The sequence below is a fragment of the Lutra lutra genome, chromosome 14 (assembly GCF_902655055.1).
Source record: "Lutra lutra chromosome 14, mLutLut1.2, whole genome shotgun sequence".
Lineage (NCBI taxonomy): Eukaryota > Metazoa > Chordata > Mammalia > Carnivora > Mustelidae > Lutra > Lutra lutra.
Genome location: NC_062291.1, coordinates 81,673,162 through 81,912,554, shown reverse-complemented (window position 1 = coordinate 81,912,554; position 239,393 = coordinate 81,673,162). Strand labels below are relative to the sequence as shown.

At 49.1% G+C, this 239,393-nt stretch overlaps 3 protein-coding genes and 2 long non-coding RNA genes across 12 annotated transcripts; 4 read left to right on the top strand and 1 right to left on the bottom strand.

Annotated features, from left to right (window-relative positions):
* Nucleotides 1-33,366: 33,366 nt before the first annotated feature.
* On the top strand, nucleotides 33,367-52,131 carry LOC125085123 (uncharacterized). Of its 2 annotated transcripts, XR_007122779.1 has the most exons (4): nucleotides 33,367-33,548; nucleotides 34,146-34,218; nucleotides 42,890-43,040; nucleotides 48,660-48,910. It is a non-coding gene; the product is annotated as an uncharacterized LOC125085123 (long non-coding RNA). The 2 variants fall into 2 exon arrangements; XR_007122780.1 differs by lacking the exons at nucleotides 42,890-43,040; nucleotides 48,660-48,910 and adding an exon at nucleotides 51,773-52,131.
* Nucleotides 52,132-57,004: 4,873 nt separating this feature from the next.
* Nucleotides 57,005-85,897, bottom strand: ABRAXAS2 (abraxas 2, BRISC complex subunit). The gene is made up of 9 exons (XM_047702334.1): nucleotides 85,770-85,897; nucleotides 81,971-82,061; nucleotides 78,049-78,085; nucleotides 74,732-74,798; nucleotides 65,299-65,489; nucleotides 64,396-64,515; nucleotides 63,800-63,884; nucleotides 62,105-62,219; nucleotides 57,005-59,203 (listed from the first exon to the last, which is right to left on the bottom strand). The coding sequence occupies exons 1-9, from the start codon at nucleotides 85,866-85,868 to the stop codon at nucleotides 58,734-58,736; spliced, it is 1,275 nt and encodes a 424-aa protein (XP_047558290.1). The 5' UTR covers nucleotides 85,869-85,897; the 3' UTR covers nucleotides 57,005-58,733.
* Nucleotides 85,898-92,517: 6,620 nt separating this feature from the next.
* On the top strand, nucleotides 92,518-163,983 carry EEF1AKMT2 (EEF1A lysine methyltransferase 2). 7 transcript variants are annotated; one of them, XR_007122664.1, is made up of 7 exons: nucleotides 92,523-92,682; nucleotides 93,729-93,794; nucleotides 94,817-94,931; nucleotides 108,216-108,323; nucleotides 111,318-111,534; nucleotides 115,700-115,887; nucleotides 163,859-163,983. XR_007122664.1 is itself a non-coding variant. In XM_047702335.1 (6 exons), the coding sequence occupies exons 1-6, from the start codon at nucleotides 92,570-92,572 to the stop codon at nucleotides 115,792-115,794; spliced, it is 714 nt and encodes a 237-aa protein (XP_047558291.1). In that variant the 5' UTR covers nucleotides 92,523-92,569; the 3' UTR covers nucleotides 115,795-116,233. The 7 variants fall into 7 exon arrangements, 5 of the variants coding, with proteins under 5 accessions (XP_047558293.1, XP_047558291.1, XP_047558292.1 ...); XR_007122665.1 differs by lacking the exon at nucleotides 163,859-163,983 and adding an exon at nucleotides 116,951-117,276; XM_047702335.1 differs by lacking the exon at nucleotides 163,859-163,983 and having other exon boundaries at nucleotides 115,700-116,233.
* Nucleotides 163,984-163,991: 8 nt separating this feature from the next.
* On the top strand, nucleotides 163,992-236,906 carry FAM53B (family with sequence similarity 53 member B). Its single transcript, XM_047702332.1, has 4 exons — nucleotides 163,992-164,131; nucleotides 171,948-172,002; nucleotides 184,658-185,436; nucleotides 232,694-236,906. Exons 1-4 carry the CDS (start codon nucleotides 164,054-164,056, stop codon nucleotides 233,060-233,062), a joined length of 1,281 nt encoding a protein of 426 aa, XP_047558288.1. The 5' UTR covers nucleotides 163,992-164,053; the 3' UTR covers nucleotides 233,063-236,906.
* On the top strand, nucleotides 213,626-223,379 carry LOC125084680 (uncharacterized). The gene is made up of 2 exons (XR_007122666.1): nucleotides 213,626-219,161; nucleotides 220,013-223,379. It is a non-coding gene; the product is annotated as an uncharacterized LOC125084680 (long non-coding RNA).
* Nucleotides 236,907-239,393: the final 2,487 nt, after the last annotated feature.

The window sequence follows — 239,393 nt, the reverse complement described above, 5'->3', positions numbered from 1 at the left end:
TTATCCTGTGACTGTCCTGAACACCAACCACAAATCTGCCTGGGATAAAATCTCTCATGAAAGGGCCAGGTATGTGTGTGCAAGGCATCAAACAGAATACCGCTCACTTGATTTAACCAAGTACTGTCCGGGCTGGGACTTGACTCGTCTCCATGGGTGAGAATTTAGGCTCATGGAAACAAGATCACTTTACATCTAGATAAAGAAATTTTCATAAACTTCAACTAGGTATCCTTGTAAGTTAGACTCACTGAGTTATGAGAGAATTGAAGTTTTATGGAGTCTTTGTAAGAAGTCTAGAGACATCAGATATCTGAAAGGACTTCCCTTGTTTTTCTCCCTGGACCTAGAAAAGTTTTGTAAGAGACAACAATGTGAGGGTGGAAAGAATGTGAACTTTGGAGTCAAACAGACCAGAGTTTAAATTCTGCTCTGCTGCATAGCTGTCCTGAGTCCCCATTCCCTCCTCTGAGAAATCCAGAGTTACTCTGGCAGTTAATCGGAGGGTCGATGACATTAGAGGCAAAAAGTCCTAGCAATAATCATAAGCATTGGACAAATGTCTTTTTTCCCCTTTGTGTTTCACTTATTTCAGATAACAACTATGGAGGAATCATGCCATGTCAGGCACTGTGCTATGTGCTGGTCTCAGCACCAAGGGGCTAACGGGTGGGGGGAAGAGGGGGAGAATTTCTTCACCTGGGGTCCCCGTACCCTGTAGGGTCTGTAACCAAGGATGGGAAGAAGAGACATCTTCATTTTCACTAACATTTAACCAAATGAAGAAGTCACATTAATTATCAACATAAGTCAACAAACCACAGTAATATTAACAAACCTGTGGCTTTGGCACCAACAGAAATCACAGATTTCTTAGAACACATAACTGCAGATAGCTCAAAATACACTTTATTCCCACCACAACTGTAAAACCATGGTGGCCATTAGACCTGGGGCTAGCTTCTTATTTAATGTGTTATTTTAAAAGTGCTTAATGTTATAGTTTTTTTTAATATTTGATAACAAGGAAACCAATTAAGTTGTAATAGAGTTATCTCATTTATTTTATGCATTTAAGAAATTATTCTGAAATGGACATGACTTTTTTTTTTTTTTAAAAGGTTGAGACCCACATCTAGTTACGGAAGTTTGAATTTTCTTCATTTCTCAGGACAGAAAGGCAAACTCCATACAAAATAATCAAATTACTTATGTTCCAAAATAGGACACAGACTAGGCAAGCCAAGCCATTCCCTTAGAAAGTACAAATGCAAAAAGAGAAGACTGTGTTTTGCAGGTAAATATAATTAGCTCAGCAAGGAGAGAAGGGGAGGCAGAACATAGTGGGGAAGAGGAGGGATGGGATGGGTCCCACTGAGGAAACTCTGAAAAAGCGAAAAGCAGGACTGATATCTGGTCAACCTTAAATGTGCCTGAACTCTAACCCCTTTTGAAGCACTTTTTCTCAGTTTATAGTTTTTATAAACAAACCTTTTCCCATTCAGTGCTGATAAGTTAACACTACCACCAGCACCCTTAACACACACACATACACACAGCAGAAATAAACATGCTGATCTAGGATCTAATAGTTTCTTATGTCTTATTATATAATGCTCATGAAATTGAAACTATTTTGCCTCTTTGCCAAACACTAAACTGATAAATCATCTGAAGAGTGAGGAATGACACCGTATTTTTCATTCCTTTCCTTCCATTCATTTCAGAGACCACAGTCTAAGAATATTTCAAAATATTTGAAAGCATTCATGATGCCATTCAAGTATTTCTTAAATGAATAGAGATGATTCAAGCAAATGGTCTCATTGGCTTAAAAAACAACAGGTAAATTCAAATTGTGGACCAAAGAGAATAATCAGTATCATAGCTTCGTGACTAGGAGGAAACCATAAAGTTCACAGTATTTGGTTATCTTCAATGTATTCGTAGTAGCTATAAATTTACAATATATAAGCTACATATTTTAAAAGGGGCCGGTCAGACAGAAACGTAGTTTTAGGACCAATACAAAAAGTATTCAGTTGTTCCATGTAAGGAGTAAAACATGAATCTATAACTAAGGGAATCACTGGCTGGTATTCATACATTACCTGAAGTTTTAACAGCTTTCACAACGAATAGAAAGTATCATCTCTGTATGTGAGTTATTTTGACTGTGTGGAGCACCTGGCTGAGCTTGTGACTCTTGATCTCAGCATCATGAGTTTGAGCCCCACATTAGGCATAGAGCTCACTTAATAATTATTCATAGGTATTTTGACTGTTTGATTCACAGTTAAATCCAGAGTACTGAGAATGATTCCTGGCACATAAGGGTGCTCAAGAAATATTTATTGAATGAATTAAATTTGCTTTCTTTCTTTTATACTTCAGGATATTTCCAACCATCATTCTTCTAGTTCCAAAGCCTAATGCATTGAAATTTCATTCAAGAACTCAGAATAGTTTGGTATTTCCCTTTGATTCCTTTTTTTTTTTTTTTTTGGTTTGTATATATCTTATGCAGTATCTTTTGCAAAATTTTAACTGTCAAACCTTATAAGTGAATGCAGATGAAAATTATATCTAACACATCCACTTTTACATTTAGCCATCTTTAAAAAAACAAGATGTAGTTTATGAAATTTGTCCAGGATGTAGTGAGCTTCAAAAGATCCACAGATGCCTTGAAATTGCATTAAAAAATCCTCTGAATTTCTGAATGGCCTATGCAGTTCCAGAGGGAGGGTCTATACGTTTTCACCAATTCTCTAAAGACATTCATGACACAAAAAAAGGTTAAAAACCACAGGTTTAGGCTATGTTTTATAATTTTTTAGGCAACAATAATAATCTGTATCTTTAGGGTTTTTAAATATTCTTTTTTAAAAGGGATTTATTAATTTGCGAGAGAGAGGGAGTGCACACGCAAGCGAGAGGAGGGCTAGAGGGAGAGAGGGAATCTCCAGACGGCTCCCTGATGAGCATGGAGCCTGATATTGGACTTGATCTCAAGACCCTGAGATCATGACCTGAGCAGAAATCAAGAGTAGGACATTCAATCAACTGAGCCACCCAGGCGCCCCTAGGATATTTAAATTTTCATAGCACTTTACCATCCATCATCCTATTCTATCTTTATTAGTTTTGACAGATAAGTGTTATTTCCAGTGATTAAAGGGAAAGCCAAGGGCCAGAAAGGTTACAAGACTCTCTTTTTAGGAATTAGAACACAGGCTCCAGAAGTTATAACCCAGTAACCCTTCCCCAGAATTTTTCCTCGACATAGCTGGGCCCCAGAAAACACATTGCTTACCAAGGTTTTCATAAAATGTGTGGATTAAAACTAAATATCAGTGCCTTCTCTCATTTTGAGATTACTTTTTTCAAGAAGCAGTTCTGCAAATAGAATTTGCCAGAAGGACGAGAGATTAGTGACCTCACTGCATTTGTGAGATCACAGTCTTCCCAACTGTGGGGAAAATGAGAAATAGCACAAGCACCGAAGCTGAAACCAAACTCATTCAGTGACACACTGAGTGAATCTGAGTGCTCAAACTGAGTGAATTTCTCACGCAACCTTTCGGGATGGGTCCTTAGCATCAGGTCCACAGCACTTTGTTTCAGGAACCTTCCCCAAGTCCCCTTGAAGTGTTAGTTAGGGTCAGCAGGCAGGACAGTAATGGGGAACGAAGCAAGGCGATAAGGGAGTTAGCTGGAGTGCACATGCCTGCAGGATAGGCGGGTCTGGGAAAGAAGACGCTGATCTTAGGGCTCACTCAGTACTACACACATCGGCCCTGGACCACAGTGGTAAGACCACCACTCACAAGGGTCTGGGAGCTCTGGCAGGATGTCAGCAACCTGCCTTGAGACCTCACTGAATTGTACAACTACCTTGCAGAACTACATCCTTCCTCTTTACGTTCTTGTGAAAATGTAAACAATTTCAACTCTAGCGGTAAAAACAAAAAAACAGCTGAGAAACATAAATTGTCCAAGGCCTTGCATTCAATCTTATTCATGTTGAAAACATTTTCTCCAAACAAGTCATAGCCAAATGACTATTTTCCCAGGCTTAGGGTTGTTATTAGGAGACTCGCCTATCTGTGTCCCAGGCAGAAACAGCATGCTCCAATGAGAAAATCGTGTGGGTGAGGGTGAAGAAAACAAACAAGGATGGTGAAACGGCCCTGAGCCACTACTAAATCCTGGGGAGGGAGCCCTTGTAGGGAGGTCCACCTGGCAGGAACCTTCCTAGGGTAACATAGCCACTGTCAACCTGCAGTCCAGCAGGAACCAGCCATAGTAAACATCCTGGTGTCTCTCTCCCCCCTCCAGTCTCTGGATAGGGCCTCCCACTGGCCAAACCAAACCAGTGACCATAAATCCAGGGAGCCATTGACAGCCCTCACAGGCCCGTCTGCCCCAGGGGCACAGAGCAAGTGGATCTGGAGGAACAAATAAAAGTTCTCCAGCCAACAGACACTATAGCAGAACACATGCAAAAGAATGGACATTTCATGGGGTGCCTGGCTGGCTCAGTCATTCGGTTCTTCATTTCGACTCAGGTCATGATCTCAGTATCGATCATGGGAATGTGCCCCACGTCGGGCTCTGCACTCAGCACGGAGTCTGCTTCAGATTCTCCCTCTCCCTCCAGCTCACTACCCAACCCCCAAAATCAATAGATAAAATCTTAAAAACAAAAAAAAGAATGCATATTTCTAGAACTTCACTTGGAGGCAACAACTATCGCTATTTTCCGAAGCAAAGACTTTTCCACCCAAAGACAATGTATTTTGAAAACTTCTGAATTTTCCCTTTGTTACTTCAGCATGGTTTCATGCTATAAAAAAGAATTACATTAATCCATTCTAGAGCTGAAACTCAGGAAAGACGGATGTCAGAGGTGGTACAAACACATTGCAGTAAAATAATGAATAGTCATCAGGAACAGCCTTCCTAAAGCAGTAGGAAAAAGTTTAAGTCCACAAAGGTTATCTCTCCAGCACCGTCTCTTCAGACTAAAAAGATTTATCACCAAAGGTAAGATTTGGGGTGCCTGGGTGGCTCAGTCAGTTGGATATCTGCCTTTGGCTCAGGTGGTAATCCCAGGGTCCTGGGATCGAGCCCTACCTCGGGCTCCCTGCTCTGTGAAGAGCCTGCTTCTCCCTCTTCCTCTGCTGCTCCCCCAGCTCATGCTTTCTGTCAAATAAATAAAATCTAAAAAAAAAGGCTAAGATTTGTTGGGGCCTCCACTGAATTTGATGCCTGTCGTCCTCATATGTTAAGCAATTAAACTATATTTCCACAGTTGGCGGATATAAAGACTTTCTTTTTATGATTTTGTCTTATGGAATAGCTCTGAGTCTGTCTGCAGGATTTCCATCCCTGAAATCAGGATTAGAGATGAAGAATCTTTTATATTATTATGTAGGAAAGAATTATGTGAAGAAGCCAGCTCTAACTCAGAGATAACTATATTTTAATAAAGCAGAGAGATTCATAAATGACATGTAGATTTGTGCTAACATAATACTCCTGGAAGCTTCGCTAATCAGAAGGAAAAACCCCCCACGAAGAAAACATTAGCAATTTAATCACCAGGTTACCCTGCACAACAGATACCCGATAACATAGTGGCCCACGGTCATTGTAACTGAAGCATGAAGTTTTTCTTGTGTTGCTATGTTGAGAGACAATGTCTGTCACCATGGGAAAGAAAGAAAATCAGTCTTTTAGAGGAAGGTATACTCTTGCTTAAGAACTGAGAAACAGGGCACCTGAGTGGCTCAGTCAGTTAAACATCTGCCTTCTGCTCAGGTCACGATCTCGGGGTCCTGGGATCCAGCCCCGCATAGGGCTCCCTGCTCAGTGGAGAGCCTGCTTCTCCCTTTCCCACTCCCCCGCCTGTGTTCCCTCTCTTGCTGTGTTTCTCTCTGTCAAATAAATAAATAAAATCTTATAAATGAATGAATGAATGAATGATGACGGGATGGCTCCGTGGGTTAAGTGTCTGCCTTTGGCTCAGGTCATTATCCGAGAGTCCTCTGCAGGGAGCCTCCTTCTCCCTCTCCCTCTGCCACTCCCCCTCCTCCTTCTCTTTCCCTCTCTTATAAACGGATAAAGTCTTTTAAAAAAAAGAAAGAGTTGAGAAATAGACCACTTAAAAAAAAATACATTAGCTTTCCATCAGAAAGCCTCACGTACTTGTAGAAGATTGCCTGCGCAGATGCCGTACTGTGGTGTGGGTCAACAAGAGAAAGGAGCTTTTTTTGTTGGGGATTAGTTTCCACAGGGGAAGAAAGAAAAAAAGGTAAGATGTCCATTTGGAAACACTTTTGCTGGGACCTCGGACCTAGAACTTAAATTAATACTGTTGTAATCAGCCCATTATTATTTCCTTTCTCAAATGCATGTTTAAAAAATTATTTTGTCCTATAAAATACAAAGTTCTGTTTAACTACAGTGAAATCCTCTTTTATTTGACTGTACAATGCCAAAGCAGGCGAAATGGTAGACTACTTAAGTTGACATACACAAAAGCAGTAAAGATGACAGAATCTACATTCCCCACTGGAATTTCTCATCTGAATTTTAAAAAGCTAGAATGAGAACATTTTAAAGTATAGTTTCTCTTGGCCCTAGGAGTTAGGTATTGATTTATTTTCCTGAGATTTATAGCCCTCATGCTTGAAAAGAAAAAGGAGGGTGGAGATTGTGGCAGACGTTGTTAGGGACTCTTCCCAACATCTGTTCTCCTTCCTCTCTGGAGCAACAGAGCACAGGTTTCTAATGAAACTGTTACTCGGCTAATGCCTTTCCTGTATTTCCAAGTCTCTATTGTAGATAGGCGTGGCCATGTTATTAAGTTCTAGCCTATAGTGAGGTTGTGTGTGTATGTGTGTGTGTGCACACGTGTGTGTGTGTGTCGTGAGGGATTTGATGGCAATTTCCCTCAAAAGAAAGGAAACAGGCCATTCAGCTCACCCTATCTTCCTTCCTGGAGTGTGGATGTGATGGCAGGAGCTCCTATGGCCATCCTGAACTATGAGGCGATTTTGAGGATGGTAGAGCAGAAATATAGTTCATACATGGTCTGCCTTCTACCAGACATCTCTTACATGGGAAAGAAACATCCGTCTTTATTGAAGGCACTGTTATTTGGGGATTTTCTTTTTCAAACAACCTGACAGAATGTCTACTTCCTGATGTGGAAGAATTGCTCTTGTTCCTTTTCCTGCAACCTTACATTTTTATTATCTAACACTCTGTGTTTCTTTTTGGGGAAGAAACCCTAGTGAGCGACTGAAAGAAGGAGGGGGAAGAGATCATTGCAAAAAATGTTTAATTCTCAGAAGATGCCAGAGATAACTTCCCCAAGTCTCCAAAAATATGACAATAAATGAAGTGTCTGTTTCAAGGAGAACTAAATTCATAAACATTACAGTTTAAAAAAAAAAAGGAGGGGGATTCTAACCAGAATATTTTTTATATGACATTTTCAAAGCTTAAAATAACTTCTAACTAAAATTGAATCTTATCCGGGCAGATTTTAACCGAACAGTTTGTGCCATTGCACACTACTCACAACTCCTTGTAATCCGGATGGAGCCATGGGTGTGATGATAAGGAAGGTGACACAAAGGACAGATGTGGTGCCTCACGTCCCCTCCTTCTCCTCAGCTTCTTGCTCAGACGTCACTTTCCCAAACCCCAACACTGAACATTTTAACTCACCCTTTTTCTATCAGCATCACCCCCTGGCACTTTCTATCCCTCTTCCTTGCTTCCATTTTTCTTGTTAGTACCTACCACCTCCACACTTGGGGTCTAATACAAGTTTGGTTGCTGCCTTGAATTTCTGAATTAATTTTATCTCTACATTTGTGTTTTATGCGTGAGATCTGGTGGGTCAGTGGAGTATGGTCCTGGATTCACTCACCATCTAACCTCCCTCCACCTCTTCCCATCCCCAGGATAGGTGCTCAGTTGCCCAAACCCCTGACCCAAGTAGTGAGCACCTCTGCCTTTGATCTTGGCGGGATCCTGGGTGCAGGCACCCAAAGAATCAGGTAAGTCACGTACGCCCTGTGTGCCAAGTCACCGGGCAAGACACCAGGCAACTATGGGGTTTGGCATTCACCCCCACAAAAATCCCCATGTCCAAGAGAACGTGACATTAAATAGGAAATAAAGGAAGCTCTGAGGGGTGGAGAGAAAGAAATCATGGGTGAATAAGGAAAAGGCTTTTGAATGAGGAACCTGCGTTTTCACATCGCACTGGGCCTTGCAAATGACATAACTGGCTGTACCTAGCACTGAAGAGAAAGGGGCCAGGGAACAGACTCCACAGAGTGTCCTGCCAAGCCTACCTAGTCCTGCGGCAGCACACCCTTTCAGTGCCGTCCTCCGCACACTGTCCCTGTCTGCCAGCAGGTGCCGAGCGCAGGAGGCACAGAGCCCCCAGGCTTTTTCCAGTTCTGGTCAGTGAGTCAGGGCGCAGCCTCTCCTGCATTCATGTGTCAGGTTCACCCTGATGCTCTTTGGGACCAAGCTCTGTCCAGATGTGAATGTGTGGAGGCTGTGCTGTGCCAGGAAAGGTTTAAAACCCAGCTCTCCAGGAGTGGGAGCCCTGATTTGCAGGATTTGCTGGTGGTCGCACCGTAAACATCTGCACAGGGCTGATTCCGGGCTACCCATAGTTGATAACCAGTTCACAAAATTCTTGGAAACTTAACAATTGACTCTCATCAGCCAGCGCAGGCTGCTGCCCCTTCCTGCTTGGAGGGGAGAGGACAGAGAACTCGCTGTGATTGCGCCTATAATCTGGAACAACATGGCAGATAATTCACAAGAAACAAAAAAAACAAACAAACCCCAAAGAACCAGCACATGAGAAAGATCCTCAAAGCGATTATGAAAACACAAATAAAACAGAAGAGTATATTACTTTTTAAAAATCAGACTGATAAAAACGCTAAATCTCATGGTAGGGGTGAGATACATGACTGGAAAGTGTATAAATCCGTGCAGATTTGGAAAGCACTTTGACTGCATCCAGGAAATTCAAAATGTGTATCAAGCTAACAGCTCCTCTTCTAGGTTTGTTCAGGGAACCCCCCCTCCCACGCATGCGAGGATGTTCACCCCACAACATCACAGAGGGCGCCCTGCCCCATCACCCAACTTCAACAATTATCAACTCGTGGCCAGTCTTGTTCCAGTTTTATTCCTGTCTGCTTCCCCACTACCCATATGATTTTGAAGTAAATCCCAGACAGCGTATCATTTCATCCATAAATATTTCTGCATCCCTGAATTAAAGACAGACACCTGAACGGGCTTTTGCTGTTTATGCAGGAGAGAAATTCCAGCAGAGTGATCAGGGAAGGGTGGATAAAAAGGCAAAGATAATTTTCTGAGCACTCTGGAGTTTGGTTAATTCAAGAGTAATGTTTCAAGAACATTCCCTGAGGAAACTGTCCCTGTTCCCTACCAGACACAGCAGGCTGAAGGGACAGCCTTCTGGTGCTTGGCAGATTTGGAGGTCAAATAGAATCTGTGCTAGGTAATCAGCTTAGTGGATAATACACTAAGAACTGACATTTGCATGATACTTACAAACTTCCGGTGTCAGGGGTTATGTCCTGTTTTCATAATGTCTCCCTTGAATAATACACTTTATTGTCATTATTTGAAAATAGGTACCTGATTAGTTATACTCAGTCAATAAAAATACCAAATGTAGGGGTGTCTGGGTGGCTCAGTGGGTTAAAGCCTCTGCCTTTGGCTCAGGTCATGATTCCAGGGTCTTGGGATCGAGCCCCGCATTGGGCTCTCTGCTCAGCATGAAGCCTGCTTCCTCTTCTCTCTCTCTGCCTGCCTCTCTGCCTACTTGTGATCTCTGTCTGTCAAATAAATAAATAAATAAAATCTTTAATTAAAAAAAACTTTAATATTAAAAAATTTTTTTAAATACTAAATGTAAAAATGACCACGTGAGAGGTGTTTAAAATGGCAGTGACCTTTGATTGCTAAATTCAGTCCCACCTCTAAACTTTTGTCTTGATGTAACTTGATGTAAACTTTTTGTCTTCATACTTGAAAAAGTTACACTAATAACAGTGACCTTCCAGATTGTTTATCAACATAAATCAAAAGAATCCCTCTTTCCAAGTTGCTGTTTTGGTCTGTGATTTGTGGAAGAAGCTTCAGAATTTTGTTTTAATCCAAAAATGAATAGGCCATAGGATGAAAAGGAGAAAAGGAAAAATGAGACAGTTTCTCACGTTAAGGGATGCTGTATCAAAACCTTAGTAAACTGCTCTATATTTAGTTTCTTTTTTTTTTTAAAGATTTTATTTATTTATTTGACAGAGAGAGATCACAAGTAGGCAGAGAGGCAGGCAGAGAGAGAGAGGGAAGCAGACTCCCCGCTGAGCAGAGAGCCCGATGCGGGGCTCGATCCCAGGACCCTGAGATCATGACCTGAGCCGAAGGCAGCGGCTTAACCCACTGAGCCACCCAGGCGCCCCTCTATATTTAGTTTCTGAATAAGCGCTAGAAAACTCCCAGAATACATTAGAGAACACCATCTCCCCGTGGAACATGGTTTCGTAATTCCTACACACTACACATAATCCTCAAAACCATCTCCTTACTCACTGTCACTCGGTACAAATCACTACTGACTCATTAGATCTTAAGCAGCGAGCAGCCGGTGGGTAGGGAAGAAAGAAAGAAAGTGCAAAAGCACTGTGGTTATCCTGAAAACGCAAGGATCTGCTTAGCTTTTCAGTAGTAGTAAGTCCACAGCTTGGCCTACAGCCTGTGCTACTGTCAGATTGAACTTCCACCCAGAGTGATGGCAGACATGCAATGAAATGGCAGGATGGGACACCGTTAGAGGAGGAATGTCAGCTCTAGGAGCAAAAGAGACAGAGCTGCTGTGTCCCCATCTACGGAGCAAGAGCCATCCTCCTCAGTGGTGCTCTCCCCAATCGAATCCTTAAGCAACGCTGTACCTTCCCTCTCTATAATCTGCAACTCCTGCCCATCTTCTATAAGCCCCTAAACATTGTCTTTATTGATTTTGTTTACTTATAAAGACAGTGGTTTGACTTCAAAACTTCATTACGGCATTTAGAGCCAGGGTGAAATCACATTTTTTATGGAAACAAATGCTTATCATTCATTGGGGGGTGGGAGGTATGGAGAGGATGGGGAATGCTCCCAACACATTGACCCCGCCTTCATGGTTCTTGTCCAGCAGCAGGAAAAGTGGGATGGTCCAGACTGGGGCTCTGGGGTCACCCACCTATAATACCATATAATACCTATAATACCATCATGATATTGAGCCAGACATTGCATCAATCAGCCTCTGTTTACCCATCTGTAAAATGGGAACAATAATATACCCAAATGAGGAATGGGTGTCACCCCAACCTTAGAAGCATGACGGAGAGGGCAAACATAGGACTGAGCATCACAGAAGCTTCTACAGTTCCTCCTCAAGCCCAGATGCCACCTCCAACTCCTTCCCCACCCATGGCCAACCAGGGACTTCTCCCTTGGCCTCTTTTATAAAATAAATGGGTTAGAAGAGATCATGAATAAATTCACTTCTGGGTGTAAAATTCTAGTAACTTCTCCTGAAATGACTGACCCACTGTCCCGTTTTTACAAGACAATATTGCAGATCCCGGGGAATGTGAAAGTCTGATCAGGTAACAGAACCCCCACTTCTGTACGTTAAATTCACATGGGGATCCCCTTAAAGAGCTCTGCAATGAACGAACCCAGAAAGGGCTGCCGGATCCCCTGATTAAAAAAACACGTTTGTTTTTATAGAGCCAAGGGGAGGTGACCTTCTTTTCACTTGGCAAGAAAGGATATTTATAGAGCTTTGCCATGATCTCTCAAAGTCCGTATCCTTGCATTTGTGCATAGAATGGACAGCCCTCCCTAAGGGCTTAAACTGGGCAAACTCATGTATCTGTTAACCTTTATTAGTACCATATTTGACTACTTGCAAAGCATTTTCACAACCATTAGCTCCCACCAGAGCCAATTCATGCTGAATCTAAAATGTTTTCCAGGGGCGTCTGGGTGGCTCAGTCATTAAGTGTCTGCCTTCTGCTCAGGTCATGATCCATGGGTCCTGGGATCGAGCCCAGCATTGGGCTCCCTGCTCGGAGGGAAGCCTGCTTCTCCCTCTCCCACTCCCCCTGCTTGTGTTCCCTCTCTCACTGTGTCTGTCTCTGTCAAATAAATAAATAAATAAAATCTTAAAAACAAAAACAAAAACAAAACAAAACAAGAAACCTTTTCCAGAAATCCTAACTATTCCGGAGAACGTAGGTATCTCCAACCCATCAACACTGAGGCACCTCGGCTGGGGCTCCCACCCACCAAAAGATTATCATGGCAATTTTCGAGAATGTATTTTTTCCAAGTACATTGTTGAGTCTTTTGAATGTGCATAAAATGACATTTTGTGGCATTTAATTTGTGTGTTTTTTCCACATTTAACGTCTTTGAATTCATGATGCATCTCACAACACAGCCTTAGCTTTCTGTCCTAATCCTGTGTCCTGGGTTCAGTAGTGTCCCCCAGAAATTTACGTCCATCTGGAACCTTGGAATGTGACCTTATTTGGAAACAAGATCTTTGGAGATGCAATCAGTTATGATGAAGTCATGAAGTTTGTGGGGGGGGGCGTCTGATACCACGATGACTGGTGTCCTTAGAAGGACAGGGACACACAGAGACACAGGGAAGAAGTCCATATGATAATGGAGGCAGAGACAGAGGTGACGTGTCTGCAAGCCAATGAGCACCAAAACTTGCCAGCACCCAACAGAAGCTGGGAAGAGAGGAAGGATGCTCCCCTAGATTCTTCGGAGGAAGCATGGCCCTGCCAACACCTTGATTTTTGGCTCTTAGCCTCCAGAACTGTGAGAGAATGCCTTTCTGTTGTCTTAAGTCAGGCAGTGTTTGGTACTTAGTTAGGAAAGCCCTCAGAAGCTAATAGTCCCTACAAAGTGTGTTCATGTATGTGTGTATGCACACACATACACAAGATGCACGTGGGTTTGGTTTTCATTTCCCTTTCCTCACTCACACGGAAAGGAGGAAGAGAATTACTATCTCCCGAGCTGCCAAGCTCACACTGTGCTCGCTGGTCTCCCAGAGGCCAGCTCATGGATTCCGACAATCCCCCCCACCCCCGCCCCGGCCCCGCCATTGGTACCCATTTCCAGAGGAGGACCTGAGCACAGGGAGGCTAAGCTGGGCTCGACCACTAGATCCTGGCAAGGAGAAAGTCACGGATTTTGAAATGAAAAGCACAGACCAGGCAGCCACAGTGTCAGCCTTCTGCTCGGTACAGAAGAAACAGTGTCATGGGAACCTTCCTTAAACTCAGTGTGTTGAGTGTTCTGAACTTGTCTTTAAAGGATAAACCTTTGCCTTCTCTGTCTGCCCTATAGTCTACAGGAAGAGTCGAGCGTCTAGGGAACAGTAACGATGGCAATAACCCATCCTTGGAGCGGAGCTTCGGCAGGGATTCTGGGAGAATCTCAAGAGCCCAACACCCCTGGGCTTCCCTTCCTGACAAGTCCCTGGAGCCCCAGGTCCTCTGAAACTGAGTCTTCTCTGCTCAGCCAAGGCACCCCTCCCCCCCGTCCCCCGACCCCAGGGCTGCCCTGCTGGTCTTAGGGTTCAGCAGGCAGAATGTGTTGCTACTTGCATGTGGTTCCTTTTCAAGGAAGGAGGGACAGACAGAAGGAAGAAAGAGAGGAAGGGAGGGCCCAGCACAGGACCTGGAACCTAGGAGCTTCTATCATCCCACAGGTCATAACCAGAAACATCCGCATCCAGGACATACGTGTCAGGCCTTGGAAAAGTGCTTCTGCACAATTCCTGGCTGCTGTCCTTGAACAGAAGGCAGCTAAGCCTGATCACCTTGGAGATCTGTGGTTGCAACATTGGAGACAGACACGATTTCCAAAGAGCAGAAGGGATTTAGCCAAGGAAAAAGACTGAGAAAGGGAAGAGAAAGACAGATCGGTCAATTTGTCAGGTATTCAAGCAGCATAACTACAACAAAATCTTGCAAAGAGAAGCATCATTCCCCAGTAGTCCTAGATGCCTTTTTGTCCCTGTTCCTTCGTGTCCTAATTCAGGATAGGAAGGTGTTCACAGATGAACACAGTCTTCACCGGAGTCGCTCATGGTGGCCAAGGAACACCGTGCTGTCTCATACCATTCATGTCGTTCTGACATGTTCCTAAGTACCTCTCAATGTCATCTCGTGAAGCACAATGCCAGATATTAACCAGAGTCTACGGATCTAGATATTGAAGAGATGGGGAAAAATTGTAGTATAAATGCTGGCAGTTTTTAGGGTGTGATTCAACACGCTGCAATCTTTGCTGCGGTAGAGAGAACTTGTCACAAGGAATCCGATGCAAGCTTGATTCTGATACATGAACCGCACCACTCATTTCTGAATCTAACTCTTGCTCTAATAATTCTACTGACAATTTCAGTTGCTATGGCTTCACCAGGGTGAAGTTTCTCCAAATTGAAATTTAAAGATTTTTTTTTAATTTGAGAGAGAGAGAAAGCGAGAGTGCACACATGCCCGAGAACTCAATGGGAGAGGGGCAGAGGGTAAAGCAGACTCCCCACCAAGCCTGGTTTGGCACTTGATCCCAGAACCCCAAGATCATGACCTCAGCCAAAGGCAGATACTCAGCTGACTACCACCACCCAGGTGCCCCTCCAAATTGAAATTTAAATTAAAAAAAAAAAAAAACTACCCAAGAACTACAACAACTCAAAGTTGTCTAAATTAGTACTACTACTAATAGAACACAAAGTATCTGAAAATTTTGCCTAGAACAATATAAATAATGACTTTGCTGCAATATAGAAAAGAAAAATAAACATAGCAACACAAAGATAGAATAATTTATGAATTTTGTCTCTATCACCCATACACACATCACCAGCCCATTAACAAAGTGCCTAGACATTTACAATAATAAAGCAAGTCGGCTTCTTTGATATTTTTGCCGACTTTCTCCAAGTAAAAGCCAAGGCTTTATAAATAGAAATGTTTTGTCATTTTGTCATTATGAAGACACACTTGTTGAGACAGGAGGGTAGAGCATATTTTTATGTATCAGTTGGGGGACTTGTTAATGACTTTTAAACATTTGGACACATGGCATGTGGGCCTCCACTCCCACTCCTGCCCTGGGCCTTGCCGGTGGCGGGAAGGCCCGGCTGGGGGCCTCCAGTTTCAGCACATTCACGCAGGAATGGTGGACGGTTCCATTATCGATCACGGGAGCTCTGATGCATCTCCAAGTAGGGGGGTGGCGGGGGAGCCCTTTAGCCAAAGAGCTCTGAGGAAAGCCCATCTAGGGGGCATGGTAAGTAGAAGCTACTCCCCAGACGTGCGTTTCTTGTGCACGTCCTTCTCCTCCCTCTGGGTCATTGTATAAGTCACTCCAAGGCCCCAGCTACTGGCTCTAGGTCTTAAGAGAGGGTAGGACCAGGAGTTGGCCGATACGGCTGCCCCGAGCTAGGATGAGCCTCCTGGAGTGGCTGTAAGTGGTACAATACTGGAGGAGCTAAAGTGGTACAATACTGGTGAGACCACAGGAACATCCTCGAGACGCTGCCCAAACCTGATGCTCGGAGGACCTGACCTTCCCTCTAAGCCCAAGAAGCATGAATAAGGGTGTATCGTGGGGGTTGGGGGGCGTAAGAGTAGACCTAAGGGCAGAGGCTCCAGAAGAGCCCCTAATACCTGATGCAGAACTGGGGCCACCTACTCCGGGACAGCAGCATCGGATGGGATCCTGGAAGGTCTCATCCACTCCACACAGGTGAGGCATCTCATTCAACCACGTTGGCTAGGCGTGAGCAGACATGGCCACTGAGCTCCCCTCCTTTGACAGGCCACGTCCTGAGAGGGCACGAGGGTTCCTCCCCTGCATCTCTAACAAATGCATCTACACCCTATGCCACGTGGTTGTCCCGTGGCTGAGGGGTGAAGGATTGGGGTGGAAAATCTGGAGCCCCGGCACTCCCTTCCTGAGGCGGCATCGGTCTCCCCCGACCAGGGGTGGGTTCTGTGCCCCGCAGAGAGAGGAGCGTGCTGGGCACGGCTGACCCTGCGGTCAAGAAGCTGCTGCTCAGGGGACCCGCCGAGGGGAAGACAAACATGCTAAGCCGGTGGGGGTGAGTCTTTGGAGATTTCTAGTCCCCAGCCCCAAATCCCAAGGGATTTTCCAGCCTCGGCAGGGTTTACAAGGCCGGCGTCTGGCAGCTGTGATCTCAACATCCTTTGCTCACAGGGGTGCTCTGGCCGTTTTCACAACTGATCGAAGCTCGGTCAGTTGTCAGAGTCAAGAGGCTGACCAGACTTGGGTCTGAAGTGCCCAAGAGCCACGAAATCACCCCTCGGATGTCCCCGAGCAGCTTCATCGGCCCAGAACCCAAACCCACACGGAACACACCATCCTCTCTCCCAGAAACCGCAGCGTGTCAGCATTTCCAGGCCATTTGCAGCACCATGGCAACCCACACACGACACACCGCAGAGTCTGGAGAAGCCAGACCGTGAGCCCGGGGCCCAACGCGAGAGACTGAGCTGCGTCATGTAGATAAGAAGCTCATGCACCGAGGGGCTCGAATTAAGAATTTAAGACACAATAGGGACGCCTGGGTGGCTCAGTTGGTTAAGCAGCTGCCTTCGGCTCAGGTCATGATCCCAGCGTCCTGGGATCGAGTCCCGCATCGGGCTCCATGCTCGTCAGGGAGCCTGCTTCTCCCTCTGCCTCTGCCTGCCATTCTGTCTGCCTGTGCTCGCTCTCTCTCCCTCTCTCTCTGACAAATAAATAAATAAAAAATCTTTAAAAAAAAAAAAAAGAATTTAAGACACAAGGACTTGATAAATTCTTGACTTGATGACAATTTTTCCTCACGTAATCTAGAAGAGGAAACAAAACCGTGTGTCTGACCAACCAGAGGGACAGAGGAAGGGCAGGGAAGAAGCGGGGTCACCGCAGAGCGCCCGAAGATGTGAGGCCCGCACCAGGCGTTTTTCCTGGGCTCTTAAGAAAGCAGCTCACGGGCGCCTGGGTGGCTCAGTGCGTTAAGCCTCTGCCTTCGGCTCAGGTCATGATCTCAAGGTCCTGGGATTGAGTCCCATATCCGGCTCTCTGCTCAGCAGGGAGCCTGCTTCCCCCCTTCTCTCTGCCTGCCTCTCTGCCTACTTGTGATCTCTCTCTGTCAAATAAATAAACAAAATCTTTAAAAATAAAAAATTTAAAAAAAAAAAAAAGAAAGAAAGCAGCTCACGGGCTCCTGGGTGGCTCAGTCGGTGATCCCAGGGTCCTGGGATCAAGCCCCTTGTCCAGCTCCTGGCTCAGCAGGGAGTCAGCTTCTCCCTCTTCCTGTGCCGCTCCCCCTGCTCATGCTCTTGTGCGCGTGCTCTCTCTCTATCTCTCTCAAATGAATAAATAAAAATCTTTAAAAAATAAAGAAAGAAAGCAGCTCTCAAAAGATGTAGAGGAGAGCTGCATGTCTCAAGGGCCTGGAAAATCCTGGCTCGGCTCCTACATCACTCCCATGACGAATGGTGGAGTCCAACAGCAACAAGGCCACACAAGGACTTGGCCAGGGGACAGCGGCCGCCTGCAGGAAGGGGACCTGGGAACTCAGAGGGCCTGTGCCAAGGCCCTGTGGGCCAGACCTCCACAGTCTGGGGGCCACACTGGGCAGAGGAACACAGCAGCCCGACGCCAAGCTCCCAGCTGGGAGAATACTGCACACCCCAGACCATCTCTCCTCCTTGGTCCTGGGCGGCTCGTGCCTTTCCCCAGAGGCTGCGGCTTTGCCCAGAGGCTGCAGCTTTCCCCAGAGCTGCCACCTTCGTGGTCACTACACCACTTAGTCACCTTGAGCTTGTGTGTCCCTCCAGGCTGTGGCTCTTGAGGCTCTAACCCTTGCTGTTATCACAGTTGAGGAGCCCAAAGGTTACAAAGGGTTTTGCTGAGACCTTTGTTTCTAGCTTCTCCTAAGGCCACAAGCAGAGGAGTCTGTCATGCCAAGAAAGAGAAGAGTGACAGAGGCGTGCATGGAGGAGACCCCAGGCGGATTATAACCACCACGATGGGGGCTCCTGGGTGGCTCAGTCAGTTAAGCATCTGCCTTTGGCTCAGGGGATGCTCTCAGGGTCCTGGGATCAAGCTCTCCTCAGTGAGGACCCTGCATCTCCCTCTCCCCTGCTTGTGCTCTCTCTCTCTCAAAATAAATAAATAAAATTGTTTTTTAAAAAATAACCGCCATGATTATGCTTTTCAAGATTTCTCTGATCATGAAGCTTGTCTTCATGGAGTGAGCATGCTCGTGACTCACTCCCTATCAGTGCAGGAGGCTCAGGAGCTCTTGAAAACCATCCGGCCCCTTCCTTCTTGTCTGCCCACGGCAGTGGTTAGACCCTCCACCTCTGATTCAACTTCACCAGGTTCCTTTGTTTGTGCCTAGATGGTCTCTCTAGTCAGCCTCTACCAGCTGATGATACTCTGGACCATTTACCTGTTTTTCCGCTGTAACATTCTCCCACAGCCCACCCAACCCTGGCCTTTCAAGGAGAAAATCAAATAAAAGGAATCCTCATTTCTAAGATGCCTGGGTGGCTCAGTCTGGCTCTTGGTTTCAGCTCAGGTCATGATCCAGGTTGGGTCAGGGAATCAACCCCCATGTCGGGCAGGGAGTTTGCTTCTCTCTCTCTTTATCTCTCTCCCGTTCCCTCTGTCCTTCCCCATGCTCATACTCTTTTTCTTGAATAAATAAATGAATAAAATCTTTAAAAAAAGACTTCTTACAGAAGACCTAGAAACTACAGAAAAAAATAAAGAATAAAAATTACCTACATACCCCAAACCAAGAGAGAATCACCAATGACATTGTAAGGAATTTCCAGAAATGTATTATTTGAGGGTACCATTACTGGACTTGGTGCGTGTATGTTTATGTATACATTCTGGTGTTTGTTTACTCACATTTATCATCTCTACATATGTGTGTATATGTGGCTACAAATTCTTTTTTTTTTTTTTTTTTAAGTAAGCTCTACACCACAGTGGGGCTCAAACGCACACCCCTAAGAGCGAAAGTCGCATGCTGTACTGACTAAGCCAGCCAGACGTCACAATTCTTTGTAAACATTTTACTAAATAACTACATGAGATTCTGTTTTAGGAGTATACCAGCAGTCAGCCACTCCCCTACTGCTGGAAATTTAGGTTGCTTCTGAATTTGACTTTCCATAGGAAGAAACAGCTTCGAAGGTCTTCTCCAATGCTCATGCTTCAACATACCCAAGAGCATGATTCCATAACACACACTGTTCCCAGTTCCTCCATGAAAGAGGGGGAGTAGCTCATTCCATTGCCCAGAGTTAGACTCTAATTTAGATCAATATTTTACCAAAGATCAAGGTCACCAGGCCTCGAAAGTGGGCACTGTGCAATTCCGCCTTCACAACCGGACTCAAATGTAGGCAGCCCTCTTGGCTGCGCTGCTCTACTCTGTCCCCTGGTATAAAAAAACCTGGGACTGTCATTCTTGCGGTTGTTGGGTGGAATGGACATGAAGTCGGTTCTACCTTGTCTTGCCGCAACGTGCAACTGAGTATGCGGAGGCTATATCTAGATTAGGCATGAGAGTGAAGAGACCTTCAACCCCAGGACTGCCCCTGTCCCCCAAGATTGGGGCAGGGAAAAGGGAAGGACAGTAAAGGAGCAAAAATATATTTTTACTTTTGTGTTGTTCTCTTTCAGCAGTTTAATGCCCTCTCTCCAGCAGATATCTAAATGTGGATTCCTTATCTCTTGGGGTGCATTGGGGGGGTATGTGGCGGGGGCAGGGGTTTGAGACCCACCCGTACCTCCAACCCTACCCTTGACATCACACAGGTCCTGGATGCAGGTGAGGCAAGGTCATGCTGGGCTCTCCTAATGCCCCGGCCCCTGCCCCTCTCTTTCAGGGATACAGTTGGCACAATCGGACCCTCCCAAGAGCTTTTCTGAGTTTATCGCTAGTACCACTCTGGGAGATCTGTGCAATATTGCAGACACCGGAGGACTGAGCTGGCAGCCCCTCTTATGGCGAGCACCCCACTGCCTAGGGTGGTCCTGTCAGTTGGTTCGAGAAGGGGAGGGAGTGGGGAGACCACAGCACCCGCTGCCCCCAGGCCGACAGCCCTTCCCAGCCCATCCTCATGGCTGCAGCTTGCAGAACCAGCGGGCACCGCCCCTCTCCCTCTCTGCTGCTGCTTCTGCTGCGATGAGCCCCATTCCTTTCTCTGGAATGGGGACACTTGTCACTCCCTGACCTCTCTTCCTAGACAGAAGTAGTTACGTAAGCAAATGAGACCACATTTCAATCAGCTGCTAAAAATCATTTGACTGCACTCATTGCAGAAAGAAGCTATGTTTTGTTGTCATTGTCAAGGTTGTTTTCATAGCTGGATAAATAAAACAGAGGAAAGCACCCCCCGAAGTGGAGATTCCACATAAGTTTCTGCGACTCCATGGTCACCAGCCCCAGAATTCTGTTCTCAGCAGCAGGTCCGTGGAAGGAGCCAAGTGGGCAGAGAGGACCAGGAGACCCAAGCCACGGGTCTAGCAGGACTGGGAGGGCTGGCTGGAAGTGACCAAGGAGCTTTGTGCCAGGACTTTCTGGAAGCGGGTTGTGGGGGCAGGTGGAGGAGCTTTGCCCGCAAGGAAGCCTCACCAAGTAGACAGGGCTCAGGCCCGTGCACAGCGTGTGCTCAAGAAGTTTCAAGTCCCACATTAAATTCAGACAAGAGAAATTTCAATACCGTAGGCTGCTTCCAAGAAATTTCATGCAGTCACTATGAAGACAAAACAAGGCTTTTTCCCAATAGTCTTAAAATGAATTCTGAAGCAAGAACATGAGAAATTCAGTAATGTTGGGGATAATATTTCATAGCTCAGAGGGCCAACTTTATATTTAAAAATGCTGCTAGGTCTCTGGAAAACACGAGTGCAGCAATGAAAACATTGTAAGAATAGGAGAGGATTCAGGATATAATTTCATTTAGTTCTTTATGAAGTAAAAAATAGCAAGAGGATTTCTGGGTTGAATTGATGGATTGAACACACGCATCTACGTTCACATCCCCCTGAAATCTCCAGTAAACGGATTGAACAAAGGATCAAGCGAACAAAAATAGAAACTAATAAGGAGAGAGAGAACAGGGAAGGGAAACAGTGACCACATTTTCAAAGCTGGACATCAAGCTGCCCCTGACAGGAGACCCAAGAAAGCCAGTTCCTACCCAACAGTGAGAACAGCTGAGGGCCCTCGGTTTATACGCGGAACCTTGAATAGGCATTGGAATGGGCGATACCAGGGACTTCTGGACGTAGAGGAAAGGGGATGTGCTGAAGTGAGGGCTGGCTGGAAACTATTTGGTAATCACATGGACTCCTAGATGCCCTCCCTGATCTATGCGGCTGCATGACAGCCCCACCCTCGGCACCATCTTAGTAAAACAGGACCCAAACCACGGGGTGGCAGGAACGCTCGAAGATGTGAGTGACATACCAAATACACATGAAGGTTGAGTACAGAGAGCCTTTGCTGCCTCTTGGACTCCTAGACGGCTGGCATCCAGGCTGTCCCTCTCCACAGAACGATTGTGTCCTGAGGAATCTGGCTAGCTATAAGAAAACATCTCAGGTTATGGGCAACAGGAGTGCTCCCAGGAAGTGGTGCCCCGGTCATCCTAGGGAGGAGTGTGAAGACAAGTTCCACTCATATACACTGAGTGTCCAATAGGTTTTTGAGTTCCCATTTTATGATCAAGGATATAAACCATCTGAGAAAACCTATTATCTAAGGAACCCAAAAGAAACAGAAAAAAAGAACTTGGTGGAAACAAAAACCATGTAGAGAAAAGAAAATTAAAAGAAAAAGCTATCAATGAGAGATAACAGAAGCTATTACATCATGAAAGACTAAGGCACTATGAAAAAGTTATAGCCAGAGAACCACATCTCTGAGAAACATGAGTGCATCAATAAAAACTCGACAGAGTTCTAGCAGCACGTTAAGCCAAGAAAAACAGAAAGGCATAAAGACCAAAAAGGAAGAAGTAAAACAATATTTGTAGACAAAATGATTATACAGAATCATAAGGAATCTATAAAAATATAATCGATGAATTTAAAAAAGAATACAAGGTCAGTATACAAAAACAATTGTATTTCTATACGGCAACAACAAATAAATTGTTTAAAATTTTAATATAGAAAAAAAGGGCAAAAGTTCGCCATAGATAACCTCAACAAGGATAATACACAGATGGCAAATAACCAAGTGAAAAGACACTCAAAGTTATGCCTCACTAGGGATTTGCAAATTCACATGACTACATATCCAACAGAATGGCCAACATTCAGAATGCGGGCCTCTCCAAATGCTGGTAAGGATGTGGAGCAACAGGAACTCTCATTCACCGTTCATGGGAAAGCAAAAGGGATAGCCACTTAGGAAGACATTTCTTACAAAACTGAACATGCTTTTGCTGTGTGGTCCCACACTCACACTCCTTGATATTTACCCAGAGGAGGTGAAAATTTCAAAAGATGTTGCACACAGATAGTTATAGTGGCATCATTCATAATTGTCCAAACCCACAAGCAACCAAGATGTTCTTCAGTAAGTAAATGAATAAACTATGGTCCATCCAGACAATGGGCTAACCAGCCATGTAAAGACACAGAGGAACCTTAAATGCATATGACAAAGGGAAAGAAACCAATCTGACAAGGCCACATGCTATATGATTCCAACTATAGGACATCCTGGGAAAGGTAAAACTATGGAGACAGTAAAGAAATCAGTTGTTACCAGGGATTGAGGTGGGAGGGTAAAAATGAACAGAGGACACATGGGAATTTGTGGGCAGTAAAATGACTCTGATGATACTATAATGATACCAACCCAAAGAATACACAACACCAAGAGTGAAGCCTAACATAAAATATGAACTTGGTTGGTTCATCGATTGCAACAAATGTACCACACCGATCCAGGGATGTTGATGCGGAGGAAGGCTGGGTGGGGAGGAAGGGTTGGGATGGAGATACATAGGAATCTCTCTGTACTTTCTGCTCAATTTTTCTGTGAAACTAAGACTGCTCTAAAAGATAAAGTCTATTTGGGGCACTTGGCTGGCTCAGTTGGAAGAGCATGTGATTCTTGATCTTGAGGTCATGAGTTCAAGCCCCATGTAGGGTGTAGAGATTATTTAAATAAAACATTTTTTTAAAGATTTTATTTATTTATTTGACAGAGAGAAATCACAAGTAAAGCAGTGAGGCAGGCAGAGAGAGAGGAGGAAGCAGGCTCCCTGCTGAGCAGAAAGCCCGACACGGGGCTCGAACCCAGGACCTGGGATCATGACCTGAGCCGAAGGCAGCGGCTTAACCCACTGAGCCACCCAGGCGCCCCTTAAATAAAACATTTAAAAATAAATAAATAAGGTCTATTAATTAAAAAAAAATACCATACTGTGTTCTGTTTAGGGAGTCCTTTCCCCACTTAGAATGTTCTCATCAGGGGCATCCGGCTGGCCCAGTTGGAAGAGCATGGGACTCTTGATATCAAGGTTGTGAGTTCAAGCCCTACGTTGGATGTAGAGATTATGTAAATATTTTTTTTAAAAAGAATATCCTCTTCTAATATTTTTATGGTTTTGATTTTTACATCTTCATCTTTCAGGAATTTATTTCAGTTAATAGAAATTAAAACGGTCATTCTGTCAAGGGAGGGGAACAGGACAGGAGATTGGCTGATAAATGGCAGAAGGGAATTGACTGGAATGGTGGAATGTATACATCTTATTCGGTGGTGGTAACATGAATATATATCTTTGTTGAAGTTTATCAGCTGTGTAGTTTTTTTTTAAAGATATATGCACTCCATGCTTATTTTTTTTTAAGTTTTTTATTTTAATTCCATTAGTTAATATAGTGTTATATTAGTTTCAAGTGTATGATATAGTGGTTCCACACATCACCCCTGTGCTCATTACGACAGGTGCCCTCCTTAATCCCCATCACCTCTTTAAACGCCCATCCCACTCTGGTAAACATCAGATTGTTCTCTGTCATTAAAAGTGTGTTTCTTGCTTTGACACACTCTCATTTTTTGCTTTTTCTTATTTTGTTTCTTAAATTCTGCATATGAGTGAAATCATATGGTATTTGTCTTTCTCTGACTTATTTTGCTTAGCATTATACTCTCTAGCTCCATCCATGTCACTGCAAATGGTAAGATTTCATTCTTTTTTATGGCTGAACAATATTCCATTGTATATATACACATCTTCTTTATCCATTCATCAGTCAATGGACACTGGGCTGCTTCCATATCTTGGCTATCATAGATAATGTTGCTAAAAAAATAGGGATGCATATATCCCTTTGAATTAGTACTTTCATATTCTTTGGGTAAATACCCAGTAGTGCAATGTGATCACAAGCATCTTTTCATGTGTTTATTGACCATCTGTATGTTATCTTTGGAAAAATGTCTGTTCATGTCTTCTGCTCATTTTTAACCAGGATATTTGTTTTTTGAGTGTTGAATCTTGTAAGTTCTTTACATATTTTGGATACTAGCCCTTTATTGGATATGTCATCTGCAAATATCTTCTCCCACTCTGTAGGCTGCCTTTTAGTTTTATTGATTGTTTCCTTTGCTGTGCAGAAGAGTTTATTTTGTTGTAATCCCAACAGTTTGTTTTTGTTTCCCTGGCTCAAGCTGTACATTTTTAAATTTATGTATTTTATTTTATGTAAATTACACTTCAGCATACATTAAAGTAGCTTACTAGAGATTTAGAAAGTAAAATTAAAGAAATTTCTCCAGAAAATAAAAGGACAAAGAAATTTTGAAATAGTCAAAAAAGGATTAGAAAATCAGAGGACAGTCCAGGGGACACTACTTACAAATAACATGAATGACCCCAAAAAGAGAACCAAGATTATAAAGGGAATAGAAGCATCAAATAATCTTAGAAAATGTCCCAGAAAGCCTTCTATATACACTCTGTAAATCATGACTCTTTATTTAACCTCCCTATTTGGGGATCATTCCCAATGTCAGTATATAAAGGCCCATCTCACTATAACCACAAGGTATTCCTTACAGGGTACTTCATAATGACTTAACCAGTCCCCTAATGACTGACATTCATGCAGCTTCTAATCTTTCGACATTTTTTAAATTTTCAAATTTTTTAAAATTTGACACAGCGAGAGCACAAGCAGGGGGAGCAGCAGAGGGAGCGGCAGGCTCCCCGTTGAGCAGGGAGCCCAATGTGGGGCTTAATCCCAAGACCCTGGGATCCTGACCTGAGCTGATTGTGGATGCTTAATCGACTGAACCACCCAGGCGCCCCTAATCTTTTGACATTTTAAGTAATATTGCTAATATCATCTTCACACATTCATCATTTTCCATGTGAGAGTATATCTCTAGGAAAAATCCTGGAAGTTAAATTGCTCAGTCCAAGGAAATATGCATTTTAGTTTTAATCTAATTTGGCCAGACTCCCTCCCCCAGCCCATGCAGGCAGCACCATTACGATCCCACCCTGGGATGAGCCCCCTTTCCCTCATTCTCAGTAATGCACAGTATCAGTAACCTTTTTCATTCTTGTCAGCATCATTGGTGAAAAACACTATCTCTCGTTATATTTTAATTTTCTTTTCTCAAATTGAAGTTTTTAAAAGGTGTTTTGGGGGCGCCTGGTTGGCTCTGTCAGTTACGCTCCCGACTCTTGATTTCTGCTGAGGTCATGATCTCTCAGGGTTGTGAGATCAAGCCCTCCATTAGGCTCCACGCTGTGCATGGAGCCTGCTTAAGATTCTCTCTCGCCCTCTCCCTCTGGCCCTCCCCACTCTCTCTCTCTCAAATAAATAAATAAGGGGGGAAGGTGTTTTTGTGTTGAATATCTGGGAATGACATGAACAACAAAACAAGTAATATTGGATTATAAGGCAAGGGATAAAATATCCATGAGTCCATGTGGATACCAACTATTAGCTGTGTAAGTAAGTAAATGTGAGAGAAGTGACAACTCTTCCTTACAGAAGAATTCCAACTAATCAATTTAGAAAGAATGGGAAATGGCAATAGGAGATCACATTGAAACATCACAGTAAGGGGCCCCTGTGTGCCTTGGTCGGTTAAGGATCTGCCTTCAGTCCAGGTCATGATCTCAGGGTCCTGAGATTAAGCCCCACTTTGGGCTCTCTGTTCAGCAGGGATCCTGCTTCTCCCTCTCCCTCTGCCACTCCCACCTGCTTGTGTGCTCTCTCTCTTTCTCTGTCAAATAAATAAAATCTTTTAAGAAAAAAAAATTACAATAATGACTGTTGTAGGCAAATTCACTGATGGATGCTAAAATTAATGGGTAAAAGTTAAAAAACAAACAGGATATTTGCATAATCTCAAAAATATCTCACCCAAAAGATTTCAGCATTTCAAAGGGGAAAATTGTAGAGAAGCCCAGCAGACACCACTTCAACCAAGTGATCAGGGTTGACGTACCAATATCCTGTATTCTTGACGACGATGCACTGAGAAGGGTACCTTACCCCATGTGTCCTTCCCAACAAAACACAAGCTCAAACCAATCACAAAACGCCAGGCAAATGAACACTGAGGGGTATTCTCAAAAATATTTGATCAGTACTCTAATAGTGCCAAGGCATGAAAGTCAAGGAAAGACAGAAGACCTGTCACAGATGGGGAGAGACTAAGCAGACAGTGAAATGCAGTGAGGGTCCCTTACTGGGTCCTGGACCACAGAAAGGACATGCATGGGGAAACTGATAAACTATGAATGAATTCTATACTGTAATTAATAGTATTATATGGAGGTTAATCTCTTAGTTTTGATAGTTGTGCTCTGACTACATAAGATGTTGATATTAGAAGAAGCTGGAGGAAAGATACATGGAGTCTATATTATCTTTGCAACTCTTCTGTAGGTATACAGTGGTTTCAAAATAAGGGGTTTTTTTTTAAGCTGTTTTTCCCTTTCTGCTCATACACACTCCTTTTAAATTTTATTTTCTGCCTTTTACATAAGGATTTTTAGGAATTCTTTCTTACATTAGGGAAAACAGGCTTTGTCATATGTAGTACAAATACTTCTTCCCAGTCATTTGTCCTTGATTTTGTTTCTGTTAACTTTTAAGGCAAAAACTTATTTCATTTTTACTCAAATTGATTAGCCCTTCCTTTCTATGTCATGTCTAGAAAGTTATTTACCCACTTGGAAACTTTTCTTCTAATATTTTTATGCTTTCCTTTTCCCCATGTAAACCTTTCTTCCTCCTGGAATTTATTTTGGGATATTTTTTCAAAAATGGCTACCTAGTTTTTTTTTTCAATATTTCCACTAAATTATCTAACTTTTTCCCAATGGTCTTAAAGCCTGCTTATATACTATACTGATTTTTTATTTTTTTATTTTTTTATTTTTTTTTTTTTAAAGATTTTATTTGTTTATTTGACAGAGAGAGATCACAAGTAGACAGGGAGGCAGGCAGAGAGAGAGAGAGGGAAGCAGGCTCCCTGCTGAGCAGAGAGCCCGATGCGGGACTCGATCCCAGGACCCTGAGATCATGACCTGAGCCGAAGGCAGCAGCTTAACCCACTGAGCCACCCAGGCGCCCCGCTGATTTTTTATTTTTAATTTAATTTTTTAAACAAGGTAGTCTCTGTGCCCAACATGGGGCTTGAACTCATGACCCCAAGATCAAGAGTCTTATATTCTACCAACTGAGCCAGTCAGCTGTCCCTATATTTTTTTCTAATTAAAAAAACTTCTTCTGAGATTTCCAGAAGTAAATACTCAAAAAGAGCCAAGGAGACTCTGAGAAGGAAATATGATGAGGACAGAACTAACCCAACCAGATAGGAAAGTGCATTTTTTTTAAAGATTTTATTTATTTGTCAGAGAGAGGGCACAAAAGTGCATTTTAAAGCTACTAGTAATTCTAAAGATTTGTTTAGTACACCATGAGCTTGTGGACTGCGAGGACTGATTCATCTCTGCACATAGCGCAGTCCTGGCAAGAACAGGGAACCGACAAATGTTTTCTGAATGAGTAACTGACTGCGTAAACAGGTTGGGAGAGGTCAAAGAAACTACGTTGTTGAGAGCCTATTGTGTTTCCAGTGCTTTACATTTGCTTTCTTTTTTACCTCCATTTTTTACCCCCAGTTCACCCTGAACGACAGTTGAGCCAGGATACTCAGCTGGTGGTGAGGGATGGAGCTAAGATTTGGCTTTCACAGACCATCTACCAAGCTGCCCAGGACCTTGGGGCCCACTTGCCCACATCCCAGGCTGTGAGGGCTCCAGGACCCAGTCCCCATGCAGGAAGGGCCAGGGTGGGTGATGGTCTGCCATCAGGGCTTTCCTGAGCCACCACCCGGAGAAAGGTGGAGAAGGAGGGGATTTTGAAGAGAGGAAAGCCAGGGTCAGAGTGAAGAGAGCACAAGGATGTTGTGGCCAGAGAGGCAAGGTCTGAAGGCTTCAATGGGAGAGAACAGCAGGAAGAAGGGAAGCCATACTGCTCTCTGTGGGTTATAAAGCATTTTCCCACACATTAGCTTTTTGATCTCATAACCACCCCATGAAGAAAGCAGATAATTATCCCCATTTCATAGGTGCAAAGACTGCAGCTCTGGGAGAAAGAGTTTCAGCAACCCATCATGTCATAGCAAGTGTCTGAATGTTCTTTTTTTTAAAGATTTTATTTATTTATTTATTAGAGCGAGCGAGATCATGGCAGAGGGAGAGGGAGAAGCACTGACATGGGTCTCGATCTCAGGACCCTGAGATCATGACCTGAGCCAAAGGCAGACACTTAACCAGCTGAGCCGCCCGGGTGTCCCTGTCCTTCCTTTTTAAGGCTGAATAATATTCCAGGGCATGGCTGGACCACATTTTGTTTATCCCTTTCTTCGTCAATAGATACTTGATTTGCTTCTACCTTTCAGCTGCTGTGAATAATGCTGCTATGAACACAGATGTGCAAGTATCCCTTTGAGACTCTGCTTTCAAATTTTTTGGAAGAAGTGGAATTACTGGATCACGTGGTGATTCCATGTTCAAGTTTTGGAGAAAGTGCTAGGTTTGTTGGTCTGTGGTCACAGAGCAGAAAAGTTCCATTTGAAGGTGAAGTCCTTATTCAGCCAGGATCTTCACAACTGTTGGAGAGGGCGTACGTGTTCTGAACATCATGGCAGACATTAAACGTGGACTTCAACTGCATTAATTGGAAACCCACAGCTAAGGAAGAAGTTAAACTAGAGCTTCGGTAACTGACTAACCAGGTTAATAGTGGTCATGCCAGGACTCTCTGACCGCAAGGATCCCTGGAGCTTTAATCAAAGACTAAATGGAAATGTGTGAGCATATTAGCAGTGACTGTGTTTAGGAGGAACCTAAAAGTGATTTTTCCCCTGACTTTTAAAATTTTCCTCATACATCTGTATTGCTTTTATCATGGAAAAAAATTAGAACAATCCTATTATCTGTAGGACATTGGAAATACAATTTTTCAACTTTTCTCCTACTAGCTCTGTATTCCACCACAGTTCAGTTGATGTAGTTGTTAACTGATTAGTCACAGCACACTTGCTTCATTTACTAATGTTCTAAAGGAAATGTTCTCACAGTCCTTAGCATTTATTTAGTAGTTTTTAAAAGCTTCATTTATCAAAATGACATATTTATAATAAAATTATAAACACTCCAAGAATGTGGAAATTATCCAAAATTCCATACCCAGACAGAACCTCTGGTGAATTTTAGTGAATACTTCTGGTTTACACAAATCCATTTTTTTTTTAAAGATTTTATTTATTTATTTGTCAGAGAGAGAGGGAGAGAGAGCAAGCACAGGCAGACAGAATGGCGGGCAGAGGCAGAGGGAGAAGCAGGCTCCCTGATGAGCAAGGAGCCTGATGTGGGACTCGATCCCAGGACGCTGGGATTATGACCTGAGCCAAAGGCAGCTGCTTAACCAACTGAGCCACCCAGGCGTCCCCACAAATCCATTTTTTAATTGATTTTATCTCTTAGTTGTGTTTTAAATGGGTTATATATATTTATAAGGTTTAAAATCAAGCTTCAAAATGCGCAAAAGGAGACACAGAGGAAAGGGCATCTTCCTTAACGGATCTTGTTACAGGTCGGTGAATCTGTAGATGGGCCTTGTTCCTTGGGAAGGTGGGACCACAGTCTGTGCTTGGCAGGTCTCTAACTGATTTCACCTGAGCCGGCTGAAGGACGCTCTGCTGAATTAGACTCACTCTCTCCAAGCTACGAAACCACACACCACGTGCAGATGGGTAACCTCTCCGAGATATGCCATCACGGCTTCTGCTTTTGAGCTCACCTGGATGAGACCCATTTCCTGTCCATATCGGCACCCAGGCTCATGGATCTCCGTGAAATGCCATCTTCTGCAGGACCTTGATATCTGCTTTCCAGATTAGCTCTGCATTTGAGAACTAAGTTGGCAAGAAAGAAAAAGGTGACCTTTACACATTGAAGGCTTCTCTCTTTTGCAACGTCCTGCCTTCCCACGTGGCGGAGGCCCCTCTGGCACGGCCAGCGAACAGCACCCCGACAGTCGCGATGTACGCTTGTATTCTGAAAGTTCATGATAAATCGATGGGAAGAAAAATCCAGTTGGGGCTGCGTGTGCCTGAAACTATCCAAGCATCTAGCACATTAGGAACAATGTTTTTTGGAGTGTTCCCTCCCCTTGTTCAAAAGGGCAATCACTGGCATGTGTTGTTGTCGCTTGCCTTGTTTTCTGAGCTCATTCTCCACCACCCCCGGAAACAGCAATCTGGTCTGTTTCCTTAGCTAAATATTTCTCCTTTTCTTCCTCAAGGGCACAGGTATCCACACACATTTGAATTCGGGGCCACTCCTCTATCCTGCACGGACTATGGTTTGGAAAGACTAAATAAGAAAAAGGATTAACATGTACCTCAAAGATTGCTTGAACTTCCTGGAGCTGAGAGAAAAGCTGAAGAGGCCTTGGCCTATCAAAGAAGGTCCCCTGTGTGGCCAGCATGGGACAGGTGTCCCGCCAAGCCCGTGGGCGGGGCTGGGGATGGAGCTAAGTAGGGAGACGGCAGCCACCATCTCCACATGTCCACACGCATAACGCGCCTCGCATTTCCCATCCACACAGGGGGTGTTTTCTAGAGCCATCTCTCCCCGAATCACAGGGGGAAAGACCGCAGGTGGCAGCCTGGCCCATTTCAGAAGGAAGTGGATATTCAGGGAATTCATCATTGTTGGTCACAATGTCCAAGACTGCACAGGAAGGCAGTAAACCATTCCCATCCGGGGATGTCCAGGCTCAGGGAAGGGAGAGCAGCTGCTTTGGGGAAGACCATTTTCCAGCTGGAGTCACCTTGCGTCTCTCAAAATGGCTCCGTGACCTTGACTGAATGACGCAGTGGCTAGAGCCACAGCCCGGCTGCCGAGTTCTGGTCCTGGCTCCACCACTGAGAAGTCCTGTGCCCTCAGTTCAAGCCAGTGACATCTCTCAGTGTCCTTAACGGTAGCAGTGGCACCTAGTGATAGCGGTTGTACCTAGGTGGTAGTGGTGCTTAGTCCTCCTGAGGGCTAGCGGAGAAGCAGTTGCCTCACCTCCCAGAGGGTTTGACGGCTGTTCACTAGGGTTACTCCCCTGAGCACACCACGCAGGGACCAGCCAGACCTGCTGTAATTACAAGAAACCAGGGAGGGAAGCCACTAGAAGTCTTAGGTCGGATGTGCTGACAGACGGAGACTTTGCTCCTTCTGCTCCAGACGCAGGAGTCAGGGCTAGGCCGAGGCCCTGAGCCCGGCTGCCCTTAAAGAGACACTGAGTTTACAGGGCTGCGGACCGTGCTGCTCTGCAGATGGCCAGCCTCGTGGAGGACAGTGCGGGACACTCAGGGAACGGAGGCGGGGGGGTGGGTGGCTGTCCAAGGGCCTGCGTGCAGTCAGTGGACAAGCTGGGCCAGCCCTGTTTTCTGGTCCTCAGGGCCTCACCGTCCTTCCTCTCCCACCAGGGTCCCTGCAGCCAGGAGGCCCCATGGGAAAAATCAAGGAGGATGCCAAATGTCCTTCAAAGTTGTTTTTTTAAACCCCAGAAGATAGAAGGGTGCGTTTTCTGCCCACATACTTCCTCTCCTCTAAAAGCAAGCAAACTTCAGGGTTTCAGACACAGCTGGATCCAGCCAGGACCTTCACTGGCCCCACAGACAGACTATCCACCAGTTGGTGGGTTGAGCTGAGACCTTTTTAATTTAGAGGATTGTTTCCCTGCAACTCAGGAAGATGCGTGCTCAGCTCCATTTTAGAATTCACTCTTTTCAGGAGGATGAATATCCGTCTGTTGTTTTGAAAGGGAACATATGGGCGTCAAATGACCATCATTTTCCTTTAATGGCAGACATGTGTTGATGAATATGGAAACGTCCAGAGGTGAGGCTGGTGGAGCTTGGCTGTTGCTGGGCTGGATTTCTTTGAAAGAGCCTTTGCACCAGATGGCGTTTGGGCTGCCAGAGACTAAAGCTTGGAGGAAGAGGTCTTTGCTTCTCCCTCTGCATCCTCAGGGTGGGGGTTGGGGGTGAGCAGCCCCAGGGAGGAGCCCTGTTGGCTGACTTCTGTGCTCATGGGCCGCACCTCCCCCCCCACCCCCTTCCAGGAGAGAGAGGAAGGAGACACATGGGCTTCTGAGTCCAAATGATTCTGCCCACGTGCCCTCAGCCAAATGGGCCTCACTGTCATCAGCACACAGTGTAGGTGAGGCCACCTGGGTGACACATGTCACGTGCCCAGAGCCAGGCAGGCAGCGGGTGTGTTGTGAGTGACAGCAACTATGGTCACCCAGGCCTAGACTCCACCCACCGGCCTGACCTGGTTTGGGGCTGAGATGCTGGCTCTCGGCCATGCTGTGCTCTAAAAAAGGAATGTGTTGGGCCACAGCCGCAGAGTAGCAGGAAATAGAGCCCGCTCGCCACCCTGTCATTACTGGCCCAAGAGCTCCTCCCGGACCTCTGTCTCCGCTCATATGGAAAGGGCTGGATGGAGGTGCCCCCGGGCCCCTCCGGCCTCAACCGGCTATGCACTCAAATGACTGTGGATTTACATCATAATGAGCAGTCAGGGTTGAGATGGCCAGTCGCCCAGTGAGCTCTTCACCGTACCAGTGGCCCTGGCCATGCTCTAGACTGGTGTGGGGCCCGAGTGTTGGTATGTTACTAATGCCCCCCTGGGGGAAGGTAGAGAAGAGCCAGGGTGGAGAAGCACTGACAAGAGAGATGTCCTCTCATGGAATGGTTCGGTGAGCCTCACAAATCCAAGGCCGGCGGTATTCAGGTATGAACTTGGCACCGCTGAGCTAACTGCCCCATCCTGGCCAAGTTCTAGGCTGTTATACAAAGGCAAATTTCCAAAGTTCAGCCAGCAGGGCCTGTTCCACTCCCCTAGTCTGGAGGTAGTAGATTTGTCTAGGAGTCTTTGGGGTCAGAGGTCAAGTCTAATGTGGGCTGCAATCCTGGTGGAGTGGCTCAGCACCTGCCCACAGGCTATCCCTAAAAGGATGCTGGTTCAACCACCCACCCACCCATGGGCTAGGAAGGGCAGCCTGCTGTGGGATGGGTCCACACACTTTCTGACAGCTGGGTCAGCCCATTGACAACCTCTCGACGGATCTTTGATGGTCAGCAAAATGCTAAGGATAGGTCCAGTAATTTTAACAACAACTTCATAACCATCCGTTTACTGAGGGCTGGCTCAGTGTCTGGCCAATACTACTTATTTCACATGCATTAGCCAAATTCTAACTCCCACAGCGTTCAAGCGAGACAGAGGGATGGTTCCTACTTCATATATAAAGAAATAAGCTTGGTAACTAGCTCAAGGTCCTATCGAGAGGAAAGTTGCTAAGCCAGAATTCATTCCCTCGTATAACAGGCCTGATTGCCCCCGATCCCTCTGCCAAGGCACCCTGCACTGCCCGCCTGGCATGTGGGCCTGAGGCTGCAAGGTAAGGGAGCCCACAGAACACACTTGCATCTATCTGTTGGTGCATGTGAAGCTGGGGTGCAACTCCTCTACATCTAGTTCTTTCAGTTGTGATCCCCTGTAGCAGAGCTCAGCTCGACTCCCCAGGGACTTCTGCTTCCAGCTAGGACACTGTAGCTTCTAGAAGACCAATTTTCCCGGTGAAAACAACCAGGAAAACTGGGCAGCACACACTAGCGTGCGTGCGTACACACACACACACACACACACACACACACACACACACTCATACATACACTCCCTCGCTCTTTGAAGGCATTGGAGAACTCCTTAGACAGCCAGGACTTAGAATAATACTAAATAATTAATCAAAAGATAGAAAAAAAGAAAGAGGGAAACAAAATAGGTAGGATAAATAGAAAATAAATGTTAAAAATGGCAGATTTAAATCCCAATATATCATTGTATAAATGTAAAGACTAAATGCTGCATTAAAAGAACCCTTATTTTTAGAGATTTGAGGTAGAATGGCACATTCTTGGGACTGATGCCATAATGTTCTCCCATCTAAGATTGTACGGTTTATTTATTTTTAAATGGAGAGGAAGGGACTTGGACAGATAGTAACTATTCTGGACAATAATGAGACAGATCAATAAAAGGACACATGGAGAGGCCAGACATTTGAGGTCGAACGTGGTCTCAAGCTCAGCTGGCAGAGACACACCAGTGGCAAGGAGACGATGAGGAGAGCCACCAGACACAATGGATGGACTGTGCTCAGAAAACAGACTGACGGCAGCCTGATCAGGCGGAAGACAGCGAGCTAACACCTTCCTAAGGAGCGGGGGGAAGCAGAGAACTGTACACCCAGAACTGTAAACCCAGCAAGAGTATTTTTCAAAGATGCAAATGGAAATGAAGGCATCAGATAAACAAACCACCAGAGCCTCCCCGACGAAACCTCTGAAGGACGTGCCTTCGGGAGCGGACTGTGATCCCAGCAGAAAGAGCCAAGGTGCCGTCAGGAGTAGTGAGACCAGGACTCCTGGACAGGACCCTCTGCCGCTCCAGGAAACTTCTCCCAGTTCCCAGCTCTACTGCCAGCTGCTCCCCGTTCACCTTCTCTGAGACAGCGGCTTTCCACCGTGAGCTGGGGGCTCAGATAAGGACACTGTTTTCTACAGCTGTGATTCTCAAGAGCAATTTGGAGACTCTTCTGGGAGGCCCACAATGTCCAAACTATTTTTCTTGTCCAAGCTATTTTTATAATACTACTAAATTATTAGACTCTTGCACTCCTGTTCCTACATGAGCACACCATGGGGTTTTCTAGAGACTACGTGATGTGTGATACTGCAACAGACTAAATGTAGAAGCCAGTAGGAGCTTTCTTCTGTCTTCTGTTAAGCTCTGTATTAGGGGTGCCCATGTGGCTCAGTCAGTTAAGTGTCTGACTCTTTTTTTGGTAAGATTTTATTTATCCATTTGACAGAGAGAGAGCACAGCAGGGGAGTGGCAGGCAGAGGGAGAAGCAGGCTATCCTACTGAGCAGGGAGCCGGATGCAGGGCTCCATCCCAGGACCCTGGGATCGTGACCCAAATGAAGGCAGACACTTAACTGATTGAGCCACCCAGGCGCCCAGCATTTGATTCTTGATCTCAGCTCAGATCTTGATCTCAGGGTCATGAGTTCAAGCCTGTGTTGGGCTTCACACTGGGCATGGAGCCTACTTTAAAAAAAAAAAAAAAAAAAGTAAAACATTACTACTATTCTAATTTTTTTGATGTGGAAAATAAAGCTATTCTTCATAAAAGATATGCTGTGTTCATGTTAACAGGCTTATTGTAATTTTAAGATGAATTGATGTATTTATTTTGTATTTTTTGTATTTTAAGTAAGTATTTTAAGTGGGGCTTGAACTCACAACCTTGAAATCAAGAGTCCCACACTCCATTGACTGAGCCTCATAAATTGGTGAATATTTTTAAATTTCCTCAGAGTATAATGTTCTTTTTAAGAAAATACCACAAAATCTAGCACTCAAAAACCACAAAATTTACAATGTCTGGTATCTAATAGAAAATTACTAGACATGTAAGGAAGTACAAATAGGTGACCCACAAACAGGAGAAAAATCATTAGAAGCAACCCAGAAGTGACTGTCATAGTCAGCATGGACTATTTTAACAGAATCCCACATACCTCATATACTGCACAAATGGAGGGCTCGTGGTTCTGGAGGCTGGAAGTCTGAGATCAGGGTGCCAGTATGGCTGGATTCTGGTGAGCACCGTCTTTCTAGTTTGCTGATTGCCATCTTCTTGCTGTGTCTTCACGTGGCAGAGCACTAATCTCATTCACCTGGGCTCCACATTTATTACCCCATCTCCTCTTAATTACCTCCCCAAGGGCCCACCTGCTAATACCATCCTGTTAATGGACTGAGTTTCAACATATGAATTTTGGAAGGACACAAATATTCAGTCCCTGAGAGTGAAAGGGATGATTAAATTAGGCAAGTTTATATTTAAACAGCTATTATAAATATGCTCAAAGATTTAAAGGAAAGAGGAACCTAACAGAAGAGAAATGAAGATATTTTAAAAAGACTCCAAATGGAACTTCTGGAGATGAAAATTATTATAATACCTGAAATAAAACTTTCACTGGATAGAATGAACAGTAAATAGAATTCTGCACCAAAAAAGATCAGTAACTGGACAGAACTACAGAAGCTATCCAAAATGAAAGACAAAAAGGACAACAACAAAAAAAGACTGAAAAAGGAAAACAGAATCTTGTGAACCATCAGATGGGAGTCAGCAGTTTGAGGTTTATTTCACTGGAGTTCCAGAAAGGGAGTGGAGACGGAGGAACAATTATCAGAAGAAATAACTGAACATTTTTCAAATTTGATTAAAAACTATAAACCCACAAACCCAGAAATTTCAAAGACTAAGCAAGATAAATACAGACAGTGATACCAAAAGCACATTATAATCAACTTGATGAAAACCAGTGATTTAAAAAAAAAGGAGATCTTAAAAACAGCTAGCATTTTTAAAAGGGGAAAAAAGGTACATTAGGAAAAGAAGAAGAAAGGTAACAATTATAGATTGCCCACCAACTACTTAGGCCAGAAGATAAGAGAAAAACTCTCTAAAATACATAAAGAAAAAAGTCATCAAAGTAGATGTGTATACATAGTGGAAATACCTTTTTTTTTTTTTTTTGAAATACCTTTTAGAGATGAAAGCAACATAAAGACCTTTTTCAGACAAACGGGGAAAAAAGTCAAGAGAATTTATTGCCAGGAGAACTAATCTATGAGAAATGTTAAAGGCAGTTTTTCAGACAGGAAAAAAATGGTATCAGATGGAAATTCAGATCAACACAAAATGAATGAAGAGTGTCAGATATAGTTAATATGTGGGTAAATATAAAATTTGTGGACTTCAGATACAGCTGTATTTAAAGGGAAATTTTTGTAGTCTTAAATATGTGTCTTAGAAAATGGGTACCACTATATCCATCATGGGAAGCAAAGGAAGCAAAAAAAGGTCAAGAACATGTGAAATTCAAGTAAGCAAATAACAGAGATAAAAGCACAAATGAAATAAACAAATTTATCATTTTTTAAAAGTCAAAACTTGTTTTTGAAAATAAAATAGATTTACAGAAAGAATGATCAAGAAAAAATAAGAACAGCACATGCTACCAATATTGACAGGGGAGATTTAACTACTTATGAAACAGTTACTAAAAACACAGTGAGGGGCTGCCTGGGTGGCTCAGTGGGTTAAGCCGCTGCCTTCGGCTCAGGTCATGATCTCAGAGTCCTGGGATCAAGCCCCGCATCGGGCTCTCTGCTCAGCAGGGAGCCTGCTTCCCTCTCTCTCTCTCTGCCTGCCTCTCTGCCTGCTTGTGATCTGCCAAATAAATAAATAAAATCTTTAAAAAAATAAAAATAAAAAAAAATAAAAACACAGTGAGAGCCTTGTCCTAAGGAAGTCAATGTTCACTGAAATATTTAAGGATAAATGTAGCAGGATATCCCCAACTTGCTCTCAAAGATTCAGAAAAAAAAAAAAAGGGCAGCAAATGGGACAAAATGTAAACAATTTTTGAACCCTGGGTAAAGAACACACAGAGGTTATCTGTACTATACTTGCAACTCTATTAGTATAAAATTACATATAAAGTCATAAAAATCGTGTAATGAGGGACGCCTGGGTGGCTCAGTTGGTTAAGCAGCTGCCTTCGGCTCAGGTCATGATCCCGGCGTCCTGGGATCGAGTCCCACATCGGGCTCCTTGCTTGGCGGGGAGCCTGCTTCTCCCTCTGCCTCTGCCTGCCATTCTGTCTGCCTGTGCTCGCTCGCTCTCCTCTCTCTCTCTGACAAATAAATAAAATCTTTAAAAAAAAAAATCGTGTAATGATATCATAAACAACTTTATGTCAGTAATTTGAAAGTGAAATGGACAGATTGCTTGAAAAAGTAATTTACCAGGGCGCCTGGGTGGCTCAGTGGGTTAAAGGCTCTGCCTTCGGCTTAGGTCATGATCCCAGGGTCCTGGGATTGAGCCTAGCATCAGGCTCTCTGCTCAGCAGGAAGCCTGCTTCCCCCCTCCCCACTGCCTGCCTCTTGCCTACTTGTGATCTCTGTCAAGTAAATAAATAAGATCTTTAAAAAAAAAAAAAAAAGTAATTTACCAAAATTGACACAAGAAATATAAAATGTGAATAGTCCCAGATCTACTGAATAAATTGAATTTTGAAAAAAAACTTTGAACACAAGACACACAAATATTCCGGGTACATATAGCTTCACCAGAGAATTCTTTCAAAACAATTCAGGAAGAAATAACTCCAATATTACATAAGTTCTTTCAGAAAATCAAAACAGTTGGAACAGTGCCCAGCTGATTTTGTAAAGCCAACGTAACCCTGATTTCAAAACTTGATAAAGACACTACAAGAAAATGACAAGTGGAGGTCTTTCATGAACAATAATGCAAAATCCCTTAGCGAAATATTTTTTTTTAAAGATTTTATTTATTTATTTGTCAGAGAGAGAGAGAGAGCGAGCACAGGCAGACAGAGTGGCAGACAGAGGCAGAGGGAGAAGCAGGCTCCCCACAGAACAAGGAGCCCGATGTGGGACTCGATCCCAGGACGCCGGGATCATGACCTGAGCCGAAGGCAGCTGCTTAACCAACTGAGCCACCCAGGCGTCCCAGCCCTTAGCGAAATATTAACTAAAGCCTGGGATAAATGGAAAGGATAATACCCCATCAAAATTTACAAATCAAACAGTATAGTCTATTTAGCCAAATATAGGGAAGAGTCACACGCATTTGGTAAAGTCAATCATCATTCATAGTAACAAAAAGTCAGAAGACTCAGAAGATCATAGAGAGCTAAGAAAGCTTCCTCTGTCCAACAGAATATCTGCAAAAAGCCCATCATAAACATCATACTGAGTGTAAGTTATTGAAGGCTTTCCCCTGGGACGGGAATGAGACACAGATATACCCTACCACTTTTATTCAGCACTAAACAGACGTCCAACAAGAGCAAAAAAGGTGAAAAGAAGTAAAGTGTATAAAGAATGGAACTGAAGGGGACGCCTGGGTGGCTCAGTTGGTTGGACGACTGCCTTCGGCTCAGGTCATGATCCTGGAGTCCTAGGATTGAGTCCCTCATCGGGCTCCCGGCTCCGCGGGGAGTCTGCTTCTCTCTCTGACCTTCTCCTTGCTCATGCTCTCTCTCACTGTCTCTCTCTCAAATAAATAAATAAAATCTTTAAAAAAAAAAAAAGAATGGAACTGAAGGAGTGAGACTGTCATTATTCTTGGAAACACGGTGGTATCATAGAAAATCAAGAAATCTGTAGATAAACTCTGGGAATAATTTAGCAAGGTTGCTGAATACAAGGTCAATATCAATAAAAATCAACTGTATTTCACCATACTGTTAACAAACAAGTAGAAATGAAAATTTTAAAATATTACTGTTTCTATTATGTATGCATGTTTGAACCCACATGTACTCAGACATGCTCACACACCACAAATGTCTTAGAATAAAACTAATTTTAGTTTTGCAAATAAAGATTTGTAAGACGCCTACAATCAGTATTGCAAGAAATTAATAAAGACATAAATAAATGTGTAGATATATCTGGTTTATGGGCTTACTGTTATAAAGACACCAATATTCCCAATTGATCTATACATCCAATGCAATCAAAATCCCAGTAAGACTACTGGGAGCATGTGGAAGCTGACAAGTCCATCCTCAAGTTTACATGCAAATGCGAAGAGCCAGGAATAATGAAGATGAAGAGAACTCCAGGATTTTCCACTTCCAGACATCAACAGCTGTCATAAACTGACACTGTGATAAACAGCCCACAAGGACAACAGAGAAATTAGAAACAAACCTGCATTGGGGGTGCCTGGGGGCCTCAGTTGTTTGAGCATCCAACTCTTGATTTTGGTTCAGGAGTTGTGGGATCAAGCCCCAAGTTGGGCTCTGTGCTTGGGGGGGGGGGGTGTCTGCTGGAGACTCTCTCTCTTCTCCCTCTGCCCCACCCCTCACTCTCACCCTCTCTCTTTAAAAATAAATTAATTTTTAAAAAGAAGAAGAAGAAAAGGAAAGGAAACCCGCACTTGATTCAACAGATGTGACAGCGGGGTGCTCTGGGAAAAGGGTTATCTTTAATTATTGGGTCTGAGCCCGCTGGATATTCAAAGTGGAAAAATAAATTTTTTTAAAGATTTATTTATTTGACAGAGAGAGAGAGAGAGAACACAAGTAGGCAGAAAGGCAGCCAGAGAGAGAGAGGGAAGCAGGCTCCCTGCTGAGCAGAGTGCCCGATGTGGGGCTCCATTCCAGGACCCTGAGATCATGACCTGAGCTGAAGGCAGAGGCTTAACCCAATGAGCTACCCAGGCACCCCAATAAATAAAATCTTTAAAAAAAAAAGATTTTATTTTTACATAATCTCTACAACCTACATGAGGCTCAAACTCACAATCCCAAGATCACGAGTCGCATGTTCTACCAACTGACCCAGCCAGGTGCCCCGAGATTTCATAAATAATCTGTAAAAACACTTAACCACTAAAGGAAAACAGCTGGTAAATTGGGTTAGATTAAAATTTAAAGTTTCTGTGCAGCCAAGTAAAAAGGTAAGTCACTGAAAAGAAGATATGTGGTTATCTATGTGCATATATGTGCACACATACACACAACACACCCGCACATACAATATGTACACATATACATATTTGAAAACCATGTCTGGAATATGTAAGAACTCTTACAAGTCAACAATAAAAAGACCACACAACAGGAAAATGAGCTCAAAGAGCAATTTTACAGAAGTTATTGAATAGGGACACCTGGGTGGTTCAGTCAGTTAAGCATCTGCCTTCAGTCATAATCTTGGTGTGCTGGGATTGAGTCCCATGTTGGACTCCCTGCTCGGCGGGGCATCCTCTTCTCCCTCTGCCCTGCCCCTTACCCACTCATGTGCTCACACGCTCTTTATCCCTTTAATAAATAAAAATAAAATTTTTTAAAAAAAGAAGTCATTGGATGATCAGAAAACACACAGAAACCTGCTCCCCCTTCGAAGTTTCCAGGCAAGCATGACTTCAAACCACAATGGCGGGCGATCCCACTAACAGTCATGGCTAAAATGTTTAAAGCTGACAATACCAAGGGCAGACAAGCATGGAGCTCCAGGAGCCCTCCTACCTGGCTGTTGGGACAATGCTGAGGTGACAGCCCTGTGAAACTGCTGGTCATGTCTCCTAAAACCAACCAGTTACCTGCGCCATGACCAGCAATGCACCCTGAAATACGTACCCCAAAGAAATGCAGACACAGGTCTACCAAAACACAGGATAAGAAGGTTCCAACGGGATTATTGGCGCCCCCACCACCGAAAAGCCTCCAATGTCCACCTGTGGTTGGACAGTTGCTGTACTCAGCCACACTGATGAACCCCACAACCTAATGGCAAGTGGAGGAAGCAGACGAGTTTACAAACAGACTAAGCTAACGGATGGCAAAGTCTTCACTTGGGCTGCTGCAACAGACCGAGTGCCTGCAAATGCCAGAAATGTACAGAAATGTATCGCTCCCGGTTTGGAAGGTCTGAAGCCGGAGATCATGCGCTGGAGCCGGTGGGCCCCAGGGAGGCTCCTGTTCCTGGTTTGTAAGCTCTCTCCCAGCTCCTCTCAAAAAGTCCCTGGTCCGTGGGGCGGGGAGGTGGGAAACCGCGTGTTGGGTATTAAGGAGGGCACCTGTTGTGATGAGCACTGGGTGTTATACACAACTAAGGAACCATTCAACACTACATCAAAAACTAATGACTTCTTCGGCTCGGGTCATGATCTCAGGGTCCTGAGATCAAGCCCCACGTCAGGCTCTCTGCTCAGCAGGGAGCCTGCTTCCCTCTCCCTCTCTGCCTGCCTCTCTGCCTACTTATGATCTGTCTGTCAAATAAATAAATAAAATCTTAAAAAAAAACAAAACTAAACTAATGACTTACTGCATGCGGGCTAACTGAACATTAAAAAAAAGTATCCACAAACTCAGAAAAAAAAAAAAGGCCCTGACCCCAACATGAGAGCCCCACCCTCACGATCTCATCTAACCCTACTCATCTCCTAAGGGCACCGCCTCCACGTACTGTCCCGTTGAGGATTAGAGTGTCAACATAGGCATCTGGGGAGGACCCAAGCAGTCAGTGCACAACAGTGAGAGAAGTCAGGAAGTAGGAGGAATGACTGAGAGGGGACATCAGGGGGCATCCTAAGGCACAGGTATGTTCTATTTCTTTTTCAATTGAGGTGTAATTGACATATAACATTAGAATCAGGTATACAACATAATGGTTCACTACATGTATTGTAAAATGATTGCTGCAGTAAGTGTATTTCCCGCTTTGTGCTGGTTTCACAGGTATGTTTGGTTTGTAAAACTTCAACAAGCCGTATGCTTATAATTTGTGTCCTTTTCTGTATGTATGTTACACTTCCTTAAAAATGTACTCCAACAAAAGGGAAGGGACGGGGAAAGAGGGTGGGGGTGGGGGATAGAAAAAGGGAGAGGAAGGAAGGGAGAGAAGATGCCACATCTTCCAGCTAAGGAAACGGGGCGGACAATTGGTCCCACCAGGTCTCCAGGTGCCTGGAGCATGAGTTCCCAGCATTGGTTGCAGTGATGTGCATTCACACAGGATTTGGTGGGGACAGATGGCTAGAGGAAGGTGCCAGTGATCTCTCCCGCCATCCCCCTTCTCCTGAGGGCTTGGATGTCACTCAGCCTCACTCCCAACTCTGTGCCCGCTCTCCCCGGGTGGGTGGACATGTGCGTGCCAGCCTCCGGATAAAGAATAGGGATTAATTTGATCCTGCACCTGCGTACCTCTGAGTGGGCAGGCCTGGGGAATGAGCAGGTGGCGTGTGTGCATGAGCTGCAGAGATGTGGCTGACCTCCACCTTGATCCAGCTCTTCCCGTGCAAGCTGGGTCAGGGGAAAGGGGGCGTGCTGGTTAGGAATGGGTCGCTGAGACTGCAGCTGCTCAGGCAAGGTTCCCTGACCCCTGCTGGCTCTGGCCTGCCTGCCTCTGTGGGGCAGGACACCACAAAGGGCATCACAGGCTGAGCTGAGGACAGCCAAGCTTCCTGAGTGGGGTGCCAAACCCCGTGGGGGCTCCAGAGCCAATGCTCCAGCCTGTTCCTTGTTTACTTCAATCTGGGACAAATGTGGCCGAGATGATCTCTATTGGGCTAGTGTGGGATGGTGTGGAGAGGACGCTGCTGAAAGGAGACAGGTGGCCTGAGCTCTGGATCTTTCACTGGCTTGCTGACCTGCCACCCATCACAAGCTACCCTTGCCTCAGTTCCCTCTTTGTGCCATCAGCAGTTAGCATCCTGTGCTGCCCAGCGTGGTAGCCACTGACCATGTGGCGTGTGGCCCTTTAAATCTAGATTCCAGTTAGTTACAAATGAATTAAAGTAGGGGTGCCTGGGTGGCTCAGTTGGTTAAGCATCCAACTCTTGATATTGGCTCAGATCTCAATCTCGGGGTTATGAGTTCAAGCCCCACCTTGGATGTAGAGATTACTTAAATAAGTAAATCTGTTTTTTTTTTTTTTTAGTGAATAAAAGTAAAAACTCGGTTCTTCAGTTGTGCTAGTCCATACTTTAAGAGTTCAGTAGCCACATGGGGCTGGTGGCAACTGTAGTGGTCGGTGCAGATGAACTTTTCATCAGGGCTGAACTAAACCAATCCATGGTTTCAAGACCATTTCTATTACCCAAAGCCCAATGTAGTCAAGGCATAAAATAAGGGGGAGGCGTGGTGACTGGGACCCTAGTGGTTCTCCCCAGGTGAGTGGAGAACATTCCATCTCTCCCACCTGCTCGGGGTTTTGACCAGAAGGAACTTAAGCTAGCACAGCATTCATCTAAATAAACAGGAGAGAAGAGTAGGAGGAGGAGGATGGAGAGGACTTTACCGGGATAAGAATCCCCACTGGGCACCTTCCATGACAGCTCACACACCTCCTTCTTGGATGCTCTGTGGTTAGTCTCACCGCAACCCTGTGATGTAGGCCGGGCTGGATATTAGCATCAGCCCAGTTAAAGGATAAGTAAACTGAGTCTCAGAACGCCGCATAGCTGAGATGGAACCCACACCCCATAGCTTGGCCCGTGTGTGGTCTTAGACCTGGTCCCCACGTTACTCCCTCAGGCTAAACATCCCTTTGTCGGCTCCTTCTAACTACTCCATGAGGACTGGCTCCCATGTACTATGGGGAAGGCCTCCATGTTCTAGCAACAGTGGGCCTTGCCCACCACAATTTTCTCCCCCGCACACCCAGTCACAAACTACCCATCACCATGGGTAGATGAACGGTGGTCCATTTAGACAGTGGAACATCACTCAGGGCTAAAAAGAAACGAGCTACCCGGCCATGAAGAGACAGAGAGGAATCTTAGATGCTTATGACTGAGTGAAAGAGGCCAATCCGAAAAAGCTACATACGTATGATTCCAACCCTGTGATTTTCTGGAAAAGGGAAGAACGATGGAGACAGTAGAAAGATCAGTAGTTCCCAGGGGCTTGAGGGGTGGGATGAACAGGCAGAACATGGAGGGTTTTTAGGACAGTGAAATCATTCTGTCTGATACTGTAGTGGTAGATAAGTGTCGTCATACATTTGTCAAAACCCAGAGACTATGCAACACCGAGAGGGAGCCCTGGTATAAGCTATGGCCCTTGGCTGAAGACGCCGTGTCTGTGTAGTGACCTCCCAGGTGAGGGATGTTGGCAGTCCGGGAGCCTCTGCATGTGTAGGAGTAGGGAGTGTATGGGAACTCTACTTTTAGCTCAGTTTTGCTGTTAGCCTAAAACTGCTCTAAAAAAATAAAATTTGTTAATTAAAAAAAAAAAAATAGTACTGGTTACCCACTGAGCACATCAAGCTGCCTCCTGTGTCTCAGGCTTTGCACCTGCCATCCACCTCCTCTCGTGGGCCTGGCCAGTCTTCTCTCCCACCTTTCTGACTAGATGTCCCTCCCTCCCAAAAGCCTTCTCTGGCCCTCCTTTGTGCTAGTCCCACACTTTGAAGACGCATTGCTCGTTCCACGTATCACGTTGTATTCTCACTTATTTCAGAGTTATTGTCCCATCTGTGCGTCCCCTGGGGGCCTAGAATGATGCCCGATACAGTAGAGTCTCTCCGTGTTTTGCTGTGGACTGTCCTGAACCATGCTGCCTCTCTGTAGACTCTCCCGAAGCTTCTCTCTGCACACCTGCCCCAGACCCAGTTCTTCACGGACAGATCCCTTACATCCCTACCGATGATTAACCAAGCGACTGTGTTGGCTGCTCTCTGGAGCTCTAGACCAGCCACTCCTTAGGAGTTGTGTGTCAGCAAAGGCTTTATAGTTGCAAGGAACAAAAACTATTTCTAAAGTTGGCAAGAAAACGGGATTCACCAGGAGGATTCTGAGGAACACACGCTATCAGAGACAAGCCGAAGGGCCTAGACCAGGCTAGGCGGGAACTGGGACGTCTCCAAGGATGTCAGGAGCAGGAACACCGTAGACCCTCCCTCCAGGCTATGGCCACCAGGTGACTTGGCTCCAGCCCCTTCTGACTCTACACACCTCCCTCAAGATGCAAATTTCACCCTTTGTCAGCCTCACTCTCTCAGAGCAGGGAACTGAGATCCAGGAAGGTGAGGTGTTTTGCTCAAGGTCCCGGCATCGTCAGGTTTCTTCAATCACGTAAAGGTCAGGGTTCATTCTACTGTGCAGCAGTCACCCTTTGTGCTGACAGAGGGATCCTGGGGAGCCCAGCCTTGGGCCTTTCCTTGGTGATCAGATGTTGGCTGGCTTGTTCCATTTGGAGCCACTTTTGCCTCTTTGGTCCACAGATCCAGAGTGACAGCAGCTTGTCAGCATGGACAGGCTGAAGGGCACTGTGATTGCCTCATCCTTGGTAAATGTGCAGCACACACACCTAGGCTTTCTCCTACGTGTATCAGCTAGCTATTGCTGCCTAACAAATCAGTTCCAAAAGGCATAACCTTTTCTCTTACTCACAGTTCCACAGGTTGGGAATTTAGGCTTGGGTTGGCTGGGCAGGTCTTCTGGTTTGGCTCATCTCCCTCACTTACCTGCAGACAGATCTGTTATCTTGGCTGGGTGCTCTCCTGTGTTTGGGGATCAGGTGGCTGTAGACACAGTCTAGGATGGTTTCGGTTTGGACAACTGGGCTCTTCTCCATAATGTCTTTCATGGTCCAGGAGACCCTCCTAGGTTTGTTCTCATGGTGGTGGAAGGGGTGAAGAGGAACAGCAGAAACATGGAGGCCTCTGTTACATTCTATTACCTGATTTATTACCAAATCACAAGGTCAGCTCAGATTCAAGGAGCAGAGAAATAGACTCCCCCTCTTAAGCATGAGAGCTTACCTATTACGGCAAAACTCATGGAAAGCATTATTCATAATCACCAAAAAGTGGAAGCAATGCTAATGTTCACCAGCTGATAAACAGATAAACAAAAGGTGGTACATCTGTACAAAGTAATACTTTGGCCATAAAAGGAATGAAGTATGGATATGTGCTACAACCTACAGAGAACTTAAAAGCATTATACTAAGAGAAAGAAGCCAGATACAAAAGGCCACATATTGTATAATTCCATTTACATGAAATGTTCAGAACAGGCAAATCCCTAGTGTCAGAAAGTAGATCAGTGGTGTCCAAGGACTGGAGTGCGCAGGGGAAGGGAGATGGGGTTTCTTTTTGGGGATGATAGAAATGTTCCAAAATTAGATAGTGGTGGTGGGGACATAATTCTTTGAATATACCAGTAACTACTGAATTGTATCATTTAAAAGGGTGAATTTTATGGTTTATGAATATCTAAATAAAGCAGTTTAAGTAGTAAACAAGTGAAACTTAGGGACCCTGAGTGGTTCAGTCTGCTACTCCCCCTGCTTGTGTGCACTTTCTCTCTGACAAATAAAATCTTTTTTTTTTTTTAAGATTTTATTTATTTATTTGACAGAGAGAGATCACAAGTAGATGGAGAGGCAGGCAGAGAGAGAGAGAGAGGGAAGCAGGCTCCCTGCTGAGCAGAGAGCCCGATGCGGGCCTCGTTCCCAGGACCCTGAGATCATGACCTGAGCCAAAGGCAGCGGCTTAACCCACTGAGCCACCCAGGCGCCCTGACAAATAAAATCTTAATAAAAAAGAAAAATGAAACTTATTCAAAACCAATCAACCAAATAAGAAGACCTCTTTTTAGAAATGTATAAATCAAGGTCATGAAATTTTAAATATTTTTTTAAAGATTTATTTTGTTTATTTGAGAGAGAGAACACGCATGCTCACACACATGAGCAGGGGAGGGGCAGAAGGAGAGGGAGAAGCAGACTCCCCGCTGAGCAGGGAGTCAGACCCTACCTGGGGCTCCATCCCAGGACCCCAGGATCATGACCTGAGCCAAAGGCAGATGCTTAACCGACTAAGCCGCCCAGGCACCCCAGATTTTAATCACTTTTGATGAACTTTCATCTATTATACATAGAAATTTATTGATAATCTACTCAAAAGAGAGATTTTTAAGATTTTCACAACCATTTAATGATTCTCGTCCTCAATGAACAATATTTGAAGTAGTACAGTGAGCTTTATTGTTGCTACTCAATAAAAATGATTCCACTGGAAGAATTTACAAGTAAACATTATTGATTTTGTGTAGATAGTGCTCATGTAAAGCTATTAAAGAAATCTAAAATTTGGGCCAAAGTTTAGAGTATTTTCTGGATGTTTGATATCTTGTGGATATGTTCAATTATCTATGAATTATACAATAAAATATGTAAATCACCTAAATCACTGTCTTTTCCTTAAAAAGCACTGTATTTATCACACCAAATAACTATCCAAGAAAATTAAACAGTGTATCTTATGAGTTGAGAACCTATAAATTGAAAATCAGAAGACTATTTGGATCCATGGGCAGTCCAAGGTACTCAAGCTACAGGAAGAGTTTGGAAATTGATTTGAGTCTTCAATTTTATCTTTAATGGAAATTACAGTGTAGGAACAGTTGGCATTTGGAAAAATGAAAACAAAGAGTTGTAGTTTTAGGAAATAATTTTCAGAGATGTCAGGACTTTGAGTACTTTGTTGAGTTCTACAAGAAAGAAATGTTTTGATTATTGAAGCTGCTAAGTAGAGGGTGAGCATAGAAAACTGGTAAAGGAAAACATGAAAGAGGAATAGAAGGTATTAGAAAAACAAAGAAATATGCTGTCTTTGAAAACAACAAAGTGGCAGTTCCTAGGGAAAAAAACTATTAAATTATCTGACAAATTACACAAGAACCTATTTGCCATTTTATCATAAAAATAAATGAGCATAGGGGCGCCTGGGTGGCTCAGTCATTAAGTATCTGCCTTCAGCTCAGGTCATGATCTCAGGGTCCTGGGATCGAGTCCTGCATCAGGCTTTCTGCTTGGCGGGAAGCCTGCTTCTCCCTCTCCCACTCTCCCTGCTTGTGTTCCCTCTCTTGCTGTGTGTCTCTCTGTCAAATAAATAAATAAATAAAATCTTAAAAAAAAAAAAAAAAAGAGCATAAAGGTGCCTGGGTGGTGCAGTCAGTTAAGCATCTCACTCCTGGCTTGGGCTCAGGTCATGATCTCAGGGTCACGAGATCGAGCCCTGAGTCAGGCTCTGCCCTCAGCACAGAATCAACTCGAGATGCTCTCTCCCTCCCACTCTGCTCCTCCCGCTCATTCCCTCCCTCACTTTCTCTCTCTCTCTCAAATAAATAAAAATCTTTAAAACAAATAAATGAGCGTAGTAAGCTTTGCTGTATTTTAATGGATTTAATTCTGAAATTGACCAACTGACGTTTGCAAAGCTTTGTGGATTTTCAGCGAACAAAAATTAATAAAATTGAACCAACTTATCTGGCAGTCTAACAAAATATTTGTAAAATAGGTGATAATAGAAATTGGCTGTACAAAAATGTCACTGCAATAAAGGCTAGAAAAATTCCAAATGCAGATGCTGTGGGTTTAGTAGAAACCCCAAGTCCAGGGTTCAAAGCACAACTGTGGATGATAAAAGCAATTCTCTACTTCCTGAGACTCTGTGTCTCTCCATGCTACTGATTGCCTGAGAAAGCCACTGGAAAAGTTTGATGCGATCCCTAAGTCAGATTTTGGCCCAGACAGGGGCGCCATTTAGCCAGCAACAGCTGTACTGGGTTAGAAAAAAAGATCACACCCACAATTTCTGAACTTCAGTAAGTGACTTGGAAATGATTAGAATAATGTAATGAACAGTTTATGTTACAGTATATACCCCTTCATTTTTCTATCTCTTTCTATATGAAATGTCTTTATATATCTTAGATTTATTTCAAAAAATAAGAGAAAATATATTAGCTTTATTATTTCCTGTTGATTTATATTCCCCATTACCGCATATTTTTACTATCATCCTGCCTCTGGAATAGTACAGTAGGAATTGTCATCATCTGTGTTTGTTTTTTTTTTTTTTTTTTTTTTTTTAAAGATTTTATTTATTTGTCAGAGAGAGAGGGAGAGAGAGCGAGCACAGGCAGACAGAATGGCAGGCAGAGGCAGAGGGAGAAGCAGGCTCCCTGCCGAGCAAGGAGCCCAATGCGGGACTCGATCCCAGGACGCTGGGATCATGACCCGAGCCGAAGGCAGCCTCTTAACCAACTGAGCCACCCAGGCGTCCCTGTGTTTTTATTTTTTCCCATTCTTTATTCTGTAAGTTTTCAAACATACAGAAGAGTAGGTGTTCAGCGAGCACTTGCGTACATACGGTCACCTTGCTTCCACAGGTGCTGACCTCTGCTGTATTGTCTTTCTCTGTATCCATGGTTTTTGAGCTGTCTGAGTGTACACTGCAGACACCATGACTTTTCACCCCAGAACAGACTGCCTGTATTTCCTAAAAGTCAGGAGATCCTCTCACATAGCCATAGTATCATTATTGTACTTGAGAAAACTCACAATTTTCTAATATCTAACCCAGTCCCTACTCAAATTTCCCCAAACGTATAGTTTCGTTTGTATGTTGGTTTGTTGGTTTGTTTGTTTGTTTGTTTGTTTTCAAAGTCACAGCCAATCCTGGTTGTTGTGTTTCTAGACTCATTTAGTCAGATTGGTCCCTCCACTTTTTTCTCTCCTCCCACTGACACTTTTTGAAGAACGTAGACCAATTATGCCATAGTGTCGCATGTTCTAGATTTGTCTGTCTCCTCATGATACTCTTTACTCCACCCCTATATGTTTTTGTGTACAGGAGTTGGGCCCAAAGACTTGGCTGGATTCAGCTTAGAAAGTCCAAACATGGGGCACCTGGGTGGCTCAGTGGGTTAAGCCTCTGCCTTCGGCTTGGGTCATGATCTCAGGGTCCTGGGATTGAGCCCCTCATGGGGCTCTGCTCAGCAGGGAGCCTGCTTCCCCCTCTCTCTCTGCCTGCCTCTCTGCCTACTTGTGATCTCTGTCTGTCAAATAAATAAATAAAATCTTAAAAAAAAAAAAAAGTCCGAACACTCCACAGGTAAAGTCCATTTAGAGTCCCATCACATCAGGAGGCCCATGATGTCATGAGTCCCCGTTAATGAGACTGATGGGTTGATGAGGGGAGACAGTGAGATCTCTGTCGTGTAAGCAGAATTTTGAGACAACCAAGGGCACTGGGACATGCACAAAGCACTAGATAGTAGCAAGGAATTACTCACTTCATTGGAGTGGTAACGCTGGGATTATGTAAGGAAATGACCTCACACACAGAAGTATTTAGGAGTAGGCAGAAGGATGAGATGCTGGGAGCAAGTTTTGAAAGAGCAGAGCCATAATTTGTTGAAGGGAAAGAAGGAGCCAAAGCAAAGCCGTCAAATAGTTGACAATCCTTGAAACTGGGGCAGGAAAAGTCGTGGTTCCTCGTACTAGTCTCTCTGCTTATCTTTGAAAACTTTCATAGCGGAGAAAAAAGAAGGAATGAATGATTTTGAGATGGTGAGGGGGAACACAGCCAAACCAAAGAGCCCCAGCTGACCAACTGCGATGGTGGCCACCGGGCTTTGTCCTTGCTCCGCCAGCATACGAGCGAGCTCCTGCGCAGCGAGCCCCGTGAACAGAGTGAACATTTCTACCACCGTTTCAAAGGGCACAATACCTTTAGTCAGCCTTACCTTTGTAAGATCCACTTAACGCTTGTTTGCTCAATAAAAGGCCACAAATTGTTTTCCCAAATGGCCAAAGGATGATGCTGAAAACGAGTGCTGTTTCTAAAAGGCGGATTTTGTTCACAGAGGAACCCCTCGGACCCTTCGAGCACGTCTCCAGTGCGGCTGCACCAGGCCTTGCCTTTGAGCGCAGTTGGCAGAAACCTATTCTGGCCTTGGAGGAAAACCCGACCCATGAAAGAAAAGATACTCATGAGACTGTTTTCCAGGCCCTTCTGTCTCTCCAGGGACTGCCTGCCACTGTCTTCAGAGATGATCCTGGCTTCTTAAAACACCTTTCCTAGGAAGATGTTAAAATGAGGTCCGGCCCACTGTAAGATAACAACTTCCGTGGCACTTTTCAGTCTACAACGGCATTTTATCCCTTTTTTTCTTTGACAGAGAGAGAGAACAAGGGGGAGGGGCTGAGGGAGAGAGAGAAGCAGGCTCCCCACTGAGCAGAAAACCCAAAGTGGGGCTCCATCCCAGGACCCTGAGATCATGACCTGAGTCCACGGCAGCTGCCCAACAGACTGAGCCACCCAGGTGCCCCAGGAAGTTGGTCTTGAATGGAAATCTCTCAGTCCCCTCCCTAGCCCTGACGCTCTAATGGATTTGTGCCTACCTTGTGCGCGGTATGATGGCCCTAACAGGCTGAAGGAGGAAAACTCTTAAGGGTGTTTTCAGGACACGTGCTTAAAGAAGTAAGATTTAACAAGTGAAGATTTATCCAAGCAACTTCCTCAGATGACCATCTTCCTCTTACCGCCTTTTCTTCAGGAATAAGTACATCTACGGGGCAGTTTGATTTGGGTCCCCCTATTTTCTTTCTTTTTTTTTTTAAGATTTTATTTATTTATTTGACAGAGAGAGATCGCAAGTAGGCAGAGAGGCAGGCAGAGAGAGAGGGGGAAGCAGGCTCCCTGCTGAGCAGGGAGCCCGATGTGGGGCTCAATCCCAGGACCCTGGGATCACGACCTGAGCCGAAAGCAGAGGCTTTAACCCACTGAGCCACCCAGGCGCCCCTGGGCCCCCATATTTTCATTCAACAGTCAAGCAACAGGTATTTCCTGGTACCCGCTCTGTGCCAAGCTTGTGCTGGTGCCAAGAGTTCCGAGATGACTCAGAATTTCCTGCCCTTGAGGGCTTCGCGTCCTACAGGGGAGTTACATATGAACCGGAACTCTGTGTGCCATGCTGAGTGCTCTGTCCAGGTATGGGCCAGGCACCCGACAGGTGTCAGAACAAGTACTAGGGTCGCACAAGCCTTCCAGGTGAGACAGAGAGGTTTCCTAAGGGAGGCGACATTTGATCTGGGCCTTAAATAATGAGTAGGATGCGACAGATTGAGAAGATGGAGAAAGTTTTCAGGATTTAAGTTGCGTAAATCTCGCGTGTGCCAGCTGCCTACCTCGGACTTAGTGTTTCTTGAGAATGGTTAGGTAAGGTCTCCAAATTCCTCCCACACACCACACCCTGAAACTGTCTAAAAGGTCTTTTGGATGGCCCACCTTTTAGTACAGCTAAACCACGTATATTTCTTTTTCAAGATTTTATATATTTACTTGAGAGAGAGAGAGAGAGAGAGCATTCACGCATGGGCAGGAGGCAGAGGGAGAGGGAGCAGCAGACTCCACGCTGAGCAGGGAGCCCAGTGCAGGGCTCCGTCCCAGGACCCCGAGACTGCAACCCAAGCTGAAGTCAGACACCTAACTGACTGAGACACCCAGGTGCCCCTAAACTACATCTGTTTTCTAACCAGTTAAGACTAACGACCAGTGGCCTCGAGCTCTACCGAGCAGTGCGCACAACTGGCAGGCCACAGCAAAGGCCTCAGGCAAGCGTATATTTACTTCGGAACCAAACACCTCCCAGACCTGTTTGTATGTGGGATGGACCATCAAGGGTCTACACCTCCTAATACTGAACACACAGTAAGCTTCCCGGAGCAGGAAGGATACGAAACTGAAGAGTAGTAGCCAGCAGGACACGTGAACCTACTTCTCTGCAAGATGAAGGAAATCGGGGCGCTTGGGTGGCTCAGTGGGTTAAGCCTCTGCCTTCGGCTCAGGTCATGATCCCAGGGTCCTGGGATCGAGCCCCACATCGGGTTCTCTGTTCAGCGGGGAGCCTGCTTCTCCCCTCTCCCGCCTGCCTCTCTGCCTACTTGTGATCTGTCAAATAAATAAATAAATAATCTTAAAAAAAAAAAAAAGATGAAGGAAATCACTCTTACAGTTTAACACCCCAAAATCAATTTTGTGGGAAGTACAGTTGCCTTAGAGAAATATAAATAATTGCTTCAGTTTTGAATCACTCCCAAACTCAGAAGGCCTTTCTTAAATGCTTCTTAGAAATTTAGGAAATGGATTCCAAAGAAAGGAAAGTAGAATTGACTCTAGTAGTATTAGGGGGAAAAGTCCGCGCCAGTGCAAAACAAAATGTAAGTATGTGATTTCATCTGGAAACGAGATAAAAGTTGAATGCAGGGAAGTTAGCAGCACCCATGAGGCCGGCTACATTGCCTGCGAGTCTAAAACACTGCAGGGCGGTGGCCAAGAGACCCGGGGACCAAGAGCGTTTACGGGATCACCTCTTGGGTGCTGTGCATGAAATAAATCGTGTAACCAGCAACCCACCATTTCTAAGTCTCTCGTCATACAAACACTTATCGCAGAAATACTAGAAAATACAAACAAGGGTGGGGGAAAAAATCGCCTGCATTGCCCTGACCTCGAGACAACACTGTTGATACTTGGGTGAAGATGCTTCCAGGTTGTTCTCTTTTTTTCTTTTTTTTCTTTTTTTTTAAGATTTATTTATTTATTTGACACACACACACAGAGAGAGAGAGAGAGCACAATAGGCAGAGAGGCAGGCAGAGAGAGGGGGAAGCAGGTTCCCCGCTGAGCAGAGAACCCGATGTGGGGCTCGATCCCAGGACCCTGAGATCATGACCTGAGCCGAAGGCAGAGGCTTTAACCCACTGAGCCACCCAGGCGCCCCTCCAGGTTGTTTTCTATCAAGAGCAGTTTACCTCTCTCTCCCCCATAAGAATCAGACCATGACTTACATACTACTTGGAAACCTGGCTTTCTTCATGTACCTAAAACCCATTTTTCCACAGCAAGACATCTTTTTGATTCCCATCTCAGTATTTTTATTGGCTGCAGACTACTTTTTTAAAAGATTTTATTTATTTATTTGACAGAGAGAGAAAGATCACAATAGGCAGGCAGAGAGAGAAGGGGAAGCAGGCTCCCTGCTGAGCAGAGAACCCGATGTGGGGCTCGATTGCAGGACCCTGGGATCATGACCTGAGCCGAAGGCAGAGGTTTAACCCACTGAGCCACCCAGGCGCCCCACGGCTGCAGACTGTTTCTGTCGGTGTACCGCATTTAACCATCCCACTATCAGGAGGATTAACTCCCAGTTTTTTGCTGTTAAGGCAAAGGCTACGGTGAACGTCCTTTGGCTAAATCTGAGCACACACAGAAAGCGACTTCTCGGTGTACATTCTGGAACGTGCGTGGCACCTGGCATTCGAGGACACACCTCCCTGTTGATGTTCTGAGGCCTCACTGCAAGAGAGGGGGTGCCCCATCCTCCCTCCCCAGGGGTCAGAGTAACCCCAGAGTAACCCAATTTGGATGAGCCCCAGGTCCGGACTCTCCTGCTTTGTTCAGGGAATCACAAAAGTCACTGTAAAAAGGAAGGCAATTTAAGCGAAATCCCAGAACTTTCCCAAACCTGTTTGCCATCAAGTTGGAAAGTAAACATTTTCCGTTACTTATTAGCACCACACTTGTAGAAGCAATTTCCCTTTCAGTCTCCCCGTCTGGCAGAATTACGGTTTGCTGTGGAAAGGATGCAGAAGCTCGTAGAAGGACGATCTTTTAGTAACTGAAATGTAACGGACGCTCAAGGCAGAGCCGACCCAGAACAGAGCTAATAACCATTCTTTCTTTCTATTGTATTTTTATTTTACATTCCCCAGGTTCCACCTCCTTAAGAGATGACTCACAAGACAGTACATTGAAATCTTTTTACTAAAGCAGTTATTGTCACTGCTCCCCTTGGTCTGGAATTTTAAAACCTATATCCTCAGGGTCTGAATGTTTGGGGAGGAGATTTCCGTTTTTATGTTTTCTTCAGAAACATATTTATGTTTTCTTCTCCAGGAAAGCCAATTATAACATGTAATTAAGTATCTCCAGACTTCTAAGTAAGTTAAAAGAATCCAGTCTTCTTTTCTCTCAATAGCTGGAGGAGACAGAGTAGAATCCCACTTTTTTTTTTTTTAAGATTTTATTTGACAGACCGAGATCACAAGTAGGCAGAGAGGCAGGCGGGGGTGGGCGGCGGGAAGCAGGCTCCCCGCTGAGCAGAGAGCCCGATGTGGGGCTCGATCCCAGGACCCTGGGATCATGACCTGAGCCAAAGGCAGAGGCTTTAACCCATTGAGCCACCCAGGCGCCCCTAGAATCCCACATTTTAAAATCCCCCTGAAAACAGACTATCCCCTAGATCTTGGAAGAGATGCCTCACCCACCAGGAACAGCTCCCACGGAATCCAGAAGGCACTTGTTAGCCAACATGATGTCCTCCCAAGGCGGTTCTGTCACGCCTCAGACACTCTAACAGCACCAAGTTCTAGAAGCTCCAGATGGTTACACTGACTCAGTCTGAGGGGTCTCTTTAAACAAGATCAGCTCTTCCTCCAAAGGTGCCTTTGGGGGACTTCCTAAACTCAGTGTTGTGCTCAGCTGGTGCTCCTCTCTCTTGACACTCAACACATGCTCCTTGAAATCAACAGAAACATTTTAGTAAATTGTGTTCTTGGATCTCCCCCGAAAGCAGCCTTACCAAAACTCTGTGTGCAGATGAGTTTTCTGACCTTTACAACTGTATTAATTCCCTGAGAGCAGCCTGAACGAGAACACCGAGGCGAGACCTTTCTGGGGCGCAGACACACGGGAAGACAACGGTACCATGATTAAATAAGTTTTTATTGTCACATTGAACTGCTTTGTCAGCTATACATTGTAGGTTTCAGTATGGCATAAAAATAAAGATATTTTCCTGAATGTCAAAATCTGAACAGAGAAGATGGCAATGGCACTTAAAACAAAAAAATAAAATAAAATAAAATAAATTCACACTGGCGCTGAAGCCGCTAGAAGGGAGGTGATAAAAACCGGAACACGTTTGCAGATAAAGTGGTCTGCAACGTCTCAAATCCAATGGCAGTGGTGTAAGGCCAACAAAACCATGAGAGCAGGAAAACACAGACCCCACAGCGTGGCTCTCTGAAGAACGGCAGTTTTAGAATTTCATGTTTCAGTCTACACTGGGTAATTTCATATTGGAACTGAAGCTCAGGGAATAAACTTCTGTCTAACAAAATGAAACTTTTTCAGAACCTGGATTTGAAGTCTCTTGGACACCTTCCTTATTCTCCTAGGTTTTAGCTAGTTCAAAGGAAAGGCAGTTATGTCCCAAAGCATCAACTTCACGGGCTGACCTCATCAGTCTCGTGTTCTCCAAACCAGGAGCCTAACGTGCTCACGAATGTCTTTAGTGGTTTCACACATTCTGGGCAAAACTAGAAAACAAGCAGTAATTAAATAAAAATATAAGTGCATCCCAACAGAAAGTCTCTACACATTCCGCAACTATCCTCCAAATAGCAATTAAAAAAAATAAGTATGGTTATTTGGATTTAAAATGAATCTTTATTCACCAAGATTCCCAAACAGTTTATTAAATGTCTTTTCCTCCACAAATAAAACTAACACTAGGATTTGTCAAAAGAGCTAAATGAATTATATCCCTTATGTACGAACTTGGCTAAATCCACTGTGTCTGGAATCTGTTCATCATAAAACTCAGGTCTGGAGCGTAACTCCTTTCTGATTTATCCACTGCTGTGTGTCCTTCATCTTTAAGATTCCAGAACAGAGACCATAAACGTGGCTAGTGCAACATAGCAGTCACTATAATTCCCCGAAAGAAAAATAAGTAATTTATTTTATGACATACTTATTTGGATGATTACTTACTGGTAATTAGTATTTCTACATTTTTTTTTTTAAAGGCAACCATTTTAAGTGACAATATATATCAGGCTAGTAGAAAAAAGTTGAAACAAAGCCCTCTCTTTTGATCTCACAAAGTCATGCAGACAAGAGAAGGTACATCCGATTTGTTCCAATCAGGCTTCTTGGAATTATCAAAATTTCTTTCTGGCAAAGATGAATTTGGCTCATCATAGAAAGAAGGTTCTTTGAAGGCTGCTGCTAAACTCGCTTCCCTTTGAAAAAGTAAATTTCAAGGCATGATAGTGCAAGAGGTAAGTTTTTGATTTATAGAATATTTATAGACTAATTGTGCTTAGTCTCTAATTTCCAATTTATCTTAAAGAACAGAAACTATGTTGATAAGTTTCACTTTGCCTAAATTTACCAGTACATCCATGAATCGCACCAGAATTAGGACAATTTGATTATCTCAATGATTCTGTCATGAAATCTGCACACTGGGTCTGCAGGTGAGAACCGGCGATGTGAGGCCCCTACCAGCTCTGTGCTTGAGGACCCTCCTGTGGGGTGGCCAGGGGTCTGAGAACGCAGTTCTCCCCCCAGATTAAGTTCTCAAAAAACTCTCTCAATAAGCCATTAAGAAAAACAGTACTAAGTGGAGAGTTTCTTTGTTTAGCTAAATCTGGGAGGTCTGAGTGTTCCTGGAGCCCCCGTCGGGATGTGTCAGGGGTCGAGAATCCCGCGAATGGGAGCATTCACTATTAGAGGGTTCTGTGGGGTCAATCAGATTTTCATAATCACTGTCATCTGATTCCTCAGCACTGTCTGCAGCTGCTCTTTGGGAAGGAGGGAGGTCTGTGCCACTTCCGGGACACTTCAGTCCGGCACTGGTGGAAGCATAACTGGAAGAACCCACGGCTTGCGGTCGAGGCATAAAGACACTGGTTTCCATGCGCGAATGGCTCAAAGTACTTTCTTGATTGTTTGGGTGAAAATCGGAATAAGGGGGAGGAGGATCAGAGGCCTCTGCATCTCCAAGTGGACTTCTACCTTCGGCTGCAAGCCCAGAATAGGGCATCCGAGGGCTGAATGCCGGCCCCAGACTTTCGGATGGCACCTGTCTGTGGATCATCGCCTGTTGCAATCCTGGACGAAAACAGAAAGAAAATTGTAATACTTCCTCTAGTTTCGCAGCTTTGCACTCAGTGCATTAAACGGTCAACCTGAATGTTCTGGAAAATGGCAACAAAGAAGTGAAACTGACAATTATCTTAAACTTGCACAGTGCTTCCTAATTTATAAATCCTGTTGCTGGGGGTGGGAGGTTGGGGGCACCAGGTGGTGGGTATTGTAGAGGGCACGGATTGCATGGAGCACTGGGTGTGGTGCAAAAATAATGAATACTGTTATGCTGAAAAAAATAAAAAAATTAAAAAAAAAAAAAATCCTGTTGCTATACATCAATCGATTTAAGCCTCAGAAAACCCGAAGTGTTACTGTCATCATCACAAATATCATTGTTTCCAAATTATGAGGCAAAGAAGCCAGAGTTCAGACAGGGGAAGTGACTTCACTAAAGGAGCGGCTAGCAGTGGGGCCCCTGATACGCAGAGCAGGTGTTTTAACTGCAGGTCCTGCGCTACTTCCCTCCCCTGCTGCTCACCCTGCTCTCAGACTGTGGGGACGGAAAGATGAAATACACAGTCCTTACCGCCCTTGGCACTCATCTCAGTGTGAGTTTCTTCTTTTGACAGGCCTTGCATCACAAAACTGTATTTCTTTTCTTTTCTTTTTTTTTTTTTAAGATTTTTTTATCTACTTATTTGACAGAGAAAGACACAGTGAGAGAGGGAACACAAGCAGGGGGAGTGGGGTGGGAGAAGTAGGCGTCCTGCTGAGCAGGGAGCCCAATGCAGGGCTCAATCCTGGGACCCCAAGATCATGACCTGAGCCGAAGGCAGAGGCTTAACCTGCTGAGCCACCCAGGCGCCCCTCTTTTTTTTTTTTTTTTAACACCATTTTCTCCTTTAAAGTTTAAAAGCCCTGTGTTAGGTGGCCAGTTTTCCAGGTTCTGGACCATAAATACAGCACCTTTTTTGTTTGTTTCTTTTTTTTAGACATAAGCTCTACACTCAATGTGGGCCTCAAACTCACAACCCCGAGATCGAGAGCGGCACTCTCCACCAACTGAGCCAGCCAGGCTCCTGAAACAACGTATTTTCAGGCATGTTCGGGAATAGTCCAGAGCATATCTGGACTCATATTGGTGAGTCCCTTGCCTTGAAAAATACTGGTATAAAATTTAGAAAAGAACAAGGAAAATAAAATCACTCATAATTCTATCACCCAGATAACACCATCAGACTTTTGGAAAACAGCACAAGGTTTGGGGTTAAAAGATAGAAACTTTAGATGTCGGCCCCTCCCCCCCTGTTCTAAATTCCAGTTTTATTATCCAGCTGTGCGCACGCGCGCACACACGCGCGCTCCTACTTATCTCGCTCAAATACATAAAATGTTTTTAAAAAAAAAATAATAAAAAATAAAAATAAAATAAATATAAAATATATAATTATAATTATAAATAAAATTGTAAGTATAAATATAAAAATTTATAAATTTTTATTAAAATAAAATAAAAATAAAAAATAAGTAAAAATTAAATAAAAAAAAAACACAGCTGAGATCATATGTTTATGCCATTTTATACCCTCCTGTTTTCACTTAAGATTATATACTAGGCATTATCCCACATCACTAAAAATTCGCTTCAATGGGACGATATTCCACCATATAGATACATCATAATTTATTCAACTATTCTACTGCTATTTATTCAACTCCTCCAGTAAGTTGTTTCTCAGATTTTAGAATCATAAAGTTGTGATTAATATTCTTATACATCAATCCCTGTGTGCATGATTGTTTCTCAAAAAATATAACACTTAAAATGAATCAGGGCCGCCTGGGTGGCTCAGTGGGTTAAGCCTCTGCCTTCAGCTCAGGGTCATGATCTCAGGGTCCTGGGATCAAGCCCCGCCTTGGGCTCTCTGCTCAGCGGAGAACCTGCTTCCCCCTCTCTCTCTGCCTGCCTCTCTGCCTGTGCTCTCTCTCTCTCTGTCAAATAAATAAAATATTTAAAAAAAAAATAATGAATCAGATATCATCTACCCAGAAATTTTTAATTGGTTTCCAAGTATTCTTTTTAAATTAGGAAAGGTTATAAATTTAATGTACAAACAAATCTGGTAGTATTACAGTAAACATGTCTATTCTCATGCTAGAATCAATAGATTCCCGGGCCTCCTTCTCATTCAACCAGCTGGTTCCTTAGCTCATTTGTATCCATTCATCTACAGCTACCAAAAACCAGATATTTAAAGCCTTTGTTGTGACCATGACTATGAATCAAATATGAAGTGATAAGAATATTAGGTAGCTTCTTTATGTGGCTATGTGATGAACACAGGATGCGGTCCCCATGCGCTAGGTTCACCGGGGGTTAACTCAGTGAGACACATCCCAGCCGAGGTAAAGAGATCATAGTAGTCCACTCAGACACATGTCTGCACCAACCACTTCTCGGGATTTACTCTAACTTGCTTCCGCGGAGGTGCTTCTACAGTTAATCTTCTTTTCTTCTCTAATTTAAAATACTTGAAGGGGGCGGGGCACCTGCATGGCTCAGTTGTTAAGCGTTGGCCTTCAGCTCAAGTCATGATCCCAGGGTCCGGGGATCGAGTCCCGTATCCAGCTCCCTGCTCAGCGAGGAGCCTGCTTCGCCCTCTCCCTCTCCCCCTGCTTGTGTTCCCTCTCTCCCTTTGTCTCTGTCAAATAAATAAAAATCTTTAAAAAAAAAAAAAAGATACTGGAAAGGGTAGCATGAAGAACAGTCGTCTGTTCTGGAAGTACAAGAATGCTCTTTCACTAACAGCCTCACGGGGGACTTGAAGACTGTAGAAGGCTTCCCGTGATTCATCCTATGGTTTGATGTTTGAAAAAAACATTTCCCTGACACCGAATGGTGAAAATAATAGGAAAACTCACTTCTTTCTTGCTCCTTTTCATTTTTCCTCTGAGTGATTTGTCTTCTTAATTTGTTCACTTCTGCCTGACAAGATTCAACAACTCGCTCACTCTTTTCTACATCTGCACACACTGCCTGAGGGAAAAATGACAACAGGAACAATCAGTTTCAAATCCAAGCACAAGGAATCCATGAAGATAGCCCGGACTGCAATCCTAAGAAGAGACCAGATACTTTACTGAGTCAAAAAGCAGACATGTGAGGCAGAACAAGATCATGAAATGAAGGTCCAGGGGACCAGTGTTGCGGTTCACTGACTTGCTTTTCTTAATTTTGTTATGATGATTAGCTATTTAGCCTGTGAATTCTTGAAAAGTTAGGGTAAGGTGGGAAAAATTTCATTTTTCCCCTCAATGATTCTTTTTTATTAAACTGAAGGAAGGATTTTTGATACCAGTCTAGCATACAAAGGACGAACAAAAGGTAAGACAGGAATGAGAGGCTTTCAACTTTAATTTATAACCAACAAACAAAAATCAGACATCACAAATAGACTTACTTAACAGAAAATATTTGTAACTGGGGGAGTGGGAAAGAAAGTATGTTTCAAAGTCGAGAATCTAAATAAAGACAGCTAGTGAGGCCACAGAGCCCTGCCCTCTGACCATCCGGATCAGGGCTCTCTAAGTGAGAGCGGGGTTTGCAGAGCAGGCCTTAGTCACTCCGCAGCGAGAGCAGAACAGCCACTTTGAAGTCGGCTAGATAGTGCGGATGGTCTGAAAAGAGCATGGTCATGAATTTAGGACAAAAAGCTGTTTTTCACTGCACGTTCCTTCCACAGCAAAAATCCCAGAAACTGCTGGAAAGTAGGCCAGTCACCAGTGAGCCTGTTTCACTGCTAGGTGGGCCGTGACCGACTGTGGAAGGCAAACACTGGAAACTGCCTATTGTAGGCTTTCTTCTTTAGCCCCAGGCAGAGCCCTCCGCTTTCTTCTTTTTCAGCAGCTGCCTGCATTCCCTTCTCTGTTCCTTGCGGCTTCTTCCTCAAAGCTAGGCTCTCTCTGGGCCTGGGAGAGCCTCTATCAGGCCTGCCACCCTTCTTCTTGTTCTCAAAGCCTCTTTTGTTCTTAGGGTTTAGGGTAAATGACTCCTAAGAACACACTGGGGATGATGAAAAGATCGTGGGAAAGTACTGAGAGCACCTAGCTCAGTAAGTGGCTTGTAGGAGACGTTTCCATAAATATTTGTTGCATGAATGACTAGGAATGAAGAGGCTCCAGCGCAATCCTCCACTCAATGAGGTAGCTGGGGGCAAAGCGAGTGACCCAGAGCGAAGGGGCAGAGCTGTACCAATTACGGGTGCCCTCTGATGCGTCTCAACTTCGAGCGTACTGATGGAGACAGCTGGGGTCTTAGCAATCCTCTAAACTCGGAAGAGATTTCCCGAAAGAAAACACGGTTATCAAGGGGGCACGCGCATTCAGAATAGGAACAGAAATGCTGGACTTCAGACTCTACTTCGGGGCCATCATGAGACAGCCTTTTGTAGGCCAGCAGGAGTAACTACCCTGCACATCTGAGATTATTTTGGGAAAGCACATTCTAACTTTTGGACCATGATTCATTTGTCAGTTGGGAGATTATTAAAAATTAAGGTAGAACTAAAAGCACTGGGCATTAGAAATAAGACAAAAACTAGTGAATAACTCGGTTACCTGCACTTTCTCCTGAAGTGCATTATAAACCTGATAAATCGCCCTGATGTCCTTCATGACTCCATCCTTGTCAAAAAAGTCAGTACTGGAAGACAGGAAAAAGAGGTCACAAAATTATTTTAATTGCTATGGACCCGAAAGGCATTTTCCTATCATTTCCACCTTCATTTATTACATAAATGCTGCAACTCCAAGTGACTGTCTGAGCAACAATGCCCACACTACTAGAATTACAGAGAGGAAAAAAAAAGAACCCATGTTACCAAGACAACTTGAAAAATAATAAAAAGCTATACATTTTTCGGTGGCCACATTTAGCTTTGGAACCTCAGAAATATACATACTCTGTCCAAACTTTTACATTAAAAAAAAAAAATTTTTTTTTTGTAGCAAATGTTTAAAAAAATTACAGGTAAAAATAAATGATCTTTTTGATCAGCACAAAATTCTGACATTCGGTGGTAGTGGTCTAGAGGATGACCTGACTGCATTTTTCAGTTTCCATCACATCAAAATTGATTTTACATGTCTCCATAAACCTGTTAAGCACTCTTCACAAAAGACAGGAAGACATTTTCATTGTACTTTCAACTCACCCATGCTCTTTGATAACTTTGGCGTAACTCTGAGAAGTGTTTGGCACTGAAGACACTTTATACTCCTGCTGGCTAGTGTTGCCTAGATTGGGGATGGCGAGGGTTATCCTTTGATTATACCTATGGGAGGATCCAGAGAGACCGTGTTAAAGGCTTTGCTCTTCCTGAACTATGGGTCTCTGCGCTGCTGAACTAACAGGCTTCATGGGGCAGCTACTGACACAGATGACCCAAGGATGCCTGAGTGAGTAGAAACTCGACAGTAAACTCCTTGAGAAAAGAGGTCATGTCCCCACAGCAATGGGCAGAGTACTGAGGTGGTTTTAAGAGCTCAAGAAATACCTGCTGATTGATTGATTAATGAAACCTTGCAGATGGCTATTTAGGAATTTGTTTCCGTTGATGTTGATGTAATATAATCTACAAGTGAATTTCCAGAAGGAAACCTTTCTCTTATTGACAGACATCATAATCGTATAATTTTTTTTTTTTTTTGCTTTCACAAGTTCACAATGCAGAACCTTCATTAACCAGTAGGTAGATCAATTTGACAATTTTGTCTTTGAAATTGCTTTTAAAATTACAGACTTCCAGAGCAGTAAAACTGTATTTCTACATAATGGATCATGGAGAAGCAAATGATGATTTCCAGCTGTGTATTCCTGTAAGAATTTATGCACAATTAACATATCCTGCAAATGCCTCTTGGTTCAAAAACCACTTTAATTTATACAGCTGACAGGAAAACACCTTCTCTCAAACAAAGAAAACTAGCTGAAAGGGAATTATAAAAGCTCTTCTTTAAAGATGCTACAAAATGCACATTTTCAAAGTTATAAATCCCAATTACATGTACCAACATCTTTACTACTTATTTGAGGCTGGTGGGAACACTTTCTTTACCTTCGATTTGGTCTAAAGAGAACGTATTCTAAAGCATGAGTGGAATTATTGGCGGTGGAGATGAAGCTGAAGAGAAGGAACACGAGGTCGGGCACCCCGAGGATGCGGGTGAGCTGCTTATGGATAACCTGCTCTCGGTACGACATCTGCTGCTGTGTGTTTCGTCGGAATCTGTACCATCCAATAACTTTCTGCAGTAAAAACAGAAGGAAAAAAGGATGAAAGGCTGCATGAAATCTTAACAAATTTAATTCTGAATGTATCCAAACACTTGTACACATGTTCGTAGCAGCTTGACATACAACAGCTCAAAACTAAAAAGCAGCCCAGTTGTTCATCAACAGGTGAATGAATAAACAAACAAAATTCCTAGAAGAAAACATAGGCAGTAATCTTTTGACATCAGCCATCGAAACATTCTTCTAAATACATGTTCTTCGGCGAGAGAAACAAAGCAAAAATAAACTACAGGGACTACATCAAAATAAAAAGCTCGGACACCTGGGTGGCTATTAAATGGGAGAAGATATTTGCAAATGATACGTCCAGTAAGAGGTTACTATCCAAACTACATAAAGAACTCATACAGAGGCACCTGGGTGGCTCAGTGAGTTAAAGCCTCTGCCTTCAGCTCAGATCATGATCCCAGGGTCCTGGGATTGAGCCCCGCATCGGGTTCTCTGCTCTGCGGACAGCCTGCTTCCTCCTCTCTCTCTGCCTGCCTCTCTGCCTACTTGTGATCTCTGTCAAATAAATAAATAAAATCTTAAAAAAAAAAAAAAGAACTCATACAATTCAACACCAAAAAAACAAATAATCCAATTAAAAAATGGGCAGAGGACATGAACAGATAATTTTCCAAAGAAGACATACAGATGCTCAATAGACACATGAAAAGATGCTGCATATCGCTCACTGCGGAAATGCACATCAAAACCACAATGAGTTATCACCTCACACCTGTCAGAACAGCTTAAAAAAAAAAAAATAAACTCAAGAAACAAGTGTTGGCAAGGATGTGGAGAAAAAGAAACCCTGTGCGCTATTGGTGATGGGAAGGCAAACAGGCATGGCCACTGTGGAAGACAGTGGGGAGGTTCCTCAGAAATTTAAGAACTGAAATACCCTATGATCCAGTAATTCCACTACTGGGTATTTACCAGAAGAATACAAGAACACTAATTTGAAAAGATACACCCACACCTATTGTCTACTGCAGCATTATCTACAATAGCCAAGGTATGGAAGCAGCCCAAATGTCCATCAATAGATACATGGATAAAGAAGTAGCACATAGAGGTGCCTGGGTGGCTCAGTGGGTTAAAGCCTCTGCCTTCGGCTCAGGTCATGATCCCGGGGTCCTGGGATGGAGCCCCACATCAGGCTCTCTGATCAGCAGGGAGCCTGCTTCCTCCTCTCTCTCTGCCTGCCTCTCTGCCTACTTGTGATCTGTCAAACAAATAAATAAAATATTAAAAAAAAAAAAGTAGCATATATACACACAGTGGGATATCACTCGGCCATAAAAAAGAATGACATCTTACCATTTGCAACATGGATGGATCTAGAGAGTTTAACACTAACTGAAAGAAATCAGTCAGAGAAAGATAAATACCACATGATGTTATTCATATGTGGAACTTAAGAAACAAATGAACAAAGAAAGAGACCAAAAAACATACTCTTAAATACAGAGAGCAAACTGGTGGTGGCCAGAGTGGGGGTAAAGGGGGAACGGCTGAAACAGGTGAAGAAAACTGAGAGTGCGCTGATCATGATGTGCACTGAGTAATGCACAGAATTGTTGAGTCACTGTATCGTACACCTGAAGTTAATTTAACACTGTACATTAATTATACTTGAACAAGATATGCTTTTTTAAAAAGAAAAAGGCAAAGGAGACTTGCAAGGGTATAGTCATTATCTTATTACACTGAAGGATTCATGGGTGTATGAATATTTCAAAATGTATCCAAGTAAATACTGTTAAATATGTGCAGTTCACTGTATGGCAACTGTACCTCCGCACAAAGATTTAAGAGGTTTAGCTTCATCGGCTCTAACTACAGGATAACTAAACTGCCCAAGTCGATTAAACTGATATGCTCTTTGGAAGAGTATCTTTTATAAGGTGATCCTCGGGACATCTGGGCACTTACTAAAATGCTCCTGGGCCCACCTAAACCTGCAGAATTAGAATGTCCAAGGGGAGAACCAGGAATCTGAATTTAAGATAAGTTCTTGAATTCTTTTCTTGTTTATACTAGAGTTTAGAAATCTCCATTGTAGAGACAATGAACTCTTTATCAGAGGAATAATCTTCATATAGCCTCATTCTGTGAAACATTTTCTTTAAGTGAAAATCCTGTTTCAAGAAGTAAAGGTAGCCTGGGGTGCCTGGGTGGCTTCAGTGGGTTAAAGCCTCTGCCTTCAGTTCAGGTCATGATCCCAGGGTCCTGGGATCGAACCCCGCATCGGGCTCTTTGCTCAGCAGGGAGCCTGCTTCCTCCTCTCTCTCTGCCTGCCTCTCTGCCTACTTGTGATCTCTCTGTCAAATAAATAAATAAAATCTTAAAAAAAAAAAAAAAAGAAGTAAAGGTAGCTTGGACTCCTGGGTGGCTCCGTCAGTTAAGTGGCTGCCTTCAGCTCAGGTCATGATTCCAGGGTTCTGGGATCAAGTCCCACATCAGGGTCCTTGCTGATCAGAGAGCCTGCTTCTCCCTCTCCCCGCTGCTCCCCCTGCTTGTGTGCTCTCGCTCTCTCTGACAAATAAATAAAATAAAATCTTTTAAAATAAATAAGTTGGGGCACCTGGGTGGCTCAGTGGGTTAAAGCCTCTCTCTGCCTTCGGCTCAGGTCACGATCCCAGGGTCCTAGGATTGGGCCCCCGCATTGGGCTCTCTGCTCAGTAGGGAGCCTGCTTCCCCCTCTCTCTCTCTGCCTGCCTCTCTGCCTACTTGTGATCTCTGTCTGTCAAATAAATAAATAAAATCTTTAATAAATAAATAAATAAGTCAGTCTAAAAAAAAACAGAAGTAAAGGTAGCTTAAAATTGTTAGTGTCACATTAAAATTAATAGTAAAGGGGCGCCTGGGTCGCTCAGCTGTTCATGCATCTGCCTTCAGCTTGGGTCATGATCCCAGAGCGCCGGATGGAGTCCCACATCGGGCTCCCTGCTCAACAGGGAGCCTCACTCTCCCTCTGCTCCTCCCCCTGTTCGTGTTCTCTCTTTCAAATAAATGGATAAAATCTTTTTTAAAAAATTAACAGTAAGTTTAGGGGCGCCTGGGTGGCATAGTCAATTAAGCATCTGACTCCTGATTTCGGCTCAGGTCACGATATCAGGGTTGTGGGGTCGAGCCCAGCATCAGGCTCCACACTCAGCACAGAATCTGCTTGAGTTTCTTTCTCTCTCTGCCCCTCCCACTCATACTCTCTTTCTTAAATAAATAAAGAAATCTTTTTTAAAAATAAATAAATAGGGGCGCCTGGGTGGCTCAGTGGGTTAAGCCGCTGCCTTCGGCTCGGGTCATGATCTTAGGGTCCTGGGATCGAGTCCCGCGTCGGGCTCTCTGCTCAGCGGGGAGCCTGCTTCCCTCTCTCTCTCTCTCTCTCTCTGCCTGTCTCTCTGTCTACTTGTGATCTCTCTCTGTCAAATAAATAAATAAAATCTTTAAAAAAAAATAGGGCGCCTGGGTGGCTCAGTGGGTTGAGCCACTGCCTTCGGCTCAGGTCATGATCTCAGGGTCCTGGGATCGAGTCCTGCATCGGGCTCTCTGCTCGGCAAGAAGCCTGCTTCCCTCTCTCTCTCTGCCTTCCTCTCCGTCTACTTGTGATCTCTGTCAAATAAATAAATAAAATCTTTAAAAATAAATAAATAAATAAATAATAAAATTAACAGTAAATTTAGATTATATTTTGGTACGATGGTCATTAAAAAGTGAAGAGTAGGTTCTAACAAGTTCCCAGGTGCCGCTGATGCTGCCGGTCCAGGGACCACACTTGGAAAACCAAAGCTCCAGGGGCGCCTGGGTGGCTCAGAGGGTTAAGCCTCTGCCTTCGGCTCAGGTCATGATCTCAGGGTCCTGGGATCGAGTCCTGCTTTGGGCTCTCTGCTCAGCGGGGAGTCTGCTTCCACCCCCCACCTGCCTGCTGCTCTACCTACTTGGGATCTCTGTCTGTCAAATAAATAAATAAAATCTTAAAAAAAAAAAAAAAAGAAAGCCAAAGCTCCAGCTGAAGTCCCACCACATGTAAAGATGAAGAGATGAAGGGAGGGAAACAGAGACGCCTTTTGAACACTTACCCTCATTTAATGAAACATATAGATTAAAATACCATCATTAATCCTTTCACAATGGGGAAATCACAGTGAATCATTTCACAATGTATACACTTATCAAATGAACACAATGTACACTTTAAGTATCTTACAGTTTTATATGTCAATTGTACCTCAGTAAAGCTGAAATAAAAAATAAAATACCAAAAAAAGAAATAAAATGTGAAGAGTGGTTTCCTTAAAAAAAAAAAAAAAAAAAAAAGAAGAAGAAGATGTCGGTAAGAAAAGCCATCGCCTGGCTGGAGGTATTGATGCCTGAGAACATGGCATGTCACACTCTGAGCAGCGTGTCTGGGGCGTGAGGAACAACAGTGGAGTCAGCTCCTTCGGAGGCCTGGGGGTGTCTCTACTCCCTTTCCCTGGCACCCTGCAGAGACCTGAGCTTCACCAGAACATTGGGTGCTCTCACGAAACACAGATGAACAGGATCTTACAGGGGCTACTGGATGTGGCATAATTCTTTTCATGTGGATTCCAACTGTTTTATTCTACCTGTATTTTCTGAGAGACAGGGGCCTTCTGCATTTATTTTGGATCTCAACAGACAGAAATCTACTTATTCATTTGTTACATGCTAAAAGGACAACCCCATTATTCTTATTAATGAAAGATGAGATGCCAAAGTAATTCACATTTGTTGACACCCACGATTCTACCTTTTAGAGCTAACAAGATCGTTGCAAGGCTACTGAGAAACTTCCTGACGCTAAAAAGCCCCTTTCTGACAACCATGCCTGGGCCATGATGAATAACTGTGGCCATCCTTCCCTACAACCTTATTTCAGCCAAAGTTTCATAGACAACTTTTCACAAAGACTTTCCTCTCTACTACTCTCAACTAGATATTCACTTATACTTTTTTGAGCCAAAGCAACCGTCCCCAGTAGAGGGCATGTTTGTTATCTTCACCTCGTGAGCTTTTGGGCCTTACGATGATATTAAGGTGGCAGTTATGTTTATCATCATCTACTGCACAGCAGATGCTTCCAGAAGGCAGAAACTCCCTTCTCACTTGCTTTTTTGGCCTTGGCCCCAAACCTGAGGCTTGTGCAAACTTGGTAAACACAAGACGCAGTCTGCCAGGGCAGTAATTCTGCACGTCGCAGTAGATGACCATGTTGTACCTACTGGGGGATTCTCATATCAAAAACATTAGCCTTGGGGCGCCTGGGTGGCTCAGTGGGTTAAGCCGCTGCCTTCGGCTCAGGTCATGATCCCAGGTCCTGGGTTCGAGCCCCACATCGGGCTTTCTGCTCAGCCGGGAGCCTGCTTCCTCCTCTCTCTCTGCCTGCCTCTCTGCCTACTTGTGATTTCTCTCTGTCAAATAAATAAATAAATAAATAAATAAATAAATAAATAAATAAATAAAACATTAGCCTTTGGATGTCTGGCTGGCTTAGTCGGTTAAGAGTCCAACTCTTGATCTCTGCACAGGTCTTGATCTCAGGGTCGTGAGATCGAGCCCCATGTTGGGCTCTCCACTGGCTGTGGAGCCTACTTAAAAAAACGAAAAACAAAACATTAGCCCCTATCTTAAGTTTATGGTTAAAAAAAAAGTTTTAGCAATGTTGTAGAGTTTCTACATTAGAGAGCCACATACCCTCCAGATAACAACAGATGCCGGATGTACTAAAGATCAAAACAGCAAATCCAATTTTACTTTGTTAATTATTATTATTTTAAAGATTTTATTTATTTACTTGAACGAGAGAGAACAAGTACATGAGCTGGGGGCGGTGGGGGCAGAAGGAGAGAGAGAATCTCAAGTGTGGGGCTCGATACTAGATCCTATGCATGACCCCAAGATCACGAACTGGGCAGCAATCAAGAGTCAGATGCTCAACTGCCTGAGCCACCAGGCGCCCCAATTTAATTTTTTTAATTAGCTCTACACCCAACATGGGGCTTGAACTCATGACCCAGAGGTCAAGAGTCACAAATTCTACTGAGTCAGCCAGGCACCCCCTGGCAAATCCGATTTTTAAACCCCCAAATTAATTAAGAAATATGTCCTTATTTACAGCTAAAACAAACAAACAAACAAACCAGAAACAAAACAAAACCCTACCTGGTAGACTCCTTTTTTCCCCCCAACTTATTTTCAATTAACAAATACTATTACAAACAAACTTTTCCCATAAAGTTCCCCTTCATCAGCAGCACCTCTCCATTCTCTTCCCCAAAGTAAACACTTTTAAGTTTGGTTGCCTTCCTTCCTGATCTTTTTCTGTACATCTAAATACTCATTCAGATTTGTGTTTTTACATAAAACAGGCTCAAATTATAACACTACTTTTTTCATGTAACACAACTTTGAGATCTTTCTAGGTCATTAGCCGAGAACTTCCCTCATTCTTTGCAATGGCTGCTTCATATCCCACAGTGTAGAGGTGTCAACACAACCGACTTGACCGTTTCCCATTGGTGGACATTTAGACTGCTTTCAAAACCCTTACTATTTTTTTTTTAAAGATTTTATTTATTTATTTGACAGAGAGAAATCACAAGTAGGCAGAGAGGCAGGCAGAGAGAGAGGAGGAAGCAGGCTCCCCGCTGAGGAGAAAGCCCGATGTGGGGCTTGAACCCAGGACCTGGGATCATGACCTGAGCCGAAGGCAGCGGCCCAACCCACTGAGCCACCCAGGCGCCCTCAAAACCCTTACTATTAAGCAAAAACGCAATAAACACCCTTGCATGCTGGGGTCCGAGGCCAGACTGCTGGGGTTAACCTTGGGTTCCACCATGACCCACTGGGGACCTTCAGCAAGTCACTCACCCCTGTTCCCTCAATTGTCAAAGGGGAGGGTTAGAACAGCAGTTTACCTCCTAGTTCCAACACCCGGAAAGTGCTTAGAACGCGGCCTGGCACAGAGTTGAACTATTCATTAACGCCAGCCTTTCATATCTTTGTGCCTAGATCCAAATGTTTACTTGGGCCGGATTCCTAGAGGTGGGACTGCGTATTTAAAATTCTGTTATTGCAGGGCGCCTGGCTGACTCAGTATGTGGAGCACATAACTCTTGATCTCGGGGTCCTAAGTTTGAGCCCCACAGTGGGCATCAAGATTACTTTAGTAATAATAGAAAGAAAATTAAAAATAAAATTCTGTTACTGCAAAACTCTCCTCTTAACTGTTTGTTATCAACTTACATTCCCACCAACTACAGCTTCCCCATTTCCCAAAGCCTTACCCAAAACTGGGTATTAGCAATCCCTTTACACTTTGGCTAATCTGATGAGCAAGATAATAGTATCATGCTGTTTCAGTTTGCATTTCCGGATTGAATATAAACATCTTTTCATTATTTCTTGGCCATTTGTGTATTTCTTTTTTCTTTTGTGAATTTCCTGTTCATATTCTTTATTCATTTTTGTCACTTTGAATTTTTTTCATCTATTTAAAAAAATACTTCAGGGCATCTGGGTGGTACTGTCGCTTAAGCATCCCAGTCTTGGTTTCAGCTCAGGTCATTGTTGTGGGATTGACCCCCATATCAGGCTCTGTACTCAGCGTGGAGTCTGCTTAAGATTCTCTTTCTATCCCCCTCTCTGCCCCTCCCACTCATGCTGTCTCTCTCTCTCTCTCTTCCAAATAAATAAATAAATAAAATCTTTAAAAAAAAAATATAGGTGTCTGGGTGGCTCAGTTGGTTAGACAACTGCCTTCAGCTCAGGTCATGATCCTGGAGTCCCAGGATTAAGCCCCACGTCGGGCTCCTGCTTCTCCCTCTGACCTTAATGCACTCTCTCTCTCTCATTCTCTCTCTCAAATAAATAAAATCTTTAAAAAAAAAAAAATACTCCTATTACTTTTAATGTGTAGTGAGTACTCTAGAAAACTGTTCCGATGAGAATTTTCATGGAAGAAATTTCAGTTTTAGAAAGTATAATAAAAGTTCACTGTCTAAAATATAAATGGAATGAGGAGATAGGTTGGAGCTGGGATAGGAAGGACGGACTCCTGAGAGATTCCAGAATATATGCTCCTGGGCACGTAACTGAAAACAAGAGAGCTGGACCCCAATGTCTGTGGCTGCTCTAACTCCCTTTCCCGGGTGGATGGTGACGGGGTCAGATTCCAGAGACCTGAGCTCATCATCATCCATAAAGCTGTCTGTCCTTTCTTCCGGCCTTCCCAGTCTTCCTTTCATCTTACCTGCTTTTCTTTCTGCTTTTCCAACTGACGGCGCAACTGAGCCAGCCCACACATCGCCAAGGCTGCTGACTTACTCTGACTGCACCCTTACTCCTGATGCCCTTTTTCAGACACCTCGGGAACCAAGTCCCACAGTGCTGATTCTTTTTTTCCACAAATAATCTTTTAAAAGCTTTTTCATAATACACACTTCTAAACAAAGGCATTTTTTGGTGACAAACTGAAAACTTTTACTAATATTTTTTTCCTCAAGGGATGGTTTAATAACAAATCTACTTTCCTGGAATTAATATTTCAAGGTAGAAAAGTAAAACCCACACATGGTACAACAGAATAAATTATAAATGAGATCATCAGACAATGCCACAGCAATAAAACTGGTTCATTTTCAATTCTATTCAGACTTGCTTACCATACATAATCAGAACATTATATGCATATGTTGACAGAAATAATAAACACATGACCTTTTGGAAAAACATCTATGTTTGGCGTTAATTGAACTTGAAAGGGTAACATATCCAGAGATGTTTAATTATGACTTACCTTTTTTAGAAATATTTTTCCTGGTTATAAAATGAATGCATGTATGTAAGATACTTGCAAAATTACTTTTTAAATTACAAAAAAGAAAAAAAGAACCACCCAGAATCAACTCACTAATTTTTAACTCTCTAGAGTATGGTTCTTGTTTTTCCTTCCGATTTTTACAAAATGGAATCACACTATAAATATCTAAATTTTTTTTCCATTGATAGGTTATAAACATTGTCTCACATCTGCATTTACCCTTAAAATCTACTTAAGTCAACAGAACTCTCATACATTAATATCAAATCCTATTGTTTCATTTTACATTCCCTTCTGGTTTTAAGTTTAGGTGATAAAATAAACAGTGATTTCCAAATCGGACTGGGCAACAAACAGGACATACCTTTCTCCGATCCTTAAGAATCCTGTCCAAACTCTCTTCGTTAACTTTGCTTGCATAGTCATAAAAACTGTTTTTTTTTAAAGAAAATACATTTTATTAAAATTGTATGGTATTTTGAAATGAATACACTTAGCCTCATGCGTCTATGGGTCACTGAATCCTAAAAGCTGGTAAAAAGATATAAAGATACAATTGCTTATCTTCAACAGATAACCAGAGAAATCAATCTCAATGCTTCACTGATGATAGAAGATATCTTTTGCATCAAAGAATACTCAAGAGACTGTTACATTCAAAAGGTATTACTTCCACATGTGGGAGGTACTGATAGCAAGTAATTAGAAAACGTGTGGTTTCCAATGGCTGTGACATCTTTTCCTTGTTTCTAAGTATCAGTTACTTATGGGGGAAAAAAGAATACAGGAGCTTATTTTCTGAGAAATGCAGAAGGGAAATGAACATCTGCTGAATGCTTAAGAGGCCTGGCTGCATGCTTTCTCAGCTTCTTTCTTTTCATTCTTGCCTCAGTGCTGATAAGTAGGTATTACTGCAGCCCAACATGTCCCAAGTTTTATTCCCAGTTTTGTAGGTAAAGATACTTAAGTGACTTGCCCCAAACTATACAGGTGGAAGATGGAAGAGCTGGGCTTTGAAGCCAGGTCTGCCCCTCAAACAGACCTAGCCGACCAGGATCCTATGGTAGGCAGGCATAATGATGTTTGGGTTTTCCTACCACTGATTGTGCTTTTAGGAATCCCATTCTTGGGACACCAGGGGTGGCTCAGTTGGTTAAGCGTCTGCCTCAGGCTCAGGTCATGCATGATCCCTGGGTCCTGGTATCGAGTCCCTCTTCATGCTCCTTGCTCAACAGGGAGCTTGCTTCTCCCTCTCCCTCTGCCCCTCCCTGCACTCATTCTCCCTCTCTCTCTAATAAATAAAATCTTTAAAAAAAAAAAAAAAAAAAAAGGGAGGGGCGCCTGGGTGGCTCAGTGGGTTAAGCCTCTGCCTTCGGCTCAGGTCATGATCTCAGGGTCCTGGGATCAAGCCCCGCATCGGGCTCTCTGCTCCCAGGGAGCCTGCTTCCCCCTCTCTCCCTGCCTGCCTCTCTGCCTACTTGTGATCTCTCTCTGTCAAATAAATAAATAAAATCTTAAAAAAAAAAAAAAGGGGAAAGCCATCCTTCCTCCCTCAACCCACAACCATTAGGCCCAGGCCTTATAAAGCAGTAAGAAGTTCAAGAAATGGTCAAAACAAACAAAGAAAACCCACTGAACTGGGAGTCAAGAGATACCAGCCCCAGCCCAGCTCTGCTTCTCACTGCATGAATCTGGGCGAGCCACTGAACCTACGTGCTCTCCACTTCCCTCTATACAGAAGAAAGAGTGTGGAGCGGACACATGACTTCTAAGGTTTCCTTCTGCTGTAAGAATTATAGGTGTGTGATTTAAACTTAGTTAAATCCTTCTGGGACAATTTTACCGACAGCCTTGCATGGAATTCCTCAGAAGGGCAAGGCAGGGCACACCTAGAAAAACTTCGCAGAGTCAGGGCCAAATCAGACGCTTATGTGGACCAAACACAGCCAATGTGTGAACCATGGCCTGAATCCTTTCATTTGCTCTGAGATTCTTCTCAAACGAACTGCTTATCTTGCTTCCCACTCCTCTTTCAGTTACATGCAAACCTAAAAGTGATGAGGATCTTGGCTGCTTTTAGACTTTGTCCACAGGTAACCTTCCTGCATGAGGACAATCTTCTAAAATAATAAATGGATGGGGCGCCTGGGTGGCTCAGTGGGTTGAAGCCTCTGCCTTCGGCTCAGGTCATGATCCCAGGGTCCTGGGATCGAGCCCCACATCGGGCTCTCTGCTTACCAGGGAGCCTGCTTCCTCCTCTCTCTCTGCCTGCCTCTCTGCCTACTTGTGATCTCTGTCAAATAAATAAATAAAATATTTTAAAAATAAATAAATAAATAAATAATAAAATAAAATAATAAATGGATAGGTATCTGTGTGTGGTGGGGCAGGGGGGCCGCCCAGCAGTTCTTGGGTGCAAGGCCTAGGTGTGTGGGTCAGCTGAGAATGGGACAGGGATCAGGGTGAAAGCAGGGGACACACAGCAGGAACAGCTGGGCACCAAGGTTTGGCGGGTGTTAGAGAAGGGACTGCTGACCAAGAATGCTGAATCCTACTCGGGGAAGGGAAGTACTGGCTCCTGGGAAGACAGAACATGCTGGCGGGGTGGTGCTGAAGAAAGACCTGAAATCACCACACCAGCCGGCAGGTGGAGGGCTCTGGGGCCGGGGGGGGGGGGCAGACAGAGGCCTGCATATTGTCTGGGGGGAAGTCTAGTGGGTGGGGGATATTGGCCCTTGTCTCTCTCACCCACCACACATCACTCATTTGCTCCCTCCCTTCGGAATGTCGCTCCTCCCATTTCTTTCTCTTGCTGTCCTTTATTTGGTCTTAGTATGCAACTGGCGTATGTTAACTTATAGACATGCAAAAAGAAAGTTCCATGTTCCTTTTCCTTGCATTTTAAAGTTGAATACTGAGGGGCGCCTGGGTGGCTCAGTGGGTTAAGCCGCTGCCTTCGGCTCAGGTCATGATCTCAGGGTCCTGGGATCGAGCCCCGCATCGGGCTCTCTGCTCAGCAGGGAGCCTGCTTCCTCCTCTCTCTCTGCCTGCCTCTCTGCCTGCTTATGATCTCTGTCTGTCAAATAGATAAATAAATAAAATCTTAAAAAAAAAAAATAAATAGGGGCCCCTGGGTGGCTCAGTGGGTTAAGCCGCTGCCTTCGGCTCAGGTCATGATCCCAGGTCCTGGGTTCAAGCCCCACATCGGGCTTTCTGCTCAGCAGGGAGCCTGCTTCCTCCTCTCTCTCTGCCTGCCTCTCTGCCTACTTGTGATTTCTCTCTGTCAAATAAATAAATAAAATCTTTAAAAAAAAAAAAATAAATAAATAAATAAATAAAGTTGAATACTGAACATTTTTTATTCTTCTTAAAAACACCCATTAAATTCTTTTATCTGTATGTGATTCTTGACTAACTTCCTGCTCTGTGGCTGAAAAGCCCTTGCTTGGGAGGCTGCTGGAGTAGACTTTCACTGTAAACCACGGAGGCCACGATTTACACCATCCCTCCCCTATCTCTAACCTTACACACACTGGACACTCAATAAACAAGTCATTTTGGATGCCCTCAGTTACACCTGGGACTTCATAGCCACAATCAGGTACAAGCCTAACTTCAAAAGTTTTTAATCAATTAATCTTTCAATAAGGACTAAAAGTGACAAAGGAAGATGTGGCTTACCTAAAAAGCTTTGAACACGGCTGATGATTATGGATTTCTGTAATTAGAAAGAAGGAACGCAGCTTAATCACGGAAGACACAGGCAAGTACAAAATAGCCTACTTGTTTGTTTACTGAAACCTCAAACAATAAAAAGACAGTTTTCCTCTCCCAGATAGGTGCTGCATGTACACTAGTGAGGGCAGTGTGTCTTCTCAACACTGAAACTCAGGGACACCTTTTCAGGACAAAGTACGCTGGAGAACACGTTCTGTTTCCATTTGTCCACGGCTGATGAGCACATATCCGAAAGCTTTTACTCAGGAGCACACAGCCATTGTGCGCCCTCATGCAATCTCACCTAGTTAAACAAAGCATAAGAGGGAAAAGCAACAGCTAACTGGAAGCATTTAATCAAAGTGGATAAGCAGGGTGAGGGCAGCTTGGGGAGAGGAGGGACTAACCGCCCTACCATCAATAACCCACTATTGACTCAGGACAAGCTGGGCCAGGCGTTCTGAAGGGAAAGGGAGGAGAAAGCTCTGGATGCCTGTTAACCCCTTCAAAGATGGTCAGCACCAAGGGAAATAGTCCTTTGTAAGGCAGATCCTAACAGCTTCTGGAAAGACTGCTCTGATTACCCAGAGGAAACAAGTCCTTCAAGCTCATCAGGGGGCTTAGGATCTGGGTGGCTTTCTAAGACCATGAGACTAATTAATCACTCGATCCTATTCCTAACATTCTTCTAGACAGAAACTCATCACCTGCTGTCTAAAAGGCCACAGCCACAGAGCTCCAGGCTGCAACTTTAACACAATTAAAATGAAACCATGACCCTGGCGGCCATGGGACTCTGCCCATTAGCTTCTGTACTGATGTCAATGCTGACAAGACCTACACACAGATGCAATCCTTCCACTGGAAAGACAAGTTTCCTTGCCTGGCATGGCTGTTGACACAGTGATGCAAATAAGAAAACTTCATCCAGAAATTGTTCCTTCTTTTACCCCCAGCAATAATACAGTGCGCCATCCTACATTATTTCTGAGGTACTATTAGTAAATTAATTAGAATGTGGAACATTTATAGCAAAAACTTTACAGAGGGTTCAGGAGAAAGAAAGAAAAGCTCACCTTCTCCTTTAAAGGAATGAATATTTCTTAAAAACCCTACAGTGGGTCTGGATGCCAAACACACAGTGTTGTCATCAACTGCCCCAGCAGACTTCTGTCATGATTTACAACTGGGATTAGCAGCACACTTAAGATATGCCCTAGATATCATGTGGCATTTGGTAAAGGAAGTTGGACCTTTCTCTGTAAGACTTTTTGCAATGCCTAAACCTTCCATGGAAAAAACAGGGTGAAGGCCTCGAACATGATCAAGATGCAGACTGCAACGAAGCTGGCCGGCACACTGGCTGATAGACCGCTGGAAACCGGCAGGAGCAGGGCAGCCCTGTGTGGGATTCCAGAGTCTGCCAGGCCTCTAGAGTTCATCCACATGGTAGATTCCTCTTCATGTATGTATGACTGCACTCATTCCCTAAGCAGTTCTCCCCATCCCCCGCCCCACCCTCACCTCTGCCTAGTCTCACTGATCTTCCTACCTCTGCTTCTCCTCCTGATGGAGACTCAACAGTTCCACTACTGCCTCCTCCATCCTTTCCAGTAACTGCAGTGGCATCATCTAATTAACTAAGGAAGCTCTTCCGTGGCTGCCTGCTCCCTCCCCTTCTAGAACTAAGGGTAGACAACTCTGCTTAAAGTGAGTCAGCCCAGCTTTTAAAATTAATATGCAATTAACACAGAATGCGGCACTTCGTGTTCAGAATGTGGCACTTCGTGTTCAGAATGTAGCACTCTGGATGCAGTCCTTACTGTACAGATTAAAAGTGTCCGTGCGTGGATTCAGTCACTTGCAACAAATAACTTCGGTAGACTCATTTTATTTAAAACATCTTATTCTGAGTATCCCCTTCGATAGCTCAGCTGGTAGAGCGGAGGACTGTAAAACATCTTATTCTGGAGTTAGGCTATGCCAGAAAATTTCTTGATACCACTGGTCTGGAATACTACTCATGGCACTCGACCTAACGTTTGGCCTTCCAACCTAGGTTTGGAGTCCCTGTTTCTATTTCGAACATGTATTTAGTTTCAAAAGAAAACTACTGTAATGATAACAATGCACCTAAGATAACACCAGTAAATACTTTGCCCATGAGAGCCACAATTGTTTCATACAATGAACGGAATATAGCTAATAAATTAAACGTTGTGCAGCAGAAGATGGTTGTCATGGCGCTGCATTAACTGGGGCTCTATCGATTGGTACTTCTCTGTATCTACAGTACCATGGAAACGTATTTACTGAAAGAACCAGAAGGTTTATGAATCAGATACAGTGCATGAAGCTGTAGAATTTGTATTATTTACCATTCTACTTCTTTTAAAATAAATAAATAGCCAGAATATTCATTAGAAGTGCTATTTTTATGGTCACACCAGGTAACAGAGCTCTTTCTTGCTTGGTGTGCTGTCCGTTAACTACGTCTGACATTTTAACCTTTGCATACCAAATTAGTTTTGAAAATCCAAGTGCAAACAATAAAACTACACCCATGTTCCATGAAACCAAATTCTCCATTTTAGGATTTTAAAGAGTTATACGAAATAAAAACAAAACCTCCGTGAAAGAAAAGCTGGAGACAGCATATTGAGTCTATATTTAACAAGTCAGTATTGTGAGGAATGGGTCTTATCGTATAGGTCCTTGAGGAAATGAACTGTTCCTTGTTTTCCCCCAATCCTAACCCCACCTCAATCCTCATCCTGGCCTCCCAACCCATATCCTAGAAGGCTATCAGAACTGGAAGGCTTGAAATTGATGACGTGGTCCCAACATAACCTAACCTTCCAGAAATACTTCAAACTAAAACCACTCACCTTCACACATTCTGTATTTTCTCCACATAGAAACAGGCCAGATTACCTGTATATCTTGTGTACTCCCCGCTCTGTGTTCCCCTGAATCCACTGCCCCGCTGACCCTAAGTTCACCGCCTTCAGGATACCTTTACTCTCTACTACTTTCACCCACTAGCAGGGATGGGATTTTCTCTGTTCCTTTCTTACAGTACTCATCTTGTACAGTCATCTGGGACTTCTGTGCACTTGTCCTATCCTCCCCCACTCCAGGAATTAGGGATGCACCTGGGTACTCCTCTCCTTGCCTGGCACACGCCTCACACACGGACGGTCAGTAAATGGTGGTGGCCTAAGTGAAGAACCCCTTGCTGAGACCTGAGTAGGATACGCTGTTGGGTGACATGCTCAATGTGCAGCTGGAAGGAGTTTGATCCCTATTTATCAAAAGGAGACTGATCCGAAGAGAAAAAAAAAGAAAGAGAGAGAGAGAGAGACTGATCCAAAGACAGTGCATCTATAAATACTCCTTCGTCTTCCCCAACAATCAACCCAAAACGATTTGGACTGTCCTCCAGAAGGCTGTGTAGATTTAGCAAATAGCTCATATAAACAAGTATGAACACCTTTGCCAGATCCCTCCGGGAAGGACCAGCCCAGAAGATCCTTGCATTTCAGTGTGTGGTGATGTCGACAATGGGGAAAGCCCAGTATGCAATCTAAGGGTGACTGTGGTTTTGAAGAGACTATCATGAGCAACAGCAGACAGCGATTCAGTAAAAGACCAGTTGGTGGATAAGAGCTTTATCGGCTACCTAACCTTATAGCCACCACTGCACGTTCACAATGACTTGTAAAACATTTCACACCAGTGCTATCAGTACAAACGATTTGCATTGTGATTTTAGCTGCTTTTTATGTACTTTTTATCTTTCAGATTAAAACCAGTTAAGGACCGAAGAACAAAACAAACAGTATTGATACAGAAAAAATATTCCTAAACTCAGTGATAAACTCACCAATTACTTGCAGAAATTCTGTGTTGCTGATTTGTGAGTCACTAATGCTAAAGGTTTCTTCTTGTCTTACTTCTCCCAGCAGAAATCCTTCCTAAAAGTAATAAAAAAAAAAAAAAAGATAGTTGCAGGCTGAAAGTATTTTTTACTGGAATTAAGACAAATTGAGAGCATTATAATTTTAAAATAATTTTTGACATTAATCCAAACAAGCTTATTATTCTATAAACCAATAAGACTAAAGCAATCTGAGATGTACCTATTAACTAGATTGCTTGGAAAAAGGATTCCATACACAATGAAATATTTTAAACCCTTAAAAAAAACCCTGTTTTTTTGAAGCAAAAATAAGCAGAATGAATCCACTTCCTAAATCGTACCGAGTGTAATAACCAACATCAAAAAAGCTCAGGAAGCAGAAATATTCCAAGGTTGTTTTCTTGTAACAGCATATAATTTATTTCATTGTTTTAAAAGCACTGTTAACGATACAAGGATAAATAAGTTAACACAATGCACAACGAATTGCTCTTGTACAGGGTGTGGAAAATGAGGATTTCAGCAAATAAATCACTCACATGAACATTCTTCCTCAATAAACGCTGAGGTTACTTTCTTTACACCTTTGGCGAACACAGGCCATAAATTCTGGATTACGCAGCACATAACCTACTGTGGGAGCACTTGCTGTCATGTTGAGCACAAGCACGGTGGAGAACATGAACTCTATGTGCCTCAGCAACTTCCCTAGATGGGCTAACAGGCAGCCTTGCACTCTCCTTCTTGGAGAACCACATGGCTTGCTCCTTCCCTCCATCTGGCTTTTTACTCAAACAGCACCTTATCAGAGAGGCCTGCCCTGGCCAATGTAACAGAAACAGGGCACGCCAGACACCCTGTCCCCTGTGTTTTCCTCTCAGTCTTCTCCCAGTAGCCACATCCTTACATTAACAAATGCCTACACCTACCAAAATCTAAGCCCCGTGAGAGCAGGAACTTTGTGCCTGTGTATCTCAGCAACTAGCACAGTGCCCAACACATAGGAGGTGCTCAGTACATACTGGCTGAAGGTATTTGTGGGAACAGTGACCTTGTACTACGTACCTTTCTATTCCAGGCTGACCCTTCGAATCAAATACAGAGATTGCCTAGTTTAAAAACACTCCCAGCTGGAATCTGTGGGGGTGAGGAGGGAGAGACAGATGCTTTACAGCATAGCTTTTGTATTGGAATAGGGGAGGGAGTGTCCTAAGTTCCCAAACCATCACATATAGGGCTTTTCTCAATCTTGAGTAATATACAAATCTCCCTTAAAAAAATTCTCTCAAACCTGAAGGAATATCTATGACTACTAGTTTGAGAAACAGTAACTAAATAAGCTTGTTTTATCCCACGAAAGCCTTTCAGTTAAGAATTCTCACTACACAAGAGCAGCTTTCTCTTTATAACAAGTTAATAAAAATTAAGGTGAAAGCAATTTTTTAAATTCCTACAGAACTTTACATTTTAAGAACATATCTCCAGATTCCTAGTGTTCCATAGTCTAGGGATGCCAAATTTAGAAAATAAAAATATAGGATACTGTTAAATTTGAATTTCAGATAAACAACAAACAATTTTTATGTAATACTTAGGATATACTTACACTAAAAAATTATTTCCTATTTATCTGAAATTCAATTTATCTGAGTGCCCTATATTTTATCTGGGACCTCTATCATAGTCCTCAGTTTGAAAAAGTCAACAATGACAGCAAGACATTATAAAGCAAAGTATGAACCAGTGCTTCTTATCTGCTAGTCTGGATTGTCCGAACACTGTTACTTTATAGAAGGAGGAGGCAAACTATGGTGTGTGGGTTAAATCAAGCCTCATGCCTGTTAGCGTACAGCCCACAAGCTAAGAATAGTTTCCACTTTTAAATGGTTGAAAAAAAAATAGGAATATTTCATGACATGTGAAAATTATATGAAATTCAAATTCAGGGTCCATAAATAAAGCTTTACTGGAAACTGTCACCCTAATTAATTTATTGTCTATGGTTGCTTTCTCTGTACAAAAGCAGAACTGACCAGTTGCTACATAAACCACATGGCTCACAAAGCCTAAAATATTTACTTATCTGGAAAAAGCTTGCTAGCCCCAACTCTACAGATGAGTGGTTTTAAACTAATTTCTTGCCTAGAAAAAACAGGAATGTGCTACAAAGGCAAATGTTGGTTCCTCAACTTAAAAATACGTAAAATTGACAAAAGTATTCCACATATATAATTGTGGCAAGGTTAACATAACCAGCTATGGTCACATAAAATACACTTGCAAACTACTGTCACGGTGAAAACTTCCATAAGTCTAGCACCATGCCTGGCACAGAATAGCTACTAAAGGAATATGTCTTGAATTAAATTAGTAACAATCTAAGTAATGTAGCCATCTCCCTGCCATTTGTTAAAAAACGATCTGCTTTTCAACAGGTAGCTGCTTATTCTTAGAGTAGCCTTGCCTTTTACATAAACTGTGATATTACTAAGTACTCCAAGAACTAGAGATGTTAAAAAGCATTACTGAAACCATATTTAGTACTTTCATGGACACTAGGAGTATCACAAACCACCTATACATGGAACTGCATTACATTATTAAATAGCTAGCTCCAGCATCAAAGGCCTTAGCATCCAGAGACATCTGCTAACTCTGGAAAAACCCACGTTGTGTGTATTCCTATCGTTAATCTCTACCATCAACACTACACAGAGGAAAAGTAGAATAATTTAATGCCATCCAATTATCTAGCAGAATCACCTCTATGAGATCAGTTTTTATTAATGGAAGCTAAAGTTGCAGATATCAAACCAAATCCAGTTCCTTATTGTACAGTGTATCATTTTGCTTTGTAATGATAACCTCAACCCCCCCCACGCTTATTAAATGAATTTGAATAACTCATTATTAACATCTCTTAAAACCATCTCTCAATTTGGTAGACGGATTAATTATGTACTTAAAGATAAAAATTATCTAGTTTCACAAAGAAACTTCCAGCTAGGCAAATGACATTAAAAGACAATTCGGAAAATAAAGATATTGAAGCAGACAGGCTCTGCTCCCTCTGAGCTTCGAAGCCTATGCGTTTCCGATCACTCATACGTAGGCCTGTCATTTCCCTATTTCACTGCGATAGCGCCGTGGCTTTAGAACATTCGCCAAGGAACTAAATATGCAACTTCAAGCAAGCAGACCCGACACCTAACACTCTTGTTTACATTCTCCATTTTCCATTGAGGCGAAGAAAACACATGAAGGTATCTCACAAGTATGAATAGTGACAGCCATGGTTTCCCTCGTCGCACCCCACGACAACCTGTGAGACCGGCGGGCGGGGCTGGGTGCCTCGGCTCCTAGACTAAAGCTCTGTCTCTCCGCTCTTTGCCGATCCCGGGAGCCCCTCGCAAGCCTAGAAGCCTGACTCTTAGGGAGGGGCAGACGCTTGGTCTCCAGTAAGCAACTCTTGACAATGCCGGCGGCCAATCTAGACAGCTTTGCTAAAAGGGAGACGGCTGTCCTGAGAGGGCCAGGAGGCGGCAGGCACTGAGTGAGGGGGCCCAACCCGGGGACGAAGGAGCCCTCGGTAGCAGGAGCTCGCCGGGGGCGGGAGCCGCCCGGGTCACCAGCCTCTAGGGCCGGCCCGGGAGCCCGGGGGGGGGGGGGGGCGAGCCGCGAGTGGTCCCGGCTTGGCCGCAGGCACGGGCCCGGGACCAAGGCTGGAGGCTCCAGCCGCCGCGGCGGGGGGCCCGGCACCTACGTGGTCGGCGTTGCTGTTGGCGCTGTGGAAACACACAGCGCTGAAGGTGTAGCCCGAAATGGAAGCCGCCATGATGGAAATCTCCAACTCCCCCATCATGCCCCGCGGAGAGAACACAGCCTTCCGGCCGGTTCCGCCCCCTTGGCATCCTGGGAAATGAAGTCTTCGGCTGATGAGGCCAAGGGGTCGCTTCGCCGGCGAGCGAGCGCTGAGAAATGCAGGTTTGCGTGATCGGAACTGACCCCAAGGACGTGTCCTCTTTGTGGGTCTCGCGCGCGGCACACCTCAGACACTGCCTCTTCTGAACAGCCCTTGAAAGTACCCCAGATCGTCTTTTCTGTTTGCGGGTAAAATTCTTACTGATAAAAGCCAACATTGCCGTGCTCAATGATGAAAGGAGGGCGATGATTCAAGCAATTGTATAGTTTGGGTTTGACGTGGAGTAACATGCTGTGATTTCCATTTTCATATGACCATACTAGCTGCAGTCGAGACTACAATGTCGGGGAGGGAGACGGGGGATGGGGGTGGGGGTGGGGGAAATTGTGGCGGTACTCCAATAACCCGGAGGGACAGAGGAGGACAAAGGTGGCTTGGGAGTGGATGGAAGGAAATGGTGGTAGCTGTGGAGGTGGTAAGAAGCTATTGGATTCTGGGTACAAAAAAAAACATGAAAAATCATGGAAAGAAAAAGAAGAACAACAACAAAATAACCGTGAAAATAAAATATAACAGGAAAAGAAACTCAGGGGTCCTTATTCTTCAATTCGTTCAATCGTTCAGGTTCAAAACTGGACTCCTGATCTCTGTCAAGGCTCCTTCTACCACACTGTTATCAAGTTCAGCAAATAGAACTGCTTTTCACAATTGCACAGGCCAAAAATCTTCGGTTTATTATTGACACGCCCCCTTTGATCCATCAGCTCAATCTTAAAAATATGTGGAGAATTAGAATTCACTGCTAGCACACCTAATACCTATGATGGTGGTCCAAGCCATTAACTCTCTCCTGGATCATTTTAACCATCTCTAACTCAAGAGGCCTGAACTGGGGGTATGTTTGGCAGAGTCTGGAGACATTTTTAGATGTCACAACTAGGGGGAGGGTGCCACTGGTAATTTAGTGGTTAGAGGACAAGGACACTGGCTGCTAATCCTACAAAAGCATAGGATAGCCCCTCTCCCCTCCCCCACGTCAATGGGATGATGTTGAGAAACCCTATATTCCAGCTTCTCTCTTTAACCCCCTCCCTGCCAAATCTATTCTCAACATAGCAACTAAGCTGGTCACGCTAAAACTGAAATTTAAAATTTAAATCATGTTGTTTCTTGGTCTAAACCCAAACCTTGTAATGACCTCATCTGACTTCCTTTCTTTCTGCTGACCCCTTTGTTCACTCTGCTTCAGCTACACTAGTCTTTCTGCTTCCTGACTATTCCTATCTCATCCCACCTCAGGGCCTTTGCACTTGCCCTTCCCTTTACCGAGAGTGCTCTTCTCATAGAGCATCTCGAAGTTTCTTCCTTTATCTCTGCTCTAGATGCTGTAATGTGTCAGCCATACCCACCCTTCTGGGATTGATAGACTTACTATCCTAGCTGCAGGAGAAATTGTTTGCTTTCTCTGGCAATTACCCTCAGTGTAACAAAGTGTCATTGCCTAAGGTCATTCCCCTTTTCCTGGGCAACCAACATTCAAGGCCTTATCAGTGTAGACGGATGAAGGTCCACCACCTTCTCTTCAACTTGGGGCAATTCCAAAGGGTCAGCTCAGTTCCAGAGTGCTCTGTGGGGGAAAGGATGCTAGTGCTAGCTGAGGGGCTGTTGTAGCTATAACCCGGTCCCAACCACTTCCTCCATCCAGCTCTGTTTCTTTCCCTTCCCCAGTAGGTGGTGAGCCTGAGAGCACTTCCTAATAAGCTTCTTTCATGTTCATCTCAGTGACTCTGCTTCCCTGGGGATACTACCTATGACGACCTCTTGTAGGTTTCCTCTTGGTGCCACCCTGTCAGAGAATCCTTCCTTATCACCCTAACCGGACTGCAGCCCTCACCTGATGATCTCAATCTTCCTCCCCTGTTTCCCTTCCCCTTTCCCAGTCATCACCACCTCACATCATCTCTGTCTTATTCATTTCTCCAGCATATTGCCTTTGTTCCTCCACTGGCATATGCTGAACTGCATGGAGACAGGGATTCACCTTTGATTTACTTCCTGGTGTATCTCTAGGGGGACTCAGTCCCAGGACCCTGGGATCATGACCTGAGCCAAAGGCAGACACTTAACTGACTGAGCTACCCAGGTGTCCTGCCACAATATTGTTAATGGAAAATGCAACTTACAAACAATGCAAATGGTAAGATCCCATTTCTATATATTTATCAAAACAAAACAGTGCATTTCTGCAAGTACGTGTATGCCGGCAAATGCCACGCTCTGCCACGATGGGTCTGAAAGTAGAAACAAGAAAGTCCAGTTTCATTTGGATTATGCCCATTGGGTAGTCAAGGAAACTGGGACCTAAAAGGTTTAAAGTAAGTGCTTTGCCCAAGGTCACACCTGGTAGGGACAAAGTTGTGATTGAAGTTCAAGATGGCTGACTCCATAATCTGTGATCAGGCAAGAGAACACAAAGGAAAGGAATGGGTGGCGTCAGGCATCGAAGGAGAGAAAACCCAGCTGGGTTTTGGGGACTTCTGTAGAGGGAGAGAGGGGAAGAGAGGATAGCTGGGAACAGAGAAGGTGGCTAGAGCTGAATAGTTTGAAGGAGGTCTACTGGGAAGGGGCTGTGGTGAGTGAGCTCACACAGTGAGCTGTGAGCCTGAAGAAGCCCAAGGGAAGGCAGAACAATGACAAAAATGTCCCTGAGCCCTGAGACCGGGAGAAGCTGCGTGCAGAGGGGTGGAGGAAGGGCGAGACAACGATGATGCTCTGCTTTGGCTGATGGTAGGATGGTCAGGGGCCAAACGAATGGAGAATACAGGGAAGACAGGGTTTGGAGGCATCAGAGCTGGGGGAGAAGGCAGTGCAAGAAAGTTCAGTTTTGAACAGGTTGAATTTCACATAACAAGGGACATCTAGGCCAAAGCAGTAAAAGCCTAGAGCTGGGGATAGAGGATGAACCTGGAAGTCATTAATAGTAAGAAAAATACCTAACATTTACTGAACACTGACCATCTGCCAGGCTCTGTTCTAAGCTCTTTAGATGTACATTCTATGCCCTTATTCAGTTTTACTAGCAATGCCCTGAAATAAATGCATTTTTTCGATTTTTTAAATTTTTATATTTTTTAACAATTTTATTTATTTGACAGAGGGAGCGAGAGAGTTTGTGTGTGAACAAGCAGGGGGAGTGGCAGGCAGAGGGAGAGAGAGAAGCAGAACGTGGGGCTTGATCCCAGAACCCTGGGATCGTGACCTGAGCTGAAGACAGCTGCTTAGCTGACTGAGCCACTGAGACACTCCAAATAGACCTATTGTAAGCTCTGTTTTATAACCGAAGAAACTGTGCTAGCGTTTATGGAGCGTTTACCATGGGTCAGGCACGTAGGAGTTCACGGGAATTCTCTCATTTAATCTCTGCAGGGGCCCTATGCCACGGGCACTATTATGAAAGGATGGGCATACTGAGGCCCTGAGAACTGACAGAACTTGCCTGTAGTCCCACATGATAGGGTCAGGACTCAAAACCTGAGTCCAACTCTACAGCCTTGTGCCTACCTCCCGTTTTAGAAGGCTCACTTAAGAGCAGGTGGTGCTGGGAAAATAGGGAGGGGTTTTCAAAAATGGCGTCCTAGGTGGTGTTGGTCACTGCAGAGGATCCAGGAAGGTAAAGCCTGGAACTTGACCCTCGGTTTGCCAAATGCGAAGTGTCTGAGAACTCTTGAAAGCACTGTTTCAGGGAAGTTGTAGGTAAGCAGGGTTCTGGGCTGCAGGGATTGGCAGCATGAGAGAGGGACGAGGCAACCCAGGGCATCCGAAGAGCTCCCCCCACACCCCCCAACCCCGCCTATGTAATGGACACCTGGTGAGAGGACTGTGTTCCTTGGAACATTCCACCTTCTCTTTGGTGATGGGCAGCTCTGCTTGGATTGAGCTTCTCCACCCTCCACTAAGAATCCCGTTGCCCTGGGTGATCAGAGGTGGTGCCCCACACAGTCGTCAGGACTAAACAGCCAGAGTTATCCTGGAGCCAGAGCAGGAACTCTTTATAAACAGAGGGTTTTTCCAGGGCTTCATACCAACAACTGTTTATAGCGTTCATCACACACAGCAGAAACATCTTAAGTGTTGGCAGGACACCAGGTTGAAGATGGCGTTATCTTTCATGGGTGCTTCTTAATTAGAACCTAAAACTTTTTAAGATTTGGTCACATTCAGGCTTGCTTTCTCTAACATCTAGAGCCTGGAAAAGATCAAAACAACCATTTGCCCAGCGCAGCACTAATTGGCTGTGGCATTTGGTGGTTTTATTACACCATAATAAGGTTACTTCTGTTATTTCTTGAGTCCTTTAATCACTATACACATGGATCCCCATCTGTCTTTTTTTTTTTTTAAGATTTTATTTATTTGACAGAGAGAGATCACAAGCAGGCAGAGAGGCAAGCAGAGAGAGAGAGAGAGGAGGAAGCAGGCTCCCCGCAGATGGGAAAGCCCGATGCGGGACTCGATCCCAGGACCCTGAGATCATGACCTGAGACGAAGGCAGAGGCTCAACCACTGAGCCACCCAGGTGCCCCCCCATCTGTCTTTTACTGTATTCTAGCACCAGTGGTTGCTGGAACATCTTAGAACATGTTGTCTAGAAGATGCACATTTGGTCCTCACTGGGGTTTCTGTCAACTGTTGGTGCTGTTTACCTCTAGGGACTTATTGGACTTCTGTTTGCTGAGTCAACAGAAATGCGGCCTAGGAAACATTCCTTTTGGTTGGAAGGCAGCCTTCCTAGGGGCATTTGAGAGCCTTGCCTAGGACATTGGACTGTCATTAGTTCACTGCTGCTACAGAAACCCCCCTGACCTTTGGCTCATAGATTTCTCACATTATACTACAGAACTCCCAGTGGTAGACCAAGAGGCAAATGAATTTCAGGTTTCTGGTTTGGGAGCAACCTGGTAAGAACCAGTCACCATCTATCTTAGGCGTGGTGCAGGTGAGGAAGTTGAAGCACACAAAGGTTAGGAGCCTTGGGCAAGGTCAAGGTGCCTGGTTAGGGGCAGAACTAAGACAGGCATCCGAGCATCTTGACTCCCAGCATTTTCCTCCACACACTCTGATTCCCATGATTGGAGTACTTTGGTGTGGGGGACGGGGAAGATGTGGTGTGGTGGTGCCGTAAGGCAGTCATTTCTCTGGGCATAAATTCCTGTGTCCACTAGTAATGTCAAGTTCTGAGAGGGCAGAATGCTATTTTTAAGGGAGAATCCAAACTACAAATTAAATCTCTGACCAGGAAGCCAAATAAAGCAGCGGACTGTCCCATCCAATTTCCAGATCTGACCATGACGTGCATACATGAGGTGATTTGTGTTTGCAATCAGCAGTGTTGGCTTAAGGTAGTGTGGTTTTCCCATTGCCAGCCTTTTCCAAAATGCAGTACCTTGAATAGTCCTGTTTTTGAAAAGTGCAGCTGAGTAACTTTTTTTTTTTAAGATCTTGTTTGTTTCTTTATTGAGAGAGCATGAGAGAATGCATGTGCAAGTGGGGGAGGCAGAGAAAGAGAGAAGGCGAGAGAGAATCTCAAGCCAGCTCTGAGTTGAGCATGGACCCAAACACCCAGCTCCATCCCCTGACCCTGAGATCATGACCTGAGCAGAAATCAAGAGTCAGTAGTGGATTAACAGACTGAGCCACCAGGCAGCTGAGTAACCTTAAATATTTAATTGATCTTATTCAGTGAATCATGAAGCAGATGACACCCAGTCTATGAAGTAGAAGGGAGCTCTGAGGAGTTGTACAAAATGGAAGGTTTTTATATGCATCAGATACGGAGTTGGGGGTGGTGGGGGTGGGGAGGGTTGGGGCACCTGGGTGGCTCGGTCCTAAAGCATCTGCCTTAGGCTCAGGTCATGATTCCAGGGTCCTGGGTAGCTCCCTGCTCCATGGGAAGCCTGCTTCTCCCTCTCCCACTTCCCCTCCTTCTGTCCCCTCTTTAGTTGTGTCTCTGTCAAAAAAAAAAAAAAAAAAAAAAAAAAAAAAAGCAGGGGGTTCGTTGGCTAGTACATTAAGAATGGATTATTTCAACATCCCAAACTAACGTAAGGTTGTCACCTATACTTGAATAAAATAATAATAATAAAAAGAATGGATTGTTTCAGGCAATGTCACTCTCCCTTAAGGGAAGGCGGGGGTCTTCTCAGGCAGATTACTTCACTAAGACCCACCGGAAAATTCCATACTGATTGGTTTAAAATTCCATTCCTGGAACAGGCTCAAATCTGCAGTTAACGTTGGATATTAAGTTTCAGGTTTAGCAAAACTGACTCCATTTGGACCTGTTTCTTTCTCACAGTCCCTTACAAACAGCAGTCCTCCAATGCAGCGGCGCTTAGGCGGGCACCTCAGCAACGGGGTGCCTCTGACTCTGGCGGCAGTGGCCAGAGAGGCAGGCGAGACCCCGCCGACCACGCCTGGGGTTGCGAACCTCCACTCGGGACCAAAGACGAGCTGAGGAAGCCGAGGCCAGGAGTAATAGAGAGGGCGGCCTCCTGCCGCCTAGAGGCGCCCACCCACGTGTCCGCTCTGCCTGTGCCTCGTCTCTATGGCGGCCCCAACGGCCCTCCGGGGCGCGGAGCGGGATGAACTCGGGCACGGGCGGCGGCGGCGGCGGTGCTGGGGCCGCGGAGCCGTCCCGGAGCGGCAGTCCCGGAGAGGATGGCTTCGCCCCGTCGGCGCTGGGGACCCGAGAGCAGTGAGTATGGCATTGGGCAGGGAGCCAGAGCAGCGCCGCCGTGGTTGGGCCCCGGGCAGGGGAGGGGGAAGAGGGCCCCGGAAGATGGGGAGGACCTTTGCGGGGGGCGGGTGACGCGAGGAAGCTAAGAGGGGACTGGTGGGCTGGAATCCCGAGGGGCAACCCTGGGGGTGGTTAAGAGGCGCTTCAAGGAGCCGACGTGTAAAGGGCACGTGAGGTGCGGAATGGCCTCCGAAGCTCTTGGGGGAGGCCTTGTTGGGGGGTCTGGAACCGGAGGGGCAGGCTTGGGAAAAGGGCGAGGGGGCCGGGACGTAGGGCTGGTGGGCAGGGGGTGAGGTAGGGACGTGGGAGCTGGGAGGATGACCTGAGGAGGGAGCGAGGAGAAAGTGATCTGACCTTAAATCGATGTTCGGTATTTATGGGCGAAATAATAGATGGGTGAGCGAATGCCAGGGGAAAGGTACGGATGAAGGGTGAGTTGGAGGACCGAGAGGGAGCAGCGATTCTGGAGAGGGGAAGTGGGAAGAGAAGGCAAATGTTGGGGAGGGGGAACTAGACTTCCAAGGAGTAAATGTTAAACGTGCAGTTTAATCTTTAGGCAGAGCTTGTGTTTGCTAAGTTCCCTTGTGAGGAACCACTGTATTGGTAGGAAATGTTTGTGTCTGCACGTTTTAGACTGAAATGTGCTATGATGACACTGTGCCTGTGCAGTGAAGTTTTAGATTCGTGTTTGGGACTTAGGGATCCGTGGACACATACTTGTTTGCGGGTGTGTGTTTTTTTTTTTTTTTTTTATTACGCTAAAATATATAGTATTTTTATGCGTCAACTATTGTACTTAGTGCTTTACATGTGTAAACTTACTCTGCTTGTCTGTGTCTTTCATTCTTTTAACAAGGATGTTAGGAGCTTGATCTAGTGCACTTACTGAAAACACTGATAATGTCTTAAACTTCTGTCATAAATACCTAAAATGTATTAGAAAAGTTTACATTGTAATTCAGTTTGATTCAAGAATCTTGCTTTGCATTTGATTATTTATATAGTTGGGATGCTGTCTATGAGAGAGAGCTGCAAACTTTTCAAGAATATGGAGATACAGGAGAAATCTGGTGAGTTAGAAAAAATAGCGGAATTATGATTCAGAAGAGTGTGTGTGTATGTCTTTTAAGTGCTTACCCCTAAAGAAAATAAAGACAACCTGAAAGTTCTGGGAACCTTGGACTGATTCTGGCTTTAGCAGGTAGATTTAAAGAATCTCTCTCTTCTCTCTCTTTTAATGGTCCAGACCTAAATTTGATGAGAATATAGGTATCCTCTTCTTTTTGAAAATTCACATTATGTCTCTCGGCTTTTATGAAAAACTTATATTAGTATCTGTTTTTGTTAACTGAAAGAAGTAGGAAGATTTTCTCTTGTACTGAGAAAGGTGAAAAGCAAAAATAGCGTTCACTGTTTGTTTCTCAGTGAGCCATTAGGGAGGCGGTGCATATCCCAGCGGCAGGAGTGATGCTGCCAAGCTTCTTTCCCCAGGAACTTTCTTTCCCCGGGAACACGCAGCACCCCAGCGCAGGGCCAGCATAGCTTTGAACAGTGTCTGCGAGTGGCTGTGCTTTATCTTGATTTATTTTGTGCCTGTGGTAGCAAGACATGTCTTGTGGTATCAGGCCTAAGAGGTTATTTTTGGAGTCTGGGAATGCTCAAAAATTCTACCACATAAATTATTGGTCATTGCTTCTTTGCTTTGTGCCATTTTGCCTTAGGAGAGATTTCATAGCAGTGCTCTACTTGCCGTTAGTGGGGGAAACCTGTGTTAGGAAGTTGCTATCATCCTGTGATCATCCTTGTTCAATGAGCAATAACATTTTGAGCCATCAGCATATACAAGTGCTAATGCTGATGTAGTGAAACGTTAGTATGTAACGTAGTGACCTTATCTGTTGTGTCCTATTCTTGGGAGCGTACGCTCTTCAGTAATAGCACAGGTGAAGCTTAAGCAGCCACAGATGCTACGTCTTCTTTCAGAAAAAGGCTTAATTGAGCATATTGTATAAGCTGCTTAAATGGAATATAGTTATAATCTTTGCTCTATATTCCTCTGGTCTTTGAATAACGGATTCTCTGTTTCTAATAGGTTTGGAGAAGAGAGTATGGATCGGCTAATAAGGTGGATGCAAAACCGCAAGATTCCATTGGATGCTTCAGTGCTTGATATTGGAACAGGAAATGGTGTTTTCTTGGTTGAACTTGTTGGTACTTTTAGTATTCATGTGTTAAAGCCAATTTTGAAGTGAAATTAAAAAAGAAATCTTGGCAGTGAGGATACTAATTATGTTAATCTAAAGTAGAAGAACAACAACAACAAAAAAACCAAAAACCAAACAACTAATAAATAAACAAAGTAGTAGAGGAGTTGTACCACTTACTTTGAGAAGTACACAGTACAAAAGGGAGGCTGCATGGATTGTGAGAAAGCATTAAATGAGAAGCCAGGGGATCTGAGTCCAGTTTTGGCCCTTCTGGCCTTAGTCTTGACCTTAAGAAAGCCACTTAATTTCTCTGGGTGTAGTGTATTATAGGTTTTTTCCTAAAGCTATTGACAAGGTGATCTTAATTGGTTTCTTTAGCTCAAAACTCTGGAAATCTGTGTGTGTAAAAGAAAGATGACTTTTTTACACTTCTTGTAGGACATAAATACCTTATGTGCATATGGTTTGAAGAGCATATTTTTTCTATGGAACTGAATTTTGGCACTAACTAAACCATCACTGTTGTGTACCTGTTGTGTGCTCATGGCTGTGGCTTGTACTATGGAGAAAATTATAAAACTTAGGCTTCCTCCTAGATGGCTTTACTGTCTTAATGTAAAAGGATATATACATAATGGTGACATTTATTGAATGGCTTCCACATGACAGGCCTTGTGCTAGGCATTGGCAACCTGAAAATATAGACCTTGTACTTGAATACAATAGAGGATGGACAGACATATAAACAATTAATGCTGTAAGTTGATAAGTGTGATAATAGATGACTGAGTATAGAAAAAAGAGCGGTTAATTTTGGGGAGCAGAGATAGGAAGGGTCTTGGAGGAGCTAATATCCACATTGGGTGGAAATTGCAAGGGCAGGATGTGCTGAGTGTGGGAGAGAGGGAGAGACTTTCAAACAGTGGAAATAATATTTAAAGATTTGGATGGGGGTGGTGCCTGGCTGGCTTAGTTTGTGGAGTGTGCAACTCTTGATCTTGGAGTTGTGAGTTTAAGCCCCATGTTGAGTGTGGAGATTGCTAAAAAAAATAATAATAATAAATAAATAAAGACGTGAAGGTTTGAAGCAGCAGCATGTACTGGGGATGGAAATAATTTGGTAAGTTAGAATATAAAGTGTATTTATGGGATGGACAAAGGCAAGGATTAAGTTAAAGGTAGGAGCCATATCATATACCATGTCTAACAGGTTAGATTTTACTTTTAGGTTATGGGAAGCCATTAAAATGTTTTAAGCAGTGGAGTATGATTAGAAAAAACTTTGGTAAATGTTTTTGAAACTTAAGGTATAACGTATGTATGTCCAAGTGCACAAATCAAAAGCATGTGGCTCAATGAATTTCTGCAAAGTGAACACATCTATAGTCACCTATCAACTCTTGCCCTGGTCAAGAAGTAAAAAATATTACAGACTCTAGAAACTCCCCTGAACTCCCTTCCAGTCCTTTCTAAATTACTTTCTCCTGCCTCTCTAAAGGTAGCCACTAATGGCAAGGAGTTTTAACATTAGAGATTAATTTGCCTGTTTTTTAATGTATACATGGAGGACTCCAGTTTGCTTTCCAGTGTGTTCTCCACTTTCTGTGAGAGTCACTCAAGTTGTTGTGTGTAGTAGTAACACATTCATTCTCATTGCTGTATAAGATTTATTTATACTCAGCTTTATTCATTCTCTTGTTTACCTGCAGATTCTTTTGGATTTTAACCCACTGAGCCACCCAGGCGCCCCTGGATTTTATTAGTTTATTTGTAGAAGTTAATGATTTATCCTTTGAGACTTTGAGACTTGAGACTTTGAGAAAGTAGATTTTTCATATTTTTACATATACAGTTGACTCTTGAACAACAGCGGTTTGAACTATGCAGGCCCACTTATTTGTGGAATTTTTTTCAATAAATGTGTGTATAGTCCTATGAATATATTTTCCTTGTGATTTTCTTAATATTTTCCTTTCTCTAACTTTATTGTAAGAATACAGTATATGATACACATGGCATACAAAGTACATGTTGATCGATTGGTATTTTTTTAGTAAGGTTTCCAGTTAGCAATAGGCTATGGGGTGTCTGGGTGGGTCAGTCCATTAGGCGTGTAACTCTTGATTTTGGCTCAGCTCATGATTTCAGGGTTGTGAGACTGAGCATGGTGTCGTGCTCTGTACTGAGCATGGAGCCTGCTTAGGATTCTCTCTCACTCTCTGCCCTTCCCTCCGGCTCACTCTCACTTTAAAAAAACAAACTAAAACCAAGCCCCCCCACCTTTAAATCCCAGTCTTAACCCAACCCTTAAATACGATTAGTAAAGTTTTGTGGGAATCAAATGTTAAATGCAAATTTTTGACCGCAAGGGGTGTCAGCACTCTTAACCTTTGTGTTGTTCAATAGTTACCTGTGTAATTATGTAGACTTCGAATAATGGTCATTTTCTTTCTTCCTTTCCAATCCGTTATAACTTTTCTTCTCTTATTACACTGTTTAGGACTTCTAGTAGAATGTTGAAAAGAAGTGGTAACAGAAGATATCCTTGTCCTTTTTCCTCTTTCCAGAGATTACTTTGAAAGTTTCACTGTTAGGTATGATGTTAGCTTGTACGTTTGTTTTGTAGATCACTTGGTATCAGACTAAAGAAGTTTCTTTCTATTCCTCCTTTGCTGAAAGAGAGTGAGTGTGTGTGTTTCTTATAAATCTTGTTATTTATCAAATGTTTTTCCTGTTGAGATAATCATATGAATTTTCTTCTTTAGCCTGTTTGTGTTGATGAATTACATTCATCATTTTCAAATGTCAATTGCATTTCTGGAATGAATCCAACTTATATATATCATTGGATTCACTTTGTTAATATTTTGTTTAGGATTTTTGCAACTCTGCCCATGAGAAAGATTGTTTCAGTAATTTAAATTTTTTGTAGTGTTCTTCTCAAGTTTTAGTAACAGGTTATGCTGACATCATTAAATGAGAATGTATTTTTTTGAAAGAGTTTATTAATGATTAGTGTTTCTTCCTTAAATGTTTGGTAGAATTCGCTGGTGAAGCCACCTACATGTGGAGTCTTTTAAGGGAAGTTACTTTCTTTTTTAATGTGTAGTTAGTAAATGTAGTGTGATGTATGTATGGAAAAATGGTCATTAAGTATATAGCATTTACAAAATGAACACCCTTGTGTAACTCACCAGACTGATCAAGAAATCAAACATTGTTAGTGTCATAGAAGAAGCCCCTTTGTGCACTCCCCTCACTCCCATTCCTTCCTAAAGCTTTCACTATTCTGATGTCTATCATCATGTTAGGCTGTTTTTGGTGTTAGCTGTACTTGTTTCTCATTGTGATTTTATTTATCTGTTTGTCAGTCAGAGAGAGAGAGAGAGAGAGAGAGATTGAGAATGCCGTGCTAGCCGGGGGAGTGGCAGGCAGGGGGAGAAGCAGCTCCTGCTGAGCAGGGAGCCTGATGGGGTAACTGACTGAGCCACCCAGGCGTCCCTATTTATGTTTTTAAGATTTTATTTATTTGAGAGAGAGAGCGAGAGTGAGAGCGCATGCACGGCCAAGCATGAGCAAAGTGGGTGGTAGGCTGGGGCAGAGGGAGAGAGAGAGAAAGAGAGAGAGAAGCAAACTCTTTGCTGAGCTGACTCCAGTACAATCCCAGGTACCCAGGTGACCTGAGCCAAAGGCAGACACTTAACCAGCTGAGCCACCCAGGCGGCCCCTCACTGTGGTTTTAATTAACATCTCCCTAATAATTAATGATGTTGACCACCTTTTCATGTGCTTATTTGCCATTTGTATATCTTGTTTGGTGATGGGTGTTCAGATCTTTTGGCCATTTTTAGACTGGGTTGTTTGTTTGCTTATTGGTAAGAGTTGAGGATTTTTTATGTATTCTGGTTATAAGTTCTTTACCAGGTATGTGGTTTCCAGATATTTTCTCCTGGTCTTTGGCTTCTTTTTTTATTCTCTTAATAGTATCTTTTGAAGGGCAGAAGCTCTTGATTTTGATGAAGTCCAGTTCATTGACTTTTTTCTCATATGGATTGTGCTTTTGTGAACATAATAACTCTTTGCCTAACCCAAGATCACACAGATTTTCTCCTATTTTGTCTTCCAAATGTTTAAAGTTTACATTTATTTTCTTTCTTCATTTTTTTAAATTTTACGTAGACTCCACATCCAATGTGGGGCTTAAACTCACAAACCTGAGATTAAGAGTAGCATGCTTCACTGACTGAGCCAGGCAGGTGCCCCCTACCTTTTACGTTTAGATCTGTGATTTTTTTAGAAGATATTATCTATTTGTTTTAAGATATTTATTTGTTTGTTTGAGAGTGTGTGTGTGCTAGAGAGAGAGAGAGAGAGAGTGCATGAGTACGAGCAAGGGGAGGGGTAGAGGGAGAGGTGGAGCAGACTCCCTGCTGAGCAAGGAGCCTGTTAAGGGACTCCATCCCAGGATCCTGGGGTCATGACCCAAGCCAAAGCAGAGGCTTAACCACCTGAGCCATCCAGGAGCCCCTGAATAAATAAAATCTCAAAAAAAAAAATTAATTTCTAGCAGTTCATTGCTAATAAAAGCACAACGGATTTCTCTATTAATTTTATATCTGGTAATTCAGACATTAATTCTAATAGTTTATTCATAGATTCTTTTAGATTTTCTTATGTATAGTAATGTCATGTAGTTTTAATTCTTCAATTTCAACTTTGATGTCTTGTTTATTGAAATGCTCTGTACTCTTGAATACAGTGTTGAATAGAAATATGAAGGCAGATAGCCTAGTAGAAGAGGAAAGTTTCTAGTATTTCACTATTACCTATGGTGTTAGTTATAGGTTTTTATAGATAGTTTATCAGATTGAGGGTGTTCCTTTATATTCCTAGTTTAAGTTTTTAATCATGAATGGGTGTTGAATTTGATCAGCTGCTTTCTTTTATATTGAGATGATTAGATGATTTTTCTTTGGTTTTATTAATGTTGAATTGATTGGTTTTGGGGACAGGGTGTCTTTATTTTTTCTTAATTGACATTTTTATTCAAAAAAATTTTACGGATTTTTTTTTTTTTTTTTAATATTTTCTAAGTAAGCCCTGCACCCAGTGTGGGGCTTGAACTCACGACCTGGAGCTCCAGAGTTGCATGCTCGACCAACTGAGCCAGCCACATGCCCTTGATTGGTCACTGTTATAACAAACTTCCATTCTTCAAGTAAACCAAGTTTGATTGCTGTGTATCATCCCTTTCATATATTATTGGATTTCACTTGGTAGTATTTATTTTGCTTACCATTTGTATAGTTTCATGAGAGAGATTAGTAAGTAATATTCTTCACATGAAATTTTAATGTAAGGTTTTGTATCAAGGTTATGCTGGCCTCAGAACAAGATGGGAAAACTCTCCTTTTATTCTTTGGGAAAATTTGTAATTGGCTTTGTTTCTTCCTTAAACATTCAGAAGAATTCTTAGTGACATCCTCTGGAATATGGAGGGTTTTTTATTGTGTTTTTCAAGAAATTTATCTGTTTATCTAGATGTTAAAATTTTTTTTTTTAAGATTTTATTTATTTATTTGACAGAGAGAGATCACAAGCAGGCAGAGAGGCAGGCAGAGAGAGAGGAGGAAGCAGGCTCCCCGCCGAGCAGAGAGCCCGATGCGGGGGTCGATCCCAGGACCCTGAGATCATGACCTGAGCCGAAGGCAGCGGCTTAACCCACTGAGCCACCCAGGCGCCCCTAGATGTTAAAATTTTATTAGTGTCAAGTTCATAATTTACTGTTAAATTTAAAAAATTTACATATTATAACATTGACTTTTTTGCATAGAGTTCTGTGGATTTTAGCACATGTACAGGTTGATACAATCATCTTTACAGTCAGGGTACAGAATAGGTGCATCCTATGTAACCACACCTTTCTCCCCTTCTAGCCACCAGTCTGTTCTCCATCACTAGTTTGTGTTTTTGAGAATGTCCTATAAAATGGAATCATGCAGTATTATCATCTTTTGAGTTTTCCTTCTTTTGCTCAACATAGTACTTTTGAGATTCATCCATGTTTTTGTACATAGCAGTATTCATTTTATTGCTGAAACGTGGCCAATGTATGGATATATTGCAGTTTGTTTATCCATGTACTTGCTAAAGGACATGTGAATTGTTGGTAGTTTTTGGCAATTATGAATAAGTTGCTGTGAACATTTTGGTGTGAACGTATTTAATTTCGCTAATGTAAATATGTGTTTACCTTTATTAGAAATCGCCAAGCCACTTTTCTGTGTGGTTGTACCATTTTGCATTCACATCTCACATACATAAACAATGTATGGTGGCTGCGCTTGGTCTGTATCTTTGCTGACACAACTGCCCATGTTTGCTGTTTTAGCCATTCCAATATGTGTATAGTGGCGTCTAATGATGGTTTTAGTGTGTAGTTCTCTGATGGCTGATTACGTTGAACGTGTTTTCATGTACTTACTTGCTATCTTTATATATTGTTCAGTGAAATTTCTGCTCAAGTCTTTTGCTCATCTTCAGATTGAATTGTTTGTTTTCTTACTGTCGAATTTTGTGTGTTCTTTGTATGTTCTGAATACAAGTCTTCTCTGAAACATAATTGTAAATGTTTTCTAACTTCTTTTCAGTCTAGCTTCTCTTTTTATTCTGTTAAGAGATGAAAAGTAAAATTTGAAATTTTGATAAAGTCCCAGTTTGAGTTATTTCTTTATATTTTTTCTATTAAATATCTCTGCGCCGGGCTCGAATTCTTGACTCTAAGGTCAAGAGTTGCTTGCTCCACTGACTGAGTCAGCCAGGCACCCCTAGTTTTTTTTTTTTCTTTAATGTATTGTGTGTTTTTGTTGTTGTTGTTTTTTAAGATTTTATTTCTTTGACAGAGAGCCAGCGAGAGAGGGAATACGAGCAGGGGGCGTGGGAGAGGGAGAAGCAGGCTTCCCTCTGAGCAGGGAGCCCGATGCGGGGCTCAATCCCAGGACACTGGATCATGACCTGAGCTGAAGGCAGATGCTTTAAGGACTGAGCCACCCAGGCGCCCCTAATGTATTGTGTTTTTGGTGTCATGTCTAATAACTCTTTGCCTTATCTACTTTTTCTCCTTTCTTTTCCCCTAAAAGTTTTTATAGTTTTAATTTTTTACAATGATCCTTTTTGAATTAATTTTTGTATAAGATGAGGTTCAAGTCAAGATTCTTTTTTTTTTTGCATATAAATGTCCCTTTGTTTTATTAAAAAAATTTTTTTTTTTTTTTAAAGATTTTATTTATTTGACAGAGAGAGAGATCACAAGCAGGCAGAGAGGCAGGCAGAGAGAGAGGAGGAAGCAGGCTCCCCGCTGAGCAGAGAGCCCGATGCGGGGCTCGATCCCAGGACCCTGAGATCATGACCTGAACCGAAGGCAGCGGCTTAACCCACTGAGCCACCCAGGCGCCCCCCCAAAAAATTTTTTTTTAAAGGGGCGCCTGCGTGGCTCAGTTGGCTGAGCGACTGCCTTCGGCTCAGGTCATGATCCCAGACTTCCAGGATCTCGTCCCACATTGGGCTCCCAGCTCCTTGGGGGGGTCCGCTTCTTCCTCTGACCTCTCTCATGCTCTCACTCATTCTTTCTCAAATAAGTAAATCTTTAAAAAAATTTTTTTTTAAAGATTTTATTTATTTATATGACAGAGATCACAAGTAGGCAGAGAGGCAGGCAGAGAGGGGAAGCAGGCTCCCTGCTGAGCTGAGAGCTGGGGGCTGGATCCCAGGACTCTGAGATCATGACCTGAGCCAAATTCAGAGGCTTTAAACCACTGAGCCACCCAGGTGCCCTAAAAACTTCTTTTAAAGATTTTATTTATTAGAGAGACAGAGTGTGCATGTGCGCGATGGGGGGAGGGTCAGAGGGGAAGCAGACTCTGCTAAGAGGGGAGTCTGACGTGGGCTTGATCCTGGGACTCTGGGATCATGAGTTGAACCGAAGGCAGACGCTTAACTGACTGAGCCACCAAGGCGCCCCGATATCCCTTTCTTTTAATACCATCTGTTAAAAAGACTGCTCTTTCCTCACTGAATTGTCTTTCCACTTTTGCCAAAAATCAGTTTGCCAGATTTTTGTGTATCTGTTTCTGGACTCTTTTTCATTGATGTGTCTATCCCTTTGTAACACCGCATTGTCTTGATTAGTGTAGCTTTTTAATAAACCTTAAAAGTTGAGTAGTGAGATTCTGCAAATTTTATTCTTTTTCTAATTTTTTAAAAAGATTGTATTTATTATTGGAGAGCATAATTACAAGTAGGAGGAATGGCAGGCAGAGGGATAAGGAGAGGGAAAAGCAGGCTCCCTGCTGAACAATGAGCCTGATGTGGGAGTCAAACCCAGGACCCTGGGATCATGACCTGAGCTGAGGGCAGACGCTTAATGACTGAGCCACCCAGGTGCCCCTTGTTCTTCTTTTTCAAATGTTGTTTTGGCTATTCCAATTCTGTTGCCTTTCCAAATAAATTTTAAAATCAGTTTGTATTTATCTACAAAAGAATCCATGCTGAAAATTTGGTTGGAATTGAACTAAATTTGTAATTCGATGAGAATTGACATCTTTACTATCTACAGTCTTCTAATCCATGAACGTGTTATGTCTCTTCATTTATTTAGGTCTGCCTTGATTTCTTTCATCTGCATTTTTTCATTTTCAGCATATAGATCCTTTTAGATTTTTATACTTGTATCAATATATATTTTTTGGAGTATTTTAAAGGTATTGATTTTTGAAATTCAGCTTCTGGGGCACCTGGGTGGCTTAGTCATTAAGCATCTGCCTTCGGCTCAGGTCATGATCCCAGTGTCCTGGAATCTAGCCCCGCACTGGGCTCCCTGTTTGACAAGAAGTCTGCTTCTCCCTCTCCCACTCCTCCTGCTTGTGTTCCTGCTCTCACTGTCTCTTTCTCTGTCGAATAAATAAATACAATCTTTTTTTTTTTTTTTAAAGATTTTACTTATTTATTTGTCAGAGAGAGAGAGTGCATAAGCAGGGGGAGCAGCAGGCAGAGGGAGAAGCAGGCTCCTCGCTGACCAGGGAACCTGATATGGGACTTGATCCCAGGATCCTGGGAATATGACCTAAATCAAAAGCAGATGCTTAACCAACTGAGCTGCCCAGGAGTCCCAAAATAAATAAAGTCTTAAGAAAAAAAAAAAAGAATTTCAGTTTCTAATTGTTTATTGCTAGAAATGTGGTTGATTTTTTTGTATTGACCTTGTACTCTGTAACCTTGCATTTATTAGTTCTAGGAGTTTTTTGATGGGTTTTCTGGGCTTTCCTATGTAGACAGTCATTGTTTATGAATAGGGGAAGTTTTAGTTCTTCCTTTTTAATTTGTATGCCTTTTATTTCTTTTTCTCGCCTAATTACATTAAGTATGGCTTCCAATACAATGTTAATTAGGAGTGGTGGCAACAGGACATGCCTCCCTTGTTCCAGTTTTAGTTTTCCAATCTACCTGTGCATTTCACCATTAAAGATGTATTGGCTTTAAAAAAAAGGTGGGGGGGTGGTTGTGTCAGCTGTAGGCTTTTTTTTTTTAGATGTCCTTTATCATGTTAAGATTCCTTTCTATTTCTAGAATAGGTGTTGAATTTTGTTGAATTTCTGATTATCCTATTAAGGTTATTTATTTCATTTGAGTGAGTTCGCAGTTTTTGAGGAATTGGTTCAGTAATATATAAACAGAATTAGATACTATGACCAGATGGGGCTTATTCTGAGATTGCAATGCCAGTTCATTATATGAAAATCATATAACCTATCATATTAACAGTCTAAAGAAGAAAAACTTCATGATTATACTCACTGATGGGAAAAAAATATTTATATCACTCTTCTTTCCTTTTGGGAGTCTGGAAATAGCAGTGTTAGAACTTTTCATAGTGTTCTACAGGTCTGTGAGTCTCTGTTCATCTTTATTCCCCCTGTTTTTCTCTGTTGATCAGATTTGGTATGTCTTCAAGTTCATGGACCTTTTCTTCTCTAATTTCTATTCTGTCGAGACTACATACTGCATTTGGTTGATAGTCTCTCTAAGGCTTTTTTTCTCCCTGCACCTTTTCCTTCCTTAACTATGTGATGTTTTTGTTGTAAAAGGTAAAGTTTATTAGTCCCAAATGATTTTCCATGATGTAGATTTTTCTAATTGTACTTCTGTCATTTAAAATGTTTTCTGCACCCTGTATTTTTGTAGATCAGAAGTTAGATCTAGAATAACGTACAGTGAACTACAGTCTGAGCGTCAAATCTGGCCTTCCTCTGTTTTTAAAAATATTGATTGAAACGCATTTATATACATACTGTCTGTACCTGCATGTGTGCTGTGGTGGTAGAGCTGAATATTTGGGACAGAGACTGTATGGCTGGGGAAGCCTAAAAATATTTATGCCTGCCTGCCTGCCTGCCTTCTCTTTCTTTCTTTACTTTCTTCCTTTTCTTTTCTTTTTCTCTCTCTCTCTTTCCTTTCTTCCTTCCTCCTTTCCTCCCTTCTTTCCTTCCTTCTTGTGAGTAAATGATAGAAGTTTATTAAGCAAGGATACAGGAAAAAAAACTTTCAGGAATGAGAGGGGTCCTGATGGGTTGCCCTGCTCTATTCCTTTATTTATTTTTATTTTTTAAGATTTTATTTATTTACTTGGCTGAGAGAGAGAGAAAGAACGAGAATGCACAAGCAGGTGGAGCAGCAGGGAGAGGGAGAAGCAGGCTCCTCACTGAGCAGGGAGCCCCATGCAGGGCTCGATCTCAGGACCATTGAATCATGACCCAAACTGAAGGCAGAAGCCTTAACTGACTGAGCCACCCAGGTGCCCCTGCCCTGTTCCTTCAAAGTAAAATTTTGATAATCTCTGATTCAGAGATCTTTACAAATTCAGTTTGCTTTTTTTTTTTTTAATGAATTTAATAGATGGTCATTTATATTTGCTTCTGTGGCACATAATGTTTTGTTGTCTGTTTTTGTGATGTTAAGCGTCATTGCTTATAAAAGGGCTTTTTAAGTGATTCACCTACATTTTTGATGGATTTTTTTTTTTTTTACTGGGCATAAAATTTTAGACTGCAGTTTTTCCTTTGCTGTTTTCTGGCTTCCATTCTTTATGACTTATTGTCAGCTATCAGTCTTACTGTTAGTCTTGAAGGTAGTCTCTTGTTCCTCTGTTTCTCCCTACCCTCCACTCCCTGGATGCTTCTGAGGTTTTCCTGTTTTGGGTTTTTATCAGATACACAGTACTGGTTTTCTTTTTCTTTTTTAATCTTCTTTAGATTTATATTGCTTTTTCAGTCTGTGGCTTGAGGTCCTTCATCGGTATTAGAAAATTCTCACCCATATGCCATTTTCTCTCATGCCCCATTCTCATTTCTTCTCCTGAGAGTCCTATTACATTTATTTTAGATTTTATAAAGTGTTATATTTTGTTTTTTATGTTGTTTCCTGTTTTTAATTGATTATGCCTTTTGTTCTTTGCCTAACAGGAGTATTTTCTTTTGATCTTTCTTACAATTCACTAATTTTTTTTCTGTGTTTAATCTACTGTCAAGCCTACCCTTGAATCTGTTTAATTATTGCTTTTTTCATTTCTGTTATTCATTTGGTTCTTTGTTACAGTTTTCAGTTCTCAGAATTCTCCATGAACTGTCATTTATTTCAGTTGTTTTAAAATTGATTTCTGATCATTATTTTATTTGGGTCTCCTGTGGTCTTTTCTAATGTCAGTTTTTCTCCCTTGGTTTCTTATCATTTGTTGTTTCCTTGAATATCTGCTTATTTTTCATTCAGTGCCAGAAACCAAATGGGAAAAATGTTGCAGGTAGTTTGAGGTTCTGAATGATTGTTCTAGAAACCTAAAACATCTGTATATGATATTTTTATAAGTTCCGTTGTAAGAATAAATAGGCATGAGAGAAGAGGGAACTGGTAAGAGTCAATAGAATTATCCTGGCTTCCTGATAGAGAAGGATTTGAGAGAAAACTAGGAGAAAATGAAGATCTCAAAGAGTATGGAGTGAGACAACTAAAAGAGTTGGCATCAAAGTGGGGATGGTAGACCTTGAGATTAAAATAAAAATAATCATAGGGAAAAAAATTCTGTGGGATATAATTTGTGTATTAACTAGAGTTTACAATTAGTCACTAGGTGAAAAGTCAAGGTAGTCTTAATGGAAGGTGTAGGTGTAGGTTAAGTTCTGAAGGAAATAAATTTGGTAAATAGTGAAGAGCAGGAATAGAATTTCAGGCTACACTGCTTTTCTTCTTCAAATTTCCTTTGAAATTACCTTTAGCCTGATTGTTCTAAAAATGTTCGGCATAGTATTAAGGGGTGGGGTGAGGACCGGAAGCCGTCATTTTTTTTTTTTTTTTTGCCACAAGCTCACACACTCTAGGTAGGTTCATACAGCTAGTGAACAGCCGGCGCTAAAGCTCTGGGCTCAAAACTCTTAATGTCCTCTGAGCCTTGATTCTTTGGGGATTTTAATACTTTTAAAAAAATATTTTATTTATTTATTTGACAGACAGAGATCACAAGTAGGCAGAGAGGCAGGCAGAGAGGGAGGGGGAAGCAGGCTCCCTGCTGAGCAGAGAGCCCTATGCGGGGCTCGATCCTAGTACCCTGAGATCGTGACCCGGGCTGAAGGCAGAGGCTTAACCCATTGAGCCACCCAGGCGCCCCGGGGATATTAATACTTGCCCAACCTTCCTCACATAGTTTTTGTCAACATTTCAAAAACAAAAATACTGTACAAATGTAATGTGGTTAATAATCACATGGCTGGTTGAAAATTGTGATGTGTAGTTATACTGAAGGAAAATTTTTCAAGAACTTACTACGTATGCATTTCATTTATTCATATAACTTAATTGTGCTAAGTAAAATTTGTGACAGATTTATGTGTGAATTAGAGCATGTCAACATCAGAAGTTTCTTGTTACATTTTTCTGCTTGAAGGCAAAAATATTACACGTACATTCTCATTATCTTTGAGAGAACGAATTTTCTTTTGGAATAGAAACCAAATACTATAAAAACAAATGAATTGTCACTTGATATAAATTTGAACTCTTAGTGTCTATTTAGATTCTACAATAAAATTTAAACTGTAGATTATTGGATAGTATATGTTACTTGATCTATTATGTAAATAAAGCAGTCCCAGTCCTAAAGGAATGTTACAATTCATAAGCAAAGCAGTATGTTAAAACTTTATTTTAAACTAAAGTATAAAATTGTTTCTCTGTCTCTAGGCAAAATTTGGTTTCTCTAATATTACCGGAATTGATTATTCACCTTCTGCAATACAGCTTTCTGGAAGTATTATAGAGAAAGAGGGTTTATTTAACATTAAGTTGAAGGTAACTATTATATTACTATAAATTTTTTATAATAAAATTTATAAAGTTTAAGCATTTCTAGAGTATATTTGCTAACAATATCTTTGAACTTGTAAATTAAGGATTAATTTATAAATAATCCAAATTGAAACATTTTAAAAAAATTTTTTAAAGATTTTATTTATTTATTTGAGAGAGAGACAGTGAGAGAGAGCATGAGCTAGGAGAAGGTCAGAGGGAGAAGCAGACTCCATGGAGCTGGGAGCCTGATGTGGGACTCGATCCCGGGATTCCGGGATCATGACCTGAGCCGAAGGCAGTCGTCCAACCAACTGAGCCACCCAGGCATCCCCAAATTGAAACATTTTTAAGTAACTGAAAATTTTCAGTCTAGTTAGCTTGGGGAAGTTATTTTTTCCTCTTCCTTATGTGTGAGTGTGTTAATTCTCATGTTTGTGAACACACACAAATACTAGCTGCTAACTTTGGATTAACTAGGTCAAAAAGTTGTAGATACGTAAAGTAGTAGTGCCACCAAAGATTAGTTCGTTTAGTTCGTTTATTTTTGTGTCCTGTGATCCACAAGGAGATGATGACTCTTGGATTTATAGATCTAGCCCAGGCTTGTCTGAGCTCTAGAATGATTTATTTATTTATTTTTATTTTTATCTTTTAGAGATTTTATTTATTCATTTGAGAGAGAGAGAGTGTGTGTGAGAGAGAGAGTATGAGAGGGGAGAAGATGAGAGGGAGAAGCAGACTCCCGTGGAGCTGGGAGCCCAATGTGGGTACTGGATCCTGGGACTCCAGGATCCTGACCTGAGCTGAAGGCAGTTGCTTAACCAGCTGAGCCTCCCAGGCGCCCTAAGCTCTAGAATGACTTAAAAACTGCATATTTTACAGTTCTGCCTGGATAGCAATAGTCTCTCATTTAGTCCAAAAGGAAACTCTTACTTTCTCTTTAAACCTGCTTTACTGCCGTTTTTCCATTTCTGTTACTGATACCACCATTCTCCTGTTGTATTAACTTAAAACTGGAGGAGTCATCCTTGATGCTTCTCTTTGCCTTAAGTCCTGTGTCTCCTTCTGTTTTATCTTCAGAGTGTATCAGGCACGTGCTCATTCCTTGCTGTTTCGTCTGTGCCCTCCTAAGTCCGAGCCGCCATCATTTCTTGCCTCCGTGGCTGCAGTGGCCTCTTCCTTGGCCTCTCCATTGCTCCTCTTGCCACCCTCTGTTACCACAGGGCAAGCAGAGTGACCTTTTAAAATGTCCGTCAGCTCGTGTCACTGCCTTGCTCACCAGCCTCCAAGGGCTTCCCTGTTGCATCGAGAATGGAATCTGAATCCCCACCCACCTTACGAAGCCCCTCCTTTCTCACCTGTTTTCCTCTTTCTCACCAGTATTCCAGTCACACGGGTTTGCTTTCTGCTCCTGAAACATGTCGGGCCTGTTCTCTTCCAGTCTTTCTACCTGCTGCTCTGTCGGAATATTCTTGCCCCAGATCTGAGCTTGTTTGGCTCATTCTCATCCGTCACATCTGCGCTCAGATAGCACCTTCGCAGACCTTTCCTGACTGCCTTTTCCAAAACATCTCTCTTCCCAGTCACTCACTGTGTTTATTATTCTGTTTCTGTTGTCTTCATAGCACTTCATCTAAAATTATTTGTTTAGCTTATTTATTTGTTGTCTCTCCCTTTAGAGAACATAAGATATATTCTCATACACGGACACTTTCTTTTTTTGTTTACTATTATATTCTTAGTGACTGAGAAATCCCTGCATTTGATAGGTGTTCACGACATACTTGTTGAATGAACGAGCACTTTGATACAGGTGTTTCAGATAGGACCTTCTCTAAACTTAGCTCTTAAGAATAGTGGTCATCCTGGGGCACCTGGGTGGCTCAGTGGGTTAAAGCCTCTGCCTTCAGCTCCGGTCATGATCCTGGGGTCCTGGGATCGAGCCCCGTATCGGGCTCTCTGCTAAACAGGGAGCCTGCTTCCTCTCTCTCTCTCTCTCTCTCTCTCTCTCTCTCTCTCTGCCTGCCTCTCTGCCTACTTGTGATCTCTCTCTGTCAAATAAATAAATAAAATCTTTTAAAAAAAGAATAGTGGTCATCCTTTGCTTCAGGTATAATGAATACTTTGGTGTGAGGGCGGAGGAAAGAAACCACGTTCTAATGTGAATAAACATAAAGATCCACATTTTAAAATCAAAGGGTTTTAGGTAATACAGTATTTATGATTACTGTATTAAGATTGTATGAATAATAGCTAGTTGCTCAGTTTTTCAAAGTAGCTTTTCAGAATTAAGTACACTGACGAAGTATTGTATTAAATGAAATTGTGGCAGATCACTGGCTCAGGTGCTTAAAATATACTAATAGGTTATTGAAAATGAATGATATGCTGATGTATGACTTCTACAACCTAAACTGCATGATATTTATAAAGTTAAGTAACTACAGTTTAAATAGTCCTCTGATTTCTTAAGCTTTATGCCATTCATTTTATCCTATAGTTCTTGCTGAGCTGCTGGGTCAGGGCTGAGCAACTTCTGATTTTACTGAGTTTAAGTCACGTAACTGGTAATCATATTAGCTAAAAAATCATTGTATTTCTAATGACCTGTTTTGAGTTCAGCATAGTTTTTGTCATCTTTAAGAACATGGCAAATATTCTACTTTTTGACAGAAATAACTTTCATAAGCTGGGCTTGGAGGCTCCGTTATGTGCTGGTATTATTAGGCCGTACACCTGGCTTTGATTTGTTTCTAAATTTGTAGAGATTTGGAATGTCCAGGAAACAGTGTCAGTCTCCCACTAATGTTAGCTTTAATGATCTTAGAATGAAGCACATAAAAGTTAGCTATAAAGTTGAAAATATGTTTATTATATGTAAAATGCCATCATAATTAATTGGTCTTTTTATCCGTAATCTTTACAGATTGTCACTTGAATTCAGGAGAGATTGTGTGTTAATTGTTCTCATAAAGACATTGATTTTTAATATAGGTAGAAGACTTTTTGAATCTTTCTACAAAGCTGTCTGGATTTCATATTTGTATTGACAAAGGAACTTTTGATGCCATAAGCCTTAATCCTGACAATGCGATTGAGAAGAGGAAGCAGTATGTGAAATCCCTGTCTGCGGCGTTGAACGTGAAAGGCTTTTTTCTAATAACCTCTTGTAATTGGACCAAGGAAGAGTTGCTAGATGAATTCAGTGAAGGTAAATGGCCATGTGTTGTTAATGTGTGCTTACCTTGGGTTTCATGTACTTAAATGTTTTTTTTTCCCCCCTTGGTGTTACAGTGTTTTACTGTTCTGTTTGTGGGAATTGCCTGCTTTTCTTCTCTTTTAACTGTATATGCAAAAGACAAAGAAATAATATCCTGAGATCCAGAGTCCTTTCTAAAATTTTCCAAGAAATCCTGGCAGTTAGGTACTAACATTTATGAGTCTATAAAAGTTAAGTTCTTCATCTAAGCTATATAATCTCTTATTTAGAGACTCAAACAGAAAGCATATACATTGTGCTTCTGACTTTAGTGTACTGATACAGTGGTCATCAGTAGTAATAGTAATCAGTCATATGCAAATGGGAGCAGTATTTTTAAAAATCTGACATGAGAGTTTGTAGTCTCTAAATACTTTGTGTCTTGCTAATGGTCATTTGGGTATTTAGGATTTATCTTTTCATTATACATAGAACAATTATTTTTAACGTTGCACAGAAAAAAAGTAGGGACTTTGTAGTAGAAATACTTGCTGTTAATTCTTGAGGACAGCTCTACCTTTTTCAAGGTTTTGGTGCCAAGACAGGAACCTTTCTCTCCCCGTTAAGAAATTATAATTAGTGCTGTGTCTACTACATGGGAGTCTTGTGAGAATGGAGAATCTGTAATCTATGCACAAATATTTTGAGTTCATTGGCAGACTGTCCTTGCATGTTTAAAGGAATATTTTACCTGCCAATTTGCTCATGTAGTGCACAGGCATTTCTGGGAAAGTACCTTGACAATCCAGGACTAGTATTTGCTTGTTTTTTTTCACAGACTCTTTTTTTTAAGATTAGCATGAAGTTTTATTAAAGAAATGAGAGGGATTTTTAGGATGGAATATTAATATGATATGGAATATTATGTTATGTGGAATATGGAATATTAATATGATATGGTACTAAATTTGTGTTAAATTTTGAATCTCAGTTGCCACAAGCTGATGGGAAATGAATTTATAACTATTTGCATGTATTTTTATCTTAGAGTTTGTTTTCTTTTTGGTAATAAGGGAATAGGCAGTAGGAGGGAGAACACTTAACACAGTCCTTTTGTGTGCATTCGGCAGGTTATACAATGTAAAACTTGAAGTGTTTGAAGCTTGAAATGAGAGCTTGTGGTTTCATTACTCTTGCCTCTAGAAAACAAGAATTATATGTGATTTATTGTCTTGTATTTCATGCCATTAATTTTATTATCTTCCATGTTAAATTTGTTTCGTTTAGAACTGCTGAGGCCCTGTATGCATAGTCTTTCCTTTTTCCTGAAGCTTGACAGTTTTAATAAATGCTTGAAGTTAACACTGTGTAGGGCAAGTTTCTTTCCTGGTTTTTAAATACAGGTGTTCTCTTTTACCCTTGGAACCACCAGACAAAAACATATTTGTCTGTCTTTGATAATGAGGAACAGACTTCAGCCTGGTAAAGAGTGCTTAAAATTGTGTCTGTGTCTGAGAACTACTTTAAGTTATGTTCAGTTTCAGAGCTTAATACAGAATTTCAGCAAAATGTTACAACAGGAAGTGTTAAATAAATACATAGAATTGAAGACATTTTTTAGGCATCTGTTTGAGAATATGGTGTTTGGAGTTAGAGATAGAACGCTAAATGAATACATGCGTCACTGCCCAGGGGCTTGCCAGTGGCTTTTCATGACTGGCTTCTGTGGTCCCTTTGACAGTCTTTTAAGGTTCTTTGCTTCTTTCCTTATTTGAAACAAAACTGTTGAAATAAATCTTGTATTTTTCCTTTATAGCGCTATTCATATAAACATTTTGTGTTGTCATTTGTTTTGGTGAGGATTACTTGAATCATTTGCCAGAGATTGGGATGTTCTAATTTGATGTCCAAGGAACTTTACTTTCTTAAAACCACTGAGTTAAAAACAACTCCAGAAAACCTGTTTTACTGCGTAAATAATCCAGATTTGTTATGAAAAAGATTGAAGAATGTCAATAACCCCAACACGAAGGATATAGGTTAAAATAACTAAAATAATTTATTACTTATCATTGGCTTACAACCACTTTTAAAATTTTGGTCTGTTACTTATTAAAATATAAGCACTTCAATTCTGTAGGTTAGTCCAAGGAGTTAAAAGATTAGTCTTGGAGAATTCACACAGATGGCTCCATTTTTCTCTCTCTTTTTTTAAAGATCTTATTTATTTATTTGACACGGAGAGACAGAGTGAGAGATGGAACATAGCAGGGGGAGTGGGAGAGGGAGAAGCAGGCTTCCCGAATCAGGGAGCCTGATGTGGGGCTTGATCCCAGCACCCTGGGATCATGACCTGAGCTGAAGCCAGATACTTGATCAATGAGCCACCCAGGTGCCCCTCCATTTTCTCTTGAACATTTTCATTACGAAGTATTTTAAACATGCGTAAAAATTACAGAAAAAAGATAGGGTTTGTACCCATGTATCCACCACGGTGACTATGTTTTCCAGCATTAAGAGACATCATGTTATTTAAAAGGCCTGTCCGTCTTTGGAGAAGTTTTCTTATCATTTTTTTTTTTTTTAAAGATTTTTTATTTATTTATTTGACAGAGAGAGAGATCACAAGTAGACGGAGAGGCAGGCAGAGAGAGAGAGAGAGGGAAGCAGGCTTCTTGCTGAGCAGAGAGCCCGATGTGGGACTCGATCCCAGGACCCTGAGATCATGACCTGAGCCCAAGGCAGCGGCTTAACCCACTGAGCCACCCAGGCGCCCCTTCTTATCAGTTTTAATGAGCATTTTGATTTATAGATATTTGTTAAGATTTGATGAAGTTTGATGAAGAATATGAATAAAAATGCACAGTTGATACATAATATATATCCTTTTATATTTTTTCTGTTTATAAGAGTTAGTTCAGCTGAAGCTCAAGGCAAGGAAGCTTTGAGAATGCAGACACCCCCACCTCGCAGGAAAAAAAAATCTACCCTCCAAACTAATAGTCCCATCGCTAAGGGAAAACCATGGTTAACTTCAGCCTTGCTTATCTTAGTTTTTAAAAACTAAATAATGAAATGTTAACTTTCCATTTCATTTTATCGTTCAGGAAAATACTGTGTTATCTTATTTTGATCTTTACAAAATCACTGTGAGGTAGGTAGGGGCGTTGTCATGTGTAAACTCCTTGCATAGAAACTGAGGGTCCTGGCCGCACCTCTTTCACCTAGGAAGTGGTAGAGCTGGAACTTGAACCCGGGACTCTTGAATCCACATTAATTTTTAAGTCACACTGTGCTGCTTTGGAAGTTACTACTTCCTTTTCTTTCCAGATCCTTCATTAGTTCAGTCTAGATCTTGGTTTTTGTTTACAAACTCTTTTTTTTTTTTTTTTGTCATGGTAAAATATATATAAGGTAAGATTTACCATTTAGCCATTTTAAAGATTTTATTTATTTATTTGACAGAGAGAAATCACAAGTAGGCAGAGAGGCAGGCAGAGAGAGAGGAGGAAGCAGGCTCCCTGCCGAGCAGAAAGCCCGATGTGGGGCTCGAACCCAGGACCTGGGATCATGACCTGAGCCGAAGGCAGTGGCTTAACCCACTGAGCCACCCAGGCGCCCCTCATTTAGCCATTTTAAAGCGTACGGTTCTGTGACATTAAGTACTTTCCCATTTTTGTTCAGCCATGAGCACCATCCATCTCCAGAACTTTTTCGTCTTCTACAAATTCATCTTGATTTCCACATTGTTTGATCCCTCTGTATTAAGTACATTTATATGTGTGACGTGGATTGAGTTACGACATATAAACCCCTCAGAACAGTGCCTGAATCCTGGGAAGACCTCAGCACGTGATGGCTGCTTCCTCCAAGTGAGATGGTTCGGCAGTCTGGGGGTGAGGTGGAGTGTAGGGGATCGTAGACAGGAAGTGGGGGAAAGAGGAATGGATGGAAAGCCTCTTTTCTGCAATTTAATTTGGGGCTCGTCTGTTCCTTGTTCAGTTTCAAGCGTTAGTGGGTATGCACTCTGCGCACACAGTAGAACTGAAAAATTATCAAGTGAAATTCCGTCACAGTTAATAGTTTTATAAAAGGTTTGCAAGTACATTGTTCATACAAATTTCCCTTAACTGTGGGATTCAGTCCCTATTAAAAGTATTTTAATCTTGTCTGACAGGATTTGAACTTTTCGAAGAGCTGCCAACACCCACGTTCAGCTTTGGAGGCAGATCTGGAAACAGTGTAACGGCATTGGTTTTCCAGAAAACGTGAGACTTTCCACTCGACAAATTCAGTTAGCTTCGTTAAGAAGCTCCACATCAAAGTTAACCTGACACAGAAAATGCCAGTGCAAATAAATGCTTAGTAAGTACCCAGGATGCACATGTTGAAGAGATGAAATGGGTTGGTAAGAATATGAACATGTGAGTGGTTGAGTTTTAGAGACCAACCAAGAACCATTTAAAGTTTTCTTTTGTATTTGAAATGTAAATATTTTTCTCTTTGATTCAAAAAAATTTCCTGTAACTGCTGAACAGTCAAAAACCTTAAAGCAGTAAATGAATTTACAGAAAGCATGTATTTTTGGTTTTTGTGCCTTGGAAAAGTTGAATCGAATATAGCTGCTCATTAAGATTTGATGAAACTACTCCAGGGTGAGAATAATAAAGACCTCTTTCTCAGTGTTTTATTAAACTGTCTATGAAACATAGTAAAAGTATAATATTTTGGGTTGAATGGTGGTTATTTTAAAAAAATTTTTTAATACCTGAGAAAAGTCCCTTAGTTTTCATGTGTATAATTAAACAAAATCAGATAAATGTATGAGTTGATCAAGAAATATTTATTGAGCTTGTATTTTGCTGCTAATGGCCTTTTACATACTGTGAAGGATAAACAGGAAGTAGGAAAGACAGCTAACAGATCCTATTATCTGCTAGCACCGTGTTAAGTTACATTATGGTATTAAGTCACTGAATCCTCCAGATATCTTCTCAAGGTATTTATTAACTTATTCCTGTTTCTTCATATCGAAGGGCTAGTACTGGGCACCTGACTGGCTCAGTTGGTAGAGCATGCAACATGATCTCGGGGTTGTGAGTTCGAGCCCCACATTGGATAGAGAGATTACTTAAAAATAAAATCTTTATTTATTGATTTTAAAGATTTTGTTTATTTGTCAGAGAGAGAGAGAGCACAGACAGGGGGAGCAGCAGGGAGAGGGAGAAGCAGACTCCCTGCTGAGCAAGGAGCCTGACGTGGAACTCAATTCCAGGACCCTAGGATCATAACCTGAGCCGAAGGCAGCCACTTAACCAACTGAGCCACCCAGACGTCCCAAAATAAAATCTTAAAAAAAAAAAAAAAGCTAGTATAGGATGGAGCCAGGATTCTTTGGGTCTGACTAAAACCCCTTCTCTTCCTCCAGCATATTCTGCTTCCCGGGGGCTAAGTCTTTGCCTTACTGGTACTTGCAGTTCAGTAGGGGAACCAGGCCTGGTCCAGAGAAGACACTGTCAGAGAAATTGAATAGTCGAATTTTCAAGAGTTCTGCAGCTCCTTGTTGTGACAGTGTTGGTCTGTGAGTGCGTCATCCTTCACTACTTTTCTCCATCTCCCTTTTGTCTTAACAGACTTGCCTAACCAAGAACTGAGTAGTGTCATTATTTTGGGAAGGGGTGGTGTAGGCTATAAGTGTATATAAGCCTTCGGGGATGTGGGGACAAAGATATTTTAGTTAGGGCTAATTAGAAAGAGAAAGTTTGGGGCGCCTGGGTGGCTCAGTGGGTTAAGCCGCTGCCTTCAGCTCAGGTCATGATCTCAGGGTCCTGGGATCGAGTCCCGCATCGGGCTCTCTGCTCAGCAGGGAGCCTGCTTCCCTCTCTCTCTCTCTCTTTCTCTGCCTGCCTCTCTGTCTACTTGTGATCTCTCTCTGTCAAATAAACAAATAAAATCTTTAAAAAAAAAAAAAAAAAAGAAAGAGAAAGTTTATTTGTTAATGTTTTTGAAGAGATATGTTAATATATAATGCCAGTTTTGTATTTGGGATAATATTTTCATATTGGAGCCACAATACAGATTTTAAAGTGATACAATTTTTGATGATTTTCAACTTTTTGGATTGGTTGGGTTTTTGTTTGGCAAATGTTAACCTAGTAACGAGTAAGCCTAGCATTACAGTCCTTTTTTCTTTTCTTTTTGTGTCTGAGTGGGGGCAGGGGTACGGGGAGAAGAGGGGCTTGATTTAAATCAACATTAATCAACCGTTAAGATTACTACCTGCCTTGCACAAGATAACTGAAGACATTTACAAAAGCTTTCAACACAAATAACATTGTTTGAAAATCTTTAATTTTTAACACGTAAAGAGTGAGGAGTTCCTTCAAAATATATGTGATTTAAACTTACAAAAAAATTGCGTTAATGTTACAAATTAGGCAAAGGATCTTAAACCACAGGAAACCAGTTCATAATTTATTGAGGAGATCTGGTCTTTGTTTTTTCATATTACTGTTCCTTGATATCAAATAGGATAGTAGTGTGGAAGTACTTTTTTTTAGAATTTTGAGTTGTTACGTATGGTATTTTAAAGCATCACTCTAACAGAAAGAACTTTCTGTGGTCCAGACGGAGGCACTGGGTTTGATTCACCAATAGCTTGGAGTGGGCCTTTGTTGAAAATCTCCTTGAGTCACCCTTGTGGCGGGGGATGTATGTTCCATTTGCAGAGACGAAGGATTTGGGGGAATCATGGAGCTGTTGCTAAGGTCAGGAGAAGGGATTTGTCATCTCTCCTTATCGGTTAATCCTGCTGGAAGCCAGCCTCTCAGAGGTTGAAATTAGAACAAATTTGGAAGGTCCCAAATGCGAACACTAAATTAGTATTTTCAAATAATACCACACTTTAAAAAACCAGGCCAGTAAATGGCCCCAAGTTACTGAAGCAAGTCGTAAATATGTGACTGTTAAACTGAATTTCGTTAAAGCACGTGACTGTGTGGGTAACTGGAAGAAATTATACGGTTATAAAAGGGAGCAGTGAGTTATGTAGTGAGCGCTGGTTTCTCTGCATAAGAAGTTGGAATTGTAATTTTATTTCATCAATAGACACTCTTATTTTGAGGAAACTTGTTTGAAATGCAAACGAAGTTTCTTTCCAGAGCCTGCATGCCATTGTTGCTTCTCATTACGCTGTTACTGCTGCAGAGCCGGGCGTCTGTGTGTAGGCAGCGCGCGCGCGGGCCAGTCCGAAGGGATTTGAGGCTGAATGGGTGGGTTACACCAATTAACAAATAGAAAGTTTCAGAACATTTTGTTTTAAGCCAGGTGCACAAGTTAGAGTTGCTTTTTGGGACTGGCATATGAGAATCAAACCTGACACTCCTCTTGGCAGCTTGACTGAAGCCATTTTAAAATAAGTACAAACTGTCCTTGAATTGATTTTCCCCCCCATTGTAGTAGCAGCAAGTTTGCCTTTCTTCGTCTGTGACATGCCTGCAGTTTTCTGTTATTTGGGGGGAGGAAGGGAGGTAAACATATACAAAAAAGACTTCTATTTATTTTTTATTTTTAGTTTTTAAAAAAAGATTTTATTTATTTATTTGACAGAATGAGAGAGAGCACAAGTAGGCAGAGCGGTGGGCAGAGAGAGAGAGGGAGAAGCAGGCTTTCCGCTGAGCAGAGAGAGCCCAATGTGGGGCTCCATCCCGGGACCCTGGGATCATGACCTGAGCCAAAGGTAGCCTCATAACCGACTGAGCCACCCTGGTGCCCCGTACAAAAGACTTTTAGTCTTTGAGTGAATAATGTATTTCAGTTCACTTTTTATTTTTAATTTTCTGTGATACTGTAATATAGTATACTATATGTTGACCTTAATTCACGTTCATCCGGAGTATAGTAGAAAGCTTAATTTTTAAGGAACCTATGTTAGTCTCTAACCTTTGAAATAATTTTCCTTAACTTGGTATGCAAAGAAATAGAGTATCCCTGCTTATGTCAATAGACTCTGATATATGTTTTCTTAAATAATTTTATTTTATGTATTTATGCATGCATGTGTCTGGTAGTCCATAATGAAAATATATACAAATGTGAAAACTCAGTTGCTCTCCAAGCCGGCATTCTGCTGCTGTGGGGAGGCCTGGGTTTGATTTCCTGTTGTTGGCACTGTGAGCTAGAGTGTGCGTGCTCCAGAGACAGCTTTCTGCTTTGAAAGCAAGAGACCAAGTGTCTTGTGTTCCACAGTAGTAACCTCTTTAGCTAATTGTATGTGTGGGGGTTGTTGATGGGCTCTGAAAGGAGTCTTGTCTAGTACACTTCACTGGAAGGAGGCTGCCCACGACCTAGAGCTTGATTGTGGGAGACCAGGAGCATGGTAGGTTGAAGAACAATTGCTTAGTGGGAAAAAATTAGGAAACCCTTGTCATTTCTCTGTTAAGCAGGAAACAGAGATGTCCTTAGATGAAGGGGGAGCACATGAGCATGTTTTATTAACAGTTAATGGAAGAAAATTAATGCTAATTTATTCTTCATACACACCATGCAATTTGTTAGAAAAGTAAAAGAATAGTTTGAAATTCTTTGGTCAGTTGATGGGTTCCTATGTTAGGGGCATAGAATGAAACTCAGCATTAAGCAGACAAATACCCAGGCCCACAGGCTACATAAATGCTGAATAAAACCAGCTCTACAATAGAACTCTGAAAAGCGAGGGGTAAGAAGCCTAAGGAATGATTGAATATGACCTTAGCAAAATCCCTGGAGTGTCGTTGAGAGATCATTCATTTCCAGCTTAGATGTCAAGATGGGCTCCAGTAACCAGGAAAAAAGAGAGCTTGAGTCAGTCCTTACTGAGTTTTAAAAAATCTTTACAACTCAGTGCATTAGACTAATCATTAAAAGGGCTTCTCTAACTGAATTTTGAGCTGTCACTGTGTAGACCTGTAGTGTAGGCTCAGAGAAACCAAATTAAAAAGATAGGAATAATTCGCAGGACCTGAATGTATCAATATCATACTTTTATGGAGTAGGACTTCAAAAACTGGATGTAGAGGCTGGCAGAATGTACTTTTGTCATGCTGATACTATTGTAAGGAAGACTTACAACCGCGAGGTCAGTTGTGCCTTAGAGTAATTGCAGATTACTTGCCCAGTTTATTAGAAGAAGATAGGGAAAAACCAAAATGTACCTTTTTCATTTCTAAGTGGCCTATTCTGAAGAAATGATAAATTCTTTTATGTTATATTTTAAAACATGTATTATTATTACTGCATCGGAAAATAAGTGTTTTGTGAGTGATCTTTGTTGTGCGTGCTGTCCAGAAGCTTTTTAAGAAAAGCCAATCTAACACATTTGTTTTCCCAAATACCTAAAAATTTACATATGAACCAGGATTAGCGTATCCTGGATATTATATGAGGAACTTAAATACGAAAACACTCCTGTTGCATAAGGGGACCTTGAATTGTATTTCTCATTCTTCATTAACATACTTACCGATGAGGCAGTTTATTATTGCCTGTGACTCTAGCAGATCCGAAGTGCCTTTGGGAGGGTCGCAGCTCTCCTGCTCTGGCCCTCCATGCTGCTTGTCAGAGCTGGGCAGAGTCGGGGGAGGGAGCTAAATGGAGAAGGGAGTGGGTGCTGTCAGCGCACGTTTTCTCTTCACCCCTCTAGTATGAAAATGTCAGTCCTTTGTTCCCATCTAATTTTAGTACATCCTGGCTTAAAAAAAAAGAAGTTAGGATGCTTTCCAACCCTGGAACTTTGAGGGGTGGGGTGGGCGGGGGAAGGGGAGAGGAAGGAGCAGTTTACATTCCATATCCGTCTGCCTTTCTGCAACAGCATCTAGGCCCTACTCAGTTGATTCTGGTAATGAAATAAATTTAGATGCACTGAAGCAGCAATAATTAAGTTTTCCTTCCATGTCCTCAACAAGAAGCCTAGTTGGAGTCTGAATGGGGAAAATCATAATATGGCATTTAATAAAACAAAGTGGGCTGAATTAAAGAGCTGTGTGCAAGGTTTGGAAGACAGGCCTGAAATTGTGAATGAAAAACTGCATGTTGTCTTCTTTATAAATGTAACCTTTGAGGCCCATTTATGATTCAGCGAAACTGCTTTTATGCTATTGTTTTGAATGAGAATAATATTTGTTGATTTTTGAGAAGCAATCCTAACCAAGGCGCACAGGTCAGAGCTGTTTATTCCTTGTGGAAACCTTCTCAGGTGGAGAGGGAAAGAGCTGATTTCGTGAAGAGAACCAGTTGGGTCAAAAAATTGATAGGATAGTTTGTTCAGCAGATAGGACTGAATTCCATATGGCTTTGTAGTTGGAAGTACTGATCGTTGTAGTTATTATTTAATTAAAAAGTAATTAACCAGATTAAGCTAGGAGGGGAAATCCACTTGTCGGATGCACCAGGAAATAAGCCCATCTTTTCCAGAGGTTTGGTGCTTAAGTGTGCTGAGGTTTCCTCTTGGAATCTCTGTATGGTAAAGATGTTTAGATAGCCAGAAGAAGGAGGCATCATTTTGTTATTAAATCCATTTGATTAATGATTTAATCTGTGACACCTGCAGTATTATTTTCTGAACTTGAAATTTATTTTCATTCCTTTCATTTTAGAATAACCTAGTGTTTAAAATCTGTTAATAGAGTAAATATTGCAGAGAAATGATTTTTTTTTTTTTAATACTAAATTTGGGAGGAAAAAAATGATTGGAATATAGGCAGGTCGCTTTTCTTTCCTGGGCTCCAGTTTTCCTCCCTGTAAAATGAGGGTGGTCAGTAGGTGATATTTAAAGTTCTTCTCTACCCCTGTCCTAGTCAGCTTGGGCTGCCATTGACTGGGGGGCTTAAACAGTGGAAATTTACTTTTCACAGTCTGGAGACTGGGAAGTCCAAGGTCAAGGTGCATACAAGGCGGGCTTCATTCTGAGGCCTCTGCTCTTGGCTTGCAGGTGGCTGCCATCCCCTGTTTGTTCACACGGCCTCCTCCTCCTGCATGCTTACGAGAGAGGGTGGGGGCCAGCTCTCCTGTGTCTCTTCTTAGAAGGGCGCTAATTCCATCTCCAGAGCCACCCACATGACTTCATCTGACTCTGTTTACCTCCTAGAGGCCTCACTTCCAAGTACCTTCACATTGGGACTTAGGGCTTTAGCATGTGAATTTGGGGGCAGGACACAAATGTTCAGTCCATAATACCTGCTGAAATTGATCTAAGATTTAGAGAAGGGCTCATGAAGTAGGTTCCACTACAAATGAGAAGTTTAAATGCTCCCACTAGGTAAGTACCAGTTGGTAGGTCACTTTACTGTTCCGTTAAGCCACGGTGTCTATGTATATGAGAAATAGGTGTACATATAATAAAACATTTGGAGAAAAAATCATGTATTTTTCCATCTAAAACATCTTTTGTGCATTCATTGGTAAACTTCAGATTTTTGTATTGATTGTCATATATATTTTTGGTAATTCAGTTTGCATTTTTTGACCATAGCCATGTTTTATCCAAGAGGAAATTTCCATCTGATTGTTTAGGCTCCTTCAGTTTTACATACAGAAACATAGAAATCAAGATTGGGCCTAAGCAAACACAAAGGAATCATTCTCACAGATGATCTAATTTAGAACCATAAAGTCCCAGGGCTCTGAGACTTTACCTTCTCATGCTACACAGAAACCCATGCTTGAATAGGCAGTACATGGGTCTGCCCTTCTCAGGCCTTGTAACCTCTCTGGGTTACTGTCTTCCTGTCGTATACCTGCTTATCCCCTCAGGGAGGCTGAAGTATGTTAAAGATGCCGGGAAAGTGCCTAACGGATAGTAATACTTTTTTTTTTTTTTTAAGATTTTATTTATTTATTTGACAGAGAGATCACAAGTAGGCAGAGAGAGAGAGAGAAAAGCAGGCTCCCTGCTGAGCAGAAAACCCGATGCGGGGCTCGATCCCAAGACCCTGAGATCATGTCCTGGGCCGAAGGCAGAAGGTTAACCCACTGAGCCACCCAGGGGCCCCCGGATAGTAATACTTAAATGTGGTTTCCTTTCAGAACATTTCTTAAAAGCAGTTCCAGTGTAGCGGAGGGAGAAGCAGTTGTGGACACCTTATGTAACAGGGTCAGGAATATTCAATGAGAAGAATCAGTGTGAAGCAGCTTAGCAGGATTCCTAGCACACACCAGTAACCAGTCTCTTCTCCAAGAACCCTTCTTCCCGTTGCAGCTGATGCATTGACTTGTTCAAGATTTTACCCTTCAGTGGCACTGAGTTAATGTATTCGGTTCAGCTGTATTCTAAGAGTGTTTGGATGAGGGAAGAGAGGAGGAGTGGTGGATGAGTGTGTAAGAGTGAACATTTGCAGCAGGTGGGCCTTTCAGAACCTCTTAAATCCTACTGTGTAGGTCCTTCTTGAGTCTGTAGATAGGGCTGGTGCTAAAGCACCTTTTTATTTCGCTAAGAAATGAGGACTGATAGAATGCCAGATTTTCACCAAATGTTCTTTACAATGTGTTTCAGCAGACTCCTTAAGGATATTCAGATTTAAGATATTGTCTAAGTGGTAATTATTTAGTAATAATTATTTAGTAATAAATAAAGATGATGGGGAAAATGTTCATGTAGATGCATTGAATTGGTCAAGGACATGGTGCAACTTGCTTCATTAGGTTTGCTTGCTAAGGCATTATTTCCAGCGACATGAAATAGGGGAACTGCGAGCAGGTCCCTCGACTAACCATGTAGGTTTAATGAAAACCGAGTTGGATTTGGGTCTTCCTGGGCATTTAGGAAGCAGTGGGCTAAGATTTTTATTATTGATTTCTACCTTGCATCATCTAGATTTGATTTCTTTGATCAGTGAGTCATATTTATTTTCCTTGTTTTAAGTTAACAGTGCTATTCACAGTGACATTTCAAGGTTCGATGTTTGGTAATACTTTATAGTTTATCGGATTTGATCTTAATTTAAAGATTTTTATGTATTTATTTGACAGACAGAGATCACCAGTAGGCAGAGAGGCAGGCAAAGAGAGAGGAGGAAGCAGGCTTCCTGCTGAGCAGAGAGCCTGATGCGGGGCTCGATCTCAGGACCCCGGGATCATGACCTGTGCTGAAGGCAGAGGCTTTAACCCACTGAGCCACCCAGGCACCCCAAATTTGACCTTAATTTATACTGGAACTGACCATGTCGTATAAAATATACAGTGAATCAGTTGTTTATACTAATGTAGAAAACATTTGGTTTTCAAATTTGTTTGTTTATTTAAACTTTTTGTTGGTGGTGAAGTCGCTCGCTTAGTGCCTGGGTTGCTTAGTGACTAGAGAAATGCTGGCCAGAGCAATGTCACTTTCTCTAGTCAGCCTCAAAGAGTGTGAGTCCTTTGAACTAATTTTAGTAAGTTCTGTAGGGATGCGGTCCATATGATGATGATGTATGTCTGTAGGATAGTTTACTAAAGTTAAGTAGTTTAATAGTGTGATGGTTAAGTAACCTGGTTTTTTTTTTTTTTTAAGTTTTTATTTATTTGACAGAGAACACAAGCAGAGGGAGTGGGAGAGGGAGAAGCAGGCTTCTGCTGAGCAGGGAGCCCAACATGGGGCTTGATCCCAGGACCCTGGGATCATGACTTGAGCCACCCAGTAACCTGGTTTTGATCAAGATTTTTTGTTGTTGTTTGTTTTGTTTCTTTGTGAAAGTTAAGAGAAGCTGTAAAGTAGTATTTAAAATAGCAAGGTAACTTCTCATGTCAGTTCTCTGTTTCAGGTCAGGTCCAGGGTATGTACATACAAAATGGGCAAACCTAGTCCCTCAGAAACAGTAATGGATACAGTAAAATAAAACGTCTTTGCTTTTGGTTAAAATAGAAGCTTGACAAACTGCTGAGGAGAGTTAAGAAATTCACAGGCTAATATGCTATGTAGGACACATGTTCCTTTCATACTGCTCCTGGCGTGTTCTACCCTTTGGAGCCAGAGACTGATTTTTTTCCTTGATATTTTAAATCCGAAGGATTCAGTCTTTAGATTGGGTATTCAAACTCTATGAAATCACAAACTGTATGTAGTTTCACAGTTTCCTTTCTACCTAATGAAAATGAAATTCATTGTTTCATTTTTATGGGGCTAGGCAGGATGGCAGTAGCTTCCAGCATATCACTAGGGATGAGTTAAAAATAGATTGCTCTTGAGGCAATGACTTATATGGTAGATAGTTGACAGGAGAGAAAAATTAAGTTAAATTTTGGGCTTGTATCATAAATACTCAATCTGAATTCCACTAAAGGATATGTAAGAAAAAAATTGAGATGGTTTTCATTTGAAGACGATAGCATAAACATTTAGTGTGGGTGTGCTGTTGAAATATTTTCTACTTAAAATTTAATGTGTAACAGTATGAAAATATTGTGACTTGTTGTTAGCTATGTTTTTGGTGGAGTAATAAGGCCAAGCTAGGTTATGGGTGACTAACCGTGTTAATAGTGATATTAGAGTACTTCAGCTCAGATCATAAATAGATCAGGGAAAGGTCAAGAATGAATTATGCTTTTCACTGTTACTATTAAAATAGTAAAATAGGTTTGGTAAGTTTTACAAACACCAGTAACTTTGAATGGAGATCATGAAAAGCCTTCATTATACTTACTTTTGCTTATTTACCATGCATAAACTTTTCACTGTCTGTTTTTCTCATGTTTGTGTTTTCTGGTAGCACGTAACATCAATAGCTACTATTAGCTTGCCAAAAAAAGGGGAAAAAGTATATATCAAATTGAAATAAGTTTTAACTGTTGCTCTGTTCCTTTTAGCTTATATTACCCAGAGTTCTTCCATCCAGTGAGTTGCAAGCGTGACATTTGCTGTGTTTTCAGCACCTGCCAACTTGGAAACCAGGGTTTGTGCTCAGGACTTAGGCTTACAACCCACACTTTGTGGTGCACAATGCCGTCCCAGCTGGCAGGCTTCGTACCTCAATGGTGCTAGACGTTTGGTTACAAAGCTGTGCAGATTCGCATGCACTGATTTCAATAGGCATTCCGCTTCAAGCTGCTTTCAACTCTCATTTTGTATCAAAGGAGTTAGATTGGTATCATTAAATTCACTGCCATGGTTATTTTTCAATGAAGATAAATTTGTTTTATTTAGTTCTTGAATCAAAAAGTAACTGTCTTCAAGAACCAAAGTACCTCTTAAAAAAGGTATGTACCTCGATACGGGAGATGCTGCTGCTCCATCCATGTAGATGGATCTGCCTATATGAGAGATTCCAGCCAGAGTTATAATTCATTTTCATCAGTGGAAAGGTTCCAGAACACAATATGAAAAGGACAGAAAGGAAAGAACAGAAGGATTAGTGTGTCATCACATGCTTAGGTAGCTGGCTCATAGATGTGGGAACAATTATAGAACTCACTTTTCTGAATAAGATCTGTATAAGACAATTGTCCTTATCGTAGAGTCAGAATTTTTGACTTTCATCTCTAACCAAAAACTTTGTGTGTTACCCACAGTGATGTGCTTTGCTGACCTGTTTCGGTAGTCAGTTTCTTTGGAAAATGCTTCAGGTGGACTTGGTGATGTCTGTCTTCCATCATCTATTATAAGCAATTTTAAAAGGTTCTGCTTTATAAAAGATCTTTTCAGATTGAGAAAGGACAGTGTGAAATGTGAGTGACCGGCTTTTAATACAGCAGTCGTGACAAAGAGGCAGTGGCTTTGGAAGCTGAATAAAGGGGTTAATACTGTGCTGTTGGGTCCAACGTATAGCAAGTTTGATGTTTGTTTCACTCACTTTATTCTGAAAAGAATACTACGTATTCTCAGAGACAAACGAACTGCTTTATCTCTTTCTAGTGGTGAACTCTTTTTACAAGAATAGGCACACATAGATTTGTTGGGTAAAACTGAACAACGTTGACTTCAAAGCTTAGCTCCTTATTGCTTGAATATCACATTAATCTGGTTCTAAAGGCACAAAAATAAGATACCCGCTAACTACCTAGGACACTCCTTGGTGCGTATTAAAACCCAACCTTTAAATAAATAAATAAATAAAATCTTTAAAACCCAACCTTTACCCTCCCGAGCACAAATATGCTTAGGTGAATACTTGATTAGCTTGTTGATACAAGTTATAGTTGGTTACACCCTTTCTTAATAAAATACACCCTTCTCGTCTCCTATTGCTTAAGAACTTTACACTTGGAATAGGGGAGCTCTTTAGTACAGAGCGATGCTCAGTTTAAATTCTCCTCGGGAGTCTTGAGTAGACATGATGCACGCCATACACAAGCAGTCCTCCACGTGGTGCTTCTGCTTTGAACGGAGCCAGGAGCGCCGTATCGCTGTGCTTTATCCCTGGGGTTCATGTATGGTCTTGGAGTGCGACTGTAAGTAATCCCTACATTTTATATTTCCCAGGTGCTTGTGGTTTACCCAAGTTAGTGTTGTTGGTCAGTGATAATGGAAAAGTTACAAGTGATCGTTTTGGAATTATTTATGGATTTATTTCTAAATTGGCTTATTAATTTGTGTTTAGGTACCTAGTTGTGCTCTAAATCTGGTTTTGATTTGGCTTTGACCTTTAAGGATTGAACAAAGGTAGACAGTTTAGCCCCCCCATCCCCCGATTGCAGCTTACGTTGCTTTACATCCAGAGTTTAACTGCTGAGTTTATATTTTTTAAATAATAAGTAACTATGTAGTATAAGCCCTAAAAAGTGGGCTAAAGGACTTAACTCCATAATGTGGGAAGAACCGCATAATATGGAAGGCCAAGTGACACAGTCCTTATTGTATGTATTTTTTAGCCTTTGGAGATTTATTTTTTATTTTTTAAAGATTTTATTTATTTATTTGACAGAGAGAGATCACAAGTAGACAAAGAGGCAGGCAGAGAGGGAAGCAGGCTCTCTGCTGAGCAAAGAGCCCGATGCGGGACTCGATCCCAGGACCCTGAGATCATGACCTGAGCCGAAGGCAGCGGCTTAACCCACTGAGCCACCCAGGCGCCCCAGCCTTTGGAGATTTAAATGAAAGTACATGAGAAATAGCCATTCATTGGTTAGTAGCACAGCTTCTTGAGATATTTTAGTTCTGTGCACTTGCAGGAAAGCCTCAGAACCAGAAAAACAGGCTGCTTTAGGTTGGAAAGGAGGTGTGCAGCAAAGAGCTTGCCATAACCACAATCCTTGGAATTTTGTGAATCTAAAATCATCCTGAAAGCAACAGGAATCATGGTTGCAATAATTGTCTCCAGGCTCTGGACAACCCCCCCACACCCACCCACCCCCTGCGTTTTGTTTCATTGACCCTATGAACTGGTAATTGTAGGAATAAGCTGAATGTTTGCCAGCAGGAGTCACTCTAGGCTTCCTAATAAAAAGTAAATTAAACTATATCCTTAAAAGCTCTCAAAGGCCATTGTGACACTGTGATAAGATGGCACTAAGGAAGTGTAGCAGCATTCTCAAATTATCCCTTGTGCTTTTATCTGTTTAACTTAGGAAGACTTGGTTCTTGTTCCTTCAAAATTGGCCTGTGATAAATTCTTTTAAAGCAATGTTTATGGATAAGGATATCAGTATCTTAGCATTCCGCCTATTAGCTCATTTTGGCATTCGTGGGATGAATTGATTATATCGCACTTCATCTAATTGAATGAATAGACACATATCCTCCTTCTGATGGTTGTTCATCCTAATCTTGTAGAAGAAATCACTGGAGCTGGAGCTGGTATGAAAGGAGATGTTAGCTCATGGTTTTCTGAAAAAGAATGGGTCCTGTGTGATGGGAAACTGAAATATTTCAGCAATAGCCATGAAATATAATAGTTTCCCAAGTGCATAGAAGCTCAAGAAGTTAATTGTTCATTTATGTTTGATACTGGGATTGAAACATTGGATTAAAACCAATTAAATGTTCCTAGAAGCAGCAGAAAAAGTTTCCTGATTTATGAATAGAACCATTCAAATGGCGCAGACACAATCCATGTAAAGTAATGAGGTGTTTTGTTTTTTTGGCAAAGGAGAACACAAAACAGGCATAGGGGAGTTCTTTAAAAAAACAAAACAAAACAAAAAAAACCTCTTTAAAAATCTCTTTGGGTACAAGGTCAATAAAATAACATACACTAGTCGGACCGAGCAATGGGAAATCTGGGACTTCACTTCACAAGGACAACAGTCCCCCTCCCCCAGGTGAGCAGTGCAATGAAAACACTCCGCCTATTCTATCAGGGTTACATTCCTGAACTTAAGTCAACATCCTAAGTTACAGAACGAAACATGCTCTGCGTCTGCTTAGCAACCACAAACCCTCCTTACCCAGTGGCGTAGATTTTGCATGTGGCTTCTGAAGTACACATTCCTTTATTTCCATCAGCGCCCCTAGTTGGGAAACTAGCGCTTTATTTTCCCAAAGTGTGACAACACTAACACAGCCCTCCCTCCTCTGCTGCCCAGCACGCCCCCGAAACGATCGTTTCTTCGAAACCTCAAAAAACCCCAACAACCCGGAAGCTGGACGCCTGGAGTCCACGCGGCCCAAGGTTTTTGCCCCGGTTCGTGCGGGGGGCGGGGGAAGAAGCCTGCGGGACCCCTGGCTCCGGGCCCGGGCAGCCGCGGGGGTGGTGGCGGCGGCGCGGCTCGGGCCCGGGGCCACTTCCCGCGTCCCGGGGCCTCGCAGGCGCGAGCTCGGCGAGCGGCGAGCGGCGCGCGGCTCAGCCCGCAGGACGCCCTCTAGCCCCGCCGGCGGCGCGCCGCGACCCCCCCACTCCCCGCCCACCGGCGGCTGCGCGCAGTGCACACTCGCCCGCCGCCGCCGCCGCCGCCGCACGCCGCCCGGCTCCTGCACGCCGCCGCCGCCGAGCGCCCGGGCCCCGCGACGCCGCCGGCAGAGAGCCCGACCCAACGACACAGCCGCGGTCCGGCGGTCCGGCGGTCCCGCGGCGGCGGCGGGCGCGGCGGGCGAGGGCGGTCTGGCCGGGGCCGGTTAAAGGGACGAGTTGCAAACAGTTCAGGAAGTGACAAGTCGATTTCCTCCTCCCTGGGAGCCGCTCGGTACAAAGCGCTCGGCGCCGGCAGGAGAGCGTGCGCGCGGCGGACGCGCGGCGGGCAGCCGGGACGACTTGGCGAGCGCCTGCGGCGACGGCGCGGGGCCGGCGCCCGGAGCGCCCCGTCGCGCACAGTAAGCGACACTGGGCCGCGCGGCGGCGGTGGCGGCTGGGGGGCCCGTCCCGAGCGGTGGTCCCTGCCGTGCACCGCAGCCTCGGGCTGGGGGGACCCCTCTCGCGCGTGTGCTGGGCTTGCCGTTTTAAGATTATTATTATTTTAAATATTGCTGGTTTTCTTTTTTTCTGCCTTGTTTCGCGTTGGGTCGAGTGGTTTCTCGGGGCGCTGAGTGTCGCCCCTGGTGCAGGCGTGAGACTTGTCAGAGCGCAGCCCAGGGAACGAGCCAGACCGGCCCCTGCAGAAAAGTCTGTGCTTCCCCGGGGCGGGTGCAGGGACTGCTGTGCCGGAGGCGGGGGCGGGGGGTGTGTGTGCTCCTCTCCGCGTCTCAGCTTGAGCCCTGGCTCGCGGCCGCGGCGTAGACGCCAGAACCCGGGGACCTGGGCGCCCCGGCTCGCCCCGAAGTTCCCGCACCGTTTGCAGACAACTCTTTTGTTCGCGGAAGTTTGCGTCCGCCACCCCCGGGATGCGGGCGCACAGCGGCTGGCTCCGCGGCTGCCGGACCGGCCGGGGCGGTCGCACTGGGGGTGAGGGGGCGTTCTGCCCCGGGCGGGGGAAGCCCGCGGGGTGGCGGAGGCGGGGGCTTGCGGAGTGGGGGGCGCCGGCGTGGCTTTGCACATGGCGTGAAGGGCCGTCCGGCACGGGCACACTGGTCGAGTCACATTTTTGCCAGTCCTTGATTGGCAAGCCTGTGGGAGTCAGTTTTCCCGCTGGGAGTTTCTCTTGCTGGGGCAGGGACGAAGGAGGCCAGGACACCCAGAGTCCGGGGAGGGCCCTCGGTTTGCGTTGCTCCAAGGGGCTTCTCGGGCACCCCCCAGCTCCCCATCCCCGCCCGCAGACTTGGGGAACAATGCTCGTGGCGCGGGACAGAGCGGCGGAGCGCGGGGGAGTCGCGCGAGCTGGCTTGCTCGGGTCCCTCGCCCCCGGAAGCCCCCTGAAGCCGGGCTCCCTCCATCTGACCGCCGGGGTTCATTAACACGTACAGTACTTCGTACGATGGTGAACAAAGAACAGCTCTTTGCAGCATTTGATGAATGGGATTCTGCCTCCTATAGGCCACACTCCGAGTCTTCCATACGTTACAGCCTCGGGACTCGGTGGTGGTGGGCGAGTGGCCCCTCCGGTGGGCTGCGTTCCGGTCCCGGGACCCTAGGCCGGGGCATGGGTGCCGCCGCCTCCGCCGCTCTCGCCTTGCCGGAGCGGGTGCAGATGGAGCCAGGCTGACGGTTGTTCAACAGGAACAAATGTTTGTTGAATTGTTGGATGGCGGAGACAGGGGACTGTTTTCTATTGACTGCTGCAGGAGTTGGAATGGCATTGTTTATTGGCCTGGGAAGCCAGGCAAGCGTCTTGAGCTGCTTACAACGCATTAGCAGACTTCCAAATGACATACTAGCGTATGTGTTCCCAGCGCTTCCCACAGGCTGGAAGGGGATCCCCTCTTGCTCCAGATCCTAGATTCTGTTGAAAGATGTCACCCGCTTTGAGAACTTGGGAAGGAATGGAGTTAGCAGAGGGGGCGAAACGCACTGTTGCTGATTTGGCCAGGTTTTAGTTTCATTTTAATTTGTCCACTTAGCAGTAACTTGTCTCAGTTACACTTTTGATACTGAATTGCAGATCTGTGGGGTTTTGATGTTCCTCCCCCCCCACCCCCAGCTCTGGACAGCCAGATAAGCAGAAAGCAACTATTTGTCCCCATTGATAGGCCTGTTTAGTGGGAGAAGAAGGTTTGGGTTTAAAGGTTTGGGCCTTTGGCCCGGTGTCTGCACTTGGCTGGGATCTGGATGCTGCCAGCCATCCTGCAGACCCGGCTTCTAGGGGGGTGGTTCAGTCTAGGAGAGGAAGGAGAGGCTTGGGGCAGGTCTGTGTCCCCCCTCCTCCCCCAGTGCTCCTCCAGAGAACAAGGTGGCTTTAAAACCAGTTCAAATCATTTTGGCCAAGAGCTCACTATTTTCCCCTGAGAAGGTAATCTTGATATGCAGCCATTTTAACCCTGAAGACAAGGTTTAATAAGACAAATTTTAAATAAAAGCTAGCAGTACTGGTCGCTGCAGAAGTGGACTCGAATTCCTAAGGCTGGCGGGACAAGTAGAGCATTCCACGATTGTGATTGATAACGTTCGTAGTCAGTTTCTCCTTCTGTTTTCAATTTAGGGTAAGTTGTGCCCCTGGTAGCATTTTGGAAGTTCATAAAGTTCTTCTAGGAAGAGCTTTAAGATACCTTATTGTCGTCCTGGTGGGCTCTCCTTCGTTGACATTTTATAGGAAGCCCTGGTGGTATTTTTTAGGCTCTTTCTCTCCATACCTTTCTTCTTTCTCTGTCTCCCTGTGGGTTCCTTCACTGTGTCCCGGCCGCCTTCTCCCTAGTTCTCTGGAAGCCTCATGGGCTGCATGTCCTTTAAGCGGGCTCAGGGGGCAGGCGCCTGCCCCATGGTGGGAGCTCAGAAAAGGCCAGCCAGCTCTCTTCCCCCGCAGGAGATGGGAGAGGAGGGAGCCTTGTACACCCTGGAGCTGGCAGCAGAGGACGCCTTGGAGCAGCCTGGTGGTGTCCGTTTTGCAGTGCTCTTTAAGCGGTTGGCCCATCTCACCCCTGCCTGGTGCAGGGGGCCCTGGAGACGAGCGCCAGACCCACGTTGATGTTTTATCTGGGCGAGTGTGACTTTCTTGGAACTGCATACCGTACGGAAACTTTTTTTGTTCTCGCCCTTAAGAAAGCTTGAAATAAGCAAATACTCAGACCCGCACAACTGCCGTCGGTGCCCCCCACACCTCTCTGATGTGTAATAAAAGAAACGTGCAGGCATAATTTGTTATGTAATATGCTGATAATACAAGTTTCGGTTTTTCGATGGAAACCAGATGTGGAGGGGCTCTCTTTAATTGATCCAGCAAGGGGGGCATGTTAATAGATTGACTAGTCCTTGTAATCCCCGAAAGTGATTTTTTTTTTTTTCCACGTCAGGGGAGAATCCTTAATGTAGGACTTTTTTGAGGGTTGTTGTTTTTTTTTTTTTTTTTTCCCTCTCAGCTTCTTGCTTTGCTTGCAGCTGTCCTTTTTGTCAGAGTCTTCCTCTCTTGAAAGAACCGGTTTGTTGCCAACATGAAGCACATGGCCGGGTCTGGCTGGGCTCAGCGCAGCTTAACTCTGCTGGGCTCCATGCTCCTCCTCGCCTTGTCCAGCTGCTGCCCTGTCCTCCACCCTACAGAACAGGGCCTGGCTGAGGGACTTGCGTGCTGCAAGGAATGTTGACTGGCCTCCTTCAACTCCTTTCTGAAATGTCTGATCATCCGGGGAGAGCTGCTGTTTAAACTTGTCCCATGAATACACTTTCCAAAATCATTGACTCTCCTTCTCTGATTAATTTCTGTGTTTGTTTCCTGCCTTACTTTATGAGGGTTCTTTCTACATGGCTGAGTCACCTTTATTATGGCCCAGGGTCGGGGACTGCACTGTAATAGCTGACCCCGTTAACAGCAGTTTCATTGCGTGCTGGGATGTGAGCTCTGGAAACAAACCCAGAGGCTTAGATAACGCTGATGTGCCCGGAGACTTGCTTAGAAAATTTTTGTTTTAGCGCAGTTTACATTAACATGATTAATGACCGCGCCACTGAAAAGTCTATATTCAAAAGCAATTTACGGTTCCCTAGGGTTCTTCTTATGGTGAAGTAATTTTCTTTGCCAAACAACTTTGTTTTAAGGTAATTTCTTCTTTGATGTTTAATCCAAACCTCCTGTGCACACAGTTTTGGATCAAGGCTTGGGCTTCGAAAATTGTGCATTGTGGTTTTGGTGGTGCCCTGTCTTAACCTTCCCGAACTCGGGTCGGAGGGCACCCGGATCCTTGATTTAATAAGAAAGCTCTCTGAGATCCGAAGCAGGGGCAGAGTCCGTGCGGGGCTGGTCAGGACAGGAGGAAATCTTGCAGCGGAAACTTGGCTTCGGGGTGTCTTGGAGGAGGGATGTAAGGAGGCTGGAGCCCAGGACAAGATCTTTTTTTTTTTTTTTTTTTTTCCCGTCTTCCTTGCACCGTCTGAAGATACTTGAGCTTTTTCAAAAAACAGAAACGTCCTTGCTGCTGCAGCCACCTCCTCCTCTCTCCTTTCTTTTCTTTCTTTCTTTCTTTCTTTCTTTCTTTCTTTTTTTTTTTTTTTTTTTTTTGGTTAAATGCGGGTGATTGAGAGGGGAAATGCTGATGGGTGGGTCTGAAAGCAGCCTTAGGAACCCGAGGAAATAAAAACACATTTGAAGGACTCGGGAAGATTTTGCATTTCAAAGGGTCTACCTTGTAGAATTTCACATCACGTCAGGGGTTACGGAGAAGTGTGACAGGCACCCCCTGCTTCGTTAACGGTCCTGCCCCTCTCCTGCTGTGGGGGCTGCAGGGGAAGCTGTCTTTTGCAGGGGGTGGGGTGGGGGCCTTTTGGCCAGACTGGGCAGGAATATCTCAGAAACAGCAGTGCTCCAAGGCATCTCTGGTCCCCGGAGGGACTTTTTCCATGGGGCTGCTCTCAGGAGGTAAGAGCACATCATGCTGCTGAACAGCCCGTTTGACCCCACAATGCGGGGCAGGCCGGTTCCTGATGGTTCTTGCTCTTTGCCTTCGCCCCTGAAACAAAGACACAGATTCTCCTTCCGCACTGGCATAATGTGGTTCCCAAGATTCACGACCATGAAGAGTTGGGTGCAGCAGGCTTCAACTGAAATGGGTGTGGATTGTTCGAAGATTAATAGCAGTGCCTACTAGTTATTGAGGGCCCACCCTGGGCCAGGGGCTTTGCACACGCTCTCTAATTTTCAAAGCGTTCCTGTAGTTTCAGCTAAAGAAATGGAGCCTCCGAGAGGCCAAGTAACTGGCCTAAGGCCACACAGCTGCTGGGCCAAGAGGCTAGCAGTTCTGAGAGCATGGTGGTTTTGTACACACGTGCTATTGATTGGCGGGTTCGAAAGGTAGAGGCGGTAGGTTCTGTTTTATCTCAAAGCATAAATTTTGTTTAGTCTTGTTAGCACCGCAGGGAAACTTAGAAATTTTGACTGCCTCTTTGCCTTGCTCCCCTTTTTCCTACAGCTTAAAGAAAATTTTGTTTTTAAAGGATCGCTTGGATTCTAGATCTACCGTAGGACCAAAGGCAGTCCCTCAACAGGGAAGACAGAGATGTTTTGCCTCATCCTTTCAGAAGACAGATTCACAAGAAAATGTAATTATTCCTAGCGACCTTCTAGGGGAAATGGGAAATAAATCTGGCAGCCCAGAAGAAGCTTCCCCATTTAATTCAGATTCCGTTTCCATTCAAAGAGGTTGTTAAAAGGGTTTCTGGCACTTTTTTTTTTTTGCATTTGTAATTCAGAGCTCTCAAAGTAAATCATTTTTGGTGCTTGCCACCCCAGGTTTGTGTAGTATCACGTTTTGTTTACATGCCTCAAGTAATCAAATAATGAAACACAATTGTGTGGCGTCCCGTGTGTGGGAAAATGGTGCAGCCCAGCCGGGGCAGGGCAAAGGCCCTGCATTCTATCTCAGACAGATGGCTCTTTGCAGGTTGATCCTGGTTTGGGGGTGGAGGTGGGGGGTGGCGGGAGGATACCGATCTCCAGCAAGGCCTGCCTGGCTGGCTCTTCTGTTCCTGAAGGGCTTGTGGGAGATGGCTGGGGCCTCTGTGCTGAGATTTTTGACTCTGGAGCAGTCGTTCTCAACCTTGGCTGCGCATTAGAATCACCTGGAGAGGTTTAAAAAAAAAAAAAGGCCTGATGCCCAGTTACATCAGAATCCTGGAGAGAAGGAGGACTTAGCATTGGTGTTTGTGAAGATTCTGAGTCGATCCTGTTGTGCACCCAGGACTGAAGAATGAGGGCTGGAATAGACCCCAAGCATACCTCACTTCCTCAGGGACCTTGCTCTTCAGTTTTAGTATATGTGCTGCCGAAGCGAGCACCGGGACCTTGCTCTTCAGGAGTGGAATAAACCTACTGGAATTTTCCGTTGTTGCCATGTCTCAGGGCAGGAGGATCTGAAAGGTACCCACCTCTGGGCGAAGTGCCTGCTGTAGACATCATCCAGGTAGTTCCTATTTCTGCTGGCCTAGGTCTTGGGTGTGCCTCCCTGCCCAGGATTTGGTACAGCAGCCCTGAGTGACCTTCTTTCTGGAATGCAGAGGGCAGGTTTTGTCCATCTCATTGCCTCAGGGTAGTTCTCACACAGGGCCCTGCCTCCCCTCTACCTTGCTGGTCTTTTCAGCTTCTGGTGCCTTCTGCAGGCTTGGCACGTGGGTATCCCTCTGGGTTTCAGGGGAAGGAAGACGCAGTTTGGGTCCCGGCCACATCTTGGGGATTCTCAGTGAGCGGTCATTCCTTTTCTCCTCGGTCTGCAGCGACTGTCACACTGTCTAGCCACCTGGTTGTACCCGACTGCTCAGAACCTGTCCTCTTGTTTGCATGCTTGAGATTAGGCGTCGTAGAATTATGTTTAGAATGACCAGGGGCTGTAGAGAGCACGAGCGTCTCTGGCCTGCTTGTGTCTGCTTACGGAGAAGAAATTCCCCCCACCTCCAGAGGTGCGATGACTTTGCCAAAGTCACACAGCTGGCACACAGAGGAAACAGAACCCATGTTCTCTGTGGAGAGACGACTCTGAGACACAGTCTTGCTTGCAGGACAGTGTGCTGTACACAGCACAGAGCGACAGGCCACAGAGTCACTGCTGAGAGCCCTTCCAGCTAGTGAAACGTGCCATCCGTTGCCCTCGGTCCATATCATCAGTCCGTCCTGTTATTCACCCCCTCCCCCTCCCCTGATGCAGGCTCAGCAGGGATCCCTTAGGTTACTGAAGGTGGGCTCACTAAACGGGGGGTGGGGGTGGGAAACTGAGTCCCAGTGGAACATACTGAAACCTTGAGTTTGACAAAGAGAGGCTGTTGGTTTCTTGGCCAAGGTTTGTCCACCTGCTCTTCTGTGCCTTGCTGGTGGGGGTAAATAAGGGCTCTTTCTCCTCTGCTGGGAGCTGGGCTTGGGCCTAATGAGGTGGGGGGGGTGGGGGGCTTATTTTCTCCAGGCATTCATTTCCTAAGCGTTGATTGGGGCACATGCTGAGCGTCCCGAGTGGGGCTGGGCCCTTGACTTCATTAGTTCATTTAATGCTCAGCACAGCGTAGATGGCCGAGGGACTTGCTCCATCCATTGCTGGAAACGCTGCCGCTCAGAGCAATTACTCGCCCGGAGAGAGAGGGGACAGTGGGATTTCAGCTCATTCTGGCTGGCTTCGGTCCTGCCTTCTTACCACCCTGCCCCCCTTGCTCTTTGTCCGGCGCCTGCCTCCGTGGACAGGTGATGCAGTTCCTGCTGCACACAGGGCGTGTTGTCGGGGTAGGGGTGTCATTCGCGGGCTGTGCCCTGGTCGTCCTTGCCCAGGCACCGCGCTGCTGCTTCCAGGAGGGGCTTGGGTGGCCGTGCCTTGGAGCCTGCTAGGGCGGCCCTGGCAGGCCCAAGCCCGGCTGGCGGGTCTCTCTGTGTCCAGCAGCTCCAGGAGTGCCCTGGAGAGAGGGGTGGCTTGCGTGGGTTCCAGTGTTCCTGCTCGCCTGTCCTCCGCCCAGGGAGGCCACCCTCCTCCCAGTTGCCCTCTGCTTGAAGTGCCCTGACGGACAAGGCCCAGCTGGGAGAGGCCTTAGCCGTGCCTGGAATTCCCCTTGCTCTGGCATTCGTGTTGGCCAGGGGCCTGGGAGCTGAGGGAGGTTCCATCTGCTGGCCGGGAGCAGCCTTGCTGCGTGTTCAGAGGTGGAAGGACTGCGTCCTCTGTCGCCGGCCACCTCTGTGCTCTGGGTGAGGAGAGGGAGTCGTCTCCTGGGGGTTCGGTGGGGGGGGGGTCTGTGGTTCTGAGACTCCAGAGGGGGTGTGAAATGCTGGGGTCCCCGTGGTATGGTCCTGGGGCCATCCTCCTGTGAAGGCTCTCTGGTAAGCTGCCCCTCTCTTGTGGGACTGGTGTGCCGTGTGACCCCCTGGGCCCTGGAGTTCTCGTCTTGCTGGCTCTGCCTCCCAGTGCATTAAGGAGCCGATAAGAGCTGGTCTGAGAAGCCCCTGTGTGGGGTGTGTTGCCGTGTGGAGGGACGGCAGGTGGGAGATGCGCGTGGGACTGGAAGGGCAGAAGTGCTACCACGCGGGCCAGGGCTGGCCACCTTCTAGCCAGGGAAGGACCACGGAGGTGCTTTGGGCAGAGCATAGCTGAAACCCAGGTCTGCGTCATTCAGGGCCGGCGCAGCATGGTGCTCTGGAGTCAGGGCCCAGGTTCAAATCCAAGGTCTGCCCTGTGCTGACCCTCTGCCCTCGGGCAGGTGACTGTCCCTCCCAACTTGGGTTCCTTCATCTGAACGGTGGCCTTGCCAGCAGCACCCAACCTGTGGGTTTAGGACACTGAGTGAGTCTATGCGTGGAGACCCTTAGCTCCCTTCAAATGTCAGTGAGCACCTCGTGCAGCCCATGGTGGGCACAGGCTGTGTGGAGGACAGATTGGAGGGCTGGCAGGACCAGAGAAGGACAGGGCAGTTGTCCTCATGGCCCTGGGGGGTGACAGGACGGAGCACAGGCTGAGCTTGGCTGGATGGGCCAGAGTGGGGCAGATAGAGCCTTTCCTCACCTAGCACTCTGCAATCCCAGATGTCCTAAGATTTTTTTTTTTTTCAGGAGGAAGGGTTGAAAGCATGTGTTTGAATTTAGTTCACAGTGTGTCTCTTAACAAGAGTTAAGGCTGGTGAACTCTTTTAAGCTTTCTCCTTAGGAAACAAAATCTCTGTTTACTAAAAGTGACTGACTTTGGTCCTAAACACAGGGAAGTAAATGCGTGTCAGCGTGGCCTTGGAGCCTTGGCTCTGCTCTTGCCAACCTCCGAATGCGAGCATGTTCTTTGCAAGTCTCCAGGGCTGCGCACCTCCCTGGCCTGAGAGCGGGAGGGCGTTTACCTCCTCCTCAGCCTCTCTGAGATTCTTTGCAGCTGATGTCTTTATTTGGTTTTGCCCCTTCTTTCGAGTCTGTGAGCTGCCTTCACAACCACAGTCAGTGTTGGGGTAGGTCATGGGGTTACAGCTGGGGCACTTGGCCCCAGCCTGGCCGCCTCTTGCTGACCCCTGGGGTGTGATTCCAGTTGCCTCTGGACCCCTGTGCCACCAGAACGTGGCTGGCCATCTCTCCAGGGGGAAGCGCTCATCTAAGGTTGTTCGGGCTTTTGAACCAAGCCCTTGACGGAGTCGACAGAGGAAATGGCCTTTACCCTCTTCAGTGGTCACCGGGCTTCTCCTGGCGCAGGCCATGGTTCCTGACCATCTCCCCCCACGTGTCTTCTGAGCATTACACCTCGTCAGCCCCAGCCTGGCCTTCTGTGGGGAAACAGGGTGGACAGTCTTGGCATGAGAGATTGCCTGCTGGACTTTGGGCAGCCTTGGGGGAGACCCCTTGGTACCCCTTGAAGTGCGAAGGCTCGCTATTATTTACTGGGCTCCGGCGGGGGCCCTGGCTCCAGGCGGTGGCAGCCCCTTCCCCTCAGATGCTGGCATCTGTGGTTGAGGCTGGCTTTGGAGAGCCCCCTGCAGAGGGCCCAACACGGTGGTTCGAGCTGGATGGCCTTGACACCGACCCTGCTCTTGGATAGGATGAAGCTTTGTGACGAGGGGTTGTGTGAGGGGGATAACAGGCGTCTGGACTGACTCTGGTCTTGGTGGATGTGCCAGAACTCCTTTTCCTCACCTCTGTGCCTTTTCAGATGTGTCATTGTTCCTGTGGTGAGCACAGGCCTCCCTGCCATGCTGGTGGTACCCCGGACACAGTCCAGTCCGTCGGTAGCTCATAAACGCCCTCTGTGTGTGTCAGGCCCTGAAGAATTCAGAGATGAGTAAAGCGAGTTCCTGTTTTTGCAGAGCTCACAGGCTTGTGTCATGGATAGTGAGACGGCTGTTGTTGTTGTTTTGTTTTTTTTTTTTACTTTTTTTTCTTTTTAGTAAGCTCTGCACCCAATGTAGGGCTTGAACTCAGGACTCTGAGATCAAGAGTCACGTGCTCTTTCGACTCAGCCATCTGGGCGCCCCGAGAGACAGCAGTTGTTTTGACTGAGTTCCTACACTGTGCCGGACGAAGCATGATGCGTGTAACGGAGATGTGGGTGCACGGGGTGATGGCGAGTCTGCAGTCCCTTGGGAGTCTCAGGAAGCTCATTTCAAGCCAAAGGGAGGAGGGCAGAAAGGCTCTCCGAGTCTTGACAAATGAGCAGGAATTGAGACAGGCGAAGGAAGGACGGGGAGCGGGAGATGTTCCAGACCAGGGCGCTCTGAGTGTGGAGCCCCAGAAGTATGATGCTTTGGGGCATTTGGGGAACAGCAGGTGGTTGACCGCCACCGGGACTGGGGCGCCTGAGTGATAAGAATGTGTTAGGCTATGCTGGTCAAGGTCAGGATGGCAGCAGGTGCAGAGCGAAGGAGTGCTGTCTTTAAGCGGAGGGCTGGGAGCCGAGGCCATATATTGACGCTTTGTGCTTTTGGAGGTTCAGCGTTCGGGGTGTGGCAGCTCAGGGCCGGTTGGAGCAGACAACTGGGAGCCCACTGACTGAGCCGTGGGAGGGATGTTGAGCCAGGGCGGGGTGAGGACTGAAGGGCATAGCACTTGTCCCGTCACCACCTGGGAGGGGGGTGGGTAGTCTTCTGCAGCAATCCTCACTTTGGGGGCCACCTTCCAGGAGGACTGCCCAGGGGCCCAGTCCTTTTGACCTTGGAGTGACTTCCTTGGAGGGCACAAGGCTAGCTCCTTAGAATGTGGAACTTCCACCAGGTTCCACCTCCTCGGCCAGAGGGATGTGGCCTTCGTTATTTTAGTGGGAGCTCTTGCAGCAGGGACACTTGGGATTCCCAAGAACTTCCAAAGTCCCTTGCCTGTGCCTACACTGGAACTGAAGAAATCACGATGAACGAAGCCTTTTTTTTAGCATTGGGTGAGTTGAAAACATCCAATTCAGTATAAAACTACCTGTTGGTTTTTTTTTTTTTTTTTTCCCTCTTAACAGAAAAAAGTAGCCATGTTGGTGTGATTGAAACAGGAGCTTCAGTACCCTTCGGGCTCTGTCATAGCGTGTTCTCCAGGGGTGGGGGAGCTGCTGACACAAACACGCGAGAATGTTCTGCCTTGGGTCACCTGACTCCTGACGCCCAGCGCTCCTGTGGCCTCCACACCCTCAGATGCCAGCCCAGATTCCAGGCCCTGTTGACTGTGTGGCATGTGACTCAGGCCCAGAGGAGGAGAATTTAGGAAAATAATGAGCCTACGATGATGGGCATGGTAGCAGCCCATCTCGGCTTTTGGGGTGTCTCTTCCACGCCTTGTAGGGTTTTGCTCATCAGCATTCAGGCCTGAGAAGAGAAGTATGTTAGCTTTAAATAGCATTCAGTTCGGCGGTAAACCTCCCTGTTCATCTGATTACCAGGGAGGTTAGCTGACACCCTGACGTATTAGAAAGGAAAGTACAAAGAGATTGGGCCTGGCTGAGGCTACGTTGGCCAACAGGTGAACTGTGACCTGGAGCAGAAGAGCCACATGCTGGGAATAGTGGCCTAGCCTGTTGGCCCTGACACCCGGGCTTCTGACTTGACATAGAAACCAATCCGTTTTCTAAACTTGTGTGAGGTTCAGGCATGTCCCTGAGTGTTACGAAAAAGACTCCAGGGCATTTCGTGTTCCGGGACGCGGCACAGGGCCCCAGTGACTGCTGTGCCGGGTCAGAGGATGGCCAGTGAGGTGTCTGCCTGCTGGGGCCTGAGACGCTGCCCCATGCCTGCAGGTGTCCTGCTTGGCTTTGAACCTCTGTGAGAATGCCTGACCCAGCCCTGCCCCTGGACTTGTGCGAGAGTGACCGAGCAGGCTGCCCCTGTCTGTTTCCGAGCAATACGTGGGGTCTGGGAGAGACCCGTGACCTCCCTCATGAGTGGCATGGTAGTGAGTGGCACGGCCAGGCCCTAGGTGCTCCTGGGGGCACCGTGGGCCTAGCTTCCAGCCCCTAGCTGTGGCAGAAGGAGAGAGCAGGGACCCAGCTGATTTGGCCTCTGCTTGGGTTTTGGCCCAGCTGCTTGGTGGCTGCAGTAAGGCCGGCATGTTGGCCACAGCCTGTGGTGTCTTAGGGCTCTGGAGGAGAAGACAGTCGTCCTGAGTGCCCTGTCCTCTGCTTGGGAATGATCCTGGCATAATTGCCAAGGAGATGGGGAAGAAGACTCATTCTGACCCAGCACAGTAACGGGGACCGCACTAGGAGGATGTCTTGTGGTGTGTCGGTGACCGACAGCCTTAGGTGAGGGGTCTCTAGTCCCCAGAGGTGACCAGGGCTCCAGAGGGGTGGACAAAACAGGAACCAGGACAGCACAATATCTTAGAGCCCATAAGAAAGGATCTGCTTTGTTTTTCTTAATGATTTCCTTCACAAAGGAGTGAGCCTCTCACAGGGCAGGCTAGCAGACATGAGCCCAGACAGCCAGGCTGACGTCAGATAGAAGAGCCCCCATGGAGGAGACACTGAGACTAGGGTATGGAATGGGGAACCCTGGATCCTAGTCCCGTCATTTTATCGCACCTGACTTGGAACCGACCATTTAAGGTCCCTGTAGACGGGACTAGCCATCTGCCTCACAGGATGGGGAGGAATACACGGGAGAATGGAAGTCAGAGCACCCAGGATGTATCTGGCTCCCGTTTACCCTGCAAGTACTTTTGGAAAACCCACTCAGTGTGGGCATTGTGCTAAGTGCATTACAGGCTTCTCATTTAACTCTTAGAGCCCCCTTAAGTCGTGGGCGCTACGATGGTCCCCTCTTTATATAAGATGAAGAAATTGAGGTTTAATAAGATAAAGATGACCAAGTTCATCCCAATGGTGGACAGTAGTCCTGAGGTTTGAACTCCCAGTTCTGTGTTCTGTATCAGGGGTTGGCAAACTCAGCCCACAGGCCAGATCTGGCCCACTGCCTGCCTTTGTAGATAAAACTTTATTGGCACGCAGGCATGCCCGTTTGTGTTTGCAGTGCCTGTGGCTGCCTTCGTTACAGCAGCAGAGCTGAGTGGTGACAACAGAGCCTGTACGGTCTACAGAGGCTGAAATATTTACCACCTGGCCCTTCACAGGAACAGCGTGCTGACTCTTCTCTGTGTGGATGCTGTATGTTCTGTCATGTATGGTGGCCACTAGCCACATATGTAGAGCTATTTAAAAGTTTTTCAGCTTCACTGAGGTATAATCGACAAAGTCGTCAGGTTATTTAAATTTGAGTTGATGACACAAAGTGGAATCGAAAGCTCAGCTCTTCAGTTACACTAGCCTCACGTCAGGTACTTAGTGTTGGACGGCACAGTGTGAACCACCGCCGTCCGCACAGGAGCTTCCGCTGGGGGGACGCACCCTAGACTGTCTCCCAGTGTGTAGAAAAGCCAGATCAGAGAGAACCAAAGGAGGCATTCCAGATAGAGAACGAACACTGGCCTTTTCTGGCCCAAAGCAAAGAATTGAAAGTGAGTTCACGGACTTAGAGGTAATGGAGAAATGGGTGACCTGACGGAGGGAATGTGGGTGCAGAAAAAGCTGCCTCCCAGACTTCCGTGTGACCCATGGGTAAGCCACCCCGACTGCCCAGGCCCCAGGTCCTGATCAAAAGTGTCCAGTTGCCGTCTGAGGATCCCCCTCAGCGCCGCTCCGCTCTCCCAACCTGTGAGCTCTGCACCACTTGGCTCACCTGGGCTGGTGGACTCATCAGCGGTGCTGTGCCTGGCACGTCCCTGTTCCCATCTCTCCCCAGTCCCACCGTGCTGGGGTGGAAACATTTTTGCTCTGACGAAGTGGCCATGTTTTCCGTGGACACAGATAAGGAACTACTTCATTCCTTCTGAACCATGGCTACTGCGGAGCTTGAGGAAAGAAAGAGGAGCCCTAGCTCCCTAAGCCAGCTCAGGTCACGTGGCTTTCCCCTCAAAATGCTCTTAGCTGCAACACTGAGGCAGCTAGCTTGGAGCTCTTGTCTGCTTGGGTCCAACATTCTCTGAATAAGAATCTCATGCTTGTGTGGCTCAGTCGGTTGGGCCTCTGCCGTGGGCTCAGGTCATGATCTCAAGGTCCTGGGATGGAGCCCCACGTTGGGCTCCCTGCTCAGCAGGGAGCCTGCTTGTCCCTCTGCCCCTCCCTCTGTTCATACACACTCTCCTTTATCTCTTAATAAGTAAATAAAATCTTAAAAAAAAAAATCTTCAGAAGCTAATGAGGGGCAGAGTCATTCTGACGTGAGAAGGCGAACATAGAGAACGTGGGTTTTCAGTTCATTGGACCCGTCCGTGCCAGAAGCAACTCCCGCCCCTTTGTGCGCACTGATGGATCTACGTGTGGAGGAAAGCTGTGTGGCTGTTCGCTGCTGGGCCGTCCCTGGTCTGCGGATGGCTGCTCTGGGTTTTCTAATGACATGCTGTGTGTGGTCAGGAGTCTGATCCACTCCTGCTCCTGGGAGCGGCCGGGCTGGTCTGTGTTGGTTTATATGGGTACAGTGTGCACGCGTCTGCCCAGCTTAGCCAGTGCCCACTCCCTGTATAGCCAGAATGAAAACTGGTAAAGTGCAAGAGCGAGATGCTGGGCAGAGTTTGCAGAACCCTGGGCAGAAGTAAAGAAAGGGGAAAACCAGCCCAGCCTGGTGGATTTAGCCATGGCATAGGTGCAAGACTGAAGCACTTGGTAAGGAGGAAGTTGGGGTTAAGAGGATGCACACAGAGAGGTTTTGTCTCTTGCTTTAAAAAGGAAAAGAATAGCCCCGGAAGGCCAGGCTTGACTGCGTGCCCGCCTCTTGACACTGCTTGCCTCTAGCCAGCCACTCCCCATATGGTCTCCTGTGTCTTCCTTCCGCAGCAGGGGAGGGCTGAGAGCCGGGCAGGTCGGGCTGGGCCCTGAATTGCTCACTGCCATCTCATCACCCAGAACAGGGGAGAACCCGCACATGTACAGAAAGAACCGTGGTGCAAGTAAGATTACCGGGGAAGTTGTTTTGTACTTGAGAGTTAGCTTTCACTGAGCACCTACTATGTGCCAAGCACGTGTGTATACATTCTCATCTGACTGTCCCGCAGTCGGTTGTTAGGTAGTTAGCCCCTCTCTGTGGGTAAGGAACTGAGCTCCACCCGTAGCCTTCCGAGTGCGGGTCCTGACCCCAGTTCGGTTGTTCTGAAGCCTGTCTCCTCAACCCCTGGTGTTATCCGCAGTCGGGGACCAAGCTGCCGTTTGAAAGTAGTCTCTTGCTCCTCTGGATGGGCTCCCCAGTCACATTTTTATCAAGGCCTGTGGGCAGAGAAGTAGGTTGCTCTGTGGGTTGACATTTAAGAAAACCCACTTCATTGAGCTTTCCCTTTTAATGTGTTGTTATGGTACAAGAAGTCTTCGTTTGTCCCAGGCTATTTTGAAATAAAAGGCAGGAAACCGCCCCCCTGTCATTTCTGTATCTCACATAGAAGTCACCAGAACAGAATCCTGTGTTCTGTGCAGGAGATGTGATTGAGGAAGCAGCTGTTCTGTTCCCGCTGACCCGGCCGGAGCTAGCCATCTGTAGGCGTCAGGGAGCCAGAATTGTCTGTCCCATCTGCCGGCTGTACTTGCATTTGCTTCAAGTGTTTGGCATGGAAACTCTTTCCTGCCCCAAGCCCACGTTGTGAGAGGCCAGAAGGGAGGCCTCTTCACGAGGGCAGGACAGGCTCTAGGCCCCTCTCTGCTCCCAGGGTTGCTGCAGCTCGCCCTCTAGAGAGAGTGGAGGCCGGGCAGGGACACAGCCCAGGTTGGTCCCCTCCCTAAGTACACAAGTGGGGAGGCACGTACGGTTCGGGGTTGGGAGCTTTGTGGCTCTACTTGGACGTGCTCGGGATCTCCAAGTCTGTGCTTTCTAGTCATTTTGGGGCCTTGAGCTCACTCAGAATGAGCCAGGAGTGACAGGGACGGACATGCGTGGCTGGGGCACTGACGCCCTGTGAGTTCACACAGCTTGCCAACCAAGATGAAACCTTGCTGTGCAGGCCATATCGGTTTGAGCAGTCAGCATCCGTACAACCGGAGCCTGCACCCTTGTGGTCCGGGGGCCAGATGTGGTCCTCGGGCATGATTTGCTTGACCCCCATGAAGCTTTAGGAATTTTTGCATTTCTTGACAACACTTAAAAGCTGGGATTGTACAAAGAAGTCTGGATTTTCACCTTCTTTTGACAAGGTCAGCGATTCTGAGTGTTAACCTTGGGCCCTCTTTCTTACTCAGTCCCCCAGTGCTGGACGGAGTGGCCAGAGTCGCTCGCTGTCCGCTCCCAGGGTGCGCTCTCCACGCACATGACAGCTCCCGCCTGGCGCTCTTTACCCAGTTACATTTCCTGCTTGCCTCTAGAAAGCACTTGAGTTCGAGATCCCTGGAGTAGGACAGACATTCTGAGGACAGACTGAGAAGTTCTCGATTTCCGGGTTTGGCGCAGGGCGAGGGGTGGTGCATGGCTGTCACTGCGTGGGGCTCTGGGTCATTCCCACCACGATCCTGCAGGCGGACTGGCAGAATCAGCCAGCGCTAAGCAAAGGGGACCTGCAGCCTTCTCCTCGGGGCTGGGGCGGTGCTCTCCCTGCTGCCCCCACAGTGGCCACTGGCTCTGGGAGGACAGCACCACAAACAGGGCTCTTAACTCAGAAGCCATCCTCTGCCCAGGTACCTTCCACCCGGGGGGCCCTGCAACGCCTGTGGCGCCTCCTCCTGTGCCCCCCCCCCCCAGCCCTATAGAGTCACTCAGGTGCTTCACCCAGTTTCATCTTTTTAGTCTAAAAGTGTCTCCATGGCTTTAACAGATACTGCGGGATTTTTTTTTTAATATTTTATTTATTTATTTGACAGAGAGAGGGAGAGATCACAAGTAGTCAGAGAGGCAGACAGAGGGGGGGGAAGCAGGCTCCCTGCTGAGCAGAGAGCCCCATGCGGGGCTCGATCCCAGGACCCTGAGATCATGACCTGAGCCGAAGGCAGAGGCTTAACCCACTGAGCCACCCAGGCGCCCCACTGCGGGATTTTTTTTTAAACAAAGATTTAATCTTTAAATTATCTTGACAAGCAGTCGAGCTGCCATTTATCAAGTAGATAATTTCTTTTTGTTTTGTTTTTTAAAGATTTTATTTATTTATTTGACAGACAGAGATCACAATTAGGCAGAGAGGCAGACAGAGAGGAGGAAGCAGGCTCCCCTCTGAGCAGAGAGCCCGATGCGGGGCTCGATCCCAGGACCCTGAGATCATGACCAGAGCTGAAGGCAGAGGCTTTAACTCACTTAGCCACCCAGGCACCCCAAGTAGATAATTTCTGCTGGTGGTAGAAAGAGAAAGATTTCTGAGAATAAATGAAAATACACTTAGATTCTTCCAGTCCCGACGCTTCCGCAGAGACTCAGCCGAGGAAGCAGAAGTGAGGAAAAGATTCTCCAAATGGCAGTTCATATTTTTCCAGGAATTAAGTTTTTCTTCTCATAGTCCCACAAATATTTAGTATCACCTTCCTCTTTCTGCACCTGTTTTGCTCAACCCCATTTTCCCCCTCCTCCTGTGGCCAGTGTTGTGCAGGCATTTTTTTTTCCCTTGCCGATTCTGACACATTTCACTAGATGGTCAGCCTTTGGGCTTCTAGGTGTCCCTCCAGGTTGTTTGCTCCTTATGGACAAGCACTAGGTCGTCTGTACCTCGATCCGCAGGTCCTGCCCCAGAAGAAGTGCTGGTGGTGGGCTTAGGCCTCGCACCCCTTCCTGACCGACCTCATGGACTGTTACAGGAGACTCGGCCTCGGTGGACCTCAGGTTTTTCAGCCACGCTGTCCTCCCCGTTCGCAGGGTTCTGGGTACTGAATGCACAAACACATTGGTTTCCACACTTTTGGGAGCACCAGAAACACCTGGAGCGCTTGTTACCACACTGATGGCCGGACCCCACTCGCAGAGAGTTTTTGAATCAGTCAGCTGGGGTGGGGACTGAAACTTCATTTCTGACAAATTCCCCGGTGAGGCGGCTGCTGCTGCCAGTCCAGGGACCACACTTTGAGAAGCGCTGTGCTGAAACCACATTGTTGAAGAGGGTGTCATACGCTATAGTGTTTACCTCAGCAAGGGTGTGGGGCAGCCTGCACAGGTCCCAGCTAGCGACTTGAATGCCTGCCCTTGGCAACTCAGTGAGTCTTACCTTCCTTTATATTTTTGCACTGTGTGGAGGTACGCGCTTACACAACTTTGCATCTTATTTTCTGGGAAACTTGACCCTCGATGCTCAAAGAGGTTTCATTTCCAACTGTTACGGACTGAGTGTCTTCCCCTACCCCCCCCCCCCCGGTTTGTATGTTGAAATTAAGGTGATGGTGTTAGGAGCTGGGGCCTCTGGGGGTAACTAGGTCAAGACAGGGGAGTCCTCATGAATGGGCTTAGTTTGCGCCCATTAGAAGAGTCCCCAGAGAGCCCTCATCCCTTCTGCCCTGTGAGGAGGACGGACACAGTGAGAAGGCGGCTCTCATCTGACGCTGAATCTGCTGGCCCCATGGTCTTGGACTTGCCAGTTTTCAGAACTATGAGAAAGAAATGCCAGTTGTTGGTAGGCCGTGCAGTTCCCGGTACTCTGATCGCAGCCTGAGCGGACTGAGGCGCCCTCCATTTTCAAGCTGTTTGTCTTCAGACTTCCATTCTCGTAGTTAGACATCGATTTCCTACCTGTAGGCGAGTCTTTCTCTACAGGCCACCCGCTGTCCACCCCTGCCGTCCCTCCCCTCCTTGTCTGGACTTAACGCCAAAGGAGGGCAATACTGGTCAGCCTGGGTTTCGAACTTTGTTTTCTTAGGTTTGTCTTCCCTGTTCCCACTGCAGCAGGGCCCCCGCCGGGTTGAGCTAATAACCAGCACAGAGACGCGGTCAACCTCTGAGGCAGCTTGTGTCCCTCCTGATGTGCTTGTGCTTCCAGATGCTTCCCCAGACTTCCCAGGAGCCAATCCCTGGCTGAGGTGCCTTTCGTCTCGGGTGCCCTGAGATCAGCATCCCCATGTACTGGTGGGAGCTGGGCCGGGGGGCACCAACAGTGTCCCAAAGCAGCTGCTCTCATCCCTTCTTTCTCTTCCTTGACACAGAGGAGCCGGAGAAAGAGAACTTGCTGCAACTGGGGAAACTGAGGCCCAGAGCTAGGAGCTAAGGTGCCTGCGTCCATACAGAGCAGCCCTGGTCGGACAGGCCTGAATTGTCTGTTTGTTGGTGGCTGGCAGAGATTGATTTCATCTCGTTTTTGGTTCCGGTTGTCCAGAGTGAGGCTGAGACCCTGCTCGGTGCGTGTCTTTAGCTTGAGCCAGACTAGCTGGGAGGTGGCGTGGCTTACACGTTCTGCCAAGCTTTGCAGTTTCCCTGCGCCTCTGTTCTCTGGAGGAGTGTCCCCCTTCCACTCCTGCCGTTTAAAAACTCGGGGACAATAAAGCAGTCATGGCTTTGAATGCAGCGTTTCTGTGGTGTTTTTCTGAGTCCTTTCTCACCACCCCGGTCCTCTGCTGTCCCCAGGCCAGGGCCCGGCAGCTGAAGCACATCGGCCCTTGGGCTTTTGTGCTTTTCATAGCCGCGTAAACACGTGGTGAGCGCGTGCTCTGCACATGCCTTGAGCACATACTTGTAACTCGGGGGTCCGAGACGATGGTGACATTGTCATATGGGCTGGTGCATGGCCACTCCCCTTTCTGCAGAGAGAGCACAATTCTCACATTGTGTGTTGGCATGCCGGGTTAGCCGCGTGGGGTGGCTCGGGGGCTGCTGGTTCACGGGCAGATAGAAATAACTGTTCTGCGGCTTTGCATCTTTATGCTGTCGTTTTACGGAAGGGGGAGGTTTGGGATACCCTGTCAAGACCCCCCTGGGCCCCTGACTGTGTTCAGCTAAGTAAAGCTCCAGCCAGTGTCCCTTGTGGCTCTGCTAGTGTGCCTGGTGTTCTCGCTGGCAAACAGGAGAGCAGGCCAGGTGTGGTAGGGTAGACCCCGGAGAGCGAGGCGTCAGAGTGAGGGGGAGGCGGGACAGGGATAGAGAGGTGGGCAGTGGCCCAAGGCCACCCTCAGCGGCAGAGCCCCCCACGCCCCTGGGCCTTAGGAGGGGCAGCAGCATCAGCGGGACATGTGCCTGTTTGGGCAGCGCGGGGCTCCTTCTGCCGGAACCTGGGAAGGGGCCCTAATCTCCCAGCTCCCCAGACTACTGGCTTCCTCCTGGGGTGCCCTCGCTCTGTCTTTGGCTGTTGAACTCCTACCCATCCGTAAAGGCCCAGCACTGGGGCCACCTCCTGTGGGACATCTGCCCAGGATTACCTCCCCACGTGGGATCACAGCCCACTCCTCTGTCCCGTGGCATTCACCATGTGCTGGTATTTACGGTGCCTTGTCGTACAGGTGTTGGAACACCTGGCAGGTGATGTGAACTCGGTTGGGTCCGTCTTCTGCCCTCGGTGCCTGGCACAGCTCAGCCGGCGAATGTTGGACTTGGGACAGGACTCTGACACTGGGAAGAAATCTGGCAGAAGAGGCCCAGCACGGGGTGTGCTTGGGATTTTCCTGTTAAACTAATGTTCTCTAGAAGGTACCTGGTGTGTCTAGGAGCAGAGTGTTACACACACATTCAGCTTCTCTCGGACGATCGTGCCTGCTGTCCCTCTGCTGCTCACCACGAAGGCTCCCAGGGCCTGTGGCCTCCTTGTTTGGAGGAGACACCGGCCCACGGGGCTGACCCCAGAAGCTCTGGCTCCCAGTGAGCCCCGCCGGGGGCCAGCCCTCGCTCCTAAAAGCAGAAAGTGGAGGACAAAGCCTGGGCCTGGGGTGGGCGTTTCTGAGAATCCTCTGCGAGAAGGGCTGCACCTGCATGGAGGCTGTGGCTGAGGCTTTGATGAGTGTTCGCAGGTTCCCAGGAGGTGTGGGTGCTGTCAGGGAAGGGATTTTGTGCTGGCTTCGGACTCTGCTAGCGCTCTGCTGCTGGGAATCCATGCACGTGATGCAATTTAATGCCCCAATCTTTTCTTCCTCCATGTTTAAGAAGTTGTTTTTAAAAGAATAAAAGTATGTTCTTGAAGCATAAGCATGTAAAAATAATTATGTAAAGTATATAATGCAAGTACATATTGCACAAGAAGTCAAAAGAAGAAAATCAGAATTACCCATAGTCCTATCTCCTTTCAGATAACCATTATTTAAGCTTTCAGTGGATTTACTTTTGGGTTATTTTTTTTTTTTTAAAGATTTTATTTATTTATTTGACAGACAGAGATCACAAGTAGGCAGAGAGGCAGGCAGAGAGAGAGGAAGGGAAGCAGGCTCCCTGCTGAGCAGAGAGCCCGATGCGGGACTCGATCCCAGGACCCTGAGATCATGACCTGAGCCGAAGGCAGCGGCTTAACCCACTGAGCCACCCAGGCGCCCATGGGTTATTTTTTCTGTATGTTTCATGTATAGATAAGTAAAACTTACATCGTATGATCTTAAAAAAAAAAAAAAAAGAGGATTTCTGCGGACCGAGAGGTGTCATACTTGGAGTTAGTGTTAACAACACAATTGTGAAAGCTGCGGGAAACCCCACAAGCAGGAGAGGTTTCAATAGCTTTTGGCACTGGGAAAGTTGAGGTTCGACTTAGCGTGGTGAATGTGTTTTTTCATTCAACAAACATTTCCCGAATAGCTCTTGGCAGGTACTGGGGACTTGGGACTCTGGCTGGGCTTGTGCCCTCCAGAAGCTTACACAGTTCATTTCATGCTCTTATGGTTCAGGCTGTGCCCAGTGAACAAGGCCTTCCTGGAAGAGGTGGCAGCTGGGCGGAGTCTAAGAAGTGAGAGTGGTTCTCCTGGCTGGAGGCTGAGGGGGGCATGGGAGGACCAAGGAGCTGGTTGTAGCCAGAGAGACCAGCATGAACAAAGGTCTGGATGCGTGCAGTCGCATAGTGTATTTTGGGGAATTACAAGCATTGTGTGTGTGTGTTAAGTGTTTAAGAACAGGCAATATATACGTATGTTACAAATTCAGCAGTGACAAGTAACTCTCCCTGTCCCCCAGTCACGTTATCTCCTCCTCCTCCCGGGAGGAACCCCCGGTGGCCTTTTCTCGCTTATCCTCCCACAGCGGTACCCTGCATGTGTGAGCACATACCGATATATGTATATATAGTTTAGATTTTTTAAAAAAGATTTTATTTATTTATTTGACAGAGAGAGAGCACAAGGAGGCAGAGAGGCAGGCAGAGAGAGAGAGTGAAGCAGGCTCCTTGCCAAGCAGAGAGCCCGTTGCAGGACTCGATCCTAGGACGCTGAGATCATGACTTGAGCTGAAGGCAGAAGCTTAACCCACTGAGCCACCCAGGTGCCTCTATGTAGTTTAGATTTTTTAAAAAAATTATCTATGTTTTGCATAGGTCATCCTGCATGTGGTTCTCGATTCAAAATGAGCAAAATGGTGTTCTTTGAGGAGTCTCCTCTTACTTCTCTTCCCAGCTACCTGCTTTCCCTCCTTAAAGACCACTGATGTTAAGTTTCTTTCGTATCCTTCCAGAGACTTCTAGATCATGAGAATCATTTAGTTTCACCCAGATAGGGGCGTCTGGGTGGCTCAGTGGGTTAAGCCGCTGCCTTCGGCTCAGGTCATGATCTCAGGGTCCTGGGATCGAGTCCCGCATCGGGCTCTCTGCTCAGCAAGAAGCCTGCTTCCCTCTCTCTCTCTGCCTGCCTCTCTGTCTACTTGTGATCTCTCTCTGTCAAATAGTTTCACCCAGATGGGAGTTGATGATGTCCACTGTTCTGGTCTTTGCTACAACTAGATTGGAAGATGATTTCCTAATAGTATGTGTTGAGGGCTCTTGACCTTTTGAAGAGCTGCCTTTTGTCCGTTGCACAGGTGTTTTTGCATTTGTATACCCTGCCCCTACTGCTGAGCTGTTAGGTGGTTTTCTGTCCACGAGCAGGACTCTCTGGAAGGCAGATTAATTTGGTACGGTGGGCTCTTGGAGCACAGGGGTGGTATAGGGGCATGGGGACTTTGCCCATAGTACGTGTTGGGTTCCTCTCTCTGGAGGTTGACTCATTCCTTTTTGTGGAGGGCAAGTGAATTTTAAATTGGGTTCTACTGAGAGTTTTGGAGAGAAACTCCCTTTTTCCTTTGCTGCCTGCTATCAATGATGCCCTCTCTGATGTGGGTGGGATTCACCTGGGCTCATGAAGTGTGTTTGCGCTGGGCCATGGTCAGCAGCACTCAGAGAAACTGCCTCTTGGGTACCTGTGCCAGACTCAGATCCTCCTGCCACCCACAGTGGCCAGGCGAGGCCAGACCAGGGGCCAGTAGACAGCACGCAGGGCGGCTTTGCCAGCTATGTCTGCCGGGATCTCGTGGACATGGAAGACACTCCTGGGCACTGGCTGGGCTTTGTGCTTTGTGGCTATCACAGGTCTATTAAATGTTTCGTTGGTTTATTAATAATTGAAGAGAGCAAGCATCTGCCCAGACAGAGAACTGGCCAGGGTGCGGGGGATGGGGGGTAGTGGGGAGAGAAACCCCAGGATAGCTTTGTACTTAACCCATAAAGTTGCAATGCCAGTTTCTGAACTTGAGAAAGCCTGATTTGTTATCGTGTTCCTTGCTTTTTGAAATGTGCTCTGCTTCTTAGTATATTTCATTTTGCTTTTTATTTGACTCACGTATCAGTTGTTAGTAGTTTCCACTTCCTTGGGAGGAGGGCCTCTGGCTCCAGCCCCTCCCATCACCTCTGCAGTGTAAGCGCTCAGTGAGGGCCTGTGGGACGGTGAACACAGCTCAGATCTCCTCGGGCTTTTCAGGGGTGATAGCCTGCTGTTTGTTAGCTTATCACTGAGAGCACCCAAAACTGGTTTGGCGCCCAGATGCCAGCCTCTGACCAGTACCTGTTAAGTTGCACCCGTTCTGATCCCATCCCCTAATGTAGTCTGACAGCTTTGTTTCCTTTAGTGTTATTTCCAACTCTTAGGACGTTGCTAATCTCTGTCCACCTCGCCTCGAGTTCCCCCCGGTCAGGGGCACTTGCTGGGTTGTGCGGCGCGCTCGCTCTTGTGCATTTGGTAAGTCCTGGAGATGAGGCTCTCAGCGGGGCCGGACCCTTCCCCAAGAGCCGAAGGCCACTGCGTGCTGGCTTTGGGAGCGCCCCAAGGCCTGGCTCTAGAGTTCCGCTGCTGACTTACTGAAATGGGCTTCCGCAGTGCAGGGCAGGCCGGCACCCACACTGGGTTTTGGTGACTCCGGGCTGGGGACAGTGACAATAAGACAAGCATGGCAGCAGCTGGTGCATTTGGCAGTTTTTCACGCTGTCTGTGGACAGATAGTGGAGCGAAACTCTTTCTTCCGGGGCCATTTCTGATGAGGAGGATGGTGTGCTCACCTTTGGGAATCAGGTCAGCTCTCCCAAAGACCTTTGGAGTCTCAGAGCCATCACAGTGCAGGTGGAAGGCTCTAGAATGGCTCAGCAGGGCTTCCAAGGCTGGGGGCTCCCCCTCGCCTTGCTCCTGCACCCACCTCCTGCCAAAAAATCAAAAAGGGGCTCAGGACCCAGTAAGCAGCTGCTCCCCAAGCTGCTCGTATTCATTTCACAGTCAGTTCCAAGGAACTTGCGGGGACTGCCTGGGCTTTGCTTTGCAGTAGGACCTCAGGGAAGCCCTTCTTAAGGAGAGAGTCTCTCTCTGTCGGGCCTTTTTGCAGAGTGCCCCATGGCCAGAGCGAGCTTAGTAGGGTCCGTCCCACCCTTCGGAATCCCCACCCCAGGAGGTAGCAGAGAGATGACTTTGGGGTTTTGACCTGAGAGGTGCCGTGGGGCTCAGGCATACCTGTCGTTCGTTGTAACAGATCCGTCAGGCAGCTAAGTCTCTCGCGTTTGCTTTTGGCAGATGACGCTGGTCTTGAGTGCATGGTGGTGCTTGCTGTATGAAATGGGTCGAGGGGGGAAGGCGGAAGGCTTGGTGTAAGATTGTTGCCTGTCTGATTGATCTGTGTACCTGACCCGGGAAACCAGGTTGGCCAATATGACTCAGTCGGGTCAGGAGGGTGACGTACCGTAGGAAGATGAGATGAAGCTGTGATCTGCGAGTGGGCGGCAGATGGGAAACCTAGCGGTGCTCATGTCCCTCCCCATCTCCTAGAGCCTTTTGGTCCGTCCTGTGTCACCTCCAGGGTTTCACTGTGATACTTGTTTTGATAGTGTTTGGGGCCCCAAGGCCCCTGAGATAAAGAGATCGCTGCTCTCCCAGCTGTGTCCCGAGTGCCAGCTGCTGAGTGATTAGGAGCCCCCTGCGGGGTGACCTGGCAGTTCTGTGGGAGTCGCACTGGGCAGCGGCCCCGGGCTGAGCTGGAGTGCTTCTTCCTGCCTGTGCAGTTCTGGGGCCATACTAGCGTGAAAGCCATGAATGCTGCCCGGCTGGGGGTGGCTCGTCTTGCAGGAGCGTGAGAATGTAGCGGTCTGTGGACGCTGAAAGTCCAGAAACATTTTAGGAAGAGGATATTCTTGCTGCAGGGGTGGGAGATGAAGGTGTGAAAGCTGGTGAATGACTAACATCCTGGGCCTCCAGGAAACTTCTAATTCAGAACGTGGTGAGTGTCACTGAAAGACACCGAGATGCCCCAGCGTGCTTGAGGTCGGAGCTTGGAGAATGAACGTACACAACAGCCCCGTCTCTCTCCATTGATACGTAAGAGAGGGGCTGGTTCTGTAACGCCACCTCCCCCAGCCGTGCGTGACCTGAAGGTCGCCAGCAGAGCAGAACGGCTCCCAGCTTCCCACTTTGCTGTGTGGGAGGGCCCCGCTGAGGCTCCTGACGGCAGTGAGGAAGGAGTAGGCCTGTGCTGTTGTCCAGTTTCCTGAGGCCTTGAGCACGACAGGCCAGGTTGGAGCAGGATCGGGAAGGCTGGCCTGCACACAGCCCATGCCAGCAAATGCTCCGGGATGGGCCCTGTTGCCGTCCTCTGTCACGGCTCACACGCCCTCGGATCCATGGTTGAGACTCTGTGTACGCTCAGAGTTCCTGTTTGCATGTCACAGGAGAGGAAACTGAGCCTCAGAGCAGCACAGTGACCTGGCAGGTGGCTGCACGTAGACGCTCACTTGTCAGAAATGGAGCTCCTCTGGCCCAGGCCCGCATTTGACAGGAGGAGGCCCAGAGATGGAGCGTGGCTTGGCCAACAGGCAGAGCTGCTCGGGAGCAGGGCCAGCACCAGAGCCCACGTTTCCGGAGCCTTGCTGGCTCTACCCGGACCACACTGCCTCTGGTTTGGGCTTCTCTACTTTGGATTTTGCTTTAAAAATTTTTTTTTTCTTTAACTCCTTACCTCTTTTGGTTTTTCCTCATGGTTTGATTAAATTCACTATACTTGTAAATAGGTCCGACTGAAGAACAGGTCATGGTCGTCTTAGGCTAAGTGGCTTAACATTTCAGATTATCTTTGGGGCCCTTGCTGTGTCTCACCATCCTCTGCTCTCTGCCCTTCTCTCCCACGCCCCGGTTTGGAGGCAAAGGTGGTGTCTGGCTCTGTGCTCTGTAAGTACTGGTTCTCTTCCCCTCCCTCCCTTGTCCTTCATGTCCTTCCTTTTGAGTTTGCTTAGCAAGTTCTAGTCCACAGCATCTTGTCTCTCATGGTGGCTGGTGGGTTGAAATGACACGAACCGTAGTGAGAATTACTTGAGTGTCATCGGAAACTTGTCTGTCGGGTGTTTCTCATTGATAAACGAGCTTCTGACAAGTCATGCATGCAGCTGGCTTTGGTTTCAAGAAGTGACACCGGCTTTCTTGTTCCCATGTTCAGATTTGTTTTGGCCCTGGGTCTCGACACTCTCATGTCCCTGAATAATGTCACCCCTCCCCTCCTCTCAAAATGCTATTTGCTTAAACCCCAGGAAATCCCTACAACACTGAGAGTGACCGTGTAAAGTCCCAGAGAACAGAGTCCTGATGTGGTTCAGTGGCTCATTTTACTGGTTTCTTTTTTCCTTCCAGGAAGATAGTCTCATAAGGGGGCTTGCTCGACTTTGTTCAGCCAAGGGCGTGGATGGGTTCCTTGCTAGGCAGGTTATGTGACTGCTGGTCCTTCTCCAGATGTGGACCTTTGGTGGCCTTTGGTCACCTGAGGGACTAGGCCAGGGAAGGTATGTTCATCTCAGTTACAAAGAAAATGCCTCCAAGGAGACACCTCCAAGGAGACCCCACTTGGGGTGGGAAGTGAGGGTTGGGTTGAGCGGGTGGTTGACCTCTTCTCCCCCGAGAGTCAGACGTGGGCACATGCCAGCTGTGAGGCTTTAGGTCATTTTGTCTCTTGTAGCCTAGTTTCCTCTCCCCCGACCACCCCCCCGGGCCCCCCCCAGCATGTGCAACTGGGAGCCCCGAGAGAGCACGAAAATCAACAACAGACCCAAGCGTCCAGCAGCCCCATCCTAGGAGTAAGGTGCTTGGAGGACTCACAAGCCCGTTTCCTGCCTCCAGCAGCTCACGCTGCGGCTGAGAAGACATGACCTGTGTTAGCCGCACACAGCTAATAGAGGCCTGCACTCTGCTTGGCCTGGGGCACGCCGAGGACTTCATGCCTTCAGGGACCACCCTGCAGAGTCTTACCTCCTCAACCTTCCACGTGAGGGGGCAGAACAAGGATCACGTATTATAGATGACAGAGGGTGAGCTTAGCAGAATCATGTCGCTCCCCCAGGGTTCTGCCGCTCCTCTGGGACTGAGCTGGGTGGCCGTGTGGCTTCCGGACGGGGATCTACTGCTCTTCCCCCGTTCTCCTGACTCCGCCAACAGACCCGGATGTCAGGTTCCTGCTGTGGCAGGCTCCGGGCAGAGACCAGAGGATGACTGAGGCAGGCCTACGCCCAGACTCTGCAGGTGGACGGGAGGGCCCCCCATGGGTCCTCTAGGAACAGACTTGGACAGGAGGGCAGGGTGGCTGTGGTGGAGAGGCCACTGGAGGCAGAGGCCTGGGGAGAGGTGGCAGATGGATGTGGATTCCAGCTGGTGTAGCAGGAAGCCAGCACGACTCCCCCAGGGGACTGGGGACACCCCACTGTTCATGGGGAGCACCTCACCTTCCACGTGGCGCCTGGCCTAGCTGCACATCCATGCTGTTAGGATAGACGGCATTGACGCCCTCTTGCCTCCCTGCACCCTTGCCAGCCATGGAACCCTAGTGCTGTGTCTCAGCAGTAGGTTCCGGAAGGTTGGTGCTTGGCCTGGGATACCTCAGGATGAGCTGTGGAGATGAGGACTGCTACAAACCTCATGTCTCTGCTTCCACATTTGGTCAGTTTAATTGAGAAATACGTGAAGGGTCATTACGATGAAATGCACAGATCCTGGAGTAGAAGAGTCAAGACAAAGGTTTTGGAGTTCAGCAGATGTGGCCCGAGTCCTTGTGCTGTCCCTCACAGCTGTGTGACCTAGGGCCTGTGCCTCAGTTTGTCGCTCTGCAGAATGGAATAGCAACAGGGCCCACGCGCAGGGACTCCGTGGATACACTAAGCTGAGAATCCAGCACGGCTGCCATGGCTCTTATTTTATTCATGCTCTGCGGAAAGGTAGACTGCTTCACACTTAGTTCCGCAAATACAGACCAAGGAGATAGTAGGCAAATGGTGAAAACAAAATGCAGTTTCTCCCTGGATTCTGTCTCTCCCGTGGAATCCCCTCAGATTGACAGGGTTTGGTGTTCCTTGCGTCTGGGGTGTTACCATATCGACTGAAGAGGCCATTTGTCTCTGGTTTTCTGTGTGTTGAAGGTGGTGGGGGCACAGCTGTCTCTCCTCACTGACCTTTCGGGAGGCTGGAAGGCCTGGGCACCTGGGCCAAGGGACATCACTGAACTGTCTCTCTGGAGCCCACACATTCCAGCCCCAGGTCCCTTTACTGAGCCTCTGGGCCCTTTTCCTGACACTAACTGGGTCTGGAAAAGGAAGGGCTCTGGTGAGGTTCCCGCATATTTTAATGTTCTTCCTTCAAACTCTGGGCACGTAGCTATAGAGTCCGCAAGCCAAATGGTTTGGTTCCCTTTGTGGGACAGCTAGGAGCCTTGATTCCCCCCCCGCCCCCCCCCCCCCAGGATTCGGCTCCCCTGGCCACCCTTCTAACGGTTTGTCGCTGGCAGAAGGCACGGCCCACTCAAAGGTGCACTTCGTGGCGTGTCCCTAAATTTGCTCTAGGTCCTGTCCCCAGACAGCATTTGTCACACGGATGGCTGAAGTGAGGCAAGTCTAAAAATGCATGCGGCCTTTCTGAAGACTTTGCCGAAGAAGCGGGCTGCTTCCCTTCCATTTCCTTTGATTCATGGGAGGGGGAGGGACAGTGCTGAGGCATGGCTGGCTCAAGCCCTCAGGAAAGTCACTGTCAGTCACCAGGCCAGAGTGGGGTCCGTGCCCAGAGGTGGCCTGCAGGAGGCCTTCATCATGCCACCTCCGGCTCTGGGGCACCTTCTTCTACCTGGGCCAGAGCCTTGCTCCCAGTTGTTCCTTCAAAGGTGGAACCAGTCTCCCCTCAGCCCCCGGCCCCCAGCCCAGCTTCACTCCCAGCTTTTCCCTGAGCCGTCCCTGGCCCCATCCTCAGACTCGACTCTAAGTCTCTGGATGGGAATTGGCATTCCTTAGTGAACCTGGCCAGGCCCATGCCACGGATCAAAGGAATCCCAGGGAATTCCAGATTGTGCCAGGCTCTGCTGGTCTGGATTTGCCTCACAAGGTCTGAGAATGTGCCTGGATCATTTCAGATGTTGCTGTGATTTAGCTTCATTCCAAAACGTGTATTGGGCTCGTGCTGTGTTCAGGGCACTGTGCTGGGCGTTGCAAAGGACCCCCTAGAATCACTCTTCCTCGACAGGTCGAAGTAGCCCAGCCCCTTGGGGAGCTGCCTGTGGCCACGTGGTAAAGTCTACACTCGGTCAGCATTGCGAGCTGTCGGTCTGGTTTGAATCTGTCTTCCCAGCTCCTTGTCCCCGTGCTGCCACCTGTCCACACACCCTCTGCTCCTGCCACTGGGGTGCTCCCTGAGTCCCGCACAGCGTGTATGGGGCAGGGCCCCATGCTTTGTCACAGCCTTCCCTCTGCTCGTGTGCCTCTCCTGCATGTTGAAAAAGATCTTGTAGGTCCTGGGTGGGGTATTCAAGCAGCCTGCAAAAGCTGCCCAGTCTGTCTTCTTTTTTTTTTTAATTAATTAATTAATTTATTTATTTATTTATTTGACAGAGAGAGATCACAAGTAGACGGAGAGGCAGGTAGAGAGAGAGAGGGAGGGAAGCAGGCTCCCTGCTGAGCAGAGAGCCCGATGCAGGACTCGATCCCAGGACCCTGAGATCATGACCTGAGCCGAAGGCAGCGGCTTAACCCACTGAGCCACCCATGCGCCCCCAGTCTGTCTTCTACTCCAGAATGGCAGGTGCTTCCATAAGGCGGCCGCGCTTTCGGGACCACACTGTCCTCCTGCTGTACTCATCTCGCAGCGTGTCTTGGAGAGTGTTTCTTTCTGTCCTGTCAGAGTTGCCTTGTTGCCAATGTGCCTGAAGTGGCGTGGTGTCCCTTTCCATGGTTCTGCCATGCTTCATGGAAACAGCCCCCTGTTGATGACATCTTGGTTGTCCCCACTCCTGGGCTCCTGTAGGTTGTGCTGTGTGCTGTCGGCCCTGTGCAGGGGGTTCTCTTCACAAATCAGCTGCGGTGCCCCCTCGCCCTATCTGCCTTCATCGGATTTGTGCCTGCATCCACAGAATTCCCCATGACCCCTGGGGACGGGGCTTGTGCTAGACCTTCTCTCTCCATTTGGCACCTGCCATGTTTGCTGACCGTCCGTTTCCAGGAGCTTACAGTGCCCGGGTATCCACCCCTCGCGCTGCTGCCCTGGGTCCTGGGCTCTCGGAGGGGCGGAGCTGCGAGAGCAGGGCCGCCCACACTGCTCCCTCCGTCCGGCTTTGTGTCTGGTGCCAATTGGCTTCATCCCGATGGCCCAACACGTTTCCATGGCGACGGACTCCCACAGTATCATTCTTACTGGCCACCTACTGTTTCACCAGAGGGATGGGCCATAAGATGGCCTGTTCCATCCTGGTGAAATTTAGCCTTAAAAAAATTTGATGAAATTTATCTTTAAAATAAAAATCCAAGAGGACAGATAGGTGCTTGGGCGTCCGCTGCTGAGAACGGACGGGGACCTACAGTCTCCCCGATGAAAGTGGGGACAGTGGCTACTATTTATCGAGCGCTTCCTCAGATGAGCTAGGGCTTCTCCCTGAGCACCGGGCTTGAGCTCTGTTTTCAGATGATATAGGAATCTTGCGAAGCAGGCGCTGTGGTCCCCATGTTATGGAGAGAGAAACAGGCTCACAGAGTAAGTAACTTGGTAAAAGTCACTCAGACAATGCATTTCAAGAGCTGGGATTCCAACCCAGGTGTCTTTGACTCAGGACCTGAGCTTGTAACCACCAAGCCATCCTGCCTTGTTAGGGAAGATGGAAATGGGGGGTGGGGGTGGGAAGGGCATGTCCCCCCTGGGCCTCGGGCCAGTGGCCGGCTGCCCCAGAAGCGAATGAGGCTGCACCCAGAAAGAAGATGGCCGCCAGTGGGCCTTGCCTCCGCCCCTGAAGCGGCACAAAGGGTCCCTTTGAAGGGCGAGTCCGTAGCACCCTCCTACCCTGCTCCCCAGCCAAGTGTCCAGGGGGCTGGCGGGCATTTCTGGCTCTGCTTTCTGGCCTGAGCTGGGAGGAGTGGTCTGACATTCTTTCCTTGAGCAGCTCACTCTCGGTCAGAATGTGTTGCTTCTAGACGGAGGTGGTGTTCAAACTCCAGTGTGATCTGGGAGCCTGCATGCCACCAAGTCTCTTCCTGAACAACCCATCCTTGGAAAATGTATTGATTCCCACCCCCCTTCCCTGCTCTTGCACTTTGGATGAACCTTGTTTTCGAAGAACAGTAGAAGGTAATTTTCCTGTGCTTGCCAGCTGGCCCGTAATTGAGCAATTCCAATAACACCCACTGTAAAGTCTAATCGAAGTAAACAGGAAAATATGATTTACAATCTGGACGGCAAGTAAATACCAGGGTGCGATTAATTTTTACACAGAGCAGCAGATTCTGAAACATTTTCCTGCACGGAGCAGTTTGTTGCTAATTACAGATTAGGAGCTGCCCTTTTCTGCTATTTTTCGTTGTTATTTTTCACTTTGTGAGGGTGATCTTCAGCTTCCTTGCATCCATGTGACTTTCTCTGAAGGTGTGACCACAGAGGGGTGGGCTGGGGAAATAGGGTCAGAGAAAGTAACGTGTAGAGAGCGAGTTCTTGAGCCTGAGCTAAGGCCCGGCTCTCAGCATTTGCTTGGGGGGTGACACGGGAGGAAGCGCTGGTGGGGTGTGCAGAATGGTGCCACGAGGGGTCCTGTCACTGCTGGCAGCTCTGGGTGGCGTGGGCAGGCTCTGTGAAGGCCGTGACTTGCTTCGGCTCAGTCTGCGGAAGGAGGCAACACTGGGGGCCTTGCAAATGTGTGTTTTGAAACGTGGCGCTTCCAGGAGTGGGAAATATGTGCCTTTAAATGGACACCCCCCCGCCCCCGGCGACTCTTCCAGTAGCTCCTGTTCATAATTCGTTTGAGGACAGCAGCCACCTCGCTGCCTGAGGCCGCCTGAGGGCTGGTCCCTTCAGTTTTGACCGTGGGGTTGGTGCCTGTCTGACCCTCAGCCTTGGGCATATACTGAAGCTGTCTGTTAAGCCAGCCGGGTTTAAGATGCCATGTGACTTGAGTACACTCTGGGGACAGCAGATTGTGACCAACCCAGACCCTGAGCTAGGTCTTAAAGGTGCCATGTGGCTGAACGGAGACCCACTGCTGTACCCACTAGAGCGTGGGCTTTAGGGGTGCCCCAAGGCCAGCATGGGGGATCCTGAGAAGGGGATCCCGGCCTTTGCAGCCATATGCCTCTCCTTCAGCAGGGAGGCAGTTCTGTTTCCGAGCGGGGCCCCAGCATGGGGGTGCGCGGCTGGGTCTCTTGGGGACCCGGTCTTCCCAAGTCCTGAATCCCTTGCCTTTTTCTGTTGTCTTCTCAGGGAGTTAAGTGCACGCGGCCGTTTCCTGGACGAGCCCTTCGCCAAGCGTGAGCAGCGGATCGGGAACTGCTCCTGCTGATGCCAGGCCACCTCAGCCCTGGGAGGTGCCCAGCAGGCCACCTGTGCCCAAGTCCGCCCAACTGAAGATGGCTCGTGGCCGCCCTGGGATGGAGCCCAGCGCCTGAGATCCTTACCATGGTGATGATCCTAAGTAAAAGCCTCGACAACCAGGGAGCCGACGCCATAGCGTGCAGGACCTTGAACCCTGAGCTGGTAAGGACCTAGTGGGCCTCATTTCCCTGATGACCTCTTCTGAGGCCTGATGTCCAGGTGGGGCTGTGGATTGTACGTGTGGGCTTAGCAGACTGAGTCCAGAGTGCCCAGGGCAGAGCCCTGGGAGATGCAGCAGGCTGGGGCAGCGGGCCGAGGTGAGCCAGAGCCCCGCGGCGTGCTTGCAAGAAGTATCCGGCGGAGGCCCCGGCGCGCGAGGAGGGAGGGCTGGCACCCTGGTGAAGACCAAGCGAGGCTCTGCCGCCCTGCCGGGCTGAGGCTGACATACCTTGTGGCCTCTACCTGGTAAGGGGAAGCAGTTTCCCTGAAGGGCAGTGGTGCCTGAGTGGGGGTGAGATTAGGCCGCCCTTCGGAAGGCTGGTGCAGAGCGAGAGTGGCTGCCTCAGGAATGTCAAGGGTGGGAGACGAGGGAGAAAGAAGGCGCGATCTGGCGGGCAAGGTGGTGGGCCTTGGCGACAGCTGCCCTCCACTGCCTTCTCCCAAAGTTGTCCTATGACCAAGTGGCCTGATGGGGTGGGCCAGAGAGGCAGACTGGCCTTCTCAGACTGAGAACAGGGTAGTCCCTTAACCTTCCAGACCTCATTCCTCAGAAGTGAGTGGGGCTGCTCCCCTGCAGGGGGGGCGGGGGGGGTCCCACTCTGACAAAAATAAACCTGAGGAGGAGTTTTGCAGACAGCTAAGTCCCCAGGACTCTGCCATGTTGCCTGGCACCCTTTCTAGTGAGCCCCTCCTGAGAACCCACCCCAGCACCCTTGTGGGCTCCCTCCCCAAGCTCACAGCAGCAGTCAGGCCGAGAGCAGACGGGCCAGGCTGGGTCTCCAACCCTTGTAGGAGGGCGGGAAAGCCATCGAGACCTGAGGCGTTTATGTACCACTGTGTGTGTGCGGGCCACTGGGCTAGCAGAATTCCACAAGCAGAGATGGGTCAGGTCTCTGCCCATCATGGCTTCCTTTCCAGTTTGCACTGAATATATATCTGGAAATATATTTGATTCCCTCTCGCCATCCTCACTGCTGCCGCTCTGGTCCCACCTGCTGCCCTCTCTTGTCTGGGAATGTGGTGTAACTGGTCTCCTGCTGCTGGCTGCCTGGCCTGTTTTCTACCAGCAGCCAGAGGGACCACAAGGCAGGTGCATCTCTTCTCTGCTCCGGCCTTCTGCTGACTTCCCATCTCCTACCTAGCAAATGCCAAAGCCCTTACCAGGAGGCCCAAGGCCCATGTACTGTGGCTCTCTGTGACCATGCTGCTCTTTCTCTGCTCTCACCCTGCTCCCTTCACTCTGCTCAAGCCACACTCATTCAACGTGTCAAGCACGAGCCTGCCTCAGGGCCTTTGCACTTCTGTGGCCTGGACCGCTCCCCCCAGCAGGACTCCTTCCCTCCCTCTCTTTCTTTTTTGTTCACTCAGCCTAAAATTGAGCTCTGCTTGAACCACCCCCTCCCCCACGCTTTCCTGCCCTTCCCCTTCTCTCTCTTCCCTCTCAGCGCCTGTCACTTTCTGACATTTTGATCTTGTTTGTTGAATGACTGCTCTGAAATGCGAGCTCCATAAAGGCAAGGAATTTTGTTTCTTTTGCTTGTTGCTGAGTGCCCGCCCAGGGCCTGAAACCGGGGCCTGGGGCACGGTGGGTGCTCAGGGATGTTTGTAGAGGGAATGGATGCCGGTTCCTGCTGCCTAGCTCCTCACTGCTTTAGTTCCTCTCCGGCTGCTGCCCAGGTTCACAGCCAAGGGTGCGGGAAGAGCCGCTCTGCTTTCTGCTGTGCGGGTGGGGGCACGGGGGGGGGGTGCTTTCCTGCTGAGATCTGAAGAATACACTGGGAGGACTGTTGGCCAGAAGGGAACGACCTCTGGGGTGAGGGCCCTCCGGAGGTCCCAAGGGAGGGTCCCTGCCCGCTTCCAGCTGTGCCGTTGGCCTCAGCGGCTGCCATAGAACCTGGTCCCCTCACGGGACCCGCCTGGCTGGGGCTCGCCGTGGGGCTGGTCCTGGGGCACGTGGGCCCCAGTTCCACTGAGCTGCTCTTCGAGGAGACGTAGCCAGAGCGCCTGCCTGCCAACGCTGGGCCTCCCAGCCCTCGTAGGGGAAGGGAAACTCATCTCAGAAGAGTCTAGGGAAGCCGACTTCCAGCCCGGCCATGCACAGGGACCAGCCCAGAACAACCCCAGATCATCTCGGTCCAGTGCTGACGTCCGTGAGGCGGAAGGGAGGGTGAAGGCACGTTCGAATGTGCCCTCCCCTGCCGGCAAGGTTGGGAGGAGCGGACAGGGCTTTGCTTCGGCTTCCTAAACTGGCAACGCCATCCTCGTGTAAATACCATCAAGATAACAACAGGAACATGGAAAAGCATTTCTCTTTTGTTTTCTAATCAGGCTAAGAAGATAACAGAAAGGGGGGGTGGTGGGCTTCATATTAAAAAAGAAAACATGAGTCACAGGCCACTTTGGAATTAGGGAAGCAGGCCCCAGAGGCCCTGGAGCGAGAGAGAGAAGGTCTCAAACTGTGGGCCACCCAGTGACCTTTGGCGCACTGGGCAAGGAAGCCTGTAGCCCCTCCCTCCTTGCCTTCTGAGGTTTCTTGTTCTTTTTCTAAAAACGAAATGCTGGTGACAAGTGACTGGTCTTGTTCCCAAGAGAGATGTAGGAAAACAGAAAAAAGGACTGACAAGTGCCCAGCGTTTTGCCTTTCCCGGCACCTGGCCCTGGGGAGAGAGAGGGCTGAGGGCCCCACCTGGCCCCAGCGTAGGCCTGGCTTACACAATACACACAGTGAAGACTGCTCAGTTCCCCTTACACCCCCCTCCCCCCAGCTCTGCTGGTTGCTTTCCTCTGCGGAGTGGGCTCTTCCTCCTAGTGTTCTAACATTAGCTGCTGCCGCTGGAAGGCAGCCCAGACGGTTGACCTCGGGAGCAGTGTTCCCCAGCCCCTTCCCACACGCCTACACTCAGCCCGTGGCCTGTTCTCCCAGGCCAGAGTGACCGTCTTCCCCGGCCGGGCCTGCCTCCTCTCCCTGGCCGGTGTCTCAGCTCTCTCTCAAGTGTGGAGACCGTCTTGGAGGAGAGGGTGGAATGTGGCTGTAGGCGGCCTTGCTTTCCCCAGCCTCAAGGTATTTCCCACAGTAGGCGACACCGGGTCCGGGAGCTGGTCCTTCCCTTGGTTCTTGTCAGGTTAGGAGGCCCGGGCTGTGATCTGCCCAGTGGGGAGAGTCCGTGGCCATGTCAGGCCTCACACCCAACTGCCTGGGGCAGAGGGTCTTCATGTTCGCGGCTCCCGAGATTTGGCACTGGGCTCACCGGCCCCAGCCAGCCTCGCTGGCGGGCCCAGGCTGGCCTGAAGTCAGACCCCAGAGGTGCACAGATGTCTGGGACAGTCTGAAGCCTCTTGCCTGAACAGGCTGGGCCTTGGCCAACCCTGAAGCCCGGGGAGCCCAGGGAACCCGGGCCTCTGCTCCATCCCTGTCAGCGAGTCTGAGAACCTCTCTACATGGCCGCTCATCCCTTCTCTGCTTCTCTTGTCCTGGTCAGGCCTGGCCCTGTCTTCTGCTTTCCACTGCCATGGTCTCGCTGTGTTCCTTTTTGGAGGCTGGGGTGTTCTTGTTCCGCTTGAGGGCGCGAGTAGGAGCCTGCCCGTGTCGCGTTGTGGTTCCCCTTAACAGTGTTGTGGGGAAATAGTGACACGACGGCTTTGGTCAAGAATCTGCGGAGCAAAGCTCTGAAGAAGCGTGATGAAGGCCAGAGAAGAGCTGCGCCGTGTTCCGTCCGAGCTAGTTCTTCATTAAGACTGGACTGTGTCTTTATCTAAGTCATCCTTCTCTTTCAGCCAGACAGATGGCCCCTGAAGCCCCGGTGGGATGTCCAGCTTTTGCTTTCCCTGTGGAGGGTCTGATTCCAAAGCCTTCCCTTGTGCTCTGAGGACTCTCACAGAGATCCGGCTGGGGCGGGCTGGAGAATAGGCGCGTCGCAGTGGGAGAAGCGTTATGGGGAGCTGTGCTCCTTGTGCTCTTCCTGCCAGCCCCAGCCGAGGCCTGGGTGCCGACTCTGATGTGCGCGGTGAGTGTCGTGTGAGCCCGAGGCTGGAGTCCCCACGGCCTGCTGGGCCTCGCCGTGCTGGGACTGGCCGGCCTGTCCTCCTGCAGCGATGCAGAGGGTGTGAAGGTTGGGAAGGCCGGCTGCAGACTGGTACAGACCAGCAGGAATTTTGTCACAGTCTGGGCATACCGGGGATGAATTGGCTCAGGCCAGTCTGGAGCCCAGAGCGGACCTTAATGTTGGGCTCAGAGAAACCCGACAGCGGCCAGGGTATGCCCGCGCCTGACATCTTGGGAAGCTGTCAGGAGAGCTGGCGAGGGAGGCCCCAGAAAGGTCAGGGACAGGGCAGCTCGGAGGGTTTTGGAGGCACGTGCTCGAGGCAGGCTGGGGGCCCCCCACTGGGTAAAGCAGCCCCCTCACTTCTTCAGTCCAGGCTCGGAGCCCCAGAGCAAAGAGGACCCGGTCCTTTCCGCCAGCGTCCCGTGCCCGTCTCTTGTCAGCAGAGGTGGAGGCGTCGTCCCGCCGAGAAGCTGTGCGGTGTGGAGGGAGGAGTCTCAGTGCAGGAGTCGGTGCTGAGGGCAGAAGGAGGTCACCCACTTTCACGTGAGAGAGCGGGGATGGAGCTCACTGAGGACAGGGGACGTGGAGGTGTTCCTTCCCGTCGTGAGATCTGAGTGCGAGTGATCGCTGCCCTCTTACTCCCCAGCTGTCCGGTGGGTGCTCTCTCCCCTTCTCCACCAAGTTTTGACTTGGCATGAGCCCATCGATTTGGGGAGGTGGCAAGTTTTGCCCAGTGAAAGTCTGTTTCCATTGGCCCTGCATTTGTTGGGTGAGTGGTGGCAGGAGCAAGATAAGTGTGGGCAGACAGGTGGCCATTGCTCTCGGTCACCAGATAGTCACATGGTGCCTAGTCTGTGCTGGGACAAGATGGCAGCCTTAAGAAGCTTCATTCTCAGGGACAGAGAATAAGCACAGAAGCAAAGGAATAGACGCAGGCGGTGCTCTAAGAAGAGAGTGTGCGTGGGGAGGGTGCCCTTTGGCTGGGATGGTCAGGGAGGATGGCCTGGTGAGGAGCCTGTCATGGAGAGACCTGAGGTGGTAGCACCGCACATGTCTCCTGTGCCCAGGTGTCCCGTGGTGGGTGACCTCACGACTGGGCCGGGTGGCTGTGGGGAGAGGGGTGGCCGGGTTCTCTTCTGGTGGCTGTGGGATGTCATGGGAGCAGAAGAGCAACTTCAGCTGGCCTCTGGGTTCTGGGTGGAGAATGGAGGGTGGGCCCAGGGCACAGGCCCTCGGACCAGCTAGGAGGCTGGTTTGGTCTCTCCCTGGAGGGTGGTGCCTCAGAGCAGGGCTTCGGGGGCAGTGAGAAGCACTCCCATTCCAAGTGTGTGTCCTTCAGCCTGGGGAATGAACGGTCTGCAGCCAACGGGGCCTGATCCTTGCTGAGTGAACGAATGCATGAGCCAGGAGAGCCTGGGAGCCCCTGTGGCTCTGCCCGGTACTCCGCTCTGTAGGCCCAGACCCCAGCCTCTCTGGTGCCCACACAGGTGTCCGCAGTCCCTGGGAGGGCCCGGATCTGGAGGGCACCGCCTTGCCCCACTGTCTGGAGCACACCGGCTTTGTGGAAGGACAGGTCAGCGGGCTGGTTCCCTGGCTCGCTTCCTATTGCTGTAAACCCCAAGCCCTCCTCGGTGGGCCTGCGTGCCAATGCTGCAGACAGGCGGCTCCGGGCTCCTTGCTGTCTTCTGCTTTCCCCGGCCCGATCTGGGTTTGGGTTTCTGTGGGCCACCGGCCTTGGCTCACTTTGCCACCTGCCCCCCAACCCAAGTGTGGGCCGGGGACTCTGGTTCCCCAGCGGGTATTTGCTTGGCGCCAAGGTGCTCCAGCAGTCAGAGTTGTCTCCCTTGGCCACCAAGGACCCTGGCCTAGGCAGAGCCCGACTCATGACTCTGCATCGTCCCCCTGGAAGCAGAGCCTGCCTGGCGTCCACGGGCCGCGTGCTTGGTTGTTTGGGGCTGTGTGGCATGGAGGCAGGCTCTCAAGTCATTGTCACCCTTTCTCCATTCGGTGGCTTGGCTGTGGGCCTTATGTGCGGATCCTGCTGCGTCAGCCACGTCATTTGGGAGGGAGGCAGACACAGCCGTCTTCCACTTTTTCCCGATAATTCCCTGGATGACTGTGAATGGGATGGTTCAGTCCGGGAGGACAGCCTGTCTTGCAAACATAACTCGTATTTGAAGCTGAGGAGGGCACCAGAGCAGGCCCGCCCCGGCACCGTGTTGCTTGTAGACGTCTTCTGGTCCTTGAGAGGAAGCCAGGGCTGACCTCTCGCACCCCAGCACCCCGGCCTGGGCCCTCTCCTCTCTGGTCCCACACTCCCTGTAGTGTAATGGTTTGTGGGACTGTGTCCTCCATGAACTGTGAGCTTCCTGAGGGTCCAGGCAGGCCTCCTTCACCTCTGTGTCCCAGGCTGGGCAGGATGGACCCTTAGCAACGAGGCTGGTGAGCACATGGCTGACCGAGAGCAAAGGTCTCTGAATCGGGGATCTGGGGACAGGCACTTGCCACCCTTTTATCTGGGAGGGCCAGGAGTTCCTAGTCACCTCCGCCCTCCTCTTTCCAGGCCCCAAAGCTCCAGGGCCTGGGTTCCTACCCACTTCTCAGGATGCCTGCATGTCTCTGGTATTGGGGGCTCCTCTCAGAAATCGGAGTTCTCTTGGACAGGCTGATTCCTCTGGGACAGAGAGCTTCTTCCCTCATCATGGGCTCAAGCCGTGGTACAGCCTGCATGTGAATAATTACCAGTACTTAGGAGTGGGCGAAGGAAGGAAGGAGGGAATGAGTCGTAGGAACACTCGAGGCAGACCTTTTTCTTCCTAGAGCCCCAGTGGGCACCTTCTCCGCCTCACTAGAGGTCAGAACAGGTCGCCTGACCCATGCCTCAACTAGCGCAGGGGAGACCGGAATGTTCTCTGTGCTCAGGTTACTGTGTAGCCATGGAGCAGTGCCTGGTCTTGGGGCCTAGGGCCTCACTGGCCTGTCCCTCTCCCAGTGGCCGTAGCATTTTGTGAGGCTAGCTGTGGGCCTTGAGGGGAGGCATGGGATGCTTATGGTGGGAAGGGGAGCCGTTGTAATATGGTGCCAAGGAGTTCAAAACCCTAGCTCTCTGCTGCGACCAGACATAGCCTCTGAGTTTCCGTTTCAGTTCAGGGAGTGTGCCTGGGGGGCCTCCTCGTAACGGCGGTGCAGGCCCCCCCGCTTGCGCTCTGACTGGCGCTTCTGTGGAGAGGATAAATTGCTGTTCTCCTGGTGTCTCCAGGGAGGGAGGGAGCTGGGGTGGCGAACGGGCCTCCGCTTCTCCCTGGGGGCTCCTCCTGTCCAAGAGGCCCCCTCTTCTCCCAGCCTGCGCTGTGGGGCGGCCTCTCTACAGCCCAGCTCGGTGACTGTGCGCATCACACCTCCTCCCGCGCCCTCCTCCCCAACACTCACATGGAAAAATCCCCAAGTGTCAGAAGTCGTGGGGCTTTCTTGTGTGTGTTTTGAAGCCATTAACTTGATGGACTCCATAACTCACTGGAGACTTTGGACGGGGAGCCCAGGTCTAATTATGGGCAGGTGTTGCCTCCTAGAATGCTTTCTTCTCCTTTCCCTAATCTGACGTTGGCAGAAGGCAGTTACCCCTTTAATTGTGACTTTAGTGAGGGATCAGTGCAGGGTCATGTACAAACGTGCTTCTTATGACTTGAAGAGTGAATAGCTTTTCTGGTTGTTTTCAGCACACGCCAAAGAAGATGAGTCAAGGACCGACACTTTTCTCTTGTGGAATTATGGGTGAGTAACCAAGGTGGCTGTGGAGAGTCCTTCTCTGGTCCTTCCACCAGGGCCTGAGTCCCCCAGGTGAGATGCTGGAAGCCCTTTCTGGACACAGGCACACACAGCAGCCGTGGGGTCTCTTCTCTGGGCTTGAGCAGTCTCGGGCCTGGCCGTGCCAGAGTGGCACCCGGGCTGTGGGGCTCAGGGAGCCGGTGGGCCCTGGGGTGTGGCTTACAGATATCATCTCCAACCATAACGTTGAGAGTTTCTGTCTGGTTATCAAGGTAATCATGTTCACTTTGATACATTGGGACGACGTACCATAGTGTAAAGTATAAAATAAAAATCTCTTCTAGCCCCAGTACCCGGTGAGAATGCCTGTTAATATTTTGGTGTATTTTTAATGTTCTTTGAATTTCTTACATGGCCAAGTCCACAGTGAATGAGCGATTGTATAAAATTATATACAAAAAACTTTTTTTCTTCTGGTTTCACTTAATGGTCCTTACTACCATTTTCCCCAGCGCAGTAGCGTTGGCCCCTCCGTTTGGTTTAATGAGTGTGTAGTAACACACTGGGTATCAACGGGTGCTGACTGATTTCACTGTCTTTTGTTTGTTGGGTGGAATGGCTGTATTCTGTTTGCCATTGTGATGAACAGCGACTACGCGTCTAAGTCTTTGTCTTTTGTTGGCTTTCTGGATTATTCCTTAGGAATCCCAGGAGTGGCTTAGAGAGGCCAGGGGCAGGGACATTTTGAAGGCTCTTGCTTCATATTGTTGACATGCTTTCTGGAAAGGTTGTCTCAGTCTCCAGTGCCCATGCAGGTGTGAATTACTCTTTTTCTCCTAAGGGGGCGGCTGAGATGACTGTATTGATTATGTTGATTTTTCTGAGCTCCAGATGATCGGGCACCATCTCTCCTTCCACTGTCTCCCCATGGGACACCCTGCCCACCGTGGGGACACCCTGCTGCATGAGTTTCTGGAATGTTTGCACCGAGGCAGCAACCAAGCTCCCGTGGTGGGTGACCGCTGCAGGCCTTCTGGTCCCAGGCCTGTCTTCTTGGACTGTAGGGTCTTCCTGCCTCTTTTCTCAGCCTTTGACTCTGTGCGCAGTGTTTTCTTTGTCTTCTTGAGACTCTGTCCGGTAGATGGGGTGGTGAGAGCGGAGGGGTTGCTGGGTGTGTCGTAGTGAGCACCAGGCTCCTTCCTCACGACTCGGTCTCTGGGACGCCGCAGCAACTCTGCTGTGGGGCCACTGGGGCCGCCCCATTCGCATAGGAGGACACCAAGACCTCGTAAGGCGACTCCCCACCAAGCTGCCTTGGCAGAGTTGGGTCCAGGTTGGGGGAGAACAAAGATGGTTTGCTTCTTAGTCCCAAGCCACAGCTCGGTGGGAGAGCCCCAGGTGGTCCTCTTGATTCTGTCCCCCAGAGGACGTGGAAATAGGGAGATCACCTGGCCTTGGTTCCCCCACGGCGACACACTTCTGAAGCCTGTCCCCTCATGGGGCTTGATTGAGCACCTCTGGTGGTTAACGGCTTTCAGCAAGCCCTCAGCGACTTAGCCACGTGGCTCAGAGGCTTGCCTCACTGCCTTCTTCACGGGCTGTGCTCGGTTTCGTGGTGGTGAGACTGCCTGCCTTTGTCCCGCCAGGAAGCAGAGGGAGGCCCCTGGGCATGCTCAGCTCCTGAGGCCAACCTGGACTTCAGCTCCGTACCCTGGTGGTGGAGGCGCCAGGTTTCGTTTCAAGGCCGTCCCTGCCTGATGTACGCTGGCCCCAGGGCAAGGCCAGGGAGCAGGGGAGCGGCCCAGTGGGGTTCTGCCGAGCCCTGTCGTCTGTCTCCTCGGCTGTTCTCTTCTGTTGGCCAGCCCCTCCTTGATTTGGGGAGACCCTGGCCCATCTGACGTATGCTTTTCGTTCCCCAGCGTTCATTTCAGCGGGTTGTTCCCATAGGTGTTTATTGAGGATTTACTACGTTGTCGGGCACTTGGCCCAGAGAGAAAGTCAGCTGCTGTGCTCAAGAGGGTTTCTGTCTAGTGGAGCCGAGAGAGTGAGAAACAGAATTCCCTGTGGATTGGGGTCCTCAGAGCTGAGGGCAGATCAGCCTTCCTGAACCCCAGTCTCCTCTTGCAGATCCTAGTTCCTGGTAGGGTTTAAAGAGACAGCAGCACACAGAAGGCACCAGCTCAGTCCCTCCCACCCGCATCCCCTTCCTGGGCGCCTTCCCAGGCCTTTGTGCTGGTGGAAGCTCTGGGGACCGCTCTGGCCATTTTACCCTGCGCATCGCATTGAGGTGTGGCCTCCCCCGCACTGGGAATGGGAGGGCGTCTGAGGCAGTGAGGTCTCACCTTCCGCACACCTGCTTTTTAACGGCCCTGGGTGGGTCTAGCTGGACTTTTCAAGAGGCTTTTGAGCCTTTCCAGGACTGGGCGATACTCAGCCAAGACAAAATGTCCCATTACTATAATCACCAACCCCCGTCTGTCTCCCGGAGATAACTCATGTTCTGGCCCCGATTGGTGGAATTCTCCCGTGATTGCTGGGGACAGGTTGGCCCCATGACTCAGGGCATTTCCCTCCCAAGTGCCCTTTGCAAGGGTCCTAGCTGGAAGCCAGGGCAAGTTTGAGTTCCCTGAGCATTCTGAAGAAAATCCAGGCAAGCGCATTGGAGTGGGGAGTGTAGCGGCCTGTTTGCTTCCTCTTAAAAAGCCACCCTTTCCAGGAGCCCGGCCTCCCCTACGCCCACTTAGATAAAGTGCCTTACTCATGTCATCAAGGGCTCACCACAATGTGTTCTCTTTAAGTACTTTTTGTTATCGTGAGCTGAATGGGCTCCTCCCCACCGTTGTCTCCCCCCCCACCCTCAGCGGTGTGTTCGGGAACTTGATAGAAAGAAGCAGTTTTATGCCTTCCCAGAGTGGGGAAGAGAACAAAGCCAGGACGAGGGGCGAATGGCAGAAGCAGGGCACAGTGGGGCCCGGCCACGGCCTGGCCACCGCCCGGCCTGCTCCGCACCAGGGCCCAGCACTCCTTATTAGGTTGTGAGCCCAGCCCAGTCCCTGAAGGGCTCTTTGAAGCAGAGACAGTGTTTGCCTCTTGGTTTCCTTTCTCCCCTCCCATAGCATCCCGAGAACGCTTTCTGTGTGGAGCGGTGATTTCCTCTGCAAGCGGCTTCTCTGGGGAAGGGCCGCGTACATGGCTGGTTCCTGTGTTACTTAACACGGGAAGCCTCGGTCAGGTGGCAGCTTCAGGGCCGTGGCCCGCCCCCGGTCAGCTGGCCTGGCAGCCGGGCCGGCGCTTGCTGCTGGCCATGATCTCTAGCGGGCAGGGAAAGGGGCTCGGCCGCACCTGACAGAAGCGCTCTGTGCTGGGAGAGGCAGGGGCTCCCCCCTCCCAGGTCAGCAGTCACTCGGCCTGCGTGACCATTCTTTGCGCTGACCCAGTGGCACACGTGTGTCAGTTTAATCTTTTTTGGTGAAGCTGGGCAAGTGGGGTGAGAGCACGCTCCGCTCACCACCCTTGGCTAATTGCACCCATTAAATGAGTTCTGTATCGCAGGGACAATGGACACTACACATTCCATTTTCCTCACCGCTCAGGCGAGGAGAGACCTGGAAATCAAATAATCTGTGAGGAGGCAAATGCGATACCAATTATTGCAGAAGGGCCACTAGGAAAAGTCGTGTAAATACAAGTCAATGAACAGAGAACAAAACAATTCATATGCTAAAAAAAATTGCATGGAAACCCATAATTACTTTAGGAGTTATGGTAATAAATTATTTATTAATGTAAATTATTTCACAGGCAGAGAACATAGAGAAACTCGAGCAGAAGGATCATGCATTATGTATAAAAGGGAATTGTAAAAATATTATAGCCGTCCTACTTGTGCCGTTCTGGTTCAGGTTTGTCAGCATTTTAATTATAAGCTCGTACTTTCTGTGTTTAATTACTTGGCTGTTAAATTCTGCTCTGTACATGAAAGGGTTGTTCCCGGGGGCACTCTCTGTATTAATTTCTACAGGGTAAACCAGTTGGCCATGTTGGGCCATGCAGGATGGAAAGATTTCACTTGAGATTTCATAGCTTTTGGTCTTTTAACTCTGTCACTTGTTGAAAGTGGAATGTGACGGCCCCTCGTATGAGAAGGCTGGCATTCGGAGGTGGGACATTTTCGATTTCTTAGAACGGGCATGTGACCGAGGCTGAAGGGACAGTCACAGCAGCCGCTGAGCCGCCCAGGCCAGTTTCTGGTCTCCGCTGCTGCTTCTGTCTCTCAGGGCTAGCCATTTGGAATATGACCATTGGATCAGAGCCTCCTGTAAGGAACAGGTTAGTAACTGAAATTGGCAAAAGGGAGCTTTGTTTTCATTTTTAAAAGTACATCCCTATAGAGGCATGCAGAGGAATGATTTTTTTTAATTTACTTTTTATTTTTTATTTATTTTTATGTATCGTGGGCATATGTGTGATTTTTCAGTCCCTAAGGTAGTTTAAGGTTTGTCTATAGAGAGTGCTCTAAATGGCCCCTCGCACTATGCATTGGTTTCTGATAGTGTTTCTGGAATAAAATACAGGCTGGAAGTAGGTGCAAAGTGTAATTGGCACAGGATGGCTGTTTACAGTATCAGGTGAAAAGGGAGCCTCCCGGGCTGCCTTCTCAACCAGGCTGGCCTGCCTTGGGGTGCGGAGGGGTCCCAGTGGTGCCAGAGGATGGGGAATGACAACTGCTGGACTGACTTTGGGCACCACCCACTACGATGCATTGCCAGGTGGAGAGATGGTCCGGCAAGGGGTGGCCCGGCCCCACTGCAGGAGCGTGGCCTTGGGACCGCACGCTGTGCTGTTTGTGGGCGCTGTGTCCCTGGTTGAGGTGTGACGCTCTTCTGAAACTCGGGCTCCCCACCATGTGACGGGGCACGCCGCGATGCCCCACGGCTGACTAGCGGACGTGCGATGTATGCTGTCTGCCGCCTCAGCAAGCAGCCCGGTGGATCGCCGGTTCATCACCAGTTAAGTAAGACGAGTTTCCCAGCAGCTTTCTGACCCGTTCTCCCGGCTGCCAGCTCTCTCCTCAGCTCTGCGGCGTGCTCGTCTCAGAGATGAATTGCAGGCGCGTACCCATTTCCCATGCTCCGCATGTACCCGCAGCCAGGGCGGGGGTGCCGAAGAGGGTGGGCAAAAGTGACCTTTCGGGCCCCTCACAGCTCTTGTTGTCATTGGGAGTACTGGCTCCCTCCACATTTCTGGAGGCCCCCGGGGTCAGGGTGGGCACCCTGCCTCATACAGATGGGGAGACTGAGGCCCAGGTTCCTAATGGTGAGTCTGGTGTGTTTTTTACCCCTCCATTCTGTGTGTTGGGAGATCCCACTAAGCCTCTTTGTAAGAGCAGCAGCTGCCAGAAGCTCTGGCAGCTGCCACGGGCTACCCCTACCCAGCTGGTGACGGCAGGGTCCTGGTTACCACTCGGAAGGTTAGCAGCCTCTCAGCCTCCAAGGCAGGCTCCTTGCTTCCCTGGGTGGGGCTGGTGGCGTGTCCTCTCCAGCCATCCTCATGCCCTGTCCTTACACTTTAGCCGAGGAGCTTGCTGTCCTGTGTCACTGTCCCTGAAGCAAGGACGCAGCTGACATTTTATGGTTCATCGCTATTGAGAGGGCACCACCGGAGGCGAGGCCTGCTCAGGCAAAGCCCGAGAACCTTTTCTTCCTGACGTAGCTTTGAACTCTCTGTTCTGATGACACAGGGAAAGAGGAACTCCAGGGGGCCAGGGGCTCTGAAGTTCATTTAAAAATCAGTGACCCCCTGTGGGATAGCGCAGGTCATTGTCCTTCATGGTTTTCCTGTGTTCTTTTTTGTAAGATTGGCTTCGTAAAGCTGCCTTCAGAAAGCTATCTTTCCATTTCCCACTGAAAAGGCTAGGGAGCTTCTACCCTAACAGCAAGCATAGAGTCTTTGCAGTCCTGAGGCTGAGTTAGCACCAGCTAACCCACAGGGCGGGGGAGAGAGTCCTCGTCAGCCCAAGTAGATAGGTGTGAAGTCCAAGAATGAGTCAGCCCGTCTTGATCGGGCTGGAGGCTTGAGACCCAGGCTGAGAGGCTGCAGGAGTCCAACTTCTCCGGTCTTTGCTTCAGGTGCTTGGCCTTTTCTAGAAACCACATTCTGCTGTGGTTCTGTCACCATAAGGTGGCCTGTAACACACAGCACACGGATGTCCAGGGCTGTAAGTCTCCTGGCTTTTGAACCGAAGAAGGCTGTGGTCCCCTAAGAATCTGGGCCCCTGGGAATTTCCCTTCAAGTTTAAGGGTAGAAATGGAAACAAGAACATTTGAAGTCAAAACATTTGTGCTTCTCTGAGTGTTTTCTTTCTTTGCGCTCTAGATCTGTGTACTCAGCAGCCTTCTGAACCTCCCCAGTCTGGGGGTGGCAGGATGGGTGCCTTGTGAGCAAGGCTGGGGACCAGGGGTTTTATTCCCACGCGTGTGAGCATCGGCTTCTCCCGTGCCTCCCAGGCTGGTGCGAGTCTTCCCAGAGACTTCAGGCTCAGACATGAAGCCTCACGTTGTGGAACCTGGGAGGTCACCTAGTCGGGCCGTCTGTGAGAGACCTGGATGGTTGGTATGCTTTTGTATGAGTCCGCGTGGTTTCTCTTCCTGTCTCGAGGTAGAGCCTTGTGCGTGTTTTACACACACACCCCCCCTGTGAAGAATCTCAGTCTTGTGAAGATAGGCTCACGGGGAATGGAGCAACAGTAGAGGAATGGGGACTGCCCGGAGCGGTGTGGCTGGGGCCCGTGCTCCCAGGCTGTAGGCCATCGTGCTGGGGTGTCGGCGTGTCCTAGGAGGAAGGAGGGAGGCCTCAAACTCTTCCTCTGCCTTCCCAGGCCTCTTCCTGTGGCTCTCCACACAGAAGGTGCTGGGCAGAGCTTGGGCCCCTGCCCCCTCCTGTGAGAAAGGGCCCTCCAAGGACTTGAAGGGTTAAAGGTTTCCTTCTCTGTCGTTTTGCTTCTTGTTACCTGCTGGAAACAAAACAGACACCAAAGCACCAACTTCTGATGGTGGTCTGAATCCAAATTTGTAGAAACTGGAAGGGTCACGCCTTCAGGGGCGTCCTGGGTGTGGCTGGATGGTTCGAGTGAGGCCCTCACACCCAAGAGGTGTGAGAACCCAGGCCCCTGGGCAGCCTGTAGGAGCGGTTCTCCATACCTTTGCGTTCAAAGAGCCCGAGGAGCTTAAACGCAGTCCCCCCCCCCCCCCCGGAGATTCTGTTTACCAAATCAGGGACTGGGCCTGGGAATCACATTTTAACACCCCAAGGGACGCTCCTGCCAACCCAAGGGTCGCAAAACCACACTGAGGAAAACTGGTGCAGAGCGTATAGGTTCCTGCCCCAGCCAGACCCCCAGAGCTTGGCACCCAGGGGCAGAGGAGCTGAGCCTCGGCTATAGATGCATCGTCCAACACTGTCCTCCTTGTGATGGTGCTGCCACTGGCAGAGCCCGCTGTGCCCTCGCAGGCCCTGTCCCAGGCAACTGTTTGATTCTTAGAATAGCTCTGCAAGGTCGTTCCTATCTGTCACCCTCATTTTATAGACGAGGGAAATGAGGCTCTGAGAGATTCAGTGACTTGCAGAGCTGAGGTGCAAACACATGTCCACATCCTCCCACCATCCCAGGTGACTCCTGCTCCGTGGACTCCCCAGGTCTGTGGCCATTGTCACTTCTGACAGAGTTATTGCTGTCTGTGCAGAGTGGTATTGAATGGAGGGGCGGGGGTGTCCTGTATCCTCTCCTCGGAGCCCTGCCGAGGCCCTTTGTCCGGAGTGACGTCAGGGCCAGAAATTCGGGGCTGTTTGCCATGAAAAAGTAGCTTCTGTTCCTGTTTCTTTTGTCTGGTGACCTGACCCAGCAAATTGCTTTCTGTTCCCTGAGCGAAGGGGGAAAACACAAGGGCTAAACATAGCCTCGATTGTTTTTACTTTTCTGATATTGTACTTCTTCAAGCGATAAAGATAGTAACAATTAAAATATTATCTGCCCCTCAGACAGACCAAGTGGCCACCTGGCTGGTGTTGACACACAGTAGCAGCACTCGGTGTTGGACAGGGCTTTGTGTTTCCAGAGTATCTTAGACCTCACACTGCCAGCCAGACTCCCAGCCGCTTCGCACGCAACTGTCCATGGCCTCGGGAAAGTGGGAAGTTGAAGGCAGAGTCCCTGGGGTGGACCTCGCTGGCCGAGGAGGGGTTACCGGGGCCAAGGATAAGGGGCAAGTGGCGCTCATGGCGTCAGATAACTGCCCATGGCGGGCTCTGCAGCTTTTATCTGCACATTATCTGTTCCCTCCTCTACCCACCACTGGCTAAAGTCTGCTCTGTGCCAGGCTCCACGCTGGGCATTTGTGGGCTGCGCTGGGTCTATGCTCAAGGGCTTATAGCTCCGTGGAAGCAGACGTGTAAACAGATGATTAGGGTTCAGTTAACATCTGAGCCGTAAGATTGAAAGTCAGTCCAAGAGCCGTGGGCGCCCAGTGGCTAATGTGGGAAAGGCACATGAGCAGAGAAGGTGATGTTGGAGTTGGCTCTTAAATGATGAGGAAGAGATTCTTTCTGGAAGGATAAAGGCAGGAGAACAGTGCAGGCCTATACACAGGTGTCAGGGCTTGAAAGAGCTGGTGTTTGGGGGCAAGCTACAGATTCACTGCAGACACATGGCTCTCGCGTTTAACGAGTGGGCCTGGTGGAGAACGGAGTCTTCGTCATCCCCAAGGCACAGGAATCTTACTGCTAAGGTCATAGAAGGTCACCCTTACAACAGAGCAGAGTGCTTCCCACAGGCAGGCAGGAGCCCGTTAGAGTAGCCATCTAACCCCAGGCCCCACGGGGATTTTGACAGTTGACCTAAACAGACGGAGCTCCCCCTCCTGCGTGTAGATGTTGGCTGTGCGTGTTCCCACAGCTGTTTCGTGAATATTCGTTTTATAAGGAATCTTCTTCAGGGCTGTGTACACAGACCAGAAGGGGTGTCCTTCCCGGGCTCTTCCAGGGATCGTCCAGGATGGTTTCGATTCTGCCTGCTTCTTGTCTGACTTCTGATGTCACAGGAAGTTCGTTGTGCCTGGAGTAGGGTGAACGGGGCAGGCGGCGAGTAGATGGGTCTGGACGGCAGGTCAAAACTTTTCTGTTCTTTCTTGGAGGCCACGGGCGGCTGTATGGGGACAGACATGACAAGTGTGGGCCTCGGGAAGTTCTCTGGAGGTAGTGAGTGGGTGAGCCTGGAATAGGGAGGCCTGAGGGGCCCCGTCAAGAAGCACCAGGATCACGGGGTGGCCGCTGGGGAGGAAGGGCACTGCCAGGTGAGAGGGACTGAACCTTCATGCTTCACCGGCTCCGAGGTCCCCTTTCTTTTCGTGACTTCCCTGGAAATGGGGACAGTTCCGGGGCAGGGAAGTTACAATGGAATGAAAAGTGGCATCCTTTGGGGGTGGGATCAGTTCTTTTTAGTTTCAGGGTTCCGCAGGGCCTGGAGACTGCCTGTAGTGCCCCTCGGGTTCCCGAGGCAGGGCCACTGTGGCTCCAGGTGGGGACCCTCACTGCTCTGTGGCTGGGCCTGCTGGGTCCTTCCTTAGCCACATTCCTGGCCCATCTGGTGCCTTAGTGCCTTGTCCCAAAAGAGAAGTTGGTGGCCAGCGTTATTCTAAGGGAACTCCCTGAAAGACCGAAGGAGCAAAACCCAGTGGAGGTTGGGATCATAGGCCCTGACCCTGGCACAGCACCAGGCAGCTTCGTGGCCACATCCCCCACACATGTGGAAATATATTTGTCCTGAAAGAGAATGTAGAAACTATAGCAAAACAAATAGGGAAAAAAAAAAATCAGCTGGCTCTCTCCCATTCAGTTATGAACATTTTGGTTTATTTTCAAAAGACTTTATTTGACAGACACACAGCGAGAGAGGGAACACAAGCAGGGGAGTGAGAGAGGGAGAAGCAGGCTTCCCGCTCAGCAGGGAGCCCGATGCGGGGCTCGATGCCAGGACCCTGGGATCATGACCCGAGCGAAGGCAGAGGCTTTAACCCACTGAGCCACCCAGGCGCCCGGTTTATTTTCTTGTAATCATCACATATAACATACATATTTTACAAAATAGGGATCATGCTATCTATCCAGTTTTTCTATCCTGTTTCTTTAGGCTTCGAATTACGTAATTAACATTTCTCCATATCATTAATATTCTTTGGAACTGTACTGTTTTCATGCTCCTTATTATTCCCTGATCATTTATGTCACCAGCCCGACTGGAGGGCGTTTTAGTTGTGTTTATAATGTTGCTGTCACTCGTATCACTGTTTCTTTTTAAGATTTATTTATTTGAGAGCAAGTAGGCGTGAGAGAGCATGGGCGGGGGAGGGGCAGAGGGAGAGGGAGAAGCAGGCTCCCCACTGAGCAGGGAGCCCGACTCGGGGCTCGATCCCAGGACCCTGAGGTCACGACCTGAGCCGAAGGCAGCGGCTTCACCGACTGAGCCGCCAGGCGCCCCCTTGTGTCACTTTGAAGAGCATCGTTACACACAAATCTGCCCTTTCTTCTGAGGGTGACTTTTCTTCTTGTAAATCAGCTAACAGTGACTCAGTTGATGTTAGCTTGTATTTCCTTTAATTTTACTTTATTATGAGTTTACTGATCTTTCAGTTGCTGACGAATGTCAAATTGAAAGTGTTTTAGAAGAATCACGGCTGCTCTAGGGGCAGTGAGGAGTGAAGACATATTTTGAACAGCATAAACGCTATTTGCGAAAACGCAGCTTATGGAAATACTTTATCAGATTTTGTGAAAGGGACATGCATGGAGACCTGCTGTCTACCAGGGCCCAAGAAGATTCCTGGAGGAGGTGAATTGTACACTTGGTGACTGTCCTGTTTTCTTCCCAACTGGTTTAAGGAAGACCCTCTCTGGCATCTCCAGCTTCTGAGGCAGTCTCCTGGGAACAGCCTCTGGGTAGTTCCTCCTGTGTCCCCTGTCCAGAGTCCCAATCCCTTAGGCGTGTCTCAGGACTGTGGCAGGGTGGTCTACGTGAAGGAGCAGGCACATTTAGCCCCGATTTGGCTCATCTTTGGCTTGCAAGGCTCCTTTTGAGCCTCACTGGTCATTCCCTTTGAACCTGTCCAGTAGCTGCGGACACTGAGCACAGACTCAGTCCCTCGCTGTGTCTCTCAGTGTCTTTGAAGAAGTGGCCCCCGATTGAGGAGACGGACTTGTGGTCCTTGCTGACTGGTGCACTCACGTGGGTTTCACTGTGGTTTGTCTGAGGGACAGCCCGTTCTGCATGACTCAGAAGGTCACTGAAGACAGCCCCGATGTTGGGCTCCCCTTCACTGTGGTGTAGTGAAGAGAGCAGGGCGCTGGGGTGGGCCAGCCTGGGTTAGCCTCCAGACGATTTTTAGCTGTGTGGCCCCAGGCTACTTTCTCACCCTCCGTATGGGGCACCCGGTGGCTTCCAGCCGCCATCCAAGATATCTGCTCTGTGACCACTGAAAGTGCTATGAGAATCCATGTGCATCAGACACCTGCCCGAATGTCATTTCATGTTTTGCTTCTGTCCTGATGACTGATGGCCTCTAGCTGTAGTTTCTGTGTATTCTCATGTGTACTGTTCTTAAATGTGTGCAGATTTAAAAAAAACAGGAACGTGCTGATATGTGGATCCCTGGTAGCACACGCTGTTTCTTAGCTTTGTTTTTGTATTATAACCTCGAGTACAAGAACTCGGTCAGGTGTATCTGTGCCCTCCTAAGGTCCTCAGCACAGTGCCTGATCCTTTAGTAGAAAAACACCAAATAGTTCCTGAATATTTCACTAAAATAAAGGTTCAGGTGCAAAATCAGCATTTCCTAGTGGGGTTAGCTTATTTATTCATATGTTCAAGTGGAGACCTGATGATGTAAGTTTAAATCATCCCCTTGTGTCTGTGCAGCCGAAGACACGCTTCTGCAGATTTTGACCACTTTAAACATCCTCGGTCTCGGTGAGGAACCAGGTGAGCACAAGGAAGGTGCTCCATGATTGGCTGTCATTGCTGATGATGTTGATATTATGGCCATTTTGATAGAGGGAGGCACAAATCAATACAGTTTCCGGTTTCTGTTGTCAGCGAGTGTTTTAGAGATAGAATTCCGAAGAGCTAACCTGGCGGCACTGCCCGCCCCATTTGACCATGACCCTTCCAAGTACCAAAAGACACCTCCTGGGTCGTGGTCTTCTGCCAGGGCGTCAAGCCCCAGCTGGAGCAGGGACGGAACTGCTACAGGCCGGGAGGGTTGGGGCAGGTCGGCTTCCCACCTAGAAGAGGGGAAAGCGTTGGGTGATAGCTGTGGTTTTGGACTTTCCCGGGAGGCAGTGTGGACTGTTGGAAAGAAAGCCGCGCCGGGAGGCCTGGGCGGGGGGTGTGTGCATCCCCGGCCTCGCTCTGCACCTCACTCCACACCGTGGGACTCACACCCCTGCTCTGGGCCTCCGTTTCTCATCCATAAAGCGAGGTTGGACTGGAGGGGCTTTGAAGGGCCTTCCCGGCTCCAAAGTCCTGTCTAAAATGGGCTCTTGGTTGTGGAGATGGAGGGCTGGCCTGGAGGCCTTCTCAAGTCCTGTTTTCTCTCTGTCGTTTCTGAACCAGAAAATGACAGATGGCGAGAGCTGGACAGGAAATGCCCTCTTCAGATCGGGCACCCGAGCGCCGGCATCTGGGAGTGCCTGCCTGAGAAGTGTCAGGATGGCCCCCTGTGGCACCGGGAGGCCGCGACCGCCTGTGCCGTGACCAACCTGATCAAAGACCTCAGCCTCAGCGACCACAACGGGAACCCCTCAGCACCCCCCAGCAAGCGCCAGTGCCGGTCACTGTCCTTTTCCGATGAAATGTCCAGCTGCCGGACATCGTGGAGGCCCCTGGGCTCCAAGGTCTGGACTCCCGTAGAAAAGCGACGCTGTTACAGCGGGGGCAGCGTCCCGCGCTACTCTAACGGCCTCAGCACCATGCAGAGGAGCTCCAGTTTCAGCCTCCCCTCCCGGGCCAACGCGCTGTCCTCGCCCTACGACCAGGCGGGATTCCACCACCGATTCGGAGGTCAGCCTTGCCAGGCGGCACCAGGCTCGGCTGCCTGTGGACAGGCGGGTGACCTCTGGAGCCCCGACCCGAGCCCCGGGGGCGGGGGCCGGCTCGACATGCAGCGGTCCCTGTCCTGCTCCCACGAGCAGTTTTCCTTTGCGGAGTACTGTCCACCCTCAGCCAGCAGCACACCTGCCTCCACACCAGAGCTGGCCAGACGCTCCAGCGGGCTGTCCCGGAGCCGCTCGCAGCCGTGTGTCCTGAACGACAAGAAGGTCGGAGTCAAGCGGCGGCGCCCGGAGGAGGTGCAGGAGCAGAGGCCTTCCCTCGACCTGGCTAAAATGGCACAGGTAAGAGCCCCAGCCCCACGGGAGGCATTGCACAAGCCTCTCAGTGCTCACGGGGGCCGCTGCTGTCCTGGCCTGTCCCGGGCAGAGGCGGAGCACCACTTTCAGAAGTGCCCAGAAGCGGGTTAGGAGTCCTGGTTTTTTAAGTTCTCTTCAAAGAAAGATGAAATTGAATTTTTTTAAGGGTCTCTTTCTCTCCGCTTAAAATCAGAGACACAATGCTAGCGGTATTGGAGCAGACAGATGGTGAGAGGTGGGGTGTTGGGGAGGCATAGACCATTGTCATCAAACCCCGGTGGTCCCCTTCCAGCACTTCGCTGGAGCCTCTGTCCCCGGAACCCAGCCCTGCGGCACAGGCCGGTATTCACTGACACTTGGATGATGCTGGCCCTGAGGTCAGGACCATGGGTCATGGTGTCAGAGGGTTAGAGATGGGGGGAAAGCACTTATTCCTTTGATTAAACTGTAAGCATCACGAGACCAGAAAGTATGACTGCCATCCTCTGTGCCACCTTTGTAATCATCCCCACTCTTGGCTAGGCGAGGCCTCAGGCCACATGCCCTGGCCCTTGCACTCTGTCCTCTGTGTCTTGGAGTCCTGCCTTGTGCTAACACATTGCTCAGAGACCGGTTCGAATGAGATGAACTTGGAGTGAATGTACTATCTATGGGACAGTCTCCGAGCCTGGGTGCCAGCTGTGTTTGGTTCTTATGGAGGAGGCCTGGGCAAGACCGTGAGGTTCAGGGACTAGGGTTGGCCCTTGTGACCCAAAGTGGGGACGGGTGGGTGTGGTGGGCAGGGTGCAGTCTCTCTCTTCTGTGTCCTCACAGGGGACCCTCCGGTGCTTCATGGTACGGTTTAACTGTCGACTTTGCATCTTGTCATGGAAGCACTGGTCACCGTGGTGTGTTAAGGGATGGAACCTGGCTGGCCTTGCTCATTCATGCAGCATGTGGCCCCCTCCCGGCAGGCAGACTCACGTACCCCTCCTCTCTGTGGGCAGGACGGCCTCCCTTCAGTGCCCGGAGCTGCTTTTGCCTTAGAACAGAAATGCTGCTTCTGTAGATGGCATTTCCTTCATTTCTCTAGCCGCCCCCCGCCAGCCTAGAGGTCCCCACCCCTGCCAACAAAAGAAGAGGGGCAGATATCTTGAGCCTTGAGCATGCACCTGGCCCCAGAGTCCAGACTGTCTGGCCCTTTGCTCTGGAGCCCGGCCCTGGCCTGGGGCAGCCAGAGGACAAGCTCATGACGTGCTCTGCCCTCCCCTATGCCGCTGAGGCTCCACCCTCCGCCCCCGCACTGTCCAGGTTCCATCACTCCTCCACGGGTGTCCCTTTCTTTTTCCTGAGTAGTGGACATTCTTTGCTTTACTAGCTAGGCAACATCAAACCCACGTGCATTTACTTGGACACATGACTAGAATTTTCCTTCCCTGGAGAAATTTAAATAGGTAAAAAGGCTGGAAAGGTGACAGATTTAGGTGACTTTCGGAGGGAAACCCAGAGCCCTGAGTCCTGGGTGCGATAAATTGCTTCAGTTAAATTTTTAATGTTGAGCTTATTTTATTAGCTAGTAAGCTAGATAGGTAATAAAAGCAGCTTACACACGTTATTCTGTTTTACTGCCCACAAGTTGGAGTAACAGCACGGGCATCACTGGAGACGTTTCCCATCCTCACTTGGGTAGAAGCTGTTTGAGCATATATTGCTCGGTGGGGCTGTGCCAGGTGTGTAGACTGCTTCATTGGCTCCAGGCAGGCCTCCAAGATCCTGGGGAGGCCGCCCTGATTCCGCCTGGTTTTCTCTAGCCAAGGCCTGGGTAGGGCAGAGTCCGGGGAAAGTGAAGACGGGGCCCCTGGGAAGGGCGTATGCCAGAAGGGGGAGGCCGGAACCCTGGGGATGGACCCTGAACCAAACCACCCCAACCAGGCCTCCGGAGCTCCAGGCAGCCCTCTCTCCACGGGGCCCGGCCTTCTTTGGCTCCCCTGCTGGATAATTTATGGCCTCACGAGGTAGACCTTGCTTTTACAGGAGCTTTGAAAGCCAGGCCTGAGGCAGCCCCTGTACCTTTGCAGAGAGCCCTAGATCCATCCTGGAATGTGAAGGACCCTGTGCCTGGGAACCCCATGAGCTGAGCCTGTCACTGGCGTTACAGACACCTGCCTCTGGCCGGGTGACAGCTGATATGGGACTGCTGCTCCCAGATACCAGCCTCTGTGGGCTGCAGCTTTCTGAGTGTTTGTCACTGCTGGGGAGGTAGCAGGGTCTGCTCATCTCTGGGAAGACAGGCTTGCACCAGGGGTCAGCACGGCTCTGTTTCTCCAAGCTGGATCTTGGACTCTTTTTCATAGGTCTTGTGATCTTAGTTTAGAAATACTTATGGCAGGGTGGGGGGGTGGCGGGCAAGGGATGCTAATTGAGCATCTTTGTGAAGGAGCCCCTTTGTGTAGATCTGGGACCAGATGTGTGAGATGGGTGCACAGTGCCTTTTCGGTTGGAGTGACTGGGAGTTCTGACAAACCCCAGCTTCCTGCAGGCGCCGACTGGGGCTGGGCACACCTGCTGGCCTGTGATGAGCACGCAGGAGCTCTCCTCCAGCTGTTAGGGTGCCCAGAGCAAGGCGGGTACCCAGAGCCCCTCCAGCCTCGTCCATTATGGCCCTCCTGAGATCCTTCTGGAACACGGTGTTCACTTTTGGGTCTGCATTTGGAGGCTGCAGGAGGGGCATCAGCACATCAGAAGGCCTCCAGAGGAGTGGCAGGAGGCTGGCAGCCCGGGGCACACGGCCTCCCATTTCTGCACAGCAGATCGTACCGCTGCTGCCTCTGCCGCCGCTCCTGCCCCCTAGGACTGTCGGGGTCGGGGAGAGTAAGGGAAATAGTGTGCATGCGTGCGCACGTGTGTGAGATGTGTCGGCGTGTACGCGTGCATCCGTATCTATGGAGACGTCTGTGCATGTCTCCTTGTTGGTCTCTGCATGCGCGCGTGCGCGCACACACACACACACGACCCGGCGCCCTGGCTGGCGTGTGTCGACGGTTACTGTCAGCATTGCTGCTGCGTGTCTTGGGAGGGAAGGCATGGGCTCATTGTGGGCGACTCCGGAGGTGGAACTGGGAGAGAGGGTGACAGTCCCAGGAGACACACTCCGTGCATGAGAAGGGCTCCCTTTTTTCTGTATCTGCCCATGTCTTCCCTTCTGTTTTTCCCCCTCCCTTTTCTGTCCTTGCTGTTTACTTCTTCTTCTTTGTTCCTCTTCTTGCCTCATCCTTTCCTTTTGAAAATGGGAAGGAGCCTGCCCTGTGGCTCAGCCCGGCCTGTGGTGAGCTCCATGCTCAGAGCCAAGGGGCGTGAAGTGGTGACAGAGTTGGAATTGCTACCACCAGAGGAGGGGGCTGTGTGTGGGCATTTTGTGTCACGCCTGTCGCCCACGGGGCTAGGTAGACATGATCCTGGGAGCCCACCAGAGGCCCCACCCCTTCCCGGCCTCATTCCTGGGCACAGCTGGCCCACCGGCTGACAGCAGTGTCCCTCTCAGGCAGCGAGGCCAGGGTGCGGAGCGTCCGGAGCTAGAAATCACTTTCACACTGTCTGCCTTTGCTCACGTTTTCTTAAAACCTCAGTGCCCAGCTCGTGGGCAGGGATGCCGAACGAGGCTGCAGGTGCCCCAGCCATCTGGTTTCTGAAGGAGGGAGGATGGTTGCAGAGAGGAAGGTGCCCACTGGGAGAAATGCCGCCAGGACCCGGCCCAGGAAGGCCCAGCCTGCCGTTTGTTGTCCTCGCCACCACTTGGCTCTCGGAGCAGCTGCTTGCAGGCGGCCCAGAGGGGCAGTCAGGCCTGCCCCTGCCCAGGTCACATTTGGCTGACCTCCCCCTCAGCTTTCCCCACGTGACCCCTCCTGCCTGGTGTTTTATGTGAAGCTGAAGCCTCTGTTTGCAGAATGACAGTGTGTGCCATTGAGAGCAGGGCCCGGCCTGAGCTCAGGAGTTGTTTACTGGCGGGACTTTGCTGACGTGATTAGTTACTGCTTCTCTGAGACCAGGCTTGACTACTAAGCGCCGGTTGACTCCCAGCGAGGCCTGAGCTGTGCATGGCCCTTTAGACACAGATCACATGTATGTGAGCAAAGATCTCAGGAAAAAAGCGATAGTTAAAAAGATGACCCACGGAATGCCGTGCCCCTGGGCGTCCCAGACTTGGTGTATTTTTAATTCTGAGCTAGTCGGCTTGCAGGAGCAGCCGGCTGTATTTCTCAACAGTGCTTCAAACAGAAGCGAGGCGTTTGTGAGGAGGGTCGGGATGCTGCAACAGAGGTTTGATTGATGGCAGCTGCCCACGCGCTGAGTCCTCCAGCCTCCTGGAGGAGAAGCCCCAGAACAGGAGCAACTGTTGTGTTAGCAGATGTGTGAGGGGCCCAAGAAAGCTGGCCGGGGGCGGCGTGGCGTAGGGGAGCAGCCTGAGACTAGAAGCTCTGCCGAGAGTTGATCCAGGACTCGTCTCCGGGACAGCCGGGTTGGCTGGGGCTGTGGGGGGCTCTGCGGGGTAAGGCACTGGTGCCGGAAGCCATCAGGGGGGTATCACAGACACTCATCGGCAGGGCGTCCCTGGGTCAGCCTTCCACTCTCCGTCCAGCTTGCCAGTGGGGGCTGCCTTCCACCAGGGAGGGGCCCTCCTCAGCCACCATGTGGGGTGGCCCTTCACACCCCTGGCTGCGTGACCTCCCTCCTCAGGCGGCCCCAGCAGCCCCAGCCAGCTGTGCTGTTCCTTGGCAAAGTCCCTGGGCTCAGGCCTGGTGTGTCTGAGCCTTCGTAGCCTCCTCCTGTCTGCACTGGCCCCGGCTGGCCGCTGGGCTGGTTTTCGTTTTCTGCTGCCCTGGAGGACGCACTGACGGCAGAAGAGGCCTCAGCAATGGGCCGCCCCGTACAGCACCGAGTACAGATGGTCACAGAAAGCCCGGGATTGCTAACTGGAATGAAATAGATGCTTAATAAAAGTAAAGGCAAAACCAACTGTGGGCACATGGGAGTAGCTGCTTCTAGTGAGGAAACAATCTGAATGGGCTTGAACCAAGGGAGAGCGTCTTTAAGCCTGGGATCGTTAGGGGGCGCCTGGGTGGCTCAGTCGGTTAGGCGTCTGACCCTGGGTTTTGACTCAAGTCATGATCTCAGGGTCACGGGATTGGCCCCATGTCGGGTTCTGCGCGGAGTAGAGTCTGCTTGTGCCTCACCCTCTGCTCCTCACGCCCTCCCCGGCTCATGCACTCTCTCTCTCCCTTAAATGAATGAATGAATGAGTAAATAAATAAAATCTTAAAAAAAACAAAACCCAAAAACTTAGACCATCAAGTGGTTGGTGGTTGGTCGGGAGCGGCAGCTCTGGGCGCTGGTCCAGTATGTGCTCTTGACAGACAGTGCTGGTCAGTCGGAGCAGTCTTTCTGGTTGAACTGGAGGTCGTAGACTCCTCCCCTCTGCCATCATGGGAGCCACTGCTGATCGATCTCTCTCTGTCAGTCTCTTCACTTGGGGGTGAGGCCTCTGGAGTCCCAGGAGAGTCAGCGACTTGCCCAAAGCCACGTGGCTCTTCAGGACGCCAGGAGCGCTAACCCTGGGCCTCCTGACTCTAGGTTCAGGGCTCCTCCTGCTGCTGTGATCCGTCCTCCGTGAGGACAGCCCAGTTGGCCTTTGTAGGTGGGCGACCCTGGCGACCCTTACAGGACCTGGTGGGTGTGGAAGTGAAGGCCTCAGTTCTGGAATCAGAAAGGGGCTCAGTTTCCCCCTCTGCCACTTTTGAGCTGTGTGCCTTAGGCAGGTCACCCTCTGTAGGCCTCCACTTCCGTGTCTGTGAAATGGGAATGGCAGTTCCTGTTTCTCATGGGCGAGGGGAGGAGTCCGGCAGGGGGGATCCCGCCAGTGGCTCGCACGCCGATGAACATCGAAGCTGCCCTCTATCGCCTGTTTCCCTTTGCTCCGGTTCTGGGCATCAGCGGGGCTCGCCACTCCCGGGAGAGGTGGTGTCAGCATGCGGCTGGGGTCCTGCCGGCCGTGGGGGAGCGGAGAGGGCTGAGCGGGAGGCTAGTTTCGGTTCTGTCCAGGGTTTCTTTTCTGTCAGAAGTAGGCCTGTCAGTGACGGTGCAGCAGCCCTGACGGGGGTTCTCATGATTCCAGGAAACCCCTATGCAGATGCTTGGATCACGCCTTGCCGTCCCGTTGCAGCCGCCAGGTTGCATAAGCAATCCGCTTAAGGCCACTCAGATTGGGGCCGAGTGTTGACACAATAGATTTGACCTCCCGGGAAAAGGAAAATAGAAGGAGTTCAGCTGGGGACACGCCAGCGAGGCAGCTTTTAGTGCCACTTGGTGATTTTCCATGCTTTAATTGTGGGCCTTTCTGAGCCGAAGGGTGTCTTAGAAGATGTGAGGCCACACAACTCTGGGGTGCCCTGGGCTTTCCGGAGGGCCTCTGCTTCGGAAGCTGGTCGTTTGGGTGGGAGCCCCTCGTGCTCCCCAGGTGTGCTTGGAGCATCTGCAGCTGCTGGGCACCGCCCTGGTCCCGGGCACAGAGGCCTGTGAGCTGGTGGCCCTGTCCTGTGGAGGCCAGCGCACCTGAGGACATCTCTAGTCCCACTCCATGGAGGCCAGAGTGGGAAGGGTCTGTGGGCTAGGTGGCTCCTACCTCTTTGCTTCAACTCCAGGGGCCCGGAGGGGAGGGTTTTGAGGAAACCTGTGTTGCCCCCCAGCCCGCTGAAGAAGAAGCAGACTGTGGGCAGAGACATGGGGAAACTGAGGGCTGGTGGAGAACAGGGCCTTGGCTCTGCCCGTGGGGTGGGCTCGAGCCTCACCCTGGGCGACTTCTTGACCCCTTGCCGCGTGTTTGCCCAGCGTCGAGGTGGGGTAGCACCATGTCCGCCTGCCGTGTTGTTGTCGGCCCTGACTGAGCTCATCAGCGTGACACACTTGTATGTGCCCAGGGTCAGCCCTCAGAGTTCTGGAATCAGAAAGGGGCTCAGTTTCCCCCTCTGCCATCAGGCTACTGGTGGTGACACTTTAGGAGTAAGGGAGAAAAATTTGTCAAAAGGAAGGACCTGTCATTCATCCCTGTGACCTCCTCCCTGTGGCCATTCTTTGTCTCTGCCGCTCAGAGGTCCTGGCTGTGTCTCTGCTCCCCAGGAGAGGGCGTGGAGCCCAGAGACTTCTGCGTCTTGTCCGAGTTGTTGAGTTGCCTTATTGGGGTTTGGACCCAGGGCTCCGGGCCTCCCCGGTGGGGGTTTTGCCAGGCTGCCACGGGGTAGACACTTCCGCAGTACCAGGGAGACGAAGTGGGGACTGTCATCGGGAGCGCAGCTGTGTCTGGAACTCGAAGACCCAGGTTGGGACCCAGTTCTCCACCCTGCTGTGCTGTGAGCCCATCATCCTGCTGCTTCGAGCCCCGGGTTTTTGACCGTGTGTGCGTGTGCACAGGCATGGCTGAAAGGGCCTGCTGCTTCCTGGGCCTGACTCCAGGGCCTGAATCCGTGGGTCTGAGCCAGGGCCCCCACTGCCAGGGTGTTCTGGGAGCTCGCTGACGGAGCAGGCTTTGGGAGCAGCAGGGCCCAGCCTGGTGACTCTGCAGAGGCCCGGGATGGACTTAAACCTCGTGTGGAGATAGCACCAGGAGTCAAGGCCCCTCTGTCAGGAGACACTGGGTCAGCCGGGATTTGGAAAGGCGTAAGCTGGAGAAGGGAGCAGGAGCCCAGTTTTCTAACTTCCCGGTCCTTGGGTGGCCCTGCTGAGTCATTGTGCTGGCGGAGCAGCGGCATCCCTAGACGGTGAACCTTCCCAAGCTCCAGAGAGAGCTTGGGGTCGACTTACGCTGCCTTAGAACTGTCTGGAAAGACAGCTAACATGCAGTGTTGGACATGTGTGAGGCCGGTCCCTGCGCCTGGGTTCTTAAAGGCGGCTTCCGAGTCCCTGCTCACCGTCCAGAGTCTGGGCTTGGGGGCAGCGTGAATGAGTAGGAACCCAGTGGGACTGTTTATGTCCAGTCCACAGGCTGCGTGTGCTGGGTGTCTCGGGCTTGTGGGAGCCTTTGAAAGAGGCCAGGCTTCCAGAGTGTTCTCACAGCACAGTAGACTCGGCCTCAGGAGGGAAATAAGCCACGGGGCAGCCCTGGAATTGCTGTGGGTGAGATGGGGCCTGGCGGCCCCAGGAAAAGCACAGATGCGAAGGTCGGAGTTAGGAGGGGCTGAGAGGAACCCCATGTGGCTGGAATAGAGTGGAGGAGGGGGCAAGGGGCCCCGCATGGGGGCTTCCTCTGTAGGCTGCTCAAGTTCCCTGGCTTTTATTCTGATGCAGGCAGGGGCTTCAGAGAGTTTTAAGCAGGCGAGGGGCAGTGCCCTGGAGAAAGCTCCTTACTGGCGGGGTGAGCCGCCCAGACTGAGGGCTGTGGGGAGACAGGAGCCCGTCGGCAGATGGTAGTGGGCGACCCCAGGGCAGGGGCAGCGCTCGTGTTGGTCTGAGTTTGAGACTCAGAGTTCTGGGGGTGTTCAACAGGCCGATGGCTTCCTCTTGTCATTAGCTTCCAAGTTGACTGAGTCACAGACCTCAGGAGCAGAGAAGCCAGAGCCTTAATCCCCAAAGACCGCTTCCTTTAAACTACTCAGTTTAGTGTCTGCTGGATGTATGCCGTCTTGGTATCTGACCCGCAGCCCTCACTCTGCCCGTTTTCTTGATCTTTTCTCAGTAAAAGTGAAGTGTAGTCAACCACTACAATTCCTTTGGTTTCCGCAACCACCCTTGAAACCATCCCACCCCCAAATCCTTGCATCTCGGTGCTTTGCCAACCAGGCTGTCTTTCCCTGTTGTGGAAGCTCGATTCCTACCCTGTCCCTAGACCTCTGACTCCTGTGCCGAAGCTTCTCAGTCCTTGCCCTCCTGAAAGTGGGTGCCACTCTGGGCTGGAGAAGGCTGAGGGCAGCTTAGGGCCGCAGGAGGGTTCTCTTACAGGTTTGAGTGCTTGTCCTGATGGATCCCGCTTCAGCGGTGCCACAGCTGATCTGTTTACAGCAGCTGGGGCAGCAGCTCTGGAAAACGTGGCATCTGCGGTGGCCTCTGTGAATCTACTAGCAGAGCATGTAATCCCGGTGCAGCCCGGAAGGATGTAGGGGACGGGGATGCTTGACAGCCCTGGAGGGACTCTGGGATTCCCTGCCCTCTTCCAGCTTCCTTATTGGGGATGTTGGGATAACACCTCCTGGGAAGGCGCTCCAAGCCCTTGGCAAGACTGTGGGGCTGAGAGAGCCCAGGGAGGGTGGGAGACGGGGAGGCACAGAGTGGTGTCCCTGAGACGGGCCTGTGCTTAATTATGAGGCAGACTCTGAGCTGACCTGACACGAGCCTGTACCTCTGCCCAGGGCGGCCGCTGGCTTCCATGGATCCAGCACAGGATGGAAGCTTACTGTCGCCCCTTTCACAGCACAGCCCTCCATGTCCCAAGGACAGAGAATCTCCCCTTCGGACACAGGCTGTTTATTTACAACATTTTTGCAATATCAGCTGTCCTGAGTTACTGCTGCTGCTCCCAGCGTCAGGCCCCAGTGGAGAACTAAAGACAGGAAAGCCCACACGGGAGGGCAAGCTGCAGTCCCCAGGCCGGTGGGAGCTTGGTTCGATTGGACTTGGAGTGGCTGGTAATTGCCTATTTACGGCCAAATGATGAACAATGCCCCCTTTGAAAGTTGGGCATAGTAGGGCTCTTGGACAGCTCCTTTTGGGGAGGGAGCGGGGTGGCTTTCTTTTCTGTCTTGGAAAACAAAAGAGGTGGTTGGTTCCAAAATACAGCGCAATGACCAGAAGCACCGTTCACTGGCAGTAGCAGTGAGCTCTCGTCAGTAATGTGTCACTGAAAGCCACCAGGCGCCAGCCCTGTCCCTGAGAAAGTGCAGGGTCCTCTAATGCATTTAATCCGCGTGGAGCGGGTGGTCGCCGCAGCTGCTTCCTCGCCAGAGCTCGTGCACCGAGAGCATGCGGAAGGCTGCCTGGAGCAGCCAGGGCCCCGGCGGGGACAGAAACCACCCACGTGTCCACGGAGGGCTCACCGCGAGGGGTTGTTAATTGGGTTTCTGGAGAACCGAGAAGCCAAGGCAAGAGCGCGAGATACCATGGAGGAAGCAACGGCAGGAAGCTGCTCCCGCCCGGCGAGGTGACAAAGGGGAGGCCGCGGTTCTGCAAGCTGCAGAGCTTGGAGGCCACAGGCCCCAGGGCTGGGGACAGGAAGCGCCGCGAAGCTGCAGCGCATGTTGGGAAAGCCGCGGGCTGCGGCAGCTGCCGGGCCTGGGGCAGAGGGCCCTGCCGGGTCAGGAATCGGGCCAGTGATGGTGACGGCCACGGGAAACAAACAGGAGGACGCGGCCCTACCCCCCCCCCCCACGCTCCTGTCCACAGGAGTCTCCAGGGGAGCAGGTGGCAGAGCCTCCCCACCCCCCACCCCACCCCACCCCACCGCAGTGCTGGGCTCAGAGGCCAGGGAGCCTGGAGCTGAGCCCCTGGCTCTGGGATTGGCCAGAGCTGCCGTGGGAACGCCTGCCCTGTTTTTGCCACGCGGCCGAGCGTGGTCCCTCTACCATGTAGCGTCCCGGAACTGTGTTCTCACTCTTCCTCTCTGTCTCTCCTGGTCTCACGCGCTGCTGACCCATGAGTGCCGGGCACTCAGCAAGGCTCTGAGGGTGTTTCTACAGGCCGCGCTCGGTTCTCATTTTCACGGAAGCTATTTTCTAGAAAGAGGGGTAGATAATGAATAACAGGCAAAAACTTGCAGGTGCCAGTAGGTGCTATAAAGAAAATAAAATAGGCCAGATGTGGATGCCAGGTGGGAGGGGGCATGTGGCCCGCTTTAGGTTGGAGTGACAAGGCGGCCACTCAGGAGGTGATCTAATAATGAGACGCCTTCAGCCAGGCACAGGTGATGAGGGACAGTGAGCACAAACGTGGGCAGGTGGGGTGGGCTTGGCAAGTTCAGGGCAATGCAGGCTGGTGCGAGGGGGTGCCCAGGAGGGACTGTGAGGGATTGGCAGGGACAACTCAGAGCTGGGCCTCGCAGGCGGGGTAAGGAGTGGGTCTTAGTCCTGAGCCCAGGGAAGGCCATCAGGTCCCTAAGAAAGGATCAGATGTCATTTCCTGGGTCTGGGACCCTCTGAATCCATTGCCTTGGGGATCTGGTCTCAAGAGTGCACCCAGGAGACCATTGTGCAAACAGGCAGAGCAAGAAGGCATATAGGCATTCATCAGGAGGAAGAGGACGATAACCAGCTTTGTCCTTGGGGAGGCAAACCAAGTGAGATACAGCTTCCTTTTCCTCTCAGGCAGCAGCAAAGCCAGAATAGTGAGACATTGGAGCTTTCTGCATTAGTTTGGGTCAGCTGCCTGGTCAGCCTGCCTTTCCCTTCTCCCTGGGAATGAGGACAGCATGGTTCATGCTGGGAACCTTTAGCCGGAGACGTGCACCTCCTGTGGCCTGGGCCCCACTCTCTGAAACTCCAGTGAACGGATAGACACGTCACTGATGGCTCTCACCACGTATGACCATGTGCTTGCAATGCCTACGTGTCCCTGTCCCTACCTCACCTGTGGACCAGAGACGGGATTTATGTTTGTGGTGTTCCGTGTTGTCTTCATCACAGTCCTGGAAAGTGGGGATTGCTGTCCCCATTTTGCAGAAGATACTGAGGTCCAGAGTGGTACCCAAACTTCCAGGGCCTGGCATGCCTGCAAGTTCCATGCTTGTTCAAGTTTCTGTGCCCATCAGAGGCCCTGGGCAGAGCTCAGGGTGCCAGGCCCTTCCCACCTTGGGTGTCTGTACAGAGGGTGAGAGCCAGTGGGGGGGTTGGTATCATAGAGCTGAGGCTGGGCTGGAAGCAGGTCTCCTTCCTCAGCTCTGGTGGGTCCTTGATGGGACAGATCATCCCTGGACACGAAGGGCTCTCTGGTTTGAAGACAGTGACAGGGATGGGCCCAAAGGTCAGTACCCAGTTCTGGGATGGCAGCTGGGTTCTCCCATGACATTGCCAGGGGACCCTGATCTGGCCCCCACTCCACCAGCTGTTGGAACTGTCTAGACGATCTGAGGTGACAGTTGTCACCAATCTGGATGAAGTAGGCTACGATTGGATTATTACTGAAACCTGAGACCATTTCGAAGCAGTGACAGCAAGCAGTGCCCTAATAGGGGCACTGACGGTGGCCTTGGTGGAGCTCAGGAAGCTGTGTGAGGTGTCGTGGGCTCCCACAGCCGTGCCTGTGGCTTGGCACAGGGTGGTGTGCGAAGAGGAAGGGCTGCTCCCTCCGTGGACCTTCCCCACTGCCCCAACCCAGGCCCTAGAGAGACCTACGGCGCGGGGTGCTGGCCATGAGGCCATGAGGCCATGAGGCCCACAAACCTGCCATCCTGGAGAAGGAAGAGAGCAGGGGGGAGTACGGTCCTCATCCCAGGTTTTGGGACCCTGGTGGGTCTCTTCAGAGGCCGTGTATCCCAGGGAACTCGCCTTGCCTATGCTTCAGTCTGCTGGGGCCGTCTCTGGTTTCTCCAGGATTTTAGGTGGAACAGAGGGGAGCCATGAGCCCCTGAGCCCGTGCTGGGAGGGCATAGGGAATGCCCTCATCACAGAGCAGGACTGTGGAGGACCAGGGCCCAGTGTCCGTGGAGTTCTGTGCAGGGGTGACTTACTATTTTGTAATAGGTTCAGCATTCTAACTAGACTTCTGCCAGGTGGACCCCTGGGGCATGTGTGGTGGGGTGGGTTCATAACTCTACAGTTGTGGGCAGTGTTTTCCAGGAAAGGTGACAGTTGTCACCTCAAACCATCTAGATCAGGGATCGGCAAACCACAGCCCACAGCTGTTGCCTGTTTTTGCAAATAAAGTTTTATTGGCACGTAGCCATGTTAGCTTACTTAGTAAATTGCCTGTGATGACTTTCATGTTAAAACAGAGACTGGATGGGCCACAGAGCCTAAAATACTTACTGTTTAGCCCTTTAAGAGATTTATCCCAGCCTCTGATCAAGATGGCCCCATGCCTTAGTTTCCCTGTATGGAAAGCGACTGGAATTTGTCGGTTTCTCACTGAAAGCTACTCATAGAAAGGGCCCCAATACTGTTACCCTGGCGGTCAGGAATGCGGGGGTGACGTAACGCGGCCCACCCGATTGGCTAAAGTTCTGCTGAGCCGAAACTTGGCCCCTGCGTGGCCTTTTCCTGTGCTCCTCAAGTGGCAAATAAGAACACGGTGCTGGAGAGGGGACAGCGGAAAAGGAGCGGCCAGAGTTTGTGAGTTTTGGCTAACTGGGGCCCTGGTGTCCGAACGAGTCATTCAGTGTATCTCAGGGCACAAAACGTGATTTTTTTTTTTTTTTTTAAATGAAAACGGTGTTCTCATGGTGCGTGGCTCTGGGAGGGTGTGCCAGATTGCCTGTCCAGTCCCAATGCTCCCATCTTTTCCAGGCTGCTCGTCTGTCGCTGCCATGCCTGAGGAGCGTGGGCCAAAGACGATTGTTCATTTCCTTCTGCTTTCACTCACTGCCTGAATTTTCTCCCATCCCTCGAAGAATTTTGGTGAGGCTGTTCCTCTCAGTGTGGTGGAACAAAACTCCAGTGAGGCCGCAGGGGGGCTGGGGGGTGGCCCTGGGGTTCTCGTCATTCAAGACAAACCCCTAGAAAGTTCACCCTGGCCAGGGATCCAGAAATCTCTCTGCCGGCCAGATGTGTCCTGGCCCCGGAGGCAGACAACCATCTCGGAAGTTGCTAGAGGATATTAACTTTGTGGTAACAGAACTTGGCCCTGCGAGGTGGTTTTGGAGCCGCATTGTGAAATAAGGGAGGGACGACTGCTCTGACATGTAAAGGCCCCCGCTGGCCGGGCTTTTGTCCCGCGCTCCACCCCAGACTCCGTTCCCAGAGGCCTGCCTGATCCCTGGCTGAGGCTGCCCTGTGCCTGGGCAGCCTGCAGCGGCCCACACAGAGCCAGGAGGCTGTTTCCGCCTAGGCAAGGCGTGTGCTCCCCTGTGCCCCCCAGCAGCACCCCGGGGCCCTGGGAAACACTGGGTCGCCAGGACGAGGCTGCAGGCCCTTCTCTGACCCCTGCTGCTTCCGGTTGGTATGAGCTCTCCTGATGTCCAACTCGGCCCCGGGACACAAAGACCCTTTTTGTCATGCGGCTCACCGCTGAGGATGGGGTAGCAGAGACGTGGTTGGTGACTTGCCTGTGGCAGGTGCGGGACTCGCAGCCAGGAGGTACAGTCAGGAGTGTGTGCCGAGCCTCTGCGCCCGGGGCAGCCTTCGGGAGGCCCTGGAAGCAGGGTCCGAGGAAGAAAGGCCAGAGATTTCCCAGGCAGGGGTAGGACCGTAGGTGGAGGGGAGCAATGCGGTCCTGGAGTCCTGCCCCTGGCAGTCGGTCCTGTCCCTGCGGCTCCTGCCCCGCCTTCTGGGGGCGGGGAAGGTAAGTCTGTCAGGGGGCCTTGCCCGTGGCTAGGAACTTGTCTGCACCTTTGTGCCCGTCTCCCGAGGGGGACTTTGCAGACTCTCTCCCTGTGCTGGACTCGTAGAGAAGGTTCTCCAAGGTCTAACCCAGTGATACAGGTCTCCGAAAGGTGACGCTTCTCTGAGCAGGAATGTGCTGTGTGTCTGAGGGGCTGGAGGACGCAACATTTTGCACGCATGTGTGGGGGCCGACCCCTTCACAGAGCACCTTCTGGGAAACAGCGTGAACATGTCAGCAGGACTGGGCAGGTGGAAGCACGTGGGAGGGGACCTGCTCGACATCTGGTCTGGGGTCTGTGGCCTGGAACCCTGGCAGAGGTAGCCTGGGACTTCTGGTCCTGAAACCTCCCAGGGTAGCACAGTGTCAGGCGGCACCGACGAGAGCCAGGCCTCCACCACCTGCCTTGTAGTGTCCCTATTCCCGAACACTCCAGCGTGTTCTTGTTTCACACCTAGCAAAGCCGCTCCCCCAGGCTTCTGCTGGCCCACGCCTTTCCCCTGCCTCACACAGTCTGCTGGGGGAGGCCAGGAACTGACCCCGCTCTTCAACTTTGGGAGACTGGTCACCAGTGTGACCCAGGCATCTCCAGAGTGCCCACCCAGTCTGTGGCCTCTGTGCTATTTGTGGTTTACTAGGACAGCTGTTTCCAGGGGCCAGGCAGGAAAAGGGGCAGAGAGAAAGGAGCCCTCAAGTCTGTGGGGAGGCAGGGAAGCAGGCTGCCTGAGAGCAGGGCCCTGGGAAGCAGACAGAGCTGGTTGCAGATCTAGCTCTGGGACCCTGAGCTTCCATATCCTCATCTGTGAAGTGGGTCTGGTAATAGGGAGTTTACATGAAGTGACATCTCTCTCACACTTATGTGCCACTACATCCTCAGTGGCATGTAGGACTGCATTCTAGGCACATAGCAATGTTCTTGTTGGAGTAGGGACAGATGCTTATATACGAAAGCAGATGATTTCTAGACTTATTTATTTGTTTATTTATTAGATTTTATTTATTTATTTGACAACGAGAGACACAGTGAGGGAGGGAACACTGGCAGGGGAGCGGCAGAGGGAGAGGGAGAAGCAGGCTCCCTGCCGAGCAGGGAGCCTGATGCGGGGCTCGATCCCAGGACCCCAGGATCATGATCTGAGCCGAAGGCAGACGCTTAATGACTGGGCCACCCAGGAGCCTCTCTAGATTCATTTAAATTTCTTATTTCTTCTGCTTACAAAATTAATGCATACACGTAAAAATTTCCAAGTTTAGAAGACAAAAACATTACAATTCAGAAATGTAAGAACAGAAAGTGAGATCCTTCTGGAATCCATCCCAGAGGTAGCCAGCACTAAATGTCATGGTTCTCAGTCCTTTCTCTGAACAGCTGTGACACTGAGTGGGGGCTCTTGAGGTGCCTTCCGGCCCAATGAGCCCATGGAGTCTGCAGGTTCAAACATACTGCAGAGCTGAGACAATAGGAATTTGTTCCTTTAAAACAGAAAAATGAAAGAAACAGTCCTTATGAAAACAAAAGACGTGAGCTTAGCACCAGTTTCTCACTCTAACCAATAAGAAAAGCATACACATAGTCCTTTTTTTTTTAAGATTTATTTATTTATTTGTTTTTTAATTTATTTGACAGACAGAGATCACAAGTAGGCAGAGAGGCAGGCAGAGAGAGAGGAAGGAAAGCAGGCTCCCCGCTGAGCAGAGAGCCTGATGCGGGGCTCGATCCCAGAACCCTGGGATCATGACCTAAGCCGAAAGCAGAGGCCTTAACTCACTGAGCCACCCAGGTGCCCCCCCACCCCTTTTTTTTTTTAAAGATTTTATTTATTTATTTGACAGAGATGACAAGCAGACAGAGAGGCAGGCAGACAGAGAGGGGGAAGCAGGCTCCCCGCTGAGCAGAGAGCCCGATGTGGGGCTCGATCCCAGGACCCTGGGATCATGACCCAAGCGGAAGGCAGAGGTTTTAACCCACTGAGCCACCCAGGCGCCCCCAGACACAGTCTTAAAAAAAAAAAAAAGTCCCCACAAAATTCTTGGTGCAGCACAAAATAGAATTGAATTCTTTCAGGCTCTGTGGTCCAAGATCTGTGGTGAATGTGCCCATCCCTTCATAGCCCGAGTTTGTAATAATGCGGGTTCCCATTAGCATCGCTGAACCTGCTCCGCTGGCTTGGACGACAGGTCTCACTTGACTCGGTCAACCTGCTGCCCGTCCAGGGGCTCGTAGTGGCTGCACCGAACACAGCGTGACCAGACGTTCCCAGGCCGTCCGAGCGCAAGAGCCGTTTCCAGCATCGGCCCCGTCCCACAGCTTGGAGCAGGGGTGCCTCTGGCCAGGGCCCTGCTTTGGTTTTTTGTTTTCGAATAGTTTGCCTGGGCGTTCGGGGAGCTGGCTTGACTCATTTTTTCTCAGGAGCCCATTCTGTTTTCTGGCAGTGGAGCCGGGAACGCCTGCCCACCTACCACAGTGGTGCCCCTGGAGCCTGAGGCCCCCATGCTCATGCAGGGCACGGTCAGTCATGGGGCCTGCAGTGTGTGCACACCGCCCGTGCACATAAGCGTGTGCATTTTGTGTGGGAAAACCCAGAACATGCCCACGTCGTGTCTGCTTCCCAGACTCCCTGGCCTGGCCGTGCCGGGGGCCAAATCTGGGCTTCCACCTGAGTTTCCTTCATACCCACATAGGACCCATGTCTGGTCTGTCTCTCACTTTCCATTCAGTCCAGAACCTCTCTCTGGGTTCCTGCTGTATGCGGGCCACCTCAGGGCAGGAAAACTAGAAGCCGGATCCCGTTGCCTCCCTCTGTGCGGATTCTCTTCATTCTGGGGCAGTGCTGCTGGTTGCACACCTGGTGTGCCCGCGTGTTGCTCTTGCTGCTAAGGCTGCAGTGTGGGGCAGGGTGGCCGCAGGCCCTGGTCTCTAGAAGCTTCCCCCTTGTGTGGGTAGACAGACAATAAACAGGAGCAAAGAGGGTTACATGAGACCTGGTGCCTCATAGCCTGAGATGTGGCTGATGGGGGAGAAACACGGGGCAGAGAAGCAGAAGGATCTTCCATGGGGAAGGGTGGCGTGAGTGACGCCAGAGGCTAGGGCAGGGGCCACGGTCAGGGACTGCACCTGGGCTGGCCCCAGCTCTGCTGCTGAGCAGTGCTCCAGACGGCACTGGCCTGTCACCCAGAGTGGTAGAGCCTCCTTCAAGGAGGGGTCGTTGTGCAGAATCCCAGCGCTGGGTGGTTCTTCCCCCTTCCTCTTCCCTCAGCATCCGATGTGCCCTGTATTGGCCCAGGACAGTCTGTGGGGGGCATGTCTTGGTGGGAAAAGGCGAGAAGGAGCCTGGTGCAAGGAGGAGCCCCTTGTTTTCCTATTATGTCCAAGAGGGCTATGGCTTTGGGGACCCTTACCAGCCCAGTGGGTGTTGGCACAAACCCTTAATTCATGTGGAGACTGTAAGCCTCAGAATGGGCTGCCTGTCCTGTGAGAGGGGGCGTCGGCGAAGGGATGGTCCTAGCCTGTGAGTGTGAGATGGGGTGTGACTGTCCTTGAAGGTCTTGGCAGCATTGTCACCCGAATGTGGCAAGTCAGACCACTGTCTCTGGCTGAGAGCAAGCAGGGCAGTCAGGAGGTTAGGAATGGCTGATAGCCTGAGGGCCTCAGGAGGCAGTCCTAGGCACCAGAGCCCATATTCTGTGTTACTGTCAGTTAAAATGGGATTTCCCAGAATTCCGTGACATGTGTGCATGTCAGGCTCATATAACCTGGTCACTGGTTTGGGACCTATGGCTCATTTGAGTCCTGACTGTTGGCAAATGCTCTCCATGCCCTTCTGGCCTCTCTTGCTTTTCAAGGGAGCCAGGATGACCTGGTGTGAACCTGCCCTCGGGGCTCCCTGGGCCAGACATGGGCAGGTGAGTAGTCGCAGGAGGGCTCTTTTCAAAGGCCACAAGCTTGCAGACTCAGGAACTCCCAACCGGGAGGGGGTCGAGTCAGCCTGGGGAAGGCTGAGCCTCCTGCAGCCCTACCCAGTAGCTCTGGCCATTCTGGTAACGGAAGGGAGCGAGCTCCTGCCACCGCCCCTCCGCGGGGCTGGGAAGGAAGCCCTTCCTGCGCACGACAGGGCTCGGCCTTGCTACCCCGGGCCTCCCATGGCGCAGCCACAGCCCGTCCTGGGAGGGGAGAACCTCGGTTGAGTCAGAGGCAGATTCTGCCTCCGCCACTCCCTTCTGCTTGTTCTGCTACAAGTGGAAAATAAGCCCTCACTGTTCTACCCCCACCGCCACCCCCACACCTGCAGGCCTCAGGACCGGAAGTCCCATCCCATCCCTGGGAGTCTGCCTTCTCTCCCATTGTCCCCAACATGGCAACCATTAGAAATGCCTCCTTTCTGAGAGTCTGTGTTCCAGTGTGGTCCCGTTTGGGTCCCAGGGTGGAGAGGATGTCACTGCTCACACTCGGATGGGGAGGGCCAGCCAGGTCCAAGGCTTTGAGTCCTTTGTCCTAGGGTCTTTTTCTAAGCACCTTTGTGTTGGATGAAGATGACGGTCAAGCACAGCGTGACACGCTTTTCTCATTTAATGCTTTGTAATTATTTCCTTTGATAATGATATTTTTTTTTTTTAAGAATATACCCAAATGTCTTGAGAGCCACATTCTCTCCAAATAAGAGGAGATGTGTGGCAGCCTAGTTAGTGGCTGGAGTCCTGTGGTTCCTTAATGGCTCTGAGCATCTATTCTTCCTGTGTCCAGATTGACCTGGTTAGGGGCTCACTGGAGCTACTAAAAGCCTGACGTGGGGGGGCCCGGCACATGTGGCTTGCCAGCTGAGCCTCTGGCCAGTGCCGGGCGATGTGAAAACATCAGCTAGAGGATCCAAATGCTGTCAGCCTTCAGCCGGATGGCCGGTCTCCGGGCCTGATGGGGTGTGGACCCACCCATCCATGCAACGGGTTAGATTCATGAAGAACGTTTATATGCTTCATTTTCTTCCTTCCTTGCGGGCCCCCTCTGACGTGGGTTGTGCTTATCCAGCTTGTGGATGAGGAAAGCAAGGCTTGGGTGGAGGGAGCTGCCCAAGGTCCACAGTGAGGAAGTGGCTGCAAAGAGGGCTCTGAGCCCAGGCGTGTCTGGCCCCTTGCCTGACGCCGCCATCCCAGCGGCACCCTAGCGAAGAGGCCACAGCCCATCTGTCCTTGGCTCTTGGCAGAGCCATTAGAAAGTTGACGGTGGAGAGTGGGGCCTGCTGCCCCGGCACCTGGGTGTGCCTAGCTGTTTCCAGCCTCATAGATACCTCTATTGAAATAGCATCAGAGTCCCCAAGGGGGGCCGCTCTCGCCAGCCCCTGCCATGCCCCAGCCTTCTTGGTGTAGAGGAAGCCGGTCTCCCCAGCCTCAGGCACAGTGCCTCCTGAAATCTGGAAGACTGCCCTTCCTAACTGGCCCTGAACTTAGGACTTCAGAGAAACTCATTAAAGCCTACGGCTTTCTTTCCAGGGAACTGGAATGTAGACTTCTTTTCCCAAGGTGGGTTAGAAACCATCAAAACAGTTTCAAAGAGCAAACCCCTGACAGTGGGTTTGGGGTGCTTGAGGGGCAGTCAGGGAACCCTTGAGGCCACTGTGAGCTGAGCTGTCTGCAGAGCGCTGGGGGGTCCCGACAGGTGGCCTGGCCGAGGCACTGGGTTCCCCAGAGAGGGCAGCCTCTTTTGTCCGCAGTCCCTCGGGAGAGGTTTATCAAGCCCACACCAACACGGGCAGACTGTGCCAGTGTGCAGCTATAGCTAGAGGGACACAGGAGGCGTCTGCATCTTGGGGACACACCAGAAATTTTCTGCTGGAAAGACTACATCTCCTTGTGGCTGGACTTCTGCTGCCTTCCAACCTGAAGGAGTTGGGGCCCTGAGCTGGAAGCCAGGTAGGACAGGGGACCCTGTGGTGTCAGGCCCTCAGCCAAGATACTTCTCTGTAACTGTGTGATCGCACACCATCCTGGCTCCTGGGCTCCCTGTGGCACCCAGTGGAATGGCAGCACCCAGAAATACCAAACTTCCTTCAATTCCTTGACTCTGCAGGCAAAGCCACTGAGGCCTGGAGGAGGGAAATGGCTGTGCTGCAGCCACCCAGGAGCTTGTCACCAGGGATGACGGGCTGGGACCAGACCCGAGGGTGGCTTCAGGCCAGGGTCCTTCTCAGAATTCCCCAAAGGCCATGGCCATGGCTTCCTCTGCCACTGGACAGTAGTGCACTGGCCTCTCCCGGTGCTGCCCAGGGCCTCAGTTTCCAGATCTGTGCATTGGGCTGAGTTCTTTGTTTTACTTGCCCCCAGGACTGGGTGTGGACATGCTGTTTGCATGGGAGAACCCCAGGCACCGTAAGCGCTCTTGTGGTTGTAACCTACTGAGTAGAAACGTCTGGGGAATAAGTGATTTTCCCCTTTGCAGGGACAAACTTGGGCAAGTCTTAGGACCCAAGTAGGAAAATGGGCTGGAAATTAGGAACTTGGGGAGATGACTCGAACCTCAGGATTCTTCTCACTGCACTTTGATGAGTTGGGTTTGTGCTGGACTCCATTCTCCAGGTAGGTCCTTTGGGAGCAGGGCTTCGAGAAGGCAGGCGGCCTGTATTGCTGATGGCTGACTCCGTAGAAGTCAGGACAGCATGCGGTGCACAGTGGGTACTTTGTGGGCAGGGATGAGTAAAGGAAGCTGAGTGCAGGCCCCTTGGGCCCTCCGTTTCAGGTCATCCTAAACATTCTGGGGTCTGTCAGCAGGGGCTGCATGAGGGACATGGTGGTCTGTGTCGTGTGTCAGTGCTCAGGTTTGCTGACCTGGGGCAGGGGCCAGATGTCTGCAGGGAAGCTTCACCAGCGTCTCTGCGGCGCTGTCCCCCCAGAGTGGTCAGGCCCCAGGGCAGGAAGTCAGCTGAGTGTCTACACGGCACTGCAGGAAGCCAGGAGGCCTCTGGGCTGGGATAACCATCGCCGGGGAGGCCTGGCAGAGGAAGAGGAAGGAGAGTGGGGTGCTCAGTCTGGGTCCCTGGTGCCTGTTTATGGGCTGGAGGTCTTGTCCAACAGCTGAGCTTGCCGTCACAGTGCCTGTGGTTGGGAGCGAGACTGGCCCCAGCCAGCGCCTTGGACTCCTCCATGGCCCTCCTCAGCTGGGTCTCTGCCTGGCCTGTGCAGCTCCGAGGCCAGAGCGGGAAGATGCCAGGCAGAGGCCTCCATCCAGCTCCGGCCCTCGCCGCCTTCTCCTGCCCTGTTGCATCAGGTGGAAAGGGAACATGAGGAGCTGAATTGGGGTGCTGGAGGCCTCAATTGCTGGCAGGGGCCTGGCAGTGTGGCCATGACAGCCTCTGAGGGAGGGCTTGGGGGGGACCTGTGTCCGTTGCTTTGCCTCATGGCTGCCCTTGTCGCTGTGCCTTTGGCTTTGGAGTGTTTGGGCAGGAAGCAGGCTCTGAAGAGAGGTTGGGGGGCCGTCAGGAAAGGGAGGTGCGTGGAACCCAACAGTGCCCCTCATTGTCCTCCCAGTGCCCATCAGCCCCCGCTGCTCTTCCTTCCTTGTAGGAAGAAGTTTGCTTCTTGCGCTTGTTGCTGAAGGCGGGAGAGGGGTCCGAGTCTGCCGCACACAAGGCCTCCTTTAGGACGAACCCTCTTCTTTCGGATGAGCCTGCACCTTCTACAGCAAGTGCCAGCGGCTAAGGGCGGTCGGCCCCATGCATCTGTGCTCGGGGGCCAGAGCCCGGAAGTGGCTCCTTGGCAGGAACGGTGTCCCCCATGCAGCCGGTCCCTCGGGGAGCATGAGGTAGAGGAGGAGCAGTGTCTTTGGAGTCCAGAGCCCCTGCCTCTCCACTCTCATCAGGTAGCCACGCTAAGCCTCAGTTTCCTCATTGGAAGATGGGGGTAATATTAACTTACCTTAGAGGGTTGGTGTGAGGATCCCGTAAGCCACAGGCTGTAAAGCGCCTGGCCACACTGCAGGCGCTCTGCAGATGGTAGCTGCTGTCGTCCTCACAGTGACCAGCCCCGCTACCTTCACCTTCACCACGAACGCCACTACCTTCATCACCACCCCTCCCCCTGCCCCCACCCCTACCCCCACCTCCACCATCGCCATCACCACCATCCTCTAGCACAGAAAGTGCAACCAGAACACCTTGAACACTTGGCCTCATGCCCGACTCTGAACCACAGGGGCAGACAACTGTCCTGTCACAGGTGCCACAGAGACCTGGGCTTCCGTCTCCTCACAAAGGCGCTTTACCTTTGGCCTTGTCCATCTGGTAGTGAGTTTCCTGGTAGGAAGAGATCCCAGTGTTAGTTGCTGTCTCCTCTCCTGAGCGCTCGCTCAGAGTAAAGCAGAGCCTACAGGATCTCAAAATTATCCTGTGCTCAATTATAATACTAAGAATAAAACACTCTGGCTCCATTAGGGAGAAGAGTTGTCTGGTAGATAATTATGTTGTCTGTACATGTCATCAAATCATCTTTTTATGACTTTAGTTCTTAATACCGTAAATATCCCAGTAGACAGAAAACTGGGGATCCAAGCGCACAGTGGAGCAGGAGCCAGCCCGGGGATGAGCGGGCCCTGGGGGTCGTCCCCACCCCCTGCTGTTTCCTAGCTGAAGGATCCTGGGCTTGCGACTTCTCTGGGCCTCAGCTTGTTTAGTTTTGAAAAATGGGGCCGGGACGCCTGGGTGGCTCAGTCAGTGAAGCATCTACCTTCAGCTCGGATCCTGATCTCAGGGTCCTGGGACTGGTCCGTCGGGCTCTCTGCTCAGCGGGGAGCCTGCTTCCCCTCTCCCACTCCCTTTGTGTTCTCCTTTCTTCTCTCTCCCTCAAATAAATAAATAAAATTAAAAAACAAAGAAAAATAGGGCTAACGATACGTCTTGTAGAGGCATTTGGAGCAGTGAGGAGGGGTGGCTTGGTTCCCGCGACAAGCATGTTCGCAGTAGATGTTGGTGCTTTGGGCGTCTGGGGGAGTAGAGACAGTGCCGTGGCCCTTTTGGTGCATGCCAGGGAGACCCTGAGTGCTGGGGAGGGCCGCGGTCGGGTCCTGACTCTGGCCAGCTTCCAGTTGGGTCCTGTTTGTGTCACGAATCCTTCATACAGTCGTGTGAACGTGGACTCGGGTTTGATCCAGGAGTTTGTTGAAACTGCCGTTGTCCAAATCCTTGCAGTTGTCGGGTGTTGGCAATACCCTGTGGCATGCGGTGAGGGAGAAATAGGTTGGGAGAAGCAGCTGTTGACTCACGTGGAGGCGGGTCGGCCAGGACTGCTCTCCCGGCTTCCCACCGCAGCCGCGGATGCCTGGGCCAGCATGCCAGACAGCACCCTCTCCGCCCATCCCCCATCCCGGTTGGCCAGGACGGTGGTGGATCCAAGAACAATTTGGGGGCCTCTGCCAAGGTTGGGATGCTGGGGTCTACTGAGACAATGGTATCTTCCTCTGGGAAGACAGTGTGAAAACTTCAAGTAATCAAGGATGGTTTCCGTGCTCCCGGTTTTGAGAATGAAGAGGTACAGAAGGTTGTAGCTGGGACTTGTAAGTCTCGGAGCTTTGAGGGACCGGAGTCTGGTCCCATCCATTGTGTATCTGGAGAAAGTGAAGACAAAAGGCCCCTCGCCCAGGGTCACATAGTGACGCAGTTGATTACAGGGCAGCGACTGGCCCTGGGTCTTCCATCGCTTCTGTTGCCTGCCCTTGCCCCAACCTGGACACCCTCCCCTGCGGGCCTGCAGCTGATCTTGCAAGCGGGTAGGAGGTAGCTGTCCTCTGCCACTGGTTCCGTCCTGTCTGCTCGGCCCTTGCCCCGAGCCTCCCAGTGCCTCTTGTGTTGCGGCAAGCTCTTCCCACTGGTCTCTCCAGTGACACCGCCCATTCCTCAAGGGCTGGGATGGTGCCCTGTCTTCCCAGGGTGGCCTCCCATGATAGCTGATCCCAGCCCAGCCTCTTAGTGGAGAGAGGAGCCCTGAGCAAGTGAGGCAGGTGGCCATGTCCAAGTGCTGGTGGCGCGGCCTTCAGTTCTGGGACCTTGGGCAAGTCACTGGGTCTCTCAGCCCGTTTGCTCATCAGCAGAGTAAAGCTTAGACGCACCTCGTGGGGCTTGGTGGTGGGAGCACAAGCCCTACTATTTATTATTATTCCGCTGCTACTGTTTTAGGGGGTTTTCCCTCCGGAAGCTTCACGACATGATTTTTTTTTTTTTAAAGATTTTATTTATTTATTTGACAGAGATCACAAGTAGGCAGAGAGGCAGGCAGAGAGAGGAGGAAGCAGGCTCCCTGCAGAGCAGAGAGCCTGATGCGGGGCTCGATCCCAGTACCCCAGGATCATGACATGAGCCGAAGGCAGAGGCTTTAACCCACTGAGCCACCCAGGCGCCCCATCACGACATGATTCTTAAGGTCTCCTGGCAATGCTCTGAGGGGAGCTGGCCAGAGGCCCTTTTTGCCATTTTACAGATGGGGACATGGAGGCTCTGAGAGGGGTGGAGATGAGTGGTGACTTTATGCCCGGTGCTGTCGGGCTGGGCCAGCACACAGCAGGCTCATCCCTGCCCCCCGTCCTCCTCCCCAGGCTTTCCTGTCCACAGAGACCAGGCTCATGGGTGCTGGGGACAGTGGTCTGGAGGCAGCCACTGCCCTCCCATCCTCCCTCTCCATTTTGGGGGTTTCCTGCCCCACGCATGGCCCTTTGCTGTGCCCCGGCGTGTGGCCTCAGATCTGGAGTTTCTGACAGATGTTCTCAGAGTCAGGGAGCCTTAGTATCTGCGTTTCCTCCCAGAAGCTTAGGTGCTCCCAGCACCCTCCAAAAGAGGGCTTTCTCAAGGAGGAAGAGCGTGCCATTTTGCCTTGCAGAAACGAGCAGATTTTCAGCATCTGAGGGAGGCCTGAGAATGCAGAAGTCTGGGGGTGGCAGCCCGGCCTCAGCCTGCCTCAGGGGCACGTTCCCAGCGCATTTCCTGTTGACTGTCTCCTCACCCACACCCACTTCCTTTCCCATCCCTCGCTCCACCCGACCACCCCGCTGCCTGACAGCTCGGTGTCCTGCTCATGTGCTCCCCGTTCGCCTCCCGCTGTCCTGGGCGCTGCAGGGAGCCCCGACCCCAGGACGGCGCTGTCGCGGCTGTCCCGAGGTTCCTCCTGCGTGGGTCTCGTGAAGCCAGAGATGTTTTCTTGGCTTGTTCCGGGTCTGTCCTCAGCTCCTCCGACAGGTGCGGGCAAGAGCAGCCCTGGGTGGGGAGACACGGGTCCCACCACTGAGGGGGCGGGGCGGGGCGGGGGGAGCGATGTGGAAAGATTTCTTCACGCTCTGCTGCGCCCTAGCTGTGACACTGGGCATGTCAGCGTCCGTCAACGTGTCCATGACTTTCACTTCTCTCCTTACAGCTGTTGTGAGGACTTACTCTTGCTCACGTGAAGGACCAGCACAAATGGTGGGTCCTCAGCAGGCTGCCTTCCCTTCCTGCTCTTGCTGAACAATCTGAACGAAACTTAGAGTTCATTTGGGGCCTCAGACTGAACCAGTCATTATCCAGCTTGTGGCCCCAAAGCACCTGATTGTCACCGTGTGGGGCTTAGGAGCAGGAGAAGGAGCCGAGGACGGGTGGAGGGTGGAGGGGGCCTCGGGCATCTTCTGGGATATGGGGAAGCTTGTATGGCTTCCTGCCAGCCATTTACTAAAGCTACTGGGGCTCAAGTCCCCCATTTAGGACATGGGGACGATAGTAGAGTCCCTTAGGGAAGTGGTACAAAATAAATTTGATGTTAGTTGAAAAACGCTTGCAGAGCAGCCAGCACAGACCACATGGTCTGAAAACACTGGCCCCAGTACCGCACGCTGAGCACCCCTGACCTCGTCCCTTCCCGGACTGGGAACTCCTCAGACGCAGTGGCTGGTCCCCTGCTCTGGGTTCCTAGCTAGGGCTTAGTGCCAGGTGATGGGCCTGGCAGGAAGCTGACCAGGTCACTCTGCCGTGGCCCCTGGCCACCCTGGATCTGTGGATGGAGCCTCACTTTAGACCTGGAGACAACAGTGACCACACATTCAGACTGACTCTCGGCTTGTCGTAGGCACTTCCGCGGGGGGCAAAGATGCTGGCCGTTCTCTCCGAGTTCCTGGGCATCTGTCATGCCCTGCTTCTAGCCTCCCCTAAAGTAACCCTGTGAGTCCCCCCAGCAGGGCAGTTGACCGTTTCCGTGGGGGAAGAGCCACAGAGAGTGACCTTTACCACTTGTGCTGGGGGAGCAGGACACAGAGTCATGTCCACCATGAACCTGAGCTTGTGTCTTTAGCCCTTGGCCTAACATCCCAGAGGCCCAGGGCTGGGAGTAAAAGGGCCGAGGGAATACATAGCAGGTGGGGCCATGACCGTGGGAGCACCCTGGTTTGGGGCAGCTGGTCAGAACGCCGTGTTGTTCGTTCCTGGATTCCTTCCTTCCGCAGAACTGCACGTTCCTCCTCCCTCTCCGCATGCCTGCTAACGGCCTGCCCGGGGAAGGTGTTTGAGCCCCCGAGGGGCCAGAGCAAGTTTTGTCCGCACTGAAGCCACTGGCAGGAACATTCTTACTGCACCTGGCAAGTGCCTGGGAGCAAGCGAGCTGCCCTCGCACGTCCCGGGGCCGACGCTGCCACAGGAAGACCAGAGCTTCTCAGCCTCAGCCTTGCTGGTGTCTTGGTCTGGATGGTTCTCTGTTGGAGGGCAAGGGGCTGTCCTGTGCTGTGGGATCCCTGCTTCTCCCCACCTGACGCCCACAGTCCCCGTGACCTCCGGAGTCCGGACAGTCCCTGGGGTGACGTTGTGTAGGTGGAGATCCACAGACTGGACTGAAAGGTCTTGGCCTCCCTGGTGGCTGCAGTCTCTGGGGCCCCGTTATGTGCCTGGCCTCAGACAGGAAATCTGAACCTTCTGAACTAGCAGTGACAAAGGACAGGTGCCTTCTAGGCCCTACTCAGCAGGAGCACCACGCAGGGGGGATGGAGCTGGGCAATGGGGCCTCCTGTTACCTGAAGAGGGGTTATGGGGCCTGCTGCCCCTGGGCTGGGTGTGTTGGCTTTGTTGGCCCATGTTTTCTGTCTCGGAGTCTGCAGCCCCAGGAGCTGGGAAGGATGGTGATGCTGTCTGCTGGCTTGTCAGCCCACTCTGCCCGAGCCCCTCCAGGAAGAGCAGGCAAGCAGGCACTTTGCCAGGCAGCTGCCAGCAGCGTGCACTGCTGTCTTTCATGAGAAAAAGCGCCAGCGTCCCGCTGCCAGAGCAGAGCCATCTTGCCCATTAATCAGGACTTCAGGGTTCTTGGAGCCGTCTTAGCTACTGCTTGGCACAAGCCCTACTCAGCTTACCATCACCTGTCTGCCTTGAGAGCTGGCCCCTCCTGGGAGGCTGGAGGAGGGGAGGGGAGGGGAGGGAGCTGCCGCCAGCTCATCCCAGCTCCAGAGCCTGTTTCAGGGGCCGAGGCTGCCCCTCTCAGTGGGGCCCCAGGAAGCACTTGGTTAGGATCAGTGTTGTTTTTGTTTTTTAAATTTTTTAAAAAAGATTTTATTTATTTATTTGACAGAGATCTCAAGTAGGCAGAGAAGCAGGTGGGCGGGGGGGGGGGGCGGGAGCAGGCTCTCTGCTGAGCAGGGAGCCGAATGTGGGGCTCAATCCCAGGACCCTGGAATTATGACCCCAGCCGAAGGCAGAGACTAACCCACTGAGCCACCCAGGTGCCCCCAAGATCAGTGTTGTTTTTGTTATGACTTTTGATTTTCAACTTTAAAAAATTTAGAAAATGGAAGCTGGACCACTAGTCCCCGGCATCCTTCTGAGGAAGAGGGGAGAGGAGCAGGGGCAGGGTGTCATCAGAGCGGGGCGTGATCTGAGAGCACTGTGACGATAGAGCCCCCACTGGTCCTGCTGCCCCTTCCTGCACTGAGGGCTCAGCTGGCTCCTCGAAGGGCCACAGGGGCACCCAGGGACCCCCCCCCGCTGAGATGGAGCCTAGTCACTGTTGTGCTGCTTTTAGCCCCAAGGGAGGTCACCACTGCTGGGGTCTTTGTCTCAAGGGCCTGGCTTCTGCCCTGTAGACAGACGTGCATACACCTGGCTCCTTTTCTTCTCATTCAGGGGAGGATAGGAGAGGCAGACCCCTCGGAATCTGGGTGTGGCAGGGGCCACCCTCACCCCCTGCCGGGCAGGTGCTCTAGCAATGCTGGTCCCCATAGTAGAGGGACCTGAGACATCATCCCTTCCATCTCCCAGTATCTCGACCAGAGGAGGCTCTGGTTGCCCACCTCTGCATCTCTCTGCCATTTCCATTGCCACTGCCATCCCCAGGACCTGCCTGCCCTCTCCAGTCAAGCTCTCGGGCTTTGCTCATCTCCCTAGAAGCCCCCTCCCAACACCATCTGGGACACAGACATCCCAAGCCTCCCTCTGTGACAGAAACCTTTGAGCAGTATAGTTCTGAGACGTTCTTTGGGGAGGACCTCATACAGCTCAGATACCCTGGTAATTTGGAAAAGAGTTGCTGAGTGCCACACAGCTCAGCCAGAATTAACATGCATTTTGCCAAAAGAACAGAGTTGCCCCTCATGTCTTCATCCACTGCTGGGCTAGGTGCTGTCCTGGGATTCTGAAGGGCACTGGGAAGGAAGGCAGCAGGGCAGCAAGGGCACCCCCGTTCGCTTCTGGGGGTTCTGATTGGCTCTCATGGAGCCAGAGTTCCTTGGTTTGCTGGCAGAGCTTCTGACGGTGGTGGCCACTGGGCAGTGCTGTGCTTAGTGGTCTCAGTGTTGGCAGTCACAGGGCATGGCTGTGTGTGCCATGTACATGCTAGCCCAGCGATTCTGCAAGGGAGCACATATTCTCACTGCTTTCCAGTTGAAACAGGCCCAGGGGGGCAGAGTGGGCTTTGGATAAACAGCCAAAATGGGGCCGGCCTGGGTCCCTTCTTTGCACCAATCATGACTGTCTCAACAGTCCGTGTTCCCTAGCTCCTTGGCTTGCTGTCCCCTGGGTGTCTTGGGAGCAGGCATGGATGGTAGGTGTATCCCAGAGGCGTGTCAGCCCTGCAACAGGGCCCATTCCTACCTATACCAGGTTTGCCCTGTCTTCCTGAGGTTCAGAGGATGCAGGGAGCTCTAGAATGTTCCACTGGTCCAAGGGGCAAATGCCCAGGCGGGCCCTGCTCCTTCTAGGGGCCCCTTCCTCTCAGCCTGCCAGTCGCTGCTGGAAGAGGCCGGCATTCAACAGTCGCGCCTTGTCTCCTGAGACCTCTGTCTTCGCTCCACCCCAGGATCAGCCTGGGACGGACCACGGTTTTAATTAGCCTCGTTTGGGGATGGCGGCTTGGAAGCCCTGGGAGGTGAATGCGGCCCGCCTTGCTTTTGGAATCCGCTGCCAGTGGACACAATGTAGCTGTAGCAATGAAAACGAGGGAGAGAATGGCCCACAGGCTGGGCTTTTTAATTGGCACCGTCCTCCCGGCCCTGCGCCCGCCTGCTGGCCCTCCTGGGGCTCTGTTTGGGCGGCCAGACCTGGGCCGCGAGCGGTGGAGCCTTTCAGAGCATCAGACTGATTTAAGTGGCCCCGTATAGATGCCCGCAGCCCTCGCTGAAAGGCGCGGCTCGGTCCCCTCGTGGAGGAGCCCTGGGAATGTGTCCGCCACCTGCGTGTGGTGAATGGCAGTAACCGCCCGGAGCCCCGCCGGGCAGCCTGGGCTTCAATGGGCCCTGGGCCCTGTCCGAGAGAAAAGGTTTTTCTAAAGCTGCAATTAATTTCTTTCCCCCAATCAATTGAAGGTTGCTTTCTTGTTTTCAGGCGGGTGAGCGGGACGCGTGATTCTCTGCTTCCCCGCTAACCTGGGCGCCGACAATTGACGTCCGTCTCAAGAGACAGAGAGTGGCTTTATTTCTCACCGTCTATGGAGGACGGGACTTTTTTGTTTGTGTTGTGTGTGTGTGTGTGTCCCTCTCTTTTTCTTTCTCTAAGATCATCTCAAGCTAATAGTGAGAAAAAAGGCATGTGAGCGATTCTGCCCAGGCAGGTCCCACAATACCTTCTGGAACGTCCATTTTTCTTGCTTTCATGGGAACACTATGAGGTCTCTCTTGGAGGGGACAATGGCAAGATTAAAGAGGGAGGGAGCGTGAGGGAAAGCGGGAAATAGAAAGGCTGTTCAGCCGGACCGCTGGAGAGCTTTATGCCGCAATTTAAAGGGGTTTATCCTGGACGCCCCCGACCCTGCCAGCATGATTGGCGGAAACCTCTTGGTTTCTACTTAGTTTTGCAGTGAGAACCAGTGTTAAGTGCAAAAGAGAGAAAAGGCCACCCTTTCTTTCAGGAGTCACTCTTGTGTTTCTGCAAACATAACTGTGAGGGTACATATGTCCGGGTTGGGTACTGACCCACAGGATCTCAGGTTCCTTGTTCACATGGGGACACTGCTGGCAGGATGTCAGCCTGGCTGCTGTTGTGCCCAAGCCGGATGCCTCTAAGCCAGCCTGAGCACCGTCTGTCTCTTAGGCCGTCAGGATGCCCCCCCCAGGCCGGTCCTCCTATGGAGGGGAGGTGCCAGACTTGAGAAGTGGACTCCGGGACTGTCTGGGCCTTGCCAGGCGGCGTGACTGTCACGGCAAAATCCCTCCGGCCCCTCTGCCCCGACCTTGGAGCTGGCCTGCTCTGGCCACGGCCTCCAGGAGAGGTTTTGGCGAGAGGGGAAGGTCTGTCGCTGTGGGTTTGTCCATGGGCGTGGCTCAGCTTTCGCCCCCTCTTGTCTGGGGCCCCAGCCTCGTTAGGATCCCTGACCTGCTTGCTGGGCTGACTGCTGCTAAGCCTCGGCACAGTCGGTATGTGCCGCCCCGTGCCCCGAGCCCAGAGACATGACCACTGGCTGCAACTGCAGTGACCTGCCGCTTAGGGCCCCCCAGACTCACTGTCCCCTGAGGCTCACGGGGTGCTGTGTGCGCACGCCGTTTCATTCAGATGGAGAAGGGCCAGTCTTGCTCACTGACCTTAAAGGCTCCTCAGCTTCCTCATCCCAAAGTGGAGGCTGAACTTTGCCTCCTGGGGGGCTCCGCCTGGGGGTCCTAGGGGAGCAAGTGAAGCCATGGGCACGGAGTCTCTGCTGCCTCTACTTAGCAGGTGCACAGTTGAAGGGAGCATGTCAGCAGTTGGTTTTCTTAAGACCCATCTACGTCCGTGCTTGGAAGACGGAGGGTGGAAGGAGGCCCAGTGGCAGGGACCTCTCTTGGGGTTGGGTCAGCCTCTGTCTGCTTTTGTTCTAGGCTGTGGTGGCAGCTCCTGCGGGGATCTGAGAACCTTATCGCTCGAGGCCCCCGTGGCTCCGGGCTCCCCATTCCAGGAGAACGCGGGCCTCTGCCCATGATACACAGTGTGGTTGCCCCTTTTGTGGCAAGCCACTTGCAGATGGAAAGTGAGGGACTTCCCCCTGGGTTCTGTGCTTTTTCCAAAGTGTTACACATTTTTATTTTTGCAAGAGAGAAGTAGGCTCATTTCCTGACTTGGGCTCAGCCAGTGTTGGTGTGAGGCCAGAGGCTGGGGCCCCAGGCCTGGAAGCTGGTGGTCCGGTGGTGGGCACGTCCTGTGTCCCACTGCAGCTCACCTCACCCTTCTGCACCAGGAGGGCCACTGGGGGTCAGAGTCAAACGGACCGTGTCATCATCAGTGTAGGAATTACAGCATCTTGAAGCAATTACAAGATGGCGGTGCTGTGTGCGTGCGCGCATGCATGTGTGTGTGTGTGTGAGTGTGTGTGAGTGTGAGAGGGCGACAGATGCATGCACACATGCATATGCACGCATTTATATCTAAGGGAGAGAAGGGAGCGAGGGGAGGGCCGAGGGCCGACCTGGAGCCCCCAGCAGGAAGCCTGGGATTCTGTGCGCATGGAGGATGTTGTGAGGACGCTCGGCTGCTTCCTTTTGTTTTGTCTTGCTGGTTCGCTGCCTCCTTGCACTTTCAGCCGTTTCGCCCTGACACATCATTCATCACCTGGGGGAGGGCTCCAGAGGAAAGTAATATACTCACGGCCTTTGCCCTTTCCTCCCATCTGGCCGAGGGCCTGGCCCCGCGTGGGGTCAGCCTGGGCACACCCTCCCGCCAGCCTCTTGCCTGGCTGCCACCTCGCTGGTGTCCTGGATCAGAGAGGCCCTGTCCTCCTTACAGCACCTGGGCACCCGGCCTTACAGGCAGACCGCCGGGGTTCGGGTCCTCCCCAGTTGCTCCCCGGGTGGCTTGGACCCTCCGACACCAGTGGCACAGCGGCCCCTGCGCTGGGGTGGCTGTGAGGGTTCAGAGGACAGTCCCTGTGAAGACACTCGCCATCAGTACTCAGTAAACATTAGCCCTGCTGTCATCGGAGGCTCCGCAGCTGTTAGGACACAAGAATGAGCCCCCAGAAATGCTGACTTTGTTCCCGAGCAAGATAAGATTCTAGGGGATGACGGGCGGAATTGACGATCGCTCAGCCTTGTGAGTCTGTTTTCTGTACATGAAGAAAGTCTGGACTTGAGAGTGGTTTAGGGCAGCTCCCAGCCCTGCACATTCCCCAGGAGCTGTTTGGGAGCCCTTGTCCCTTTGGAATATCAGTACCAGGTGAGGATTGCTGGTGGCTCTAGGTGGATAGAAATCAGGTTGGGTTTCTCTTCTGAATTTCTATGGCATGATGGGTAAGGGCACAGGCCTTGACCAGACAGAGCTGGGTTGAGCCTGGCCCAGCCACTGCCCCCTCTATTAGAGTTTGTGGAATCAGCCTTGGGCTGTCCAGGCATACACGGGGCTGCCGGCAGATTCTGTCCCTTGGTTGTGGGGGTGGGGTGTGCCTGGGCATCCACCTCAGGTAGATTAGCTCGGAGGGTGAGGGCTTCTTGGGCCTTCTAGGAGCCTCTTGAGATGTGGGTGCTGTGTTTGTGTATCCTGCCAAACATTTAAACAGTAACGAACAAAGGAGAAAAAATAGAAAGGGAAAAAATAAGCCTATCAGGAAATTAACAGTTATGCCGAGGTGTGTCCCTGAGAAAGTCAAAGGGACGGAGACCCGCCCTGGCCAGCGCTTCCGGAGTCTGTGGTCAGGCCTCCCAGTGGGAACTACATTCTTTTGGCACAGGGATGCCTTAATGGGGCCATCCACACAAGGTCAGGGTCATGATTCCCATCCTGGCTCTAAGAGTGGAAATGACTCGTCCAGAGTCCCTAAGCTAGAAAACGCAGATGCTGCCATCTATCTGGGTATGTTCTGGGCCACACCCTTTCTGTTGAAGCTGGGCCTCCTCAACAGGCCTTTATGGGCCTCCTGGGACCTCTAGTGCCCTTTAAGCCAGTGTCTCCCAGATGCCTGCCCCTGGCCTGGACTCTGGATTTCCTGCTGGTTAGGTTTGGCCTGGTCCTGTAGGAGAAGCCAGAGCCCCCTCCCATGCTGCCCCATCCTTGTAGCCCTGGAGCCCCTGCGCTAGGGGTGCCCGGTCAGCAGAGACCGAGGCGTGCCTTGAGCTGGTGTCCACGCGCGTCTAGAAGTCCAGTAAGCACAGCGCAGCCTTCCAGATCTGTGCACCCTCTGGCTTCTGTGGTGGCTCCAGTCATTCTTCCCTGCGGCTCAGAGGAGCCGGCAATAGGGGATGAGACCTGCTCAGGTGACCCATGGGGCCCTGGGCAGAGTTGGGACTCTGAGCCAGGTCTGCTGTCCAGCTACTCCGAGATGCAGGCCCTGTGTGCCGCAGCATTGGATCTGGTTGGAGAGAGGGAACTGGAATGCAGGTTGTCCTGGGAAGGGCACTGGTGGGCAAGAGACCAGGATGAGTCCCCCTGGAGACTCTGCCCTACCCCAAAGTGAAGCCCTCAGGTGAGGCAGTCCTCTCATGGGGCCTCGGGCTTAGGAGGACCAGGACCCCATGCACTGCGTCCCTGCCACTCCTCTTGGCTCTGAGGGTGGGGACAGCCGGCCCTGAGAAGCAGAATGTGCCCAGGAATGTCCTGCCGCACCCAAGGCCAGCAGGCATGTCCGTGGCCACCTGCCGGGCTCGGGCAAGCCAGGACATGCTGGCTGAGCCCGGCTGGGCCGCTGCTGCTCCTCACCCCCACAGGGCTCCGCTGGCCAGTGTGGGCCCACGCCGGCCCTTTGCCCAGCATGCCTGCGATTCAGCTGTCACCGTGAGTCCGGTGGGTGAAAGGCTCTCCCGCCGCTGCTTCCTCCTGGCGCCTCCATCCTGGCACAGCTGGGCACCATGAAGGGCTGTCGAATCCCACGGAGTCGGCCCACACGTGATCTGATGTTATCGCCATCACGGCCCCACGAGAGCAGTTTTAGTTCCCCATTTTACAGACAGGGAAGGCGAAGCTTAAGTTGCATAAGGAACTGAGGGAGACCTGGCCTGGCGGCAGGGGCAGGGCTCCCCTGCAGCTTGTGGCCGCTTCAGCCTTGTGCCCGGGAGCCCAGCCCGTCCCTACAGAGCCTGTTGGTCAGCCCGTGGGTGTGGGCCTGGGGGCTCCAGGACGGCGTGCGGGAGGCCGGGGAGGGTGTTGTGGCTGGGCTCCAAGGGGGAGAAGGAGGTTTGTGAACAGGGTGATCCTGGCTGGGGGAAGGTAGCCCCAGAGGGAGCTGAGGGGGCAGGGGGGCCGCGGGCAAGGTGGGAACAGGGCTGCTGGGGCTGCTGCATTGAGGTGTTTGCTCTTCGCAGAGACTCGAGGAGGAAAGTCCTGGGTCAGGTTTGAGCCCCGATGAGCTGAGAGGCCCCTGAGGACATTCACGGGACCCCCTAGGTCTGGAGCTTAGAACAAGGTCTGGCCTCAGAGCGGCCGTCTGCGGCCGCTGGGGCCGAGGAAGAGTTCTGATTTGGATTTGGGGCCAGGCCTTGAGTCGTGTCAAACCTGCTTGGGCACAGCGGCCTCCCAGGGCAGAGCGGGGACACCCTGGGCTCAGGCAGAGTGACTCTGTCATTGCAGAGATGGGCCCAGAGCCGGCAGGACTTCCCAGGGCACACCCAGCGAGTGGCAGCCTGGAGTCCAAGGCCAGGTGCCTGTGACCCCACCAGGGGCGTCTTGGGTTACACTGTCCTCGGAGGATGCTTGTTGCCTTCTGCAGCCTGCTGGTAGGCCGAGCCAGCAGGGGCGACCCTTGGGACGCACCCGTTCCCAGAACGGAGGGCAGATGGAGGCCCAGAGCAGGGCGGGTTTGCCCGAGGCCCTCCTGAGCGGTGCCTGGACGTCGTGTCTGATGCCCCTTCCTCGGACTGTTCTCCTGCCTGCAGCGCCTTCCTGGGGAGCCGTCGCCCTTGGACTCCTACCCTTTGACCGAGTCACAGATCTGGGAGGGGGCCCAGGTCGTCTGCCACAGGCAGCTTTGTGGTCAGTGAGGGGCTCCTCTGGGTTTAGGGAAGGAGCCCAACTTCGTGCTGCGAAAGTGAGGGCAGCTTGACATTTTGTGCACGTCCTCTGGGGCCTCTTCTCAGAGGAGTTTGGCAGAGCAGGGGACCCCTTCTTCGGGGCTCCAGGACATCCCTGCTCCCCAGGCTTGCCCTCTCACTCTGGCTACATCGACAAGCACCGAGTGGTGGGAGAGCTGGTGCTGTCTGTGACCAGTCGGGATGCTGGCTCCTGGGAGCGAGCAGGGGTGTAGGTACCCCCTGGGAAGCCAGGCTCATCCCAAGATGGGGAGCCCTTGTCAGCTGAAAGGGGCAGCCCGTGAGAGCTTCTCGACGTCGCTTCTGTAGTTTTCCACGTGATAAATCGGTGGTTGTGTTCCTGCAACGTTTGCTTACCTTCATGGTTCACATTTTATTGCCAGGGAGGAAAGAAGCCGTCTCCCTACCCAGCTGACAGAAGTGTGGCTGAATTTGACACTTGGAACTTCGTCTCTGCTTCTCCTCTCTCTGTCAGATGTAGAAATACGACGACGGCAGGTGGAAGCGGGGGCTCTGGGCCGCACAGCACGATCCTGGACGCCAGGCCCAAATGTCTGTCTCTGGCGTGTGTCCTAGAGTCCCCTCCCGTGGGCGCCGGGGCTGGAGTGTGGCAGGCTTGAGGGGCTGTGCCTCCCCATCCCCTTCTGGCAAACTCGCAGCCTCCTCGTAGCGCCTCCCGCTGGCAGGGCCTGGCAGCTGCTCCGAGCGGCTGACACCCACCAAACTGCACGGGGGACGGCGGCGTCGCGTGGGAGAGCAGGGGTTCGGGGCACCAAGCAGCCCCCCAGCCCCACCTTGGGTTTGCCCACGAAGCCTGGCCCTGCTCCCCTGTGGAGCCGGAAGCCCCAAACCAGCTTCTGCCCGGCGGGCAGGGAGCCACGCGAGCCTTTGCGGCAGCGAGATGTTTTCCAGGGATGCCCCGGCCCCGCCAGCTATGTTCTGTGAAGGCGCCCACCAGCCGCGTGAGCACGCCCGCTCGCCCGCCGCCCACACGCAGATGTCTGGCACATGTGTGGTCCGCTCGCCCGTTCGGGGCTGGTGCTTCTTGGTGTTTTCACATCCCATGCTTGTATGAACCTCAGATTTAATTTAGTGATTATTAAGTGCAGGCACTCGGGGCTGGTAGGGGCTTTTCTTTCCTGCCCAGTTCTGCAAAGTTCCATTTTCAGAAATGCACAAGCCTAGTTCCTGCCAATAAGAAGGAAAGTAAAAAAGAACTTTGATGGAGAAACATCAAAATGATTTAATATGGAGATGGGGGGGCCTCCTTTTTTTTGAAAATGGAAGTGACCATTTGAATAAGATTTGGGCCTGTGGGTCATCCTTCTCTGAATTTCTAACTCAGTGTGTATTCTCCTCTTAAAATTAACATACACATACATATATATCTTGTTTTTTGATAGTACCTTAATGTGTTCAAAAATTAATAGTGGAGAGTCTTGCCTTCAGGTTAACTGCTACTTTGTTTCTTGTGATCCTTCTAGAAATCCTTTATGCAAATAGAAGCAGATGATAATTTCCCTTTTTTTTTCCTCTCTCTTACACAAAAGATAACCTGCTTTATCTACTCTTCTGCACTTTGCTGTCTTAAAATGATAGACCCGGGAGGTGTTTTGGTGTCAGAGCCAAGCTGCAGGATGTCCTGTCCTGTGACTATGGCCCGTCTTTCCCAGGCCACCCTCCCGGGCCCTCGAGCCAGTGCAGGCATGCTCAGCAGTGAGCTCCAGAGCTCCTGTGTCCTCTCAGACATGGCACGTGGGTCCTCCTGGAGATGCAGTCCACCAGGAGGGCCGCACGGCCACGGGTGGCATGTGTGTGTCACCTTGAGGGTGTGGCCCCAGTGACGTTGTAGGAGCCACGCACCCTGATGGTTTCTGCAGGTGGCCCGTGTCCCCACTGACACACACTGGCCACATGTGAGTTTTGCCAAGTGATGAGTGACACATGGTCTCTCCGTGTCATCTTAGTTTGCCTTTCCGTTAGCAGTCAAGCCTCTGTTCTTTGTCTCTCTGAAAGCTGTTCAGGTGTCCTGAGCTGGGTTCATTTATCTTTCTAAAAAAGTTGAGTTATTATTGCTCTTTTTTTCTTCTCAGTGGTGTATTAGGGAGATGAGTTTTTCTGGAGTATGAGTTATAGATCTTGGTCTCTAATTTGTTCTTTGTCTTGGACTTCGCTTTTGCCATTTTTTAACAGCTTTATTAAGATACAATTCACATGCTGTACCCTCCACTCATTTAAAGTGTACAAGTTCAGGGGTACTTGGCTGGCCGAGTGGGTGGAGCATGTGACTCCTGATCTCAGGGATGTGAGTGAGAGCCCATGTTGGGTATAGAGATTTTTTTTTTTTTTTTTTTTTTGACAGATCACAAGTAGGCAGAGAGGCAGGCAGAGAGAGACAGGAGGAGGAGGCAGGCTCCCCGCTGAGCAGAGAGCCTGATGCGGGACTCGATCCCAGGACCCTGAGATCATGACCTGAGCCGAAGGCAGAGGCTTTAACCACTGAGCCACCCAGGCGCCCTGGGTATAGAGATTTAAAATGCGTTTAAAAAATAAATTAAAAATCTTGGGGAAAAGAAGTGTACACATTTTAGTGCTTTTCATATATTCCTGAATTGGTATATTCCCGCCAGTGTGCCAGCGGGTTACTGTAGCCCATCTTAAAACACTTCACCATCCCCAAAAGCCCCGTACCTCCCAGTAATCACTTCCCATCACCCTCAGCCGCCCCCCCAGCCCCGGACAACCTAAAATCGACCCTCCAGACCGGAAGTCGCCAGTTCTGGACTTTCCATGTAAACGGGATTATGCGGCACGTGGTCTCTCGTGTGGCTTCTTTACTCAGCCTGGTGTCTCCACGGTCCCATCTGTGGCAGCAGGTGTCAAGGCTTCTTCCTTCTGTGGCCGGACAGTGCTCCATCATCCAGACAGACTGCATCTTGCTCATCCATTCTTTGTGGGTGGACAGCGCAGTTGTCTCCACGTTGGGGGCGTGGTCAGTGACGTCCCCGTGAACATCGTGCTCTCGTGTTTGTGTGGACGCGTCTTTCCTTCTCCTGGGTGTGTACCTAGGGGTGGAACTGCTGGGTCACATGGTAGCTCTGGGTCTCACATTTTGAGAAACTGCCAGACTATTTTCCCGAGTGGCCATACAATTTTACATTCCCTCTGGTGCTTGTGGCATTTTTTGACCTGTGTATGTTTTTATCGAATTTACTATTTTATGAATCTGGATGTTGAGTTTGAGAAAGGTCCCTCTATCCCAAGATTATAAAGAAATTCTCCCATGTTTCTGGGCCTTATACTGCAGTGTTTGGCCCTCGTGGATGGACTTTGTCATGGATGTGGCCCGAGTATGGGGCCAGCTTTTCTTTTTCTTTATTAATGGCCCCCGTTCATCTCAACACCAGCGACTGAAAATTCCATCCTTTACTGTCTGCTCTGAGATGCCACCTGCACGGGTGCTGAGGCACTGAGGGGATGTCTTAGTCTCTGCGTGTCCTCACGTGGTAGGGAACTCTTCATTATTAAGGCTCTCATGTATGTCTTAGCATCTGGTAGGAAGAGTGTCTCTCTGTTCCATACAGTTTTCCTGATTAATCTCTCCTGTTAATTTTTTTTTTAAAAGATTTTATTTATTTATTTGACAGAGAGAGATCACAAGTAGGCAGAGAGGCAAGCAGAGAGAGAGAGAGAGAGAGAGGGAAGCAGGTCCCCCACCAAGCAGAGAGCCTGATGCGGGACTCGATCCCAGGACCCTGAGATCGTGACCTGAGCCGAAGGCAGTGGCTTAACCCACCGAGCCACCCAGGCGCCCCTCTCCTGTTAATTTTTTAAAAAGATGTTATTTACTTGATGGAGAGACAGTGAGAGAAGGAACACAAGCGGGGGGAATGGGAGAGGGAAAAGCAGGCTTCCTACTGAGCAGGGAGCCCTGTGTGGGGCTCAATCCCAGGACCCCAGGATCATACCCAAGCCAAAGGCAGACACTCAACCACTGAGCCGCCGAGGCACCCCTCCTGTTTATTTTCCATTAAAAACTTGAGATTCACTTTGTTTGAAGATGGTTGGGGTGGGGGTTTGTGTGCTATTGATATTTTAGGTTGGGATTGCATTCAGTTTAGGAATTCACTTGGGGAGAATTTACACATTTTTGAGGTCCAGGTCTTCCTGTCTACAGCACACTGTGTTACTCTACTTCATGCAAGCCTGCATTTGTGTTCTTGACAGTTTTCTTTGTATCATTTTGGCCAGTTTTTACATTTCTGTTCCCAGAGATTTTACCTTTTGTGTCACTGCCGTGTCTTCTTACATCTGAAAGCAGGTTTGGATTAAAAAGGGCATTTGGGGGGCGCCTGGGTGGCTCAGTGGGTTAAGTCTCTGCCTTCGGCTCAGGTCATGATCTCAAGGGTCCTGGGATCGAGCCCCGCATCGGACTCTCTGCTCAGTGGGGAGCCTGCTTCCCCCCTCTCTCTGCCTGCTTCTCTGTCTACCTGTGATCTGTCAAATAAATAAATAAAATCTTTAAAAAAAAAAAGGGCAGTTGGGGACGCCTGGGTGGCTCAGTTGGTTAAGCCTCTGCCTTCGGCTCAGTTTATGATCCCAGAGTTGTAGGATCAAGTTCACATTGGGCTCCCTGCTCTGTGGGGAGTCTGCTTCTCCCTCTGCCCCCACCCTGCTCTCATGCTGTCTCTCATACTCTGTCTCAAATAAATAAAAATTTTAAAAGGGCAGTTGGATTTGGCCACCTGTAGTTTAGATTCTGTTCCAAAACCTGAGCCCTCTGGGCCCGAGTGAGGTGCGGGGTGGGTGGGGGTGGGCGGGCGGCAGGAGCTCAAGTTTGCCGGCACCTTCATTGGCCTCCTTGGTGCTCTCGTTGCAGTCATTTCTCCAGACAATGCTATGACTTTGGGGCTCTTCTTAGCCTCCTGGTACAAATGAGAAACTGAGGCTCAGAAGTTTAATGATTTGCCAGGGTTCCGCAGAGGACACCTAGGAGCTGGGATTCCAGCCCGGCTTGTCTAGCCTTTTCTGGGCCGCTGTTCTGCCTGAGGACCAGCTGTTCTCCTGAGCACAGCCTGGAAGTCAGAGGTTTGGTTGCATGTCAGCTAGGCATGCGACTGGGGGCGAGTCCTATCCCTGGTCTTGACCTCAGTCTGCCAGTCTGCAAAATGCAGTTGTTCAGCTGGTTGACGATTTGCTCATTTTTCCAAAAAGGATCTTCTTTCTCCGGAAGCCACTATTTAGAACAGGGACACAGAGCTGCGAGGGCCCGATGCTCTGTAGTCCTTGCTCCCTGTGCCCCGATGTGGCCCTCAGATCACCCAGCTCCAGGCATCTGGGCAGAAACCATGCCCTTCCATGCCCTTCAGTCCTGCTTCTGTAGGAGCTGCCCCCGACACCCTATGCATCCCGGCAGCGTGAGCCTTGGCCCCTGCCAGAGCCCTTGTGTGCTTTGGAAAGGCCCCTGGACTTTTGTTAGGCAAGGAATTCTCCTTACTCCAACCCGGGAGCGAGGTGGTTTCACAAGTCTTGTCCTGAGTGTGTGCTGGCTGGGACGCATGCCGCAGAAACAAAATGTTTGTTTTCTGATTGCCGGAGCGCTGGAAGGCCCTTTCGCATTGGCTTCCACACCTTCTGTGTCCGGGCGGGCCATCTGCCCCCTGGGGTCCCGGTGCAGAAACCCTGTCTGTCACAGTGTGGTCTGGGGCGGGGAGCAGGGCACCATTCAGAGGGACTGCCGGGCTCTGGGCCACCAAGGCCTGTTCTTGCCCACTGCAGCCTGGGGCTCTCCGGGCTGCGCAGGCGCACAGGCCGAGCCAGGTGGGGCTTACTGCGTCCTCCCTTATACTCCCAGGCTGCTTTGAGCTCCTCGCATGACCCGGCACCCGAGCCAGGCAGTGGGGGGCAGGGTCAGGGCTGCGTGGGCTAGGCATGGCACACACGGGCTCATGGATGGCTTCCAGAGGGGATGATGCAAAGATGGGTTTTGGTGGGTGAACAGGAGCCTGCCAGGTAGAGAGGTGCTCAGTAAACATGTGTGGCCTCTGCGGAAATAAATTGTGGAAGTGGTGGCCCAGGAAGCCAGGGACATCCTAGTAACTGCCAGGGCCGTCATTATGCCCCAAAGATAGTTGCTGGCTCCCTGGCATTTTGATTCTAGAACCTGTGATCTGGGAGAGAGCCCCAGGTAGCCAATGCCAAATCAGCAGCGCTCACTGGGCCCCAAAGGCTCCCCTTGGGGCAACTCTGTTTCCTATTTTTGCGGGCCTATCTGGGTTTCCCTTGTTTCTGTGGGTAGAGAAACAGTCCAGGCTCGAAAAGGCTGCCTCTTGTAGAGTCCAAAGGTAAGCATTTCATAGAAATGGGCTGGGCCTTGACACAGGCCTGGGCGAGCAGCTGACCCGCCCGGCACAGAAGTGTGAGCTGGGCTGTGGCAGGGGCATGATGATAAGGGGCACAGAGCAAAGGGCCAGCCTTTACAGGGCCCTGAGCAGCAGTGTCCAGCGCAGGCCATGCCGCTGGGCTCAGGCCTCTCCAGCCCCAGCGTGTCACCCCGCTGCCCCCCGGCCCAACAGTGCTGACCCTGGGCAGCCTTGGCAGAAGCTGCCCCCCCACCCCAACCTGACTCCTTGGGCCCCGGGGCTTCCTCTTAGACAGCTGGCCTTCATGCAAAATTCAGATTTGCCAGAGATGGATTCTTGTTTGGCCCAGCATGTGCTGGGACCTTTTTTTCTTCTCCGAGATATGAAAAACAATAGGAACAACAACAAAGGACAAACCCACCGCCAGGAAATCTCATGTCTTCCCTCCTTAGTTGTTTCTGTGCCAACTTCCAGCATAAATGAGACTTAGAAAACTTCCAGGCTGCTAGCCATCCTCGTGGTCTGGTGTTCTCTCGATGCTTGGAGAGTTGTGTTCTCATCAGAGTGTCTGTTTGGGAAGGAAATGCCTCTGCTTCGCCAGAGCCCTGGACCCAGCAACTTCCAGCAGAGCGGCTGCAAGGCCCCGGGCAGCTCAGGCCAGGAAGGCTCTGGGTCCGATGATCCTGACTTGTGAGTTGGGCTTCTTTAGGGCCCTCTTTCTAGAAGGACTAGAGGTAGCTCCCTCAAAATCTGTGACACAGAGAGATCTGGAAAGCTGGATTGAAAAGAGGGGGACAGGCTTCCACGGAGGAAAAGCCAGGTGTGCTTGTCTAGTCCAGCATCCAAAGCTGGAGTGGGGGGCTCTCGCAGGGCTCGTCTGGGAAGGCGTGCACCTCGGGGAGCAGGTGTTGTCCCAGTTCAGTGCTAGCTGTAAGGCTCTAAGGCGCTCTCTGTGGGGACACTATGCCCAGGACACAGAACAGCCCAGGAGAGGGGTCCCAGCAAACAGCCGGCCGTGCTCCTGCAGCTGGTCTCTGGCCAGGACCTACATTGCTGTTCTGGAAAGTCAACAGTGGGGGAGCCAGACTTGGGTCCACTTCCTCCCAACTCCAGAAGCTCCGTCCCAACTGGTCTACCGCCCGTGCTAGGTTCAGGGCCTAGGGGGGTTCAGGGCATTGGGCGGTGGCCAGGGAGACGGGAATGAGAACAGCTTGCCCTCTTTAGGGTAGGACAGTCCCGAGAAAGGGGACCTGGCATTCCAAAAGCCACGTTTGCCCTTGTCCTTGCGTGGGATTCCCCCACCCCTTCCTCCGCCCTCTGGCGTCCTGGAACTCTTCTCAGACGTCTGTTGTTTCCCCATCCGCCAGACTTAATGCTCTGGGTCTTTGGTAAAGCCTGTGGAGCAGTTCAGCTTGTAGACGATTCTGGATTCCCTCCCTTGTGCCCCTCTAGGCTAGCATTAAAGCAGTCACACTAGAGGAGGGACGTGAGCTTGGGGCCCAAGTTGGTGCGTGCAGCATGTTGGGGCTGAGTGTCTGTTGAGGTAACATGGGTTTCCTGGGGGCAGGAAACCAGTCCATCTGGAGGGACTGTGACCTTCCTGGACCCGCCACAGTGTGGGTGGTTGGGAGACGGGGGAAGGACTGGGCGTAGAGAAGGGAACTGGGCCTGGCAGATGAGGCGCTGTTGCAGCCCAGGATCTGCTGGGCCTCTGTCTGCAAGGAGGACCACACAGACTTTCACTGGGGCTGCACCGCGGAAGGTGAGGACCTTGGTCTCTGTCCCCAGGGCCGGGCCAAGGCCTCTCACCCAGGAGGATGTAGGACTGTGGAAGAGGGGCCCATTGCTCCTGGCTGTGAGACCCCGGAGGACGGTTGGGGCAGGCTGGAATGTGGCTGGAGCTGAGGTCTGGCGGGTCTGATGGGAAGATCTTGACATTTAGGGCTCCTTTTGGAAGTTGTCCCAGACTCTAGGACTGGGGTGCTGAGCAGTGTTTCCAGCCACTAGCCTGAGGCCACGGCAATGGCTGCTTCTGATCTTGGTTACCTGAGCAGGCCTGTGCCCAAGTGGGTGGCCAATCCCTGGGCCAGGGCTGGGCCTCAGGAGAGCAGGGTTTGGGGTAGGGGACTGTTTGTCCCGGAGCAACCATTTCACCGTGGAACGATGTGTTCACGTGGCGCTTTGAACTTGTTAGCAGCTTTCCCCAGACATTTTTGAGGCCCGGGCAGCGTTCTTCTGTGGGAGCCGGGCTTCTGGGGAGCGTGAGCTGCCAGGAGAGGCTGGGCAGGACCCTGCCCCCAGGGTGCGGTGGGCACCAGGTAGCCCTGGGCCCTGGGTGTCGGCACAGGGTAGGCTCACCGGGGCTGGAGTCTGAGCAGGTCGCACACTGCCACGTTGTGTCAGTCACATTCCTCCCTGGCAGATGGGGCTTGCCTCCAGCTGGGGCATTCAGCGGGCTGGTCTTGTTTTTTCCAAGACTGTGGCTGAAATGGCTGAGTTTTGAGTCAACAAAGTTTTCAAGGTGACATTGGCTTTGCAGTCAAGCAGCAGGTGCCTTTGAGGACTTCTGGGGGGTGGGGTTCGGTGACACCCTGGGGTATGCTTGTGACAACATTCGCCAACCACACCTGGCAGATTGTTGCCCTCTTGCAAAGCAGAAAGGACCCCGTTATCCCAGCCAGCTGCCGCAGGGTGGCCCCAGGTGCCCTGGGCCACCCCTTATCTGCCGGGTGGGCTGAGGTCCATAGCTTGGAGGGTCTTGTGTGAAACCTTGGTACTCATTGGTGGCAGAGCCCAGGTCTGTGATAGCCTGTCCCTCCTCAGCTCTCTCCAGGGACTACATTAGGCAAAGGCAGGAAGGTCCCAGCAGACTGGGGTCCCCAGCACCCTGCTGCTGGTGTGGCTAATGTTTAACCTGATTAGTGGGCAGACACAGACTGTCACATTTGCCATAAAGCCAGACACAGAGTCCTCCACCCCCTCCACTTGCACCTTTACCCTGCTGGCCCCCCACCCCAGGATCTGTGGGTGGGGCAGTCCGAGCAGCCAGGGAGGGTGAACACAGACTCGGGAGCATTTCCTGTTCAGGTTTACGCCAGCCTTCCCACTGTTGCCACGTTGGGGCTCCCAGCAGGTGTCCGGCATGCTGGGGTGAACGGCCGTGGGTGATCCCCGGGGCCACTGCCTGTGACCCCCTTCGTAGCACATCCGGCTCACATCAGACATCATTACTCTGTAACAGGTGTCACTCGCCAGTCACGGCATGTCCTCACACAACACAGCTCCTCTAGGGCGAAGAGGCTGACTGCGCAGCCCGGCCAGGAGGGCCGGGTCGGGCTCCTCGGGTACCTGGGCTCCAGACACGTCCCCACCTCACTCCTGCAGTTCCTATGCGCAGAGCATCCGGGGACACGGGCTGAGGTGGAGGTTGACAACCCTGTCCAGGCAAGGCCATCCGCCCACTTCCTTCTGACCTGGCTCAGGTCTAGGCAGGAGAAGAGAGTGGCTGGGAGGCAGAAGGGGCCCCCGAGACCCTCCCATCGCGGGCATCTGGGGCCTCCACCTGCCAAGAGTCAGGTCACGTTCTAGTCTGGGAGCCGTCCCCAGCTCTCTGCAGTGGTGGGGAACAGAATGTGCACCGTGTGGACAGAGGCCTTGCCGAACCCCATGGTGCCCCAGGCCAGGGGACGGGAGGGCCCCCAGTCCGCGGGGACCGTGACCTGGGCTTCCACCAGGCCTGGGCCAGCCTCACAGCTCTCATTGGTGGCCCGGCCCTTCTCTCTTTGATCCCAGCGCTCTCTCCCAGAGTCCCGCAGCGCGCGCACACACGCACGCACGCCCGCCCTCTGGGCTTCACCTTTCTTGGTTAATCAAAAGATTCCAAGGAAAGCAAACCCATGAGACCAGTGTGCTCCGGAGCATTCGGGAACAATGAGCGTGCCCAGGACAGGCACAGCCACCTTCCTCCAGAGAGGGCGGCTTTTCTTCTCCGTTGGCTGAGCCTGTTTCAGCCGCTCACTGGCCGTGACAGCCGGTGGTCATCCCTACTGCAGAGTGTGTGTGGACACCGCAGCCTGTGAGAGAACCGGGGCCCTTGGGACGCGCCCGTGATCTCGGTGCTCCTGGTTCCCACCTCACACCCCAAAGGCCTCTCCTCTGCCCTCTAGCCCATCTCTCCTTGGGTCCCCTTTGAGAGGAGACTATATGGCTGCGAGGCTGTGGGCACCCCCAGGCGTCGTAACCCTTTGTCCCGATTCGTGCTCTGTGGTAAAAGCAGGCGTTTAACCTCACCCACTTGTGCATAGGACTGGGCCTGCCCCCTCTTGAGAACAGGTGTCCCCAAGCACCACCTGCCACTCAGGGAGCCCCCGGGCTGCCTCCCTCCCCGGGCTGGCCTTGGGGAGGCCGCACAGGCAACATTTGGTAGGCAGCCTCCGTTTCCCACTGGGCCCTCAAAGAGCCCTACAGAACAGGTAGGGACCATTGTTTACCTCTTAACAGGTGAGGCAGCCGGGGCCAGGGAGGCTGAGGGGTCTGCTTGAGGCCCCCGGCGGGCGAGCCCAGCGACCCGGCCCGCAGAGCTGCGGCATCGGCCAGCGAGGGCCTGCTGGAACGGCTGGCGGAAGGGAGGCGCTGCGTTTCTGCCAGCTCACCCTGGGGAAGGGCAGTCTCTCGGGGTTCAGAGCCCGGCCTTCTCGCCGCAGCTTCCCTTCGCCTGGGTGGTATCAAGCTCGGGCCCTTTCCTTCATTCGTGGGGAACTGGATTTTGTGTGTGTCAACCCGGTGTTCACCGGCCGGGGCACATTTCCTCATGCCCACTTGCCGACGGCTCCTCCTCTTGCCCGGATGTTGGAGGAGGCCGGGCTCTGGTGGGCCTCCACCCGCCCAGCGGACCCATCACCAGGTCGCCCCAGGGGCTGCAGCCGGCCGTCTGGGCCGCGCAGCCCTTGGGTTTGGGATGGGCGCGGGACCCCGGCTGACCCGTGTGTCTGTCTCCCCACAGAACTGTCAGACCTTCAGCAGCCTCAGCTGCCTGAGTGCGGGGATGGAGGACTGCGGCCCGCACAGCCCCTTTGCCCTGCACGTCAGCAGCACCAGGTCCTGGACCGCCTTGCTCTCGGCCTCAGCCTCCAGCCTGGGGGGCAGGACCCCCGCCGGGACCCCGGTCCCCGAGCCTCTGCCCCCAGCCTTCGACGACCAGCTGGCCTGCAAGGAGGAGCAGTGCTGTGAGGAGTCGGGCGGCTGCGGCCTGGGCGACGGCTGTGCCAGGAGTTGGGGGCCGGCCTCGGCCTGGCGAGACCGCGGGGCAGCCGGGAACAGCCCCTGCTCCCTGGATGGCGAGTTGGACATTGAACAGATAGAGAACAACTGAGGGGCGGTGGGCACTTGAGGCGGGGAGCCCCCCGCAGGCCCGGCCACGCCGCACAGCTGCCCGCCCCCGCGCCTCACCGGCACAGCGGCCACGGCCATCCATGGGGCCGCCGGACCCCAGAGCAGCTTCCTGGGCTGGGCCCCTTCCCCCTGTTCCTCGCCGGCCACCCTGCCGGGTCCCGCAGGGTCCGCTGCTCTGTGCTCTGTGGGGCTGGTGGGGGCGGGCGCGTGCTCAGGGCCGTCCGGCTGGGTCGGGCCCTTCCCGGCCTCCTGCTCAGGTTCATTTCCGGGGGGTCGGCCCCACAGCTTCCTTCGCTCTGTTGTAATCCGTGCCTTCTCTCCCAGGTCTCCCTGCTTCAGGCTTGGGAAGGTTCGGGAGACGCTTTCCTCTGTAGTAACATCAGAACCATTTGGCCTTAATTCGAAGTGTGGGAGACAGAGGCCCTGGGGTGCCGGTGTGGGGGGGGCTCTCCATGTCGGAACTCTGGGGGCCTGGGGAACAGCTCGGGCTGCTTGTTGGAGGCGTCTGCGTTGGGTAGACGTGGGTGGGTGTGTTGGCGAAAAGACAGAACTCCTTGTCTCTCCCGTGGCGTGGAGAGCCTGACCCCGTGGCTCTCTGCCGCTCCGTGGCAGCCATTCTCTGTGGCCAACCTGTCCCTGAGGGATCAGCTTGATTCAGGTGAGTGGGGAGAGGTCACCAGTAACGGGCAACCTCTTGAAAACGTCCTCGGGAGGCAGGAGCTGTGAGCAGGTCCGTGCACCCAGGCCCTGTGCACATTTCAGGGGTGGAGGCGGCCTGTGGGCTGCTCTGGGGGGCCTGGACCAGGGACCCGCAAGGCCGCCTGCCATATTCTAAGCACACTGGCGCTGGTTGGTGGGATGCTGGCCTTCATCCCAGTGCACCCCCCGCCCCTGACAAGCACCCCTGCTGCTCAGCTGGGGGAGCAGAGCACCTCCGCGCGGCGTCCCTACTGCAGGCACGGAGCGCAGGGAGCATGCATGGTCCCCAGCTCCAGGCACCCCTGCGGATGCCCTGCTGCAGGGGAGCCCGGCCCCCCCACCCCCCAACCCCGACCCCCTGAGGTTTCGCTCTCAGGAAGCCCGGCTGGCAGACACACCACACGGGCTCTGCTCTCTTGGACTCTGGCTTGTAGCAAACTTGGCATCTTCCTCAGACAATAGCAATTTTGTCGGCTTATGAGCAAGTGGCTCCTTTCCCCACTACGGCTAAAAATAACCGGTGTATTCTCTTGAGTTTGCTGACATGTAACAAAGGCACATTCGTAGTCTCCTTGCTTTTGCTCATCTTCTGTGGACAGCGAAGGCCTCACGTGCACAGAGTGAGTATGAACGGTTCTCACTCTCTTTCCCCAAAAGAAAGACCCTGTTTGGGAAACTGTACTTACAGCTTCACTGTTTGCCTCGATGAAAAGCGTGGTGCTCAAGTTCTAATTTCTAGGGTGGTGGTTCTTAAATATCAGCCATAAGATGCTTGTAGAGAAGATCTCAATTCAGTGGCCCTCCCAGATTGTGTTCAAAGCCCCAGGTCAGATAGCATCATGGTTGTGTGGACACAGGGAAGGTCCTGGGGCTGGAACCAGTTACCCTTCAGTGGCTCCCACCAAAGGCACGTCCCCTCAGGACCCCGAAGAGCCAAAGCAGGGAGCCAGTGGCTCTGGGTGGGCCTGCCATCTTGCCTTGTCCCCACGTAGTGGGTCATGGAGGCCACATCTTCTTAGAGCAAAGCCAGCAGGGGCTGGGGTCATTGAATTACGAATTGGGAGAGCACACGCTGGTGACTCCTGTCCTCAGAAACCTTGGCACCCAGTACTGGCACCCAGCCCACACCAAGAGGGGCCATTAAGGGAGTATGGCCTCTTAAAGCTCCTTCCTGTGGAAGGAGAGGGGGGCCCCATCTCCTGGTCCACAGCACAGTGAGGGACCGAGGTGAGCCAGACGGGCCTGGGTGGTGACCGCCCCCCCCCCCCCCCCCCGGCTGCCTTTCCTCAGGGTCAGCTGGGCAGGCACCTGAGGTGGTGGGTGTGTGGCACAGCACCGTGGGGCGGGCGACCTGCCTGCATACCCCACCCACCAGCTGCTTCCCCGTTCTCAGGCCTTGTGGCAAGGAAGGCCAAGCCTTCCCACCTCCGCCCAAGCTGGTCCTGTCGACCCTCAAACCCAGTCCTGCGGCACTTTCGGGCAAAAGTTACCCCAGCCCCAGGCAGGGTTTGGCCCTCCAGCCTCCTCAGGCCCCTCTTTGCTGTCCTCACTCCCGCCAAAGCTCCTAGCGCAAGCCCACAGCAGCAGCCGGGGGAGAGCGGCCACTGTCCCTTCTGCTCCGAGAAAGAAATGCCCTCCGGTCGTCTCACGTTCCCCTTTGACTAGAGCGCCCACCCCGTGCAGAAGGTGCCGCCCCGCCATCCAGGCAGGCGTGTCCCACTCGGCCCTGCTGACGCCGGGACTTCTGGTCTGGAGGCTCTCGGAGGGAGGCTCGCCCAGGGGCTCCCCCTGGCTGCGTGTGCCTGTCCCCGCGGGGCCGTGGGCGGGCTGGCAGGCTCGCCATGAGGAGCCCCGTCGGCGTCCAGGCCCTGCCTCTCCTAGGGGATGCCTGTGAGCTCCTGCCTCCGAAGGAGACCCAGGGAGTTCCGAGCTGGAAGGGAGGCCTGAACTAGCCGCCTGCCTGCCCGGGGACCCTGAAGGACAAACGCAGGGTTGTGGATCCCAGAGAGCGGGGTGGGGAGGAGAGGCTCCCTGTTGCGTGTGTCCCTCCCTGCTCTAGAAGGAGGATCTGCTACGGCCGTAGGACTCACAAGAGCTGCTGTCTGCCCGCAGGGCCTGGGCCAGGCCGGGGTCCGTGGCCTTAACCGTTTACCACAAACCCTCTTGCCTTACTCGCGGTGGAGGCCGGGGCTGGCGCGGGGCCTGTGGGCAGACACGACGGCCAGGCCACGGGGGCGCTTGTGCCGATCATCCGTAGATTTTCATTCTCAGAAAGCCTTACTCATCATCAAAATGTTTGTAGCAGGAAAGTTTTGTGAATTTGTACGCGGAAAGAAAATTTAAATAAAGGAAAAGTCCACGTTGAAAAGAAAATCCCAATGTTCAAATTGGTGCACAGGGCAGCGCGCGAGCTCCCTGCTTCAGCTGAGGCTTCCCTGGGCGGCGGGTTCGGGGCGCTGCGGGTCTCAGGGAGCTTCCGTGGTATTTAACACAGAGCCCTGGACGCTCTGCCATGGGCCCAGCCTGCACCTCCACATCAGCCCGTGAGGTTCAAGTCATGCGCACTCCGTGGCCAGCTGGGCCGTGGCTTTCGTGGCCCAGGCACTCCGCCCCCCACCCCGCCCCGTACAGGTAGTGATGCCGCATCTTGCCACAGCCGCACAGCTGGTCAAACATCTCCCGTTGGCTCCAGTCAGAGAAGACATTGCTTAATCTTTAAGGAGAAAATGCAAACCCCCCCCCAGACCACAGCAGAGATCTCGTAGCCTAGGTAGGATAGTCTGTTCTAGCATAGTCTCTTTGGCAAATAAGTTGTGTTTTCAGTGCGTGGAGGAGATGTCCCAGGGGCTGCTGGGGGGGCTGTAGCGTGCTTTCCCGAGGCGTCCGCCTATGGGGCTGCTGAACCCCCAATAGTGAGGCAGCTGAAGCGAGTGGCGTTGGGCCAGCCCGCCGGCGGCCGAGCCACATGTGTGCAGAAGGCACTGGGCCTGCACCCCCCTACCCCGCCCACGGCTGCCTGTCCTCCCACGCGGGCCACGACTGTCTTGCACTAGAGCCGCTCTAGTCTCTCAGGAATTTGCTTGTTACTCTTACTGTGTAATAAAGCTTCCTGGTTCAGTATCCAGCCTCCGGGAGCCTGCTGCGTGGTTTGTCAGCTGTGGTGGATTGGTGGCTCCCCACTCTGTCCACGGGAGCAGTGGCTCTGGGTTGGCAGGGGCCGAGGCCGGACCCTTCTCTCCCCTCCGGGCCTCGGGGTCAGGGTGGTGAGATGGGGCGAACAGACATCTCAGCTCTCCAGAGGCTGATGCGGGAAGGGGAGCGAGCCACTGTGCGTGGCCACAGCTGTGGGCATGAGGGAGCCCTCTAGAGGCACCGTCCGAGCTGCCCGGTCCCCAGGGCAACGCGTGTGTGTACATGGGTGCGTGTTTGGAGGTGGAGGGGCCCAGCCTGTCATCCGGGAGCCAGAGACCCCAGGACGGCAGAGCAGAGACACCGGCTCCGTGTGATTCCAGAGTCAGGAGCGGGAGAGGAGTCCGCCTTCTCCAGATGGGCCTACCACAGGGCCGTGCGCCCCAGGTCGTGCTGCTGCTGCTGCTGCTGGGGAAGGCCCGGCCCCGCAGCCTGCCGCCTCCCGCCACGGGCTAGGCGAGGACGTGGTGCGGGCAGGCCGTTTCCCACACGGGCAGCAGGGCTCAGACCTGCACCGCTCCCACCAGTGGGGGGGCCGGCGCTCCCAGCCTGACCCAGGGTGGGCTCCGGGGCACACAGTCCTCGTGCCTGGCCCTCTAGACCACGGACGCTCGGCTAGCCACGCTCGGGAGGCTGAGGTCAGGCTTCAAAGGCTCGTTTACATTTCTGTAACCCAACGTTTGCCCATGAAATCGAACCACAGAGTTTTTGCCTAGAACACCCACCAGGTCCTGAGGACGTCCCTGTGGCTGTGAGGCACCAGAGCACTCTGGACTCTTCCTGTGGCTGGTTTTCCTCTCACAGCCGCCCCCATTCCAGGATGGTGTAAGAACACCGAGTCCGTGGCCCAGGTGAAACACGGCTGCTGTGGCTGAAGCTTGGGGGGTGGGGAGCCCCTCCCCCTCTCCCTAGGCATCCCTGCAGGGCCAAGGCCCAGGGACCCAGGGACTCTGCCTCCTGTTCCCCACCCGGGTGGCCCTAGACAGACCTCCAGCCCTCCTCAGCTGAGGTCCCTGGCTGGGCCCCAGCCTCCAACTGGCCTCACTTAGGGGCATCTGCTCTCCGCTCAGCCTGCCCAGCCACGGCCACCCTACATCTCCCCCAGTGCTAGGGGAAGGACACGGCCCAAGCTCCTGTGCCTCCAGATCTGCCTGAAAGCCGGACTCTGCCCCGGGCACCAGCGCTGGGCTCAGGTCGGGTCACGGGTCTGTGGCCCCTGGCGCCGGGCCGGCTGGCACCTGCGTCCGATGTCAGGCCGCGCGCCGACTGAGCGGCTCCAGGTGTGCACAGGCTGAAACACCTGCGGGGCTTACACGAGTCCGTGCCCCAGATCCCGGCACCACGGCGGACTCAGACAAGCCGCAGTGTGTTAAAGAAGGCTGGGAGGGGGGCTGGAAGGAGTCGCCCCGGACAGTCACGGAGGGCAGACTCTGACTTTCGGTTTCTTTTTATACCAATATGTTCACTCTCTGAATGGGGTACCTTTGAGAGAAAGGGAGAGGCCCTCGGGATAATCACACCAACGTGGGAGGGGGCACCATGAGCCCCAGGAGGCAGGCACGTGTGTCCTACCCCGCGTCCCCTCCTCTGTACCTTTTTCCACCTGAGAGGGGCAGGGTTGGCCCCCAGGAAGGCCCAGGCTTTTGGAGGGGCCTTATTCCCCCCAGTCTGGAGGAGGAAGGGAGCACCGAAGTGGCCCGGGCCCCGTGGCGGGCGGGCGGGCTTGGTACTGAGGCTCAGACTCCCCACCACGCTCCCAGCCTCCCGTCATGTTCTCCTGTCCTCCCAGGGCCGTGCTGCCTCCTTTCTTGGAATTTGGGAGGGGCTGCTATGGCCCTGCCTCAGGGTTGCCTGGGAATGCCTTGGGATCTGGATCCAGCCAGCCCTGGACTTGGACAGGAGGTGAGACCTAAACACTCTTCCTGCGTGACTCACCCGGGCAGAATCGGGTTTGCACAGGGTCCCGGGCTGGTAGCACGCCGTTGCTTACATTGGAAGGTCTAGCGGGTAGGTGAAGCCCTTGTGCCCCCAAGGAGGTGACCCTGCGAGACTGTCTTCCCCTCTGCACCATCCACCCCTCCTCCTCCCAGACATGGCTGGGAGATGTCCTGGGGATGTCCTGCTGGGCAGCGTGGCCAGACTCAGGCCCCTGCCTCACCCCAGGGCTCTGCTGGGAGGGCCCACGGAGCCAGCCTGGCCTGTTCCTTGGGCTCAGAGGGTCCGTTTCTTAGCGGCAGGTCTGGTGCCTCTCCTGACCGCAGACAGGTACTTAGACCACTGGCGGCCCTGAACTCCAGCCCCACCCACAGCAGTGGCTTCGTGACGTGCGTCTGTGGCTTGAGATCCGCGCCCGCCTGCTGGGAAGGAGGGTCTGTGGCGGGTGGACCGTGGGTGGCTGGAAGGACCCCGGGGTGAGGGATGCC

Coding starts and splice junctions, on each gene's coding strand:
- ABRAXAS2 (XM_047702334.1), bottom strand. CDS start 85,868: ATGATGGGGGAGTTGGAGATTTCCATCATGGCGGCTTCCATTTCGGGC. Junction 74,799..78,048: donor CCGTGTTCAAAGCTTTTTAG/GTAAGCCACATC, acceptor AAAAAAAAACAG/TTTTTATGACTATGCAAGCA. Junction 64,516..65,298: donor CTCTTTAGACCAAATCGAAG/GTAAAGAAAGTG, acceptor ATCCTCCCATAG/GTATAATCAAAGGATAACCC.
- EEF1AKMT2 (XM_047702335.1), top strand. CDS start 92,570: ATGAACTCGGGCACGGGCGGCGGCGGCGGCGGTGCTGGGGCCGCGGAG. Junction 92,683..93,728: donor GCGCTGGGGACCCGAGAGCA/GTGAGTATGGCA, acceptor TTATTTATATAG/TTGGGATGCTGTCTATGAGA. Junction 108,324..111,317: donor TATTTAACATTAAGTTGAAG/GTAACTATTATA, acceptor TTTTTAATATAG/GTAGAAGACTTTTTGAATCT.
- FAM53B (XM_047702332.1), top strand. CDS start 164,054: ATGGTGATGATCCTAAGTAAAAGCCTCGACAACCAGGGAGCCGACGCC. Junction 164,132..171,947: donor GGACCTTGAACCCTGAGCTG/GTAAGGACCTAG, acceptor GGTTGTTTTCAG/CACACGCCAAAGAAGATGAG. Junction 185,437..232,693: donor ACCTGGCTAAAATGGCACAG/GTAAGAGCCCCA, acceptor GTCTCCCCACAG/AACTGTCAGACCTTCAGCAG.